The sequence below is a fragment of the Saccoglossus kowalevskii genome, chromosome 3, assembly GCF_978046115.1.
Source record: "Saccoglossus kowalevskii chromosome 3, keSacKowa6.1, whole genome shotgun sequence".
Lineage (NCBI taxonomy): Eukaryota > Metazoa > Hemichordata > Enteropneusta > Harrimaniidae > Saccoglossus > Saccoglossus kowalevskii.
Window position 1 is genome coordinate 46,255,977 of NC_140643.1, and position 288,358 is coordinate 46,544,334.

The window sequence follows — 288,358 nt, forward strand, 5'->3', positions numbered from 1 at the left end:
TCATATCAACCGACACGTAAATACAGTACAATCATATCAACCGACACGTAAATACAGTACAATCATATCAACCGACACGTAAATACAGTACAATCATATAAACTTACAATCGACTGTAGAAGCAAATAAACAATAATTACAATGTTAAAATGTATATATTACATGTATTTTATCACCCTCCCCCCTTATCAAGTGCCAGTAGTCTGTACGGCCACAGTCCCTCTATCACTATTTGTGTAGTTTTCTTGATTTATTCTGCAGATGTAGGTAGAATATAGGTAAGGCTTTGGCGAAATTTGAAAGAGCAACTAATAATCTTCAACCTGGTATTTTTTATAGATTTTATTAGGGGCCCAAGCTTGTACGGCGTGGCCCCTATTCTTATTGTCCTTTTTTTTTTTTTATTCTTTCTTTCTTAAAAATCTTCTTCTTCAGACCCGCTGAGTGAAATGCTCTCATATTTAGTATTAGACTTTTATATATGAAGCTCATTTACGTTTGAAAAAATTGTTATGATTGGTCACATGGTTTGCCCGCCATTTTGGGTTTCTTCTAAACAGGAAGTAGTTTTTTTACTCGTGCCTAACTTAAGGGATTATCATCAATATTGCTGTATGGCATCTCTATATCAAACTCTTTCAGAAACCTAAAAAAAGATTTCAAATCAATCACATGGTTTGGCTGCCATCTTGGATTTTAGGCAAAATTGACCAAAAGTTTGGGCATTTGTTTCTCAGAGGTGATTCAACCAATTAACTGGTGATTTTGAATATTACATGTCTGAACATTGCTACATATGAAAAAAAATAATATATTTTCGACAAGTCACGTGGTTTGGCCGCCATCTTGGATTTTGTGAAAATGAAACTTGTGCAACTACATGTGTTGTATTGGTCAGATTTGGCTGAAATTGTGTATGTCAATTTTACTCAAGAGTCGCATTCTTTTCCCTGAATGTCACATGGCTAAGTCATGTGGCTACGCGCCCATGGGGTGGGGGCTTCTAACCTCATTAATATGCATAACTGCTATATCTTGAGCACTGTTGTAGTTAGGAAGATGAAACCTGCTGAATTATGATGATGTTAAACAAGAGATTTGACTAAAATAACAGATGACCATATATGGTCATGTGACCTCATTAATATGGATAATTGTCATCTCTGAAACACATTCTTTCTTTCTTTCGTAACTTTTTTTGTCAATCAGTTTGAGAAAACTACTGAATAGAATGGTCTGACAATTCTCTATAATGATAGCCCCTTGCGTGAACTGGTGCAACATGCTTTCAGAATTTTGATTGGTCAATTAGTTTGGCAGCCATATTGGATTGAAATAAAACCGGAAGTGGCTGTTTGACCACTTTTTGAGGGTCTAGGCATCTAGATTTTTAGTATATAGTACAACTCATGTGTAATAGATATCAGCAATAAAAACTTTAGCGGTCACGTGACTTTTCCCGCCATTTAGTTTTTGCTAAAAACTGCAAAAAACACTTAAAAATCTTCTTCTTCAATATTGCTGCATGGCATCTCCATATCAAACTCTTTCAGAAACCTAAAAAAGATTTCAGATCAGTCACATGGTTTGGCCGCCATCTTGGATTTATGTAAAATTGACCAAAAGTTTGGGCATTTGTTTCTCAGAAGGGATTAAACCAATTAACTTCTGATTTAGAATATAACATGCCTGAACATTGCTGCATATGCGAACAATAATATATTTTCGATAAGTCACGTGGTTTGGCCGCCATCTTGGATTTTGTGAAAATAGAAATTATGCAACAACATGTTTTGTATTAGTTTGATATATGGAACCAACTGCATTTCGACTTCATGGTACTAATCATTCAAACTAACCAATTATGTATCATGTGTATCATTTGACCTCATTATTTATGGAATATATGCTTGGGCCCCTGTGATGCTGCTTGCAGCTTTAATTTTTCATTCTGTTCGTCTGTATTTGCCAGTTTAAAAAAATATGAGCTGGCTGGAGCCTTCATCCCTTGTCTACTAGTATTTCTTACACTAGATATCAGCCGATACCCACCCCCAGCAGCCCCGCTCATAGGGAGTGCGTACAGTTGATCATAGTTCCTGGGATCCCTGTGGTTTAGCCTGTCGTAATAATTTGTGTACTCGTTTAATCTAACTAGGCATGTAATTGACTAGTCCCATGTATACCTTATTTCGGGCATTTCGCTTCCAAGTAAGCAGATACATCCTTTGTTTTATACTGCAAATGCTTTGTTTTGACCGAAATCTGTATATTTTGTATGACTTCAACTACGCCTCTGGAATATTATGTAGTTATTCTCCTCGCATGGCATTATCCATTCGCGTTTTTGAAAACCTGTCACCGTGCGACTCCTTTTAATGGCCGCTGGTGGCGCAGTTACATTCACATGCGCAAGTAAGCGGAAGCACAAAACGTATATACAGTTCTGCTTTAATTATTAACAATTACGTGGTTTCAATGTTTGTATATGCGTCACAATTTCAGAAACACTGGCACGCATTTTCTTGCCCCCCCCCATCAGTAAATATGTCGCATTATACTTTATCACAAGAATTTCATTTTTTCAATAATTTGTCATAGTGAATATGTCATTTTGGATCGTGAATTACCCTTACCTCGTAAACAATATATTATATTGGCATTGTTGTTATTCAATGGGCGAGGCTGTTTACTCTGGCCAATGTTCAGGAGCAAGTTATGCGTTTATATGACCCCCAGATGGCGCTAATCGGCGCATACAATACAACACAATAACGTCCCTATTCCAATCAGGTGTGATCAGTTGGGCGGGGGTAATGTAAACATTGGAATTCCTTGATACGTGTGATTGGGAGAACTCATTGCGGAACTAACTACTGATCTGCGCACTACGTTCAAGTGATCTACCACAAGCTGACGTATTTCAGTGAGAAATATTAGTTTCACGAACTACTATCAGGAATGGCGTATAGTTCTTACAGTCCGTCTGGGGTGAGTAGCGTTTCACAACTATGTATAAACAAATGTTGTTTTCTATTATTTTAATTAAATTTATCGTTTTAACATTGCGTACATGTATTAAATCGCCGATTAGTTAGACATGTCATTGAAATGGTGAAATTACCACAACCTTTACGGTCTTGTTTGTGTGCATGTCTTATAAATGACCCCGGAAACAATGTGGTGTTATCCACAATTGTATTGTACTTCCCCATTCTTAAAAAAAATCTATATTTCTTCAAACTGAAGCATTTTTAATCTGTAAATTGAGCCTACTAAATCCCGCTGTGACACCAACGACTTAAGGTAGTATTTGGTGTCTTGTGAGTCCTGAAAAAGAATTTAGCTCGATTGCTCAAGATAATGGGGTGCAGTGAATATCTACATAGTTTATCTATACCATAAAAAGTAAATTTTTAGCTATCATAACTTAGTCATAAAACAGCAGTGTTAATCCTGAGCACGGTTAGTCCTGAAATCACTTCTCGGTTAAGTCAGTATAACACCTGTGTGGATCCGCACTATGGCTACACTTCATGAAATGGGGCATCGACCGTGAAATGCGGCGTACCGGGAACAAACTGGACGTTATTGATAACAACTGCTGAAATTGTGATATTTGTGCTATTAAATCAAATACCTAACTGATCACTATCAACTACGCTCAAATGTTGAATAATTTTGGTCACATTAAATCTCCACCTCTCCCCCTCACTCTCTCTCACCTCCAACTGAGGTTTCAATTACGTTTGTTCATTCTGTGGTTACGACCAATACAGAAATATCGCAAATGTTACGCGACAATTGATTGGTGGAATATTATACGCTGATTTTGTTTTCAGCCCGCCGTATTATTTAAATCCACTGTGCTGCACACCCAATGTGTTCTCGCACTTCCCAATATACGATTCGTACACTGAGTGCGTTACGTCAATCGTGTTATGAGAAGTCACGATTTGAAAATACAAATGTGGCGTACACTTGCCTGAATGTCACGTGATCATGCATCGTTTTCTACTGAAGTTATACCGTGACGTACCACACTTAGGAGAATGCGACTCTAACACGGAAGTATATGCACTGATAAATACGTCGACCGCCGCCATTCATCTGTAAAATGTCATTATAACTCTTGAGATTATGACGTCACAGTACATTTTCGCCATCGAGAAGTTATCCGTCCGGGGAGAGTTAGTCACCAGCCCAGTGTGAAATATTAGGTACATAGTCAATATTGGAATAAATGTGAACCATTGTAAAGTGTTAGCATTGGCAATCTTAAGTGAGTGCTACGGTCAGATTTCGGTCCCTGATCTCTATCTCAGAATTCAGCTACCTCGAAAAGTTCTGATTCGTTGTTACTGGAAATAGCAAAAGGCATCAATATGTCCCAGTGTGTGGGTCGAATGGTGTGGGTATGTGACGAATGGTTAGACCTTATTAGTTTGAGTGGATAAATTCATCATTGGTCTTATTGCTAGCATTCCCATCAACATTATAATCGCCTTGACTCGCAGCTCACCCCAAGAACACCCAATTCACTGAACATTGTACACAATCTCACCTGGCCTTAACATATTACAGCTGACCTTGTTGGGTCGTTTCTCCGAAACGATGACTAATTCGTCACCTTCGTTATCGGTATTTTGACCATGAGTCAGTGCAAAACTACCACACGTATTCGTGATAACCAATTTGAGCCAAGCTGTCAGTCGTTGTCATGGCTACACGCGATATGGCTATACGGAGTTACAGGTAATCTGGTCGTGTTGACCGCGGGTCATGGTCCGTAATTTCAAATATGTTAAGCATCTATAAAAATCAATACCACTTTAAAAATAACATTGAACATTTTTAACGGAGGAGTTTCTATTTTATAGATTTAGGTCCACAGTGACAAATTCGCCATTGATAATATATACCTTAGACTGGAGATGACGAATTGTTACTACCTCGATCGTGCCACAGTTGAGATCCGCATGACGTCACTGTGAAAACTATAACCTATTCTTTATACAACCGTGGAGTTCAAATAATTAATTTATGCCGTAAATGTGACAGGTACTTCTAAGTGGACTGCCTACTGAAAAATATTAAATTCAATCACCCGCTTCTAATCTAATATGACGTTGCCCATTTTTAATACTAGTAGATTGTGCGTAGGGCACACCCTACATGGCTTTATCACCAAAATCGGTAACTTAATACGAACAAAATGGGTTGTCAAATGTTCCAAACTGGTATGCATTATGTATTTACAATGGTTAGATTAGATTAGATTAGATTAGTAAATGATATTTTCAGTTCGAGTGACTACCGTCCATGTGTTTCCACTGGTATTTTCTTGACTGCGTATATTCACCACATCTATACATTTAGTTTTGTACATGTGACGTATCCACCAGCACAATATTACTCTTCAGTTAATACTGAGTATGCACCATATTGCAAAGTACCCTTAACATGGGCGCGTCACTAATAAATCTCATTTATGGAAGCAATATAACTAGATAACCGCGGAATGTTGGCGCGGTAAGAGCGTGTCATATTTATTAGTTATGTACAAATATAACTCCCGAATTCACGTCACAACGTTGTATTTAATATGATTAGTTCCAGATGACGCCCATTATAGAACTTAATTTGGCGCCGTGTTGCTACAGTGTCATGCAATTTCTAAATGGTTTACATGCTACTACGTATACATATGAATACACTGTGACAAAACACATTGCATAGAGACTAGGTGTACAGTTGATTATGTGTTCGAACACGTTGGTGCAATGACTGTATCACTTTAAAATATGCACCCACAAAAATGTCCGAAATATGCCACGAACTTAAGTCACTTCCTCAAAGTTCTTCTTTACACTCAATCAATCGTGGCTTTATCATATCTCTTGAGGCATAGATATATTGTTATGTAGCTTTTTGTTTTCTCTGCAAACATAGCAGTATTTAGGACGCATGAGTTTCATCTAACATATACTGTTATTTGTTATTCTAAAACTAGGATTTTATTTTACGAAAATCAAACCCTAATGTTAAAGCTGCAATATTGACAGAAATATTTAAACTTGCTAAAATACTCTGTTATCCACATTAGCTTTTAGATGCCACTATAAACCCAACACTGTGTTCGATTTTTTGTGTGGCACTCGATAGTTGCCAGCTAACGATTTGGCGAGACATTTGTGGCGTGGATTCAGACACGATGCTTGTTGACCGGTCAGTCTGCCGATAAACAGTTACATTTTTACTAAAATAAAGAGACAATAGGAAACGATAGATTAGTTTAAACAACAAGAACTTAACATCCCATGATTCCAAGGGTGCAATACCCGGATTACGGAGCCAATCACTTTTCGTTCTGCTCGTCCTGCTCCTTTATTGCGTCCAACAAATAAATTGATTCATGTTTTCTCCGAAAAGCCTGATATCCGGTGACTGACCCTGAATTATTCGGTTATTCCAACTATTAACTATTCGTTGGCGGATAGATGGGAGTGGGGTAAACAGTATTGGTACTATGTAGCAGCCATTCCTCCTCATCCCATCACAAATGAATGTATCATGACCAAATGTTATTATAAAAACGCAGCATTAAACCTAATCTAAAACACAAGTAATTAAGTTTGTTAGGCCAGAGTAAATCACTTGTCTTTGCTAGTGAACAATTCAACCATTAAACTATTACAGGGGGGCAAGGGTTATTTTCGTTCAACGTAATTGCAATATTTTTTTGTTCGTACAACGTAAATTGAAAAAAGAAATTCCGTAATTCTGTAATCACAGGCTAGACGTACAACGTAATCAATCAAATATTTGTTTTGTACACTGTAAAAATGTGTCGTTGTTTTCGGTACGTACAAGAATTTGCTAGGTGTTCTTTTTTTAATTTTCCGTAAAATGTAAAATAACCTTTATTTTCTCTGTAAACTGTAAACATTCAATTTTCACTGTAAACTGTAAAAACGTTTTTTTTCCTTGTAAATTGTAAAAAGCCCTTTTTATTTCCCGTAAAACTACCAGCTACCCAAGTTACGCGATAGAGCTTGGCGCTGTCACCGTGACGTTATCTTATGCTCAGAACAATTCGTTATTGTTACAGTAAGCCCCAGGCAGGGCAGGTCACCGTCTGAATCGCGCGGTTTCACCAGCTCGATGTAACCCCTGGCTGTTGAAGATGGACACGGTCGGTTTGCAGCATTGGCCTTTTTTTCTAGCAACATAAACATGCGTTATGAAAAATCAGGTAGAATGGCAGAACGCTTACATATGTTGTATTCGTTATATTGGATAACAAAAGAAATAATCGAGATATGAACATTTTTGGTATAGTATCACACTATTAAATGATATTGCGCAATAAAAGTACATGAAAATAACGTTGAATGTAAATTTTACTTGACAAAATTGAAAATAGAGCGTAAATTTGTGTTTATTGCTTGGCGTTTCTTCTGATTGAATGTACGCCACCATGCGACAGAGTCGCATTAATCATAATAGCTATACATGTCGGGTGATGGCGCTTGTCGTATCTCTGTGGCGAGAGTTTGGGAGTTTGCTCTTCATAGCAACTGCACATTGGAATATTCTTTTACGTCATTTAGCAATATGCTATACGAATTTAATTTGAAAATTTATTTATTTTTAACCCACTTAGGAAGAAACAAAGGATTTCACAACGACATTCACCCAACATGATGTGACATACACAAATCCTTCGTACGATAAAATCGATCACGAGACAGTTGAAATAGACATAAGTGATGGCGAGGATCTGGGTTCTAACATGAACGGCTATAGAGACTCCAAACTCGTATATGACGGCACAACTTGGGGTTCTGTAGCCGATTTGAAAAAATGGAAGATACAACAGGACGATGAAAAACACAGACTGACAACAAAATGGATGGCGTTGATATGGATAATTATTGCAGTAGTATTGGTTGTGGTCTTAGTCATCGTCTTATGTGTTCTATGTAAGTACATATGTATCAACATTTCTATTTTTAAACAATGTTAACCTTTCATGAATATGTGATATTCAGATAGAATGTCCAGTTGTGACAGTTACAATTGTTGACTGGAAACACAAAACATTTTGCAACCCCCACCAGTTGCTAATTATATTTGTGGCTGGCACCATTGTATAATTTACACAAACGACGACGACATTGATACGTTTGTCCACTTCTGTGTTTCAGTAATTCCAACAGACACGGACGATGTACTAGATTCACCAGGTTAGTACACATATTTACACAATTTGTTAAAAATATTTAAAGAAAATATTTTTCACATTGATCACAGTTACAAGTTCGCATAAAAACGATTTACATTAATTTGGATATTGTAATTGATACGAATAATAGGTTCTGTTTTATCATAGACTCTGTTATATAAATATTTCAATATTCTTCATGGCAACCGTTTGTTAAGTTGCTACTTTTATTTATCCGATTACTCAAGTCTAAGTAGGCACCTTGCTAAAATGTTATGGTCTTAGTTCTACATGGTGTCTAAAATGAGAGAATCCCGTTTCTCCGTTTTCACCAAAGTGTGGCGGGGTCGACATTTTCAAGAAAGAGAAGTGGAAATTGAAATAATCTTGTAGGTTCACGGTTCTACAATATAAACCGAGAAGTCCATAGAAGATTATTCAGAGTCAGTAGGGTTATGTAGCAGAGTGTCACATACACGAATTACATAATAATGCCAACAACGCATCAAAGCACAATAATAACAGACAATTTGATGAATATTTATGTAACAGGACAAGTATTTGTTGGATCAATGAATGTGACTCACCTGAATGGCACAGCTATTGAATGGAGCGATAAATATGAAGACGAAACTTCAGACGAATATAAGGAGTTAGAAAAAGCAGTTACTGTAACGGTAAGGCCATATTGCTTTTCATTATCCTATCCGTTGTATGTAGTCTGAAATAAAGACTAGACGAACATTCATTTGCTGGTTTTGTACTAACTAGATTTGGGGCTACTTTTATATATGTTGTTGTTTTTGTATATTATTTGTTTTCATTGCAGTTGGACACTATTTACAATAGTGGACCTGGTGATTACTACAATCATTCAGAAGTGACAGGTTTCAGGTATTCACGAATTACTGATAATTACCAATATAATATAATGTTATGTTTCAGTAGTGTCAATCTGTAACTGTCACTGAAACTGAAAATGTTATTTTTCAGTGAAGGTAGTGTAGTTAGTCACTTCCAGCTTTATTTCAAGAGACCTGCTGAGGACGATGGCGTCACTATCACTGATGAGAGAGTAACCAAACTATTAGTTACCGAACTTGATGACGAGAATGCCACTTATTTAATAGATGTGGACATAGAATCTATAGACATAATAGAAAGTAAGTTTAACATAGATATGATTATGGGGTTTGTGCAAAGACATTTTTAATTTACAACTGAAATGTTGAATATGTTAGATTTTCAACACATTTTTAACTGCATTAAAACTTACCCTATAGGTATTATATAACCCGTCCGCATATTGTGTGACAAATGTAATGGTCAATCTTCACTTGGATAAAATTTTAGCTGTATTTGTTACTGGGTCATATGAAACATCTTTGTCCTACAATTAATTAGGTTATAAAAACAACTTGCAGACTGTTTGTTTTTCCCGTATACCAGTGTAGTTGATCACTTGTTTGTACAGCCCACTATCACATGAGAAGAAATCCTTCATATTCATCATTAACCATTGGACAATTTTGGCGGTTGTAGATTATGGAATACAGATTTGAAAACATATCTGCACAAGTCAATTTTGAAACTTATATACTAAATAAAATAACAGAAGACCATTATATTTATAAAAAAAATATACACCAGGATTCATGAAGGCGTTATTCTTTTTTTTATAAAATATCTATCACAAGTCTATGGAACTCAGACAATTAACCTTTAATCTCTTCTTTAACACTGGCATAATGTCGTAATTTAACGCTCTATGCGATAATTATAATTGAACTTCATGTAACTATATTCTTTGAAATTTATTTCAGCAAATGAATCTCTGTAATTTTAAGCGTTTCAAAACAATTTGATGCGACCTATCTTTTGCGTTCAGCCAATGAAATCATCTCCTTTCATTTTTTGGAATAAATGTTTTATAAATATCTAGAAGTTGCCATATTTCGTGCCTTCATGAAACGTGGTGTGCACATTTTTATTGGTAAAAGCGCATTTAGCACAATGTCGGCATTACAAGTATTGTATATATTGCCCAATATGGGAAAAATTAATCTTTTCACAAAATGATATAGTCTGTAAGTGCAATTGCAACAATTTACAACACACTTGTTATTTTTGTGCATTTTCTGGAATATTTTAACAAATGAACGATTAGAATACAAACAAATAATATTAGGAATATATTTGTTTTACCCAATACAATATTGAAAACGTATTTGTAAAAAATGAAATTTAGTAAATTAAATGTTAATTTATAAGTTAAAAATTCGAAAGTTTTTTGTGGTGAAGCCGATTCGCCAATGGTATGATTACATCATAGATAAGATAACTAATTATATTTATAAGTTATTAGTTCTACATCATTTAGTTCACCCTTGATGTCACTGGTGCTTTCATATTATCTGATATACATTATTAATATTTTTGTATTTATATATTATTGATATTGAAAAAAGCTGAGACACGTTTTCTGAACACTGATTGTATCAATTTGTCTTTTTCCAATTCACCAGCAACACCGACATCTCCTCCAGTATTTACAAGTACAGTGGGAACAACTGTACAAAAGACAACCACTGCTATACATACTTCAGTACCCATATCTGCCCCACGATATACAACTACCATGCCAACTCCACAGCGGAGCACATCAACAGCATCAACGTCATCTACGTCATCTGTGAGAACAGAAACATCTACAATGGCCGCTACGACAACTTCACAGGAAACTGACGCCCCCACAACCATTACAAAAACAACTCTACCCAAGATCACCTCAGAAGAGTCCACGCTGACTAACACAACGACTATGACAGCAACTTCAACTACAACACCAACAGAAACAATTGAAATAACATCACAGAAAATAACAACTGACTTAGAAACAACTTCACTAATCGCCACCTCAGAAGAGTCTGACATAACGACTAAGGCAGAAACATCAGCTACAACACCAACAAATACAATTATAACAACTGATTCAGAAACAACGTCACCAGTGGCCACCTCTGAAGGGTCTACGTTATCTGACACAACGACTAAGATGGCAACATCAGCTACAACACCAACAGAAACAATTGAAAAAACTTCACGGACAATAACAACTGATTCAAAAACAACTTCACTAATCGCCACCTCTGAAGAGTCTGGCACAACGACTAAGGCAGAAACATCAGCTACAACACCAACAGAAACAATTGAAACAACTTCACAGGAAATAACAACTGATTCAAAAACAACTTCACTAATCGCCACCTCAGAAGAGTCTGGCACAACGATTGAGGCAGCAACATCTGCTACAACACCAACAGAAACAATTGAAAAAACGTCACAGAAAATAACAACTGATTCAAAAACAACTTCACTAATCGCCACCTCAGAAGAGTCTGGCACGACGACTAACGCAGAAACATCAGCTACAACACCAACAGAAACAATTGAAACAACGTCACAGGAAATAACAACTGATTTAAAAACAACTTCACTAATCGCCACCTCAGAAGAGTCTGGCACAACGACTAAGGCAGAAACATCAGCTACAACACCAACAGTAACAATTGAAACAATGTCACAGAAAATAACAACTGACTTAGAAACAACTTCACTAATCGCCACCTCAGAAGAGTCTGGCACAACGACTAAGGCAGCAACATCAGCTACAACACCAACAGAAACAATTGAAACAACTTCACAGAAAATAACAACTGATTCAAAAACAACTTCACTAATCGCCACCTCTGAAGAGTCTGGCACAACGACTAAAGCAGAAACATCAGCTACAACACCAACAGAAACAATTGAAACAACTTCACGGACAATAACAACTGATTCAAAAACAACTTCACTAATCGCCACCTCAGAAGAGTCTGGCACAACGACTAAGGCAGCAACATCAGCTACAAAACCAACAGAAACAATTGAAACAACGCCACAGAAAATAACAACTGACTCAGAAACAACTTCACTATTCGCCACCTCAGAAGAGTCTGACACAACGACTAAGGCAGAAACATCAGCAACAACACCAACAGATACAATTATAACAACTGATTCAGAAACAACGTCACCAGTGGCCACCTCTGAAGGGTCTACGTTATCTGACACAACGACTAAGGCAGAAACATCAGCTACAACACCAACAGAAACAACTTTACAAAATACAACATCAACGCCTCCAGGGAGCACATATAGGTACATACCAACAACGGAACAAGGAACTAATATTGATACTGATGCTACACCTGCATCAGCTACTGTAACAGATGTAATAACAGACGAAATCACAGTAATTACAGCTAGCGAGTCAAATTAAATTGCATATCAGAGGAGACATACATTTATGACATTAGATGCGCTGTAATTATATCTTGTCAATGGTAAACATGTAACCATGACGACTGTTGTGTATATTTGCTTTATAAATCCTTTACAACATTGTGTTATTATGTAATAATACCATGGAGATAACTATAAATTGAGAATTTTGTTATTTTTATATGAATTTGTATTCCTTGCTACGTGGTATTAAATTTATTTATAGAAATAAAGATGCAATTATAAGCAGTGTTCTTAATAAATGACAGGACATTTTACCTTAACTATTTATCCACGTAGATTTAAACGATAACTATACGTAGACATATATGAATATATTGTAGGTGCTTTCAACGCGTGGCAATGTACAGTTATCTTCCTGTATGTAAACACACGCAATCTATTCAATTCAGTTATTATATTTATAAGTACTTATATACGTTCAAGGACTAAAATATTTAAATATTCAAAACGTTCTCTGAATTCAGTATTGTCATATGGTTATGTCTGCGTGAAGCATGTAATCTGACCAATAAACATTGTGTGGTATATTTCTAGAAACATTACGGCATCCTATAATGTATGTAATGTTTGTATGGCTATGGGTGGAAAATGAGATAAGTAATGCTGTCACTAATGTGAATAAGGTTCAACATATTTCTTATTTGCGTACGTGATTGAAGATATGAAATAATGCTTGATATTTAGTTCTTTTGTTCGTTCGTTTGTATTTTTGCCTGCCTGTATAATATGTTATTCATGCATACTATCAGCAACGTAAACAACTGTCCCTCAGTGTATCGTTTATTCGCGCAACATAACTTCTAAAATCCGAAGAAATAATGTTATCTGATAAGAATAGCTTTTCTGACTTGTTGTCATTTGTAATTACATGATTAGTCATCCGTGAAATTATCACATTGTGTAATGTAATGGTTCATGGGGGAAGGTGTATAGTACTAGTATGTGCAAACACATTATTATAAGTAACGTGTCTGAGAAATCGGACTGTTTTGAAATATTCGATTTTTGGTCATGTTGATAATGGCATGTTCCGCTGATTCAGATATGTACTTGTTTTCGGTTGTTTGTTCGTATTTTCAATTATAAAACCGACCATGAATCAAAAGAACCTCCCGAATACCTGATCTGTTCTCCGATCACTAATACCGCGTGTAACATTTAAATTAGCATACATGCAACGTAACCCGGTTAGTGAACTTTACACTTAATTAATATGAGCTTACTTTAAAACAGCAAATTATGAAACATAATAGTCATTTAATACTAAAATGCACTTTGTTATGTCGAGTGCGATTATATTGTAAGTTGTTGTGCCGTCAGTCATCGATCCTAGTGAGTGTGCTTCACTTCTAAATATAGAAAGGTTTTGATTCGTCGTTTCAATATAGTCGTATGTACGACGTGATTTCACTGGATTTCGGCGTAATAACGTGTTTATCATAGTAGCATAGTTTACACTGAATAAATTGCTAACGAACTAGGGTCGTATCTAATTCTAAAGGCAAATCGAAGTTGGAGGCACATTTTCGAACATATAAACATGAAAGACAAAATTAGAACTCGCAATCCAGCTAATGTAAACAGACGCGAACCACCATACAATGACGAGATGGACATGTGCAATTCGAATCTGACGTCACATCCTGCATAATATAATTCTGTACACAAATGGACCAACATTCCATACTACTAATTACGTAACCAGGAATTCCGTCGTATTGTTTACGATTGATTACAACCTTTAGTTAATATATCTAACGCTGAAATTAGAAATTTTGAAAGTTGAATATACCTGCGGGTTGAACGGGTATATTACTGATTAAATTTTATCTGGGTGCCATGAATCAAATCAATAACGCCGAATACATGCATTTGGTGTTTATATTCAGTACATCGAACAAACTTGCAATAACAACATAGGTGTGTATAATATTAGCATAGGGAACACATTATCCTAGTTTTGTGTTGGACACATTTCCATTGCCACAGTATAATGCAACTAGGGAATACAAGTTAATCATGCCTAAGAAGGTGTTCAATCAGTCCTCGTGACAGGCAATTAACAACATTTTTGAACTGCCAGATAAGTATTTAATAATGGTGGTAGACAAATGGTAATGAGGTTAAAGGGCGAGGTTTACATAATTAACTCTAACAGCCTTTAACTTCTATCGACACGTCGTGTATTACATTGTACTATTGACCAATAACATTAATACCATTAAAATTACATGTAGACAATGAGAAATAACCACGTGGTCAAAAACTAACATAAATTTAAAACAAAAATAAACATGTGCAAAATATGGCAATATTTTGACGGTTAAAATGAAGGCGTTGAAGACGCAGTATTTAAACAAAACTAAGTCGAACTGTTTGAATTGAATCCTGTAATAAGATAATTTACATAATAATTGTCCACCCCTATTGGTATGTCATTATTACTTCTCGTATAACACACAAAATAATAAATATAAATTCCATGATTCTTGAGCAATTTTTTTATGCTTGTGACAATTACCTATTAACCCTTTGTTCCGTTCAGCACCATCACACTAATAATGAAATAATCATTGCCTACGAATCATTTATAAGCTAATACAATTAATCGCGAGCCTATTTATATTGGACTCTGAGTGCGATTGCGTCAATTGTCATACATGTTATACCTAATATATTATTACATATGTACTGCAGTTTATTTTGATTCGTCCATGAAATCAAAATCGGTATTTCCACAACCCATATGCAAATGAGGTCTGAGAGCAAACAAAGTAGTCCCTTCAGGAGTACAGTTTTTCGAAATAAACAATATTTAGAAGTATGATATTTTCCCCTTGGGGTACATGAATATACTTGCCGAGTGAAATGAAATTTGAACAACAGTAATGGTACTTTTAGGCAGTCACTTATTTTGGCCCAAACTAATTTGCATATCACCCATGCAATAATGTTTTCGGTATTTTCACGGTCGATATGCAAATGAACATGGTATTTTCATTGGCTACCGAACTATTTTTATTTTGTAAACACATTTTCGTCTGCTATTTTTATCCAGTTCAAATCGTTCAACAACATTTTTGGCATGTCAGGTGTACATCACATGGAATACTACGATTGGGAGAACTTAATGTATGTTGACCACCTGGAAATTGAGTTTTATAAACCTTGAACGGCTCTCAGAAGATCCACCAGCAGTAAAATCAGCGATTACTATGCAGCCGCAACCATCAGCATCGAGATACCAGGTTTCTGCTGGCGACGTTGCGGCGTTACTCAGTTCCAAATAAAAATTACCAACGCCAAAAGAGCAACATTTTAACCGGTAATCAAGACTCAGTCAATCCACGACCAGCAAGCAACATCACACACGAAGTTGTAGCGTGCGGCTCAGCGACAACCGCTGTCGACGAAAGTCATCCCGTCAGTGGTTGCACGGCATGTTTGCGGAACTTTTAACTTCAACATAAACTGTGTATCATAGTCGTCCAGTTCAAGTTCTGGTTCTGTCGTGTTCCCAACTAAACGTCAACGAGTTATTTATTCGGACAGTGACTCAGATTAGACGTCTGATTATTTTAATTTCAAACAAACAGTGACACGCGTTCTCCGGGCGCGTTCTACACTGACACGCGCTGCTAGGGCGTAACACTTATATTGGAACATATTAATGGGCAATGGGGTTCCCCGACCTAAATTCCATCCCGGTTTGCACGTTCTTTCTTTAATACGAAATAATCAAGTATGGAACATATGTAATAATAACAGAACCCCACACCCTCCCCGTGGCTTTCGTTGCGTATGGAAGTTATTTTCACTCGAGATGCGGTGTATTCTGCTGTACTTGCACTCGCTTCGCTCGTGAAAGTACGGCCGCAGGATACACCGCATCACTCGTGAAAATAACTTCCATACGCAACGAAAGCCACGGGGAGGGTGTGGGGTTCTGTCATATTATTTATTTACAGTGCTATTATTTCCTATAGGCTAGTATTTGTTTGAACTTCAGCACACGCAAAACAAGTTGTCCGTCGTTAACCGAGCAAATAGAAATATTTTCTTCATTTGCATATATATTACTTTTTGGCATCACGGCGATTGTTTCATTATTTTTTTTTAAACAAATATTTCTTTAAGGTGTGTGGCACTGAGGTTTCTACTATACAATGTATTTACGTTCCATAATAGTTCCGTTTAAAATTGGAAAATTCCACATATCTTGAAACAATCCTTCGATTATGTTTATATATTATAACACAAAATTGTGTACGTATAATTATATATATATATATTCACATTTAACAGGTTTATTGTAATTACAATATTTGCAGCAAGAAACCCTATCTCAAGACGTTCAGGCAAAGGAAATAAATATGTCCACCAGTCAAATAATGTCACCATTAAATTATTAAACACGTCGTATATCTTTATAGAGATTAGTTGAGCTTATTGAATCGGATGAATGACAGATGGCCGGATTGGAATAATCAGAGACAACTGTCGGAAATTAGATTATGAAATTAACATCGTTTTTATAGAGGCAATGATGGAAATTTACGACAATAAGCTAACTTACCCAGTGCCATCGATTCATTTGTTGTTACTATATATCCGTAATAACAAACCATTTAATCTTGATCGGCATATTAGTATATTATATTATATTATATGGTATTATATAATTTATTTCTAAATACTATATTACTAGTAATATCATAAAACGCGTTAACACTGAGCGCATACATTTCAAAGTGTGTCATGCCTTGCATTGTTTTCTTTTCAATAATCATTGTAGATTTACACAATCAATGACTTTTAACAAGTTTTATTGGCGGGAACTTGTCTTTTGAATTGATGATATGGTGAAAGGCGTTATTTTATGTGTAATAGTTAGCAAGAGGTCGACTTTGCCATATATCGCATTCTCATTCTTCTTCGCTATTGAAACACCGTTGTTGTTTAATCACATGGTCATTCACTGTGTGGAACGCAGGGGTTCGAATACCGTATAAGCTGAGTAGTACCTATTTGTAACCAATAGCAACAGTCAATTATATATCACTACTAGATGCATAATATGAATAACTCATAGAAAAAAAAAATAATTGTAGATAACGTCTTGTGAACTGAGAGATAATTGTATGACCTTTGGCACGAGTATTGTAATTTGCACATATTTTATATACACAAACTAAAAACGCTGAAACGATAACGCACATATTGATACGATTATACTTGCTGAATGAAAAGATTCGAAAATGGAAGGAATCTCCCGATAGACTCTCTTCGATATATATTAATAAAACTTAGTAATTTACTCTGTTAAGTTAAGCATCTCCATTGACGGCCATTTTGAAAGGTATTGTTATATATACGATGATAGCATTCGTTTAAAAATAAAAATAACAGAACTGTGGGACCCTGTCATTTTAACTTAAGGACCCAAAATGTGTTTGATTTTAGTAATAAATGTCATCGGCATTGATCGCAGATTTGTTTGTATGTACCTGCTGAGCACCAGGGTTTAAAGTTCGTCACTGAACAGTAACACACACATCATTAAAACATAGCAGCACGAATACATAGAGGGTCGTCTCGAGTGTGTAAACAAACCATTTCAAAATATAGTAACTTATAACATGTATATTTTCAGTGGCAGTGGCACATGAGGGGCAGAAGTCGAAAATGTTGGGCGTCGCCCCCTCTAAAATCCAGCTGAAACCTTTGTGTCAGCAAAATTTGTCCCTCAAAATGCAGCAAATAGCGTTTCAGAGGGTCTAGATTTCAAAATGTTTAAGGGGAGCAACCCCTGGTCCCTATCATAGTAAGGTCGTGCTTTCGGCGCGAGGGATAATGAACAGATCTCGCCCCTCCATGCAAACTTTTGTGCCGCCGCCTCTGATTTTCACATCTTACTGTGTGTCGTTTATACAATTGAACGCGATGCCATTGTATCCATTGGGCTTGTTTACTTGTCCTGCAATGTCCGTCTTTGCGTCCATAAATTTGAACGCATCTGTCTTGATCAACTTTGATAGGATCCAGGGTCCCATTCAGTTTTAATTACTTTCAGTGTTTTGAACTTTAATTACGGACTTGTATTACAATGTCAGACATTTATAATCCCAGAGGCAGTTATGGTACTCCTGTAAATGACCACTGAACCAACTCTATATAATGAGGTCATTTAAGTGTGCCAAGCGGCTATACCAATGATATGGAGTTCAATATTTAATTTGTTATATCTTATAATCGTTGGTTTTCGACACTTGTATTAAAAAGACGGAAGGCGTCAGCATTCTCATTTAGTGGATACTTGAGAAGGCATGCCTTGTATTCACGTTATTAAGACGAACAGATGGTTGAAAGCAACGGATATTGGCATTAAAGATTAGAAAACAAATTGTACATGTTCGAATACACAGCTCGTCTGACAGGACGTTAAGTAGACCGGTCGGCTTTACTGTTATCCGTCAAACCTATTTAGTTGTGGGATATTTTGATTGGTTTTAATCCACTCCCTTGCAATTTCGCCTAGGCGGACCCTTTGACATAAGATGTCATATCCAGCCATGGATGACAGAAAGTTTTTAATATATTACATGCCGTGTTCGACAGACTTGTTTTGCAGTGGTGTTGTTGTTTTTTTGCAATAAAATAAAATATCACGGGAGGTTGTAAATGGCGAATCCCTGGTTACGAAACAAACATTTTATTTTACTGTAACCCGTGTAGGGTTCCTGAAATACATTGCAATTAGTCACGTGAACACAATAAAGTTCGTCAAAGATGTGATACATTTCCAACATTAAAGATATGGGTTAATGTATATAACTTACGTCACTCCCTTCCATAACTCATGTAGGTATATTCTCCTTGAAAAAAACATTAGTTTACTGTTAATTATAATTGTCCAAGGAAATGTTATTGCTGCGACAAAACGACAAAAAATCTCCAATTGAGCATACTGTAGAGTTTTATAGTTTGATTCAAAAGTTAAATATAATGCGAGATAATATCTAACTACAGAGTATTTTACTCAAAACAACTCATTCAATGTGTATCTAAATATGTGTCGTTATCAAGTAAACTATTTGAATGAGAACGGTATCAGTAAAAAAAAGGTTATTACTCAGATAACACTCTCTGATAATTGAGACTGAGATCGACGGTCGTAAAACATCTTGTTAGCTGCCTGTCAGTAACGGTCAAAGGTGGTGGAGAAGCTGCCAATTAAATAGTCTGCCATTCCAGTGATATCATTGGCGCGATGTTCCGAGTCGTAGTTGTCATACATCATTCAGTTTGACATTTCTCGAATGCTCTTTACGAACTCCACTCTATTACTTCCGTCTCGATGCAGAACAACTAATCTATAATTCATATATGTTTCATCGATTAAATATAAATCATTTATAAATAATATGACTTTAAATCCTCATTCTTTAAAAACGCAATGTTCAGCCAATCATATGACACGTTGATGAATCTGACGATGTACGCATGCTCACAATTGAAGGCAAAACACTGGTTGGGTGCGAAACAGTATCCTAACAAGACAACAGCATGTATATCATATATATAACATTGTGATTAACTGTGCGCAGACTGTTTTGAAGAGTGTAAAAGATCACCCATTCAAGGTGTATTGTTCCTGCGATATGGTGCTTGGCGGAATGCAGTTCTTTGTCACCAACGCACGGCGGTTATTAGTAGTACGTACCGGCCACCCACATTTAATTGCAGATGTGACTTACCGGCTGTACAGACATTATTATCTGAAAGTGGGAGTTAACATGATATACTAGTTTATCTGAAAGTGTGCCGTTGACGATATATAACATTCCCAAGACATACGTCATCTCAATATTATTTGAAGGAGGAAGTTTTATCTCCCAAAGCCAGACACTTTATTCGAGGAAGAAGGCAGTATTGAGATGTTCACATTGTGGTGTTATAGCGCACACACTGCTACTTTTGTCACCAGTGAGTGGTGAATTGAAGTGAACACATTAAGGTACGTGTGCACAATTTTATAGTCAGTTTCACAATTTCTATTTTACCAAAAGAACTTGTCAATACGATTTCATAACGTGAATACGCAATTCTTGTTAATTTGATTATTTTTGCAAAAGATCGTAAAATAAAGGTATAATTGGATCATTATGTCATGATTAGTTTTAAATTGCCTGTTGATGAAATTATGGATATATATCCTTTTTTTTGCTCTCATAGTTTCTCAGTTACAAACTCACCAGAATTAAAACTATCATTTATTTAACTTAATCCAGAAGCATACACAGCTACATACGCGATTTTTTTTTATCAAGGCAGTTGTGAATCAATTCATTTTATAACGACTGTAGCTGATGCATCATGATACATACAGGCATACATACAATTCAATCTCGATAGGGTGTTGAAAAAGGTCTCATAGCTGCAGGGCACCGAACACCACTTGTGATACAAACTGCTGCATTCCGTTTGTCTACAAAGGTCAATCTATCATTGCAGTAACAAATCCTGATTTACTATGATGCCAATGACAATGGCTATTCCATTATATAGAATCGATCTATCCATAGTTTGAGGCCGGGCTTAAACAGCGGGGTGCATACTGATTCGAAAACGTAGTCGCATCTGGTATACCGTGGTTCCCCTTTTGCATGATGCAGATCTATATGTATACCTTAAGCCTAGCAGACCTAGCCGGTTATGCGTGAACATTTCTCACATGATGTGAAACAGATTCGGTAAAAAGCGGCACACTGGTAATCGCACATATCGCCACCTTGACTGCCGACTTATAATGAGCTGCAGAGCCATATGGAACAATACGTAACACTTGTGTAGACAGCTATGAACCCAGGGGCAATATAAACACACATTCACGTCAACAGATATATTATTGGCATATAGTGACAGATATACTAGGCTCATTATAATGTATCTTCTCTAAGATTAAGCGAAATTTGACGGTTCAAAAAAAATAACAAAATTAGACATTATTTTTCAAGAAATTGGTACTTCAGCAATACACATTGTATTGAATGGTAAAAAGCTGATTCGAGAGAGTATTGTGATTCTTGCACAATATTATGCGAGATTCATGTTGGTAATGTGAGACATTTTGCCCACAGTGTATTGCCGCTAGTACATTTAATGTATCACCCTGTGAGTTTCCCATTAAAATGTATCAATGTTTAGTTAAATTCAATGATTTACATGTGGAACTTTCGTAGATCAAAATCCCATGTGTTCCAACTCCACTAAAATTGTGTACCAAACTTTGCAAGGGATTTTAATTTTACCCTTAAGCACGTTTTGTTTAATGTAAATTAACATCCCTCTTCTCTTAATTTTAAACAAGCGCATTAAATTAACATCCGCAAAATACATGTAATAAGACTGGCTTTGTCTTAAACCAGTGAATATTTTCAGTAACTCTCGATTTTTTTTAGCCCAGTAATGAATACCTTGACATAATTGCAGATTATTATATAGCTATAGGATAAATTATGAACGAAATATTTACCTTTTAGTTACGCGTTTCGGTTTCACGAAATGTAGTATTTCCTGCTGGTTTAGACTGTTGCACCGTGACGCCAGTTGTTTCTATGTTTGTTAACCACCATTCGAAAGTCTGATGACAAATGTCGCTTACCAATCAGCACGTAGCTAGCGATCTACTGTGGCAGCGATGCCCGCATAAACAAAGACACGTGCATATTTAATGAAAACGGCAGCGAACAACGCCTTTATTTTATTTTCGGGTGCGAACGACAGATTTTTACCAACTTCTTAAATCAAAATAATAACAGGAAAGTTTGGCTCGATGGTAACTGTGCTAAAGTCTTAACTTTTAAAACCATGCATATGAATCATGATAATGAAGAGTTCTCATGAAACACATAGATGAGGTCTACATATAGACAAATCGTGTAAGTATATTTGCTGTACAGTGCATAGTTTGTAGGTACAATTTTAAAACATCACTTATTATTAACCGACGAAATTGACGTTTAGTTGAATTCACTAAACAATCTGGTCCCGAATGCATTTTTTTCAAACATTTGAAGTACAGTAAAGTTTACTGCACTACAAGATGGCTTGTTCAAATTGTCTGTACGTTAATATTGACTGCATCGTCAATTGCAATTTTGCAAATTGTGACATTCAATGTTTTGGATATGTACGAAAACATGTGCTACAAATACATTGGATATGTACGAAAACATGTGCTACAAATACATTGGATATGTACGAAAATATGTGATACAAATACAGATCGCAAAATATATGTCTTTTGTTCTTGTGCTATATTTATATATTTATATCGATTTATATCGATTTATAGCCCAATAATTTGTATCCACCATTATCATCAGAAGTTCGAAAATGTAAATATTGGCTAATGTAGAAATTACATTATAAGCAATTGGAATCCATAAATTGATTTGTAAAGGGAATTTACATATCCAAGAACGTGGTCAGCGACATCAAAACACTATTGACAAACGTATAACCATATGGGGTGCGGGAGATAATCAACAAGTTTTCAGTGGGAAAATATGTTTAACATTGTTTCTGCTAGTAATTGTTCCTTTATAATATATTAATGATTGCATATATATCAAGGCCACCTTCACAATTTAAGGAGGTCCACCCATGAATGTTTCATGTCTCTAAGTTACATTACAAATATTCCACCACATTGTAATATTGAATGGTGATTTTTACTTTAAATTGCGAATAACATTTCCTGTCAAATTAGCCACACCAGGTAATCAACTAGTTAATTGAATATAGCTGGAAATTGCGTTATACGATACGAAATCAAATGTTCCTTCAAGTCACTCCGTGGATTAAATTCATCAGGTTTATCTAATCAATTGACTAGATTTATCGACCGATCATTACATTACATAATGCAACTCGTTATAAAATAGTAATCTAGCGTAAACAAATATATATGTTTATGATATACTGCGATTTGTCTGATACATTTGACAAGTTTTACGTGATGTGCACGAAAAGGTCGTCAATAATTGACAAAGTTTATTACGCCATCTATAACCCGGTAGGTATAATCAAATATAATTACATGTCATCAATAAAGTCGACGTAATTAATGTTTTATTGATAACCTCTACATACTAGTACGACTCTTAGATACCGCTATAGAAACCGGTTACAGTTTAATCACTAAGCAAACTGTAATATAATATAATATAATATAATATAATATAATATAATATAATATAATATAATATAATATAATATAATATACGAAGACAACATAAGTATTTATCTCATATCTAAATGGAATATTCTTCAGCATTCTGCGATATAAGTTACATTGTTACCATAGAAACTTATGAGAAGTATCAAAAAAATCACCACATTCATGGATACTTGCCATCGGTTTTCTGCTTAAAGTATTAATCGGTGACAGTCTATTTTTATTTACGTTTGTGAACATAACAAACCCGTATTGTAAACCCCGAGGAAATCTCAAGGTCTAAACAAAATTTGACACAATAGAGGAACATGCTCATTAATCAGCGGGAAATGAACTCCATGATGTGAGGTACATATTGTGTTGTTTATGGTTAAATAAGCTTATTCATTTTCAATATTGACTAACAATCGCTACTATGAAGCATCGCCGAATCGCATTCAAATGAAGGTATTTGTATATACTAGCTCCCCGTATTTGAGCTTCGTGCGAAAGTTTAATTCAATATACATATCTCTGATACAAAATGTTTGATATTGGATAGATACGACCCACACAGATTGATAGGAAATGTGACCATAATCTACAATCGTTAAACAAGTGGCGAAGGTCTTCTTCCAATCGATATAGATAATAAGTTACCCTGGGTAACGTACACAGTGTACACAATGTTTCACTATTATGCAAATTTTGTATACACTACAATACATTGTTACGGAGGAGTCGTTTGTTTATAAATTTGAATAACAAACAACTGAACAAAAACTCAGCAGTTTCTCATAGTACGAATAACAAGCCATTTTCTGCCAAACCAGCTAGCCAGCCGCGCACAAATAAGTTTGCACAACCTTGGGAACATAATGTATACGCACAGACTGACTCGTCAATGATTTAAAGATTGCTTTTAATATCTGTGCCAATCAACTACTGAAAGGCGGGATTTATTTGAGAAATGTGATCTTAAAAATCATGTTTTTACATCTTAAGTGTGATTTTGACAGATATTAAGAGTAACATGTTTACATCTTAAGTGTGATTTTGACAGATATTAAGAGTAACATGTTTACATCATGAGTGTGATTTTGACAGATATTAAGAGTAACATGTTTACATCATGAGTGTGATTTTGACAGACATTAAGAGTAACATGTGTTTACATCTTAAGTGTGATTTTGACAGACATTAAGAGTAACATGTTTACATCTTAAGTGTGATTTGCACAGACATTAAGAGTAACATGTTTACATCTTAAGTGTGATTTTGACAGACATTAAGAGTAACATGTTTACATCATAAGTGTGATTTTGACAGACATTAAGAGTAACATGTTTACATCTTAAGTGTGATTTTGACAGACATTAAGAGTAACATGTTTACATCATAAGTGTGATTTTGACAGATATTAAGAGTAACATGTTTACATCATAAGTGTGATTTTGACAGATATTAAGAGTAACATGTTTACATCTTAAGTGTGATTTTGACAGACATCAAGAGTAACATGTTTACATCTTAAGTGTGATTTTGACAGATATTAAGAGTAACATGTTTACATCTTAAGTGTGATTTTGACAGACATTAAGAGAAACATGTTTACATCTTAAGTGTGATTTTGACAGATATTAAGAGTAACATGTTTACATCATAAGTGTGATTTTGACAGGCATTAAGAGTAACATGTTTACATCTTAAGTGTGATTTTGACAGATATTAAGAGTAACATGTTTACATCTTACGTGTAATTTTGACAGACATTAAGAGTAACATGTTTACATCTTAAGTGTGATTTTGACAGACATTAAGAGTAACATGTTTACATCTTAAGTGTGAATTTGACAGACATTAAGAGTAACATGTTTACATCATAAGTGTGATTTTGACAGATATTAAGAGTAACATGTTTACATCTTAAGTGTGATTTTGACAGAGATTAAGAGTAACATGTTTACATCATAAGTGTAATTTTGACAGACATTAAGAGTAACATGTTTACATCTTAAGTGTGATTTTGACAGATATTAAGAGTAACATGTTTACATCTTAAGTGTGAATTTGACAGATATTAAGAGTAACATGTTTACATCTTAAGTGTGAATTTGACAGATATTAAGAGTAACATGTTTACATCTTAAGTGTGATTTTGACAGATATTAAGAGTAACATGTTTACATCTTAAGTGTGATTTTGACAGATATTAAGAGTAACATGTTTACATCTTAAGTGTGATTTTGACAGACATTAAGAGTAACATGTTTACATCTTAAGTGTGATTTTGACAGATATTAAGAGTAACATGTTTACATCATAAGTGTGATTTTGACAGACATTAAGAGTAACATGTTTACATCTTAAGTGTGATTTTGACAGATATTAAGAGTAACATGTTTACATCATAAGTGTGATTTTGACAGACATTAAGAGTAACATGTTTACATCTTAAGTGTGATTTTGACAGATATTAAGAGTAACATGTTTACATCATAAGTGTGATTTTGACAGACATCAAGAGTAACATGTTTACATCTTAAGTGTGAATTTGACAGATATTAAGAGTAACATGTTTACATCTTAAGTGTGAATTTGACAGATATTAAGAGTAACATGTTTACATCTTAAGTGTGATTTTGACAGATATTAAGAGTAACATGTTTACATCTTAAGTGTGATTTTGACAGATATTAAGAGTAACATGTTTACATCTTAAGTGTGAATTTGACAGATATTAAGAGTAACATGTTTACATCATAAGTGTGATTTTGACAGACATTAAGAGTAACATGTTTACATCATAAGTGTGATTTTGACAGACATTAAGAGTAACATGTTTACATCTTAAGTGTGATTTTGACAGATATTAAGAGTAACATGTTTACATCATAAGTGTGATTTTGACAGACATTAAGAGTAACATGTTTACATCTTAAGTGTGATTTTGACAGACATTAAGAGTAACATGTTTACATCTTAAGTGTGATTTTGACAGATATTAAGAGTAACATGTTTCCATCTTAAGTGTGATTTTGACAGATATTAAGAGTAACATGTTTACATCATAAGTGTGATTTTGACAGACATTAAGAGTAACATGTTTACATCTTAAGTGTGATTTTGACAGATATTAAGAGTAACATGTTTACATCTTAAGTGTGATTTTGACAGATATTAAGAGTAACATGTTTACATCTTAAGTGTGATTTTGACAGATATTAAGAGTAACATGTTTCCATCATAAGTGTGATTTTGACAGATATTAAGAGTAACATGTTTACATCATAAGTGTGATTTTGACAGACATTAAGAGTAACATGTTTACATTATAAGTGTGATTTTGACAGACATTAAGAGTAACATGTTTACATCTTAAGTGTGATTTTGACAGATATTAAGAGTAACATGTTTACATCATAAGTGTGATTTTGACAGATATTAAGAGTAACATGTTTACATCATAAGTGTGATTTTGACAGATATTAAGAGTAACATGTTTCCCAATGTCTTTGCATACCAAATTTGTTTGACATACAGTGGGGATATCTCTACATTTTAATTTGCATAATTGATTTGTTTCCTTTAGAAAAGTTTTTGTTGAAGAAAGGTTTCTAATTAAACCATGTGTTTGATAACATCATGTTATTACGTATGCGTAAGATATTGCCTAAAATGTACCATACATTGTTCAACTGTAGTGTTTTGAAATCATTGTACAGTTAGAAAAAAACATACATGTAGCTTCCCGGATAATCACGAGGTATTAATTGTATTATTGTGGGCAAAAACACGAGAACCACAGTTACTCTTTATTTTATCTTATTTCTTCATGTGATGTCAGGGAATGATCTCAAGAGATAAGGGAAGTAAGATCGTCATCTCCGCCTTGAGCTGGAAGTGAATTGCACAAACTGAAAGAAAAACAAAATGATTTATTACATGATCTGACATAAAATTTAGATGTGGACAGCCCACTGTGTTCGTGTACGCTGATCATCGCACGTATATATGCATATACAGTGATTTATCTCTACTTAATTAGAGCAAGATACAATTTGTTTATTGTAGTATATACTAAGTGTGCTTTTTAGTAATTACAGACGTTTTATTTAAATTTGCACCTTACACCTAAAGTAGTGTATATGTATCAGGGTCAATCTGATGGGCCGTTGACGTCAACAAAACATACATGTCCCTAGCCGTTTTTTTTTAAATTTCAAGGGATGTACAATATGTACGTGCTAATTGCATTTCATTATTTGAATGGACAAATCCATCACCGTAAATTAACACAAACCATGAGCTTCAAAAACATACACATTTGTCTTCTGCTTAAAGAGCATCCCCGCTATTTCCCGAACCGAGTGCACAACTGTCAACAACCCTACGTGAATACAATGCCCAATGCATATTTTAAACAGATTGATTCCGTCATTGTGAGATATGTTAAGCTTTTACAAGTAGACTCATGTATGGTGCGCACAGCATGTGACAAAAAGCCGTGGTTTCAAGCGTGGGTGGTTCGTCTACTTATGCAATTAGTTTGTGTAACATAATATATTGAAATAGTTTGAAATGAAACAAACTTAAACCACTTTACAAACATGTAATAAGGCACAAAGCTGTAAGTACGCCAATCCATCTAAAGAATCTGTCACGTGATGTGCTGCCAAGTGTGGGAACCGTTACAGACTGGTTTCCAGCTACCGGAGAAGTGATATGAACTTTTATTAACGCCGAAAGATTATGAAAATTGGCTGAATTATAACTATAATGAAGCACTATGCTTTAATTATTGAGGGTTTACGTAAATTGATTGCTTCATTACCAAACGCTTCAGCGTGGTATTAAGAGTTTGTTTTCAGGGGTGGGTGATACCAAGGTGGGAAATGGATGCACATATGGGGTTAATTCCTTGAATTGCAATATAGAGGGTTCAGGCTGAAATACAATATCTAGTGTTTTCATGTTTCGTCTGATATTTCTGTGGTATTCTGCCGCTGTAAGTAATGCACGATTTGTTCCGAAATTCAGTATATTGTGTGAATTCCAGGGTTATTCGTTTTTTGCTGAAAACATCCCTATTTTTTAGTGGCAGAGTCGAATAGTCTCACCCCCACTGGGAAATCTGCATTGTTGCTTGAATGTGAGGGTTTCCAGACCGGCGAAAGAGTATGCAACAGCCAATTTTAACAGCCTGTCACATGATTTTACTCTGAATGTCAACATGAAAAGAGGCTAGTCCATTTTACGCAGGAGTAATTGGGAGTAGAATATGTGAGGGATAGTATCAACAGAGATGTGTATAGTGAAAAGTAATATCTATCCTTCATTTGCATCTCTGAGCATTTCTGTTTTAGTATATTGGTTTGAAAATGTTGAACTTGCATGATTTGCAATGTGTTTTTTTTTACTGGGACTCCCCTATTGATCGAATCCCGGGTTTGAACGAGAACGGCACACCACGTGATTCGTTTGAATACAATGCTGATGGCAAACATGCCGTGTTACTGCGGTACTCCACTGACGGGATGACTTACTAGTACTGCATGCTACAACTTCGCTTGTGATGTTGCTTGTTAGCCATGGATTACATGAATCTTGATTACCAGTCAAATGTTGCTCATTTGACGTTGGTAATCTTTATTTGGAACTGAGTAACTTCCTGGTACTTCGTACTATGATAAAAATCAGTCAACATACTGTGACGTTAAATGCGGGGGGCCTTTATGGGGCTACACCGTATTCAGGATCGGGGAGTTTGTCTTTAATACCGGTCTAATAGTCTTTGTCTTTGGTAGCGTGCTTATCTAATAAGTCTCCTCCCTCTCAGCTCGTCCGCTGTCACGGGGTGGGGATCGTTTGGTGAATGTATATCACCACAACTGAGACTGTGCAGAGAAAGAAATATACCAGTAACGATTATAACAAATCAACACAACACAATATATACGGTTTCCTGTACTTTAATAAACAAATAACAGGGATGCTGGTCACTGGAACCAGCAAGGAGGGGGATACACTGTAAAATATAATAAATTAGAGACTTGATCGATGCTGCAGAGAACACTCCACTCTCCATTGGACAGCAATGTGCAATGTTGCGTTCCTTCATATCTGGCACACTGGCGAAGCAGCTGCACTACAATTTAAACTCGTGCTCTGTGTCCAGGGAGTATCGGCAACTGCACTGCTATCTGCTGCTACTGGTAGCACTGGTACAACGGGAGTAGTTAAGGCAGTGAGCTTCAGTGGTTCCTGTTGATCAGCAGGGATTACTGCACAGCACGTCTGCATATATACCCCTGTATAGGGTACAGCTCACTGGAGTCAGGAATCAGCATCACGAGATGTTACAGGATCAAGTCAGGTCACCTTCCTGACTAAAGATTTTCCCTTATGTCTCAACTTAAATACCCTAGCTAATTTATGGCCATGCAAATAATAAAATGTATATAACGAAATGATTGGTTATCTCGAAATAGTCGACAAATCAGTGTACAGAGGATGCCAATTTTGGTAGTGGAATAAACCACTCTTAATCCAAGCTCTACGAATTTAAAGTAGGAGACTCGGGTCAATGATGTCATATCTATTTTCATTGCCAACAACACTGGGCTCAGCACATTCCAAGGTATTTCACAATCACCATGTCACTGTCTGAGACATACCATTATGCCACAGGGAGAGACAGGAAGTATGTATCTCAAATTCTGCTGACAACACAATCCAGTGACTGTATCAGCAGTCTTAAAAATAAACATGTGCAATGGGTTGTTGCAAAGTATCCAAACATGTGCGCTTTTATTTCACACAGCCAGGGCTCTGTACTTTTCACTTACAATTTATGTCACATTATTCCCCCCTGAGTTCAACACACCGGGGTTGATTTCATAGCATTTTTTCACAGACATAAATTATCTTGAAAAATTGAAATTGGTTATACATTTAGTGGTAATTATTATCTGAAGTCTATCCTCTCAATCGAAATAGTACACAAAATCAAAGACACAAGTCACAGCTCAAGTTGACTTTTGACTGCCATTTTGTTTGTCAATTTAACCTCTCTCCCCAAACTCCCAATGCTGGTCTGCAGCCCAGCAGTAGGAATGTGGTTTGAGATCTTTCTGGCCACAAATAAAATAAAAACTAGTTTTCATGAATACGTCAAACATAATTAAATATGGAGTAGTTTATTCTTCACGCACAAGTGTGGGTTTTCTACTTTTAAATTTCTAGTTACACTAAATCCAAATGGAAATATATATAAGCCACCCAAATAAAGGTAAATATATTTTTCACGGCAGTGCACATTTCCCATACAGGGTTATTCACTCACAGTTTATAGTTCAGTTCTATTTCATGTCTTCCTCATCTGATTCCACAAAAATGCACTTTGACTGGTTCATAATTTTCGCTTTCATCCGATCTCTTCTAATGTCTTTATCACAACCGTCGCATACTTTCCACCTTTCTTTATTCCGAGTTGCTTCCAGCTTCCTCAATTAACTCTCACGGCGGGCGCCAACCGTGACATCTCTTCCTATTTTGGTCTGATTCCGCATTCCTTCGCCCTCTTTACTGGACCTATTTCCGCATCAGCCGTCTGGGCTTCCTTTATCTGATCACTGCTCACCTTAGGTTGAATTCTGACAGTCAGTGCCTGGGTCTCCATTTCCGTTTCCACCATCCTGGTGTCCACTATTCCTGTTTCCATATTCACCTTTTCTGTGTCCCTCATGCAAGTGGGAGTATCCTGCAATGAACTGCTATACTCTCCGGCCCTGGAAATCACAGCGCTATGTTCCCCCTGCCAACCACATTTCCCGCATGGTCTCCTTATAACCCGTCAGTTTTCCCGTGGATTTTCCCTGGCCTATAACCTTATACTCGGAGTCCCCAAGGACTTCGATCCACCTGGCGAGTTTTCCTCCTGAACACTTAAAACTCAACAACCACCTTAGAGCTGCATGATCAGTCCTGATGGTGAATTTCATACCGTACAAGTACTGCCTGTAGTATCTCACGAAATTCACCAATACCAGTAATTCTTTCCTTGTGACGCAATAATTCCTTTCCGCTTTACTAAGCAACCTGCTGCCATACGCTATCACCTTTTCCTTTTCATCCTGGACCTGTGATAAGACAGCACTAATACCCGTTTCACTTGCGTCTGTATCCAGCACATATTCTCCTGTTTCCTGTGGATACGCTAGTACCGGGGCGGACATCAGACACTCCTTTAATACCTGGAAAGCAATCTCACATTCTGTATCCCAATTAAACACTTCATTTTTCTTCGGTAATCTATGCAAAGGTACTGCTATTTTGGCAAATCCTTGTACATACCGGCAGTAGTAGGACGCCATCCCCAAGAAACTTCTTACATTCTTCACACTTTTTGGCATTGGCCACTCCTTTATGGTTCTCTCGCTTTGTCTGGATCCGTCGCTACACCATCTTTTGACACTACATGTATATGACCCGAATACATTACACTGGTTCTGCACAGGTCACATTTCTTTGGCTTGAGTTTTAGTCCGGCTGCCCGCAATCTGCCTAACACTATTTCCAGACGCTCCAACTCCTCATCAATATCTCTGCCGTATACAATAATATCGTCTAAATATAACAGGAGTATTTCCCACTGCAATCCAGCCATTATTCGCTCCATAAGCCGCTCAAACGTAGAGGGCGAATTGCAAAGGCCGAAGGGCATCACTTTCCAACTATACAGACCACTACGGGTCACAAAAGCAGCTTTCTGTTGTGCCTCTTCATCTAACTGGACTTGCCAATAACCGCTAGCCAAATCTAAGGTAGAAAACCAGCAAGCGCCTGACAGACTGTCCAGAGAGTCATCTATTCTGGGAATTGGATACGCATCTTTAATTGTTACATCATTCAGCTTCCTGTAGTCAACACAAAACCTTGTCCCACCATCTTTTTTCTTTACTAACACAATTGGTGAAGCCCAGGGACTACAACTTGGTTCAATAATACCGGCTTTCAGCATCTTTTCCACCTGCTTCCCCGCTTCCTCTCTCTGCCAAATTGGTAGTCTTTTTGAGGGTTGCCTAACAGGAGCTGCCTCACCTGTATTAATGGAGTGTTTAACCAGATTGGTACACCCCATATCATCATCACCCCTGGAAAATACATCTGCATACTTCATCAGCAATGCCGCTACCTTTTCTGCTTCACCGTCATCCAGCTCTGCTGTACTCCGCCTCCATATATCATGCAAATATTCTGGCAGTTGCTTTTCTTTCAGTGGTACCTCATTTTCTTTATCCCTCTCTGCTGGAACCACACCTTCCCCCTCTGATAGCGGCTCCACCATCCCCACCGCAGTGCCTTGTTTTACATGTATAGGGTGTGGGGTTACATTCAACAACCGTACTGGTATTACCCCATTACAATCTGATACTAATGCTCTTGCCACCATTATTCCTCTTTCCGCAATCGGGTTTCTATCTGTTGGTATCACCATTCCCTGCGAGAGCCTGGGATCTTTCTGTTAGCATCACATCGTACTAACATTTCACTGCCAGGAGGAATATCAACTGCTTTTCTCAGCACCACTCTGGCACAAAGAGTACGGGCCTTCCAGTCATAACATGGGACTATTTCATCCAGAAATTTCAGCTGTAGATTCTTTATGTCCACTACACAGCCTAAGGTAATCAGCAATTCCATCCCCAATATTGCATCAGTCTCCATATCCACTACAATCACATCGGCTGTGGTTTTGTATTTACTTATGCGTACCTCCATATTAGCTCCACCATGCTGTTTCATCAAGGTACCGTCTGCTTGCCGGATCCGAGTCGTCATGGCTTCCAATGCAGGTCTCTGCATCTCAGGTATACGCTCATAATGTTTTCTTGACAACAGGGTTCCTGATGCCCCTGTATCTATTAAAAAATATCCCTGTAATCCACCTATTCTGCCTGCCACAAATATGCCGCTTGTTGCCCTTGTATAGTCATGTACGGTAGGCAGGGGTCTACTTTCAGTTGCTGGGGGGGTCGCTGTATCTGATTCCTCTAGTTTTGTCTCCCCTGCCTGCGTACCCTGTCCCCTCCGTCCCTGCACCATTTTTACTGCTTGTTGGGGTTGCCTGGGCCTGTCTGCATTTCCGACCCAGCCCTGGCCCCTGGGGTTGGTCGTGATTCGTTTCCCGCATACCCGTTTGGTGGAGTTGCACAGTTTCTCTTAATATGCCCCCGTCCTCCGCATCTGTAACACTCAATTCCCATCTGGCCCCACCTTCTTGGTCTTTTATCTTTCCCTCCACCGAATGACTGCTCTCCTATCTGGGTTGGTTAGAATTTTCCGACCCCCATTTCTTTTATCCCTTCATTTAGTTCTACCATCTCCGAGTCACCTTCAGCATTCAGCACCCTGCCAAATTTGGGGCACCGCTCAGCCAGTCTCCTTTTCTCTGACATCACGTGTGATTCAGTCGCCAATGCAGCCTGTATCGCCTGGTCAAATGTTTTTGGATTTGCTCTGAATATACCGTCTCTTATTTCCTTTTCAGGGATGGCATTCTTAAAATACTGCCTGCCTAGCCTTTCCTGGGAAGCAGGAACCATACCTGGGTAGGCCATCTCTGTTAATTCCCGTATAGCTTCACCCAATTCTTGCAAACTTTCATCTTTCTTGCGCTGTCTAATCCGCAATTCTGCCGCATATGTATCTGCTTGCCCACCGGGACCAAATCTCCTGTCCAGTCTGGTGACTAACTCCTGGTACGGTATTTCTCCACCATCTGCTTCTTGGGTCAGCATTTTTTGCGCCAAACCGGACAGACTCACTGCCAAATACCTGGACTTATGTGCCATATCCCAATTATTTACAATTGCCCATTGCTCAAAATAGTCTTTGTAATATCTCCATGGCGTTTCACCTTTAAATTTTTCTGGAATTATGCTAGGCTTTGTCACAGGATACATGCCCCTCTGATGGAAAGCCTCCTCTCCTTTCAGTACTTTTTCTCTGTACAACTTTGGTCTAACTACCAGCTCTGGATCCTCTTTTACCTCCTCAAATAAATCTGAGGTGGGGTTTGTCAGCCATCTGCCAGTTGATTGTGCCCAGGGGTACCCAAGCCATAAGTCATCTGCTCTGTCAGCTGGTCTCCCTCTCAATGCTGATCGGTACCGTGGTGTGGCTGTATCCAGCCTCCATGGTATATCTGTTTTCTCTGCTACTGCTGATTCACTCCGCTTTTCCGCTGTAACTCTACTGCCAGTCAACAGGTCAGCTTTACTCATTTCTTGGGTCCCATAGCCAGAGGTTGGTGTCACCTGTGGTGGCAGCTCCTCTGCTTTACCCTCTGACTGCACAACCCCCTCTTTTTCAGTCTCCACTAGATCTTTAAGCTCTGCAGTATCACCAGCTGCTGCCTGTGCAAACTGTATTTCTCTTAATGTATCAACAACAATTTGCTGATCATTTCTTTGCTCTGCATCAGCTACTGGTTCAATCTGGATACTCTCTACTGGAATCGGCTTTGCCATTTCTGGATCTGCTACTGGTTCAGTCTGGATACTTTCTACTGGAATCTTTCTCTGCCATTTCTTGATCTGTAACTGGAGTCGCCTTGTTCTGCTTTCTCTGGTTCACCTCCTCTGCACCAGTTGTATCCCACCGCTGCCACCAATGTGACGTTAAATGCGGGGGGGGCCTTTATGGGGCTACACCGTATTCAGGATCGGGGAGTTTGTCTTTAATACCGGTCTAATAGTCGTTGTCTTTGGTAGCGTGCTTATCTAATAAGTCTCCTCCCTCTCAGCTCGTCCGCTGTCACGGGGTGGAGATCGTTTGGTGAATGTATATCACCACAACTGAGACTGTGCAGAGAAAGAAATATACCAGTAACGATTATAACAAATCAACACAACACAATATATACGGTTTCCTGTACTTTAATAAACAAATAACAGGGATGCTGGTCACTGGAACCAGCAAGGAGGGGGATACACTGTAAAATATAATAAATTAGAGACTTGATCGATGCTGCAGAGAACACTCCACTCTCCATTGGACAGCAATGTGCAATGTTGCGTTCCTTCATATCTGGCACACTGGCGAAGCAGCTGCACTACAATTTAAACCCGTGCTCTGTGTCCAGGGAGTATCGGCAACTGCACTGCTATCTGCTGCTACTGATAGCACAGATAGAACGGGAGTAGTTAAGGCAGTGAGCTTCAGTGGTTCCTGTTGATCAGCAGGGATTACTGCACAGCACGTCTGCATATATACCCCTGTATAGGGTACAGCTCACTGGAGTCAGGAATCAGCATCACGAGATGTTACAGGATCAAGTCAGGTCACCTTCCTGACTAAAGATTTTCCCTTATGTCTCAACTTAAATACCCTAGCTAATTTATGGCCATGCAAATAATAAAATGTATATAACGAAATGATTGGTTATCTCGAAATAGTCGACAAATCAGTGTACAGAGGATGCCAATGTTGGTAGTGGAATAAACCACTCTTAATCCAAGCTCTACGAATTTAAGTAGGAGACTCGGGTCAATGATGTCATATCTATTTTCATTGCCAACAACACTGGGCTCAGCACATTCCAAGGTATTTCACAATCACCATGTCACTGTCTGAGACATACCATTATGCCACAGGGAGAGACAGGATGTATGTATCTCAAATTCTGCTGACAACACAATCCAGTGACTGTATCAGCGGTCTTAAAAATAAACATGTGCAATGGGTTGTTGCAAAGTATCAAAACATGTGCGCTTTTATTTCACACAGCCAGGGCTCTGTACTTTTCACTTACAATTTATGTCACAATACATCAAGTTCTCTCAATCGTAGTATTCCATGTGATGTACACCTAATATGCCAAAAATGTTGCTGAACGATTTGAACTGAATAAAAATAGCAGACGAAAATTTGTTTACAAAATAAAAATACTTCGGTTGCCAATGAAAACCGGTAAAAAACAAGCAATATGTTTTCGGCTGTTATCATGGAAGGGACATAAACGTGAAGCTAACGTCTGTTTATAACTAAAACCGGGCACCTTATACGAGGTTCGCAAAATAACATGGCAGTCATTAGAAGTCACTTTATTTTATTGTTAGGACGTATTCAGCCGTTAAATGTATTATTTCCAACCGTTTTGCGATAGTATTTTCTAGATTGTAGGCAGCATTTACATTTTATTCAAAGTTCAAAGCTGCGTTGGGATTACGTTGATACAGTGTAACAATGTCGGCGTCGGTGATCTCTTACCGGTGTGCAACGTAGCCAAAATAAAAGGCATGAATACAAGACTAGTGGGGGGTAATAAATTTGGGGTCGAAAGTATTCAAAAAACAGTTTTTGGCTGTTGCCATGGTAGCTGTGGACCAGGATTGTTTTGCCAATTAGTGACGGTACGACCTGCCTGTCAATTATAAACAAAATTAGCCAAGCCAGAAAAAATCTCAGTAAATTGTTGCCCACACTCAAGCGGATTAGAATGAGCTACGTCCATGCTTTTTAATCATAGAAATGTAGGGTGTGATACATTTGGCGTGAAGGTATTACAAAATTCAGTTGTTGGCTGTTTCCATGGAAACGGTGTTCAGAATTTGTTTTCAGATTTTATCAATGGTAACTTTGTGCCCACACTCAAGCTGAGCAAAATGAGCTATGTCTGAGGTGTTGTATCCAAAATTTGTAGGAGATACATTTCCTGATAACTAGGGTGAAGGTGTGACCTACCTGCTAAGTTTGAGCGAAATCGGCCAAGCCAAACAAATCACAGAAGAATTAATACGTGAAAACACTAGAAATCACACACACACACAGATACACAAAATTAAAGTGATTTTAAGGGCAATCCAAGTGGAGCGAATCGCCAATACCATGTTCATTTGCATATTGACCGTGAAAATACCAAAAACATCATTGCATGGGTGATATGCAAAATAGTTTTAGTCAAAATAAGTTACTGCTTAGAAGTACCATTACTGTTGTTCAAATTTCATTTCACTCGGCAAATATATTCATGTACCCAAACGTAAAGTATCGTACTTCTAAATATTGTTTATTTCTGCTATGTTTCGAAAAACGCTACTCTTGAACGGACTACTTTATTCGCTCTCAGACCTCATTTGCATATGGGGTGTGGAAGTACCGATTTTGATTTCAGGGACGAATCAAAATAAACTGCAGTATATATGTAATAATGTGGAATACTTCCTTTCACTGTGAACATTTTTCCGCTAAAATAAATTCCAGTGAAAATGCCATTTCCCTCATACTCTATTGAGACTTGACACAGCACAGTGAAAATTTGATTCACACCGTATGCTTGAAAACTTTTCATCGAAAATAAATTAAGTGAAATTCTGTGTGATTTCATGAGAGTTGAAAATGAAAAAAATGTATGACACCCAACCCTACCACTCCATACACAATGTAACCACACCTCAAAAACATCCTTTCACCAGTGTATTCTATTTGAATTCAGGAGAAATTTAAATAAACAAATTATATGACAACGAACTTAATTATAATGTCAACCTCTAGTTCAGCACTGATTAAATAAACTACCTCGTCTTTATGCCAACTTGAAGTTATTCAATGCCTACACCAGTGACTTCAAAATCTATGTTTCAGTTCCAGGAATTTCACTTGCTATTAATTGTATGGGAGTGCCAGTCTTTTATTTCTTATTGTAATGTCAATTTTATGTGATTACTCGGAAAATGAAGCTGTAACCACAGACCACAGTGCTGGAACTAAATCCTGGTATAAGCACCGGTTAGGCAGTCTTGAACTATGCATGCGAAGCCAGCTGAGATGTATATCCAATCCTATAGATTTTTCATTGTTTGGTAACTATTTGCTGCAAATGCAACAAAAATCAATATAAAAATATTACCCACACAGCATTCTACAGGTTACTTGTTCCAATTAGTGATGGTACGACCTGTCTGTCAAGTATGAACAAAATCAGCCAAGCCAAGAAAAATCACAGAAGAGTTAAAAAGCCATTCCTGCTGAACAGTTACTCTAACTTCGGGGTCAACTTTCTCATTAATGAAAAAAGATATCAAAAATTCAAATAGTAACTTTTTGCCCACACTCAAGCCGAGTACAATGAGCTATGTCTGAGGTGTTGTATCACAGGGAGTTGGACAAACTTATGTATTTTAATAAATTATTGAATAATAAAATGTTATATAACTTTTCTTTTACCCCCTCCCCTTCCTGGTATCTATTTCAAGTATTTTTGTCAGGTTCAAATCGTTCACCAGCATTTTTGGCATGTTAGATGTACATCACATAGAATACTAGGATTGGGAGAACTTAATGTTTGTTGACCACCTGGAAACTGAGTTTTATAAATCTTGAAGGGCTCTCGGAAGATCCACCCGCTGCCTGGACCCGCAGTAAAATCTCCAATTAATATGGAGCCGCAACCATCAACATCGATATACCATGAGGTTTCTGCTGGCGACGTTGCGGCGTTACTCAGTTCCAAATAAAGATTACCAACGCCAAATTAGCAAAATTTAACCGGTAACCAAGACTCAGTCTATCCACGACCAGCAAGCAACATCACAAACGAGGTTGTAGTGTGCAGCTCACGAGTCAGCGACGACCGATTTCAACGAAAGTCATTCCGTCAGTGGAGTACCGCAGTTGCACGGCATGTTTGCCAATGCACAGATCTGTGGAGGAACTTTTAACTTCAACATCAACCGTGTATCGTAGTCGCCCAGTTTAAGTTCTGGTTCTGTCGTGGTCCCAACTAAAGGGCGACAATCGTCGTGTCGCGTCCTGTTCGATATGGGACTCATAGCGACGTATACAACGCGTGTAAAATACATTGTTTATTTACATGAAATTCGAACACGCGCTGCGCTACGACCACCGCGCTTAAACATCCACGAGTTATTTATTCGGACAATGACTTAAATTAGACGTCTGATTATTTTATTTTCACACGTACAGCAACACGCGTTCTACACTGACAAGCGTTGCTAGGTCGCAGCACTGTCTTGGAGCATATTAATGGGCAATTGGGTTCCCCGATCTAAATTTCTATCCCGGTTTGTTGCACGTTCTTTTTTTAATATGAAATAATCAAATATGGGACATATGTATAATAATAGAACCCCACACCCTCCCCGTGGCTTCGCTCGTGAAAGTACGGCAGCAGGATACACCGCATCACTCGTGAAAATAACTTCCATACGCAATGAAAGCCACGGGAAGGGTATCTGTCATAATACTTCATTATCACTGAAAACATTTTTCCCCTGAAATAAATTCCAGTGAATATGCCATTTCCCTCATACTCTATTGAGACACAGCGCAGTGAAAATTGGATTCACATGTAATGCTTGAAAACATGTCAGCAAAAATAAATTCTACGTGACTTCATAATAGTTGGAAATGAACACATTACACCCGACCCTACCACTCCATATACAATGTAAACTACACCCCAAAACATCCTTTCACCCACAGTTACTACCGTGTTTCACCAGTGTATTCTATTTGACGTCAGGAGAAATTGAAATAAACAAATTAATTATAATTTCAGCCTCTAGTTGACCACTGATTAAATAAACTACCTCGTCTTTATGTCAACTTGCAGTTATTCGTTGCCTACATCAGTGACTTCAAAATATATGTTTCAATCCCAGGAATTTCAATCGCTGTTAATTGCATGGGAGTGCCAGTCTTTAATGAATTTCTATTGTCATGTCAATTTCTTGCGATTACTCGGAACATTAAGCTGTAACCACATACCGCCTAGGTGCTGTAATTAAATCCTGGTGTAAGCACCATATGAACTATAAACAATGCATGTGAAGCCAGCTGTGGGGTATATTCAATCCTATAGATTTCTCATTGTTTGGTAACTATTTGCTGCAAATGCAACAAAAATCAATATAAAAAATATTACCCACACAGTATTCTACAGGTTACTTGTATAGTGTATATTTGGATTGTGAGTTCTGATCAGTGTTCTCATTGAGTTGCAAGGTGACTTATAGTGAATATAACACACACCTTGTATTGTATAATCTCCTTCAGCTGCTTTATCGCCGGGTTTTACAACACAATATAATAATAATATTTATTGCATCTTTAGAAATACAGTATTTCTATCAGTACAGTAGCAATAAAAGTATAATAATAATAATGAAATAATAAAGAAAGAGAAAATATTATAATGTTAAGTATAAAAGTAAAATGTAATGTGTTAAATGTTTTACTAATACTAATAAGTTTAATAATAATAAAACTAAGACTAATAATAATTCAAAACTATCAACTATCTATTCTTTCTTGAAAGGCTTTGTAAATAAACTGTGAAACCTTTTTTATAATTTCACAATCATCTGCACTGAGCAATCGAATGAATGTATTGTGTGCATCATGTGATAGAAAATTAAATTCAGACATAAGTTGTTGGCGCAAGTTTCCATATTTTGGACAGATCATGAGAAAGTGAAATTCATCCTCAATCACATTCATGTTGCACTGTTTGCATTTTCTTTCATTTACTGGTGTTTTAGGGTGTGTGTACCTTCCCGTTTTCAATTTCAAGTTTGTGTGTGCTTGTTCTCAATTTTAGTAATGCATTTCTATGGTTAATGTTTTGTAGTGTCAAATACGGCTCAAAAGAGTATTTAAATTTGATTTTTGCAAATGTTCTAAGTTTACTATTATCATTTGAGATTTGTGACTTCCACTGGTTTACATATTTTTGTTTTATATTTGCTTCTATGTTATTTATAATCTTATGAATGTTTCTTTTTGGAATACCTGTTGTAAAATTTATTAATGATGTGTAATAATTATCTTTTAATATTTTATTTACTGATGATAACCATGTATGTTGCTGTGATTTTCGTTGTTCATAGTATGCTTGTTTTGTAAGGTTATCCACTGGCATATCTTTTAGTCTTAACCAGTATTTTATTAGCATTTTTTTAATTTCTATTAATAGTGGTAGTTTGCCTATTTCGCTCCTACATGCTGCGTTGCTTGTATATCTGTTTAAACAAAGTGTTCTCTTACACAATTTTAAGTGGGTTTTCTCAATTGGACATTTCTCCCATTTTCCAAAATCCAAAATGTCTGATCCCCAGACATCTGCACCATAGAGTAAAATGGGTTTAATGTTTGAATGAAATAATTTCAGAAAAAGTTTGATGTCAGTGTTCCCTTCCAATGTTTTGTTCGGTATAAACATAGCTTTGCATGCTTTCTCTGCTAATGTTTTCTTTGCTTCTATAAAATTTCCAGATGATGAGATTATTATCCCAAGATAAGTATAACTTGTCACACAGCAAATAATTGTATTTTTGTAATAGAAGTATTCAGATGTTTTTAATGATTTATTCCTAAAAATTAAGATTTTTGTTTTAGATAAATGCATGATTTATACTCAAACTTTAAAACTATACTTCCATGTCCTAGAACATGATACTCGTTGATAATGTTTCTGTTATTTTTTTGTTATGGCCCTTCGTTGGACACCCAAGTACGTGACCGTTTGGGGTCATCATATAATGATCGAGAATAAAATCAAATATCGCATAAGGCACCCTTTGCCCCTGTTTATCGAATCAATACGGTCAGCGAACCCTATGCATCAGCCTTCATGGCAATATCTGGCCATGATCTAGTGGAGTGTGATGAAAATTGACACACCACGATCTCCACACAATTAACATGCTATCTAATCTAACTATGTGTTTTATTTCTTTTAGAACACTCGTTAACCATGGGCCTAGAATTGCCCAGTCTATCAACACAGTATTACGATATGGCGCGGAACCTTTCAGATCATGTCAATACGAATTGGACAGACATGACCTTCTCGTTTCCACTTTTAGACGGCACTTTACAAACCATCATCTATGATGTCATACTGGTCATCGCTGTTTTGGGTTTACTCGCAAACTTCACTTTCGTATTCATATGGATTCGAATCCCGTACATGCGTACTGTAACGAATTACTACCTGTTGAACTTATGCGTAGCCGACGTTTTGTATTTGGTTGTACAGACAACGATGCAAGTGGTCATGCAATACGCCACAATAACATTTACGAAAAACAATGTCCGAGTGGCGTGTGGGGCTACCATATTTTTCACCGTACTACCCATGTATGCGTCTATTTTCACCATCGCTTTGGTGAGCATCGAACGTTACATCGCAATATGTCTGCCGATGAAAGCGAAACGACTAACTAGAACGATGAGAACATTGCGAATCATCGCCTTCACGTGGGTGGTGTCGGCCACCTTCACAGTACCAATCGTACTAGTATGCTTCGGCGAAAACAACCTATCTATTATGATTGCCGCTTCGGTATTACAGACAGCACCGTTTTTCATTTCTATATTCACTGTCAGTATCTTATATTACTTAATCATTCGACGTATGTATTCACGAGATGAAATAGTGGCATCGCACGCGATCTCAAAAAACTGTGACTGTAAATCCAAACGTGACAAGAGACAAGTGATTATTGTACTCATTGTGACAGCTTTGATGTTCTTCTCGTGCGTTTTCCCGTATCAACTGAAAACGATCCTAGAAGTGAACTACATGCTAAACGTCGACTTAATCGCCAGCACAGGATACCACGTATTAACATCGGTATCGACGATGTTACTATTCGTTAATTCGGCGATTAATCCGGTGATTTATAAAATATTCAGTTCGAAACATCGTAGGGCGTTCGCTGAAGCATTCTGGATTAAATGTGCTCTCAATCATAACCGTTCTAAGCGTATGTCTCAATCCTCGACCGCAACCACTGATATTCATCGAGATCATTTACAGAATGGGTTGCGGGTAAAAATGTTACCAGTAAACTATAAATAATTAAGCAGATTGTCACTGTTCACCGATGTGTAACCATCATGGATGTGGGTGAGCGTAATGCGTAGATTATTGTATCACGTACGTTGAGCGGCTTCAGTTTTTACATATTTCCTTTATTATGCGAATGTTTAGAAAATTCTTGTTCAAATGATTTGTTTTTGATATAAAATACATTCATTTATTTATTTTATCCACTCGTGTATATATATTATTTTGGAATAAACGACTCCCGTATCTATATCTACACTATATATATACATTATATACGAAATATATGCAGAGCGAATAATTACGATGATTGAGAAAAACGTAATGGTTTAATTGTTTCATAATAGTGTCTTTGATCTGTATGATGATACGAGTTCATTTCTTTTGTTCAGTGTGAGGTGGTGGGATCTGAAAATTGTGATAATTTTCTCCTTCAAGCATTAAATGCAACGTTTGTTAAAACAATTGTATGGGTTACCATGAGCAAGAATTGTCCGTGTTATTTTATGATCAATACTCAGTTGTGTGGCATTTCTAGACTCCTGATTACGAGATGAAGCCGTGTGGTTTCTGTACTATTGGTTTAAGCGTGACATCAATGACGATTTCTTATTTGAACTCGTATGATGATGCCGCAACAGATCAAATGCACTATTAAGTAACAATTAAACCCATCTGTTTTAATTAATATGTTAATTTTCGAAGTTTATATGTATGTTCGTTGGGGCAGTTAATCATTAAACATAAGCTTCTGATAGTATGAGTTTATTACGAGAATACCTCAAAGTATGCAACGGAAGTCGATGCGCGGCGTACTGTCTGAGTGCATACTTTGAGGTATACCCGTAATAACCTAATTATTAAGCCGAAAGCCGATCCAAAAAGTTTAGAACAGAATCAGCGAAGTTCTTGAGTCCGGTCAAACCCTGATAGCAGCCATGTTTGTTTTTATTATTAGAGGACGCTAACGCGCGTAATCATTCCATATTCGGAATTCGCATTTCCTTATATGATAGGATGAAAATACCCCGTAAAATACCGCAAAATTACGGCACTCTGTAACTTACAGCGTTACGGTGACATATGTATAATAAGTGTGGTTTTGTATAGGTGTATAGTTTCAATATACATGTAGTTGTGTCTTAATTCCTCTCTCTATGTATATATATGTTGTATCATGTGATCATTTCTGTGTTAATCATCCATACACTCATGGTAGGTGCAATCTAATGTGAATCATCGGTCGGCCTCTCAGTGTTTTGTTGTTGTCCAGTTATGTACACCCAAGCACAATAAGGAGATGTAATTGGCGGTTACAAAGTTTGTTAAATTATCAAAATTTTACCAGCGTTTGAAAATCTATATATATGTTAAATATAAATCAAACGCCGTTCAAAGTGTTCCAGAGGTCATTATAGGGTTTTGGAATACACCTATGTAGTTGTTATCACTAAAAAATGCACGTTACCACTGTACTGTTTTTCGGTAAATAGTGATTTTATTATGCAAATTCACTAAAAAATCAAACCGAGCCGTTTGTTGAATAACTGATACAGTTATAATTTTATGGTATTTTCGGTATTCTGTAATAAGAAAATAAAAATGTTGATAAATGGCATATAATTATCCAATTTGATTAAAATCCCGATGTAGGTATTTTCTTCATTTTATTTAATGTTTTTTTTTTACTTTTTTATATTTTTTATTGTTCATTTATAAATATTTTTGGTGTTACTTACCTTTATTATTTTTTATATATCGTATTTCTGTCGCGCAAGTAAAACCAAAACCGAAGACATGCACGACATGTAACATGATTGTGCGATTACTACTATTTTACAAACACAGCATATAATTGAGCAATTACCAAGACAACAGTTTAAATTGAGTATAAGTTATAACTACAAGATTGTTTTACAACTCAAGCAGACTAGCGTCATTATGAATGGTTTCTTAAAATAACATGACTTTATTTGGTTGCCTTCGTTGTGTGAAAAACGACAGAAAACTTGTGTCAAGCTTAAAACTAGTTAATTTTCCTATTTTGTCTCCAGTAACGTACATTTCAGTAACGCTCATTTTTTTTCATCCACATATTTTTTGCAGATTTGTGCTCGTGTGTTTCCTTTATGTACATTTGACCACGGACCCGTTCTGGTCACTTTAAATAACATTAGTTTCTGGAGCAGTTTTTCTAACACGCATTTATCATATGCGTTACAATTTCGGATAACCAAATTATGACTTGTGACATTAGTCATATTTCTAGAGCATAATTACGTATTAGCATTAAGTGTATGGTAACGTACATTTCACTTAAGATTGGGACAGCGACATTTCTCTTGATTAAAAAAATGCAATATCATACTAAATTTATTCTATAAATTGCAAGTATGTTTATTTGTAATTATATGAAAATTACATATTTAGCTTTTCTTTGTATTTTAAATGTTCTTTTAGAACAAATTACCCCGGCACTGGGACAGTAATTTACATGTCACTTAGAAGTTATTGCATAAATATGCGATTGATGCAACTTTCGGTTTTTTTATAGTCCATTTTGTAATCTTAATGTAGGGTGAAACATATGGGAGTTCCCTTCTCAAATTATATAGAAGTGCCTGGGACATCATTTGCACTTCCTTATTGTGTTTGGTGATAGTGTAGTGTAGTGTAACATATAAATGGCGTATATGTCGTACCAGTCTGTCTCGTTCTGTTATCTTGATGCCGTCTTAATTTATGCATGCTAAATAATTAAGATGTATCTTAAGTAATATCTGCAGTAATATCTGAATCATTTTTAAGATGAAATAAAGTCCTTATTACAGATGTTATACAATATATGTTGCCATGTCATGAATATGTATAAAATAATTGCCTAATATCAATACGTTTTCACTTGTTAATACCTTCAAACATATTGTCCCATCTGTGTGTTTGATGTTACAGCACGGTTACTAAAACACCTTTTTCAGTAACCGTGGTTACAGGTATGTTGTTTTTCTATCTATAATACTAAAACTAGTAAATAAAGAGCTGTGGTTTCAAATTCAGAGCATCTTTCTTATACGTCGTGTCCTCTTGGTGACCATTAGTATTTGGCGTATTTACGCAATGCCCGTTATTAGGACGTTTCCATCCTTTATGTGTACATTTCAAATATAATATTTTGGTATAGCAAGTTCATTAGCATGTTCAGTTTCTGAACATCTAATTTTTGAATGATAAGGATAGTCGTTCTCTAAAAAACAAACTTGGTTTAATAGTTTGGACGAAAAAGACAATAATTCCGCGTGTAGCGTATTTGAAAGACGAGATTGAGATCTCAATGATTTTGTCAACCATCAATAGTCTCGGGGTTTACCGAAAGTTGCCCGAGAACATTCTTGTCACCAACTGTATGCAGAAATTATGCAAAACTGTATTGTCCCACTAAGCTGGGCAACATAATCGATTACATCCGTGTAACACTTAAACATAAGAAAAAATAATGATTATCTAAGACAACGAAGTAAATAGTTATGCATTTATTGCGTGTTTTACACACTCTATAACGCGTACGAGTAAAGCATGTAACCCACCACTATTTTAAAATCAAGCAGCATGTTGGCTGAACCCATTCCTTATTTGTACTTCGTATTACAACAAAACTAAAATATAATGCAAAAATATGGATTTGTCAGTAGAGGATAAACAGCTATAACTGTAATCTTTAAGCCAGAGCGAAATTAGCGCTGTTAATTCAGCACTAGATATTTTTGTGGAACTAGCTTCTAAGCATCATCATTTTCGAATAAGTATAACCCAGACAATAGTGTTATTCACTACAATGAGCCAATGATAATCACGCCGTAACTTATTTATTTACTAACTGAAATAAATATTTATTAGATTGTCACACAGAGAATATATTCTACGAGATGCTGAATTGTTCGAATTACGCACATCATTAACATCGAGTTACGGAAACATCGAGTTACACAAATGACCACACCCACTTTTGCAAAACCACGCCCAAATTATAACTCGATGTCCAATTGACAATTAACAGAACTTTGAGTTACGCGCAACATATATATATATTTTTTTTGACGTTCAAATTTAGTAACTAGAATTGTTACTATCAGTTAACCGAACTTCCAATTACGGGAAATATACGAGACAAAAATTCTATAATGTTCGAGTTACTAAATGTGGACGTCTAACAAAAACAATAAAATAGGTTGCTCGTAACTTGAACTTCTGTTAACTGTTAATTGAACATCGAGTTACAATTTGGGGATGGTTTTTGTAACTCGATGTTCCTATTCTACACTCTTTCATATTTCAATATATAAATGACAATACAATATGCTCTAATGGAGAATGAAGGATATGTAACAGAAAAAAACCAAATATAAGTTATGCATATATTCCTATGTAAAACCAATGGGAAAGGTCACAATGCTTTAAATATAGCCACGTTAGCAGCACACAGAGATTATTTTGATATGGTTTGTATGTGTAAGTGTGTCTTAGGGTTGTACAGTTGTTGTAAATTATCTTCTTTTTTCTGTTTACATATTCCACGTAGTTTTAGGTTTCTTATATCCTAAGTTTCTGTATAAAAATGTGTGTGTTATTTAAAATAAATATATCAAATACTTTTACATTCAGTGCTAAAATCTCTTTAAAATGATAAAATAATGAAAAGTAGATCGTGCGGTAGGAGACGTAGATGTGCATCGTCAGTTCAAATCGTCTGTGCGTTCGCGTCGTTGCCTCGGGGTGACGCGGGCGCCTCGCGCCTGCCCAGTTTTCGTTCACCTGCTATATGACGTAACATTTTAAAATTCTCATCCCGACATGACACCCCGGCATGACACGCAGTCACGACGGGTTTACGTACACTTCACGCCAGTTTACGCAGGCCCGTAGTTTGGGGGGGGGGGGGTTCGGGGGGTTCGGTCGAACCCCCTAAATTTTGGAAGTGAATAGATTTATGATCGTAGATTTGAACATAATAAAACAAACAGTATTAATTAAAATAATTATCATCGTTTAAATAACTTGACTCAGTGAGGTAACTATCAGACTCGGTCGAAATTGCATAGTAATGAGCATTTTAGTGACAACGAGCTTTAAATGTCAATCGTGAAGTTACGCCGTCTCAGCTGCCAATCAAAACAGGTTGTTATAAATGGGCAAGCTTTTATTCGGTGATTCCGCGATGGTGTAATGAAGATCGCGTTCAAGCAGCTGATGTTAAATATTAAAGCAACATTTGAAACAATAATGTAATGGTAGTCACTCTCTGAAAGATGTGGTGGTCCTGAATAGGTCCGTTTGTCTTGTGCTAGTGTTCGCTCAGTTAGTAAAGTGTGGGGTTTGAACGGGATTGAGACGACAACACGACACTGTACTTTCATATTGGTTCATTAGTTTTGTATTCTTCAAGTTAATGATGGCATATATACTGTTTTGTTCTAAGTGTATCAGCCAAATGTAGTCAACTTATTGTATTAGTACGTGTAGCCTGTGTTATTGGACATAGTGTACAGCTAAGAATTGAAAACATCATTAAAAAAATGACGAAGATTTATCATCACGAGTTGAAGGTTGGTTGAAGAGCTTCTTGCAGCCAAAAATTTATCCCACAGTGTTGCTTCAGCACTGAAACTATGCGATAAATCATATTTTTCAAACATATTTTTTTTACACGTTTTTTTTGATGTCTTAGAAAATTTTCTATATTTTTAGTGGGTTCATAAAAAGGAGAAGTTTATTGAGACCGCTGCTAAACTGCTACTATATGCATATTATTTTACCGCCCTCTAAAAAACAGATTTACAGTAAACCAACAATTTACGTACTGCAAGAAACTTGGTAGTATGCCATTGGTTAGTGCATTTAATTTGTTTGATGCAATCACCGTGCCAGCTATTTCTTATGGTAGCGATATGGGGGTACCAAAATTCGGAAATCGAGAGGGTACAGACAACATTTTGCAGTTATCTACTTAGCATTAATAGTTGTACAAACAATGTAGCGATGTTGGACGAATGTAGAAGGCTGCCATTATGCTGTGGTTATTTCAAGCGTTGTATCTTATATTGGTTAAAATTAAATAATAAATAGCTGGAACCCCAAAACAGACTTACTTGGGAAACCCACATAACAATCTCCTGTTCAAATATGGTTTCGGCATTGCCTGCTTTGAAAAACAAGTTGGCAGATACTGCAAATTTCTTAGGGATATTTACTCAAAGAATAAAAAAAAATGTTGTCAGCAAGAATGGCATGCCTCAATTTCACAATCATCCAGGCTGTGTACTTTCGAAAAAATCGATGTAGGATTATAACCTGGGAGATTTATTGGCAAGCAATTATAGACTAAAATTTATACCGACGAGTTTTCGCTGTTTTGGCCATAAACATAATGTTGAATTAGACAGGCACACAAAAATACAGTTAGATCAGAAAATTTTTAGTTTTTGTAGTGATACGTTTGAATTTAGCATGATAGAAAATGAAATTCACTTTGTTTTTATATGTTCATTTTATATTGATCTAAGGGCTGATCTTTTGGCAATAATTTTATGCAATTATGCAAATACTGACAGTCTGGGCTTACTTCGTCGCTACACAAACTGCCACACCATATATCAGCTAGCTCTGTATCTTTTAAAAGTTTTCAAGCGACGAGATAAATATGAATCCAGCTTAACTTAGTACCATATGTTTACATGGATGTTGTATTGTTTTTAAAACGCGATATGCACTTTTCTACCCATTACATTTTGTACGATGTGGTGAGGCCCTCTACAGAAATAAAATTACATAATTGACTAATACTAAAATGAATAATTGTTGGCAGATTTCGACATGAAATTGTGTCACTTTTATGTGCGCTAACATCTGTGAAGAGCGAAAAAGTTCGTGAGTAGCATTCTACCTTAAATGCTTGGACAATAATGTTAAGATACGTACAGTCTTGTCTTTTTTGTGTACAACATTTTGCCGTAATGAATCAAGGGCGTGGGTGTGTTTGTCTGTGGGTGGGGAATGGCCTAGGACCCCTTCTCTAAAATGGTAAAATAGTTCAAAAATGTTATGTGGAACAACTTACCAACGTAACACAAAGTAAACCAATTGAATTTAAAAACGAGAATATAAAAATGTATGTAACAGAGCTCAAACACACTTTTTGAATATTATAAAATTCACACGTTTCACATCAAATATATCATTTATTGTTGTTTTCGAATCCCCTATACAAAAGTGCTGGCTACGGGCCTGTTACGACTAGTTCGAGCTGTCACCCCTATGCGTGTCACAGAATCGTGCAAGTGTCAGGGTGGCTTTACATTCCCTTCCATGTCATCCAAGGCTAGGCAAAACAGTGAACAATGAGTGACAGAGATGTGGCAAGAATACATTCCCTGTTCACTTTGAAAAAATCACGTGAAAAGATCAAAATGAGAGTAAATTTAATAACGTATAAAATCTGCAGTAATCCTGTTCATGTGAAGTTTAATGTATTGAAAGATGAAATTGATAAAATGGTTTGTTTCTATTTGATCCACTGTAAGTTATAATATAATAGTCTGTTTTCATAATACCAGAGGTGATTTGGAAATTATTGGTTGTAGCCTTTAATATTTTATTTTGTCTACTAGATACAATGTATATTGATCGAAAAGAAGAAATTGCTTGATTAATAATTAATCGGTTTTATACTGCACAGCATAACACGTGCAACTGTCTAACATTAAACGGAGAGCAACATGTTTCAAATTTTCAAATTAAGGACTATGCAGTTTGTAAGGCACATCAACAAGTGAAATCAATTTGGTTCACGCATACTTCTATTTATATCAACATAACTATAGAAATAAGAGGTATTCCTCATTTGTGTCTATTTGTATTTGTAAACAATTATAGAGGGGAGGCAAGGGGGGTAGCTGGTACGGTTTTACGGGAAATAAAAAGGGCTTCTCACAATTTACGAAGAAAAAAAAGACGTTTTTACAGTTTACAATGTTAACAAATGGAACATTGAATGGTCCGAAGAGCTCTCCGACTCAAATTCTCCACCATTGCTACGCCGTGTGAAGAGACGCATGCGCATATTACCCTCGTAATGCTCTTCATTCGGTTAGAGGGCCTTTTACGTCTTGACATTCAATTTTGTAGTGAATTGTGTCATCTAGTCGTTGTACAGTTTCTAAAATGTAATTTCCCTGGATTACTCTTTACGATTTTTTTATTTGGATGTGAATTTTTGTACGTACGAGAAAAATGACACATTTTTACAGTGTACGAAAAAAATATTTGATTGATTACGTTGTACGTCTGGCCTGTGATTACAGAATTACGGAATTTATTTTTTCTATTTACGTTGTACGAACAAAAAATATTGCTATTACGTTGAACGAAAATAACCCTTGCCCCCCCCCCCCCCATTATATTGTTCATGCCTGTAGTTACAGTGAGTGGACCGAATTACATGACTGTCTTAAAAAAAGTGAACCAACCCCAAACCTGCTCCGGAAAAAAGTGCCCCCCCCCCCATACACCCAACCCTTCCCGCTGGTAATCGATCATTGTGTGAACTTCGAATTGGGACCTAACATGTGTGGTTTCTTCCTAGCACAGACAAACTTGGACAGTACAGTGTATAAGTTACATGTTGTATAAATGTCCCATTACCTGGAGAATTTGACCCGAGAAAACGAATAAGACGTGAAAACAGTATATTTAGTATGTAAAGTACCGCAATGGAACATTCCGATTGATCGAGACGTACAAGATGTGTATCTCATATTGAGGGAATCTTGGGCATGCATACAAATTCAGGTTTCAGGTTGGATGAGTTGGGTTTAATTGATTGGCTAGCAAAAAACAAAAAAATAAGATCTATCTCACTATTTTATTTTATTTTATTTTATTTTATTTTTGACACAGTATGACACGCATTTGCTCCATGTTTCAAGATTATACTGAATTAAATTAAATATGCGAATATGTCAAATACAATGAAAAACTGTATTTCAGTTGGTGACCGACCGGATTGAGGTTTGATATCATGTATAACGCCCTCTATCACTAACCCTACCTTAGACCTCGCGAGATCCTGGCGAGATTTCTCTCCGCCCCCAAAGAGGAAATACAGAAAACGTGAAAATGGCGTTGTTTGAGAAAAAGAAGTCGACTAAGCTAATGTTAGACGACACGGTACCGCTAACAGCTGTCATAGAAGCTGCACAAAATGTAGAGACACATATAGTAAGTATTCACTGTCCACGTGAGTCGCATTTCAGGTATGCCCTCCGTTTATCTTATAAGTTAGCAGTTACTTTACCACGAAGTCACAGGTGTTTACCCCGGTTGTTTACGTATACGCCACTGACCTAACTACATCTTGTGGCTGACAGTACATGGCGTGTACGTTGTTTACATGAAGCTTGTGGTATTGTAGACCAACGGACATCATGAAGCCTCTATTCTTGACAAAAGTCGGTTACTGTCCAGTAATTTTATTAAATGTAATGAAATCAAATCTAAATACTGTACCGATACAAATTTAATATTTATCACCTATTTAATCAATAATAAACTGTAATTGTAGATTTGGGTTCATTTTAAAGGCTAATAGCAATAATAACAATAATAATTATAATAATATTAATAATACAGCCAGAACTTAAAAGTGAAATCCTTTGTGAACTAGAACTGTAACTAGAACCCCCTCCAGATTAACCATGGACTGTGTTGCCAGAGTGGGCGTATCAACTTTCAGTCGTCTAACTAGAACCCCCTCCAGATTAACCATGAACTGTGTTGCCAGAGTGGGCGTATCAACTTTCAGTCGTCTAACTAGAACCCCCTCCAGATTAACCATGAACTGTGTTGCCAGAGTGGGCGTATCAACTTTCAGTCGTCTAACTAGAACCCCCTCCAGATTAACCATGGACTGTGTTGCCAGAGTGGGCGTATCAACTTTCAGTCGTCTAAACATCCCCATGTATTTTGTTACAGCAAATAGAGGTTAATGTGCAGCATATTGATAAACACTGTTTTAGATTCAAACTAGTAAAAATGTCAATACATGACACAATTTGCCTATTGCTTGTGTACGCATGTGTATTCCGGTGTATTCTATCTAAACAAAGCATCCACCTTGTTCTACTTACTTTTTATGCCTACCCTAGCAAAGCTGAGAATCCAGTTCAAACAGACTTGTATATGAGACTGCTAACAACTCTACCATGATAAAATTCAGTCACTACATTATTATGATTTTCAAGAAACTATAAGATTCATAGTGCATTGTCATTTGATTTACAGATGGCTAGTCAGTCCTGTCATGGATTGTGGTTTCTGTGGCAAAATAAATGATCCACAGAAGGTCAGGGGAGACAAAAGAGATATTTATGTTGTCTGTAAATGTAACTGTTACCAGCTGTCACAGAATGATTATAAACATTTTATTTTTCAATCTGTTTTCAGCAAATTCATCAACATTTAATGTGCGTAAAAAAGTTCCATATTTTAATAACATAATTTAAGGTTTTAGTGTGCATAGCCAAACATTTTGGTAAAATAGGCTCATAAATTGAACACAAAGACTGTACATCTGTGACACTTACATACTTTGATAACCTGGTTACGTTAAAATACTGACGTGCTTTGTTTCCAGACATTGGCATGAACATCAACTATTTACTAAGTAGCAGAGGCAGACTTATTGCATACAGTAATATTCAGTAATATTTTATGGGATTTCAATAGAATCAGAACAATACATAAAGCCTTAAGTTAGTGATTGATGTGTTATGGTTGTCAATAAAATCAATATAATGTACATTGGAGGTTATCCATCTCATGGGTTGAAAGGAAAAAATAGATAATTACGATAAGGCTTGAAACAAAAGAAACAAGTTGGATTAAAACTTTTGTTTTCCTCCCCTACTGCCTTCCATGGTTGTAACAGGACTGTATGCATGACCATACTCTTGTCATGCACGTAATAGTGTTATGATAATTCAATGTGTTATCTATGTAGCCTAGTCAAATACAAGCACCTGCAGACATTAATTAATTAACCAAATTAATAAAGTTACATTCTTTATGGAATGAATCTCGGCAATGGACAAATTGTTGTTTAATGTTAATGCCCAAAGGAAGATTATATACTGGAGTGTTTGATTATAAGCATGGAGCAACAAATACTACAATAACAGTAATCAACTAAATGTTTAGTTAATCTGTTTTATTCCTGATTTAGGATTATGTGATACGAGTACAACGAGGTCCTGTTCCAGAAAACTGCTGGCAGGTAGGGTGAAATATTACATTTTATATTGAAGACTATAAATGTCACAGCCAACATTTCTCTTTTTTTTTTATGTCTTCATAATGTACAGCTAATTGGAATGAAATGAAAGAATGGGATAAGGAGTTCAAGCTACACAAATATTGTGCTAAATTGTGCAACTGACAATGCATTTCACAATCATATTTATAATGTTGTATGTGACAAAGCTGCATGACCTCAGCTGACCTTTTGTGGTGTATTGAAGTCATTTATTACAAGTGAATATGGTTTATCCTTTGCCTACATATATACATTGTACTACCTACATGTCTACAGTGGTTTAATCATTTTAGTATGTTTCTTTGAATATTTCTTGGTATTAAATTTGGTACAATAAATAATATAATGTTCAACAAGGAAGAAAGGTTATCACAAAGCCAACTTTCATAAAATAAACCATAATTTTTCACTCATAAGTTTATCAATGTGAATTAAAAAAAGTACAAATTGTTCTGCCAAAATTTTGATGTGAAAAAATAATTGGCAGTGACACTGATAATTTCTCCTGTTTGTTCATTAAAGCCTGTATTGTTTACTAGCCATATTAAGTTTTTATTTAAAGTGTCTGAGGTTATTCAGCTAGGTGTGTTAGGGGTTTGAGACAATTATGCAAAATATTTGATGGTTTGAATTTGAGCACATTGCATGGTTTTCCATCATTATGTCTTATTGTGATTTGCAATTGGCCTACAATATTTCAGAACAAAAGAAATATTTTTGAAAACTATTCAAAACATTAACAGAGGAATTCAAATACACAATCAAATGGGAAGCTGAAACTAGTGCCAATGTTCACAGATACTGAAGAACATTTAAATTTGAACATTTATTATATTTATCTCTCAATTTGCTCAAATTCAGATTAACGAATATTCCACAGAAAATTCCACAGAAATGTCCCCAGGGTACAACTTTTAAAGCTTTGTTAATTGATGCTGTTTATATCATGAATGACATTATAATTCTATGTTTTTAATATTCTATACAAATGACCTATATAAGAATATCAATATCAGGTTCTCTTTATTTAAACAACTTCTTCCCCTCCATTGTGAAGTATACAGTCATAATTTAGATTGCTTTTCCTACAGATTCATAGACGATACAGTGACTTTGTTACGCTACATGACAATTTAAAACAGTCAGGGATAATGCTACCTCTCCCACCTAAGAAAGTCTTTGGGAATATGGAACGAGAGTTTGTTGCCGAGAGACAAAAAGCACTACAGCAATATCTAAATATTCTTTTATCATATCAAATTTTATCAAACAGTCTACATGTGAAGCAGTTTTTGGATATTAATAATTATCCAAATAATTTCCAAGGTATGTTATTTTCATATTTGACCTCATTATATTTAGTGATAAAACTGCATATCCAAAAGTAATTACTATTTTTGATTTTTAAATAATTGTGACATGATCTGTTTGACTAATTAATTCATTAGTGTATATTGATTTTGAAATTATGTATGATGAAGTTCTACACAGCTGTGTTGTATCCCAAGGGTATGATCCATTTTTTTTACCTATATTACTCTGATTAGATTTTTTTTGTGCTGAATTACTTTTTAATGACAAGAGATAATGAACCATTTATCTCTATCGAGAAAGCCAATTTATTCCTAGACCACTAACTTCATTTCTATAGATAATTAATTGTCTAACATATCCCCCTGCTCTCACATTGCCAAATATGCCCTGCTTCCATTCTAATTATATTCCTTCTGTCATTAATTCTGCACTGATCAGTATGATATGAATCTCATTCATTCTGACTTCCTGTTGCCATGCAACCAGTGTGTTCTGGCATAATATTAGTTATAATTTATATGTCTACCCATTATAAGTCTGGTGTTCATTGATAGTCCTGTGCAAATACAACCTGGCTTACACTTGGTATCAGTCGTACTAGACTTAGTTAAATTTCATTTTCCAAAATGCTGAAAACAAGAAAGATATGATTTGTGCCCAAACTCTACAACTAAAAATGTGTTATTAGTAAGGTTGAAAACCGTTTTAAAAAATGCATTAATAGTGTTTTACTCTAATTTGGTAAATATTTAGTAAAAGGTTTGAGTCAAATGTGTCTCTACAGATCTTGTTATGTAGAATATGTGCAATGCATTATGAATGACATTCAATATCCTATTCAATATAATGGCAAAAAACAACTCAAAATTTAATGTCAATTTTTTTTAAAATGTGAAAAGATAAAAAAATTCATATCAATAATGAATTTACTGTGAGTCTCATTTCATTGAATATCTTTTTAGTCCCCTTTCGAACGCAGCCTGAAAACGGGGACTTATGGATTGACCTTTGTGCGTCCGTGCGACCATGTATCTTAGACATGCCTGGAGTAATTACATTCAAACTTTACACATACATCATAAATAATATTATACATATGGACATCAATTTGTTTCACGATCTGATTTAAGATGGCTGAATGGCGACCATTTTTGTACTGAAAAACACCAAAATCAAGCATTTCTCTGCTGTTTACAGATGGATTTTTCTAAAACTTAGTACATACATTGGACATTATGGGATCTTGATGTACGTCATTTTGTTTTTCAGATAAGATTCAAAATAGCTGACTGGCGGCCATTTTTTTAATGAATGTGATTCTAGAGTAATATCTCTCTGACATGCTTTGACTGATGTTTAAATTTTATATATTCATTATACATCATATCATACAAATCTATTGGTTTGACGATCTGATTCGAAATTGGCCGACTGGTGGCCATTTTGTTTTAATCAATGCTGTTCCAGTACAAGTACTCGTTTGACAATGAGATACAAGATGACTGAATGTCAATCATTTTAATGCTAAAAAATCATCATAATCAAGCATCAGCTTCTGGATCCATATTTCTGACATGTTTATTAGTCCCCATTCGGATGAAGTCCGAAAACGGGGACTTATAATTTGATCTCTGTCCGTCCATCCGTGTGTCCGTCCGTCTGGAGTCATATTTCAGAATCCTTTGGACCGATTCCGTTCATTTTTTGCATATGACTAGTACATTATCTGGCATATGCACGTGCAGTAAATTAGCGATTCGGTTCAAAATTGCCGACTGGCAGCCATCATGTTTTTAGAAAATGTGGTATCTTGGACATGCTCTGTCAGTTTTCATTCAAATTTAGCACATACTTTATACATGTTAGGATGCATGTCCATGAAAATTTGTTTCAAAATCGAATCAAGGATGGCCGATTGACAGCCATCTCACTTTTTGGCCTTACTGCTATATTTCCAAGATTTATGTACCATTTTCATTCGTGTTTGGCACATACATCATACATGTCACTTTGTTTCATAATCAGATCAAAGATGGCCGAATAACGACTGTATTTATTTTTGGCCATATTACTGTATCTCTGTCACCCATGTTTCATTTTCATTGATATTTAGCATGTCATAAATGAATACATGTACATGTCAATTCAATTTGCAATTTGATCAAATATGGCCGACTGGCGGCCATGTTTAAAATGTGATAACTTGGATATGCTTTCACTTGTGATCTATGTTTTTCTTTGATGTGTCTTAAACTAGAGGGGTCATCATGCAACACGTATTCGAATTTGGACTCAAGTTTCAAGGACGCGCTCGCGATGACGAGCACAAAGAGAACTTTCACAAATTTAACAATGACTTGTGTTATGATAACTGACAGGGACTGTGTCATGCTTGGCTTATTTTTATGGGTTCCTGATGCACGTCATTTTATTTTTCAGATCAAATTTAAAATGGCCGAATGGTGGTCATTTTGTTTTGACTGATTATGTTAAAATTTCATATATTTAGTATTGCAGAATTAATGGTACATGTAGTAGATTAAAAATATAAATAAAAACACTTACTCATCTGTAATGCATCTTTAAAATGCAAATTACTGGTAAAATTGAGTATCTTGTCATGTGTTTGTTTTTTCAGAAATAGCTTTGCAACATGTGTCAATGTTCTTCAGATCAGAACCATATTGGGAAGTGGTGGAACCACTCAAAGAAGTCGGATGGAGAATCAGAAAACACTATTTTTTAATAAAACCCAAAGAACAACCCAAAGTCCGTCAAGTACTGGCATGGGTAAGTCACAAAATAGTTTTTTAAATGGTTTGATAATTTGAAGGCATTTGGAATGAAAAAAAATTGTGAAATGCACTACAACTCACATTTGAAGATCTCAATGAAACCTTTACTGCTAAAAAATTTATTTGTATGTCAGGATTGTAAGTAATTACTCACTGTTGTCTAGCAATACAATGTGATTGTGTTGTTACTTGCTTGTAGTAGCATAAAAACTAAAAATAACTGAACAAATAATGATATTTACAGATTTAGATATATAATCATTAGTAAAAACAATTACCAGTATTATACATCTGACACTGAAAACAATAGCTACAATTGTTGTCTTTGTGCATACTTTTTTTTCACTTTTTGCACTTATAATGTTTTACCATGCTTTAGTGTGCTCTCTAAGAAGATAGGTTTATTTGTATGTATACACAAATTGTTGAAAATGAAACTATGATGAATCTTTGTGATACATCAGGATGTAATTCAAATAAAATAATGAGCTGAATCATTCAACAACATTTGGACATGGTGATAATAGTGGAAATTTGGATTCATGCATATCCCTAGGATCAAATATGTCACGTAATAATCTCATTAAACACTAATATGTCACGTAGTAATCCCAATAAACACTACTATGTCACATAATAATCCCAATAAACACTAATATGTCACGTAATAATCCAAATAAACACTAATATGTCACATAATAATCCCAATAAACACTAATATGTCGCGTAATAATCCCAATAAACACTAATATGTCACGTAATAATCCCAATAAACACTAATATGTCATGTAATAATCCCAATAAACACTTATATGTCCCGTAATAATCCCAATAAACACTAATATGTCACGTAATAATCCCAATAAACACTTATATGTCCCGTAATAATCCCAATAAACACTAATATGTCACGTAATAATCCCAATAAACACTATTATGTCATGTAATAATCCCAATAAACACTAATATGTCACGTAATAATCCCAATAAACACTTATATGTCCCGTAATAATCCCAATAAACACTTGTACAAGTATGTCACGTAATAATCCCAATAAACACTAATATGTCCCGTAATAATCCCAATAACGTAATAATCCCAATAAACACTAATATGTCATGTAATAATCCCAATAAACACTAATATGTCATGTAATAATCCCAATAAACACTAATATGTCACGTAATAATCCCAATAAACACTAATATGTCACGTAATAATCCAAATAAACACTTACATATGTATATGTCACGTAATAATCCCAATAAACACTAATATGTCACGTAATAATCCCAATAAACACTTATATGTCCCGTAATAATCCCAATAAACACTAATATGTCACGTAATAATCCCAATAAACACTAATATGTTACGTAATAATCCCAATAAACACTTATATGTCCCGTAATAATCCCAATAACGTAATAATCCCAATAAACACTAATATGTCATGTAATAATCCCAATAAACACTAATATGTCATGTAATAATCCCAATAAACACTAATATGTCACGTAATAATCCCAATAAACACTAATATGTCACGTAATAATCCAAATAAACACTTACATATGTATATGTCACGTAATAATCCCAATAAACACTAATATGTCACGTAATAATCCCAATAAACACTTATATGTCCCGTAATAATCCCAATAAACACTTGTACAAGTATGTCACGTAATAATCCCAATAAACACTAATATGTCACGTAATAATCCCAATAAACAGTAATATGTCACGTAATAATCCCAATAAACACTAATATGTCACGTAATAATCCCAATAAACACTAATATGTCACGTAATAATCCCAATAAACACTAATATGTCACGTAATAATCCCAATAAACACTTATATGTCCCGTAATAATCCCAATAACGTAATAATCCCAATAAACACTAATATGTCATGTAATAATCCCAATAAACACTAATATGTCATGTAATAATCCCAATAAACACTAATATGTCACGTAATAATCCCAATAAACACTACTATGTCCCGTAATAATCCCAATAAACACTAATATGTCACGTAATAATCCCAATAAACACTAATATGTCACGTAATAATCCCAATAAACACTTATATGTCCCGTAATAATCCCAATAACGTAATAATCCCAATAAACACTAATATGTCATGTAATAATCCCAATAAACACTAATATGTCATGTAATAATCCCAATAAACACTAATATGTCAGGTAATAATCCCAATAAACACTAATATGTCACGTAATAATCCCAATAAACACTAATATGTCACGTAATAATCCCAATAAACACTATTATGTCACGTAATAATCCCAATAAACACTAATATGTCACGTAATAATCCCAATAAACACTAATATGTCACGTAATAATCCCAATAAACACTTATATGTCCCGTAATAATCCCAATAAACACTTGTACAAGTATGTCCCGTAATAATCCCAATAAACACTAATATGTCACGTAATAATCCCAATAAACACTATTATGTCACGTAATAATCCCAATAACGTAATAATCCCAATAAACACTAATATGTCATGTAATAATCCCAATAAACACTAATATGTCATGTAATAATCCCAATAAACACTAATATGTCACGTAATAATCCCAATAAACACTATTATGTCCCGTAATAATCCCAATAAACACTAATATGTCACGTAATAATCCCAATAAACACTAATATGTCATGTAATAATCCCAATAAACACTAATATGTCATGTAATAATCCCAATAAACACTTATATGTCCCGTAATAATCCCAATAAACACTAATATGTCAGGTAATAATCCCAATAAACACTAATATGTCATGTAATAATCCCAATAAACACTAATATGTCACGTAATAATCCCAATAAACACTATTATGTCACGTAATAATCCCAATAAACACTATTATGTCACGTAATAATCCCAATAAACACTAATATGTCACGTAATAATTCCAATAAACACTAATATGTCACGTAATAATCCCAATAAACACTTATATGTCCCGTAATAATCCCAATAAACACTAATATGTCCCGTAATAATCCCAATAAACACTAATATGTCACGTAATAATCCCAATAAACACTAATATGTCACGTAATAATCCCAATAAACACTTATATGTCACGTAATAATCCCAATAAACACTAATATGTCGCGTAATAATCCCAATAAACACTAATATGTCGCGTAATAATCCCAATAAACACTAATATGTCACGTAATAATCCCAATAAACACTTATATGTCACGTAATAATCCCAATAAACACTAATATGTCACGTAATAATCCCAATAAACACTAATATGTCACGTAATAATCCCAATAAACACTAATATGTCGCGTAATAATCCCAATAAACACTAATGTCACGTAATAATCCCAATAAACACTAATATGTCACGTAATAATCCCAATAAACACTAATATGTCACGTAATAATCCCAATAAACACTAATATGTCACGTAATAATCCCAATAAACACTAATATGTCACGTAATAATCCCAATAAACACTAATATGTCACGTAATAATCCCAATAAACACTAATATGTTACGTTATAATCCCAATAAACACTAATAGATCAAAATATGTTTCAGGATGCATATTAGATGTCCAAGGTTTTCTTACGATATTAAGAAGATATTTGGAAAATGCCATACATTGATGTATCCCGATAGTATGCTGTACTCTGACATATGTAAATTAGCTGTGGCTCGGCATATCCAGATAGTATGCTATATGCTGTCATATGTAAATTAGGTTTGGCTCAGCGTATACCGATAGTATGCTATACGCTGGCATATGTAAATTAGCTTTGGCTCAGCGTATACGATAGTATGCTATATGCTGTCATATGTAAATTAGGTGTGGCTCAGCGTATACCGATAGTTTGCTATACGCTGCCATATGTAAATTAGCTTTGGCTTAGCGTATACCGGTAGTATGCTATACGCTGGCATATGTAAATTAGCTATGGCTTAGCGTATACCGATAGTTTGCTATACGCTGCCATATGTAAATTAGCTTTGGTTCAGCATATACCGATAGTATGCTATACGCTACCATATGTAAATTAGCTTTGGCTCAGCGTATACCGATAGTTCGCTATACGCTGCCATATGTAAATTAGCTTTGGCTCAGTGTATGCTGATAGTATGCTATACGTTGGCATATGTAAATTAGGTTTGGCTCAGCGTATACCGATAGTTCGCTATACGCTGCCATATGTAAATTAGCTTTGGCTCAGCGTATACCGGTAGTATGCTATACGCTGCCATATGTAAATTAGCTTTGGCTCAGCGTATTCTGTAAATTCAAGTTCCAGTTATAATTAAATGGGAATGAATTCTGTTTTTGTTCTTTTCTTCAGAGTGACCTTGGTCCTGACAAACATTTATCAGATAAAGACATCCAGTCAATATTCAAACTATTGCCCACTCTACAGCATCCTTTTATCTATCCAGTCACCTTTGCAACAGCTAGTGATAGCGGTGCGCTTTCTATCCGTTCATTCCATGCCACTGGAACTCTCCGGGACTTCCTATGCAAGGTAATACAAATTGCTCTGTACTGTTCTGTATTTTATATAGAGGCTCTTAGACTATATATTTCATTCAATTGTTAAAGGCATTAATGCCCAAGCCTTTTACTCTACACTATGTTCAAAGTTAACAGGCTTAGGTGGGTAAGTAATTAATTTTAGGGCCATGTAAAGTGCATTATGTATGGCCATTAAGATATCTCATTCGAATACACTAACAATTGCCATATAATGTACAATTATAAACATAAAACAACACAATTGCCCCCAGTTTTATTATTTGTCACATGAGGAGGCCCTTGCAAGTGGTTCCGGCTAGAAGAGTCAAATTTTTCTGACCCATAGAAGTATAACATTTAGACCTTCTTGTTAAATGGTAGTTGTATAGCAAGAAGGTGAAATACAACTGTAGGGTATGAATATGATGCCTCTTTCTTTCAGCTTTATATCTACTTGATTCAGTCACATCACAGACATTTGCCAAGTGTTGTCAAATGTACAGAGTAAATGGTGGCAGTTGTTTAAAATTGAGTGCTGCATATGTATCAGTAGAACAATTTCTGAATGTAATTAAGTATATATATTATATATAACACTGTATTGTATTTCCATACCTTTCTTAATGTAACTGAATTTTTTTCCCTAATTTCTTACAGGCAAAGCCCAAATATAATTATCTAAAGAAGTATGGTAAACCTAAGTCATACACAGAGTTTAATCTCATGAATATTAAAACTTACGGACGTCAAATACTTGAGGTATGTTTGTGGCTTATCTTATGTGAACAGGATTTATCCTTGTAAGTTTTTAGCTAATAATGATGTCCCGAGGTCTCTACGGAAACCACTGCAGTGCAGAATTACAACAGCCCAGTACAACAGAACTGTCATAATGATGTCCTATGGTCTCTTTGGAAACCACTGCAGTGCAGAATTACAACAGCCCAGTACAACAGAACTGTCATAATGATGTCCTATGGTCTCTAAAGAAACAACTGCAGTGCAGAATTACAACAGCCCAGTACAACAGAACTGTCATAATGATGTCCTATGGTCTCTTTGGAAACCACTGCAGTGCAGAATTACAACAGCCCAGTACAACAGAACTGTCATAATGATGTCCTATGGTCTCTTTGGAAACCACTGCAGCGCAGAATTACAACAGCCCAGTACAACAGAACTGTCATAATGATGTCCTATGGTCTCTTTGGAAACCACTGCAGTGCAGAATTACAACAGCCCAGTACAACAGAACTGTCATAATGATGTCCTATGGTCTCTTTGGAAACCACTGCAGTGCAGAATTACAACAGCCCAGTACAACAGAACTGTCATAATGATGTCCTATGGTCTCTAAAGAAACAACTGCAGTGCAGAATTACAACAGCCCAGTACAACAGAACTGTCATAATGATGTCCTATGGTCTCTTTGGAAACCACTGCAGTGCAGAATTACAACAGCCCAGTACAACAGAACTGTCATAATGATGTCCTATGGTCTCTAAAGAAACAACTGCAGTGCAGAATTACAACAGCCCAGTACAACAGAACTGTCATAATGATGTCCTATGGTCTCTTTGGAAACCACTGCAGTGCAGAATTACAACAGCCCAGTACAACAGAACTGTCATAATGATGTCCTATGGTCTCTTTGGAAACCACTGCATTGCAGAATTACAACAGCCCAGTACAACAGAACTGTCATAATGATGTCCTATGGTCTCTTTGGAAACCACTGCAGTGCAGAATTACAACAGCCCAGTACAACAGAACTGTCATAATGATGTCCTATGGTCTCTTTGGAAACCACTGCAGTGCAGAATTACAACAACAGCCCAGTACAACAGAACTGTCATAATGATGTCCTATGGTCTCTTTGGAAACCACTGCAGTGCAGAATTACAACAGCCCAGTACAACAGAACTGTCATAATGATGTCCTATGGTCTCTTTGGAAACCACTGCAGTGCAGAATTACAACAGCCCAGTACAACAGAACTGTCATAATGATGTCCTATGGTCTCTTTGGAAACCACTGCAGTGCAGAATTACAACAGCCCAGTACAACAGAACTGTCATAATGATGTCCTATGGTCTCTTTGGAAACCACTGCAGTGCAGAATTACAACAACAGCCCAGTACAACAGAACTGTCATAATGATGTCCTATGGTCTCTTTGGAAACCACTGTAGTGCAGAATTACAACAGCCCAGTACAACAGAACTGTCATAATGATGTCCTATGGTCTCTTTGGAAACCACTGCAGTGCAGAATTACAACAGCCCAGTACAACAGAACTGTCATAAAGATGTCCTATGGTCTCTTTGGAAACAACTGCAGTGCAGAATTACAACAGCCCAGTACAACAGAACTGTCATAATGATGTCCTATTGTCTCTACGGAAACCACTGCAGTGCAGAATTACAACAGCCCAGTACAACAGAATTGTCATAATGATGTCCTATGGTCTCTTTGGAAACCACTGCAGTGCAGAATTACAACAGCCCAGTACAACAGAACTGTCATAATGATGTCCTATGGTCTCTTTGGAAACCACTGCAGTGCAGAATTACAACAGCCCAGTACAACAGAACTGTCATAATGATGTCCTATGGTCTCTTTGGAAACCACTGCAGTGCAGAATTACAACAGCCCAGTACAACAGAACTGTCATAATGATGTCCTATGGTCTCTTTGGAAACCACTGCAGTGCAGAATTACAACAGCCCAGTACAACAGAACTGTCATAATGATGTCCTATGGTCTCTACGGAAACCACTGCAGTGCAGAATTACAACAGCCCAGTACAACAGAATTGTCATAATGATGTCCTATGGTCTCTTTGGAAACCACTGCAGTGCAGAATTACAACAGCCCAGTACAACAGAACTGTCATAATGATGTCCTATGGTCTCTTTGGAAACCACTGCAGTGCAGAATTACAACAGCCCAGTACAACAGAACTGTCATAATGATGTCCTATGGTCTCTTTGGAAACCACTGCAGTGCAGAATTACAACAGCCCAGTACAACAGAACTGTCATAATGATGTCCTATGGTCTCTTTGGAAACCACTGCAGTGCAGAATTACAACAGCCCAGTACAACAGAACTGTCATGATATTGTGCTACTTTCAACATTTTTATAGCCAACAATCCCTACCCACATTTCATTTTTGGAGCTGACAGAGGGAGATCAGATTTTGCCTTTTTGAAAACATCTAACCCTGCTGTGCTTCATTTTGTTTTGCCATGTTACCAAAGCGTGGCATAGAAACGATACATTCAATTGCTTGCACAATAAGATTCAAATTTTAGTTTAGTTTTTGTGAGGTTTTCTGCTTTCTTGTAAGTAGTCTTTCAAATCATTGCGTTTGAATGTCTGAATTGGTCCCTGTGAATTCACCAGGTGAGATTTATATGAACTAATGGTATATGTTCCAAGTAGGCGTTATCGCCTAATCTGTAGCTTGAATATAAGAAATGATAATATGTTTAATACTTAGTGTTCCAGCTGCTGTAAACAAACTGTTTCTTGCTAGGTATTTTAAATGAAAATGTCTTGTCAGCGCATGTACATTATTTCTAATAGTAAAAATGCTATGAAGTTTTAAATGAATGAAGAGCACAGTATTCATACATTTTGTTTGTTTTCTATTTGACAGGCCTTGAAGTTTTTACACAGTAAAGGAATACCTTATGGACATTTACATGCAAGTAACATTATGTTAGAAGGCAATACATGCAGATTACTTGACATAGAGAACAGCTTTATCGGTCTACCTTCATACTATAGATCATACATAGTGCAGTTTAGAAAAATAAATGTAAGTTTATTGGATACAATCAGAATGAAAATTTATAGTCTCACCCAATATTTCTTTTCAAAATGCCACTTTGCAACCAATGAGTGCATTCTTACACTCTTACACTTACACAAAAACATCCCATATGATACCATAGAACTCAGAAACATAAACATCCCATATGATATAGAATTCAGATACAAAAACATCCCATATAACTCAGATACAAAAACATCACATATGATAATAGAATTCACAGACCCAAAAACATCCCATATGATACCATAGAACTCAGATACAAAAACATCCCATATGATAATAGAATTCACAGATACAAAAACATCCCATATGATACCATAGAACCTAGATACAAAAACATCCCATATGATACCATAGAACCTGGATACAAAAACTCCCATATGATACCATAAAACTCAAATAAAAACATACCATAGAACCTACAGATGCAGAAACATCTTGTATTATACTATAGAACTCAGATACAAAAACATCCCATATGATACCATAGAATTCGCATATACGAAAACATCCCATATGATACCAGAGAACCTACAGATGCAGAAACATCCCATATGACATCATAGAACTGACAGATATACCTGGTTCACACGTAACATTTACGCCGTTGTAGCACCGCAGTAAATTTACCGATGGTGCTATTTTACCATGTGACCAGTTTACACCGGTGTAAAAATGACGGATTTTACACCAGTGCAAACTTTCTGACCAGAGTCCGTGCTCAGACCTAAATTCTAGACAAAAGTGTGTGTGAACACGCACAGTGGCATAAACAGTATTGTGTGTAGCACAAACGCCCTCTATCGGAAATTCATGGTTACTTCCATAGCAACGACATGGCGACGAGTGATACACGTACTGCTCTGGTCAGTGAAATGAGTAGTCTCGTAAATAATTAGATAATGATTTCTATTTGACAAGAGGAAAGAATTTTTAGATTGATACACGGAACCTCCAATGATAAACACCAACACTGTATTTTAAGGATTTAGAATATAATAGCCCATGAATCTACCACTATTAGGCATACACATGATGAATCATGACCTATATTTTAAAATGTTGAAATTATCAGTGCATACTTTTCCATCATAATAATATCCATGTTATTTTTCCAGACAACCGAGTCTGTGGATGCATATTGTTTTGGTCACCTAATCTATGAGATGGTGTTTGGTGAATCCTTGAATGCACCGACCAAAGATGATTTCCCTTCACACCTTCCTCCTCCCATCAGTAAGTAATCTCTGAATTAGAAATCTCACACCTTACTCCTGCAGTAAGTAGTCTCTAAGGTTAAATGACTGTAAAATACTTTATTTTCACTTTGAAGATTTTTTCCTATTTCCTTCCTATATTTAGTCCCTGTTCGGACGAAGTCCGAAAACGGGGACTTATAATTCGGTCTCCGTCCTTGCGTCTGTGCGTCCATGCGTCCGTCCGGAGTCATATCTCAGAATCCCTTGGACCGATTCCGTTCATTCTTTACATGTGCCTAGTACTTTATCTGGGACATATGCACTTGCAGTGGTTTAGCGATTCGATTCAAAATGGCCGACTGGCAGCCATCTTGCTTTTTGAAAATGTTGTATTTTGGACATGCTTTGTCAGTTTTCATTCAAATTTGGTACATAGATCATACATGTTAGGATACATGTCCCCGACCATCCGTGAGTTCCTGAGTCTGTCCGTCCATCTGTCCGTTCGTGCGTCAGTCTGTCAATAGTAATATTTCAGAATCCTGTGGACCGATTCCGTTCATTCTTTGCATGTGCCTAGTACATATGCACATGCAGTGGTTTAGCGATTCGATTTGAAATGGCCGACTGGCAGCCATCTTATTTTTTGAAAATGTTGTATTTCGACATGCTTTGTCAGTTGTCATTCAAACTTTGTACATAGATTATACATGTCAGGTTACATGTCCAGTACAATTTATTTCGCAATTGGATCAAAGATGGTCGACTGGCAGGCATCTTGTTTTTTTTTTATGCGGTATCTTGGAAGTGCTCTGTCAGTTTTCATTCAAATTTGGCACATACATGTACTTTATACATGTTAGGATGCATGTACATAACAATTTGTTTCAAAATCTGGTCAAGGATGGCCGATTGACAGCAATCTGACTTTTTGGCCTTACTAATATATTTCCACAATTTATGTACCATTTTCATTCGTATTTGGCACATACATATCACTGTGTTTCATAATCAGATCAAAGATCAGATCAGATCAAAAGTTTTTATTATTGGCCATATTACTACTACACGGAACACGTGTTTTGATGTAAATAAACAATCTGTTGTATATGCCACTTGTTTTTAGCTCTGCTGTCGACTTTGTCGAGCGGAGCTTATCATATGAGTGATTGTCCGTCGTCGTCCGTGTCAATGTTTTACTTTTTCGACTTCTTCTTGAAAACTACAAGCCTGAATGCTTTGACACTTGGTGTATATGTACCTTGGGTAGACCTCTCTCAGATTTGTTCATTTCATGATCATACAGTACTCATTTCGCCGAACCTCCCGCCCGCTTCCGAATTTCGATCGCTTTTTTTTCGCTCGCTTTGTTCAATTCGACCGCGCAATTTCCGCTTTTTTTTCGACCGCGCAAATCCGGAAGTATCCGCTCGCGCAATCACTCGCTCACTCGCTCGCCTGACAGCGCAACCGCCCGCATTTACAGTTCATTACCTACTGTTTCATGTACAAGTGTATCATTTTTGTTTTTTATGATGTTAAAATAAGAATAAATACAATTAAAGCTGCAAGCAGCATCACAGGGGCCCAAGTATACATGCCATAAATAATGTCAAATGATACACATGATACACAATTAGTTTGAATGATTAGTACCATGAGGTCGAAATGCAGTTGGTTCCATATATTTATTTGAGATATAAAGGTTATTAATATATGGTCATCTGTTATTTTAATCAAATCTCTTGTTCAACATAGTCATGATAACACAGGATTCATCTTCCTAACTGCAACAGTGTTTGAGATACAACGATTATGCATATTAATGAGCTCACATGACCATATATGGTCATCTGTTATTTTTTTCAAATCTCTTGTTTAACATCATCATAATAACACAGGTTTCATCTTCCTACCTGCAACAGTGCTTGAGATATAACAGTTATGCATATTAATGAGTTCACATGACCATATATGGTCATATGTTATTTTAATCAAATCTAAGGTTCACTGTTGTCATGATAACACAGGAATCATCTTCCTACCTGCAACAGTGCTTGAGATATAACAATTATGCATATTAATGAGTTCACATGACCATATATGGTAATCTGTTATTTTAATGAAATTGCTTGTTCACTGTTGTCATGATAACACAGGAATCATCTTCCTAACTGCAACAGTGCTTGAGATATAGCAGCTATGCATATTAATGAGGTTAGAAGCCCCCCACCCCATGGGCGTGTAGCCACATGACCTAGCCATATGCCATTCAGGGGAAAGAATGTATCTAAAGAGTAGAATACACATACAAAATTTTATTCCAATCGGACTAATACAAAACATGTAGTTGCATAGTTTCAATTTTCACAAAATGCAAGATGGCGGCCAAACCACGTGACTTATCGAAAATATATTATTTTTTTCATATGCAGTTGAGGCCAGGCATGGTAAATATAAAAACATCTAGTAGATTCGTTGACTCACCTCTGAGAAACAAATGCCCAAACTTTTAATCAATTTTGCTTAAAATCCAAGATGGCGGCCAAACCATGTGACTGATCTGAAATTTTTTTTAGGTTTCTGAAAGGGTTAGTTAGAGACATGCCATGACGCAATATTTGAGATAATCGCTCAAGTGCGGCATGAGTAAAAAACTACTTCCTGTTGAGAACAAACCCAAAATGGCGGCCAAACCACGTGACCAATCATAATGAATTTCTCAAATCTAAATCTGCTCCATATGTAGAAGCTAAGTACTGAATATGAGAACATTTTACTTGGCGGTTCTGAAGAAGAAGATTTTAAAGTGTTTTTTGCCGTTTTTAGGAAAAACAAAATGGCGGGAAAAGTCACATGACCGCTAAAGTTTTTATTTCTGATATTTATTACACATGAGTTGTACTATATACCATAAAAAAATCTAGACGCCTAGACCCTCAGAAAGTGGTCAAACAGCCACTTCCGGTTTTATTTCAATCCAATATGGCTGCCAAACTAATTGGCCAATCAAAATTCTGAAAGCATGTTGCACCAGGTCACATTAGGGACTATCAGTATAGAGCATTATCAGACCATTCCGTTCAGCGGTTTTCTCAAACGGCTTGACGAAAAAAGTTACGGAAGAAAGAAGAAAGAAAGAAGCAAAAACCGAACAATAAGAATAGGGGCCACGCCCTACAGGCTTGGGCCCCTAATCAGAAATTTATAGAACGACCGTTGAAAAAATACGGTGGATCACACGGCCATATAAAATTGGTAATAATACATACGCGTAGTAATAATGTCCACCATAAACAAGATCGAACCAAACATGTGAAATCAAATACGACACAGACACAACTAATATAAAATAAAACCATTCTATTTTTGGTGGAGAGCGAAAAATGTCTACTGTAGAGTACGGTATTCGTTGAGTAACCGTGTGTAGGGTGATGGTTGTCATGCACGCCTGGTTTGGGTTTAACACGGGTCAAGTTGTAGTTTTGTTAAAATCCGTGGCACCTATAACAATTGAAGAATATCTGCAGGAATAGTAAGACTGTGAAAAAAAACGACTGATCGATTGTTATAGAATGACCGTAGTGTACAATTTGTCAAACAAATACAATACTTGCAAATGTAATGTCGGCCAGCGCCCATCTTACTTGTCCAAAGTTGTCGAAGCCGACATCAATGGAGATCGCGTTTTTTAACTAGGCGACTGGCAAGCGGACTAACACGTTACATAAACTTGTTGAATTACAATTATGGTTTTTATTTTTGCGCCCAATGTCTCGTTATAAAATAAACGATTCAAATTTTGCAGGGTATTCCGTTTTTTGCGAACTCTGGGCGAAATACTTTCATCAGCTGTACGTAGTTCACTTACAGCCAAAACAAAGTTAGCTTGGACATTAAGTTGTGAGACGCGACAAAACAAACGCTGCCAGTGATAGATAGATAAAAGAACAAAATAAACGCAAACAAAGGCGCCGACCACACGCTTTGGAAATAAATAGAACGCGTTGCTAAGAGGAATCGCACCTGCATCTTGACGACGTCTCCGGTCATGAGCAGGGTTTGCCGCGTCTTAGAAAAATTGAAAGTTAAAAAGGAATCGGTGTCGGGGAACCATTCACAATGTTTGCATGAAAAGTCCCATGCGAAAGCATTTTTTTTTCCTGTTACAAACACTATGGTACCTGAATCCCGATTAATTCATAAATATGAATCGGTAAGGGTCAATTTCCTGCAATCCTTCAAGATTGAATTTGCCTCCGAAAATCTTTCTAACGATGACCTGGAAGATTGCCATGATTGAGTGCCACCATTTCTGTTATAAGATTTATTCAGTATAATAATACAAATGTTCACCCCAACAGAGGTGGACATACAGTTTTAGCGACCTGAAGAGCTTATTGTCAACCGAGGCGAAGCACTACGATAAAGACTTTCCGTTCCCAATAAATAATAATAAAAAAAAACTTCTCGTTCCCGACATTATGAAATTCTTTCGTTTTGGGGGAAAAAACCTGGAAAAAAACCCTGATTTTGACAAAATAATTTAGAAATTGATATTAAGAATAATTCATAACGAAATCCATATGTACCCATATTTTTTTTTCATAATTACTGATTACACACGAATATTACAGAAAAAAATAATTTGCTATATTATCTATATTTGTGCCTTTTATTTGTCTTGAATCGTGACTGAAAGGAGCTGGATGAAATTACAAACTATGTAGTGTGTTCGACAACTCATGTATGAACAACAATTTTAATAAATATGATTTAACTTGGTAAAATTACTGTATTTTTCTACATAAAAACAAAAGAATTTCATAATGTCTTTGTTATCATAGCGTTGTTGGTAATAGTTGAAAATGATACATCCACGTGAACCTGCTTATATGAGATCGAAGGAGTCTCTGTTTACAACAGCCGTATACATCTAACTGCGTCATCGCTAAGTTTCCTTGTGGACCACGAGCTCTGTTCCTTGTTTGCACGTTATCATGTTCACACAATCGCAGACATTATTTGTAAGGGTGCCCTTTGAAATGGCACATTTTCTTGATGTTTTAGCGAGTACTCCGCGGGTATATGGCTTGTTCTCACATCAGCATAATTTTCCTCGAGTTCACTCATCGCTTTCCCACATGCACTTCTCGTTCTTTGCTGCTAACTTTTTTGCACTCTAATATGGTGTTGTTTTTGTCTTTCTAAACATCAAGTTTATTTTTGACATTCAACGAGATCGCTTGAATTTTGAATTTGATGACGGTTCGAATTTATCCACTTTTACAGTGATCAACATTGCGTTCGAGTAGAGTTACTAGTAATTACAAGCCTGATTTACATTTTTCTTGCGGTGTTTTTTGTCAATGTATTAAATATAAGGGCTTTGGGAAATAACATAATTATATTGCGCGAGTGAAAGAGTTTGGTGAGACTGTCACAACACGTTTTATTTATTTCCAACGCGCGTGGTCGGCGCCTCTGATTGCGTTTATTTTGTATTTTTGTTTTCAAAATGTATCACTGGCTGCGTTTGTTTTGTTTTCCTCAACAAATTAACTGTTCCGAGATCTCTTTCATTTTTCGCCCGGCTGCTGCCAATCCAATAATTCGTCGCCGCATGTGTACAGACAAGCGATTAATCGTCACAGTCATTATACTAGTAGTTTAAGTCCAATTGATTTGTAGAAATTCAGCTATGCGATAATTATATGTGCAGTTTTGTTTTGCGCACCCAGACACGAGCAAAAGTTAACCAATAGATTTTCTGAACTACAGCATTCGTATTACTTGTGCAAATTGAGTAAGGGTCATAGTGTGAGTTGCGTTCGCAAATAACAAAGTGTCAAATTATTTTGAGCGCCGTTCGGAATAAATTTAGTCAAAATCACACACAGAAACACACACACAACACACAAATACTAGTACTCAATACATATCGCGATTGACCAGTTATATAGTTGAACTACACACACAAGGACGTAAATATGTAAATACAGGTCACAGTTCGACTTGCGTAGCAAACGTTACAATGTGTCAAGTGATTTGAAGGCATCTTTGTTCCAACACAGAGAAGCAATAGGCGTTGTGTTTTGAATCGTCATTAAAACCTAAATTTATTACAAATAAAAACTTAAGTTTATACATACAATGACAAGCGAACGATGTTTCTGAAGCCAGCCATAGCAGGAGCGAGCGAGGGAACAAAAGCGAGCGAGCGAGCGAGCGAACAAAAGCGAACGCGAGCGAACAAAAGCGAACGCGAGCGAGCGAGCGAACAAAAGCGAACGCGAGCGAACAAAAGCAAACACGAGCGAACAAAAGCGAACGTGAGCGAGCGGAAAAAAAGCGGTCGGTTTCCGGTCGGAAAGCAGCGAGCGGTCGGAAATTAAGCGATAAACGGTCGGAAAAAAAGCGATAAAAGCGGGAGGTTGAGCGGAATGAGTACTGTATCTTCAATTCTCTAATTTTGGTGAATATTTTTGTAATTTTTTGTAAAAAGTGATATTTTCGACTTCTTGTTAAAAACTGCAAGTCCAATTGCTTTGATATTACATATATAGGTACTACATGTGGATCTCTCTCAGATTTGTTCATTTTGTAATGATATCTTTAGTTCTCTAATTTTGGTGAATATTTTTGTCATTTTTGGTAAAAAGTGATATTTTCGACTTCTTGTTAAAAACCGCAAGTCCAAATGCTTTGATATTACATATATAGGTACTACATGTGGATCTCTCTCAGATTTGTTCATTTTGTAATGATACCTTTAGTTCTCTAATTTTGGTGAATATTTTTGTCATTTTTGGTAATAAGTGATATTTTCGACTTCTTGTTAAAAACCGCAAGTCCAATTGCTTTGATATTACATATATAGGCACTACATGTGGATCTCTCTCAGATTTGTTCATTTTGTAATGATATCGTCAATTCTCTAATTTTGGTGAATATTTTTGTCATTTTTTGTAAAAAGTGATATTTTCGACTTCTTGTTAAAAATCGCAAGTCCAATTGCTTTGATATTACATATATAGATACTACATGTGGACCTCTCTCAGATTTATTCATTTTGTAATGATATCTTTAATTCTCTAATTTTGGTGAATATTTTTGTCATTTTTGGTAAAAAGTGATATTTTCTTCTTGTTAAAAACCACAATCATTTATGGTGAAAAATGATATTTTTGAATTCTTGTTGAAAACAGCAAGTCCTATTGCATTGATACTATGCATATTGTTCATTTTCTAATGATATCTTCTGTTCTTTAATTGAAATGTGCATTGCAAACAGCGGAGCTATCTCAGCCGAGAGGCTGCTTGTTTGTAATTTGATTCAATATGACTTCCCAATGTCCAATTCTTGTGTAAAAGCACTAAATCATAATTTTTTACAAATCCATCTCCTATTAAAGGTTTCAATCTAATCTCAATGACTTCATCAGCATCAAATTGATATGTCAGATCACAAAATTTGGGACGGGGACTGTGTCATTAACAATGACTTGTTTACATTCAATTGGTCAAAAATTAGTAAAAATATATCACATTCAAAACACACAAAAAGACTTTTCAGTGAAAATTAATTCCAGTTAAAATGTAAATTCAAATTTGTATTTTTTGTTTTGTTTCAGAGGCATTATTGGAATGTCTATTGACGACTGAGTCTTGTAAAACAGGATTGCCTACCATTGATGACCTCTTATCTGATCCGTAAGTGGTCGTAATGTCTAGTATGTAATTGACTACAACCACTGACCAAGGGCGGTAGGCATAAGTGTAAGATAAGCCACGACGGATGATAATTTTTAAATGTTGACGATTTTTAGCTTCGCTGTCGTCTTTGTCAAGCGGAGCTTATCATATGAGTGATTGTCCGTCGACGTCGTCGTCCATGTCAATGTTTTACTTTTTCGACTTCTTCTTGAAAACTACAAGCCTGAATGCTTTGATACTTGGTGTATATGTACCTTGGGTAGACCTCTCTCAGATTTGTTCATTTCGTGATGATATCTTCAATTCTCTAATTTTGGTGGTTATTTTTGTCATTTTTGGTAAAAAGTGATATTTTCGACTTCTTGTTAAAAACTGTAAGTCCCATTGCTTTGATATTACATACATGTATATAGGTACTACATGTGGACCTCTCTCAGATTTGTTCATTTTGTGATGATATCTTCAATTCTCTAATTTTGGTGAATATTTTTGTAATTTTTGGTAAAAAGTGATATTTTCGACTTCTTGTTAAAAACTGTAAGTCCAATTGCTTTGATATTACATATATAGGTACTACATGTGGATCTCTCTCAGATTTGTTCATTTTGTGATGATAACTTCAATTCTCTAATTTTGGTGAATATTTTTGTAATTTTTGGTAAAAAGTGATATTTTCGACTTCTTGTTAAAAACTGTAGGTCCGATTGCTTTGATACTATACATATTGTTCATTTTCTAATGATGTCTTCAGTTCTTTAATTGCAATGTGCATTGCTAACAGCGGAGCTATCTCAGCCGATAGGCTGCTTGTTTTGAATATGACAATGAAATACATTTACTTTGAATAACTGTGTAAATGTACCTTATATATGTACACAATTCTGACTGTACCATTCGCTTATATTATTTAATTCCACATTCAATGTGTAACGCATTGTATCCTTCGAGCTGTAAGTTATGATTTAGCGCCATAACAGCGTCACCACCGGCCACAGAACGGCAGCTACGCATCTAGTGACAGCGATGCATCATAAGCCCGATCATGAGTGACCCCACAACAGCGATTATTAAAGTTTCTGTATTTCACAGCAAACATTCGATAGATTAGTGAGTTATGTTTTTTAATGATGTTACCTTTTATATAAGGCAAACATACATAATAATGCGAAGAAGAGCATGGTACACATAAGCAATGGTATGAGCATTGGATGAAAAATTGCAGGTCACATATTTTATATGGCGAACACCGATTGGTCAGCTTTGATTGTGTCATACCCCGTCTATTATTATGAAAAGCGTGGGTGAAAGCGTCCTACATTCGAACGTTTTCAAAAAGCACGCGGCCATGTCTTGTACGCGCTAGACGTACGTTTTCTAAAACTCAGAGTCTGGGCAAGTCGCAAAACCAATACATGTATGAGTACGAGTCAAAACATGTCACCACTGCCGGCAATGTTCGTAGTACTGTTTTATCATTTCTAGAATGTTACTAATAACTTATTTTATCCAAGAAGAAAAACATTCATGTATTATTTCTAGTATTGTATTAACCCAGGCACTTTTGCCTACTGCCCTTGCACTGACTTGTATATTTACAAATGATCACTGGGTTCAACAAGTAGACATTTAAAGTTGTATCTCCACTTTGTATTATATCCCATTTATTATGGTGATCTCCAAGGAAAATCATAATATCAGTTGGTTTCACAAGAAGTATAGAAGCACTGAAGCTCACCTGAATTGTAATCAAACATAATTTTTATTGTTGTAATCACTCAAAATTTGATTTTTTTGTTGGATATGATTTCTCATGAACTATTCTAAATCAACAATCTTTATGATGCATACAGTAATCAGTAACTGGTATTCTGCGAATCATGTAAAATGAGAATGCAATTTTAACCACAGATAGCAATTATGTTGCCCAATCAGTTTCCACAACTTTTTTCTGTGATAATATTGGCACTTTGTTTCATTTTGCCAATTTTAGTTTTTCAATTTGATATTTATACTTTGTGTTACAGGTTGTTCAGTGACATTCCTGTTGGTAACAGTGAATTCAAGCCACAATTGAAAATACCAAGCAAGTTGAAAGAATCTATTAAAACATGTAAAGACAAAATTGAAAAAAGACTGCAAGAAGAACAGAAAGTAGTGAGTAAAACATTAAATTAAACCAATTTGGCTGAGCCAAAAGCTAGGAAACTAGTCTATAATAGTTGACATTATTTTATTTGCCTGAGCCTTGGAATAAAATCACAAAACGATCCAGAAAGACGTAGAGATCAACATATTATAAAATATGATCGCATTATTTTGTGACTATATATCATGCATGGTCACAGAAAATGTTTAGAAAAATTAAAGCGAACCTAAATGCGGCCTTAATTTATAGTTGTGTATATTCTAAACTGTATTCGAAATAATATTGCAGTGGTTTAATTTTGTTTTAATTATAACTGTAGCTTGGATAGGCATTTGAAGTGCTTGCCATGGAGGTCTTTCATGGAGGGGAATAATTAACGAACGAACATATTTTACATCCGGGTACTTTTCAAAGCTATGACGTTTTAGTATCTGATCGCATTCGTATACGCCATTGTACATAGCCGTTCATGCTGCCAAGCATCGTGTACTATTAGTATAAACTCAACTTTTATATGCACAATGTGCTTTTTAAAACTTGGGTTAGAGCCTTATGCGTTTGAACCACAGTATTCTGAGAGTAAAAGCCCAAATGCGTTAAAGTACCGTACTTCCCCGATCGCAAGCCTCTCTCGAGTATGAAGCCCATCCCTATGTTTTTACTTGGTATTTATCGAGTTGAGGGCATTCACGATTATAAGCCCAGAGTGTTTTTACTGGGCGTCGACGATATTCTTTAAAATATGCCTGTAAAAGGTGTGTTTCATTTCATAATAATCGTGATTGGCATGTTAGTTTGGTTCATGCTTTTAGTTTTATGAGAAAACTCGCATTAATTTCAAGTTCAGAGTGCATGGTGAACGTACACAACGTGATTCGCATCGTTTCTATTCTGTCATTTACTCAGGATGAACATCGATGTTGCAATTCTGGAGTAATTCATATTTCTTTGAGTAGTAGCCTTCAAAAAGCCAAAAATGTGATCGTCAAGACGTGTACCTGGTTATCGGGCATGGTTTACTTTGAGACTATCATGAAAGGCCTAGGGTTTGAACGATGAGACATGTTGGCGACCGAGAAAGGTGTTTAAATTCTTCCTCCACACTCAGTTTACCCATGGTTACTATTAACCGTCGTTTATATTTCGGAAATTGCGAATCGCCAGTTTTTAGGGAAAAAAATCATCGTTTTTTCGTTGCAATCAGTGCTACAGATCGCATTTTAACATTGCGGTAATTCACTTCCGCATTGCGCTAAAAAATCATCGTCAATAATCGGAAAATTTCATCATTACGACACATCATTTTGATTGGTTAATGAAAGACATGACCTGTTATGTCAAAGGAAGTTGTTCCAGGTCAAATCGTGCTGAAAAACCTCATGGTGGAAAATTGTTTTGCGTCGAGAGTTTGCGTACGATCGAAAACATACCAAAACGAAGATAATGATAAATGCCTTCGTCCACTGTTTCCTCACAGACCCTACCCATTATTTCACCGTAAATTCAGATGGTATGTAAATCGTATTGTAATAAAATGTGTGTGTTTTTTATGAACATGTTTGTTTCTTCATTGTAAGTATCGTTCAAATCAATGACGCATTTTTTTTCAAAAATAAGTATTATTTTCCCGAGCCCGGCGTGGTGAACGAATATTTCTTTTGGATAATTTTACGTTGTTTGCAAGATGGTTACAGTGTTTAACCCCAAAACAAAATATTTTTTTCTGAGTTGTTCCTCAAGTACAAGCTCATTCCTTACTTTTCCCTTACATGTTTATGCCTCTGGGCTTATGATCAGGGAAGTATGGTATACTGTGGCGATTCAGATCAGTCCAGTGTGAGTGATGAGAGTACTAGTATATCGTCGACGATGCCCCTTGTTCGGATGAAAGTTTTATTTCAAATTACACGGAAGTCTGTGAACAATCTGCTTGGTGTTCCTGTGACACTTGTCCCATGATTTGCCAGTGCAGCCCCGTGAATACATGGACGAAAATGTTTCCACCACCACCCTACGAACTCAATATTGCATACTCCAGCATCCATACTTTGAATAATTTGCACGCCGCACAGTGCAGTACTGGAAACAGCATTTATTAGACAGTTAGACAAAAAACAAAACAAAATGCCTGTCTCGATCAATCGCACATCCATAATGTTTGTATGTTGATATGCTTGTAAATAACATTAACGTAAAAGTCAAAACAACCTAGACTAGAAGTCAATTCACCAGTCCAGCTAACTATGGCTCCCTAAGTTGCTTATATTTAATCAGATACTATTTCGTCATCATGCTTTGTTACCTTACCTGTTTATACCTCATGAGGGCGTTTTTTATGGCAAGATGGCGCAAACGGAAGTCCTTCGCAGGTTTATGGTTTCTCATATTTAAATCATCATAACTCTGAAGATAATCATTTTTTTAATTTTTTTTTTCAAATTTATAATCAATATACATAACTTGATAAATACAAACACCAAAATAGGCTCTATTTAGTTCCCCTTTAATGTTTTGCATAGACCAAATATAATCACGCAAAGTATAAATTCAAAGTGTTTTAATACATTGGTGAGAGGTCGCATTTACGTGAACAAGAACATGCACTAAGAAGGAAAAGCAAGCGAAAGTCGTAACAGGGTCCCGGGTGTATCATGGACTTGGTACAACATGCACTGCGACAATTGAGCGATCATCGACATCATTTTGGGGCACAATTGAACTTTAAGTACGTTGCGAAATTTGCTACGTGCCGATGCTGACATCAAGTGTGTGTTGACCGAAGTTTGACCCCAAGTCACGCACTGAACTGGCGCGTTACCTTAGCAACCCTTTTCTTTCTTGGTCCACGCGTCGATCTCGTAAAATTATTATTATATCCGGCGGTACTGTAATAACACAACTTGTATCCAACTCTGTATTGGCTTTGAATATTTCAACATCGTTTACTTAGTGTGCTGCTTTTCTAATAACACAAATATGTTTACAGTTTGCAATGTATTGATTTTATAATAATTACGCAAACTAAATTATTTTTATTATTGTTGGGACGCTAACCCGGGCTATTGTGTCTGTGAATATTTCAATATTACCGACTTGATAATGCGTTGCATTCGTAATTAGTACGCAAATATAAACATGGGCGCATTTAAATCATTGAAAAAGATAGTCAGGTCTAACGAAAGTCGAGAAAATATTTTAAATACTTGTGACTCATCAGTGAATTATTTTATTCGAAATAAAGTGAATATGTAATATTAACCATACAATATCATGCGTAATGTTAAATTTTTCTATAATAAACTCGCAACGCACTTTGATCGCATTATTCGCGTACATTTCGACTGAACTCTAATAACCACGTGTTTGAATTACGTGCGGCATTGGGCAATGACCTCAATGAGTTCACACACTGACATTTAAATTCGGGCCACCCAGTTTGACGCAAAACGATATAGTTACTTAACATTTGTTCAAAAAATCGGTAAACTCTCACAAATACCATGAACGCGAGAAGTTAACTGAAAGGCAACGTCGTTTTTGACAAAAAAAAAAAAAACGTCAATACAAGATTATGTGTGCAAGGTTAGATTTATAGAACGTACATGACCGCTTAACTCTGTTTTTTTAGCTCCGCTGTCGACTTTGTCGAGCGGAGCTTATCATATGAGTGATTGTCCGTCGTCGTCCGTCGTCGTCGTCCGTGTCAATGTTTTACTTTTTCGACTTCTTCTTGAAAACTACAAGCCTGAATGCTTTGATACTTGGTGTATATGTACCTTGGGTAGACCTCTCTCAGATTTGTTCATTTCATGATGATATCTTCAATTTTCTAATTTTGGTGAATATTTTTGTCATTTTTAGTAAAAAGTGATATTTTCGACTTCTTGTTGAAAACCGCAAGTGCAATTGCTTTGATATTACATATATAGGTACTACATGTGGACCTCTCTCAGATTTGTTCATTTTGTAATGATATCTTTAATTCTCTAATTTTGGTGAATATTTTTGTAATTTTTGGTAAAAAGTGATATTTTCGACTTCTTGTTGAAAACCGCAAGTCCAATTGCTTTGATATTACATATATAGGTACTACATGTCGACCTCTCTCAGATTTGTTCATTTTGTAATGATATCGTCAATTCTCTAATTTTGGTGAATAATTTTGTAATTTTTGGTAAAAAGTGATATTTTCGACTTCTTGTTGAAAACCGCAAGTCCAATTGCTTTGATATTACATATATAGCTACTACATGTGGACCTCTCTCAGATTTGTTCATTTTGTAATGATATCTTTAATTCTCTAATTTTGGTGAATATTTTTGTAATTTTTGGTAAAAAGTGATATTTTCGACTTCTTGTTGAAAACCGCAAGTCCAATTGCTTTGATATTACATATATAGGTACTACATGTGGACCTCTCTCAGATTTGTTCATTTTGTAATGATATCTTTAATTCTCTAATTTCGGTGAATATTTTTGTAATTTTTGGTAAAAAGTGATATTTTCGACTTCTTGTTGAAAACCGCAAGTCCAATTGCTTTGATATTACATATATAGGTACTACATGTGGACCTCTCTCAGATTTGTTCATTTCATAATGATATCTTTAATTCTCTAATTTTGATGAATATTTTTGTAATTTTTGGTAAAAAGTGATATTTTAGACTTCTTGTTGAAAACCGCAAGTCCAATTGCTTTGATATATTATACATATAGGTACTACATGTGGACCTCTCTCAGATTTGTTCATTTTCTAATGATATCTTCTGTTCTTTAATTGCCATGTGCATTGCTAACAGCGGAGCTATCTCAGCCGACAGGCTGCTTGTTTTTAAATAATCATATCGCACATGAAACACATTTTAGTTCGTCCATTTCTTGTTTACCGATCTTGAACTTTTTGTCTGGAATGCGATACAGGCAAAGAATAAACATTAATGATACCCACCATTGTCAAATCAACAGAAGGCTCGAATCAGGAAGGCTCAGCTATTTAAAAGTTCGTAAATAACATTTTTTTCATGTGGTAGACTTTAATCAAGTGTGACAAACGTAAGTAAAATGTATGGATGAGTCATAATACTCGTACCTTCGAAAGTTACGACTTTTACTCTCGGAATTGGTGATAAATACATGCATAAAATACAACATTGTTTCACGCAACAACAATTCGTATACAGCATTGGACTTATGGATTTTTATATTGATAAAATACATGGGCTGATAATATTACCATATGCTTAGCATTTCCATGCCAGTGATGCTTGTAACCTGCTCGATTTAAAAACAGCTATTTGAAACAAAGACTCATGGAATCACAAAGGAAACTGTTAAGTACGTAATTCACACCTTTCCTACGACCGCGGTTGCAACCGGTACCGGTGGCCCCTAATTATAAGCAGTCCGCGACTCTCCCCGGTGTACCGCGGAGAGTCGCAGTGGTTACCGCGGTGAACCACCCGTTTGATTTCCTATTCTTGAATTATCTGTGTTTCACACAGTGACTTGCCATCAAATTACCATCTCATTGTACTGTCACTGACATTATGATCAGAGACTTCATAAAATTACTATGCACACATGGCAGTATGATCAGAGACTTCATAAATTACTATGCACACATGGCAGTATGATTAGAGACTTCATAAAATTACTATGCACACATGGCAGTATGATCAGAGACTTCATAAAATTACTATGCACACATGGCAGTATGATCAGAGACTTCATAAAATTACCATGCGCACATGGTAGTATGATCAGAGACTTCATAAAATTACCATGCACACATGGCAGTATGATCAGAGACTTCATAAAATTACTATGCACACATGGCAGTATGATCAGAGACTTCATAAAATTACTATGCACACATGGTAGTATGATCAGAGACTTCATAAAATTACTATGCACACATGGCAGTATGATCAGAGACTTCATAAAATTACTATGCACACATGGCAGTATGATCAGAGACTTCATAAATTACTATGCACACATGGCAGTATGATCAGAGACTTCATAAAATTACTATGCACACATGGCAGTATGATCAGAGACTTCATAAAATTACCATGCACACATGGCAGTATGATCAGAGACTTCATAAAATTACTATGCACACATGGTAGTATGATCAGAGACTTCATAAAATTACTATGCACACATGGCAGTATGATCAGAGACTTCATAAAATTACTATGCACACATGGTAGTATGATCAGAGACTTCATAAAATTACTATGCACACATGGCAGTATGATCAGAGACTTCATAAAATTACCATGCACACATGGTAGTATGATCAGAGACTTCATAAAATTACTATGCACACATGGTAGTATGATCAGAGACTTCATAAAATTACCATGCACACATGGTAGTATGATCAGAGACTTCATAAAATTACCATGCACACATGGCAGTATGATCAGAGACTTCATAAAATTACCATGCACACATGGTAGTATGATCAGAGACTTCATAAAATTACCATGCACACATGGCAGTATGATCAGAGACTTCATAAAATTACCATGCACACATGGCAGTATGATCAGAGACTTCATAAATTACCATGCGCACATGGTAGTATGATCAGAGACTTCATAAAATTACCATGCACACATGGCAGTATGATCAGAGACTTCATAAAATTACTATGCACACATGGTAGTATGATCAGAGACTTCATAAAATTACCATGCACACATGGCAGTATGATCAGAGACTTCATAAAATTACTATGCACACATGGCAGTATGATCAGAGACTTCATAAAATTACCATGCACACATGGCAGTATGATCAGAGACTTCATAAAATTACCATGCACACATGGTAGTATGATCAGAGACTTCATAAAATTACTATGCACACATGGTAGTATGATCAGAGACTTCATAAAATTACTATGCACACATGGCAGTATGATCAGAGACTTCATAAAATTACCATGCACACATGGTAGTATGATCAGAGACTTCATAAAATTACCATGCACACATGGTAGTATGATCAGAGACTTCATAAAATTACCATGCACACATGGCAGTATGATCAGAGACTTCATAAAATTACCATGCACACATGGTAGTATGATCAGAGACTTCATAAAATTACTATGCACACATGGTAGTATGATCAGAGACTTCATAAAATTACTATGCACACATGGCAGTATGATCAGAGACTTCATAAAATTACCATGCACATATGGCAGTATGATTAGAGATCATGTATGTAAATGTGTCGAAATGGGCGTAGTGCGAGTGGCTAGTGCTAGTAGCACTAATCCGAAAAAGTACTAGATCTAGTGCTCGATGCCATGTTTCTCTTGCGTGAGTTGAGCTAATAGGTCAAATCGCTAATTAACCAATCAAAATGCTGGATGATGCCAACGCGTTCAAATCACCATAGCTCATTTAAATATGTTAATGATATTGAATGCAACACGGAAGAGATTTGCCGATGTTGTAGTACGCTTTTTTGGCTTGGATTTTGATGGGAAAATGGCATGATTTTTTTTAAATAAAAAAATATAGTTGTTTTCAAAGATGAACTTAGCATAAGAAGAATAATTTCACATTGTTTACAGTGATAACAGCTCTTTGTCCAAACGGAGCTTACGCTAGTCAAAATAAACACACTCTTGAATAAAAACTTAAATAGACTGATTTAGGCGTCAGGAACGATTGAAATGTCCGATAAATTACGACAAAATGTTTTAAAAAATAAATTTAAAAACTGCTGAAAAATCGCCTTGGACGATTTCTTGGTCCCATTTTTTTAACGCGACCATACACTGGTTTTGTTTAGCTGTGAAGGGTTAAAATACGTATTTCACAACCGAAAATTCAACAGACAAACTTGTTACTTCACATGTTTTAATTATTAGCAACTGTAACAAGAACAAGATTTCGAGAGTCTACAACAAAAAATCCTAAGGGCTCCTAAAAAATATTATTGCAGAGAAAGTGTCTAGACATGTATAATATGGTCACGTAAAAAATCAAAAAATCTGCGAGGTTACATCATATTCCGTTAGTTCCTCCATGATACAATGTAACAACAGGATTGAGTGAATATGGATATGCCCATTCACAGGTCGCAGTACACACAACATCCACCGAGCTTTACTGGGACCCGGGACTTAGACTGGGAGTATACCAATTTTTTATTTAGTTCACATATGGCATCATAATTTCATTTTCGAAGATCTATTTTCATTAAGTGTGGCACCGACCAGAAATAAAACGGAACATCAGCGATTTAAAAAAAATCAACGCTGAATTCCACCATTTACATAAAGTTTCCATTCGCCAAAGTTGAAAACACAAACTTCCTCACAATACCATTTCATACAGTATATCTATTCACAATTTGTAAAAATTTCGAAGTTCGACCTGCAGTTTCACTGTTTCAGCTAGTTTCCCGGCCGATCGCGTTGTTCCAACGGTCTATTACGATAAATGTGGACAATGACATTCTCAATTTTCCCACTGTAGCACATTTCTAATGAATGAAAGATACAACAATTTTACGTAAATATTAATTTATTTTCAGAGAATTACGGGATGTCTTGACGTCGTTGACAACACGATATCAATGCCACTCGCACTATGTACATTTTAGCACTAGATCTAGTGCCATTTTAGCACTAGATCTAGTAGTTTTTCGGATTAGTGCTACTAGCACTAACCACTCGCACTATGTCCATTTCGACACATTTACATACCTCTATATAGAGCCATAATGAAATGTGCATTATGAAGGAGAGTTTTGTAAATTTAATAGTGAGCAACACAGCGATATACATCATTTCTTCACACTGTTAAATTTAGTGGTTGAATCATCTCAGTGTTCGATATATGATGAATAATATGTACATGAATGCATTTGTAGATATCGTCATACAGAAGACTCAGCAAGGCACAAGCTTTTCACATGTCTGATGATGAAAAGAAAAAGAGGAAAAAATCTTCCAGGAAAAGATTGTCCATGCAGCTTGCATCAGGTGATAATGGTATACGAGAGAATGGTGCTACATCACCTAATGGCAGCGAGTCAGGTAATCAAATGAACATACTGTCTAGATATTTTGTGATGTACATTGTATTGCATGCTGTAGTGGAACACTGAATGTTAATTGTTAAGGAGGGTTGATTGTTAAAGGCCACATAATCATAATGTAGAAAAAACAATTCTGTATGATATCTAACTTTCCTTGATTCTTTAAAGTTGCATAAGCTTAATTTTTTGGCCTTTTCTTTTTATTGCAATATTCATGTATGTAAGTGGGTTTATAAACTAACTCAGTGATGCGATAGTGTGACTTGCTGAATGTCGATTACTGCAAAGGTCGCAGTGTCACTCGGCGAAACAGCATATTTTGATTGGAAGACCACTTGGGGACACAATATGCATGCATTGTTTCATGTTGATATCAATTCTTAACATTTTGGAAACCACTTTATTCTGAATTTTGAGTCAATTTGATACAAGATTTAATTTTGTGGTTTTGAGCTGTTCATTTCGCATATTGTCGAAAATAAAACAAAGGGTCACACCACATGAAACAGTCAGTCAATGTGTATGACATGTGCAGCCACCAACAGTAACAATAACTATTTGCAGCTCAGTACAGTCTGACATTTAATCACTGTATACTTTATTTTAAATACTATGTTAAATAAAGTGTTTCCACACAGTCTTGAAAGTTATACAAGTTTTGGCCATACCATTCAATCCATGCTTCATCTAAACAAAAATTCACTTAATGACAAAAAATACTATGCATATTTAGTAGCAAATGATCACGATAGAGCAATCGTTCATGCTGCATTTCGCAATTGTAGATTATTACTCAGTAGTTATTAAAATAACAAAAAATAAATTTGTAAATAAAGTAAAATTTAGTTTCATCATATGCGAATGATTCCAGTCGCATGTAAATGCTCAATGTGATACGATACATTTTTTTCTCACATGAGTTGACTTGATAGGTCAAATCGCTAATTAACCAATCAAAATGCCGGATGATGCCAACGTATTCAAATTACCATAGGAGAGATTTGTCGATGTTGTAGTACGATCTTTTGCCTTTGATTTTGATTGAAAAACGGCAAGATTTTTTTTTAAATCAAGAAATTAGTATAGAACGTGTGAAAAGTACTTTGCGTTTCAAGCTCTTTGAAGCTGTCGCTTATGCTAATGAGCATAGTCGTCGGGATGAAGCCTTACTTAGGTAGTCAACACCAATGTGCATGTTACACTATTTCACTTTTCTAGCCAGCGGTGTGATGTGTCTAATCACCGTAAATCATGTGACATTTGTTTGGTCCCACAATTTGTCTACTATGTGCTGTAATCATCGAACAGTGCGGCATGTCACCGGAACATAGTGTTTATACACTTGTTTACCATAGTTCGTGAGCAATTGGCGAAATAACCATTTAAAACATAAATTTTCTATAAGGCATGCAGTAAAAACTTACACTGTAAATAAAGAAGTAATATGGGCAATGAATCAACCATTGGGATTCATGCTTTTCGACCAACCAACCAATGGGAATTGTGCTCGTCGCAGAGTGACACTGTGACCCTTTCCCAGAGTGCGATCTTTGACATCGGCGAGTCGCACAATCGTGTTGAATAGTTAGTTTTTAGACACCCTTACATAATTCCAATATTGCTAAAATGACCTTTAGTGAACCAAATAAAAAATCATGTATCATCGACTCCATGTGTGTGTGTGTTCAATCAGTTCAATCACACGTCAGGTAATTTTGCTCATTTTCTATTACTTGGATTGAAACAAGAATTAAAAATGACAAAAATCTTTAAAGGGCGGTGGTCATTGTGCTGCACATTTGCGACATTTGTGTTAATAAATGTTGATTTTCCCACAATCCAATGCGTTCTTCTAATGGAAATCACAAGTATGAGGTTTGACCTGGGCTCGACTTGCACGAATTACCACCGGTGACTCTTTCGATACTCACCTAAAAATATATCTAATTAAGCTTGGTAATGTCTTAGCAACGTCAAAGTCGCCATCTTTAATTTGTTTATATGAGACTCGTATATGTCACGCATGCATGGTGCGATGACTACCGTCCTTTAACATGTGTAGTAAATTAAGTCATTAACCAAAGTCACTAGTGAAGGAATTCACAAGTTATATGTGTTAGAACTTAACACTCAGTGACAAGGGACTGAAAACACTGTATCTTGTTTATTTTGTTTACTCCAAATAACCTAATATTGTGAACAGTCTCTATTATTCTGAATATTACCTATTCAACTGATGTTTTCAATTTACAACCAGTGATATGTATAGTCATACAATCCACTCATATTTGTTTACGTAGGTTCTAGTAATACAAGAGCAGTGTCACCGGTATCGCCTACCAATTCAGGTATGTTTATGATGTACACATTTGTGCAGTTATCTGATTGTGTACGATGTGGTTAGGGTTGGAGGGAGTGAGGGAGAGTGGATGAGGTAAAAGGGAAGTGGGTGGGTGAATGAGGACTAGTAGTGGTGGAGGGGGGTAATGTCCACATGGCTGTCATATGACCACTTAATGTCCACATGGCTGTCATATGACCACTTAATGTCCACATGGCTGTCATATGACCACTTAATGTCCACATGGCTGTCATATGACCACTTAATGTCCACATGGCTGTCATATGACCACTTAATGTCCACATGGCTGTCATATGACCACTTAATGTCCACATGATCATCAAACAATCATATAATTGTCCACATCATTAATTCCATATATGTTACATACTAAAGTAGTAGACTGAAGACAGCTGTGTCAATAATATTAATATTATTATTTTATAATGTGTTGTGGTAACGAGAGGGGAAACCGAGAAAAAATGTAGAGACTTCAACATGTAACTGTGACAATTTATATGTTTTGAGAAAAGTGTACAATTATGTACTTTGTGTTGCCATTTGCTTTTATAACAAAAAATTGAATATAGGTACTACATGTGGTTCTAACTCCGATTTGTTCATTTCGTGATGATATCTTCAATTCTCTAATTTTGGTGAATATTTTTGTAATTTTTGGTAAAAAGTGATATTTTCGACTTCTTGTAAAAAACCAATAGTCCAATTGCTTTGATATTACATATATAGGTACTACATGTCGACCTCTCTCAGATTTGTTTGTTTTGTGATGATATCTTCAATTCTCTAATTTTGGTGAATATTTTTGTAATTTTTGGTAAAAAGTGATATTTTCGACTTCTTGTAAAAAACCAATAGTCCAATTGCTTTGATATTACATATATAGGTACTACATGTGGACCTCTCTCAGATTTGTTCATTTTGTGATGATGTCTTCAATTCTCTAATTTTGGTGAATATTTTTGTAATTTTTGGTAAAAAGTGATATTTTCGACTTCTTGTTAAAAACCACAAGTCCAATTGCTTTGATATTACATATATAGGTACTACATGTCGACCTCTCTCAGATTTGTTCATTTTGTGATGATGTCTTCAATTCTCTAATTTTGGTGAATATTTTTGTAATTTTTGGTAAAAAGTGATATTTTCGACTTCTTGTTAAAAACCACAAGTCCAATTGCTTTGATATTACATATATAGGTACTACATGTCGACCTCTCTCAGATTTGTTCATTTTGTAATGATATCTTCAATTTTCTAATTTTGGTGAATATTTTTGTCATGTTTGGTAAAAAGTGATATTTACGATTTCTTGTTAAAAACCGCAAGTCCAATTGCTTTGATATTACATATATAGGTACTACATGTAGACCTCTCTCAGATTTGTTCATTTTGTATTGATATCTTCAATTTTCTAATTTTGGTGAATATTTTTGTCATGTTTGGTAAAAAGTGATATTTTCGACTTCTTGTTAAAAACCGCAAGTCCAATTGTTTTGATATTACATATATAGGTACTACATGTGGACCTCTCTCAGATTTGTTCATTTCATGATGATACCTTCAATTCTCTAATTTTGATGAATAATTTTTGTAATTTTTGATAAAAAGTGATATTTTCCACTTCTTGTTGAAAACCTCAAGTCCAATTGCTTTGATATTACATATATAGGTACTACATGTCGACCTCTCTCAGATTTGTTCATTTTGTAATGATATCTTCAATTTTCTAATTTTGGTGAATATTTTTGTCATGTTTGGTAAAAAGTGATATTTTCGATTTCTTGTTAAAAACCGCAAGTCCAATTGCTTTGATATTACATATATAGGTACTACATGTAGACCTCTCTCAGATTTGTTCATTTTGTATTGATATCTTCAATTTTCTAATTTTGGTGAATATTTTTGTCATGTTTGGTAAAAAGTGATATTTACGACTTCTTGTTAAAAACCGCAAGTCCAATAGCTTTGATATTACATATATAGGTACTACATGTGGACCTCTCTCAGATTTGTTCATTTCATGATGATACCTTCAATTCTCTAATTTTGATGAATAATTTTTGTAATTTTTGATAAAAAGTGATATTTTCCACTTCTTGTTGAAAACCGCAAGTCTGATTGTTTTGATACTATACATATTGTTCATTTTCTAATGATGTCTTCAGTTCTTAATTGAAATGTGCATTGCTAACAGCGGAGCTATCTCAGCCGATAGGCTGCTTGTTTGAATATACATTACAAGTATCGGATCTCCAAGGACTGTTAATACATAGAAAAAGAGGTGCACTGTCACACAGAAATTGACAAAACTGAACAGTTTCAGTACTTAATTTATTTAAGATCCTTTGTTATGTGAAAAAACTTTAATAAAAATGCAAATCAATTCTATTGTTTTTCTTATGGAATTGTACAACTGGAGTTTGAAATGAATTTACAAACATAGTCTCATTTTTCCCCTGTCGTTACCTTTAATTCCATGTACATGTACCGGTAGTTTTATCTGTTCAAACATTTTTTTTGGTGCTTATTGGTATAAACCAATGTTTGCTTTATGTGACCCACAAGACTTTGAATTACTAGTAAGCACTGTTAATTCAGAGTGTCTGTATGTTTCCATCTACTAAGCCTTTAATGATGCTATAGATTCTTTGCTTACTTTGTATTAGTAGCAACCCTATAACTGCTTTTATGTCAATAATTTCCAGCAGAACACAAAGTTGCCTGATCTTAACATCATGTGATACCAGTGCACTATATAGGTAATCTCTCTCTCAGATTTAAGTATATAATTATGTAAATGTATATGTCATACTATTGGAGGAAACAAACACTTCCCAATAAAGCATTATAAATATCTAGACTGATATAGATATCCAATCCTGTAGTACGTTTGCGAATGTACCGGTATGCCATAATTATTGAAATAATGTAAAAGCAGCCCTGTACAACAATTGCTCTCCTGGAATCCTATTCAACTTGAAATGTAGTTACAATATGTAAACCAGATATACATAGCATTTGTATTGGATTCTGAGAAGCCTTGGATTGAATACTCCATATGTAGATAGCAGAAATTCTACTAGAACACTATTCAGGAAAGTCTTGCATTGATTTCTGGGATGTTTTTGTTTCATGTAGCATATATAGCATTGATTACAACAAGCACTGTGTGGTAGATGTTATACAAATCTTAAATTTAATTTTTTTCTCAAAATATCAAAAGAAAACTTATTTATAATTTGAAATGAATATTTATCATAGCATTGTTCAGATATAACATAAAAGTTCTGTGATAGGTTTGAATTCATTGAGTTTCAGCTGTTTTCATGTGTTCCCATATCTAATGATTAGGAGTGACAATGAAGTGGATTTATAGAATGGCAGTTAGACATGTCAAGTAATGTTTGTTCACTGCTGTTGCCCCATTATAACAAGATTTAAATTATTCAAAGTCAACATAATTTTGCAGTTAGAAACTCGCAACTTAATAATAGTCTGGTATTTGATGTAAATGTGTTTCCAGTAATACGCCCTCTGTTAACAGTTTGTGTTAAATGAAGGCTGAACACTAGATGGCGATATATAACCAATGAGTGGTTGAACACAGTAAATCATACAGTACTGTAAAATCTGTATTAATAGCTGCAGCTTCTATTAAAGTGATACAATGCAACAGAGGGGATGCGTCTTCTATTAGAGCATCTACACATATGAGAAATTATGAATGTTTGGCTCTCAATTGTTCAAAAAGAATGGGTGCGGCTTCTAATACAGATTTTACGGTAGGAGGTAAATGGGAGAAATGATCCACTACTCTGAGAGATCACTTTTGAAAGAGGGAATGATGAGAGAAAACATAAATTTTGATGTGTGGCAGTGTGCATGCTTAACATGCAAGAATTAAATAAATGCCTTTTATTTTGTTTCTAACCATATAGTACATGTATTACTAATTTATACATTTACTATTTAAAGGTAGATATGGTAGCCAGCTTATAGTGTCCTATTTTGTTTCTAACCATATAGTGCATGTATTACTAATTTATACATTTACTATTTATAGGTAGATATGGTAGCCAGCTTATAGTGTCCTATTTTGTTTCTAACCATATAGTGCATGTATTACTAATTTATACATTTACTATTTAAAGGTAGATATGGTAGCCAGCTTATAGTGTCCTATTTTGTTTCTAACCATATAGTGCATGTATTAGTAATTTATACATTTACTATTTAAAGGTAGATATGGTAGCCAGCTTATAGTGTCCTATTTTGTTTCTAACCATATAGTGCATGAATTACTAATTTATACATTTACTATTTAAAGGTAGATATGGTAGCCAGCTTATAGTGTCCTATTTTGTTTCTAACCATATAGTGCATGAATTACTAATTTATACATTTACTATTTAAAGGTAGATATGGTAGCCAGCTTATAGTGTCCTATTTTGTTTCTAACCATATAGTGCATGTATTACTAATTTATACATTTACTATTTAAAGGTAGATATGGTAGCCAGCTTATAGTGTCCTATTTTGTTTCTAACCATATAGTGCATGTATTACTAATTTATACATTTACTATTTAAAGGTAGATATGGTAGCCAGCTTATAGTGTCCTATTTTGTTTCTAACCATATAGTGCATGTATTACTAATTTATACATTTACTATTTATAGGTAGATATGGTAGCCAGCTTATAGTGTCCTATTTTGTTTCTAACCATATAGTGCATGTATTACTAATTTATACATTTACTATTTAAAAGTAGATATGGTAGCCAGCTTATAGTGTCCTATTTTGCTATCTCTTTTGTGTTGTCAATGACAACATAACCATATATGGGATCTGATAAACATAATGTGTCATATTGCATATTGAAAGCATGTAATAGGTGTATAAGTTTAGTGAATTAAAAATCAGGTTATGTATCATTTTTGTTGATGCATAATATTTCCAATTCTGACCAGTTCTACTCTTGATGTACCATACATAGTAACTCAATTCACACGAATTGCTCAGTCACTTTTGATCAGCTTACATGCTTTAGAAGGGTCAATTTTTGTTCAATTGGTTAAAAAAAATCATTCGGGGGGGGGGGGGGGTATGTAAGATAAAGCTTGTGCTAGCAGAGAAGGCCATGAGATATAATATGAGGTTAGGATGAAAATACTGCAATGTATTCCTGTAGGCAGTGCTGTGATTCAATCAACTGAAATGTAACGTGTCGTAAAAGTGGAATATGACATCCAGAAATGCCAGCAAGATTTTTGTGTTAGCACCAGCATTTGTGTTAAGTGATTTATTTCAGTAATACCGGGATGTTGCATTCAATGTAAACAAAGGAAAGTGAATGTGACATAGCCAGGGTGTGCATTTGCCTATCAAGGAAGATATTTGAATGCATACTTTAGAAAACATTCATACATTACTTCACCAATGAATGAATTCTATCATGTTGGATGTATAGTACATAGTGTTTTCTGAATTAAAGGTCTATCTATGTAATGCCTGTACCATCTTATATTATGAAATCACCCCTATACTATGCGCCTATGTAGCTTTATTTCAATCTGTAATGGGATTATTGCTACAACAGTATCTTTAATAATCAAATATTGTATCATATATAATATACATATGGTACAATTGTTTTTTTCTGTTTTATCTATTTCAGTTCCTTCTCCTTCTTGTGAGAATTCATCTTCTCCTGTATCAAATGGTAAAGCTGGTGTGAATGAGAGAAATGCTCTGTTGGGATCTATTGCTGGATTTAAAAAGGATGGGCTAAAAAAAACTGAGACTCATGATCGAAGTGAGCCCATGATTTGATTTGACAGATGCACACCAATACTTTGATTCAGAATTGACAAAGGGGACTCTATCTACTTAATGCTACACAAATATAATAATTATCAAATGTTGCCTTGAAGCTACTATATTTATTTACAAAGAAATAATTTTTGTCAAAGTTGAAACATGCTGCATTGAAATATTTTATTCTGATACTAATAATTTGTCCCGATTGTGTTGTACAGTTTCTATCCTGTAGAAGGGAAGGGGTGGGCAGATGAGGGATGGAGGGGGACCTTGCACAGTGGGACAGTTTTGTTTTAATTTACTATTAAAATTGAAGAATTTTTATTTTAAAGAAATTGAAAAATGTACAGTTATAGGAAAAAATGGTGGATTACTATTCTTGTGTAAATAAGAAATATTTTGTAATACTTAAAACAGATTTTTTCTAGCAGTGTGTATATACATGATTCATCTGTACAGATGTTTATGGGAGTATTGCGTTGTGCCTTGTAGTACCATAATGGAGAGTGTTTGTTTTACAAGAGAAAGCTTACATTTATAAGTACATTGTTTCTGAATTTAGCATGACCCAGTTGAAATTAAATGGGTATTGTGACATTAAAAAGAGTTTTCTTGATTACAAATTAGGAAATCGTTATCATTGACTCCCATGTGCGAAGCACATAATGGGAGTCTTTGCAGTTAGTGTGTCTGTGTGTCTGTCTGTCTGTCTGTCTGTGTGTGTGTGTGTGTGTATGTATGTGTGTCAGACTGTTCCACTGCTATCTCAAGAACCATACATCGGTTTTTGATGAAACTTGGTGCATAGTTGCTCTAGGCCAATGCGCAGATTTGATTAGGTTTTGGTAAAAATCCATGCTCGTTAACTACCTAATTTGCATGATAATTAGCTAATTTTTAGCTGTTCTATGACTGTTCCACTGATATCTAAACAACCACTCATTGGATTTTGATGAAACTTGGTACATAGATGCTCTGAACTAATGCTAGGTTTTGATTAGTTTTTGGTAATAATCCGTGGATACTAATTACCTAATTTGCATAATTATTAGTCAATTTTCGGTTTTTCCACTGATATCTCAAGTACTAATCATCACATTTCAATGAAACTTGGTACATAGATGTCATATGACACTGCACAGACCTGATAGTTTTTATGGTAATATCAATACATATAATTACCTAATTTGCATAATTAATTAATTTTCAGCTTTTGATACAAGTAGTGAGCATTACATTTCAATGAAACTTGGTACTTACATACTCAAGGACTATGTAGAGATTGATTGTTTCGGATAAAATATTTGTGCATATTAATCAGCTAATTTGAATAATTAGTTAATTTTCAGCTTTCCCACGGGTATCTCAAGTACTAATCATCGCATTTCAATGAAACTTGGTACATATATCCTTTAGGACTATGCAGAGACCTGATTAGTTTTAGGGTAAATAATTGTGCATATTAATTACCTAATTTGCATAATTAACCAATTTCCAACTTTCACACTGATATCTCAGGTACTAATCATCACATATCAATGAATGTTTGTACATGGATGCTGTAGGACAATAGACAGACCTGGATAATTGTGGGTTAAAATCTGTACATATTAATTACCTAATTTGCATAATTAACCGATTTTAAGCTTTCACATTGATATCTAAAGTACTAATTATTCCATTTCAATGAAACCTAGTACAAACATGCTCTAGGACAATGTACAAACCTAATTAGTTTGGGGTAAAAATCTGTTCATATTAATTCCCTAATTAGCATAATAATTCATAATTTTTTGGTTCTAATCACATTTCAATTAAACTTGGTACATAGATTTTTTGTTACATTGCGCAGACCTCATTAGTTTTACATTCAAATCTGTTCACATTAATTTTCTGATTTGCATAATTAGTTTTCAGTTAAGTAATTTCAAATTATATTTAATGCGTCTCCAATACTCTCAGCACATGGGAGTTCTTTCTAAGCTTTCTTTGATTACTATAAGTCTGATTGCTTTGATACTTGGTGTATACTGTGGAATACTTTATTTTCGCTGGAATTAATTTTTGCTGAAAAGGCTTTTTGGGCGTTTTGTATGGAATTTATTTTCACTGATTTTTGATGAGTTTAATGTTAAATATAGGAAAAAAAGTATATTCGCTGGATTTTATTTTCACGGAATCATCCCTTCAGCGAAAATAAATTCCAAGCGAAAATAAAGTATTCTACAGTATGTACCTCGAGTAGACCTCGCTTAGATTTGTTTATTTAGTCCCCGTTCGAACGCAGTCCAAAAACGGGGACTTGTGTTTTAACCTCTGTGCTTCTGTGCGTCCCAACCTGTGTCTTGAAATGGCTGGACCAATCACAATCAAACTTCACACATACATGATATTATACATATGATCTGATTGAAGATGGCCGAATGGCAGCTATTTTATCAAATTTCAAAATCAAGCATTTCTCGGTCGTTTACAGATGGATTTTGTTCAAACTTGGTATATACGTTGGACATTATAGGACCTTGATGCACATCATTTTGTTTTCAGATAAGATTCAAAATGGCAGACTAGCGGCCATTTTGTTTTAATAAATGTTCTAGTGCCATATCTCTGACTTTTTGTGACTGATTATGTTTAAATTTTAAATATTCATTATACATAATGTCATAGATATATTGGTTTGACGATCAACATCATTATGATAAAGGCTTTCTTTTATTAAGGGCCCATTTTTACCTGTTTTTTGTTGAATCGATTCCTATTTTTGGCGCAGTGAATTTTCTTGTTTTTTTTTCATTTCTTATCTTTTCTAGACTGCATAATGCCCAAGTCCTAAAAAAGACTGAGAATGTTCCAACGCAGTCGTAGGGACACAAGACATGTTCCTCTTACCATGCTAAAATGCCAATATGGGATCTACACATGTGTTTCCACTCGTGTTTGGGTTGCATCCGGGACTCAAGTTTTTGCCTTGAAAGTCTCTGTGATCTTTGGGATTCAAAAACGGGGGAGCATGGAAGGCTGAAGGCAAGCGATCGAAAGCTGGTAGACTTCACATTAAAAAAGGGAAATCCCCAGCCGCAGCTAGTGATGTGTCTGATTCAATGAGTGATGAATCTCTCTGTCCACTTAGTGGCCGAGACGAGACTTGCCTCCTATCGCAAACTTAGGGAGACCGAGAGTTGTCGCGGTCCGAGTCCCTGCTCAATGTGGTGGGATCGAAGATCGAGGCAAGACCTTCACAATTTTTCACCGGTGAGGTGACGGAGGCGTCGGTTGCTACCTTGGAAGTACTAGTGGAGTCAGTTTCTCCATGCGATATGACTGAGGCGGGCATCCACCGCTCCACCGCTTTTGTCGGGAAATCTGAATTACCGATGTCGATAAACAGCGTATTCCTACTGAGGCGCTGAGACTGAACCGGTTCAATCCACCGAGACTTCATTGATACTGATGCAGCCCGAGTTGATTGCGTGAACATAGGGACAGACGGTGCTCAGCTCTCCCATGGTCCTGAGATGGCTTGGAAGGACTGGATGTTTAATCTGGCCTCAAAAGTCAACTCTCTCCTGCAGTCGCGGGGTACGACGCAGGATGACCAGGTGGACAGGGGGGGACAACTCACATTAGTGGGAAAGGGAGAAGGGGTCCTCTCCCTTGAACGGATCGCCTTACGCATCCTCTTCCGAATCCCCCCCTCAGGCTCGAGCTGACCAGGCATCGCTTCCTGTGTCTCACCAAGCCGCACAGAGTGCCCCTACTTGTGACTCTGCGAAGGGAGGGGACTCCATTGTTGGTACTCTGGTGCAGGGTGGTACACAACCCCTTTGGGGGGGTGCAGATACCACTGCTTTGTCGTCTCTCGTCCCCACTTTGTTAGGACAGTCACAGGCTACCCAACCAACCAGAGCCCAGCTGACCCTTATTAATATGCAGTTTAGGTCACAGCTTGTGAACCAGACAGTGCTTGGTGCAAGACTTTTGTTCCGTGTGGGGCTGGTGGGAATCCCCCCTCCCAGGATGGGGGATTTGCCTTTGGCCCCGCTTTTCATCGGCGCTCTGCTCTCCCACTGCCGGTGTGGAGACCATGCCTGTTGGTCAACTTCCCTGGGCACCTCGTGTGGCCCAGGCTATGGACTGACTGAGGGATGAGACGATCCAGTAGGAAGTATCCAGCCTTCTGGAGAAAAGAGCGATACGCCTAGTGGAGAACCCCCATTAAGTTCCAGGGTTCTAATCCACATCTTCCTCGTTCCCTAGAGTTCGGGGGCAGCATCCAGTCCTAGACATCAGTTGGCTGAGCGTGTTTGTGGAAATGGAAACACTGACTTTGGTACTTCTGTCAGTGCACTCAGGCGATTGGCTGGCATTGCTGCATTTGAGTGACGCTCAATGCTTATTTTCACATCCCCATTCACCACTCATGCAGCCAGTATCTCATGTTCTCATTAGAGGGCAATGTTTATGAGTTTACCGCCCTCCCTTTTGGTCTGTGCACGGCATCGTAAGGCTTCACCAAAATGGTAAGACAGGTGACCCAGCTGCTACATCGGTCGTCAGTTTATCTGAACCCATACCTACGACTGGTTATTACACAACCGAGACAGGGAGGTGTTAGTGGAGCAAACTGTCCCAGAGATGAATAAAAAGTGATCGCCACCACTGGGGGATTTGCCACTCTGTGTTCTAAAATCAAACAAGTCTTGAGAGGGCGTCCATGGCACTGTTGTGCATCTTTGGAAGATGGTGAGCCATACCTCCACTTGGTTCCAGGCACCGAATTTCCTTTGCTAGCTTTGACAATGTGGGGAAACATGTCCCCCCCCCCCTTCTTGCTGTCTGACACTACTGAGGTGTTGTCTGTCCAAAGCAGGACTCTGTGGTGGTGCGCAACCTTCTGAAAATATTTCAGAGACAGTAGGACGGTCTACAACTTCAACCACATACGTGCTCGGCCACGTCATTTTGACTAGAAGCTCCATCAGATGGCCATCATCAGTCAGCGAGAGAGTCGTCGGATCTAGGGAGACTTCCCTCTCCAAGTTCCGAGCGTCCTTTTACTGCCAGGACTTGGTTCGACAAGTGAACCCAGAACGTCAGGTTCCGCATGTGGGCCTAGCGGCTCAACAAGCACCTGAATCGGACAAGGCCGAAGAGCTGCTGACGGAACTATACTACCAATGATGCACATCAGTTTGCGCATAGAGGCTGATCCAGTCGACCGGAGTTGGCTGTCAAGCTCCACAAAGGAGTCACACCACGTCTGAGAGGGGAGAACAAGCCTTTATTCTGTTTCGAACTGTGTACCCAGAAAATAATAGGTTTCGGGACAGTATGGTATAACTCGTGGAGGAGCGGTTACGTTAATCGTACATGAAAAGACGGCGGTATACTTGTAAACTTGCCCACTAAAAGGAATCTGAGATACCGGCTGCAAGCGTGTTGAATGGGGATGAGGAATGTGTAGGCGTACCGCCCTTTTCTCCAGAAGGATGGCTAATTACTGCCGGGTCATCTCTGCCTTGACCTCATCACTCAGTAGAAGACCAGAGGGGGGGGGGGGGATGAGCAGTCAGAGGAGGAGAAGACCGGAGAGGACTTTGAGCCAAGCTGGTGTGTGCTGCTGCATGAGCGCTTAGATCCTCGCTGGTTCTGGTCCTAAGCAGGGGACTTATTGCCTGAGCCGTCCTGTGGTTTTGGTTTGATCTGTTGGCTGAAAAGGGCAAACAGCCCTAGCCAACACGAATGATTGCTTCAATTGGATACATTGATCCTGAGCAACCACCAAAACGACCACCACATCAGCTAGCCGGCCAGGATGATGTTGCACATAGCAGCCAAAACTGGTCCATCTGCCCGAGGATCATAGTTTATTTCTTAAAAGGGTGAGCTTGACGCTCTAACACCAAGGAGACCCATTCTACAAAGTTGATGGGTTTAAGTTCTGCCCACAGCGCCCCAATGCACTTGCAGGCTCTGGTGCCGGTCAAATGATCATGCAGCATGGCCTTCCCGATCCGCGTAACCTATCTGAACAAAGGCATGAGGATCAGGTGGGGAACATGTGAAGAAGGCTGTGGCACGGAATTTTTTTAGAGCGACACATACCAGCTTTTTTTGCCATTGCTTGCCCTCAGCTTTATAATGGAAAGCTCTTACCGTGATGCCGGAACTGTCAATCATCAAAGCACTAGATTTCTAGGAAGCTCAGTGAACAACTGTAATCTGCCTTTTTTGTTACGAAAACGCTCAGCATAAAAATATTCCCAACATCAAGCACGGAAAAAAAAAAAAAGAGAAATGAAACTAACAGGCCTTGGTTGTGTGATCGCCCCGGGGGTGACCCCTTGAAGGGAAGCAGAGGTATGGCTTTTGACACTGTACATGAAACTTGAAATCTATTAATGAATTCTGTTGATAAAAACAACTTGTACGTGCTGTGAAATGCCCTAAATATCGGGTATAAAAAGTGAACGCTGATAATTGAACTCATTCATTCTAGTACGTCAATCCCATAGACATGCTACTATGAAAGACCTTGTTAACTGACAATTTAAAAGTTGAAACATTGTGAGGTGTGTGTATGAATGCTATAACGATTCATGTTTTCTACCCTAGGCTGTAATTACGCCTAACAAGTAATTTATTAGTTCCACAGATTTTCTGCTAGGTGATGTAATAAACACAGCATTTAAAAATACAACTGCAAGCAGTTATCAGGGTGGTTCAAAGTGGCTATGGTGAATAATGCAATCATGACGATATACGTGTATATCTTGTCTGACAACACAATTAGTGTTTATAGTTGCCTGTCCCTACCTCCATCAGTACTCCACATGATACAATTAAGCATGATGTTAAGGTCACTCTACCATATACCTGGTATAATCATACATTGCTTAACACATTATATATGCACATTAACCAGATGACTACATACAGTCATCTGATAAGTTAGTCGCATCTCTTGTTAAATGCCTCCATTATAGCACTAGTTGCATGTCATTACAGTATCTGCAACAGAGTTTGGGGTACTACACTTGTATGAGGTCACAGGAGCACATTTATACATGGAATTGAACCCCAAATTAATCAAATCTGTAGATTATCCAAATAAAAAGCAAGTATGAACCAAATTTCAATATTTCGTACTAAAGATATCTGTGGAAGACCTATGATTAGGTAATTAGATTTGCGCATTATCCCTGACCATCTTTGTATCAAGTTTCATTGAAATGGCTAATATTAGTTTAATATGCATTTATTTCAATTAAAAACTAATTCCATTGTGTTCTTCAGACAGGTGTCAATGGTTAGGACTTGCAAGCGCTTTTTTGCTCCAGGTCGAGCAGTGTGAATTTTAGGTTTTAAGTAGAATTTACAAAAGAAAATGATTAAAATTCTCTATTTTCCATCAAACACATTGGATACGACCAGGACAAAAACCAGCTTCCATATTTGTGAAAACTTGTTGCATTACCAAGTTATAAGTAAAATAAAAAGTTTTAAGTCTATTGTGTTCCAGCCTGTAAGAATTTTACAGCAGGTGTGATCAGCATAGACTTGTGTTGCAAGGTAAATTCAATTGTTTCCTTACCTGTCAGTTTAACAAGAATATTACTGCAGCTGTGATCAGAGTAGAGATTGTGTTGTATGAAATAGTTTATTGAGGTCTACTGCTTATAAATACCCAGCATATTATTAACATCAATGAATTATTTTAAAACATCATACTTTTTTTCCTTAAAACATCACAGCAGTTGAATATCATCACACTCTTGCTACTTAAAATTTTTACAGGAATCTACAAGTGTTGGACAATGAGAATCTTGCAAACTGCATGCATATCATTAAAAATAAAACAGGAATCATGTAATCATGTAAATAAAAAAGATGGCGAACAAACAGAACAGGATTTAACTTGAGATAATAGGAATTGCAGTCAAAGAACTTAACAGTTTAGAATATTTAATATTTCAGTCAATTGGTTTTAAGTATAAATTAGACATGGTATTCCAGGATTTAAAGTTACCCCCATGAACATATCAAAGAAGCAGAATTCAAATTTAGATTTTGTAAAATTGTTTGCAACTTGAAATCAAAAACTTGATGGTGTAGCATATACAAAACAATCCATTCAAGCAGTGTGAACTTAATTTTTTGTAATCCATTTAACACTATTTGAAAGCTATCTTTATGTGTATGCATTTGGTAGCACACAGGTAATTTTAACTCAGTATTACATGGATTAATAAATAATGGTAACCCTACAAGATGATAGCTGTATTTGTGATGCAATTGTATTGCTGTCCCAGTAGTCTCTAGATAGTTCTATGTATATACACAGCTGCTATAGCATACTTATACTATTGGATTCCCAAGACTCTCTTGACGGCACCCACAATATTGTGAGATTGGGGTAAAGATGTTTGTTCTAATGTAGCAGCATATGGCATAGGTACATCAGCACCTGTGAGGCGAACAGCTGGTGAATCGAGGTAATCAAATGCATCACCTGAAAGACATGAAAACACTTGTCAGTTGTTTTATTGCATGTGCCAGGAAAGAATTGAATTTACCTACAAGACACATCAAATTAATTTGCCTTTAGTCACTGTACTTTTTATTTCCAAGTGATTGTCAGTCCAGCCGTCCACCTGTCAGCAATTACATTTTCATGTTCTACTTGAAAACTACCAGCTCAATTGCTTTGATACTTGGTTTGTAGGTATCTTTGGTGGACCTCTGTCAGATTTGCCATTTTGTGATATCTTCAATTTTCTATTTTTAACAAATATTTTTGCCATTTTTTGTTAAAAAAATTCTATTTTTAACTTCTTTATGAAAACTGTTAACTCAATTGCTTCTATAGTTGGTACACATGTTCCTTGTGTTGATCCCTATTAAATTAGATATCTTCAATTCTGTAGTTTTAGCAAATATATTTGTAATTTTGAGTATTTTGACTGTCAGGTCACTTGTTTTGAACGTCTCAGAACAAAAACAACATGCATATATTTAAAACATGGATTTTGGTCTTCTATTTCCAAAGTTAAATAGTTTTAGATCTCTAAGATTGATAAGTAATTTTGTATTTATAAACCATACTTACTTTCACTAAGGCATGCAAGTATTTCAGCTCCAACTCCTGATTGTGGCCAGCCTCCTTCAACAGAGATTAAATGGTGAGTCTTCTTCACAGATTCTTTTATAGTATCAAAATCCAATGGTCGAATGGAGCGCAAGTTAATAACCTGAAAGGAAAATAAGCTGGATTGTTAAATACATGTACCAAAATTATGACAGACATAACAAACATGAAGATTACAGACAAACAGTGGGCAAATCATTCTTGCATGTATGATATTTTACTGCTGTTTCAATATTTGATTAACAAATCAGGACCAGCTTTGTTTTGGTAGGACCTGGAGCTTGAAAAATTCATTAGTCCTTCTGAGCTGGAGCTTATTTAGGAGATTATTTAGGAGCTTATTTAGGAGATTATTTCCAGCATTGAACACTGAGCACAAGTTGATAATCAAAAATGCAAACTGGACACCCTGGTAAACACCGTTAAAATCCTATATTAATCTGAAAGATCACCCTGAGCGATGATTTGGGTAATGGGTTATATAATTTGGGAGATCACTGAAACGACACCTGGTTTTCACATCCATGACACAGGCCAACTTTCTTATACAATAGGCATTTGGTACTGTAAAAACTATATAATTCGCAGCATTAAAAAAAGTGCTTTTTTGACTACTCTATCGTCATTGACACTTCGCTTGAAGCTCATTAATATTCATGGTTTTTTAATTTGACCTTTGTACAGAATTAAATTCTGTGTAACTAAAGTTGACACTTTAAATTTATATTTATTTATTATACAAAGCTAATTTAACATAAGGAAATTCTTTCCTAAATTAAAACCCAGTGGTTCTTGACATATTAGTGGAACATCCATTCTTCCAACAAATAATTATATGAAATTTTTTTTTGTGCTCTGCTCACGGGAGCCAAAAATGTGCAAAACTATTCAACATTTTGGCAGTAAAACATTATACATGTATAAAACTCATTATGACACTTCAATATCAGATTTTTACCTTGCCCGTACCATCAAAGATGGAAGGGAAAGGTATATTAAGGGGAAAATTTTGTCCGGTGTTGTTGTCGACGTTAATAATTGTTATTGTGTGCATAATAACTTTACTAATTCTATTCCAAACTTCACCAAACTTGGCCACCTTATTCATCAGTATAAAGTCTTCCCTGAGTTTGAACAACAGATGTCCTGTATGAAAATATCATGCAAAAATCTGATAAAATATTTTGACTGTTTCTACTTGACTGATCACTTGTGATACACATCAAAGGTCTCTGATCTCAGTGGAAATATGCATTGTTGTATGAGTTCAATGAAGCAAATGATTTATCTTGTAATAATATCCTTGGTAATGTATCTCAGAATCCCATATTGGGTTTCAAAACCAACAGATGGAGAGAATGCACAGTCTGATACACATTTGCAAACCTACCAATAAAATCTTTACAGAAAACAAGATGTCAGAAAATCAATATAAGCACTCCTATGAACTGGGTGCTAAACTTTGATCAAGATCTGAAGCTAATAGAAAATCTGTTTAGTTCAAAGTTACCAAATCAAAAACAATACATAACAAGCCATGCATGGCACAGTCCCCGTTAGTTATCAAATTTAAGATATATAGTTTTGTTTATAGTAATATAGCTGGAATATAACCATGCCAGGAATATGATTTTTTAACATTAAAATGATTGACATTTGTATCTGATCGTCAAAAAAGTACTTGTCCATATTGAGAGATATTGCTCTGGAACAGTATTCAAAATCAGCCATTTTGAATACATGTATATATATAACATGATGTATAACGAATATATAAAATTTGAATATAATCAGTCAAAGCATTTAAGAGATATGGCTCTAGAAGCCCAATCATTAAAACAAAATGCCAGTCAGCCATTTTGAATCCAATCTGAAAAATAAAATGACGTGCATCAGGAACCTGTAATGTCTAATGTATGTACCAAGTTTGAACGAAATCCATCCATAAATGCCAGAAATGCTCGATATTTGATGATTTTTTAGCACAAAAATGACCACCATTTGGCCATTTTGAATAGGATCATCAAACCAATATATCTGTTAATCTATGACATGATGTATAATAAATATTTAAAATTTGAACATAATCAGTGAAAGCAAGTCAGACATATGGCATGAGAACCACATTCATTAAAACAAAATGGCCGCCAGTCGGCCATTTTGAGTCTTATCTGAAAAACAAAATTATTTGCATCAAGGTCCCATAATGTCTAATGTATATACCAAATTTGAACAAAATCCATCTGTAAACAGCCGAGAAATGCTTGATTTTGATGATTTTTTATCACAAAAATGGCCGCCATTCGGCCATCTTGAATCAGATCGTAAAACAAAATGATGTGCATCAAGGTCCTATAATGTCTAATGCATATACCAAGTTTGAACAAAATTCATCTGTAAACAGCTGAGAAATGCTTGTTTTTTATGATTTTTAGCACAAAAATGGCTGCCATTCGGCCATCTTGAATCAGATCGTGAAACAAATTGACGTGCATATGTATACTATCATGTATGATGTATGTGTGAAGTTTGATTGTGATTGGTCCAGGCATTTCAAAGATACAGGTCCGGACGCAGGTCCGGACGCACGCACAGACGCACGCACAGACGCACGCACGCACGTAGGTCAAAACATAAGTCCCCGTTTTCGGACTGCGTCCGAATGGGGACTAAAAAATACATTAAAAGAAAAACATTTGATCCACATTTTAAAAAGAAAATTGTTCTAAAATATATGTATTCTGTATTTGACAAACAGTTCATTCGACAAATGAAAACTCACAGGAATATGTTTCAGCTATTAGAACAGAATGATAGAGTTTTTATAATACTGGTTTAAAAATGCACTTCAAAGATTGCAGTGTTTGAAGATGTAGATTCTCAGGAGGCAACAGTACTGTTGATTTCTCCCTTCACTGGACACCAACTAACTATTTAAGTTGATTTGCATACAAAGCAGAGCTTGCAACATGATAGCTATTCATAAAGGGTGTTTTTTTTACTTTTCATATAATACAGTAGTCACACAATGAGGCAGTTCATATTTGTCTCAGTGAATCATTAATTTTTGACAGACACCTGTACAAAATACTTGGACAAAAGCCAGCTAAGATTTTCTGTTATCTTGCATGTTTTATGAATCTATTCACGTCTAAATGTGATGAGGCATTTGTTTTTATACTAAAATATCTGAATTACTTTGAATAAGGCACCAATGTTTTTGTAAGATATTTACATCTTTAATGGACATTCGGTAGACTGATTCCCCACTGTTGGTTCAACCCCAAAACTTGTTTGTATTCAAAATTTATTATGACAATGCATATTTATATTGAAACAAACTATGATAAAGGGAATTATATTATATAACAAAGGGCAAGGTCACCAGAGTTCAACTGTGTTCTTAAGGTAGAGATGCAGTTTATTCGGCTTGCTTTTTAATTGAGTAATTAGACAATGAAGATGGTATTATATATCCAACATGTTATATATTTTCTGAAAGCTTATTATACAAACTTTGTAAAACTTGTCTTTATTTTAAATATCCAGAATGCGTTTTTGATTTTGGGTCAAAAATATGCTTTTTTGGACAAAAGTGGTTTAAAAAAAATTAGCTTAAAAACTTCAAGTCCGTTTGTGGGTAAAATTACATCACTGGATACCTTGGTATACTACTAATTCAAATGCATCCACTCATCTCTCTAACGGCTTTCAAAGTCGCACAGCATGACCTCAAAGTTCACTCTTTTCTATTTTTGCATAATTTATATATCCATGTTAATTGCGGACTTGTTATTTTTGTTCCACTCGCCGTAATAAACTGTCCGGACGCATTTTGTAGGGGGAACACCTTGTCAATAATGTGTGAAATTTTCGAGGCAAATGGCCAAAGCGTCTATCAGCTATTTTAATTTAAAACCCAAGAATTCACCAAAAATAGAAGACGAGAAAAAGGCTAATTTGCATATTTGCGCGTTAAACCGGGAATTACTGCTTTGTCATACTTTGTCATACTTTCTAGACTATTGAAATTGAAAGTTAACGTATAGACATAGACATTTTATGTAAAATCGTTGGACCAGAACAACTGCTCTTGAATATATAAATCAGAAACACGTCATTCATACCAGTGTTTTGATGGGGTCGGTAAAAACACGTGTCAATGCCCAGTAAATATGACATCTCATGAATTATTAAACAGGAGGCGGTCCTAGGAAGGTGACCTTTTATCACGATCAAAACATCATGGCTTCTCTTCGATGTATTTTCAATAAAAAATCTACGAGTATTTCAGAGCCTATGGTTTACCGTGAAGAGTACAAAGTGGGATATTAAATTATTTATCCTCGATAATTGTTATGTAGTATTGAGAACCAACTCCAGGAAGCGAACGCACAATAATGACAAATCGCGTAATCCTAGAATCGAAACGCGAGGCACAGAAGTTTTGTTCAACGTTTCCAATCCCATTTTTCCCACTGCAACATATTTGTTATAAGAAATATTTGAATTCTGTTCGTTTTTTAAGGAGGCATTTTTTTATTTTTTTACGATTTTGGTAACCTTATTCAGGGATTTTCTAAGACAGTCGCAGACAATCAGCGCACGGATGTACGTACTAAACATGCTATTGTACTACCGGCGACGGTCGCCTGCAACGTAAAAGTTCAAAAATTTCGACCGGTTTTAAATAATTTGTGTTGGATTAAATAATTAGTGTTGGAAATCTGACATGTTTTAAGAGTGCAAAATTAAGGTGCATTTTCGAGCGGTCGAATTTTTCCGAATAGAAATCAGCAAATGAAAAAAATCGGAGTGCTAAACAGTGTGTTAGTTTTAAAAAAATGGAATCTCCGTCAAATTTACGTAAACTTCCCCATTTTTCACGGAAAAAGCAAAGGTCGTGGCCGAGTTGCAGGCTAAAAAACTCAAAAATCAAAACAAAATCATCAATCAGTAAGTATTATGACAAGGAAAACAAAACATCAGACGCGGAGAAGCGGTCAGTGCGTCAAAAGAGTTGTTAATGTATCAAGTTACCTCTCTCTGTGATTTATTTTTCATTGAAATTATTTGCTTGTTTTCAATTAATTTTAGCGTACCTCTGCAATTTATTTTAGCATTGTCAGTTGTTTGCTTCATTGAATTAAACGGAGTTCGTCCGGTTGCAAACAAAGCTGTCTCACACTACCTAGCAAAACTTGCGAATGATCGAAGTACAGGTACCCATTAGACAAAAGATACACGAAAGTTTGTATCTCCCCGACCCAGTGCAATATATCCGGTTAGAATCAAAGCTCACGTGTCCCTTATTTGAGGGACCAGATTCTGCCGTAAATTCGGGATGGGATTTAGAAAAAAATAAAATGGGACTTTTAGGGTGTATTTTGGCGTCATTTTCGGACATTTCAATCATTCCTGAATGATGCGTGAATTGAATGAACTATGACCCGTACAATCTCGATTTGCATATTGTCAATCAAAGGTCCTGTTATTTGGTTACTCATGCAAATTAGGCAATTGGACATAAACATTGCCACGTGCGAGTGTTTTTTATTTTTAACCAGAAAATAAACAGCAATTTTAACGGTGTTCCAATAAGAATTCATTGGTCAAATTTTCACAGAATGTTCTTTAGATAAAAATCTATATAAAAAACGAAAAAAACTATTTTTGATTGAAATTCACAAATAAACTGCATCTCTACCTTAAATAAGTAATTTTCATAATAATTTCAATAATTGTTCTGAACCGTTGATGAGTTTAATAAATCTGATATTATACGGTCACTAATTTGATATCCTGTTTATCCCATGCATCCATTATGCAGCTTCAGCAGGTTAAAAACTAACACCGAGATCGTAGTTTGTGAGCATATGTTCAAGATCATGGAGCACACTGGCTTTAGTTTATCCCATTGTGATTAAAAAATTAAGACTTTTTTTGAAGTACCGGGGTAATCATTATATTCACGATTTAGAGGTTTGCATTAACAAAATTACTAATTTTGAAATGCAATCAAACCATGGCTGGTTTGGAATGGAGGATGAATCGCCACAAGACAAAACAAATTTATGCGCATAAAGAGTTGAAGTTGGGAGAATTTGATATGAGGTATATAAGCTGACATCTAAAACTACTAGAACTATTCAAATTAATAAAGCCACTTGTTTTCCAAAATAAGAGTTCAATCTGCTTGCACGGACCAATCAGATCGATGGGATGTTTTATTACATAGTGTGGAGATATTTTTATACTTATTTAACTATAATTTTATTTGGGTTCATGTCAGGAGACATGAGTGGTTACTGCCAGAGTTTTGTATAAGTCAGCCTTTTTTGCAGGGGGGATTGGCACAAAGAGGGCGGCATCCAATCTGAATGGAACGTTTCGAAGTCAGTCGTCCATAGCCCATCGTCAAAGCAACAACGTCCCTTTTATGAACATATGGTATAATTTCAGCAATTTCTTTACAGAATAATCCTCAACAAAACTAAGAAAAATTTCATAGAAAAATGCAGCCAGTTTGATGCCACAATATCTTGCTGGAGCCTGAGTTTTACGTGTGATTTTATTGCGCTTAAAATTGTTCGATTTCAAACTGCACATACAGGCACACTGTGGTTTCTCAAAATGCATTTTAATTAGGTAACTTGTCACTGACAAAAGTCACTGAAAACATTTTGAGCAATAGTACTAGTGAACAAGCCATGCATGGCACAGTCCCCATTAGTATCGAATTTAAGATATATAGTTTTGTTTTATAGTAATATAGCTGGAATATAAACATGTCAGGAATATGATTATGATGATTGTCTAACATTAAAATGATCGACATTTGTATCTGATCGTCAAACAAGTATCGTCAAAACATTGTCCACATTGAGAGATATTGCTCTGGAGCAGCATTAATTAAAACAAAATCAGCCATTTTAAATATATGTATATATCTATAACATGATGTATAATGAATATATAAAATTTGAACATAATCAGTCAAAGCATGTGAGAGATATAATAGCTCTAGAAGCCCATCCATTAAAACAAAATGGGCACCAGTCATCCATTTTGAATCTGAAAAATATAATGATGTGCATCAGGAACTCGTAATGTCTAATATATGTTATAAGTTTGAACGAAATCCATCCATAAATACTAGAAATGCTTGATATTTGATGATTTTTTAGCACAAAAAAGGCAACCATTCGACCATTTTTAATAGGATCGTCAAACTAAAATATCTGTATATCTATGACATGATGTATAATGAATATTTGAAATTTGAACATAACCAGTCAAAGCAAGTCAGAGATATGAGATAACGATAAAATCAGTCAATTTATAACTATCATGTATGCTATCAGAAAGCATTTTGACACAATATTACTGAAAAGATGAGTTTTTCATTGCTCATGAATACTAATTTATGCAAATGAGACAATTATTTCATGCAACCCCCCCCCCCCCCCAATGCTTTTTTAGATGGCCCTATTTTATTGTGAGAGTTAACTGAAATTAGGGAGTGCTAGGCCCCCAGATGACCGATTGTATTGAGGGAACTATAATTATTCGAACTACAGTTAGCCAATTAAATTAAGTTTTACCCTATGTTCAACATTGGATATTGGTACGGTAAGTATGACTGAAATCGTTTAATAAATCTAATGATGTAGGATGACCCATGGGATATGTATTTAATGGTAAATCATTCAGAGAGTGATTAAATACACATATAATTTGTGATAAAATTATACACTTACCTCACAGGAAATGCCATCTTCATTCAATTCTTTGGCTACATCTAAACATATTCCGACATGTTTACTATGTGAAACCAATGTAATGTTGCTACCTTCTCTTTCCACCTTGGCTTTACCAATAGGAATCAAGAAGTCCGGTGACAAAATCCCATCAGACACTTCGAAAGAATGACCGTACATAAGCTCATTTTCAAGAACAACCACTGTTGGGAAAGGTAATGTAAGCATGTCCATTATCAAAAAGGTTTCAACTAAAATTTTGCACAACTAAATGCACATTGACATAAAACAATCAACTTTGCAAGATTACAGACATATTTAAGCACATAAAATGTATGAATATTGGAATTATTCTTACATTCTACATGTACATTGAAAGGAATGATGTAGTGCTTGCTATATATATATATACATGTATATATATAGTTACACCAAATAGTGGCCAAAAGAGATTTAATGTTTTTGGAATTAATGAGTATGATTCAACTGGTTGTTCCATGCCAATTAATAGTCACACTTCAGGAGCTCTGTTTCTGCATCCACAATATCAAATATCTTTATATTATTTATGGTGCAAGCTGCTTGACTGGCTCCCTCAAGACATAGGGAAGCTACATTGACTGCTGCAGTTGCAAGTTGCTGTGATAGAGCAATGAAAATGTATGTAGTTTACCTGGATTTGGATCTCTAATAGCAGATTTTAATAACCCTCTAGCATCTTCAGCGGAATATGGACTGACCACTTTCAAACCAGGACAGTGACTATACCATGCAGCAAAACACTGTGAATGCTGTGCTGCAACACCAGCAGCCGCTCCATTTGGACCTCGAAATACTATGGGAACTTGAACCTGTAAACAGAGAGATATTCACTATGTAGTACAATCTCAAGAAGTGCATGGAATATGAAACTTTTAATACTTTATTTTGAATTGATATTACAAAGCTGGTCATGCTATCAAAGTAGTATTGTCAGCAATATGTTGGACATAAGTATTAGGTGTACTATAATAAAAACAGCTACATTTTCCGCAAGATATCTGCATCAGGAATTTTTCGCCAATAGCCGAACATCACTGAGCATTTCTGTGGATTAGGTTGTGATTGAAATTTCAGTATCTTAGGGTGTCATCAAGACATTTAATTGCACAAAGGTTCATTGTTTGACAATCAAAGATGGGATTATATTACAAAATCAATATTCGATGTGAAACATTTTCCCTGTGTTTCCTCTGGGTCTATGAAAAAAATTCTGAAAAGTCAGAATGTGGTACAAAAAAGTTTCTGAAAAGTGTAAACAAATTCTGAAAAGTCAGAATTGGGTTCCAACAAATTTCTTACTGAAATTGTCACACAACCAAACCATTCACAATGACAATATATTCCTGCAGATAATCAGATTTATTAATAAATCTTTGACATACAATAATCTGGTATTATTTACCAAACATGTTTGACCTTCTATTCATCTATACAGTCATCAGAATCAACAAAACAGTCAATTTCTCGGTCTAATTTTGTCAGCTGTTTAACACTGTCAATCAGTTTTAGCATGCAATCATTTATGTTTTTCACAATACTTGCTGGCTGAATAGACTAAGAAGTGTCTATTATTCTTCTTTGTTTCATAGAACACCATATTTGAAATGCCCTCCTAAAATTGAAGGACAGCATTTCTTTCAGAGGTGGTGTGCCCAAGGCAATAGACATCAAAGCACTCACTGAAGAAACTTTTAATCTAGCTCTCCCCTTGGTTTTGATTAAATTGTATCTAGAAAAGCCACGCTCACAGTCTGCAGTATTAACAGGTATTATAAGAGAAATTGTGACCAATTTAGCAATATTTGGATAATGAGTAGGTAAGCAAGCTTGTGGTCCCAGTAAAGATCCCCAAGTATCTTGAATATTACATTGCATATAATTATTTCTCAAGATTTCCTTCACCACTGGCCACTCATCTTTTAGCTTATCAGAATCAATAACATACCATCATTTGTGGTTTTGGGTGTCCCATAAAAACTACACAAAGTTTCAATTTCATCAAAACCATATTCTGGAGATGTTGCTTTAGGTAAATGAGATGGGATAAATATATGAAAAGCCTTGACAAAATTAGATTCAGGAAATCTTGTTTCTAAATTGTCAACAAGCTTGTCTAAAAATTCTGATTTGCAAGAAACAAACCACTTTCTTAAGTTGGAATTATCTTTGATGGTAATCATGGCTTCATCACTTGAAGATTTACTTGTAACAAACTAATATCATCTGTAAGATTGGCAGCTGCTACTTTCATGTATAATTCACTGGGAGTTTCTGGGACTGAACTAAGAAATGATTTCAGTCTGCGCCCTGGGTCATCCTTCACATTTTTAAGTACATTGACAACAGCTTTGATATGCCCATCAACAGATGATAAATCTAGGTAAGTTTTCTGAAAAACACAACTCAACTGCCCAAGATAATACAATACATCTGCCATAAGATGCAATATGGCCAAAAAATCAAAAGTAGCCATTTCATTGAGCATTCCTCCAGCTGTACTATCTCCACTTTCAGCATCACTTTGCAGGCAGTAGAACATGGCTTTAAGATTGATAAGTACTGATAACTATTTTACTAGCTAATACATATCACAGATAAATTGTCATAGTTGTATCCATAGAAACATCAGACATGTCATCTATCAATATGGCAAAATATCCTGCACTATCTGATTCAGATATAATTTGTTCATCAATGACTAATTTCATACTATTCTGAAAGTCATGAATGGAGTCCGAATGTTCATATGAAGTGTGTGCATCTACATTAAGTTCCTGTAGAGTATCACATCCTTGCATGATTAGTAACAAGTTCAAGTCCTTGAATGATGAGTTAGCATGATTTTTTTTGGCCATATAATAAACATTTTTCATCGCTGATTGTATGGTTTCTTCTTCTTTTCGGTATAAATTTGTTATGGTTGCCTGAAACCTTGGAGCAGAAGTCATCCTTGCATCTCTTACTGCTTGGTGTTGTTTGGTATCAGAATGTTTTCTGCAATCATCTTTTACCATGTATGGACACCCTGGATTAGTAAAAGCATTTACTTTTCCAGCTTCTTTGCACCAAACACAAACCATCACTTTTTTTGTAGCATCGTAAGTTAACCACTGGTATGTCATCTAAAAAGAACAAGGAATAACAAAAGTCAATGGATAGTCTAAAAAACACTATTTTACCAAAGTAAACATTAATTATACAGCAACAAACCCTACTAATAATTAGTTTTAACACATGCAAACACTAAATTTAATACAATAATTATATTATACCTGACACTTTCAGCGCAAAGTACAGCAAGACCACATCAATGAATCACATTTTCCTTAGTACTTGTCGCTGAAACATAAATAGTTGATTAACAGTTAAAAACTGCAAAACAACTAACATAAAAAAAAGAAAAATTTTAACAAATATATTGCACAAGTCAAAAAGCAAATTGATTTGTTAAATACGTAATTTGCTTATAAATTAACACCGTAAGCTAACGTAAACTCGCTTTCAAGATTTAAATTTTAAATCGGTATGGGGACAAACAATTTGGTACTTACCTCCCACTCTGGGTGATATTTGAATTTTCGTTGTCGCTTGCTATCTTTCTCTTTTGGAATATTGTTTTGAGTTGCGCTTATTTCACTAGAGGCCAATTCACCATCACTGCACAACTTGGCGCCATCTTGTAGCACAGACGCCGTGTCTTGTAGTACTTCGAAACGATCGTGTAAATTACCTTCGGAATCTAAATCTTTTGGTACTGCTTTTTTGTCCCCAGTTTTGCCTGGTGAAAGGAAATTACGGATGTCGTATCCAAACTTTCCATCCTGTTCAGCTTTTCGTTTCGCCATCGCGGAATTCAAATGAGACAAACACAAACACACTATACCCAACGCTGCCAACCATTGGGTATGTCACGTGAATTTGTTGTACACGACACGCCTGCTACGAAAGGACCTTAGTACATTTGACCCCATTTATTACGTGCTGCAAACATACTGACTGATTTGTTCATACTCGTATCTGCGGCTCGTATTCAGCGATCATTTTACAATAAAAAAAAAGATTTGCCCAGATTTTGAAAAGAACAAAATTACCTATAAACAAGTCTCAATCAGTGAAATCATAAAAAGTACGAAGGTATTGATAAATAATTTCATCGATTTTGACAGCCAAATATGTTCGTAAAATACACGATAAATATATTAAATATTTTCGTATTTTCTTCTATTTTTTCTGAAAGTACGAAAAAAACGAGCGACAGCGGAAACACAGTTTCCATAAATAGTCCGTGATGTACACTTGACTCTTGTATAACCATGAAGTCCATCCTGTTTGAATTTATAGGACTATTTTACTGATCTTACCACTACAAACATTACAAAGCAGAATTCTAACAGCTACATGTATGCATGACAAAATTTATTGTAGTGAAGACAATAAATAACTTGTCAGTATAATTCTTGAATGCTGTAACATTCAAATTCAATTTGGGGGAAACAAGAACATCATCAGAGATGGCATATCCCCTAGCATTGTTTTATAAATCAAGTTTGTTCCAGTGGCGCATCAAGAAGACACACCAGTTGGAGCGTGGATTATGACAGCCACTGCTGGCTGGTATAATGGGGCAAGTGGATGGTTGTTGAAACCATTATGTATTCTGTGTACAGACTGAAGTGCAAGATATTGAATACCATCTTTGATGTAGCAAAACAAGCAGAAAATGAGTGCACATACATGAAATGATGCAGAGAAATGAGATTTAACCACACTGATGTACCGTATAATACCTCATATAAGCGCCAACCTGGATTAGGCGCCAGTACAATAGAAAAAGTGATAATTTTCACACCAATTAGGCGCCAGTGAAAGTTGAATGTCTCTGTGAATGTCAACTGGCGGACGTAAGTTGGAATAGCATTGAGTTTCTGGAGTGCATGTGTGGCAGGGTGACGCATTAAAAGCAACTTGCCAAGGCAACAATGAATTGTCCTTCTCGCTTGATGCGTGATTTAATTAATTATTCTGCGCCTCTAATTGTTGACTATTACTCAGTAGTGATTATATTTACGTATAAAAAAAAAAATTGTTGAATTGTTATGAAGTGCAAATAAATTTAAACTTAGTTTCATCATAAGCAAATGATTCAGTTCGCTCGATGCTTGAGAATATCCGCCATGTTTTGATCTGGGACAGAGTTCTTTGACCTGATAGGTCAAATCGCTAATTAACCAATCAAAATGGTGGATGATGCCAATTCATTTAAATATGTTAATGTTATTGAACACAACACAGAAGAGATTTGCCGATATTGTAGTACAATCTTTTGGCTTGGAATTAGATGGGAAAAAGGCATGATTTTTTTTAAAAACAAAAAATTAGTTGTTTTCAAAAGATAAACTGAGCATTAGAAGAATAATTTAACATTGTTTATAGTGATAACAGCTCATTGTCGGAACATAGCTTACTCATTCACACTAGTCATGATAAAAATCATACTCTTGAATAGGCGTCAATGACTACGGTAAAATTTAAATCAGACTATTTTAGGCGTCCGGAATGATTTAAGGTAGCGAGACTATTATTTGTGTTGAAAATCACGATTTCCACATTTATTTATTAATTGATGAAATGCACTATAAACTTTCATGTGATAAAGTCAACACAGCATAGAATGTCATGTAAGTTGGTTAAAATGTAGATTTTCTGAAGGGAAGCAAGGCAGCCTCAGTAGTGTTTTCCAAAATCAATAACACAGGTTTAATCTGTGTGTCTATAAGTTTCAAAGATAAACTCAAGACAAAGCAATGTTAGGATGAGTTATCAGTAGCTATCTGACACACAATGAGTGTTTCCTAACATTTGAGTGGTTTGTCTCCGCCCCTGTTTGTTTCACAGATTAGTCATTTGCATATCAATGTGTCAGACACAAGGTCACACAGCCACTGAAAAAAAAATCATTGATTTTGGTGTTTTCATCTGCCGATTTTATCCAATTATAGCTATCCCATTCTTTTATTTTTTTGGTTTCCAATAGCCTTACACATTTGGATGTCCTTACACATGTTAAAGCAGACCTTGATGGGAAAACAAATTGATTGTGCCGATAAACAAGCTTGAAAATCTTTGCTGTTACTTCATGGACGTTTTCTAGGAGTTTTTCAAAATACAAGGTCTTTAACAAAAAATAACGTATACTTATTGTCGTCGGATTAACACCAAATTTTCACAGCTTTAAGATGACAGTGAGAAGAACTTGAATGTGTCCAGACAAACTATTTCATCGATTATTTACCAACGAGTTGTGGTTTGAGTTGGGAGCAATGCGACTAAAACAGTAATTGAAATTCAGCACACTATTTTTTAAAACGCGTTGCTTGAATAAAAATGACCAGACACATTCAATTTACCAGACTATTGAACAACTAGGAAAAGTGAAAAAAATAATTCTTATCGCCAGCATAAATGCGTAATTATTTTTTTTTACAGAAAAAGTAATTTTTCACCTTTGATTAAGTAACGGGTCATAGAATGCAGATACGGGCATGGCAAACACACCTTTGAGAAGCTTGAAGTCTGGCGATTCTAAAAATATATACTTTCCTGGGTCTATTTGTAGTCATTTGGTCACAATTAGAAGATGAAAACAAGTAAGCATATAATAGTCCCGCTACCTTAATTGTCTGAAAAATGGCGCCAAAATATTAAAAAAAAAACTTAAAAACTGCCAAAAAAACATGATTTCTTAGTCTCATTCTATTTTAAAAACCAAACTGCAGTTTATAAGCCAAAATGTGACCTCAAATTAGCGCCAGACAGTAATGAAAATGCATCAATGTGGTGCCTATATGAGGTATTATACAGCAATACAGAATACCACCAGTTCTCTCTTTTCATCAGAGATTCATAAAATAGTCCCATTTATAATCTGCACTTTCCTTCCTAAGTTTTGGACAAAAATAGCTTAAATTTTTTTGAGTAAAAACTGAAAGTTAACTCAAATTTTGTTTGTTGGCTCCAAAATTAGGGTATAATATATAAGAATAAAGTGCAGAAAGATTTGGGGCAAGAAAGTCTGGCCGTGAAAAGGTTAATGTAATAATAACAGTTTGCCACTTACTTGTCCAGCAGACATGTACAATGTTTTAGCTGCTGAATTAATGACTTGATCTATAGCTTGCATTGAAAAATTAAATGTCATAAATTCACACACAGGTCTCAAACCAGCCTGAAAAAAATATAAAAATCTGTAAAAATATATCTGAGAAATAGAAATCTTGTAGCGAAGTTGGCCATTTTGTACAAAATCATAAAAGAAAATGACAACATCAGTAACCCAAAATGAATGATGTCAATACTAAGTTTGAATGGAGCTTTTTGGACCCAAAATGGTCACCAGTCAATAAAGTATCAATGAATTGAAAAAAACTAATTAACATGTATACCATTAAACATGAATGCATACCATTAAAGGCTGTCTTTGTAACAACTTTGAACGAAATCGGTCAGGGCAAGTCAGAAAAATGTTGTCAGACAGAACTCAAAACACTATTCCGGTTCTGAACTACATGATGTATATACACGTAATAACAGGAATTCATAACTTACCATTGCTGCTCCAACAGCAATACCTGCAAATCCCATTTCTGTAATTGGCGTGTCTATAATTCGTTTGTCTCCCCATTTTCTCCACAGTCCTCTGCTAATTTTGTATGCGCCATCATACATAGCAACCTCTTCACCTAAGAGGAAAACCCTTTCATCCCTGTCTATTTCTTCATCAAGAGCCGAGTTAAGAGCATCACGCACAGTCTAGTGACAAAAATATATTATGTATCAAAAGCACATTGTATTTATAATATAAGCAAGGTTTTTTTTTGTCTGAGTTGAATTAGAAACAGACACTGACAAACATGCCACAGTTTTAGGTTACTGTAGTCAGGGAAGGGGGATGCATGACATGATTGGTTGAAATCATCTCATTCGCATAAATTAATACATGTATTTGTGAGCAATGAAAAACTCGTCTTTTCTGTAAAATTGTGCCAAAATGCATTCCGATAGCATACATGATACTTCTAAATTGACTGATTCTATCAATACGAGCTGAAAGAATAATCGGAAAACTAATGTAAAGGTGTTTTTTTGAGAGACTATTTTGATCACACTCCAGAAAACTGTTGAAAGTAACCATAGGTTTTTTCTTTACCCTGATCATAGCAAGTTATGAAATTCATGGAGAATGCAGAGGCACGTTTATACTTCACTCTTGGTACTACATGTATTGCTCAAAATGTTTTCAGTGACTTTTGTCAGTGACAAGTTACCTAATTAGTATGCATTTCAAGAAACCATAGTGTGTGTGCATGCGCAGTTTGAAATAGAACAATTTTGAACTTAATAAAATCATGCGTAGAACTCCAATTTTGTTTATGTTTGAGCTTGAAAGATAGTGGTGGTCAGGTCAGTGCGTGTTCAAATTTCAAACAAACGATGTGTATTTTACATGTATGTGTATAAATCTTTCTGGTCAGTTGATGAGCATTTAGGACGATGTACACTGGACAAAGGAATGACTTCAAGTTCATGGTGTTATATTGCTGAACATCGCCTTTAAGATATTTGATATATTGTTTGGGAGCATATTTGTGACCTGTTTCTGGGGAAAAAAATTCTGTTGCAACTAGTGACAGGTCTAAATGCACACTAACTCAATGGACTACCGGTAATGTTGTGTACATGAAGAAATCACGTTTACAGGGCATGTCACTTGTCTTAATCTCGAACTTTACATTGTCTATAATATGTAAATATGCCCATTCACACAGTGCGTTGATGCTTTATAGCGTTCCATTCTTTCTGTTTAACAGTTTATAATTTACTGAAAGTGGAACAGAGAGAAACTGGTTGTCACTTGAAGGTTGAATAACCTCACGGCGGTCTTGTAGTAGTACACTCACCATTTGCGCAGATACAGGTACAGAAAGGCTGAAGTTTCGGCCGAACACGGCTTTTGAAAAAACCTGCGAAATGTAAAACAATAGAAAACATGTACTGCATGACTGAAACGGCAATCAACTCAAAATACGTTCCACGAGAACAATTTCATACTCTTGATATTTACATTGCGAGAAAGCTGTACAGTTCTGATCGCCGCCATCATTGTTTCGAGTGACCTTACCGATGACCTCTATTTCCCAGAGTTCTCCTCAACCTGCACGCAAGGGTGTTTGGGTAAAATGCGCATGTATACTATAAATTTAAATTTGTGTTTAATAATCGAACAACTACGAGACAACTCAAAAATAAATGTATTGTATTCGTTTGTTTACTGTAAATAAAAAATTGTTTGTATTAAATTGCTCGTTTCCCGTTAATCGCCTATCCTTATAGTTATAATATTTTTAAAATGGTAGTGGGTAATCGTAGTATTTGGTATTATATTTTATCACTATAATCTGTTTTATTATACTGATTACCAAGTACTATGATTAACTACTACCATTTTCTATATATTATATTTATCGGTCCAAGCAGGTTTCATCGATTTTATTATTTATAGTTACTATTTGCGTGTTAGGATTGGTGATTTCGCAATCTCCGATTGCAGCCAATCATTCACCACCGAACGCCGAACACCACGTGACAAACGGCCATTTTGTTCGCCGGCTTCTACCCGTCACAGTACCGGTAAGTTGAGGCTCGTAAATTGACTGACCTGCATAATTTGTTTGCAAAATTATCCAAAGTTAATGCAATTCTTTTCCGTATAATACCTTTGTATAATTTGTTTGTTGTTATATTAGTTCACAGAATAATACAACATGTTATCTTCGCTTTTTGACACCGCAAGGAAGAGTCCATTTGCCAGCCCATTTCAGGCACATTGTGAAGGTCCACGTTCGTCCACACAATCCACGGATGTCGTGCCGGCGAGAACGATATCGGCCGCCACGGTCGCTGAAGGTTCGTATTTAAACGGAAAAATTGTACTCAATTATTTGTTAGACGTTTAGTTTTCGTGTAATAGCAGACAATGGGATTGTATCGTAGTTGAAATCAGACTCGCCGGGCCCTGTCAGTCTACTACTAGGAAACTACTACGTGCGCACGTAACGTTGGTGACATTATGGTTTGTAGGTCAAGGTATAAAGGGATGTGATAATGTAGTAATGCTAATCCTGTATGAGCTAAGTTAGATTCTAATTTTCGAGAAAGCTCATCCATCGCAATATTACAAGACTCTTTTCACGGTCACTTCCAACTTGAACTCTATTTGAACTTCAGCTGCTGGAGAGAGTGCAGTGAAAGGTATAATATTTAGCAGTCCCAATCGTCTATTCTTGAACCTTTTTTGTAAACGTAAACGTTCCAGCGGCTAACATTTTCGCCAAAGTTTCGCCACAAAATGTAAATTACATTCAGGGAGAGGTTTGTTTTGTGCTATGGAACTGTGGGATATTGTTTCATAACTTTAGTCTCATTTATAATTTAAATTTTGTGAGTAACTTTGTCATAGTAGGCTTGTACTTGTTTGCTCCCTCAGGTGAAAAAAAAGGCAGAATTCTTCAAATTCTTGATAAGCGAAAGATGCCTTCAAATAAATATCAAAATAAACTGGGGTTACAAAACTTGTTAATCTTGAAATGGTGATTTCATGATGGTAATTTGTCAAACAGCTTAGACATGCTTCATGTCAGGAAATTCCTCTGTTGAAAGTCGTATTAAAGTGACCAACATTGAATTCAATGATTAATAATTTGCATCTTTTACTCAGCACCTTTATCTTTATAAATATTTATAAATTTTAATGAGGCCTAAAAAAAAAGGTGTGTTTCAGGTAACGAGCTAGAAAAAAATAGGTAGGGTAGGTCAGATTTCTTTTTTTTTTATTAATCTTTTTTTTTTTGCATTCAAACAATTTCGACAAGTTGAAATACAATTTGCTGAAAAAATATAATTAGCATGATTATATCTGGGTCTTTATTCAATACCCAAATATTATTTGAATTTATATTTTGAGATGATAAATCTTTCTATTGGTCAAAATTGCTGACATGGGCAACTGATATTAGTTACATTTGTAGTTTCAAATTAATGACACCACCAAGATATCAAGTATCATACTCAATGGATCTTGTTGATCTCAGAATTCAAAAACAGCCATTGAGGACAATTGTTGATATCTAGTTCAACTGAGGCCAACTAAATAGAATGTGAAAAGACAAGTTTCAAAGATGTTCAAGTTTTATTCAAGTTTCCATGTCCAATGTTCATTTATTTATAGGGTCTCGTGCAGCATGGGAGATACCCTTCACTGGTGCATGCAGCTCATCTTTCCTTGATACAAAATGTATACCTGCTGCATTCTTCACGTCCGAACTGTAAACAAATATTAAATTGACCTACAACTTGCAAGTGTGTTATTAGGATATAAACAATACATAATTATGCTATTCTAATTTTTTACAGTTGTATAAAATCAATTAAAAAAAGACTATTTATAACATTTATTGCTATAAAACACACCGTTTTTACATTAAAATAAAGTTTGCAAATATATATAGGTACACATAAATACGTCAAATTCCCGGAATAACGAAGCCTACTTAATCTTATAATTGGACAAAATAATTTGTAGGCACTTTATATTAAAATTTAATGGATTGTCAAATTCAGTTACAAATTAAAAGTAACTCATTTATATTTCCTGAATACAGGTAAAAAATAAATACCGAACGTTATTTATAAGAGCGCCATAGTTTATACACGTACTTTGAGGTTTTGATCAATGGTAGAGACTTTTTCTTAGTCGAAGCAGACATCAGTACAACATGTACTTAGAATGGATTGTTCGTCTCTGGCGATGCGGGTTCTGTGTATTTATTAAGTCCTGAACACATCGTGCTGTCCGGCTCAGGGACACAAGTGAACTTTATGAATTTAGTCCCAAATGAATTGACAACGCTCGGCACGGGCGATTTGAACATCGAGTCCGTGTTTCAGATTTTTGTTCACGGCCCATGTTCGTTCTCTGCTAACGCAAACTCACAGAACGATTGTCCCGTACATGCGTACAAATCTTCTAAATCCTCAAAAGTTTCAGTTGTTAGAGAAATAAACGACCTCGATGTCCGAACATTGTGCTTTGAACATTTTTTGTCGCACAAACGACTGCCGCACTTGCACTGGAGGCGGCCATTTTGGAATCTAAAAATAGGTAAAATGGTGGCACGTGATGTGGTATGCGATCGCTGATTGGCTAAAAGACGCATCATCGACCACACATTTCCAAACACCATCGGAAGTCGGGACGAGACGAAACGTCATCAAATAGCAAGTTTTTTTTTTTTTTTTTTTAAATTTAAACTGTGTAATAAATTAAAATTTTGTATATGTTGAAAAAAAAATTAGGATCAGGACGTATTTTTAGGTAGGGTCGGGTTACCGGAAACACACCACTTTTTTTTTTAGGCCTGACCGAATTCAACCTGCCAAATCAACTCATTTGAAAAAGTTTCAATGTTATTCAATCAGCCAATAGAATAGAGGTTACTTGGCCATGTTACTGAATTATAGTACACATAGAAGAGCCTAGATGTTAAAGCTCCACAATTATTGTATTAAATTTCATCTGTTTCCCCCATTTGTGTGTACTTCACATGGGGCAGTTATCGAACACTGTGCTGTGACAACTTTGGCATTTTAAATACTAAATAACAAATGATGTGGAATAGCAGTGTTACTAATATTAGCATCTTCTTCTTTATCAGGTGATAGTTGTGAATTTGGTAGTGGCACATTTTTTGCATATTGTGGTTTAGGAGGCATTTTAAGTTGTGGTATCACCCACACTGCCATTGTACCATTGGATTTAGTGAAATGTAGAATTCAGGTAAGTAACATTTCTCTTCAAAGCTGTGCCAAAAAATCTTCAATTGAGTGCCATAAAATATCCTCTTTTTAGCTCCACTGTTGACTTTGTCGAGCGGAGCTTATCATACGAGTGATTGTCAGTCGTCGTCCGTGTCAATGTTTTACTTTTTCGACTTCTTCTTGAAAACTACAAGCCTGAATGCTTTGATACTTGGTGTATATGTACCTTGGGTAGACCTCTCTCAGATTTGTTCATTTTGTAATGATATCTTTAATTCTCTAATTTTGGTGAATATTTTTGTCATTTTTGGTAAGTGATATTTTCGACTTCTTGTCTAATTGCTTTGATATTACATATATACGTACAATCTGATTAAAATCTGATCTAGTGTACAGGCTTTAATTATTTTGGCTATAAACTTATTTTAATTTTATTTTATATTACTTTTGTTATTAATGCCTTTTTATTTTATTATTTTACTTTGATTTTGATTTCGTGTTTTTTTTTTTAATTCCGCCCTACATACATCTGATCCGACGCCTATGTAAGTCCTGTTCAAATCTTGCGTAAGTAACAGCCAATCACAGCCCCCCTTTAATAATGTACAAAATGTTGATACAATTTGATGAATATTTACAGCCTACGGCTTTAATACAGTGGACGATTTTGGCCCGATTGTCAACAAAACATCACTCATTTCCAGGGCAAGCGACTGGAAAAAAACACCGGTGTTAGGTCGAACCGGTAGAAAACAAAATCATCACTCCCAGAATAACTACGCAAAATAACGATCTAAACTGGAACCATTGGAGCCACAATATTAACATATAATGACTTTCGTTGCATTTGACAATGATAAACTTACCGAAAAGCAGTGTTATTCTCGGTCGCTAACGTCGGTATAATCCGCCACGACTCTGCCCGGTGACGTCATCATGTGCGCTATAGAAGGTCTGGTTCGATGACTAAAATCGTCGATAGTGCGTCTCGTTGAAATCTTGTTACATAGGCATCGGGTCAGATGTAGGTAGGGCGGAATTAAAAAAAATCACCAATTCAAAATCAAAGTAAAATAATAAAATAAAAAGGCATTAATAACAAATATAAGTTTATAGCCAAAATAATAATTGCCCGTACACTACATCAGATTTTAATCAGATTGATATACGTACTACATGTGGACTTCTTTCAGATTTGTCCCGTTGCTTTTTATATATATTGTTCATTTTCTAATGATGTATATCTTCAGTTCCTTAATTGTAATGTGCATGGCTAACTGCGGAGCTATCTCAGCCGAGAGGCTGCTTGTTAAATTTGCTGTAGAAATTGTTATGAACTCTTAATATTACAAGTGTTCATTTATTATTAGAATTATAGTGAAGCTTGTTGTATTTAAATGACCTCATCAATACCTTCATAGTCAATAACTTAGGCTCATCTCTGTTCTTCCTATTTTTATTCCAGGTTGATCCAGGGAAGTATGGCAACATCATTAATGGGTTCAGAGTGACGTTGAGGGAAGAAAATCTGCGAGCACTTGGCAAAGGGTGGGCACCTACTTGTATTGGCTACTCCATGCAAGGTCTTTGTAAATTTGGATTATATGAAGTATTTAAACTGAAATACAGTGAGCTGATAGGGGAAGTAAGTCAGTTTGATTGTAGTGTTTATTTTAATTTGGATGCATAAATGATACAATGCACTTGATTAGTTCTTCTAAGTGCTACTAAAAACAGAAGAGAAAGAAGTAAAATTACCATGTGCCTCTACAAATTCTGCGTATTTTGCTTAGAGCTGTATTGCCAGTATTAAAGTGGAAACCCTCGTCATACAATGGCCTGGTGAATCACTTCATAACTAAGTAGTCATCACACATTTGTCATTGATTAGATCATGTGAAATTTCAGTTTATGCATATTAATTACCTTTTCAATGATTGACTAGCCATAAGCAAGGTCTGCCCTCAACACTTTCGACTGATTCACTAGTTACTGGTAATCCTTAGATTTCCAGTCCTAACATTGTAGACTGCATATAGCTTTTGAACACCATAGCCATAACATTGATTTGGGCTTTCAACAAATTGTTGCCAAAAATGTAACTTTCGCATTAAAAAACTAATACTAGATTGTCTGGAAAATGCTTTGTTATTGTGTCAGTGTTCTTTAAATACACGTCAAGTTTTAGGATTGTTTGAATGTATTAGCCAGTTCACACACTGAGAAGCTGATCTGCATGAATATTTAAATCGTAAACAGAATTCTTGTATATTTATAGGAGTTGTCTTATTCATGGCGTACAACACTTTATTTGGCTGCTAGTGCTTCAGCTGAGTTCTTTGCTGATATTGCACTGGCCCCGATGGAGGCTGTGAAAGTACGAATGCAAACTCAGCCTGGCTTTGCAAACACACTTCGAGAAGCGTTCCCTAAAATAATGAATGGTGAAGGTGTCAGAGGGTAAGTTATTAAATAATGCTTTTGAATACATGAATTGAACATTGTTTTGGATAAACCAAACATCCTCTGAAACAGAAAACATTTCTCTTTTCTACCATATGTGGTGCATCTCGTTAGTACACAAAAAGTAGGGTGCAGTTTGCAATGATAAAATGTTTGTCTTTCTCTTGAGTGATTCAATCCGAAATATTTCTCTAATTATTCAAGTTTGAAAACTGTAATTTAGCAAGACAAATTATTATAGAATCCATGGTCCATACATATGGATTATTCTGTCAAGGACTATCTAGCTGTAATTCATACTATGATAGATTTGAAACTTAATAATAGTGAGACAATATTGGTCACATGTGTTTACTGTAAATAAATTTAACCACTTTTCAAACAAGTTTTTTAGAATACAAAAAATGACCTCATGAACTGGTAATCTCAAAAACATTAGATGGCATAATTTGTCAAAAAAGCAAAATTTCCATCAAAACACAATCGCTTTCAATGTTTTGTGACCAACCAAAACTGATCAAGAAAATGAATAAGTTGGCACCCTATATATGATTTGTATATTTATTGCACAAATATTCAAAATAATCTACATTCATCAAAGCGGTGAAAAAAGTTCAGTACCCTTTTTACCACCACTTTACATGCAGCAAAATCAATACCAACTAATCATATTTCAACTTCGATAACTAAAAATTTGCTTTCGGGAATGCGTTTTTAAAAAGATTGTCAGTATTTAGAAGCTGTCTGCATTACCATGCGGTATTCTGTCCTATGCATCACGTTCCATCGCTAAAACCATCACAATTCTGTAATTAGTCAAACCTTTAGAACCCAACAAACATGCTAAATAAATTAAGTGGTTGAATTTTTATAGTTTTTACAGTACATTTCATTCTGCAATCTAGTAAAGGGTTCAATGAATGGTTTATGCCAAAAGATGTGATGTTTTGCCTGGAAGCAGTATGGAATGCTGAGCAAAAATTACCCTATAGTAGTGTGATCATATTGCATTGTTTTTAAGAGTCTTGCTGCACCCATTCCATTCTTCAGTGTATTATTGTACATTCAGATTCAACCTCAATTTGCCTTGTGTAGATTTTACAAGGGACTGCCGCCCCTATGGATGAGACAGATTCCATACACAATGATGAAATTCTCGTGTTTTGAAAGAACTGTTGAAGCTTTGTACAAATATTGTGTGCCGAAGCCAAGGAGTGACTGTTCAAAAGGGGAGCAGTTGGTTGTGACATTTGCTGCTGGTTATATCGGTAAGTAAGCTATAAATAGCAAGCATTGTTTTCTGTCATTGTAATAGACTGAAAGTTTGTTTGCGGTGCAGCCTTCTTCATTGTGAGCTGTGCCTTACATGGTGAGAAAAGAAATTTGAGCAGATTAAAAAACAAACATTTAAGAACAAAAAATTAAGAAAATATTTAAGATGCTTGCAGTTATTAAATGCTGTATTTGCTCTATTAGAAGCACATGTGTTAACTTTATGACTCCAATACCTTCACAGGGTCCATAGCGTTTTGAAAATCCTTTGAAAGTCTTTAGATTTTTTTGAGATCTGGATCTTTTGAGTAGTCTTTAAATTAGAGGGGAAAAATGAAAAAAAAAAAATTTGAAGTCTTCAAATTTCTTCATAGTTATTGATTCATTTTAGAAAGGCCTGTTTTCTCCAGGGAACTACCACATCCTCAGAACTTTGATGAGCTTTAGTGGAAAAGTCTTTGAAATAATTTGGCTCTTGGTGCTATGGACCCTGCTTCAGCATACGAGAATTCTTTCTAAGCTTCCTTTGATTTTTCTTGTAATGTGAAAAACCTGTGGCCCCTTGATAGTTCAGTGTTCTCCCCAGGATCAGAGGCAAGCATGGTGGACTAATTTGCATACTAATTTGCATATTTTTCAGCATTCACTCACAAAAACAAACATACAAGACAGTAGTAAAATGTACGACAAGAGACTCTTTACATTACATAATACTTTACATAATATACCATAGTTTGACAAGATCGTCATTTAATACGAACTGTTAAACTTAGTCTAAACTAATCCTCCTTGACTTTGCTGTGCTCCAAACATTGGCTGCCTTACTGTAAAATCTTGGGTAGCTGGGCCTTCTGCACTTGAGTATAACAGATCACTAAGAATCTTCTGAGACAACTATTTCTAACTACAACTTCTCTGCTCTTGTGTGTAAAATCCGACTTAGAATGCGATGTAACACTGTCCTTTCTCGTAGACGTGCATGGGACTTTGTTCCATACAGAAGACCCATTCTGCGCAATCATGTTGTGTTTTGAGCATAAACTGCACAACATTTCTAGTGAGAAAAATGAAAAATAAAAAAAAAAACACAATGAGGATTGAGGTCCAAATAAATGTTAACATAACAATTGAATTGTGCCACGGCCAGGGACCCAATGCCGTATGAATAGCATACAGTCTGCAAAACATGTTGTTTACGTGTTGGTTTTGTCAGGTCAATGACAAGGAGACTCAGGAAGTTTGAGGAAAATAAACATGAGGTCAATATTCAATTAAAATGTAACGATAGAATTATGTATACAAATCGGGATTCCATCGATCATAGCTCGTGGCAATAGCTGCTGTTGTTCGCAAGACGTCGACAGGCCGCCATCTTGGAAATACCCACACAGGTCAACATGTGACCAGAAGATTACAAAAAAATTAGATTTTTTTTTTGTTTGGACAAATGATAACATTACACGTACCTATGAAGATATCCATAAATAATCTAAAAAAAGTTGACAGTAACGAGTGATGTTTTTTTTATGCCTTTACCAGCCTCGCGTTTTAGCCGGGCGGCATCACCTTTTTTCCTTTGCATGTTTTGTCATATAGCATCTTGGTGTTCAACTATTTGCAACTTGAGTGACAACTTGTTCCCCATTGACAGCGTCCGTACTTCACACGTGTTTAACAATGGGACTGTTCAATTCGTCCCAGCAAGTTCAAACCGCCGTGGCGTTGACACTTGTAGACGGTGATAATTAATGTAGTGCTACGTGTGAGTGGGTCAAATGGATGTAAACAATGCATCCTGTTGGATGCATGTCCATGACGATTTGTTTCAAAATCTGGTCAAGGATGGCCAATTGACAGCTATCTGACTTTTAGGCCTTGCTACTATATTTCCACCATATTTATTCGTATTTGGCACATACATCATACATATCAGTGTGTTTCATAATCAGATCAAAGTTGGCCGAATAACTGCTGTTTTTATTTTTGGCCATATTACTACTACCCGGAACACGTGTTTTACAATCTGTTGTATGCGCCACTTGGAAATCAAGTTTCAAGGACACGCTCGCGACAACCCCTCAGCTTTAATATGACGAGCACAAAGAGAACTTTCAAAAATTTAACAGGGACTGTGTCATTTTCAATGACTTAACTTCATTTTTATGTAACATGATGTATCAAATATTTAAATGACAATGATTACTCTGTAGCATTTTGTCTTCAGTTGTAATTATTGGTATGTTGCAGGTATGTTGAATATTGCATACAACTTAATTGAGTTTATTATTTCATTTTAATTTTATAGCTGGTGTATTCTGTGCCATTGTATCTCATCCTGCTGACACTGTTGTATCTAAACTGAATCAAGATACTGGCAGTACTCCAATTGAAGTTGCAAAGAAACTTGGAATGAAAGGTGAGTAGTTCTGTGGGCTTTTTTTGTTGTCTTCCAGTTGCCAAACACACTTCCTTAGATCCACTCTTGGGACGATTACTTAATCATCCAGCAACACTTTCGTTGTTTCATCAAGAGTGCTTGAGTCATTGGTGTGTGATATAAATATACCTGCATTGTTGGCCCAATTACTCATTGCCTACATGTGTTATCACTGACTTGATTGTCTTTGACATCACAGGTTACCTTTGTGCTACGAGTTTTTAGCTGGTGATGTGGACAAAGTGTGGTTGAAGTGGTTTATTTTTAGTGAAAGTTGTATTTCAAGAGCATTCATAAAGCTTTATTGGGGCTTGGCTAGATTATGCAAAATATGAATATGAACACAGATCATTCAGTGTTATTGGAGTATTGTATTTATATTGTGAAATATTTAATGGTCTGAATTTGTGCTTTTCAGTGTGTTCAAACCTTGTCATAATTTTGGCTTCATATTTGATTGTTGCTATTCTAATGCTTTGGAAGTGTTTCAATGCATGACACTTGAGGCGTGAAACAGCCCTGATTTAACTCTTCAGAAATACTGCTCATTGCAGTAATGCAAAATCCTGACAAATCATAGCTACATGCATGTCCCACTATTACCATAAATTCAGATTATCAAATATTTCACAATACATTCTGAAAAATGTACAATACTGTGGTATTCATAGTAAGTTTGAAAATTGCCCTTGCAATGTCACTCTTAATTGGGATGGAGGTGTTGTCATATATTCTATTGATAAATGAATATATTATAAATTCTATACTTCTTTACTTTGTCAACTCTTGCAAGCTGCACTGCACTTTGTGTGCAAGTTATTGTATTTAGACTTGTATTTACAACTTTGTAATATTTCAAATTACAGGACTATGGAATGGTCTTTTCCCACGTATTATCATGATTGGTACCCTGACAGCATTGCAATGGTTCATCTACGATGCTGTCAAGGTCTACTTCCGTATGCCACGACCTCCGCCACCAGAGATGCCTGAAAGTCTTCGTCTGAAGCTTGAAGCCAAGAAACAATAAACTGAATGACTTTGCATTATTGTGTGACCTGCTTTGGGTGTGATAAAAACAAATATTTAAAATGAAGTTTACTGTACAAGAGGTTGACAGAATGCACTAAATTATAAATACTGAAAAGCAAAAACTGTTCTTAGATAAAAAAATTCTTTGTACAAAAAAACAATAAAATATTCTTTTCCCCCTATATATACATTTTTTCCCCAGTACAAATTTTGAAGGACCTATACAATTGTGACTCTCAGAATTTTAAAAGAAACTAGTTTGAAACAAGCTGGGGAAAATTTAAATGGGATATTTTAAACCAAACTAGTGTTCCGTGGCACACAAGTGTTGAAATTCATGTGGAACTATTTAAGACCAATAAAAAAAATTAATATTTTATGTTACTCATTTTTGTGTGAACAATCGATTTTTTTGGGGGGGGGGGTGTTGGCTGGTGAGTACATATTAGCATAGTCTCTGCAAACTACTCTTAGAGTGTTTTCACACAAGTCAGCTGATATACATGTATACTGGTAAGTGATTTAATCTACCAAAATTTTACAATATTGGATAGCCATTTTTAATAGGCCTCGAGACAAGTTGAAAAAAAATGCCAAACTTGAACATTCACAAACTATACATTTTGGCAACACGATTTGGCCAAATTTGTAATCTTAAAGAAAAATCTTAAACTTCTGGAATTGTCTATTGCAAAACAATTTGACAATCATTTTGACAAGTTCCTAGCTAGAGTTCTAAGTGATTTTATTGCAGTCAAAATTGTATCATTTCGAACTGCACACGCATTTTAATTAGGTAAATTGTTGCCAGCAAGTTATTAAAAACATTTTGAGCAATAGTCGGGAGCATTTTCCCCGTGGATTTCTAAGCCGCAGGGCTCTATTTTCTGAAACTTCTAAATTCAAGCAAAAAAATTGGGGGGGGGGGGGGGGGGGTAAGTAGGGATACAGATCTTGATTATTCACCGGAAGTAAATGTGCTGTCGAATCATTGTGGCATGCAAGAGGTCTGTATCGGTGTATGGTCGAAGCCTATACACCAACGGCATCATTTTTAGTTCCTGTTCAGGCACAGCCTGAAAAGGGGACTTTATAATTCTACAGCAGGTATCAGTGAAACTTGGCAGGTTGATGAACAAGTGTCTTCCGATTATGCACGTAATTGTTTTTCAGATCTGAAAATTCCAAGTGGGTCTTTTTCACGATTTTTATCGAAAATTACCTCTCCCGGCAACATTGACAGAACGTCTGCGCATGCTCAGAATAAATTAATTACTGTAAAATACTTTATTTTTGCTTGCAACATTCTTTTGCTATTTTCGCTGAAGGAATGTTTCAGTTAAAATAAAATCCAGCGAATATTCCCTTTTTCCTATATTTTACAGTCAAACTTGTCAAAAATCAATGAAAATAAATTCAATACAAAAAACAGCCAGAAAGTCTTTTCAGCGAATGATAATTCCAGCTGAAATTAAATGTTTTACAGTAGATTAGATCTGTGAGTAATGCTACAGCACGTGATTTCTCCATTGCGTGCAATTTATTATACCCGGTAGTACTGTTTATACATGTATTCTGTTCGGCTCAGTGGTCTCATTCACTAGTTACTACAACTCGGGGAGGGGGGGTGGTCCCTGTGTCGATCATCTTATTCATTATATAATAGTAGGTTGCCTATGATTATATTCGTATTTTTATGTTGTGAGCATTAAACTGTTAGTTGTAATGAAGATTTTGCCGATCTCGTGCGATTCAACATGGTAGCTGTGGAATCATAGCCCTATGTTGCCGACCGCATTATTTACGTGACTGACTCTGGCCGGCCCATATGTTCGACGTACAACAACAAAATTTAAAAAAAGACGTCCAAATGAAATTGTTAGGGGGAAATTCGATTGTAGGTCGCACCAAAGAGCTACGGAACCGCAGCTATTCAACATGGCTGATGTGCAGTGACAACACGTGTATGGACGGTCTGTCGAGTAGTCTGCAACGGACCATGAAATCGCCCGGCGTTTTTTTTATAGTTTTTTTAAATATATTAGGTATTTCATTCACTCCTGGTGCCTAAAAGAGTCTAATTTATATTTTACCATAGTCATTGACACCTATTGTGAATAGCCCGAATGGGTAAGCTTCGTTTTGACAATGAGCTGTTATTTCTGCGAACAATGTTAAATTATTCTTTGAATGTTCAGTTTATATTTTGAAAACAACTAATTTTTTGATTAAAAAAAAATTATGCCGTTTTCCCCGTCAAAATCAAAGCATAAACATCTTGCCAGAACATCGGTAAATCTACTACCGCGTTGCGTTCACCACGAGGTCACTGAACCGTCATTAACATATTTAAATGAGCCACATGTAAATGAGAGCATGGCGGATATCGTATCGCTTTGAGCATTTACATTCGACCGAAATCATTCGTTTACGATGAAACTAAGTTGAATATTACTTCCAATTTATAAAAATTCAACGAATTAAATTTTTGTGCGTTATTATAATCATTACTGAATAATAATCAACAATTGCAATACTTCGAAAACAAGTAAGTTATTCACTTGCGAAACACAGAATGACCAGATTGTGCTACCGTGATCATTCGCTACCGGTACTAACCACTAAGCAATGTGTTTGTATTTATTCGAAACTTCTTTTAGAACATACTTTACTTTTCGTTATCAACAAGATTATAAAAAAAATAATGCATGTTACAGTATGTGAATTTTTTTTTTTTTTTTGGGGGGGGGGATTCAATTCCAACATTTCGCGATGCCTATGAACCAAAGGCCTTTCTCTCTTCTCTGAGTGTGACACCTAAACCAGAGGTTTTATGGTGTATAAACTGGCACTAAATGAAAAGGCTGTTGAACCTTATTCAAATTTATAAGTACATGTTATTATGCATTTCATTATGAAAACTGACTAAATTAAATGTGATCTTATTTTTAATTATGATTATGATTTATATCGGTAATGACGTTTTCATCCAATATTAATTGTGCAATTGTTAAAATGCCTACCTACACATTTATTGTTTTTGTTTCTGTTGCCCTGAAATAGACATTTGTAAAAAGAAAAAAATTAAAAAATCATGCTTCATTAAAATTCAAAAAAAAGATGTAGTCATGTAGCCCCTTCCTGTTACCTGTTTTCAACTTCTTCCAAAGTAAATCTGGCGAAGCCTTGTAATTGCCATACAATCATCTACTGTAGGAAAACTTGTATGTTATTGAAAATCTTTATTTTGTTGTCTGTGAATTAATATAATATTTGAAATGGCGTGATGGTGCAAAATATTCTCAAACAATCAGTCTTCTGATGACACTACACTGCGCATTTATGCACAGTCAGTATCCCAATGCGCGATCACAGCTTACTAAGTGATGATGGTGGTTGAAATGGAAAACTGAATACAAAAATCCAGTAATATCTCAAACGAATTTATGTCTGCTGTGAATGCATGTTTCGTTGCATGAAATAAATAACCCAATTTTATGATAGACAATCTTGTGCCATACAGGGTCAAGTGATTGAGCAATAACAAATGTGATTTTACGTATTAGGTCATTGAATGTATCCAAGAACATGCTACCAATGATCTGAAATTTCAGGAGTGCTCGCTGAAGGTTTATCAATCCTGCGTATTGTCTTGTTCTTTTTCAATCCTGCATTTCAGTTACTAGAATTTATACTAAATAAATAGTTTCTGTTTTTCTTCTAATAATTCGGTCACTCTCAAAAAAACAAGATATTTTTCCATGGTCGAAATGCAAGAAGAATACAAAACTACTGTGATTTCATAGCGATACCTGTAGGGCCATTGTCAATTAGTTTGCCTGATCAACACAGCATTATACATAGGACTGATATTGAATCACGGAGAGTAAAATCTTGTGATACTAATCTCTAGAACCACTCAGATTGGTACATATGTCTTATGAACCCACATGTGTATATCTTTGACTATACTCATTTTAAACTTTTTTTTTACAGTGGTGCTGTGAACTGAATTGAACATGTGAACATGAAGTGTCAGGGACTTTATTGAAATGTTGTACACAAATTTCATAAAATTCTGAATATATCGGTATCTAGAAGTCAAAATTAAATGGTTTAAAGTATTTTATTTCACTGCACTAAAAAGACTTCAAACAATTATTGTTACTTCTCCATTGAAGGTTATGAGCAGACCAACCTTTACTTGCTCTGAAAACATAGCTTTTACAATTTTTTTAAATTGACAGATGTTCTTCTATGTACAATGAATACATTTTAAATAATAAACCTTACTGTGTTAATAACAAATTGTATTTGACAACATAAGAATGATTCTGATGCCCAGTGGTGATGTTGAAACAAACCCAGGTCCTGGCAATATACTAAGACCTGATTAACAAAGAAGTCATGTACATCAAGGTTCACTCAGATTTATGAATGCAGTTTCTTGAGCAAGTATACATGTATGACAAATAGTTTTGTTGCACTTGTGTACTCTGAGATTCTGAACATGGGTCAGTGGAAGTTTTTAGTTGTCAGTACAAAACAAGATCATCTGAAATCACTTTATGATGAATTGTCACCACAAAGAGTACATATTTATTCACCTGTTTGCAGATGTTCCTTGTACAACTTTATAATCAAATAACTGGGACTGTGACATTTCATGTCTTGTTTTGTTTCAATTGTTAGTGGCGCTCGACAGTCTACAAATTTCATGCTGCAATAATGGTGAAGTTGGTTACAAAAGACGAGTCAGCTGTGCAAGAGATAGATGGACATTAGGAACAAATTTTGTTGGGCATTGCTTGACAAGGAAGTGACTTTGACCGTGTGAATTGGGAAGAAAGATGAAAGTGGTAACTGGTGACCCCGGCTACCTTACTTTCAGCTGAAAATTAAAATTCTCATTCTCATCCCAGAATAGTACTTGAGTGAAGTATCAACATGCTTCTGCATTCTTCATAAACTTCGTAACTTCTATGATCACGTTAACGAAAAAACCTGTAGTGGTTTGCTGCATAAAACACTTAAAACAAGTTTTTTTCAATTTTTTTTTCAGCCTGTAATGATAGAATCGGGCAATTTATAACCTTGTTGGCTATAAGCATTTTAGCATAGTTTTACTGAAGACGAATATTTCATTGCTCATGAATATTAATTTATGCAAATGAGACTATTATTTCAACCAATTGTCAATTCCAGCTGGTTGATAAATGTAAATCCAAATCTTGTTGGCTTTTAAAAAAACAGCAGAGAAATATGCATAATTGGTCGAAGGAGCATGACATGATTGGTTGAAATAATAGTCATTCAGTCGAAGTCCTGCACTTTTTGGGCTTCATAATAAAAGTTTACAATTTTGAACCAGATTGTAACCATCGTTATTTTTGTCTTAAACCCTTGTGATTGCAATAACTCAATTGTACTGCAACTGTTGTGTATAGTTTTCAAAATATATGTGAAAACTGGGTTAAAATAATTAAAAAAGATAAAAAGTGCAGAAATGTAGACATTTGAACTGCTGATCATGAGAACCAGGTGTACTGTACACTCCAAGATCTGTTACTTAGATAGCGTAGTAATCAGATTCCTTTTAGTGTTGTACACAATTACAATTTCCTCGCCATAATCATGGGCTGTATATTTTTCTTGCTGAGATGTATTATATTTTGGGATATTCTATATTCCATGTGATTAATGTTTTTATTCTAAAAGGGACTTTGGGATTAATATAGAACATGTATTACCAAGTATAAAATGTTATTATACAAGTATTAATACAGTACCCAACATTTATTCAATTTATATCCTTGTGTACCTGTGATAAACACATAACCATCATACTATTTGTCATTTTTAGTATAATACATTTTCCAGCAAACTTTGATGAGTATTTTTTCACCAACATTGTGAGAGAATTTCCTCTGAAATTTGCTGAGATATGATTGTTGCACTATTTTGGAATTCATCTTGTATTCTATAAAGTGCCTGTGAAATGCCCACCCACACGTTTCCTGTTTTAGATCTGTGTCCCACTGAAATGAACAGTTATTGATTTTGTATCCAAGTAAATTTGAGATAATTCTCATGCTGGCCACCTATCCTGAAATGGTCGACTGTTTCCGGATTTCCAACTCTCGTCGAAGTTAAAATGCGCCACCAAATGCCAATGAGAGGAAGCCATACTCTTGAGCCGTCTTTTTATAACACTGCGTCATTTAAAATATGATATGCATTTTTCGGTCGGCGTTTTTTTTTTTTGAGAGAGAAAGAGTTTTTAGTAGTTTTTTTTCACAACAAACATTTATGATGGTTAAACGTTGTGTTGTGGGCAGGTATAGTTATACAATAGCTATAGTGTAAGTATTAAACATAAAAATTAATATTAATGTACCAATGAATGATTTTAGGCGAGAAAACTGCAGCCATTTCACAGGCGTTTTAAGGGAATGTGAGATTAATACTGCATTTCATAGGTTAATAGGTTCACTTTGTTTTTTAATGGAGACTTCTTAAAAGAAAATTTACCCTTCACCCATTTCGAAAAACCAACCCAAAATTAATGTTTCCATAACAACTGGCCCACATTTCTACCGGAAATTCTTTCCCGTGTCAAGAGCAACCTCTCCCGAAAATGTCACGAGAACCCGTGATCTATAATTACCAAGTTGACAAACAAATGTAAATATGTCAACATTTGTGCATATTATACAGTTTCATACTCGGCCTAGCTGAACGACCTATATGCATTACACCAAAATATGAATGAATATAACAAGTCGTATCATGTATATTCTCAGGAGCGGTCTTCCGGGCATTTTCACCGCCTGGCATCTATCGCGGTGAAAACAAAGTCCGAAAACTTTCAGAAAGCGGTACTTTGGGATGGTTGTTGAGACCACAGTCAGCTTGCATTGGTGTCTCGGGGTGTATCCTTCCACGGTATACACCCAGCGACACCGATGCCAGCTGACTGTGCTTGTGACGTAGCTCCGTCATCAAGTAAACGACATCTGAGGAGGTAATAGGCGAGGACATTAGCGCCCTCCTTGTGTAAATATTGTATTTCCTTTTGTTTTTTCTTTAAGCATAGCATCCTTTTTTGTTTTACATTTTGAAATGTCTAATAGAATACGGATCACGCCATCTACGTAGAATTTGACCATGTATTAGAATATAAAGTATGTTGGGAATTCTATGGGTTACTACATCAGAACCGTTTTTCACCATTTAATAGATACTGAACTCGCTGAATTGTTCTTGAACTCTGTGTACTACTAGTAATACAGCTATATCCAAGTGGTAACCAATGGATATCCCCGGGAATATATCTTACAATTAATATGTCTGTATTTTCATTTATTTGTTTGTTAGGTTGTGCTTAATAGCTTTTACATTCTAGTCACATTGCTGTGATACTTATTGTAATTTATTGATGTATGTCTGGAGAGGGTGTTTTTGTTTTGAGGGGGCATTCAATCATATGACAGAACCCCACACCTTCCCCGTGGCTTTCGTTGCGTATGGAAGTTATTTTCACGAGTGATGCGGTGTATCCTGCGGCCGTACTTTCACGAGCGAAGCGAGTGAAAGTACAGCAGAATACACCGCATCTCGAGTGAAAATAACTTCCATACGCAACGAAAGCCACGGGGAGGGTGTGGGGTTCTGTTATTATTACATATGTTCCATACTTGATTATTTCGTATTAAAGAAAGAACGTGCAAACCGGGATGGAATTTAGGTCGGAGAACCCCATTGCCCATTAATATGTTCCAATATAAGTGTTACGCCCTAGCAGCGCGTGTCACTGTTTGTTTGAAATTAAAATAATCAGACGTCTAGTCCGAGTCACTGTCCGAATAAATAACTCGTTGACGTTTAGTTTGAACCACGGCAGAACCAGAACTTGAACTGTACGACTATGATACACAGTTTATGTTGAAGTTAAAAGTTCCGCCACAGAATTGTGCATTGGCAAACATGCCGTGCAACTGCGGTACTCCACAGACGGGATGACTTTCGTCGACAGCGGTTGTCGCTTAGCTGCACGCTACAACTTCGTGTGTGATGTTGCTTGCTGGTCGTGGATTGACTGAGTCTTGATTACCGGTTAAAATATTGCTCTTTTGGCGTTGGTAATTTTTATTTGGAACTGGGTAACGCCGTAACGTCGCCAGCAGAAACCTGGTATCTCGATGCTGATGGTTGCGGCTGCATAGCAATCGCTGATTTCACTGCTGGTGGATCTTCCGAGAGCCCTTCAAGGTTTATAAAACTCGGTTTCCAGGTGATCAACATACATTAAGTTCTCCCAATCGTAGTATTCCATGTGAGGTACACCTGACATGCCAAAAATGTTGTTGAACGATTTGAACTGGATAAAAAAAGCAGACGAAAATGTGTTTATAAAATAAAAATAGTTCGGTAGCCAATGAAAATAGTGAACACTGAAACGGACACGTCATGTAAACTGGAACTCAATCTCGTTTATTCTTCAACAACACGTAATACAGATGTTAACTTGTAAACAACTGGAAAGCCACTGCTCGAAACGAGCGCAAAAACATACAATGTTGCCAATTGCCAATATCGCGTCAAGTAACAATATGTAGGGCGGGAGGCGTTCTCATTGCCCGATTACGAATACGGTGTTTACTCCGACGTTCGGAACACATATTGGCCAAATTACAACTGGGTGTTTTTCATAGCATTACATGCAAAAAATGAAATACGAAGAAAACATGGTTATGAATAAAGATCAATAATTGAAATGAATCTCCCCACAAATACCATGTTCATTTGCATATCGACCGTGAAAATACCCGTGTTTTCTTATCAACTAGTGGGTTTACCCGTGTGTTTTATAAGTTGGCGTGCCTATAAATATCAACTCCATTAACTGGTGTACTTTTAAACTTGATCTGTGCTGTAAGTGTCAAGATTAGATTATACTTCTCTGAATATCACAATAGTTTGACGCAGTCGGACATAATTACATGCAGCTGACGATAGGATGCCACGGTTGTGTGGACTGTGTTGTATCTCAGCAGGTCAAATTGTGTAAAGGCGACGTAGAATTATGTGAGAACTGTAATGAGGTTCGTTTTCCTGGGTCAATTGCCAGAACAAAAGAATATGAGAAAAATCGAAAAATTTCTACACGTTCGAGAATTTCGCAGGTGACAGGCGGTATTATTTGTTTCCTGTGGAATAAAATTGACGTGTTGCCAATTGACGTGATTGTATATGATATGTATATGATGACAAAGAAGTTGAAAACGCAAAGTAAATAATATTCTACGTAAGGCGGCCAAGGACTGCATTCCCCTCAATGCAAAAAAGACAGGAAGGTGTGTGCCTGGTTGGAATGATAATGTGAAGGAGTATCATACTATAGCACGCGATGCTTTCCTGTTATGGCGTGAAAATAGAAGTCATTGTAATGGTCCGTTTTTTGAGTTGATGAAAAAAACACGCGCAAAATTTAAACATGCTTTAAGACTTTGTAGGAAAAATGAAATTCAAGCGAAAGCTGATGCTCCTTCGATCAATTATCCGAGTAAGAACCCGAGTAATTTTTGGAAGAAAGTAAATTCATATAATAAGGCACCTCCTCTATCTGTATAAGTAGTTGGGTGTGATGGAAAAGATGATATTACTGATGTGTGGCGTAGTCATTATGCAGACTTACTTTCATCTGTTAAAGATAACCAGAATGAATCTTACATGCATGTCAGATCTAGTATTTCTAATATTATATATGAACAAGACATGAATATTAAACCATTTGAAATTCGAAGTGCAATTAATAAATTGACCCTAGGTAAATCAGTTGGATTTGATGGCATTATCAGGGGGAAAATCTTCTCCACTGGGTTCTCCACACTGTCAGGGGGGAAACTCGTCTCGTCTCTCTATCTCGTCCCCTTGAGGTACGGGATCGGGAAAGTCACTTTAACTTTACAGTCAAATAAGCACACACAACGAAATACGTTTCAGCTCTCGTCTTAGTCGATCTTTTGGAGCACTCTATAAGACACAGCGCCCTGGGGAAAAGTCCCCAAGACTCTCACAAGGCTGAACCAAGACTCGCCCAAGACTGGACTCTCTCTCAGACTGGACTCGACTGCCCAAGGCTGCGTCTGTCGTGGAGTATTCGCCAAGACCAACTCAAACTCTCTTTATTCATTTTCAAAACTCTGACCAATTACAATGCAGTAAAAAGACTCTAGGGCGTAACCTTCAATCATAAAGCCAATCACACTAAGTACTGAATACGTCATATCTTTTGATTAATCGTTCACTACATTAATAACTACGGATGTCAGAATAGCGACGGTATCTTGTAATTAGTTCCAAATCACTGAGCCAAGTTCCGTCCAAAACTTCAAATAGACCTTAACGATGACGGACATAACACAGCAATTCGCTCGTAATCAACTAATTAAGTCGGTTAACAGATACGCGAAAACAAATTCATGACACATCCCTTCACCCAAACTGAGATATGCCTCTCGGCATTGCACGTTCACAAATCAAAGATACCGTCAGCCACCCATCGTCATACGGGTTAAATACAATACTAATAAAAGGAATAAATCAAAAAGAGTAAAACACACTAATTAAGTACAATGATTATAAAGTCTAAATACAATGGTTATAAAGCAAAAACAAGGGAAAGGCTACCAATCGACTCACTTTTCTCAAACAGGTTCGCTGAGGTAACCCGTCGCTTCACTTTCTCCGTTACTAAGGTTACAAACTCTATATCAAAAGGTAAAAAAAAACTAAGGCGTGGCGGTGTAACCAAGCGATCGGCCAATCGCTGCAGTCGACAGCATGATCACGTGATTACCAGGGATGCGTCTCTCGGTTAAAGCATTGCAAAGCGGTAACTAATAAACAATGAATAAAAAAGACTAATAATCAAACTCCTGTCACATACGCTTATAAACTTCAACTGAACTCAAAAGTCGTTAATCTAAACAAAAGTCATACGGCGTGGAAACAGAATGCAAAGACAATGTCGCTTTCATAACACATTACTCCTCTGGCAAAAAGACGGAGAAAAGGCTAAAACGATAAACACTACTAAGTTACATATAAACCTGTCAATCATGAACAAAAGCTTGCGATATCAAACAATACGTATATAAGCGCACCAAAGTCTCACCTCAAAAAAGACATTAAAAAACGTTACAAAGGTGCTATCAACTCAAAAAAGCGTCAGAAGTATTCCGGAAACAACACATAAACAAAAACAACTCTTAAAACGTCGGTATCTCTGTACTCGACAAATCTCAAAACTCTGAAAAACTCATTGGGGCATTACTCTCCCCCTCATAATCCTTACACATTAACTCATTAAAACTCCATAAAACTTCACAAAACTCATAACACTGTGTTGCAAATACTTGTCCACTGAAACGCGCTTAAATCGTTATAAAGGACCTCGAACGTCACTAAATATCAGTTCAAAACAAAAATCTGGGCGCTTACATAACATACGATTCAACATCACTAAAAGAAACGGTAAAACAATAGGAAAAGCAAGCAATACTTTACATTACTGAACAATAGGGTTAGGATTCTGGAAAAGAGTTCAACGTCTTGAGTTACACAGTGTCAGTTTCAGTGTCCAACGAGCGGTTCTCTGAGCAATACAAAGATAGCTAAAGTCAAAGTCTATAAGCGTCTCTTCTCTTGTCGCGTTATTCCGGGTCGTTTTTTATCATCTTCTTGTCTTTAATGTCGCTCAATTCTTAATTATACAGTCCTATCCGGTACTCATCCTTCATAAGGGGTTCAGAGGTCTTCATCTCTTCAGCGTCGCTCATCGGTGCCATACTGTTAACGGTGTTAGTCGTCGAGCGCGGTTTCGTCTCTGCCATCGAGCCAGTTAGTTCGGTTCACAAGAAAGACACATCTTCGCCAATTCACTTCTCTTCACAGGATGTCAATGTGTGTTAAACACCTGCCCGGGTTCATCCAAAACGTATCAGAGGGAAAAACTCTCTTTCTCTCGGGTTCTCCACACTGTCAGGGGGGAAACTCGTCTCGTCTCTCTATCTCGTCCCCTTGAGGTACGGGATCGGGAAAGTCACTTTAACTTTACAGTCAAATAAGCACACACAACGAAATACGTTTCAGCTCTCGTCTTAGTCGATCTTTTGGAGCACTCTATAAGACACAGCGCCCTGGGGAAAAGTCCCCAAGACTCTCACAAGGCTGAACCAAGACTCGCCCAAGACTGGACTCTCTCTCAGACTGGACTCGACTGCCCAAGGCTGCGTCTGTCGTGGAGTATTCGCCAAGACCAACTCAAACTCTCTTTATTCATTTTCAAAACTCTGACCAATTACAATGCAGTAAAAAGACTCTAGGGCGTAACCTTCAATCATAAAGCCAATCACACTAAGTACTGAACACGTCATATCTTTTGATTAATCGTTCACTACATTAATAACTACGGATGTCAGAATAGCGACGGTATCTTGTAATTAGTTCCAAATCACTGAGCCAAGTTCCGTCCAAAACTTCAAATAGACCTTAACGATGACGGACATAACACAGCAATTCGCTCGTAATCAACTAATTAAGTCGGTTAACAGATACGCGAAAACAAATTCATGACAGCATCACAGCTGAACACTTGAAATATGCAAATCAGCCTTTGTGTGTGTTATTTTCCTTGTTGTTTTCAATGTGCCATGTACATGGCCTTTTACCTAAACGTATGCTTGATACAAATGTTGTGCCCATTATAAAAGATAAAACGTCTGATGCTACAGATACAAATAATTACAGACCTATTGCGCTTGCTACATCTATCTCTGAAGTGTATGAACTAATTATTTTGTCTCCATGTGAAACTTTTCTTACAACTACTGATCATCAGTTTGGTTTCAAACAGAGTCACTCTACTGATATGTGTATTTTTGTATTGAAAGAGATTGTAAATTTTTATAAAACTCATAACAGTCCAGTTTTCCTCTGCCTTTTAGATGCTTCTAAAGCTATCGATAGGATTAATCAATAGACCCTGTTTCGTAAACTTCTTGGCAGGAATATGCCTGTGTTTCTAGTCCGAGTACCAGGAATTCTCTGAGAGATGGGGACTATCTATGTCTATGTCTTTCCATGCTTTAAATGGTGTCAGACAAGGGGGAATATTATCTCCTCGTCTTTTTGCAGTGTATATGGATAAACTGAGTAAAGATCAAATGACTGAGAAAATTGGTTGTTTTGTAAGTGGGCAGTGTATGAATCATTTATTCTATGCTAATGACATTGTATTACTTTGTCCATCAGTTAAAGGTCTTATAAGACTAGTTGGTATTTGCTGTATATATTCTGTATCAAACAGTATTATTTTTAATCCTAAAAAGTCTGTATTGTTTCTATGGAACCTCCTCGTTGTAGAATTAGACAAATTCCATGCGTATTTATGAATGGTGTTGCAATGCGATTTGTTGACAAGCACACCTATTTGGGTGTGGTCATTTAATAAACATGGAGATGATAGTGATGATATTAATAGACAAATGAAAAGTTTTCATGCTAGAGCAAACTGGCTTATTCGAAGATTTTCTTACTGCTCTTCAAAAATAAAAATTAAATTGTTTCAGAGTTACTGTACGACCATGTACTGCTCTCATTTGTGGTCTATACATACTAAAGGGCAGATTAATCGAGTTCGTGTTGCATATAATAATGCATTTAGAATTTTACTGAAGCTTGGCAAGAGGGATATTAGTATGACTCAAACCCTTGTACATAATCGTGTCACTACTTTTGAAGCTCTTCGTAGAAAAGAAATGGCAAACTTCTTTTTAAGAATTATAAAAAGTAAGAATGCAATAATTACAGCAGTATAGCCCAGATGTAATGACATGTGGTACGCTTTTGAGTACTTGGCTGAGCCATGGTTTTTAACATATTTATTATGTACATTTTCTATTATATATTATTAAGGTGTAGTCAAATCACCGAATTCCACACGGGATTCTCTGTTTTATAATTGAATGTGAGGCATTGAATGTGAAGCATTTCTCATTATCATTTGACTGCGATACACACCGGACTCTTTGAGTTGTTTTTTGTGTAACTATTATGTCAATCCCTTTCGAATATCGAACATTACGTACTTCCTAGCTTTATTTAGCGTGCTATACCACATGGAGCCAGGAAAAGATGAAAGAAAGTATTATGTGTGCATTAGAGTCATAAAACTACAGCAGAACAAATGGTCTTTATATTATACTGCTAGTATGTGTGGGGTGGAGTGCATTATTTACTGTTTGCCTATATAGAATATTGCGTTTTCTTCACATTTCGTGCAAAAAATTACTACTAAATATTATGATCGCATCATATATTTCACAGTAATCAAAAACGAAATATATGCCGGTACGTAAGTTAATTATTTCACCTCAATCTTACAAGTGACAGCCTTCAATAAAATAAAACTGCATTCCACAGTCAGCATATAAGCCTAGGCATACAGTAAATATAATACACATTCAACTCAGTGTAGAGCAGAGTATCGATCACGTTTCATTGCATCATTTTTCTTAGAATTTTTATATTTAAAGTTGGGTAAGTATTGATATCTATATTTTGCTGCCTATATATGCGTTTTTAAAATTTTGATTCGTTAGCATTACGTATTTGCAATTAATATGATATTTCTATGTATCAATTTCCACAGTGAACCATGAAGGGTGCCATCATCGTTGTATTTTTAGCTTTTGTGTCAGCAATGTGTATGTCGGACTGCGAAGCTGTTGCCTCCAGTACAGGTAGGAAAACGATCCACATTTATTTTTTTATGTTATGTGTACATACCTTGTCTTGGTTGACAGTGGTTGCCCATTCACACAAACAAGTATCACACATACCAGTCATTGTTTGCCTTGTTGGCATCGAGAATCTGATGACTCCGCACGCGTTTGAAAATGGAGTATGTCTTCCGCCGCATAACATGCACACATATTAAGAAATTAGGCTTTTATTAAATCAGAGCGACTGATTATTGTATCATGTTAACAAATTATGGAAGCTAATCTCACGCAATATCGTCACTATATTCACCTGAAATTTAGAGAAAGAGTTAACAATACTGATTTATCATTGTTACCCGTTGTTCCGATGGGAAAAAGATTGATTGGCCGCCATTTATAAATATGACACTTTATTATACTAGTATGTGTCACGTGTCTGTCAATGGAACACGTAAAAAGATATCAACACGATCATTGAATGTGATAAGACAGTACCAAAACCACGTGCAATTGTGAAATTTCACCAGAACATTTGTTCAGTCAAATGCTTATCAGTCACCGACAATTTAACCATGTTCCGAACGTCGGTCAATAGCAATAATAATCGCCTCAGTTAATATCCTGGCCAAAATGAAATAGTTGAATGAAGCAGCCTGGTCATGTGCACACCGCATCAAACAAATGACTTTCAAATTAAATAGTTAGCCTAAATAAATCCCACACATAACAAATATTCTTCACTGAATTACCGGATTTCAAACGGCAACCGTATCGTATTGTATTGTATTGCATTGTATTGTGATTTTTGATTTACGGGTATGTAAAACGAAATTACATTAACGGATGTAACTGATAACTTCTCCAATGAAATCCTTAGCACCCCGTTGGCAGGCCAGTCACACTGGTTCTCACCACAAGAGGTTACGACCCCCCCATGCCAAATGCTAAGTACAACTGAAACTAATATATACATATTTACATGATAAATTGTCCACCTGTGCGGATGTGTTTGTGCAGAAGTTTTACGTATGCCCTTACTGACGTCAATCAAACTTGTTATGTGGGAAGTTGACACCCAAGACTCACATGTGCTACACCTTGCCCAAGGGTGACCTGGAGGTAGTTGTGGCAAAGGGTAACCTCATTCTCCCACGTCCATACATATTTAAATAAACGTAAACGTTGCCTTTAATAGGTAATACCTCACACGTGAGGCTGAGTTGATGCAAGGCTTTTATGACCGTATGTCCCTACTGACGTCAACCACACTTATTATGTGGGATGTTGGCACCCAAGGCTGACAGGTACTACACCTTGCCCAAGGGTGACCTGGAGGTAGTTGTGGCAAAGGGTAGCCTCATTCTCCCACGTCCATAGACTCCACAACCGGATGTAGTTTAAAATCTTGCCCAGGACACATATATACATATTTAAATATTGTATTGTATTGACAACGTGTTGTTGCACATGTGGTAATAAGTCTAGTATCACCATGTCATTATATTAAACTGGTCGTTTATTGTTTTAGAATAGTTCTAAATAATAAACAACGGTAATGCGCATGTAATTAATAATACTTCAGAGCTCACAAAAGATTACGAAATATAATCATCATAAAAGCCATATACAACAGATACAGACATTACCAGAAATATGATAACAGCAACAATATGGAACATTTGACAAAGGTGGATTTTCAGGCATAATGAATGTTTTGAATAGATAAACAATCTTAAACCATTATGCAGCAGAAACATGAAGACCTAGAGTCAGGTATTTTTAATGCTTTAACACTCTTGTATAATATTTCAATAATGAATAACCTACAATCAGTGGGTAGATCCACGTTCAAATTTATTACGTGGAACATCTATGGTAGTTTAAAACATAAAATTAGTGATAGTAGTTTTATAGATAGCATTAACACTTTTGATTTTATCAGTTTAGTAGAAACATTCATTCCAAATTAGATATCCCAAACTACAACTACTTTCACTCATTCAGATCAACAAAACATAAAAATGCTCGCTCACAATCTGGCGGCGTAGTCTTATACTACAAAAATATTTACGTACCAGAAAATCGAAGGTCATGCGGACACAATGTCGACAAAAAATGAATGAAAAAACATATTGTTATCTATATTGTCTTATCAATATGCAGGGATCTGTGTCAAACATATTTAGTTTATATTTGTCCCAGTGACTTAAAACTGCACCATCTAACATAATAATATATACCACTTTGTCTTCTTGTGCCGTAGGTGACGACGTTTCTTGGAATGATTTACCGGATATTGATGTCCCTGTACGTCCTGACGCCTATGTAATTAAGCCAGAGCTCGACCACGATATGTCTCAGTGATATGAACATGGATGCCTCACTCAATCCCAAATGAGTTTCAAAGTAGAATAATCTATAATGCTACTATAAAGAGTAAAATGATAGTACCAGTACAATATTCAATATTTTATTGTGTCAGTGTAGCAAATATTATAAACTGTAATTTTTGATTATTGATGTCAGTAATATATAATTTTCGTGCCAATAATTGAAGTATGTGCGTGTGTCCAATATTATTTATAATATATATTACCTAAACTATAAATCTCGTACAAGGTTAATGGATTGGACTGTATGTGAATATTTGGGTATCAAAATAAACAGAAATTATACCAATTTATTATATATCATTTTATTTGCTAGAAACACCGTAAGCTTTCGTTTTGCCGTTATGAATACGTAAATCAGACTCAATTATCAACAATTGATACATTCTCACTCTGATCGAAAATTAGTTTTATTGTGCGGTATTTATAAGATTTTGATACATATTCGCCATTTCCGGGTGGTATTATTTGACGTACTGGTTTGAACATTCTGATTAAATCCAGAGTTTTTCAGAACTAGAGATAGATGCCTGTACATTTGTAGATGTTGTGGCGCATATGCCGGGGGGGGGGGGTCACCATGGGTATAAACATGTGCAAATCCTATTATGCATGGATATATCAACAGTAATGAAAATTGTATATAACTCCCTAGGGCCCTTGGGGTTTTATTTACGTGTTGGAATTGTGCTTATTTGATGAGCGATATTGTGTTGGACAAATGCTTACATGGTGTTCTAGAGGTGAGGGGTATGCAGGATGGTCAGAATGTGGATAAGATATCCTCCCTCAATAAAAGACAATGACACCATGGAATGTTTGTTGAGTGGCCTTATATAAGAATAACGTTTTTATTTATGAAAAGTCTGTTGACCTCCTTAGTATTTAAGATAATTATTTTTGTTTTAGTGAATAAGGGTGCAAACCTGAATCATGAATACATGTATAGTTGAGAATGAAGTATACTCGCCTCGCAATAGGGATATAATGCATGTCATCACTCACGAGTAAAGCAAGTATGGGAACAAGGAAACAACCTCTGGAGAGGAGTATAGGGACAGTATTGGAATGCCATTATAGGTATACTCCCTTGAAGAAGTTGTTCCGTCATTCCCATATGTCTTTACCAGTGAAGCGATTATGGGAGCAAGTGAAAAACGGAAGTGAAGGTGATGGAGATTGGACAAGGCGACAACACTATGGGAAGAGTGTGCAGCAATAATGCATGTTCATGTGTATAAGGATTGCTGAGAAATTTGTGTGAAGAAATAATGCTTTATTAAATATTACACATACACATCTACATAGGACGGAGGTTATGATAAACTGACTTGTACCGTATATATGCGCAGTTGAGCGCACAGCGCTAATAATAAGGGAGCAGATTTTTTCAGATATACAAGTGCGTTGCCTTAATAAGTGAACGAAAGTGAAGCAGCCCATGATTGAATGAATGAACATTGGTTTCTATCTTTATTCACTTATGAACCACAATGTCGCAAGGAAATGATGTATATTGAATGTGCAATTCATGATTCTGTGGTGACCAAAACCTCATCTCTTTTCTACCTAAATGAAAATAAGAGTAAAACATTAATGTAGTTGGAGAATTTCACTTGATTCAGATAATTCATTTTCAAGTTACAAGTTTTTTAGCATTGAAAAAGTCTCCATAGACTACTGTGTTGTAATTACTGTCGGGTCCTCGATAGTAATTAGAAAATGACACATTTTCTCAGTTCTTGGCCAAATGGAAGCATATTTGAAACAATGGTTTGCGGATTGAAATATAAAGCAGTCAAGGATTCTTACCAGGTGAAAATGTGAATTTTGATAGAGTTGACCTTGATGATGGAAAGAGAATCATGAATTGTCCCTTTAAGAGCCGAATAGCCAGTCATTGTGGTTGTACCAAGTCGTAATGGTCATTGAAGGGATTTTTATTTATTAGCGCATGCGCATAATTAGGGTACAAATTTAACAGAACGTGTACTATACAACAACAAGCGAAATACCCAGCTTATGGCGAGAAACTAAGATACGAAGAGGAATCTGATGTACATGAATTTAGAATTACCTAATAACCACTTGTAATGCGTTGGAGATCAATTCGGGAAATGGTCATGGGGTAAATTTTCAGAGGTTTCTGGTGCGAGATTATAGTAGATGGTAAAGTAACATAGTAAAAGGCTGATAACTGACCTAATATGGCATATACCGTATGTGAAGAGTGGCGGTAGCTTCATCTGAATGTTAGGGGGGGGGGGCAAGTGGAGGGCAAGCCAAATTTAATGGGGGGAAAGTGGTGAAGGCAATTGGGGTTAAGGATCCACCCCCTCAAAAAAAACATCATTTTTGGCCTATTTCTTTGCTGGCAGTAGTATCAGGGGGAATTCTCCTATATGGGGTTCTCCACACGTGTCAGGGGGGAATCTCGTCTCGTCTCTATATCTCGTCCCCTTGAGGTACGGGATCAGGGAAGTCACTTATACTTTACAGTCAAATAAGACAAGCACAACGAAATACGTTTCAACTTTCGTCTTAGTCGGACAGTCGAGCACTCTATAAGACACAGCGCCCTGGGGAAAAAATCCCCAAGTCTATCGCAAGGCTGACCCAAGACTCTTTTAGACTGCGTCAAGGCTCGCCCCAAGTCTCTCCAGGACTGGACTCTCTACTGCGTCTCTCGTGGTGTACTCGTCAAGACCAACTCAAATTCTCTTTATTCATTTTCAAAACTCTAACCAATTACAAAACAGTAAAAAGACTCTAGGGCGTAACTTTCAATCATAAAGCCAATCACACTAAGTACTGAATACGTCATATCTTTTGATTAATCGTTCACTACATTAATAACTACGAATGCTAACTGTCAGAATTCGTAGTCAGAATAGCGACGGTTATCTCGTAATTATTTCCAAATCACTGAGCCAAGTTCCGTCCAAAACTTCAAATAGGCCTAAACGATAACAGACATAACACAGCAATTCGCTCGTAATCAGCTAATTAAGTCTACCAACAGATAAGCAAAAACAAATTCATGACAGTAGACAAAATTGTTAATTTTCTTGATTTGTCTGTCCTTTTCTCTATTTTTCCTTTACCTGCTAGTGATACAAGGTGTTTGCTGTTAAGCACACCCAAATATAAACACACTTTGACATTGTGTCTAAATACATGTACACATAAATATGGTAAAACATGGGTATCACTAAACCAAGTATATGCACGAGTCCTCTGTGTGCAGTAGTAATTTATGGAAATTCAACTTGTACTGCATATATGGTACTTAAAGTATATGCATAGGAATGAATACTTCATTAAAAAGAATAAAGACCCTTTTAGATAGATATAAGATGGAAGAGTTGGCTGTGAATAGGAAGATATATATCGGTAGCACTAGTTTTGTATTCCTGAAATGATAGGTGATTGTTTGTTAAAATGTTTTTAAGATAAAGATTGTGAAACAATCCTGTTGTGTCTCATGGCAAATTAATAATTTCTTGATTGTTAAATTCATTCGTGTTGAAGTCTTAAAAGTGTTTAGTCATAGCTTGAAGGAATTGGCCAGCCATGAAATTATGACCGAAAAATTGTCATGGTAAGGCCATTGACAGAGGTGCAGAGGTAGGTTTATGGTGAAATAAATAGTCTTAGAATAGCCACAAAGGTGAAAGTGATTTTCCTTGCACTAATATTTGTTAATACACATCCATTTTTTACCAAATTATACCTATTAGGTGACCCAATAATGTTTTGTGTGCAATCAAACCTGCCAGGTTGGGTCGGTCAGTGAGTGTTTTTTATTGTGTTGTGGACATGACATTTTTTGCCTAAAAAACTCTTGTGCTCGCAACTTCTCATCTAATTTTTGGTGAATATGCCTGATTTTTTCTTTAAAAAAAAATTATATTGGAAACTCAGTCGCTCGGGACATTTCCAACATACCCTAAATGTTTGTTGAGTATTACTATTAAAATAGGCAGGGGTGGAAATAAAGAATTCACAACCAGGGTCATTTTTTAACAATAAATTTCATAGTTTTTGTCACTGGTCTATAATTTGCAGCACAATTTTGTGCCTGAACAAGGGGGAATTTTGCTTTCCCATGGGGGTAAATTGTGCCTGGTGGCTGGTGTTGAACTTATTTCATGGTTTGAAAATAGCATTTTCAGCCCCCAAGTCCAGTCATAGAAGTTCCCTAAGTTCTTGTGCCCACCAAGTGTAATCATAGAATTTCCCTTTAAGTACTTGTAACTTTTCATACAGATTTGTTTTGAAAGGAGATTGGTGTACCGTCCCGGATCAGCTACTAGCGAATTTGTATACAAATGACTTGTAATTTCTGCACATGAATTATTTTGTAAAGAAGAAAAATCATTGGCAAATTATGTTGTCAAAAAAAACTTTTAAATTAGCCGGTAGTTTATGATGCGGTGATGTCACCTGATGCCAGAAGTCTGCAATGCCACATTACTTGGCGGTCTACAAGGACTATAAATAGGCGTGGGCTACACATATTAAAGTACAAGTTGTTTTTGTCCACGAAATGACCCAACATTTTTCAATTCAGTTTCAAGACTTCGTTATCATATGTGCACATTGTTCGTCTTTCACGCGCTACAACGTTCTATGGTTTAGTGGGGACGCTGTTATTGAGATTGACGCTATTCTGCACCAGATGCATGCTTATTTACTGAACCGCATCCCTGCTCCTAACCCACCAAAAAAGTATAAACAATGCCAAGCAGAAAACAATGCAGAAATTATGAATTTCCTAGTTAAAATGCATGATAGCAAAAAGAGTCTACTTGAAAAATTAATTGACAAACTATAAATTTATTTTGAAAAACAAATGAATTCAACAATGTTTACTACTGAAATGTTAAATTTATTTTAAGCTCTTGTGTGTATTTTTGTGTATTTGCATTGTTTATAAAAACAAAACTAGTTTATAATACTCTATTAGAATGACCTTGTTAAAAATGTCATCGCCCATTATTTTCTATTTAAATTTACGATGAGAAGATTCATTTTAATTGGTACTGCATACATGTACTTTTTCATGTCACATTTCATGTTTTTTTGTTTGTATTGTATCCATTATCTTTCATTCCAATGGATGCTAAGTGAAATTAATAAATATATTACATGTAATTACAATACTTGAACTAATTTAAATCATTAATTGCAAATATTCATACAATACTAAACTACATTTCTTTAATTAAATATCAATATATAACTTAAAACAATATTTATTCTTTAATTAAATTATTCCAAATATATGCCATTTTATATTAGTTATTATAGTTATACATTTTGTAACTGCTAAAAAATATAGTGTACATTTATGAAAATTGAAAACTGTTTGATTTGTATTTGTTTTTTGCAACACAAATAGAAAGTAATTTCACTCTACCGGTAATCAAAAAGTCAATTAAATTATGTAAAACAAAAATGTACACAAGAGATGCACAGAAAACTGTTATCATGCTACCTATCAAACATTATGAAGAAGTTTAAAATATAGTTTTGGAATAAAAACAATTGTAGACAATTTGATAGGAAAGTTTATATATTTTTTTGAATAGAGCATGAAGCTAAATAAAAAAATAATTTGAATGGCATGCAATTAAATGAATGGTAACATTATGAGCTGTGTTATGCTAACTGGTTTAACTCTAGACTGGCGCCGTCGGGGCGATTAATTTGTTTTTGTAGTTTAAATAAAATAAAAACAAATCGTGAAATGAAGGTGTTATCGAGAAATCACCCGACTGGTTGATTCTGCAGAAATTCATTTCTATTAAATATTCATGAGCACATATTATAATGAGGTGGGCGCGGAAATACGTGCATAATGAGGTCAACATGGTAAATGTCACACTGCAGACCCAACATGGCGGCACGCTGAAATTCGAGTTTGTCGTAGTCGTCGTTTCTAATTCATCACAATGTGTAAAAAAGTAACTCGTACTAGTCGTAGAATTAAAAATAAAATCTTCTCGATCAGAGGTCAGTTGAAGAGACGTTGTGATCGGCTTAGATGGTTGTCAATTAGAACACTCATTAACATAATTACTCGTTGGAAAATCGAAGGGTTCCTGCAATGTCGATAGAGGGCCATGCAGAATAAATCAGTCAGGGTGATTTCGCGCTAACACCTCCATTTCGCGATTTTTTAAATTTTATTTAAACTACAAAAACAAATTAATCACCCAGACTGCGCCAGTCTTGTTTAACTCCTGCATTAACTCAATTCTGTGTTGTAATGCTCCCTGGTTGTTATGTAGGTAATTTAGATGATATCTTCGCGGTATTCTTCAATAAGTTCATTCATTGAGAATGCAGATGTTATGCATAACACAGGCACTCAATGTACCATTCACAATTAATTTCATGTCATTAGCATGAAAATCTCTCAATTTTCGAAACCTACCCTTAATTTTGCCAAAAGCTCACTCAATGGTTTGTCGGGCACTTGAGAGTTCATAATTAAATAATTTTTGTGCTCTACTCAAGGTACCACAATCACGGAAAGGTGTAAGTAATTTAACTGAAAGAGGGTAGGCACTATCACCAACAAGATGTGTATTAGGTGGCATGATAATATTAAGAGACTCAAGGAGTGGAGAATTTCTCAAGACTCTGGCGTCATGTGTACTTCTAGGCCATCCTGCGTAAACATCAATAAACAATATTTAATAATCTGGAATTACATACTGCCTGTAGAATGATAGAGTGAAATTTCTTTCTATTTGTATATGGATCTGAATTCAAATGGGGGGGGGGGGGGCTTTGATTCTAATGTGTGCTCCATCAACAGCATCCAGGATTGCACGGAGCCTTGAAATCTGATTTCTGGTGCCTGCTTCATGTGGCCATTTGATGTAGCGTGGCATTAAATTTTCAACAACTACCTTCTTGATTCTTTTCCAACATGTGTGGATAGTTGAGAGTGACACTCAAATTCTATCTGCTATGTATCGGAATATTTCATTATGTGGTTAACTATAAATATTTTTATCACAATTAGTAGAGGGGTTTGTAATTAAACAGGATATTGCAGGTGGAGGGATAAAATCATTATGTTGCAAAAGGATATGTAATTTCCAGGAAAATCTGTACTGTTCTAAACGGTTCGTGATTACAGTCAGAAACAGCTATTTTTACTGGCATTTATTTTAATTTAGTATTTTAATATATTGTGATTATGTTCACATATATTTCAAGCTGACACAACTGTAATGAAAACAACAAGTTTTATTATTTTACATATTGATATTAATTTAATCATGGAACTTCCATGAAAACACATTATTGAGCAAATTTCAATTAATTATATAGTACTTGTATCAGGGGGAAATTCTTCTCCTCTGGGGTTCTCCATACGTGCCAGGGGGGAATCTCGTCTCGTCTCTTCATCGCGTCCCCTCGAGGTACGGGATCGGGAACGTCTCTTAAACTTTAGAGTCAAATAAGACACACACAACGAAATACGTTTCAACTCTCGTCTTAGTCGGTCAGTCGAGCACTCTATATGACACAGCGCCCTGGGGAAAAGTCCCCAAGACCATCGCAAGGCTGACTCAAGACTCTGTCCCAAGACTAGACTGTCCCAAGACTGCCCCAAGACTGCGTCTCTCCTCGTGTACTCGCCGAGACCAACTCAAAACAACTTTATTCATTTTCAAAACCTTAACCAATTACAAAGCAGACTCTAAGGCGTGGCCTTCACACATTCAACCAATCACACTAAGTACTGGACACGTCACATCTTTTGATTAATCGTTCACTATATTAGTAATTGCGAATACTAACTGTCAGAAATAGTAGTCCGAATAGCGACGGTTATCTCGTAATTAGTTCCAAATCACTGAACCAAGTTCCGTCCAGAACCTCGCATAGGCCTAAACGATAATAGATATAACACAGCCATTCGCAAGTAATCAGCTAATTAAGTCGATTAACAGATACACGCAAACAATTTCATCATACTTGGACTAAACAACTGAAAACAAATTATTGTGACTATAGTTCCTATGATTTACAAACTAGGATGCTGAGAGACCCTATAGAACTACATGAGGAATAGTTAAAAAAAAACATGTACACATCAAAACTAGAAGAATTGACATGCCCTGTATCTGTTACATCAATGTGTTCCCTCGATTTATAATGCCCCATTCAAACACCGAAACACAATTTGGGACAGTTACTAAAATAAAATAAACTTACCTAAATACCACAGAAAAACCAATAACTGTTTCTCTATGATAAATGCCACTTTTCCACGCATCCCAGGCAAGTCAGGTTCAGGCAATTCGTTGCAATTATTAAGAAGCTATAACATAATAAAAATGGGTCTGATTTGTTTACTTCCGTTTGAGTCATAAACCTATTGTAAATTTACATAACAGCTGTAACCAATGAACGAATGTTTAAAATAATATCAATACTCGACCTTTCCAACCTAAAATGACTTTTAAAAATCATCTGGCTCATATCGCGGAACAACGGTTTCTGCGTATCCCTGGATGCGCGGAACAGCTGGATGGAAACAACAGAATGCATTGTCATTATTCATACTGAGAGCCAACATTACTTACTGAACGGTGGAAACTAACGGTGTAAATTAATCACCCGGAATTTGAGTATACTTGAGTTACAAATCAACATTTCCTCATGTGCAGACACTGCTGAAATTGGCACGAGATTTACACCTATCGGAACATTGACAATGTCACGACACGAGTTTCAAAACACATTCCTTTTCAGTAGACGAATCTTTCGCATGATCAAGTCCACGATTTTTCCAAATTTACATTTAAAATTTTGGATCAATTTGAAGTATTACATTCTCACTTACCTATCCATCATCTTTAAACTTTATTTTACCATTAACACGCAGATCGCCGCAATCCAACCGTCTGTGCTGAATAGCGCCACATGTGTTGACACAATGACTTTAATTGGATAACATTTCCGAGCATCCGAATGATTCCGAGGACGTTGCTTCCGAAGACCTGCCGAAGATAACGTTTTTTTTGTGACGTCACAGGGATAATAAGTGAAATCATAAAATTCACTTTATGGCTCAGATATATACTGTTTTGTATGTTTTCCATCGTTTCCAACCTTCTTGAAACCATTCTAAGGCGTTCCATCCGATACAATGTGAAACTGTTGGCTACAACATACATATGTGGGGCATTTTAGGTTCCGTGAATACCTTAGTCGTGTGCTGCGCCACCTACGGTGGTTCCGGGAACATTGCGTCCATGTCTTGTCAGTTGAAATAGCAACATTTTAATCTCATACGCTCAACATGAATGATCTTTGTTACCTTCACATTATTAGAAATGGTATCACTTATATTATTTGATGCGTGTTTGCGGTAAAGCAACAATCGTAGTAAATATCTTATACGAACCAACCTCAATGCACAAACGATGTACTATCAGGGGGAAATTCTTCTCCTCTGGGGTTCTCCACACGTGTCAGGGGGGAATCTCGTCTCGTCTCTCTATCGCGTCCCCTTGGGGTATGGGATCGGGGAAGTCACTTAAGCTTTACAGTCAAATAAGACACACACAACGAAATATGTTTCAACTCTCGTCTTAGTCGGTCAGTCGAGCACTCTATAAGACACAGCGCCTTGGGTAAAAATCCCCAAGACTATCGCAAGCTGACCCAAGACTCTTTTAGACTGCGTCAAGGCTCGCCCCAAGTCTATCCAGGACTGCGTCTGTTCTGGTGTACTCGCCAAGACCAACTAAAACAACTTTATTCATTTTCAAAACATTAACCAATTACAAAGCAGTAAAAAGACTCTAAGGCGTAACCTTCAATCATAAAGCCAATCACACTAAGCACTGAATACGTCATATCTTTTGATTAATTGTTCACTACATTAATAACTACGGATACCAACTGTCAGAAATCGTAGTCAGAATAGCGGCGGTTATCTCGTAATTAGTTCCAAATCACGGAGTCGAGTTCCGTCCAAAATTTCAAATATGCCTAAACGATGACAGACATAACACAGCAATTCGCTCGTAATCAGCTAATTAGGTCGGTTAACAGATACGCAAAAACAAATTCATGACAGTACTACCTAAATTCATTCCGAGAATCGTGATTATAGACGAGCACTACATCCAAGTTAGCAGACTAAATTTATTCTGTCCCGTTTCTAAACACCTGCATCTAACGGCATATAACCATAGGTATTCTAGAACACCCAATTCAGCCGTAGTACAAATCTCAGAAGAATCATCGTACCCGGGCTTTATTTTATATAGTATATAGAATAAAAGGTTGTATTTTTCGAAAGCAAGACTGCTCTTCGATTATTGGCTAACTCCATGTTCACACATAAATAATGTCACAAAACACCATATTGGCATATAGTAGCAATGTAATCCTCCCGACCGATGCTTCAATATTATATATATATATATATATTTGCCAGAAAGCGCCCACTATCAAAATTATTTTCTGCATTTTTAAATTAATTTTACTGGCGAGTGTTTTAAAGTTTCAGGGGAAAATGCCTTCGTCGCACAAAATAAGTGACGGAGCGAGCTACATGCGGATTGGAGAATAATTAATTGAATTGCTTTGGCAAAATGGAATCTATGCAATACTGAGCCAAACTTTGTGACCCATAAATGAATATATATGGGATAGCACGAAAAACAAAGTTAGGCACAGCACAAATATAGCTGGAAGAATAATATTTGTTCGACAGAGTTAGCTATTAACATATTAGTAACGTTATATAAATCATAGTACCTGAGGAATTGCACCACATACGAGTTATTTTGTTTCATAGACTTAAAAATCGTCACCGCTTTTGTCCCATGGAAAACAATACAGAAAAACAAATTAAAAGCAATTGCAAATGCTAATTGAAACATCGGTCAAGAAATATGACATCTAATCAGATGACCATAAATTCCCTGAAGTACACTGTATATTTGCATGCAACAAACTGGCAATTTTGAAATTATAAAATAATATATTATACATACACATATACCAGATGCCATTGAAAATGTTGCTTCTATATTTGATTATTATTTCACATAAATTAGCCTATGTTTATCACTCAACAGGTTTCAATAAAACTTGATAGTTACATAGGTGCTGTAGTTTTAGGTTTAAACATGTTTTTGATATGTCAAAACATTTATAAGATTTAAATTAAACTTGTTGCAGACATGTTCTGAGATGTATCACATACAGCAGACTAGACATCTATATTTATAAACTGTGTGTCGCGTTGCACAGCTGTATTAGTCACCAGGCTTCTTGTTTAAAATGGTAATTTGAGATTTTCAAGTAAATTCAGATACATCATATTTCTGATTCTTGTAACTCCATTACTTTCGGCAAAGGGAGTTTTAAATAACTCACCGACGATTAAATATAAATACTAAATAGCTGTTGACTTTTCTACCCTGCACTTATGTCTTACGGGAAAATGTTATGCAGCATTGACAGCTAAGATCCTTCCTATGATCTGGTAAGCTCACCATTTACATACCCCATACTCAAACAGTATGCACGTGTTCAACTAATTTAGATACTAGTAGTCCATTCACCATGCCATTGAAAGATTTATTGTTAAAATATCATTTTATTTCAATTTCACAAATACATTGTTTTACAAATGTTGCATATGTTGTTGACTGTAAATCATTTTTAAATGTATTCTATGAGCGAATACTCATCTGGGCTTAGGAGAGACCCGAAGATTCTCTCACCGTTGCTGTCTTTTTTTTCTGTTTACTGACACAGGAATAATTTCATAATTATAAAATATAAATATAATTGTCACAAGTTATTCCAGTTTTTCTCTTCATGCGTTAATGAAATATGGATAAGTATAAATAACGGAAGACATTGGTCGATGCATTCGAACATGAAACCTTTACTGTATGTAGTGAAATGATGCTGATGAACAAACATACGGCTTTGAACTCTGCCAACATGTGGATCTGTTTTATATATGAATAATAATAACAGCATAAGTCCCTGAGAGCATTGCGTGTTGTCAAATCAAGCATTGTAAAAACGATAGCATCCGTGAAATGAATTAATATTTGGGAGTCACACGTTCTACTAAAACAGATGAAAAAACTACGTTTGACGTCAGATGGATTATAAGTACTGCCATATTATCTAGATTATTAAAGCGGACACGTTCATGTGTATAACTCAAATCACCCAAACAATGAGATTTAATTTGTAAAATTCGACATTTTAGAGTTAAATAACATTATCTCTGGTGTTGGAGAATAACATTTACAATTATATATTTGTATATTTAAACTTATAAAGCATTGTCTGGTAAATCAGATAGCCGTACCCCGTATACGTAGCTTAGCTAACACCGTGCAACTCAAAATGAGCATGTTACAGATAAGAATAAAGTTAACAAGGCCCAAAATAGAATAATGAAAATGAGGGCAGAAGAAAATACACCTTTTACCTTTTCATCAAGTAACACGCTATAGCGGAGTAAAACTAATATGACGTCAAAATGACATATGGGTGCCTGCTCTGTGCTGTGTCATTCGTAATAAAGAATAAAACAAATCTGGAAAACATTATTTTCGTATTGACGACAACCACAGATCATTGCAACAATGACGCAGCGGCCATTGTCCCATGTACCCATTTATGCCACATGTTCCTCGCCACGGCCGCTAGAGGGCTATACTTGTAGAAACAGTGTTAAACAAGACTCATTAACTATTTCTTTGCCTTTTCTTTCAGTCACTTTATCAGGGTATAATCCATCCACACATTCCTGTTGACAACCATAATCTTGTACGAATCAGTAAACCCATCCCTCATAGAATTAAGAATGATTACAACTATTTTTATCTGACGTCATGAGTTTTGAGTATCAAGTGAATATCAAAGACCAATGTAGTTATCAATTTGATGAAGGTATCTATCTTTCAATGGAAGGAAGAATTTCCGATCTTCGGGTATTTTATCACACTGTGAACAAAAGAGAAGAGACAATATGGAAAAGGTGAAATTATCCATTTACATCGATATGCAGATTATGGGGGTACATTAATACACTATGGGGGTACGTTGATACACTATGGGGTACATTAATACACTGTGGGGGTATATTAATAGTACAATACACTATGGGATACATTAAAACACTATGGGAGTACATTGAAGGTATAATATACACTACGGGGTACATTAATGGTATAATATACACTATGAGGTACATTAATGGTATAATATACACTATGGGGTACATTAATGGTATAATATACACTATGGGGTACATTAATGGTATAATATACACTATAGGGTACATTAATGATATGATATACACTATGGGGTACATTAATGGTATAATATACACTATGGGGTACATTAATAATATAATATACACTATGGGGTGCATCGATACACTAGGGGGTACATTAATGGTATATACAATATGGGGGTACATTAATGGTATAATATACACTATGGGATACATTAATGGTATAATATACACTATGGGGTACATTAATAGTATAATATACACTATAGTGTACATTAATGGTATGATATACATTATGGGGTACATTAATGGTATAATATACACTATGTGGTACATTAATGGTATGATATACACTATGGGGTGCATCAGTACACTAGGGGGTACATTAATGGTATAATATACACTAGGGGGTACATTAATGGTATAATATACACTATAGTGTACATTAATGGTATAATATACACTATGGGGTACATTAATGGTATAATATACACTATAGTGTACATTAATGGTATAATATACACTATAGTGTACATTAATGATATAATATACACTATAGGGTACATTAATGGTATAATATACACTATGGGGTACATTAATGGTATAATAGACATTATGGGAGTGCAATAATTGTATAATACACACTATGGGGGTATATTAATGGAAGAACATACACTATAGTGTACATTAATGGTATAATATACACTATAGTGTACATTAATGGTATAATATACACTATAGTGCACATTAATGGTATGATATACACTATGGGGTGCATCAGTACACTAGGGGGTACATTAATGGTATAATATACACTAGGGGTACATTAATGGTATAATATACACTTGGGGTACATTAATGGTATAATATACACTATAGTGTACATTAATGGTATAATATACACTATAGTGTACATTAATGGTATAATATACACTATAGTGTACATTAATGGTATAATATACACCATGGGGTACATTAATGGTATAATATACACTATAGTGTACATTAATGGTATAATGTACACTATAGGGTACATTAATGGTATAATATACACTATGGGGTACATTAATGGTATAATATACACTATAGTGTACATTAATGGTATAATAAACACTATGGGGTACATTAATGGTATAATATACATTATGGGGGTGCATCAATACACTAGGGGGTACATTAATGGTATAATATACACTATGGGGTACATTAATGGTATAATATATACTATGGGGTACATTAATGGTATAATATACATTATGGGGGTGCAATAATTGTATAATATACACTATGTGGTACATTAATGGTATAATATACATTATGGGGGTGCAATAATTGTATAATATACACTATGGGGTGCATCAATACACTAGGGGGTACATTAATGGTATATACACTATGGGGTACGTTAATGGTATAATATACACTATGGGGTACATAAATGGCATAATATACACTATGGGGTACATTAATGGTATAATATACACAATGGGGTACAATAATGGTATGATATACACTATGGGGTACATTAATGGTATGATATACACTATGGGGTACATTAATGGTATAATATACACTATGGGATACATTAATAGTATAATACACACTATGGGGTGCATCAATACACTAGGGGGTACATTAATGGTATATACACTATGGGGTACATTAATGGTATAATATACACTATGGGGTACATTAATGGTATAATATATACTATGGGGTACATTAATGGTATAATATACACTATGGGGTACATTAATGGTATAATATACACTATAGTGTACATTAATGGTATAATATACACTATGGAGTACATTAATGGTATAATATACACTATGGGGTACATTTATGGTATAATATACACTATGGCGTACATTGATGGTATAATATACACTATGGGGTACATTAATGGTATAATATACACTATGGGGTGCATCAGTACACTAGGGGGTACATTAATGGTGTGATATACACTATGGGGAACATTAATGGTATAATATACACTATGGGATACATTAATAGTATAATATACACTATGGGGTGCATCAATACACTAGGGGGTACATTAATGGTATAATATACACTATGGGGTACATTAATGGTATAATATACACTATGAGGTACATTAATGGTATGATATACACTATGTGGTACATTAATGGTATAAATTACACTATGGGGTACATTAATGGTGTAATATACACTATGGGTACATTAATGGTATAATATACACTATGAGGTACATTAATGGTATAATAAACACTATGGGGTACATTAATGGTATAATATACACTATGGGGTACATTAATGGTATAATATACACTATAGTGTACATTAATGGTATGATATACACTATGGGGTGCATCAGTACACTAGGGGGTACATTAATGGTATAATATACACTAGGGGGTACATTAATGGTATAATATACAGTATAGTGTACATTAATGGTATAATATACAGTATAGTGTACATTAATGGTATAATATACAGTATAGTGTACATTAATGGTATAATATACACTATGGGGTACATTAATGGTATAATATACACTATAGTGTACATTAATGGTATAATATACACTATAGGGTACATTAATGGTATAATATACACTATGGGGTACATTAATGGTATAATAGACATTATGGGAGTGCAATAATTGTATAATACACACTATGGGGGCGCATCAATACACTATGGGTACATTAATGGTATAAAATACATTATGGGATACATTAATGGTATAATATACACTATGGGGTACATTAATGGTATAATATACATTATGGGGGTGCAATAATTGTATAATACACACTATGGGGGTACATTAATGGTATAATATACACTATGGGGTGCATCAATACACTAGGGGGTACATTAATGGTATAATATACACTAGGGGGTACATTAATGGTATAATATACACTATAGTGTACATTAATGGTATAATATACACTATAGTGTACATTAATGGTATAATATACACTATAGTGTGCATTAATGGTATAATATACACTATAGTGTACATTAATGGCATAATATACACTATGGGGTACATTAATGGTATAATATACACTATAGTGTACATTAATGGTATAATATACACTATAGTGTACATTAATGGTATAATGTACACTATAGGGTACATTAATGGTATAATATACACTATGGGGTACATTAATGGTATAATATACATTATGGGGGTGCATCAATACACTAGGGGGTACATTAATGGTATAATATACATTATGGGGTACATTAATGGTATAATATATACTATGGGGTACATTAATAGTATAATATACATTATGGGGGTGCATCAATACACTAGGGGGTACATTAATGGTATAATATACACTATGGGGTACATTAATGGTATAATATATACTATGGGGTACATTAATGGTATAATATACATTATGGGGTGCAATAATTGTATAATATACACTATGTGGTACATTAATGGTATAATATACATTATGGGGGTGCAATAATTGTATAATATACACTATGGGGTGCATCAATACACTAGGGGGTACATTAATGGTATAATATACACTATGGGGTACATAAATGGTATAATATACACTATGGGGTACATTAATGGTATAATATACACAATGGGGTACAATAATGGTATGATATAGACTATGGGGTACATTAATGGTATGATATACACTATGGGGTACATTAATGGTATAATATACACTATGGGATACATTAATAGTATAATACACACTATGGGGTGCATCAATACACTAGGGGGTACATTAATGGTATATACACTATGGGGTACATTAATGGTATAATATACACTATGGGGTACATTAATGGTATAATATATACTATGGGGTACATTAATGGTATAAAATACACTATGGGGTACATTAATGGTGTAATATACACTATGGGTACATTAATGGTATAATATGCACTATGGAGTACATTAATGGTATAATATACACTATGGGGTACATTAATGGTATAATATACACTATGGGGTACATTAATGGTATAAAATACACTATGGGGTACATTAATGGTGTAATATACACTATGGGTACATTAATGGTATAATATGCACTATGGAGTACATTAATGGTATAATATACACTATGGGGTACATTAATGGTATAATATACACTATGGGGTACATTAATAGTATAATATACACTATAGGGTACATTAATGGTATAATATACACTATGGGGTACATTAATGGTATAATATACACTATGGTGTACATTGATGATATGATATACACTATGGGGTACATAATGGTATAATGTACACTATGGGGTACATTAATGGTATAATATACACTATGGCGTACATTGATGGTATAATATACACTATGGGGTACATTAATGGTATATACACTATGGGGTACATTAATGGTATAATATACACTATGGGGTACATTATTAGTATAATATACACTATGGGGTTGCATCAATACACTAGGGGGTACATTAATGGTATATACACTATGGGGTACATTAATGGTATAATATACACTATAGGGTACATTAATGGTATAATATAGACTATGAAGTACATTAATGATACAATATACACTATGGGGTACATTAATGGTATAATATACACAATGGGGTACATTAATGGTATAATATGCACTATGGGGTACATTAGTGGTATAATATACACTATGGGGTACATTAATGGTATAATATACATTATGGGGGTGCAATAGTTGTATAATATACACTATGGGGTACATTGATGGTATAATATACACAATGGGGTACATTAATGGTATAATGTACACAATGGGGTACATTAATCGTATAATATACACTATGGCGTACATTAATGGTATAATATACATTATGGGGGGGGGGGTGCAATAATTGTTTAATACACACTATGGGGTACATTTATGGTATAATATACACTATGGGGTACATTAATGGTACAATATACACTATGGGGTACATTAATGGTATAATATACATTATGGGGTGCAATAATTGTATAATATACACTATGGGGGCGCATCAATACACTATGGGGTACATTGATGGTATAAAATACATTATGGGGTACATTAATGGTATAATATACACTATAGGGAACATTAATGGTATAATATACACTATGGAGTACATTAATGGTATAATATACACAATGGGGTACATTAATGGTATAATATACACTATGGGTACATTAACGGTATAATATACACAATGGGGTACCTTAATGGTATAATATACACTATGGGATACATTAATGGTATAATATACACTATGGGGTACATTAATGGTATAATATACATTATGGGGGTGCAATAATTGTAAAATACACACTATGGGGGTACATTAATGGTATAATATACACTATGGGGTGCATCAATACACTAGGGGGTACATTAATGGTATAATATACACTATGGGGTACATTAATGGTATAATATATACTATGGGGTACATTAATGGTATAATATACATTATGGGGTGTGCAATAATTGTATAATACACACTATGGGGTACATTAATGGTATAACATACACTATAGTGTACATTAATGGTATAATATACACTATGGGGTGCATCAATACACTAGGGGGTACATTAATGGTATAATATACACTATGGGGTACATTAATGGTATAATATACATTATGGGGGTGCAATAATTGTATAATACACACTATGGGGTACATTAATGGTATAATATACATTATGGGGTACATTAATGGTATAATATACACTATAGGGTACATTAATGGTATAATATAGACTATGAAGTACATTAATGATACAATATACACTATGGGGTACATTAATGGTATAATATACACAATGGGGTACATTAATGGTATAATATACACTGTAGGGTACATTAATGGTATAATATACACTATAGGGTACATTAATGGTATAATATACATTATGGGGGTGCAATAATTGTATAATATACACTATGGGGTACATTGATGGTATAATATACATTATGGGGTACATTAATGGTATAATATACACTACGGGGTACATAATGGTATAATGTACACAATGGGGTACATTAATCGTATAATATACACTATGGGGTACATTAATGGTATAATATACATTATGGGGTACATTAATGGTATAATATACATTATGGGGTACATTAATGGTATAATATACACTACGGGGTACATAATGGTATAATGTACACAATGGGGTACATTAATGGTATAATGTACACAATGGGGTACATTAATGGTATAATATACACTACGGGGTACATAATGGTATAATGTACACTATGGGGTACATTAATGGTATAATGTACATGATAAGGGTGCAAAATCAAGTAACAGAACTTTGGACATAATTTGTGATTATATAATAAAGAGATAAAATTGTGAAATCAAACAAAATGGCAGCCATTCGGTCATATTATATCTAATAAAAAGTAAGCGCATATGCTGTTTTTGCCCCAAAGATTGTTTTGATGCACTCTAGCCGACAAACTTTCATATTCATTTAAAGGGTGCAAATAAATAAGAACGAGAAAAGCGCCACCAAGTGGCCATTGTATCTTATTGAGAATAACGGAGAATGATTTATCTTAAAATGAGAATTAATATAAAGCGCTAACTGGCACGCCCTCTACCTACACATACAAGTACTATTTAGGCTATATTTATAAATAAATAGACAAATCTTTTCAAGATGAGGTTATTTAATTACTATTTTTACCGTTTGTTGATGATTTAGCTATGTGTAGCTCCTAAATCATTGACCTGCAAAGACTATTAACAACACAGCTAATGAGTATTTTATTTCATAGCATTCACAAAATCATCTATCGATGAAAGTGTTAAAGTTCACTATTAAGACAACTCTTTTAGCAACGTTTGGCAATATTGAATTTTGTTTTTCCCTCGATATATTAGTATTTTTTTTACTAATTGTAATGTATGACAGTTACCACCCTGGCAAAAAAACAAACAATGAAATTGTGCAAAATAAATTCTGTCGTTTTGCTTTATGTAAATTTTACAATGTTTAGGAGTTGAGACGGACAAATTATTGCACACAAATCGAACAGACAGAAACTGTACTTGAAGCAATTTAAATAAAAGTAAGGACGACTTTCCTATAACGAATTCTAAATTGATTTCGATGTACCGTATCGTATTTTGCAATCAAAAATTTAGATATTTTTCAATTCCATTGATTACATCACAAACAGATTGACCGGGGAATGACATTATTTCAGTTGCAGCGCAATATTCGAGCCAAAGTTTCAGAAAATTTACTGTTTTATCTCTCCGACAATAACGATACGCATTACAGTAGTCAAGAAAATATATTTTGTGGTAAAATAGAGTAATAAATTATGATAAATTGAATTGTTAAACTGAAAACCACAAATAATAAAATTCCGATTTGCATTCGAGTCACCCAACACGCACCATTGCCATACCGTATGTGTGGCTAGACACTCGCAGGTGGATTGCAATATCTGAATGAGGTAAGCCACGACTTCTCATTTGTTAGATTGTAAAACTACTTTGATTTTCATTAAGTTAGTTATCAATCTGTTCATTTCCGTCATTGAGTTTGGAATGCAATACGATGTATTAATAATATAGTTGGGCTGGATTCAAATCTGTGTGGGAAATGTAAATACGCAACGCGAAATATAGTCCTTAGCATCGATTTTTTTTATTGGAAATACAGCCTGGCATTTTAAAATAAAGAACCGATTTACATTTAAACACAATGGTGAAAGATGATCTTTGACAAATTTTGATCATGAGTTTATGATATTATTTAACCCCTTTTCAGTTGTGACAGAATGGTGATACTAATGTACTTACATATGACGTGTTAGTGCTATATGAAGATTGCACATTATATTTCAAAGCATCTTTTGAATAGGAATTCCATGTACGCTCTCGTTCGTGTTTGTGAATTGGTAATATATGTCCTTCTGTTGTAAATATATATTTATTTCCTTCTTTATTTAGATAATTATCTTCATCGAATAACTGGATCACAAAAGAAAAACAACAACAAATATGTGTGTATATTCCCCAAAAATCAAATAGACTGCAACATCAATATTTAAATACAGAGACAAATCACATGTTTTAGTTAATAATTCACAGCGAAGTTTCACAACCAGTATCATAGAAAGCATGGGAATTTAGATAAACTGCACTAATTTGACAAAGACGAGTATCAAATCCATTATTATACGTGTTCACTTGAATAAACAACACATATATGTGGGTGCAGCTTTTCATAGTCTTGTTTGTTTCTACCGGAACAGTGCGAGTTATCGACAAGACACGACTACGGACATAGATTGATATTTAGAATACGCCTACAGGCGGATTAATGTTGATCAGTGCGGTTTCACGAATGTGGGGTTTCACGAATGTGGGGTTATGGCGCACTATTAAAACTGTTATACATATATTAACCAATAAGTCTGAATGGATTTTCTATTAAAAACACAACACAGTGTTTCATTAACTCAAGATACTATTTTCATAATTGAAACAACTGTGTTTAAAATTTTCCCAATGTAGTCCTATGTATTAAATGTGTTACCATTCTTAAGTGATACAATGTTTGGCCCAAAATGCCAATTCTGCTCTCCCACATATCACTTTGTATATACAATCTATCCACACAGTATTATCAATTATCAAATATTCATGAATCTGTATTGATCAAAAATAATAAAATAGAGGATGTCCCATTCTAAAGACGGAAATTGAGTGATTAGATGGATTAGCTTTTATGTAGAAATCCACTCATAATTTCCGAGAATATCCGTAAAATGATTTGACCGTCGTCAACGTTATATAGCAACTCAATACGCTATCAGTCAACAGCCTGTGATATAACATCGATTACGTCAAATGTACATTTTAAGAAAATAATCCACCTATCACAACATTCAGAAATGTTGTTTGGATAAGACACTGTTTACATCTTTTGAGGTCAAATATATAATACTGCACTCAACTATGCACTCGTTCGTAATTGAATAAATAGCTAGGAGTGGTTTTATTTTCCCATCTAAAGACAAAGAGTTCAACGCTGTTTTAGCTTAACCAGTATGTCTTGAGTTTAAATCAACCATTCTTATGTGCATTAGACTGGCCAAACGTTTAAGAAATTAATTCCGATATATTTTTTGACCATTTTATAACATAGGTCCATATATGCATTTGATAGAATGTTGACATCCAGATACCGACGTGTTAAATGAATGAACCATTTAACACTTTTCCCCCTAAAGTATATCATTATCTGTATTTCATATAAATAGACAATTCGACGTATTCGTGATTGACTTCAACAATGTACTAAAATTTGTGCTTAATACGAAAAAGATGAATCAAGTAGTTATTTGAATTATACTTACCAGATATAAATATTTACATGTTTCACTGAGAAAGAAACTCTCCATTCTATCTTCCTTTGTTTTTTCTATAACATTATGTAACGTAGCATATCCACATCTATAATCAACACAATAATAAAAACGTAAGCTACCATCAAAATTATGACATTTATGTGAGCAATATACATGGGGTTTATTTAATTTAACCTGAAATAATAACAGCATATTCAACAAATTTATTAATGATTATATGACTATAGAATTATGTATACAAATTATATCTGAAGAAAGAGAATACATAACACACACTCAACGCGTACTTCTTACAGTCGTATCATGCACAGCCTAGAAGCTTGAACATCTGTTATTATAAAATATTCAATATATTTGAATTTGCATAACAGATGGATGGTATTAATCATCACCTCAGAACACTTCCGGTTATTATCTATGTTAAGACGAACGAACGAATACTATTGTCAAATGCGGATTCTTTCAGAATCTTTCACCACCACTGCTCACCATCTAGACAATCAAAACCCACTTCATTCTTATTGTATTTTCCACTAGAAGTGATACTTCATAAAAGCATGTGAGGTGAAAAGGGTAAAAGGTGCAATGAGTTATATCTCCCAGTTGTTCAACATGATATTCTTATGACTGAAAGCATACTAAATAACAGCTATCATATTTTGCATGTATTGGAAGAAAAAGGTGAAAAACAAGACTTGAATGTCACAGTCCCCGTTATTTAATTATAAAATACTCAAATTAAAATAATACATGGAACATTTGCAACTGGTGAATTTAATATGTACTCTATGTACAACTCATCATAAAAAGATTTCCCTTAATCTAGTATTGTACTGATAACTGAAAACTTCCACTGACCCATGTTCAAAATCGCAAAGTACACAGATGCAACCAAACTATGTCTCATACATGTACACATGCTCAAGAAACTGCATTCATAAATCTGAGTAAACCTTGATGTACCTTTAATAACAACTTAACTTCTTTGTTCTTTGTTAATTCAGGTTTTTTGTATACTACCAGGACCTGGGTTTGTTTTAGTATCACCACTATAAATCCCATTAAAACTGTAGCTCTGACCCCCGTCTACAGTTTCCACTGAAATTCGTAATGGTACGACCCATTTATCCACAAGCTGCTGACAACTAAAGCTAAATTTAGACCACATGTGTCAATGTGCCTAGCCAAGATTTATAAACAGTAACTGCAAAGTATTTTCACTGATCTTCAACTTTGTGACCAGGTATTTCAGTGATGGCTCTTTATAATGAAATGCAATTTTTACAGGTTAAAGATATAACATACAACATTTCCGATCACTTTTTTTAAAGATTTCAGCGTAAATTTTTCATAAAACCAAACAAACACCAGACTGTTGTCAATTTATGTCACTGATTCAGATCAAGGTCATGACGTTGGGAGACGTAATTTTGGATGAAAATCATGAAAAATACCCATTTAGGATATTCAGATCTGGAAAACTTGCCAAGTTTCATTGATATCTGCTGCAAAATGTCTGGGAAAATATTGGAGATATAAAGGAAACGGGATGGATGGGGAGCAGAAATTAGAAACTATAGTCCCCTTCTCATGCTGCGCCTGGAACTGGGACTAAAAAATGGCTGAAATCCATCGATCTACGTTAATACGTCGACCAAATTCAAACAACATTGAATGAATACTTCGAAGCATATACGTGCTAAAAGGCAATGATGTATAATTCGTCGTTCGAAATAGACTAGATAGATAGATGGTAATAATTATAGATAGCCAAACAGTTCCCAATGTATTGAATAAGATAACACGAAATATACAAATATTATGTAAACGTTTGAACAACGCATTTAACATCATGGAACACGTGTTGAAAAATTGAAATGAAACCAACAACAGTAGAAGCGCAACAAACTCGGCCAAATCAGTATGCAAATTGGTCACAAATAGAAAAAAAATGCCATGCAGTACGAGGCGCGGAATGTAAATTTATTATTTTGTGTATACTAGAAGAAAACGTACTAATATTTCAAAATTACGTACGTATTGGAGGCCGTGGCGTGTGTGTTTTAAAATGATGTGTGCATTTAAAAAAAACGGCGTGACTGTGCGTTTTAATGGTATGTGCTTTAGAAAATCATGTGTGTATATTAGTGGCGTGGGTGTTTTAAAAAACGTGTGTTTTAAAAATGACGTGTGAATTAAAAATGATGTGTGTCTTAAAATGACGCGTGTGTTTACAATTATGTGTATTTTAAAAAAACGTGTGTGTTTAAAAGGACATGTGTATTTTAAAAATAATGTGTGTTTAAAAACATAACGTGTGTTTAAAAACGACGTGTGTGTTTTTAAAAATGGCGTGTGTTTAAAAACGACGTGCGTGTTAAAAAATGACGTGTTTAAAAATGACGTGTGTGTTTAAAAATGACGTGTGTGTTTAAAAAACGACGTGTGTGTTTTTAAAAATGGCGTGTGTTTAAAAACCACGTGAGTGTTAAAAATGACGTGTGTGTTTTTAAAAATGGCGTGTGTGTTTAAAAATGACGTGTGTGTTTAAAAATGACATGTGTGTTTTTAAAAATGACGTGTGTGTTTTTAAAAATGGCGTGTGTGAGGTCGAATGAAAATTTCGTGTGTGTAAAAAGAAAAAAAACGCGTGCATTAACTTATTTACGCCTGTGGGGGCGCTGTTTCGAATGATTTTTTTCGTGTGTGTTTGTGCAAAAAAACGCGTGCGTTAACCTTTTTACGCCTGTGGGGGCGCTATTTGAGAGATTTATTTCATGTGTGTGTTAAAAAAATCGCGTGCATTAACCTATTCACGCCTGTGGAGGCGTCGTCTCAACTGGTAGCCATTTTCGTTTGTGGAGTTCTATAACGTTAACAAGATACGTAAAAAGGAACTTGTCCAGCACGAACGTTTTATTCATTTTGCCCTATAAATTTACCGACACTGTGTATACCTCAGAGACCTGGTGATTTATTCGTGTGGTTGGTTGCTGAAGACAATGCGTCGACGTCTGGTACAATGGGGCAGAACAAAGTACTCATACTGGTCTCACAGGCGCTCGGAACGTTTCTTGGATAATAAAAAATGACCTAAAGTAGGGTCGGCATACTTAATCAGTCAATCGATTGTTTCTACCGATATCATGCTTGAGTTGTGTGAAGTGGATCGAAATACAATTTTGAAAATCGTGTTATTTTCGGACAATTTCGGTGTCATGGTGTGAACGCTTTCCTACCTTGTGATATTATACTTGTTTTTTTGCACAAACACACACGAAAAAAAAATCATTCAAAACAGCGCCCCCACAGGCGTAAATAAGTTAATGCACGCGTTTTGTTATACACACACGAAATTTTCATTCGACCTCACACACGCCATTTTTAAAAACACACACGTCATTTTTTAACACACACGTCATTTTTAAAAACACACACGTCATTTTTAAACACACACGTCATTTTTAAACACACACGTCATTTTTAAACACACACGTCATTTTTAAAAACACACACGTCATTTTTTAACACGCACGTCGTTTTTAAACACACGCCATTTTTAAAAACACACACGTCGTTTTTAAACACACATGTCATTTTTAAACACACACGTCATTTTTAAACACACGCCATTTTTAAAAACACACACGTCATTTTTTAAAACGCACGTCGTTTTTAAACACACGCCATTTCTAAAAACACACACGTCGTTTTTAAACACACGCCATTTTTAAAAACACACTCGTCGTTTTTAAACACACGCATCGTTTTTACACACACGTTATGTTTTTAAACACACATTATTTTTAAAATACACATGTCCTTTTAAACACACACGTTTTTTTAAATACACATAATTGTAAACACACACGTCATTTTAAGACACACATCATTTTTACTTCACACGTCATTTTTAAAACACACGTTTTTAAAAACACCCACGCCATTTAATATACACACATGATTTTTTAAAGCACATACCATTAAAACGCACAGTCACGCCGTTTTTTTAAATGCACACATCATTTTAAAACACACACGCCACGGCCTCCAATACGTACGTAATTTTGAATTATTAGTACGTTTTCTTCTAGTATACACAAAATAATAAATTTACATTCCGCGCCTCGTATGCAGCACTAACCCTGCAATGGAATTTATGATTTTTTCACGTTTCACCTGACAAAACATGTGAATTATTGTGTAACTTAGGTAATTCACCAGAAATAGTGTCTGCAGACTACAGTCTGACTAAAAGACAAGCGAATGTTTTCCTTGTACTATGTACATTATATTAATAACACTAAATGAATGATGTTTTGAATATACTGACTACTAATATGCTTAGTGTAATTAGTGAAATCTCCCCAGACGTCAATCTGTAAGATTATATGGCAGATTAAATCCTTGGCCATTGTATTACAATGAAGCTCATACAATCCACTTACTCTACTTTCGTATGCTCTTCAATACTCTGCACAATATCACTTCCAACATGCAAGTAAAATGGATTTTTTGTTGCCTGCAAGATCAAAGTAATATATACATATTTGGTGATATATTACATTGATAAAAGCATTGAATGGAAATACTAGAAAATATTTATTTGCGTGAGACTTTATTTAAATATATTTTGACACTTTATAATTTTATATTTTCAATAATTTGACACCAACCTGGTATAAAACATACGTTGACTCCACTAATTCTGGACGAAGTGGGTAAAATAATACATCTGGGTTCTTTGTATTCCAGTTAAAGCGCTCTGGTAGAGCGCCATATTTCCTCCAAATTGCATAGAACATTGCATGGCTACATATGGCCTCCTCAGTATCACCAGCCAATACCTATTGTAAAGAAATTTATTGCAAATGTAATAACACCATTTTTTCAAGTTAAACCAAGCCAAGCATGGTTATTATGAATACGTTAAACGAGCGGTGGTCTTCAAAACTCATACGAATGTTATTTGCCATGGCGACGCAATCTTGTACCACAAATCGTTGATACACAATTTTAAGTACGTATATTTTTAGGACATCGATATTAATGTTTTATCAAAAACATTCACCGCTATTTATGAAGTAAATTTAAATTAAACATACAATATATATTAGACAATATAGAGGATGTTTAATAGCGTACAATATAGGATGTATAAAGGAACTACAATAGCGGACAATGCATGTGAATGGAAATAATTTATTATCTATACATTCACGTTCACGCTCAGTACATTCACGTAAATGAATAATATGAACACCTACAAAGGCTATTCGCTGATGTACTCATTGTTAGTATTCTTATACAATACAATTATTTCATTTTTTAAAATTGAAATCTAAATAAAATATTTTACAGTGTACAAATTGACATTTTTTGTATTGTATTGCATCACCAGGGGGTATAGTTGTTCCGTACATTGCAATGTGATAATAAGAATATGGTTTTGATTGTCGTTTATTTCATTTTTATCATATCCCATGTGTTCGGACAAGAACATACATTGTTGTTTGACAGTCAATACGGTGGAAAAATGGTTATGATTTATCATGTGAAATGGGTTATTGTACGTACATAATCATTAGAGTACTACAATTAGAGTATTGCAGCGTTTCTTCCATTGATTACGCAGACATGTGAAACATTTTAGGTTGCGTTGAAAGGGGACTGATTCTGACATTATTCCAGATTATAATTTAACAAAAAGTAAACGATACGAATTTTACAACATTGTAGAACATTCCTAGACAGGATGGTGGTAAGCCCTAATTTATGTCCTTTTGGTCGATGAACATTGGTGAAATCAGTTAGTATCAACAAAGTAAATATATAAAATATGTTAGGTAATCATTGTCATTATTAATTTTGCACGACAACCCGATGTTTCGGGCAAAGGCCAATCATCATATAAATAATGAGAAGACAGTATAGAGTAATTGTACAACATGCATAACTACAGAACAAGTTATTGTTGATGGAATTAACCATCATGCCAAAAATAAAGTAATATGAACCAAAAGCATAGTTAGTAATTGTGAGTGAACTTGTCTAGTATAAACATAAATTAGATGTAATAAATGACTCTTCTAAAATCGAAATATATGGTCAGTAATTATAATAAGGATATTCTATTCATATATTTTTGAATCCAAACTGAATTAATTTGTCCAGGCTCATGTATAGAGATATAGTAATAGTTTCGAATGGGAAGTAATAATAATTAGCGACCAGACGATGGAAATAGCTCCGCTGCCCTACAACTCCGACATGTGAATTATTCAAAAGCACCTATGTATCTAGTTGCATAAACATTTAAGTGGTACTTTGTGGAACACATGGTTAACTTAAGCACAATAGGTAAATAGTAAGCACAAAATGTAACCGTAAACTGAGCATGTGTATGGCTTATTCCAGAGCATATATGTACATATATATATGTAAGTGTCATCAAAATAAGATGAGTGTTTGAGATATCAGAGAAAAGAATAAATAATATGCAAATTAGGTCATTCAGATTCACTAATGTCAACCGAAAACTAATCCCAGTGCATCTATGTACAAAGTTTCATCAAAATCTATTGAATTGTACCTGAGAAACAAGAGGAAATGCTTACAATTGGCTAATATGCAAATATTAATATTTATTGAAATGTGATAATTGGTTCTTTATATATCAGTAGAACACGCGCACACACACAAACATGCAGAGGCGCATTAGAGAAACAATAAAAAAATGAGATATTGATGGAAAATCTGAAAACTAATTATGCAAATCAGAAAATTAAAATGAACAGATTTGAGTGTAAAACTAATAAGGTCTGCGCAAAGTAACAGACCAGCTATGTACCAAGTCCTATTGAAATGTGAGCAGAACCAAAAAATTATGAATTATTATGCTAATTAGGGAATTAATATGAACAGATTTTAACCTAAAACTGCTCATATTTGTATATTGTCCTAGAGCATCTATGTAATGTGATGATTAGTACTTCAGATATCAGTGAAAAAGCTGAAAATTAAATAATTATGCAAATTAGGTAATTAATCAGGTTTCTGTATAGTCCTAGAGGACATATATACAAAGTTTCATTGAAATGTGATGATAAGTACTTGAGATATATGTAAAAATTAACCAATTATGCAAATTATGTAATTAATAGATTGTCACTCAAAACTAATCAAAACCTGGCATTAGTTCAGAGCATCTATGTACCTAGATAGTGCATATTCGTGACTGAATCCTAAGTATATAACGTAACAAAGAGTGATTTATAATGATAAAAAGTGTAGATGACATTGTTGAGAGGGCACCGAACTGAAGCTTGAATGGTTTGTGTTTGTTACACATTTTAATGTGGACTTTTGGAGATTTGCCTTGAGGCCAGTACTACCAAATATAGTGGAAATTACTTGAAGGCGACGAACTACAGATTATTTTGTTTTTTCTGAAGGGGGTGGCCTGCTGATTATTTTTATAATTGCTTGAAGTCGACGGACTGCCATTTATTGAAAAAAATGTATTGGTCTTTTGAAGTAGTCTAGATTAACTAGGTAATCCGTGTTGTAGTTTTGTTAAAATGAACCTGTTTTTATTTGTTAATTGATATAACGTATCGTTACATTTGCTTTTAAATTACACTTTTGTGACATGACATACTGACGACGTATACAATTACGGTAAGTTCACTCAACCTCATTCAATTTTTTTGCAGTGAAAATGTAAAAGAAATCGGCATTTTGCTTGTGTACGATACAATTATATCTTGTATAAAACATAATCCACATTGTCCGATAGAATACCTTCAATGTACTTTGATTGTTGAACTGTACGGTTTAATTGACCTAGTAGCAAAAAGGCCGATGTCTTGACTAGATTATATATTTAGTTGTACGACCAGACATAATGAAAAAACTTTAATTATATCGTATTTGGTCAATGTGTTTACGAGAAACATAAGGTTAGTTACACCCTGGCCCTTCGTAAAAGAGTGCTCGATAATGGATATGGGTCTATTTATGTGATGCATATCAGTTTAATTTGACCATTTTAATATCGAGTCGGTTAGTACATTCAATGTGGTTGTGACATTTATCCGCTTTTCAATTTGAGATAGATACCACTCTACATTGTTCTACTAATAAACTTCTATTCTTGTTTTCTTAGTTATATAAACAGCTCCTTTGTACACGCACCGTATACATTCTGATTTAGAGAGTGCCCCTCAACCTGAATGTAGCGATTATGTGATTACGGTCTAAATAATGAATATTAACACACTGCTTGTATTGATTGTAGCAGTAAAGTTTTATTACTGGTTCTATACGAATCGCTTTCGACACCAAATTCACCACGACATGTAACAGTTGGGTTGTATGTAACAGTCACATTAATATTTGTATGTAACAGTCACATTAATATTTGTGATGAAGTGTTTTTTTTCACTGCTGATGAAATGAATGTCAATATACATGACAAATGAAAACGGTATACTATAATGATAGTTACGGTGGTGTCTTTTAAACATAATGATCATACAGGTATACCAAGATCGTTAAGTTCTCCAAGTTTACAAATATTGAAATCATTCGGATGTTCATTTAATATTTAGATTCAGCCTCAGACCTTGTCAAGGTACAGTCGCTTCACGACGACTACAACACGACAAGGCTCGCCTTTCTGTGTCCAAGAAGAGAATCATTTACTTCAGATTGAACGGGGACTAATAAATCAATCAGATGGCCGTGATCTGCGCTTCTGGGTATTTAATTAGGAGTATGTGAGTATTTAATACTGATTATATTATACCAGTATATTGATGGTGTTAATCCATTGATTTGATTGGTCCAAACACAACATTTGCATATGCAATCCATGATATATTGGCTGATAATGCACGGCTAAACCAAGTGGCCCTGGAACATGAATTGACTACAGATTTAATACGAAAATACATAAAACCGGTATTATTTGATTTTTAGGGAAATATAGTAGTTGAATTTTGGAAGAATATTGAAAAAAATACTGAATTAAAAACATCTGAAAAGTTATATAACCATAATATTGCTTTTTGTTAATGGTGGGATTCAAGTTGAGAGCGTCGGTCGTTGGGTGATTGTGGTTCGCCACACAAACCTAAAACCACCGTTTCTCAACACCGTGAGGTGACTAAACGAACGCCAGAACGCTGTGTTCTCCGTGTTGTGACTTTGAGATGGATAGGCTTGCGAACCTCCAACAAAGAAACATGATCTTTAAGTACTAGATAAGATTGAGGGATTGAATGACACAAAAATGCAAAAAAAATGAGTCACAGGCAAAAATGTATGCCACCAATAACAACCGGTGTCCCGTAGCGGCGTTCGAATTCTAGCTGACAAAATTGCAGTGAAATTGCACCCGGGTAATTGCCATCTGTTTCAAAGAACACGGGACAACGCAGGATTCAGTCGACGACGATATATGGTATTGTAATTCTCCACTATGGGTAAATGATGAAGGTAATTTCGAAAGCTGCAGATTTGTGCCGAGTGTACACCAACCACTGTATTAGAGCGACGGCGTGCAAAGTCTTTCTTTCGGCCGGAGTTGAGACAAGGCATATCATGTACGTGTCACAAAAACGATGCGAGAATCCAATCTTACACCATCAAACTTCCCTCAGAGCAACGACAAAACTTGTCAGTCATACTGTCACAAAACTTTGGTTATACCAAAGGTATCCAGGTCTAATTTTGGAACTGAGGTCACCGTGCCGATCTCCGTACACGATACACCGCGTCCCGCCGCGTCTCAAATTTCTGTCGAACAAAATACCGCTGAACGCAGCTACGCTGAACGTCAAATGTCCACAGTTACAAGTAGTATGATGAGTCACAAAACCGGTTTATTTCACAACTGTACTTTCAATGGGCAAATGACAATCCAACGTGGAAAATCCGTTGTTTTAATGATCCAAACTGTACACAGTCAGTAAAAGATCAGAAAGGTCATCTTTTGTTATGCAAATTTGTGTGTTTACACTGCTCTATTCACCGTGGGTACGTTTCTTTTTCATGCGGAATAAAAATTAGTTTGTATTCAATTTGAACTGTATTGCGCATGTAATTTATGTATTTATTCAGCGTACAACGACATACTATTCTTATAAATATTCATGTTCAAGGGCCTAATCATGATCTTTTACTAGTTTTATCGAATTGTCAATATACTGGTATATTGCTTAAAGGGGAACTAAATAGAGCCTATTTTGGTGTTTGTATTTATCAAGTTATGTATATTGATAATAAATTTGAAAAAAAAAATTAAAAAAAATGATTATCTTCAGAGTTATGATGATTTAAATATGAGAAACCATAAACCTGCGAAGGACTTGCGTTTGCGCCATCTTGCTATAAAAAAACGCCCTCATGAGGAATAAACAGGTAAGGTAACAAAGCATGATGACGAAATAGTATCTGATTAAATATAAGCAACTTAGGGAGCCATAGCTGGCTGGACTGGTGAATTGACTTCTAGTTTAGGTTGTTTCGACAATACAAACATTATGGATGTGCCATTGATCGAGACAGGCATTTTGTTTTGTTTTTTGTCTATCTAATAAATGCTGTTTCCAGTACTGCACTGTGCGGCGTGCAAATTATTCAAAGTCTGGATGCTGGAGTTTGCTATCTTGAGTTCGTAGGGTGGTGGTGGAAACATTTTCGTCCATGTATTCACGGGGCTGCACTGGCAAATCATGGGACAAGTGTCACAGGAACACCAAGCAGATTGTTCACAGACTTCCGTGTAATTTGAAATAAAACTTTCATTCGAACAAGGGGCATCGTCGACGATATACTCTCATCACTCACACTGGACTGATCTGAATCGTCACAGTATACCGTACTTCCCTGATCATAAGCCCGGAGGCATGAACACGTAAAGGAAAAGTAAGGGATGAGCTTGTACTCGAGGACCAACTCAGAAAAAATGATTTTGTTTTGGGGTTAAACACTGTAACCATCTTGCAAACAACGAAAAATTATCCAAAAAAAATATTCGTTCACCACGCCGGGCTCGGGAAAATAATACTTATTTTTGAAAAAAAATGCGTCATTGATTTGAACGATACTTACAATGAAAAAACAAACATGTTCATAAAAAACACACACATTTTATTACAATACGATTTACATACCGTCTGAATTTACGGTGAAATAATGGGTGGGTCTGTGAGGAAACGGTGGACGAAGGCGTTTATCATTATCTTCGTTTTGGTATGTTTTCGATCGTACGCAAACTCTCGACGCAAAACAATTTTCCACCATGAGGTTTTTCAGCACGATTTGACCTGGAACAACTTCCTTTGACATAACAGGTCATGTCTTTCATTAACCAATCAAAATGATGTGTCGTAATGATGAAATTTTCCGATTATTGACGATGATTTTTTTAGCGCAATGCGGAAGTGAATTACCGCAATGTTAAAATGCGATCTGTAGCACTGATTGCAACGAAAAAACGATGATTTTTTTCCCTAAAAACTGGCGATTCGCAATTTCCGAAATATAAACGACGGTTAATAGTAACCGTGGGTAAACTGAGTGTGGAGGAAGAATTTAAACACCTTTCTCGGTCGCCAACATGTCTCATCGTTCAAACCCTAGGCCTTTCATGATAGTCTCAAAGTAAACCATGCCCAATATCCAGGTACACGCCTTGACGATCACATTTTTGGCTTTTCGAAGGCTACTACTCAAAGAAATATGGATTACTCCAGAATTGCAACATCGATGTTCATCCTGAGTAAATGACAGAATAGAAACGATGCGAATCACGTTGTGTATGTTCGCCATGCACTCTGAACTTGAAATTAATGCGAGTTTTCTCATAAAACTAAAAGCATGAACCAAACTAACATGCCAATCACGATTATTATGAAATGAAACACACCTTTTACACGCATATTTTAAAGAATATCGTCGACGCCCAGTAAAAACACTCTGGGCTTATAATCGTGAATGCCCTCAACTCGATAAATACCAAGTAAAAACATAAGGATGGGCTTCATACTCTGGAGGGGCTTACGATCGGGGAAGTACGGTACTTTAACGCAATTGGGCTTTCACTCCCAGAATACTGTGGTTCAAACGCATAAGGCTCTAACCCAAGTTTTAACAAGCAGCCTATCGGCTGAGATAGCTCCGCTGTTAGCAAAGCACATTTCAATTAAAGAACTGAAGACATCATTAGAAAATGAACAATATGAATAGTATCAAAGCAATCGGACTTACAGTTTTTAACAAGAAGTCGAAAATATCACTTTTTACCAAAAATTACAAAAATATTCACCAAAATAAATTAATTAGAGAATTGAAGATATCATCACAAAACGAACAAATCTGAGAGAGGTCCACATGTAGTACCTATATATGTAATATCAAAGCAATCGGACTTACAGTTTTCAACAAGAAGTCGAAAATATCACTTTTTACCAAAAATGACAAAAATATTTTTGGCTTTTCGAAGGCTACTACTCAAAGAAATATGGATTACTCCAGAATTGCAACATCGATGTTCATCCTGAGTAAATGACAGAATAGAAACGATGCGAATCACGTTGTGTATGTTCGCCATGCACTCTGAACTTGAAATTAATGCGAGTTTTCTCATAAAACTAAAAGCATGAACCAAACTAACATGCCAATCACGATTATTATGAAATGAAACACACCTTTTACACGCATATTTTAAAGAATATCGTCGACGCCCAGTAAAAACACTCTGGGCTTATAATCGTGAATGCCCTCAACTCGATAAATACCAAGTAAAAACATAGGGATGGGCTTCATACTCTGGAGGGGCTTACGATCGGGGAAGTACGGTACTTTAACGCAATTGGGCTTTCACTCCCAGAATACTGTGGTTCAAACGCATAAGGCTCTAACCCAAGTTTTAACAAGCAGCCTATCGGCTGAGATAGCTCCGCTGTTAGCAAAGCACATTTCAATTAAAGAACTGAAGACATCATTAGAAAATGAACAATATGAATAGTATCAAAGCAATCGGACTTACAGTTTTTAACAAGAAGTCGAAAATATCACTTTTTACCAAAAATTACAAAAATATTCACCAAAATAAATTAATTAGAGAATTGAAGATATCATCACAAAACGAACAAATCTGAGAGAGGTCCACATGTAGTACCTATATATGTAATATCAAAGCAATCGGACTTACAGTTTTCAACAAGAAGTCGAAAATATCACTTTTTACCAAAAATGACAAAAATATTCACCAAAATTAGAGAATTGAAGATATCATCACAAAATGAACAAATCTGAGAGAGGTCCACATGTAGTACCTATATATGTAATATCAAAGCAATCGGACTTGCGGTTTTTAACAAGAAGTCAAAAATATCACTTTTTACCAAAAATGACAAAAATATTCACCAAAATTAGAGAATTGAAGATATCATCACGAAATAAACAAATCTGAGAGAGGTCCACATGTAGTACATATATATATGTAGTATCAAAGCAATTGGACTTGCGGTTTTTAACAAGAAGTCGAAAATATCAGTTTTTACCAAAAATGACAAAAATATTCACCAAAATTAGAGAATTAAAGATATCATTACAAAATGAACAAATCTGAGAGAGGTCCACATGTAGTACCTATATATGTAATATCAAAGCATTTGCACTTGCGGTTTTTAACAAGAAGTCGAAAATATCAGTTTTTACCAAAAATGACAAAAATATTCACCAAAATTAGAGAATTAAAGATATCATTACAAAATGAACAAATCTGAGAGAGGTCCACATGTAGTACCTATATATGTAATATCAAAGCAATTGCACTTGCGGTTTTTAACAAGAAGTCGAAAATATCAGTTTTTACCAAAAATGACAAAAATATTCACCAAAATTAGAGAATTGAAGATATCATCACGAAATGAACAAATCTGAGAGAGGTCCACATGTAGTACCTATATATGTAGTATCAAAGCAATTGGACTTGCGGTTTTTAACAAGAAGTCGAAAATATCAGTTTTTACCAAAAATGACAAAAATAATCACCAAAATTAAAGAATTAAAGATATCATTACAAAATTAACAAATCTGAGAGAGGTCCACATGTAGTACCTATAGATGTAATATCAAAGCAATTGCACTTGCGGTTTTTAACAAGAAGTCGAAAATATCAGTTTTTACCAAAAATGACAAAAATATTCACCAAAATTAGAGAATTAAAGATATCAACATGAAATGAACAAAACTAAGAGAGGTCTACCCAAGGTACATATACACCAAGTATCAAAGCATTTAGGCTTGTAGTTTTCAAGAAGAAGTCGAAAAAGTAAAACATTGACACGGACGACGGACGACGGACGACGACGACGGACGACGACGACGACGGACGACGACGGACAATCACTCATATGATAAGCTCCGCTCGACAAAGTCGACAGCGGAGCTAAAAAGCACATTGTGCATATAAAAGTTGAGTTTATACTAATAGTACACAATGCTTGGCAGCGTGAACGGCAATGTACAATGGCGTATACGAATGCGATCAGATACTAAAACGTCATAGCTTTGAAAAGTACCCGGATGTTAAATATGTTCGTTCGTTAATTATTCCCCTCCATGAATGGCCTCCATGGCAAGCACTTCAAATGCTTATCCAAGCTACAGTTATAATTAAAACAAAATTAAACCACTGCAATATTATTTCGAATACAGTTTAGAATATACACAACTATAAATTAAGGCCGCATTTAGGTTCGCTTTAATTATAAACCAAACAGATGGCCGTGATCTGCGCTTCTGAGTATTAAATTAGGAGTATGTGAGTATTTAATACTGATTATAAACCAATTAGATGGCCGTGATCTGCGCTTCTCGGAATTTAATTAGGAGTATGTGAGTATTTAATACTGATTATAAACCAATCAGATGGCCGGAATCTGCGCTTCTGAATATTTAATTAGGAGTATGTGAGTATTTAATACTGATTATAAACCAATCAGATGGCCGGGATACGCGCTTCTGAGTATTTAATTAGAAGTATTTAATACTGATTATAAACCAATCAGATGGCCGGGATCTGCGCTTCTGAGTATTTAATTAGGAGTATTTAATACTGATTATAAACCAATCAGATGGCCAATAACTGCGCCATGTAACCAATCATGACTCTTATAATTTGACAATGGTTTTCTGATGATCAAAGTAGAAAAAAGATAACAGGCGATAACTCCGTCCGAAAGGGGAGTAACATAATAAAATAAAATAAAAACATAAACACATTTCAATCAACATGCCAGTCACTAAAATAAAACAGATGTTATTATCAATGCATTTGACAGTTACTATACTTAGTAAATCCTGTTTATTTTTTAGTTTTATCACCTGTGACATTCAACAAAATATCACCAGTATACTGTTAGATTACTTAATATATTACCTGTACAGCAGCAAATGCAGCTTGTAGCGAATCAATCCACGTGTTAACTGTACGTCCATCATCCATTCTAACGTTGACGTAAATGGGAGGATCGCCATCCCCGCTGTTACATTCACTTCTCCTTCAATAACGAAAACAAACATTCGATATCAGAAAATACAGTCACTACTATAGTTGGTTCAAATTGTACAACTTTAACACTACATTGTATTTTATTTTATTTTAGATAAGATACTGTAACCAAATAAAAAAATGTTTTCTTAAAAAATGCTTTTACAACATACCAGCATGACCTATGACCCCATAAATGTTGCAAATTGGCTACTATATCGAATATCACCAAGCATATGTGATTTTTGATTTACGGGTATGTAAAACGAAATTACATTAACGGATGTAACTGATAACTTTTCCAATGAAATCCTTAGCACCCCGTTGGCAGGCCAGTCACACTGGTTCTCACCACAAGAGGTTACGATCCCCCCTGCCAAATGCTAAGTACAACTGAAACTAATATCTACATATTTACATGAAAAATTGTCCACCTGTGCGGATCTATTTGTGCAGGAGTTTTACGACCGTATGCCCTTACTGACGTCAACCGAACTTGTTATGTGGGAAGTTGGCACCCAAGGCTTACAGGTGCTACACCTTGCCCAAGGGTGACCTGGAGGTAGTTGCGGCAAAGGGTAACCTCATTCTCCCGAGTACAAAAACTCCGCAACCGGATGCAATTTTAACGTCGTACCCAGGACATAAAAAATATGTTTTAAAGCTGAAAACCGACACTACTAAGCCATGAGGCCAAACCTGTAATAAACCGGGAGCGCTGAAAAGCACCGCGTTCACCCGCGCGATCAGTGTGTTGAGAAAAATGACAAGCCAAGAGGGTGGCAAATCAGTGTTTGTGTGTGTAGACTGATATCCACCATGAGAACAAAATCCTCTGACACGACTAATGTCACGAAACCAGGGAGTACCACAACATATGTATACAATAATAATGTCGTAATGTAACTATATTATGAAGGCACATTTCTAACGTTGTACTATAAAATCCAATTCCATTTTTCAATAATTGAAAGACTTACCCTCGTCGTAAGTACGTCTTCACGCTGCTATACAGTTTGTTGAACATTCTTAAATCTTCTTTATCGTCAAACATGATATACGACTGTAAACAATGATCTAGATTACTGATAGTCTGTACAGCACGTGATTTACTGAGTCGTAAATGAAAGGTGCATATGACGTGGCAAGTGATATGTAATCAGCATTGAAAACACAGTACGGCAGATTAAGATTATTGAAATGGTTGATAATGTAACACTAATTTGAGAACAGTATTATATACGTTCCGTTTGAAACTCTAATCTATATAATCTATCAAATTTTGCAGAAATTTGTGTTCTAATTATTTTAAAAAAAAAATAAAGCATTTTAAGCTTTTGGAGGTAAAACATTTGATAACGTGTTAATAGACATAATATGTCTTTTTGATTGTAAAGTTTGGGGAGTGTTTTTGTTCAATAATAGGCTATAATTAACACTACGAAGCCAAGCAAACTAATGCAATGTGCGGCACAATCTATCAACCTATTAAAGCATAACTCAACGGGAAGTGCAACAGAGTCCGATAATAAAAGTCGATAGAACTAACGACATAGTTAGTTTTCTCTAGCATGTCGAATTATTTGCATTATTAAACGAATAGATTTTAAGAGTTATAAATAGAACCACCTGTACCGCATTAACGACACGAATGCACCGTGTGTCTGGTAAGCACGTTTCCCAATCACTCAATTGAAAGTTTATGGGCAATTGTTGTCGTTCTGTTTAATACTAGATTTGTGTAAACATTCGAACAGTCGGCCAGTATTATATTCAACATTAGTCAATGTGAGTCACTTATGAAATTACACATCAACTGACTGGTGCCACGCAGTAAAACTTGCCGCCTTGCTGTATGATGATTGACTTTATCAGTAATCAGAAGCATTTCTGGGTTTTTATGCATGCGGATAAATACATCACGATTATTGCCGTGACTACATCACCGCATCGCAAAGTAAACAATAATTATTAATACACTTATCATATACACAAACTCTAGATACACTCAATTATCAAGTTACTGAATGATTACAAACGATTTATGTGGGCAATACAAACGAACTGGAGCTTCAGTTAACCCAGAAACAATGACAGAAATATAGATGCAAGCAGCAATGGTCGGCTCCAAGCCGAAATTGACGGTATGTGCAAAATGCATTAGGTCATGCTAATCATATGAAAATTTAGGCGTATAACTCTTCAAAGTAGGATTTTGATTATAACACAATGTAAGTCTTTCTTTAAGCCAATAATTTTTTTTTGTGTTTAGTCTTGAGTTCCTTTGTTACGATCAAAGTTAAGTCCAGCCGTTACAAGGAAAACGTGAAAACGAGATTGATTATTTACGTTATTACATGTAATACACTACAATACAATAACTGAACTAAAAAAGGCATACGTTAGAGACATATCTATGCCAATACCAAATCCCCTTTAACACCTTGGCAACTCCATTGTCATTGGCTGCTTACTCTATTAATTTAGCTTTTTAGCTAACTGATAACAGACGTTCAACACGTGCACAGAATGGTTAAAACGCGCACGTTTCATACGGAGTAAAAACAACTTGTTAGCAGCAATTTTCATATGACAGTTAAAGGGGATCACCTAACCAGCGAATCATTTATTCAAATCTCCTTTTATTGTGGTCGATATCAAATTAATATTAAATGTGTATCTCCAATTCAATCGCCGACATCCAATATCATACAAATATGTGAAGGCTGAAGTTGAGTTGCATACAACAAACATAGCTTGCAACATGATAGTTTACCTTAGAGGTCACTTTTTCTTTTAACATAATACAATCATAGCGCAATGAATATAATGTGTGAATGTAATATCTGAATTACATTAATACAAAAGTAAAACTGATGTTAAATTATACTGATATGATTTAACCTGAACACATTTTAAACAGACGGAAGAATGATACTGAATTATGAATAAAACTATTGTTTATCAACAACAAAATAAGTGATGCACAGTTTGTCATAAACGGAACCCCTTTAAAAAGGGATTTCACATTGTTGTAGTCACTGTAGAATGAACAAGTCATTGTCAATGACATAGTCCCCATCATGTTTTCAGTGACTTTGTCAAACAATGAAAACCATAGTCAGATTAACTGATAACTACAAATGTGCATGAAACAGGTATAATGACTATGTTTGAATGAAATTGTTCAAGGCATGCCCCAGAAACTGTTAATGACATGTCCAAATGTTGGGACAATTAATGACTGTCAGTTGAAGGTCAACAAAATAAAACAAAGCGATATTCATATGTAAATTTGAAAAAAAAAATCGGCACAGGCATGCACAAGAAATGACGGACAGAAAAATGCACATGACAGTAAAAAGTCCGCATTTTTTTATCAACTTGCAAACCTGATTTGCAGCAGTCGCAAATCAGATGTGATCATATTACAGTTCATGTATTCAGGTCACATTACAGCAAGCAGTTCATGCATTCAGGTCACATCACAACAGTTCATGCATTCAGGTCACATTACAACAGTTCATGCATTCAGGTCACATCACAACAGTTTATGTATTCAGGTCACATTACAACAGTTCATGCATTCAGGTCACATCACAACAGTTCATGTATTCAGGTCACATCACAACAGTTCATGCATTCAGGTCACATTACAACAGTTCATGCATTCAGGTCACATCACAACAGTTCATGTATTCAGGTCACATCACAACAGTTCATGTATTCAGGTCACGTCACAATAGCTCATGCATTCAGGTCACATCACAACAGTTCATGCATTCAGGTCACATTACAACAGTTCATGTATTCAGGTCACATTACAACAGTTCATACATTCAGGTCACATTACAACAGTTCATGTATTCAGGTCACATTACAACAGTTCATGTGTTCAGGTCACATTACAACAGTTCAGGTCACATTACAACAGTTCATGTGTTCAGGTCACATTACAACAGTTCATGTGTTCAGGTCACATTACAACAGTTCATACATTCAGGTCACATTACAACAGTTCATGTATTCTGGTCACATCACAACAGTTCATGCATTCAGGTCACATTACAACAGTTCATGTATTCAGGTCACATTACAACAGTTCATACATTCAGGTCACATTACAACAGTTCATGTGTTCAGGTCACATTACAACAGTTCAGGTCACATTACAACAGTTCATGTGTTCAGGTCACACCACAACAGTTCATACATTCAGGTCACATTACAACAGTTCATGTATTCAGGTCACATTACAACAGTTCATGTCACTAGAGTTCATGCACTTAGGTCACATTGCAAAAGTAAAATGAGCAGAACAAAATGAGCACCAGACAGCAATTTTGAAAAAAGGTGCATCAGTAACCCATCATGATGTAAAGGCCAAGTTTGAATGAATAGTCCAGTCATTTTAGCGAAAAAGAAGGGCCAACCCATCACAAATTGCAACAGAAATAATTTCTGCACATTGTTTTCGGAAAGGTATCTAGATTGACATACTAAAAGTCTAGGAAAATCTAGGCTTTCGAAATATACCTAATTTGCATATATTCAAAATGGCCGTTTTGCACATTTTTACAACATGGAAATATAACTATTTGGACATATCTTTAATTCTAGATGGGGTATTTTAAAAATTCATGATGGTATGGTACTGTTTTGAGTCGGAGAAGGTATGAGAGTACCAAATGTGTTGATTGGCTAGATGAAAATTTGCATAAATCCAATATGGCCGCGATAATATAAATATTAATGTAACTTCTCTTCCGGCTTCTCTTCCATGTGGCATAAGTAATAAGTTTAAGGTGTTAGAATTTTACAATTTTAAACATAATCGTACTGTACAGAAAAGATGTAAATAAATAAATGGTTTCCTGGATAGACGGATGCTTCATCTGCATAAATCCAACATGTCACATCTAAATGAAAAACTAAAGGAATGAAACACCTTGGTTGGATCTACTAATCTGCTATACTATATACATAATAGACCATTTACACGTAAATTTTCAACCTTATAAACTATATTTTTGATTTAACAAACTGTATTAACTAGTTATAATTCTGTCTAAAAGTTTATTGTTTGATTAATGCAATTGCTAATTGTCATCGCTATCTGCATCAGATATCTGAACTATATTTGTGCATCCAGATCCTCGACATTGACCATAAACTGCAGAACATTCAAGGTTGTGCTTTCTGCAGGTACATCTGAGACTGCGACAGTCTGTGGAGAAGTTGCATCTCACTATCATCAAGAGAAATTCAGGTGCTGCCTCCTTGTCAGTCATTACAGGAATGACGATCGGTTGTGGATTGCGTCCCGGGATTTGCTTCCTGGTGTGAAACCCGATTCATATCTTTATCACGACTTGATTGTTCATAAAGATGACACACTCGGCCGAGAAGGACAGGGCCCCTAGTTCAGCCCAACACCTACCTGGCTAGTCTTGTCCCCCAGAGAATCCCAATGGTGAGTGACCTATAGCCAACAATCACTGAAAGGACAAGTCCATTTCGTTCAAACGATGGATGAAAAGTCAGCTGTCTGGCAAACAAAAGGATGGCATGGATCTCCTTTCTACTACACAAATCAGTGTACGCACATAATTTCAAGGCGTAGGCTGTGTTGGTGGGATCCCTGTTCGCCATGGCCAGGATGTTGGCAGCCCACTCAGAAAATATCTGAGTGAGTCAACTGAGAGCCTTGATGCGTGTAAGTGGTACACCACTGGGCTCAAAGGCAGTGCGCCGTCCGGTTGGGACAGCAGATCTGGAAGTCCGAAAGCACCCCTGGTGTTTCTACTAACATTTCAAACAGTAGTGGAAACCAGACCTTCCTTGCTCGTTGGGCACCACCCGCATCAGATGCACTCCTGTCGAAGTTTCTCCAGTACCCTGTGAATAGCGGGAAGGGAGGAAAGGTGTACACGTCCATGTGGGTCCATAGGGGTCGACAAAGTTTCCCTGGCCCAGGCCCTGGAGTCGGCAGGAGTGTTGGGAGCTTGGCATCCCGGGTGTGTGATGAATAGGTCTAACCTTGGACCGTCCCACCGCCGAAACTAGAGGTTACCCATTGAGGTTATCTGCCACTTTGTGTTCTGAAGACGGAGCTGCCACGAAAGGGCGTCCACTTGACTGTTTCTCGCCCCTGGAAGGTGGTGGCGGCTAGCTCCACATTGTATTCCAGGTGCCAAAGGAGAATTTGCTCCACTAGGACTGACAACGATGGGAATCTGCCCCCCTCCTTGTAGATATAGGAGACCACCGCTGTGTTGTCTGTGCGAAGCAAGACTCTGTGGTCTTGAAGTATGGGTAGAAAGTGAAGCTCCCCAACATGTGAGAGTCATAGCCGTGGCAAGTGGGTCCAAGGGGTTAGCAATTGCTGACCACCAGGGCAAGGCATCCCTTGCTTGGTCCGAGAGTGTTACTCGCCTCTCCAGTTCCTGTAAGAGAGCCCAGTGTTGCAACAAAAGTGCACTGTAACAGGTGGTTGCATAACGCGGCCTGGGGGAACTACCCTGTGAACTGCTGACATCATTCCAATGATCTGCATTAGTTCTCAGAGGGACACAGAGGGAACGCTGACTAGGCGTTTGGCTAGGTCATTTAGGAAACAGGCTTACAGTGTCCGTACCAAGCCCATTTCCGTGTCGAACTCCCTGGCCAGGAACACCAACTGTTGTGTTGGCTGAGGGTGGGACTTGCTCGATTTACTAATACGCACATCTGGTCTAGAAAATTTGGTGTTAGCCTAACTGTTTGACTAAACCCCCTTTGTTAGGTTGTGTAGCAACCAGCCATCTAGGTACATGTTGATGTGTACCGGCGCAGCAATAGCACCACCTGTTTCCACACTCTGGTAAATACATATGGAGCCATACAAAACCTGAAGGGGAGCACCCCGCGCTCGAGTACTTTGCCCAAATGGGTGAATCGAGGGAGTCTCTGACTCACTGGGTGTATCAGTATGTGCGGGTAAGTATCGTTCAAATCTAGCGAGGCTAACCAGTAGAAACAGAGCATGGAGAATAATAGTGTGCTCGGCATTTCCAGGAAGCTCATACAGAACGGGGCACAGCCAGTAGTCTCAGTTGTAGTCCATTGTAGACCAATACTTGCGAGTAATAGCCTGGACTTAACGCCGGATCCCCTATCTTGTGTATATCACCCTTTGTAAGCAAACTATCAACCTCCTGTCGGATTGCGGTTCCACATCGGGGTGATCTCTGTAGATGTCAATAGGTTCTGAACATATGCCCATCTACTTTGTCGCAAGCGAAAGCATCAAACCTGCTTCCTCTGTGAGCTGGACCCCCGAGAAAGAGTGGGGTCCACCACCTGGTCCCTTCTTTCTGTGGGCACGTCGCCACTCTTCCCTACCCCGGAAGAGTCGGGACGCTTGCCTCCTGGCTACTTCTGGCCAGTGGGTGCCGACTTTGGTCGCTATGTTTTCTCAGCTTGGGCTCCTTACCACTTCCTATTGGCAGAAGCCAAACTGCAGGTCTCACCTGTACCAACTGGTCAGTGGGATTCCGAAGCACCGAGACTGCTCCAACCTCAAAAAAAGAGGGTGGCGAGGTCCAGCCTGTGTAACTGAGGTGGTGGTGCGCCAAGTGAAAACAGCCAAAACCGCATTCCGCTGTACAGAGGCAGCCCCTGCCATTAGAGCCAGATGACACTGCAAGATATTCCACTTAGTCGTGTGGTGTCCCACCAATGGCTGTGTCTGCTGGTCTAGGAGGCTGGTGCGTTCCGCCATTGAGACTTCAGAGTGCTGTCAGCGCAAAACAATTTGTTCCAGTGGGCTGGCCACAACTCGAAGGTTGAGGGTCGCCACTCTGCTATCAGTGCGTGGATTGTTTCCAGGCGAAATATTCCATGAACGGGACCATCCCCTTTGCCCATCTCACCAAACCAAAAAAATGTGTGGTACCAGGGCCAGGGGATGAACCGAAGGATCCAAGATTTGACACCAGACTCAGCTGGCTCCGGTCTCAAACACAGCCCGATCGGGTAGCGCTTAATCCAACGGAAAAGTTTGAGCATAAAATTGAGCTACCCTACCCTACCCTAAGGCCTCTATCTCGCGGGGGACCAAGGTCCGCCCATCAACATCGTCTGTGCGTTCCCCCCTACGTCCAGCACTCGGCGGGATCTAAAGCAATACCGAATGCAGGACTCTGGATTTCGGAAGTGACAGTCCTACCGAGAGTGACTGTTTCAGGATCGAGGGTGGGGTGGGGTGGGGGTGGGGGGGTTGAACATCGGGTCACTAGGATCGATGTTCCCCCCTCACCCACGGCGTGGCTCACAGAGTCATTACGAGGAACAGACTCTGAGGGGCCGCCCGAGGTATTACATTAAAATGATACTATTTTGACGGCCATATTGGATTTATGCAAATGGGGATCGTTATTCAATCAAATGTTTCACAATCACATACATTCACACACACCAAACCATATCGCAGCAACTATATTTTCCATGTTGTAAAAATGCACCAAACGGCCATTTTGAATATATGCAAATTAGGTATATTTCCGAAGCCGAGATTTTCCTAGACTTTTAGTATGTCAATCTAGGCACCTCCCCGGAATATATTGTGAAGAAATTATTTCTGTTGCAATTTGTGATGGGTCAAACCATAAATTGACTGGACTAGAAATCGATCACGGTCATGTCCAAGAAACGGTTGATGACATGTTCAAATGTTGATATTTTCGATGTTTTGTGGGACAAAAATGACCACCAGTCGGTCAAAGGTCAACCAAATAAAACAATATTCGATGTGAACATGTCTCCTATTCTGACATGACTTTGTACCGGCTTTAAAGAAAATCTGTCCAGGCGTCTCTGAGAAATGATGACGGACGCACTGACGCACGGTCGGATGGACCCCAAAAAATAACTCCCCGTTTCGGACTACGTCCGACGGAGAGTAATATAATAAAAGAGAACGAGCAAGCTAGTTGTCAGTGAATCATAAATATATCAAACAAACAGATGGTGATAAGTTTAATACACATGAATTTAGAGTGTTCTATTTCAAGACGAATTAAAAAGTGTACAACCAACACACAGAAAATTGGGATAAATGTATCAGGATAGAAAACACTACTTATATTTTTATTTATTTTGTGTCTTTTGTATCGTAAGTAAGTACAAAATGGGGGATATCTCTAAGCATTTATCGCCATTTATGTCTTTGACGTGTGTTTTAAAATTAGTATTATAAAAGCTCTATACACAAATTCCTGACAGTTTTGATAAACTTATTTTTTTAGTGCAATTTTCTTTTCAAAATGTGGATGCAACATTTTGCCTGTTACCGGTCTATGTTTTTGCTTTGTTTCTGTTCAAGATAGTTCATGTATTTATTGGTATGTTCGCAATGTGTACTAGACTATGCACCAATGTCCATGAGTTGACATAAATGATATAAACCTAGTCTAGTATTCCCATGAGATTCAGAAGAATCATTACCAATTGTGTATAACCAGTAACCAGTCAAGTCGAAACAGTCAAATTTTGCATCGGATTTTGATGAATCCAATTTACTAGTATGCATGAAAGTTTTACACAGGACATCTGTCATCCGGACTATGGGAAGATTTTATACTGATGAATTAGGTGATCAAGTTTGATAAAGTTTGGAATAGAATTAGAAAAATTATTGTACACATATAAACAATTACAACGACGACAAAATTTTCCCCTTAATATACCTTTCATTTTCAACTGATACGGGCAAGGTAAAAAACGCACATAGTTGATAGAAGAAAGTTCAAATCTATCCCCCTCCTTACATAGATTCTAATCATCGATTCCATTTATTAACTGATCACTACTTATATGTCCGCATCCGAATTACGAATATTATTTTATTCGCCAGAGGTAGAACAATAATAATGAGATGAACAGAACTAAATCTGTGTCTCGTGGTTTTGAGGATTTTTGAGAATGCTTGATCAGTCAAAGAAGCGTGGCAACAGCATAATGTAAAGTAATATGTTAGACCAGTTATGACAATGAATAACGTATAAACTAACCATAGTTAAATGGTTACATTATGTGTCATACTATAGCTCTAAGTCAAATTATACTTGTTTACAAGAAACACTAAATGATTTGGAATAATGCTTATTTATCATAATCTGTTTACTATAGATGTTTACCACTCGGCTTAATAGATTCTGCTTAAAAACATTTTTCAAAAACATCTCAAACTGTCACACGCACGCACGCACGCACGCATCGTACACTGTAAATCTCGGAAGCACTTTCAGTAGTGTTTTAGTATTTTTAGAAAAGTGTTCTAGGGAGTTATTAAAACATTTTTGATGAAAATTAAGCACATTGTAAACACACAAAAATACACTTTTCTGAAATAAAACACTAGGTGTTTTACGGTGACATAAATGTGTAATTAAAGTGTTTATTGACAGAACATTTAAGGGCTAATGCATCCATCTTTATGCAAAATTGAGTGAAAAGTCTGGGGACTCGTAAGTAAACATTACAGTATATATGCCAACTAGACAATCACCGAAAAAAGTGACATTACCTCCAGAAAATAATGTTATGTCACGCACCAACCTATTTGGTCTTACCAACCTAAGTACAACTAGAAATCGAGACACGTGGTGAATTAAGTACCTCATGGCCTAACGGATTTTATTAATCCGCATTTGGTGAACGGCAGTTGTAGTTACAATGACATATGAACATTCTCACATGTTTTTTTCTCTCGAAAAATGCTCAATTTGAACCACATCAGAAAGCAAAATCAACAACGATGTTTCAACCCAAAACACCAAACTATAAATGTTTTCAAAATGTTAATGTATAATACACATTTGTGTTCATGAGAGTAAAACACTAAAACACTTTTCTTCTAAATTGATAAATTGTTTTATCATGAAGCACTTTCTAAAACAAACACACATGTAATGTTTCAAGGTAAAACACTCAACTATGCATGTTTTATAAGTGTTTATGTATACGACATGTACACAATTTCATCAGTGTAACTCCAACACTTTTCTCACAAATTGTTTTGTTTTGAAACACTTTCTAAAACAAACACACATGTAATGTTTCAAGGTAAAACACCCGACTATGCATGTTTTATAAGTGTTTACATATATGACATATACAAACGGTCATAAGAGTAACTAAAGGACTTTTCTTTGAAACTGTTTTATTTTGAGGCACTTCAGAAAACAAACAAAGATGCAATGATTCAACCTAAAACACCCGGCGGAGCCTCAGAGTTGAATTCCAATATGGTGATTACCACACACCTGTGCAAAGTGTCGCTTAATTTAAAGGAGCTCCTTTAGGCTTCTAATAATACATAACCATTCAATTGTTATTTAGAAATGTAATTAATACAAGAAATACAATATGAAAACAAATATTGAACAATAAATAAGTTTGCTACTTCTTTGCAAATATTTTGAGATACCTTTCGTAAAAGACGGTTGACATTAATGTATGTTGCGTGTTCAAGTAATGGTAACCTGTGTCGTGCGCATACTCATTCATGATTGAATAAATTATACTACCGGGAGTGCGTAGACATGTGGCATATTCGTTGAAGAAGCAATAACAACTTGAACCGAATGAAGTCTTTTTTGATTTTCCGAGGAAAGAAGGGAACCGGAAGTTATCTTAAACAAACCTGAAGGTATGATGATATTGTTACTCCGTTACGAAGCGTGTGGAAAGTGTAATTGATTGAGCCAGCGTCGGCAGTTGTGTACTACATTGATATTTGTAGCGACCTCCATTCATTTCTTTATGTGTGGGATAACTGATTAAACTCAAGTTCACGAATTTACAGGACCAGAGAATTCCATAGCACATTACGTCCATGCCGACATCCCTCAGATCAAGATCTGAGTTACCAAATAATATCATAGAAATGTTGCAAAATTTAACAGGAAATTTCACTTCAATTCGTTTGTGGTCATATTTTCGTCCTCTTATTACATGCGCGTTAGAATATAACAACAGTAATATTTTCATCGTATATCGCATTGTTTGAAACAATAATGATAATTATTTGAACATTACTCACTGCATTTTGATAAAATTATACTTTTCAGATTTTAAGAGAAGCGATCGAAGCGAAGAAAATGAAACTGCTAATGTTGGGAATTAATTGTGTCCTGTTAATATGGGTTACTACTAAAAGGGTTCAAAGATGTTATTGTTCGTTTCAGTTAATTACTCAGCTGGTTTGAAGTGTCAATTTTCGCAAATATTGGGTATTGTATCTACAGTTTCACAAAAGGTTTGAATTTCAGTACAAGTAAACACACTTACTCACGCGATTGATAATATCTTTTACAACAACTATACATGTCTGTTACACTCGAACTTACTTTATTAATGTTTATATTTATAAATACATTCTTACTTGATTATGTGGTTTGTTTATCGTTTGTTATGATTACTATACAATAGTGTAAAGTGCCTCATCATGAAACGCATCATTTGATATATTTTGTTTTCATCATGTTATCAGTGTAAATACATTTTAAAATGTGTCTCTGTTACGAGCACTTGTCAATATTGTGTTTTACTGTTCAATAAATATTTCTGGTGGAAACTCTTTTCAATGTGTGGCTAGTAAAATCACTTTATTACAACATGTCTTCGGTTGAGACATTTTTCTATGTGTCGTGATTATAGACACTTTACAAAATGTGTGTCTAGTAAAAACACTTTTAAAAGTGTTGTGATAATAAGCACTTTATATACATGTTTCTAGTGGAAACACTTTTAAAAATGTATTTCTAATGTGTTATGGGTAAAAACATCCCTGAAATGTTCCACCAAAAGTGTTTTCATAATATACACTTCTCGCAATTATGCAGATTATAAACACTTTAAGTGTTTTTAAAGTGGGGACAAGCTATAAAAACTTTAAATGTTTTATCACAAAACAGTAAAAATGTTTTATTTTAAAACATCAGTGTTGTAAAATAACTCATTTGCGATAATGAGAAAAACACTTAATGTGTTTAATTATAAATCACTTAAAAGTGATTTTAAAGTGGGGACAAAAATGTGCCATATTTTAAAACACATAGATTTACAGTGTAGTGTCTTTTTCATCCTGCCAATGTTTGAATGAAGAATTAATCGAATGATTCAATCTTATGCAGACAGGATTTTTGAAACTCCATGGTGCATTGCTGAATTTAACAACATAAAACAAATATGAAAAAACGCATTCACAAATCTTCTTATCTAGAACAGTTAGGTTTTGTGAAGAGATTGTAAATGTACTTTTTTTAAATGAAAATTTAAATCAATTTCAATTGTTCACAAAAACGAAAATGGCAGCCAAACCCCGTGACTTGGGAACATCGACTGGATAGATCACAAAAAAGAAAAAAAAGCAGAACAAAATTAACTAAGCTAGCATATTAACCCAGGTAAAACTATTCTGTAGCATTATAACCAAAGTAGAATGATTGCACTGCAGAATCAAATAAACTGACAAATTGTATTACAGAGGAGACAATGGTTTGAAAAGGAGGATAGCTATAATGTCATCTTTCGTACCACAATCTTTACGCTTATTCTTGAATGTTTTATGGTAGACCTAATAGCACTGGTGCTCAGTTTGGCATCCTTTACTCTATGTTTTTACCGTATTTCCTCAAACCCAGCAAATAGAAGTGTGCGTGAAATCATAGGACGAAACGGTGTGCATTGTCGTGCGATAAGTGTCATATTGGTGATTGACAGGTCATACTTGTTTTAAACTCTGCAAGGACAGTTGGAATCTATCAGGTGTGCTTGTGATTTACATAACAAAGGATGTTTACGATCCACTGAGTTGCCTATGTGACATAGCTGCTGGCAAGATCACATTCTGATCCCCTATTTTAGTGAATGTATTCATTGTATGTTTCTGTGCTTTGTTTCTTGTAATTATTTTTAGATTGATTAAAACACACATACCTTGAGTAGATATTCGTAGAAGGAATCAAGGCCAGCTCCAAGACCGCTCTGTCTTCCAATCCAATTACCAGTTTGAATATCTACCACATTACCTGTAATTACAATACGGGAGAGCAAAACTAGTCAACAGTTGATCATACTAAGTTCCGATGATTCTAAAAGAAACCATTTGGCTATGACTAAAGTAGTGTATGGCAGGTATAATAAAATCAGGCATCTCTTCATGTCCTGTACATGTCAAACATCTTGTTTTTTCTCCTCGATCCATCTCCCCTCTACAGTCCAGAATTGCAGGTGTTCAAGAATGATATGCTGGGTTGCAGTGATGACCTGACACATAAATAGCCACACACTGGAAGCAACAGACTGACCTGATCTCCGTAACACAGCAGTGGTAAAATGGTTTGAAGAAGCAAACTTGCTGAACACGAGATGCAAAAATGAGAGGTTATAAACGACGGATAGCAAATGAATGACACAGCAAAATGATTGAACATTATGCTTCAGGCATGAAAATCATTAAAACGGTATCGTCATTACCTAGTAGTCCAGTGTTGTTAGAGCGTAAATTCCATAGAGTGTGAACAGATCTTCGGACAAAGCTTTCGAACACAGGGTCGTCAATTAACTTACTCAAAGTTGCAAATTCTAAACGTAAAGATCCCGCTCCAGCCAGGCATGTCTCATTCAAAGAATTTTTCGGAAGACCGAACTTCAGGTTCACCTACGAGAAAACAACACCACACGCATGTTAATATCACGGTCTAAAGAGCGCTCAATATCACAACACATACTTTTTAGTTGAAGAAACTGTTTATTTTTTTTATTAGAACAATTACGAAAAGGTAGACTAGGCGTAATAAATATAACTGCAGCGAGGACAGGTAGGACATATGGACAGTGGACATATGCTGATATGTGACCAGACATACATACAGTGGACATATGCTGATATGTGACCAGACATACATACAGTGGACATATGCTGATATGTGACCAGACATACATACAGTGGACATATGCTGATATGTGACCAGACATACATACAGTGGACATATGCTGATATGTGACTAGACATACATACAGTGGACATATGCTGATATGTGACCAGACATACATACAGTGGACATATGTTGGAATGTGACCAGACATACATACAGTGGACATATGTTGGAATGTGACCAGACATACATACAGTGGACATATGTTGATATGTGACCAAACATATATACAGTGGACATATGCTGGTATGTGACCAGACATACATACAGTGGACATATGCTGATATGTGACCAGATATACATACAGTGGACATATGGTGATATGTGACCAGACATACATACAGTGGACATATGCTGATATGTGACCAAACATACATACAGTGGACATATGCTGGTATGTGACCAGACATACATACAGTGGACATATGCTGGTATGTGACCAGACATACATACAGTGGACATATGCTGGTATGTGACCAGACATACATACAGTGGACATATGCTGGTATGTGAAGAGACATACATACATACAGTGGACATATGCTGATATGTGACCAGACATACATACAGTGGACATATGCTGATATTTGACCAGACATACATACAGTGGACATATGCTGGTATGTGACCAGACATACAAACAGTGGACATATGCTGGTATGTGACCAGACATACAATCAGTGGACATATGCTGGGATGTGACTAGACATACATACAGTGGACATATGCTGGTATGTGATCAGACATACATACAGTGGACATATGCTGGTATGTGACCAGACATACATACAGTGGACATATGCTGGTATGTGAAGAGACATACATACAGTGGACATATGCTGATATGTGACCAGACATACATACGGTGGACATATGCTGACATGTGACCAGACATACATACAGTGGACATATGCTGGTATGTGACCAGACATACATACAGTGGACATATGCTGATATGTGACCAGACATACATACATTGGACATATGCTGATATGTGACCAGACGTACATACAGTGGACACATGCTGACATGTGACCAGACATACATACAGTGGACATATGCTGACATGTGACCAGACATACATACAGTGGACATATGCTGACATGTGACCAGACATACATACAGTGGACATATGCTGATATGTGACCAGACATACATACAGTGGACATATGCTGATATGTGACCAGACATACATACAGTGGACATATGCTGATATGTGACCAGACATACATACAGTGGACATATGCTGATATGTGACCAGACATACATACAGTGGACATATGCTGATATGTGACCAGACATACATACAGTGGACATATGTTGGAATGTGACCAGACATACATACAGTGGACATATGCTGATATGTGACCAAACATACATATAGTGGACATATGCTGGTATGTGACCAGACATACATACAGTGGACATATGCTGATATGTGACCAGATATACATACAGTGGACATATGGTGATATGTGACCAGACATACATACAGTGGACATATGCTGATATGTGACCAGACATACATACAGTGGACATATGCTGATATGTGACCAAACATACATACAGTGGACATATGCTGGTATGTGACCAGACATACATACAATGGACATATGCTGGTATGTGACCAGACATACATACAGTGGACATATGCTGGTATGTGACCAGACATACATACAGTGGACATATGCTGGTATGTGAAGAGACATACATACATACAGTGGACATATGCTGATATGTGACCAGACATACATACAGTGGACATATGCTGATATTTGACCAGACATACATACAGTGGACATATGCTGACATGTGACCAGACATACATACAGTGGACATATGCTGGTATGTGACCAGACATACAAACAGTAGACATATGCTGGTATGTGACCAGACATACAATCAGTGGACATATGCTGGTATGTGACTAGACATACATACAGTGGACATATGCTGGTATGTGATCAGACATACATACAGTGGACATATGCTGGTATGTGACCAGACATACATACAGTGGACATATGCTGGTATGTGAAGAGACATACATACAGTGGACATATGCTGATATGTGACCAGACATACATACGGTGGACATATGCTGATATTTGACCAGACATACATACAGTGGACATATGCTGACATGTGACCAGACATACATACAGTGGACATATGCTGGTATGTGACCAGACATACATACAGTGGACATATGCTGGTATGTGACCAGACATACATACAGTGGACATATGCTGGTATGTGACCAGACATACATACATTGGACATATGCTGATATGTGACATAGACGTACATACAGTGGACACATGCTGACATGTGACCAGACATACATACAGTGGACATATGCTGACATGTGACCAGACATACATACAGTGGACATATGCTGATATGTGACCAGACATACATACAGTGGACATATGCTGATATGTGACCAGACATACATACAGTGGACATATGCTGATATGCGACCAGACATACATACAGTGGACATATGCTGATATGTGACCAGACATACATACAGTGGACATATGCTGATATGTGACCAGACATACATACAGTGGACATATGTTGGAATGTGACCAGACATACATACAGTGGACATATGTTGGAATGTGACCAGACATACATACAGTGGACATATGCTGATATGTGACCAAACATACATATAGTGGACATATGCTGGTATGTGACCAGACATACATACAGTGGACATATGCTGATTTGTGACCAGATATACATACAGTGGACATATGGTGATATGTGACCAGACATACATACAGTGGACATATGCTGATATGTGACCAGACATACATACAGTGGACATATGCTGATATGTGACCAAACATACATACAGTGGACATATGCTGGTATGTGACCAGACATACATACAGTGGACATATGCTGGTATGTGACCAGACATACATACAGTGGACATATGCTGGTATGTGACCAGACATACATACAGTGGACATATGCTGGTATGTGAAGAGACATACATACATACAGTGGACATATGCTGATATGTGACCAGACATACATACAGTGGACATATGCTGGTATGTGACCAGACATACATACAGTGGACATATGCTGGTATGTGACCAGACATACATACAGTGGACATATGCTGGTATGTGACCAGACATACATACAGTGGACATATGCTGGTATGTGAAGAGACATACATACATACAGTGGACATATGCTGATATGTGACCAGACATACATACAGTGGACATATGCTGATATTTGACCAGACATACATACAGTGGACATATGCTGACATGTGACCAGACATACATACAGTGGACATATGCTGGTATGTGACCAGACATACAAACAGTGGACATATGCTGGTATGTGACCAGACATACAATCAGTGGACATATGCTGGTATGTGACTAGACATACATACAGTGGACATATGCTGGTATGTGATCAGACATACATACAGTGGACATATGCTGGTATGTGACCAGACATACATACAGTGGATATATGCTGGTATGTGAAGAGACATACATACAGTGGACATATGCTGATATGTGACCAGACATACATACGGTGGACATATGCTGATATTTGACCAGACATACATACAGTGGACATATGCTGACATGTGACCAGACATACATACAGTGTACATATGCTGGTATGTGACCAGACATACATACAGTGGACATATGCTGGTATGTGACCAGACATACATACAGTGGACATATGCTGATATGTGACCAGACATACATACATTGGACATATGCTGATATGTGACCAGACGTACATACAGTGGACACATGCTGACATGTGACCAGACATACATACAGTGGACATATGCTGACATGTGACCAGACATACATACAGTGGACATATGCTGACATGTGACCAGACATACATACAGTGGACATATGCTGATATGTGACCAGACATACATACAGTGGACATATGCTGATATGTGACCAGACATACATACAGTGGGCATATGCTGATATGTGACCAGACATACATACAGTGGACATATGTTGGAATGTGACCAGACATACATACAGTGGACATATGTTGGAATGTGACCAGACATACATACAGTGGACATATGCTAATATGTGACCAAACATACATATAGTGGACATATGCTGGTATGTGACCAGACATACATACAGTGGACATATGCTGATATGTGACCAGATATACATACAGTGGACATATGGTGATATGTGACCAGACATACATACAGTGGACATATGCTGATATGTGACCAGACATACATACAGTGGACATATGCTGATATGTGACCAAACATACATACAGTGGACATATGCTGGTATGTGACCAGACATACATACAGTGGACATATGCTGGTATGTGACCAGACATACATACAGTGGATATATGCTGGTATGTGACCAGACATACATACAGTGGACATATGCTGGTATGTGAAGAGACATACATACATACAGTGGACATATGCTGATATGTGACCAGACATACATACAGTGGACATATGCTGATATTTGACCAGACATACATACAGTGGACATATGCTGACATGTGACCAGACATACATACAGTGGACATATGCTGGTATGTGACCAGACATACAAACAGTGGACATATGCTGGTATGTGACCAGACATACAATCAGTGGACATATGCTGGTATGTGACTAGACATACATACAGTGGACATATGCTGGTATGTGATCAGACATACATACAGTGGACATATGCTGGTATGTGACCAGACATACATACAGTGGACATATGCTGGTATGTGAAGAGACATACATACAGTGGACATATGCTGATATGTGACCAGACATACATACAGTGGACATATGCTGGTATGTGACCAGACATACATACAGTGGACATATGCTGATATGTGACCAGACATACATACGGTGGACATATGCTGATATTTGACCAGACATACATACAGTGGACATATGCTGACATGTGACCAGACATACATACAGTGGACATATGCTGGTATGTGACCAGACATACATACAGTGGACATATGCTGGTATGTGACCAGACATACATACAGTGGACATATGCTGATATGTGACCAGACATACATACATTGGACATATGCTGATATGTGACCAGACGTACATACAGTGGACACATGCTGACATGTGACCAGACATACATACAGTGGACATATGCTGACATGTGACCAGACATACATACAGTGGACATATGCTGACATGTGACCAGACATACATACAGTGGACATATGCTGATATGTGACCAGACATACATACAGTGGACATATGCTGATATGTGACCAGACATACATACAGTGGACATATGCTGATATGTGACCAGACATACATACAGTAGACATATGTTGGAATGTGACCAGACATACATACAGTGGACATATGTTGGAATGTGACCAGACATACATACAGTGGACATATGCTGATATGTGACCAAACATACATATAGTGGACATATGCTGGTATGTGACCAGACATACATACAGTGGACATATGCTGATATGTGACCAGATATACATACAGTGGACATATGGTGATATGTGACCAGACATACATACAGTGGACATATGCTGATATGTGACCAGACATACATACAGTGGACATATGCTGGTATGTGAAGAGACATACATACATACAGTGGACATATGCTGATATGTGACCAAACATACATACAGTGGACATATGCTGGTATGTGACCAGACATACATACAGTGGACATATGCTGGTATGTGACCAGACATACATACAGTGGACATATGCTGGTATGTGAAGAGACATACATACATACAGTGGACATATGCTGATATGTGACCAGACATACATACAGTGGACATATGCTGATATTTGACCAGACATACATACAGTGGACATATGCTGACATGTGACTAGACATACATACAGTGGACATATGCTGGTATGTGATCAGACATACATACAGTGGACATATGCTGGTATGTGACCAGACATACATACAGTGGACATATGCTGGTATGTGAAGAGACATACATACAGTGGACATATGCTGATATGTGACCAGACATACATACAGTGGACATATGCTGGTATGTGACCAGACATACATACAGTAGACATATGCTGATATGTGACCAGACATACATACGGTGGACATATGCTGATATTTGACCAGACATACATACAGTGGACATATGCTGACATGTGACCAGACATACATACAGTGGACATATGCTGGTATGTGACCAGACATACATACAGTGGACATATGCTGGTATGTGACCAGACATACATACAGTGGACATATGCTGATATGTGACCAGACATACATACATTGGACATATGCTGATATGTGACCAGACGTACATACAGTGGACACATGCTGACATGTGACCAGACATACATACAGTGGACATATGCTGACATGTGACCAGACATACATACAGTGGACATATGCTGACATGTGACCAGACATACATACAGTGGACATATGCTGATATGTGACCAGACATACATACAGTGGACATATGCTGATATGTGACCAGACATACATACAGTGGACATATGCTGATATGTGACCAGACATACATACAGTGGACATATGTTGGAATGTGACCAGACATACATACAGTGGACATATGTTGGAATGTGACCAGACATACATACAGTGGACATATGCTGATATGTGACCAAACATACATATAGTGGACATATGCTGGTATGTGACCAGACATACATACAGTGGACATATGCTGATATGTGACCAGATATACATACAGTGGACATATGGTGATATGTGACCAGACATACATACAGTGGACATATGCTGATATGTGACCAGACATACATACAGTGGACATATGCTGGTATGTGAAGAGACATACATACATACAGTGGACATATGCTGATATGTGACCAGACATACATACAGTGGACATATGCTGATATTTGACCAGACATACATACAGTGGACATATGCTGACATGTGACCAGACATACATACAGTGGACATATGCTGGTATGTGACCAGACATACAAACAGTGGACATATGCTGGTATGTGACCAGACATACAATCAGTGGACATATGCTGGTATGTGACTAGACATACATACAGTGGACATATGCTGGTATGTGATCAGACATACATACAGTGGACATATGCTGGTATGTGACCAGACATACATACAGTGGACATATGCTGGTATGTGAAGAGACATACATACAGTGGACATATGCTGATATGTGACCAGACATACATACGGTGGACATATGCTGATATTTGACCAGACATACATACAGTGGACATATGCTGACATGTGACCAGACATACATACAGTGGACATATGCTGGTATGTGACCAGACATACATACAGTGGACATATGCTGGTATGTGACCAGACATACATACATTGGACATATGCTGATATGTGACCAGACGTACATACAGTGGACACATGCTGACATGTGACCAGACATACATACAGTGGACATATGCTGACATGTGACCAGACATACATACAGTGGACATATGCTGACATGTGACCAGACATACATACAGTGGACATATGCTGACATGTGACCAGACTTACATACATACATTTGAATCTTTTATTCTCGAGTAATAAAAAAAATCAGTTAACAATCGCTGTTTAAATACAAGAATTGGACATATAGCGGTAAGTATAAATCAAAGGCGAATACAAGTGATACAGAATAACAATATGTTTGAATATAAACGATGAAAATTAATTACAGATGATAACAAACTGATATATGTAATCATTTACAGGTAAATAATAGAGTCGGTAAACTGAATTTGGGGAGAAGTATTAATAGTTATACCATAAGTATACCAATTTGTAAATAAAGCAAATATAAGGAAAGCGTATATGACACGTAATTTTATCCGTAGAGAGATAAATGCGATACAATCGATCTTTATAGATAACATTGATAGCCCTATCAAGTTTTTCATCAATACGCATGTAAACTTGCCCACGGAAAGATTTAATGTGTTTAAGCATTGGGTTTTACATCCCAGTGTTATTACACGAATCGTACTGACAATACGTCAATGTCGAAATAGTTCAACACATAGTTTGAAACAAAAGGGGAACCCCTGATATTATAACTTTAAGTAGCGGGTTTGACCAACGACTTCACGGAAATATTTGATTCACCAATGGCGATGTGGCCAACAGCACAGATCCTTTCAATATCAGCGATATTTTTCAGGAAAAGAAGAACAGCCCCATCAGCGCGGGATACCGCTGAAATGTGTTGTGTGTCGACATATTTTGCACGTACATCTCAATACTAATACCACCTGCAGAGTCGCATTGAATACCATGCTTAGGTGTCAGTCCTACAGTCCACTGAAAAGATGTTCTAGACTCGCCATGGCGGCGGCCATCTTGGCTTGCTGCCGATCGAGTCTGGACGAACTCAAAAATAAAAATGAACGTGAAGTATTTCACACTTCAAAGTAAAAACAAATCCACCAAATAAAACACCGTCACCTTATAGTGTCAGTACAAAGTTCCGTCACTTTGCTTTCCAGAACTTGAAACAGGTCACAAGTAAATGTACAAATAGATTCATTAATTGGTAAACAGTCACTGGCATAATAATTGAAACATTTCGGCAGCCAGTGTTATTGTAATATATAATAATAATTCGTAATCGCAAAACAGAACAAAATTACCCAATTATTTCTGAAAAACGAAAATGATTGATAAGACCATAAATGAACACCAGTATGATTGCGAATAAAAATCAAGCACAACATACAATCACGTATTATATTAGTATCACGAATATTCGAGACTACACAGCGGGAAATGACCTAGAACTGCCACGTCTGGACACAGATGGGTCAGCGCACTTAATATCCTTCTAAAATGTAACTAGTGGGGCCTTTATTGTGACTTAAGGTAAAATTTAATGGTCAGTGGTTATCTAAAAAGCAAAGTTCATAAATATATAATGAAACCGCTTAAAAATTGTCATGGTCATATCCATGGTCATATAAAAATAATCGAGGAATTGGAAATTGTAGTCGTTAATAAAGTTCATTGCGCATAATATTAAACCGAGGGAAATAATTAAAACTAAACATTAGATTCAGTAGAAAGTACATATACAAGTCGTTTAAAAGGCATAGATAGGTCTTTTTAGTACAATAATCACATAGAATAATGAACACGATTTGAGCGTGCTTAGTGTACGTTGAAGTGTAAGAGCGTACATCGTAAGTATAAATTAAAAATAAATATGGTGCGATTAGTATAGTCACATTTGTTCTAACAACAAACCTTCAGCCGAAGCAAAATCAATCTATTAACTAAATGAGTGTCACAAATTGAGACGTAATAAGACGTGCAAGGTCACATGTTTGAAATGTGGATGACACGTACCACACGTTGCAACACAAGGAAGACTTCGATGACTTTACTGATAGATCTATTCAAAATAGTTGACGACACCTTATTAATTACTCATTAATGCATTCGGAACTTGGTTTATGGTGTTCCATGATTAATAATCAATTGAAAATGTGCGAGGTATTTCAAGCACGAGCATATTAATTGGTGCGTGCATATGACAGAAGACCACACCTTCCAGCCGACTTAATTAGAAGGCGTGTCTATGTAGTGGAAAACGACTTATGCAAACGTTGCCCTTGATATTGACCAAATGAATGAGCGACAAATATATAAGATAATACCACTCCTGCTAATGGGTAGATATTACTAATTCTCTACTTACCCGCGGATGAGGGATACCAGTCTGTGAATTATCAAAAGCGGGAAGTAACCTTGTACCAAGGTCATGTGCTAGATATAACAAACCATTTTGGTATTCATCCACCGTCATGTTACCAAATGGTTGCGATGAGTCTACAACAATTAAATGCGCTGATAAAAGAGCCCCAAGTACCCTGTAAAATAAAAAAAAAATAAGATTTACACCACGATAAGTGAATTGCTAATGTCATTTTCCAATTAGCCTATTAAACATTTATTTAACATATTCAGTGATATGATTTAACTTTATGCATATCAGTGGTTTCAAAGGATAACGCGTTTACCTATCCAATCCGTTATTACAATCATACAAATAAAGGATAACACAGATATGAAAAACAGCTACAACGAAGTGTAGCAGTTACCATAGAAACGTTTTTACACGACAAGAAAAGATACATCCTTAAATATCAGGAGCATATGAGCGGCGCAATTCAATTGGTATTCATCCGTATATGACTAAGGTGATCTTCCATCCCACAAAGCTTCCAAGTAGGTATGGATATATTTGATCAATCTTCACACCAACAAGTCGTCGACAACAAAAACTACTATAAATGTTTAAGAGAAGATAGGGAGGCCAGCAAAGAATAAATACTGAGTTATGCGTCTACTTGATTACTATCAGTAATTTCCACATTGAGGGCGTAAGGGGTCACATAAAGGCACATGTAACGATATTTTACTTAGCAGTCCTGATTCTAGAAACGCACACAGAGCACCGACATTATATGAAGCACGGCACATGAATCGACGTAAGTTTCCTTACATATATTTGCACACATAATTCAATATAGTCTCATTTTAATTTTAGGTATGTATTAAATATTTAATTTAGATGTCAGTGATTAACTACCAGGTAACGTTCTTCGTACTAGTTGATTCATATAAAAAATATTTATTTTAGTAATTAAATGCGATGTGTTACATTCTCTCGTGTTTATAATTAAGACATGTGTAACTGTAAGTTTGTAAGAGCGTCCATAATTCGTCCGCCTCAGATTTTTTGTTTGACGCAAATTGCAATAGCATTATTACCTAATATATATTATTACGATTGTTTAATTCGACTGTAAACAGTGCGCGGACCAAATTACATGTATTAACAATCAACACAGTGGTTGCGATAGTCCAGTGTCTTATAAGCACTCGTAACTGGTTTGGACAAGGTATTTTGAGGTATGATTTTTGGCAGCTAGAAAACTGTGTGCACATTTTGTTTCCTCCCCTGTCTTATATATAGTGCAAGCTGATCGGCCGGCAACAAGTATTAGTGATTTTCGTGGTTTCGGAGCGTGATGATTAAATTTAATAACATATGCTTGCTTTACATTACTAAACTGTTTTAATTCCATAATTTCTATTATTTTGAGCAAGGGCAAGGTCCTGTACCGGGACATAGTCGATCGGCCCCATAGACGTCAACGCATTGAGACGAATAGATCGTCAAGCCTCTGTGGTTTAGACATATGCGCACGAGACGTCAAATAATAGATTCAAATTATACATAATAAGATTAACCCATGATGCACTTATTCTGCTAAAACCATTTCACCTGGTTCCAATGTATCAAATCAACGCAACAACTTCACATGGTTCCAATGTATCAAATCAACACAACCACTTCATCCGTTGCCAATGTATCAAATCAACACAAGCGCTTCATCCGGTGCCAATGTATCAAATCAACGCAACCACTTCACCCGGTGCCAATGTATCAAATCAACACAACCACTTCATCTGGTGCCAATGTATCAAATCAACGCAACAACTTCACCTGGTTCCACTGTATCAAATCAACGCAACCATTTCATCTGGTGCCAATGTATCAAATCAACGCAACCACTTCATCCGGTGCCAATGTATCAAATCAACGCAACCACTTCATCCGGTGCCAATGTATCAAATCAACGCAACCATTTCATCTGGTGCCAATGTATCAAATCAACGCAACCACTTCATCCAGTGCCAATGTATCAAATCAACGCAACCACTTCATCCGGTGCCAATGTATCAAATCAACACAACCACTTCATCTGGTGCCAATGTATCAAATCAACACAACCACTTCATCCGGTGCCAATGTATCAAATCAACGCAACCAATTCATCTGGTGCCAATGTATCAAATCAACGCAACCATTTCATCTGGTGCCAATGTATCAAATCAACGCAACCATTTCATCTGGTGCCAATGTATCAAATCAACACAACCACTTCATCCGGTGCCAATGTATCAAATCAACACAACCATTGCATCTGGTGCCAATGTATCAAATCAACGCAACCATTTCATCTGGTGCCAATGTATCAAATCAACGCAACCACTTCATCTGGTGCCAATGTATCAAATCAACTCAACAACTTCCTCTGGTTCCACTGTACCAAATCAACGTAACCATTTCATCTGGTGCCAATGTCAATGCAACAACGTCATCTGGTTCCAATGTATCAAATCAATGCAATCATTTCATCTGGTGCCAATGTATCAAATCAACGCAACAACTTCACCTGGTGCCAATGTATTAAATCAATGCAACAACTTCATCTGGTGCCAATGTATAAAATTACTGCAACCACTTCATCCGGTTCCAATGTATCAAATCAACGCAACCACTTCATCTAGTGCCAATGTATCAAATCAATGCAATCATTTCATCTGGTGCCAATGTATCAAATCAACGCAACAACTTCACCTGGTGCCAATGTATTAAATCAATGCAACAACTTCATCTGGTGCCAATGTATAAAATTACTGCAACCACTTCATCCGGTTCCAATGTATCAAATCAACACAACATCTTCATCTGGTGCCAATGTATCCAATCAACACAACCACTTCATCTGGTTCCAATGTATTAAATCAACACAACCACTTCATCTGGTGCCAATGCATCAAATTAACACAACCACTTCATCTGGTCCCAATGTATCAAATTAACACAACCACTTCATCTGGTCCCAATGTATCAAATCAACGCAACCACTTCATCTAGTGCCAATGTATCAAATCAACGCAACCACTTCATCTGGTCCCAATGTATCAAATCAACGCAACCACTTCATCTTGCGCCAAAGTATCAAATCAACGCAACCACTTCATGTGGCGCCAATGTATCACATCAACAGAGCCACTTCATCTGGTCCCAATGTATCAAATCAACGCAACCACGTCATCTGGCGCCAATGTATCAAATAAACGCAACCACTTCATCTGGTGCCAATGTATCAAATCAACGAAACCACGTCATCTGGTGCCAATGTATCAAATCAACGCAACGACTTCATCTGTTGCCAATGTATCACATCAACAGAGCCACTTCATCTGTTGCCAATGTATCAAATCAACGTAACCACGTCATCTGGCGCCAATGTATCAAATAAACGCAACCACTTCATCTGGTGCCAATGTATCAAATCAACGAAACCACGTCATCTGGTGCCAATGTATCAAATCAACGCAACCACGTCATCTGGTGCCAATGTATCAAATCAACGCACCCACGTCATCTGGCGCCAATGTATCAAATTAACGCAACAACGTCATCTGGTGCCAATGTATCAAATTAACAGAAACACTTCATCTGGTTCCAATGTATCAAATCAACACAACCACTTCATCTGGTGCCAAAGTATCAAATCAACGCAACCATTTCATCTGGTGCCAATGTATCAAATCAACGCAACCATTTCATCTGGTGCCAATGTATCAAATCAACGCAACCACGTCATCTGGCGCCAATGTATCAAATAAACGCAACCACTTCATCTGGTGCCAATGTATCAAATCAACGAAACCACGTCATCTGGTGCCAATGTATCAAATCAACGCAACCACGTCATCTGGTGCCAATGTATCAAATCAACGCACCCACGTCATCTGGCGCCAATGTATCAAATTAACGCAACAACGTCATCTGGTGCCAATGTATCAAATTAACAGAAACACTTCATCTGGTTCCAATGTATCAAATCAACACAACCACTTCATCTGGTGCCAAAGTATCAAATCAACGCAACCACTTCATCTAGTGCCAATGTATCAAATCAACGCAGCCACTTCATCTGGTTCCAATGTATCAAATCAACAGAACTACTTTATCTGGTGCCAATGTATCAAATCAACAGGAGCACTTCATCTGGTGCCAATATATCAAATCAACACAACCACTTCATCTTGTGCCAAAGTATCAAATCAACGCAACCACTTCATCTCGTGCCAATATATCAAATCAACACAACCACTTCATCTTGTGCCAAAGTATCAAATCAACGCAACCAATTCATCTCGTGCCAATATATCAAATCAACACAACCATTCATCTCGTGCCAATGTATCAAATCAACACAACGACTTTATCTGTTGCCAATGTATCACATCAACAGAGCCACTTCATCTGGTCCCAATGTATCAAATCAACGCAACCACTTCATCTGGCGCCAAAGTATCAAATGAACCAACCACTTCATCTGGCGCCAATGTATCAAATCAACGAAACCACTTCATCTGGCTCAATTCTATCTAATTAACGCAACCCTTTCATCTGGTTCCAATGTATTAAATCAACGCAACCACTTCACCTGGTTCCAAACTGTCAAATCAACACAACCACTTCATTTGGTTCCAATGTATCAAATCAAAACAACCACTTCATCTGGTTCCAATGTATTAAATCAACGCAACCACTTCATCTGCTGCCAATGTATGAAATTACTGCAACCACTTCATCCGGTTCCAGTGTTTCAAATCAACGTAACCACTTCATCTAGTGCCTTAACGCAACCACGTCATCTGGTGCCAATGTATCAAATCAATGCAACCACGTCATATGGTGCCAATGTATCAAATCAATGCAACCACGTCATCTGGTGCCAATGTATCAAATCAACGCAACCACGTCATCTGGTGCCAATGTATCAAATCAACACAACCACGTCATCTGGTGCCAATGTATCAAATCAACACAACCACGTCATCTGGTGCCAATGTATCAAATCAATGCAACCACGTCATCTGGTGTCAATGTATCAAATCAAATCTCAACAATAACATTTGATGTTAGTATCTATCTATATATTGCACAATACACATTTCAGAAACGTTAATTGAATCAGCAATATTTTCATTTCTCCCAGCTTTACAGCATCTATGGCGACACTAGGCGATATAAATGAATCTAGATTAACGCAAAAATGTAGTAAAGAATGGGTAAAGCCGCCAATGACTGTCAGTGTATATGGTAATACAGTAACTGTAACAAAAACTGGCAATGAATACGGCAACTGATGTAGTCGAAAGAGAAGTGGTAATTAAAACAAACGTATTTGTGGAAAACATGATGATGATGAACTTGTGTCAGACGGAGAGTCCATAATGAATGTATTCAGATCAATTATTGTAATCGTTTTGTTCACATGTGTGACATTTATTTAACAAGCTACATGGATTTTGATACTCAGTAGTTTTGATTTTGTTGTTGTTTGTTTTTAACTTTATATCTTTTATATTGTTAAGCGCCTATGAACATTTAATTGTGGATATATGGTGCTATATAAATGCATACTTATTATTATAAACAAGTTTATCTCGTGTAATGACTGCATCGCAAAGGTAAAGAAACACTGATGAATGAAAGCCGAGATCCGCCCGAGTTTAATCTAGTTCGTTCAGAGCCGAATGAAACAGCACTCCCAGTTACTTAGTATGGAAACAAAATGGGTGAAATGTATTTAGGTGTTGTGCTTTTGTTGTTGTTTCCTTACATGACACGATGCATGTCAGAGAGACTGAGAATGTCAATGTAGAATAAACTGCTCATTTCGGCCAACCTATCGCCTTTATCGTTTTTTAATCGACCGGGATACAGCTAGTATTAATTATTATTAACGACACTTCAAATCTATGACACTTTGTATCGTACGCGAACGCAACTTGAAATGCCACCTCTTGTTAGCAGAAAAACGAGGAAAATATTGATGTGGTTTTATTCCAAAAATAAAGATACCAAAGCCACTTGGTCTGGTAAAATTTTATATAGAATTTTCAAAATTCGATCTATACGTACTTTTAGTATTCTCACAAACAAATAAAAGCGGGCACATGCCGTAAAAATTATGAACAACGCTTGACATGTATAAATAATGTATTGGGCTGCAGAAAAACACAATGTGTCAAATTTAGTCGTAGCCGTAAATTGTTGGTGGCCGGTCGATGACCAGTTTAAAAATCATGATTCGCAGAAGACTTTCGGTACTGAAAATCATCGACCCTAGTCAGGTTTATCTAATTTTCCCAACTTGCCGTGTACATTAATGTATATCATCCTTATATTTCTCCTTGAACTGAGGTCAAACCCTACCCCTTTGTCAAAATATATCGATGTTTCTCGATTGAATATTTTAAAACCTGCCACAGCCCAAACAACTCTGTGAATTTACGGCGGAGATAGGATGGTAGATATATGAAAACCTTTTAAAACGCTTTGTTACAACGTCATTGCTTATTATTGATAATTTTATATAGCGCATTACATAAAACATATAATCTCAACGCGCTTTACATTAAAATAGTTATAAAAATACATTATTTAGAAAAATAAGATTACATTAAAAACACATTATTGTACTAATGTAATATGATAAGCTATATGGTAAAGATGAGTTTTTAGTTGAGACTTGAAAGCAGACAAACTGGGTGCTAGGCGAAGAGTTCTGGAAAGTGCGTTCCAGAGCTTGGGTGCAGCAACCGCAAATTCCCTCTTTCTGTAATGCTCGTGTTTATAACGGGGTCCAAATAACCTTATAGTGAACGAAGTAATAGATAAGATGGCGCTTCATTGTTTTAAAATCTTACATACAAACATTAAAACCTTAAAAACAATACGCTTGGAAACAGGTGATTGGCTGAAAATCACCTGATCGAAGCAAGACCTGGGCCACAGAACCAAATTTGTCCGTATTATCAACAGGATTTTGCGAGAGAACCACACCACAACTATTTTAGCAGCACATAAGTTGCCGACAAATGTCGAAAACTGGTGAATTTTACGGGTTCGAGTTCGAATAAAATAAGACCAGCGATTGAAAAGAATGGTTATTAATATAATCCCCGATGCTCATCGAATTTTTATTTTTAATTTCTCATTTCAATGATAGAAATCGATTTCAAGGCGACTGTTTTACCAAGACAACTTTAGTTCTTTTTTAGTTTCGTGGTGAAAAATTAGAAAAAAAACATATAATTAATTGTACTTGTTTAATTAATTATTCGAGTTTCGACCCCTCAAATTACTGAACATGATGCCCGTAAATTACGGTCAATGTCTATCTCGGCTCATTGTGCTGAATGTCTGACGTCGGTAACGAGGCCTTCCTAAACTCAGTATGGAGAAACCAACGACGGTTGACATTCCAAACATTCGAAATTATTATCGAAATACGAGATTTGTTTAGATATTTACAAACATACACAAAATAAACAAGAACTCTGTATGTCACATCACAATATTGATTGTTGATAAAATATTCAATGTCAGTCAAGTCTAGGTCAAAGGTCAGAATGCGTGCATACAGTTATAGATAGTTAAACGTATTTGAACTCCTGACGCTCATTCAACGTCCATGAAAACAAGAAAAAACAACTATAAACCAATGTGAACTCTTTTTTCCGGGTGTGAACGATCGAAAATTCAACAGACTCAAAAAAGACGAGCAGCAAATGATTACTGCCCAATATCGCCGTCGAACGAATCTTATTATTGTAAACATGGGTGCTACCATTCGTTTATCTATAGTTGTCACAGTATGGCGTACGAGCAGTAGTCATTGATAGAATTTCGGCTCCGATCGTTGTGATCGATGCGTTTACACGGCCGGAGTCATGTCGAGGCTAATCTTATCACAGCTCAATCCCATGGGTTTTTAGAGCCGAACTTGGCTAAAGCAGAACGCGTATACATGGCCATTTTTGCTGATAAAATGCTGACGTGTACACGCACTACATCACTACATCACAGTGACACAGCCATCTAACGACGACGTACATCACACTAACTCAGACAACAAATGTACCATAACACATTATCCATCTAATGTCTACAACATTACACTGGTATCAATCTAATGACTACAACATTACACTGGTATCAATCTAATGTCTACAACATTACACTGGTATCAATCTAACGACGACGTACATCACACTAACTCAGACAACAAATGTACCATATCTCATTATCCATCTAATGACGACATACAACATTACACTGGTATCAATCTAATGACTACAACATTGCACTAACTCAGACAACAAATGTGCCATATCACATTATCCATCTAATGACTACAACATTACACTGGTATCCATCTAATGACTACAACATTACACTGGTATCCATCTAACGACGACGTACATCACACTAACTCAGACAACAAATGTACCATATCACATTATCCATCTAATTTCTACAACATTACACTGGTGTCCATCTAACGACGACGTACATCACACTAACTCAGACAACAAATGTAACATATCACATTATCCATCTAATGTCTACAACATTACACTGGTATCCATCTAATGACTACAACATTGCTCTGGTATCCATCTAATGACTACAACATTACACTGGTATCCATCTAACGACGACATACAACATTACACTGGTATCCATCTAATGACGACATACATCATTACACTGGTATCCATCTAACGACGACATACAACATTACACTGGTATCCATCTAATGACGACATTACACTGGTATCCATCTAATTACGACATACAACATTACCCTGGTATCCATCTAATGACGACATACAACATTACACTGGTATCCATCTAATTACGACATACAACATTACACTGGTATCCATCTAATGACGACATACATCATTACACTGGTATCCATCTAATTACGACATACAACATTACACTGGTATCCATCTAATGACGACATTACACTGATATCCATCTAATTACGACATACAACATTACACTGGTATCCATCTAATGACGACATACAACATTACACTGGTATCCATCTAACTACGACATTACACTGGTATCCATCTAATTACGACATACAACATTACACTGGTATCCATCTAATGACGCATTACACTGGTATCCATCTAATGACGACATACAACATTACACTGGTATCCATCTAACTATGACATTACACTGGTATCCATCTAATTACGACATACAACATTACACTGGTATCCATCTAATGACGACATACAACCTTACACTGGCATCCATCTAATGACGACGTACTAAACCACACACACTATTGACACACTATTGCGGAACGCTCCATGTGTTTTATTTCTATTGTACAGTGTAGTATATTATTTTTACAATTATTTAGCATGATTATTACTGTTTAGTACATTGTATATTTGTATATTTTTATTGTGATTGTCTACATGCCATGCGTATTAGCCAAGTTGAAATGGCGACTTTTCCAAATACTATACACCACTTCTTGAACCTTTAGGTCCATATATTTAACTCAATATTTGATCACCCATTAATTTGTATTGTTTTGTATTTTACCGATATTATTGAACCCAATCTAAACTCATAGATAGAACTATTTTATTTCTTTGGATGCATCTAGTAAGATGTAAGTTACAATGAGCAATGTTATAGTGTGACATGCGAATAGCTAAGGACCATATGGTAACAGAACCTAAGTTTGTAGAGTATAGTTTTGTACAGACTTAGAGGAAAAGCCACTCACAGCACGAATTGAGACAATAAAAGTAACGCATTGGTTAGTATTTGTAAGTGCATTTCTCTATAAATCAAGAGCTCGTGGTTACATAATACAAATACACAATTAATGAGTAACCGTTGTGAGTTATATCGATTTTAATCACATTGTTAGCTAACGTATAGTTGCATTGTTGAAATACAGCGATGTATCTGATGATTTAAAGTACCTAGTAGATGTAAATTATCATGTACACGCAACAGGAATGTACTGGCACTTCAGACAAGTGTTTGAAGTAGGAATGCCGTGTTGCTGATCACGTGTTGTCGATCTAACATATATTGCAATTAGGTCATTATAACAAGAAAAGGCAAGGAGTAGTGAATACCGTCATAATGATATATATAATCGTGAAGCAAATATTGACAGTAAAATACTTTACCTCATCAATGACCGAATTTATAAGTCTAGAAAATAAATACCAATAAATATTTAATAGAAACAGTCTGTTTTTACCTTATTTATAAACTCATAAAATATGCATAGACAGTCAGCCATTCACTGACAAAAGTAAATTGTAGCGGGTAATGGGCCGCTAGCATATTCCTTTGAGATAAGTCTCAGATGCGAGACTTCTAGTCTATTGTGAATTTGGCGATTGTAATGTGAACATAAACACATGTTGGGACACCATGTTCCTTCGGGATGCATACAGGATAGTTTTAAAGAATCAAGGTACGATTGCAATTATCTTTGTTTATTCATTTTTTTTCCGCATTGCTTTATTTGGTGCCATAGACGAGAGACATGTTTAGTGCCTTCCAGAAAACTGTAGAATTATAAATTCAGTCACCGTATCTCCTGGGCAAATAAAATCATTAAATTTTTGATAGGCGATTATATCATGACGAAATATATGTCACTCTCTAACCGTATTTGTCCAGTGGACATGTATAAAGTATGAATGATCTATCAGCCTGAATCATGTCATGCACGACGTTCATGTCGTGCAGAATCTAGTTGTAGATATGCATGTCATCTAAACCTCCTACGTACGTATGTTTTCCCAGGCGGGTGTTTGCGTACAAGGTTAAATTAAACAAAACACTTTCATATGAACTGCACAGCATCGAAAGAGCAGGGGACACAATTAGGTTCTCGTTAGTTTATTGATTTGTCACGTAATCGATCTCGACGAAGTGAATGTAAAATAAAAATTACCAAGAGGTGGCCAAGAGGTAAGGTGGCCATGTTTTTTCCCTCTTCAAAACACGTCTTCTTTTACATACATCGCTAAAAGTGTATTTACTTTTCTCATGTCGGGATTGGTAAATAATTGTATTAAATTAAATGAAATCAAACAAATCAATTCGCTTCAATGCAGTTGTCGTCAGTAAACATGAATGGATAACTCGATAGTAACAATTAACAACCTATAAATAATTATAAGGCCAGCCTTCTTTCCAAATTCTTTCCTAGTATCAACACAAAGTCAATTTTCAAATGTTATTACACAGCTAACTACAATCTGCTTGGCATACATACTAAAGTCTTACAGACCTGCAAAATGTACTAGTATTGACCTCAATTCAAATCATGACTATTATGTTAAGGAAGGCAAGATTTTGTCGCTAAGACAATACAACCTATGTCGTTATCCCATGCTCCGCCCATTTCCTTACTATTGTGATGACAGGAAAAAGGTCTATCAAAGAGCTACATATCTGTGATTAGCTAGCATAAAACCGTGAATTTACTGCAGAAATTACTCAACTGTATTAATTTTAACAGCCTGTGAAAAACACCTGTATATCAGTAACTCAGGCCTGTTTTGGAAAGCAACATAATGCACACTTGTTACTACGTTGAGTAAAATAAAAAGCAATTACTTTAGAAATATAATGGAAACAAGGATTTAATGCAGCATATAGTCACATATAATACTTATATGTGTATTCGAATGTTTTTTACAGAGGCAAAGCGCGAATTTGAGAGTACGGCAGAGGGTGCATGTGCATGTAAAGTGCATGTGAAATGGCTGCTATTTTCTCGCCTAAAATCATTTATTGGTACATTATTATTATTTTTTATGTTTCTAAGCATAAATATTTTTTAAGTCAAAAAATGTGTTTCAAACTCAGTCTACGGCAACTTTATTTTTGTGTATTTTAAAACGAGGCTCATCATTATTGCATACAGAAATTCCCCCTTGTGACGTACTAAGAAGGGGAGCTTGCTGGGCAGCTTGCCGATACATGTAAATAAGGTACATTTCATGTTCAGTTTTCTTATCTTTGACTAATTGCCACCCATGTACATGTTCGTCCAGGAAGAATGGACCATAATGAACACATATTATCAAGTTTGTCGCATATGGTTGAGTTAGACGCGAAATATGTCCTTTCTGACGTAGCTGATCAGCGTGATCGTCACTGTCACACGTTTGTGCACTGTCGCTGGACCCCGACACTGAACAACATTCGAGTTGGTAAGAACTACATCGGGGTTGGTCTGGACTACACAGTTACAAGTAGTCAGTCGAAGTGTCGACTTCTATTTCCACGGAACTCTCTTGTTTGTCAAAATAAATTTTTACGCTTTAGAATTGTCTCGTTATTTTGCAATTATACGAGGCATGTCACTACACTGTTTTATTTCATCGATCGTCTGATTAAAAAAAACCATTCAAAATTAAAATGAAAATGAAAAGAGATAATATTTTGACATTCTAAACATTTAATTATAGTGATCAATGAAATAGAGAAAAAAAATACGACAAATACCAAATAAACGACAGCCGCATGGAAATGAACTGATATTTTGTGAAATAGATGTGCGCGTCGCGTCACGACGAGGACGTGTGTGTGATGAATTTGTTTTTGCGTATCTGTTGATCGACTTAATTAGCTGATTACGAGTGAATTGCTGTGTTATGTCTGTCATCGTTTAGGCAGGCAAGGTCCTGGACGGAACTCGACTCAGTGATTTGGAACTAATTACGAGATAACCGTCGCTATTCGGACTACTATTTCTGACAATTAGTATTCGTAGTTATTAATGTAGTGAACGATTAATCAAAAGATATGACGTGTTCAGTGCTTAGTGTGATTGGCTTTATGATTGAAGGTTACGCCCTAGAGTCTTTTTACTGCTTTGTAATTGGTTACGATTTTGAAAGTGAATAGAGTTGTTTTAGTTGGTCTTGGCGAGTACACGAGGACAGACGCAGACCAGTCCTGGACAGTCTTGGACAGAGTCTTGGGTCAGCCTTGCGATAGTCTTGGGGACTTTTCCCCAGGGCGCTGTATCTTATAGAGTTCTCAAAAGACCGAGAGTTGAAACGTATTTTGTTGTGTGCGTCTATTTGACTGTAAGGCTTAAGAGACTTTCCCGATCCCGTACCTCAAGGGGACGTGACATAGAGCCGAGACGAGATTCCCCCCTGACACGTGTGGAGAACCCTAGAGGAGAAGAATTTCCCTCTGATATGTGCCTGAATGTCGTAGCAAATGGACAGCCAAAAAAGCCCGGAGTCATATTCTATAAATTGTTACGCAGATCAAGCTGCAAGTAAAGGTAACAGAGGTGTGAATTCGACACCAATCAGCGAACAATTCAGAAACTTTTAGCCTGCGAAAATAGCAGTGTGTAAGTGCTGCGTAATTTCCTGTTTGTCCGACGCTTAGTTTTCGCGTCATTATCAAAATCATTGCTACCTCATACATAACACAAACAAGTGTTGGTATTGCACCAGTTTTAAATTGTCGCTTTAGACTCTTTAAAACCTATTTGTTCTTTCATGAACGAGGACAGTTTTTTCGAAAAAAGAATCTGAGGTAAAGTGGACACTACATATGACGGTGTAAAGAGGAGGTCCATCCCAATCTTATCTCGTTGCTTTCGAAAAATGTATATCGTTTAAAACTATGTTGAATGACGAAGTGTTTTAAAAGTACGGCTCAAAGAGTATGGCTTCCTCTCATATTTTGGCATTTGGTGGCACACTTTGACTTCGGCGAGATTCTGAAATCCGGAAACAGTCCGACAGTTTCAGAATAGGTGGGCGTGGCTACAACACGAGAAATATTTCAAATTTACTTGGATACAAGTAATCATTTTCAACAACAAAATCAATAATTGTCCATTTCAGTTGGACACAGATCTAAAATGGGAAACGTATGGGTGGGCATTTCACAGTCACCTTAATGATACCGTAGTCTAAAACAAACATTCTGTGTAAAAAAAAAAAAAAAAACACGCAAGAAACATATACGGCGCAAACCATTTAGAGGTAGATAGTTTCGAATAGTTAAAATGAATAAATAAATAAATAAATAAACAAATAACTAAATAACTAAATAAATAAATAAACAAATAACTAAATAACTAAATAAATAAATAAATAAATAAATAAATAAATAAATAAATAAATAAATAAATAAATAAATAAATAAATAAATAAATAAATAAATAAATAAATAAATAAATAAATAAATAAATAAATAAATAAATAAATTTCGTTTAGTTCTGTGTGTCAAAATGTCTCCATGATATCTATGGAGTTCGAGCATTATACATTATCATTTCAACAGTACATTATTAACCACCTGTTGCAATGTGCCAATATAAATCGCACCCAAAGGTGAAACATTTCACCTTTTCACTCAACTTTTCACACATTTAACTTAATTCGCTATTTCCACTCGTAATCACTATAACAGTGTCGTCGTATTACGACAGTGTTGTATACAACACATCTTACCATTGTTGACAATCACATAGCAGCCTAGCAGCTGATCCCGGTGATTCGACGGGTATCACAATTCATCTTTCATATATATACTAATGCTTGTTTCTTCTCGATAGAGCACAAAGTGACGGACTTCCACTCGAATAGACTAGATGTAAACGTGGTTATAGATTTTGAAGCTCGAGTAGTTGTAAATATATGATGGCCACCGTTCTAGAGGAGGAGCCGACAAACTCGACTATGTGGTCGTTATATAATGCTACTGAAGATTTAGGTTCACTGCAGGCAGAATACAAACTTTTGAATGATGCCCGTCTGCATTCCCGTGAACCTTTAGCTTGTGTTTGGCTGACTATTTTAGTGGCAGGTCTTTTCGGCAACGTGGCATTTCTCTACGTGCGAGCCAGGGTCTCCTACATGAAGACCGTGACAAATTGCTACCTCATGAATCTCGGGTTGGCTGACATCATGTTTCTTGCCATCAATGTGCCTTTGGAAACCTGCGATTTGTTCTACGATGTTGCGTCACGATTCCAGACTCTCTATTGCGTTTTGAGCTCCGGAGTTACTCACCTATCCAACTATACGTCCATGCTGACACTGGCGTTGATAACCATGGAAAGGTACTTCGCAATATGTAAACCGTTTCAAGCAGAAAGGCTGAGTAGTAAATCGCGTGCACGACGCGTCATAGCCATCGCATGGGCAGTGGCCCTCGCGTTTGCGGTCATATTTACAATCTCCTGTTTTTCAAAAGGGGGACTAGGAATGAACGCCATAACGTTGATTCTCCAAACTTTGCCGTTTATTGTCTCAATGTCGACTATCACAGTTTTAAACGTTCTTATTGTTGGACAATTGTCAAACCGAAATCACGCAGCCATGTCAGCGCTAGAATCGTCGGCTAGAGCGGAAAGGTTACAAGTTATTAGGCTATTAATCGTAACTGAACTTCTGTTTTTTATATGCGTTTTCCCATATTATTTGGTCGACTTCATCTTTGGTGCCCAAGTGTTGTCTAATACGTGTGTAGAGGACACACAGAAGGAGTTCTGCATGTCTTTAACGCAGCTTTACGCTCTCATGGTATCGATGAAGACATCCATGTACGTTAACGCCGCTATCAATCCCCTCATTTATAACGTTATGAGTTCACGTTACAGGCAAGCCTTCCTGTTTGCTTTCAAGTGTAGAAAGCAACCAATATCCGAATCAGTTATGTATGCTTCAACACAGCTTTAAATTACGCATAGCCAAAGCATTCAACAGCACACAAAATGAGTGAGGTTTTTTTTCGAATATGTTTGCTTCGCATCAATGGCGATATATCAGTAATCTACGTGCTGCTGTTATTACAGTTATCGCAATTTTCAGGGGCCCTTCTTCTGGGTAGCATTTGCGGATTTAAGTAGTACGAAAAAATCACTAATGAATAAAAGGAAAATACTGATTTATTTTTTAACTGAGGACATTTTGTACACATATACTTAACGAAAGCTGTGACATATGACAATAGAACACATTGCAATGTATTGTCTGCTAAAGAGATTACGCTACGCAAAATGTTGTTGTGTTTTGTCTTTCGTAAAAAGCTTTGGTTTATCGGTTGCTACTTTTCCTTAAATAAACAAACTATGACTCTCTGAGATCCAGTAAAATTGCTGTGAATTCAGGTGAGAATGTTTTGGATCAGTGATATTCAAACTCGACCAAACGCAAGCAAAAGTCGTATATAAGAAGTCGATTTAATGCTGCTACGTTGTGCCATTTATTGATATTATATTTATAAATGCCTTTCAAAATGACAAAATACGCTAGAAAATATGAACCATATTTTAATATACACAGGACTGTACTATTATTATTGACATTTATAAAATAGAGAAAATCATTTTGATTTAAATACCCTGTGGCTTACAAAGGTTATAGATTACAATGTCTAATATTAACTATGGTTTATGTGTTACGAAGTAGAAAAGAAAGTATTTGCGTTTGTTTTCTCCTGTTTGATCACTTTTTAAATTGAAAATACGCTCCAGGGACATTGATCGTAGCATGCATGTTAAATGCTAAAGAATGAATGCACTCTAACACTAAGCGTACTATACCGTCAACATAAATAACACTGCCTCAAAAGGGCAGCGAGTGTCCTGTAATGGAATCTACTATATTGTAATTCACTTTATTTACAAAAGACTCAGCATTGCTCGGCTGCACTGTATTCTGCGTTGTTAAAAATAATGTAATTTACAGTACGTAGCATGCGTCTGTTCTTTGTTAGGACGACGGCCAAAGCTACATGATTATTTCTGTTCGTAGACACATTATTCAAAGATTGTTTATGGTTTTAACAATACAGTCAATGTGGTATGGCTGGTCAATGCACATCCCAGCCATTATACGATGTTTCTATCCCGAGGCCCGAGCAGCCAATAAGGTGCCATTTAGTGTAGTAAATACAGAAACTAAAACACCAATCTTTGCTGATGTTGCATTGTGGTTCAAATTCTGGGACAATAGAAATCGTAAGCAAGCCATTACAGATTTGCAACCACTTCAGTAAATATGGCTGTACAACAATGCGCTGGAATATATATTATGCAAATTAGTCATTCCCAAACTTGTACAGTTGGTCGGGTAATTTGCATCTGGAATATCTTTTAGAGGTTCGAAATACAAAAACCTATATAAAATCACCTGGACCCTCTTTGTTAGATAAATCACATCCTACAAGTGGGAGAATTTCGAATAAATTGAAAAGAAATATGGGATTTGGTAATTCAATTGTCAACCCCTTTGATGAATTGAACAGTCGAAAAGAAGATACTTGTAAAAATATTGTGTACCTTAATGTTTTTATAATTCAAAAATGTTGTTGTGGAGCTGCGTAATGTTAATGTTGTGCAGATAAGGAAACACATAATATAAGGTCTCCGAGTTCACAGAAACCTGCAACTACTCATTAACTATGTCATTAAACAAACATGGCTGCCAAAAGAGTTTGACCGGACTCCACACGAAAAAAAAATCGCTGATTATATTCTAAGCATTTTGAATTTTGACATTCCCATTACGTATCCTTGGAAGGAAAAGATGTATAATAATAATGATATTACGAGAATACTTCAAAGTATGCACTCAGACAGTACACCATCGCATCGACCTCCGCTACGCATCGGTCGATATTTCCGATGTACTCTCTTCGTGCATACTTTGAGGTATTCTCGTAATAACCTCATATAATCATATGCTTATATATATATATATATATATATATATATATATATATATATATATATATATATATATATATATATATATATATATATATATATATATATATATATGTTTATTAAGGGCACTATATTCATATTTGGGTAATAAACCCATTTTTGTAAAAAATAAGTCAATATTATATATTATTTGCAAATGAGTACAGGAACGTACGCACAGACGACAGTAGTTATTCTAGTATTGTTAACAATTTTTCCATTTTAGCCAGTTTTCTTTCTATGAACTAACCTATTTTTAAAGATTATAAATTGTTATCTATATTGTCTATTCATATTCTGGGCTCTTTCTGAAGTTCTTCAATATTTCGGATTTAACATAATTTCCAATTTACATTGATGGTCAATCTTGTTAGATTTTAGATTGTTTTATTCATACATTGGTCTGTTCATGTATGTAACAAATTGTGTTTAATGTCATGCACATACGTGAATATAATTGATTATTTGGGTAATTCATATTGTTCCTGCTGTTTTAATGATAAATGACCAACTTGCTTAGACGTGATTTTTTGCTAGTTGTACAAACCAAGTGACTGAGAACCATATAACATAGATTCCACTGCATGACAATTCATATTTGTACCACATTGTAGCTTGGAACATAAAAATGAATGTTCGAGGCACGTGCATATTTGAAAACAATCATGTTTGCCGATTTCAAAAAGAAATCGAAATCGAAACATTTATTCAAATTACAGAATTGGAGGTATCACCACAATTCAGAGGAAGAATCACCGAAGGAATATACGCCATAGAATTAACTATTTGAAAATGTCTCCAAACAGCATTATCTAACATTGCTTCCCCCTTAAAGTATGAATAACTCAGCTTCTAATAATAAAATCACAACTTTGGACAGGGCATAGATATTTGTATTATATAATTTATTTTTTATAGTAAGTCGGTAATAGTAAATACAGTAGTACGTATTTGATTTGTAGATTTATGATTTTAACCAATTTTTGTTATTGTTATTGAATTAAGAAATAGTTTAAGTGATTTCATGTGATATGACCTATATGTATAGGGTAATTTATTTACAATACTATTAACTACAGCCAATTTGAGAGACCGAGATACTAACCTTAAACTTGTACAGGATATAATGTGATAGGAAAGAAACCTCACCGATATTTATCGTAGAACATATAAGTCGTGAAATAAAAATTATTAATTTTGACATTTATAGACATGATACAAAAATATGAATGACCAAAACAAGAATTAAAAGTAAACTATCTAAGCCTAGTCAGTGTAGCAAATACATATTTGTAAGGAGAGTTATGTTTTACATACGTAAATTGAAAATAGATCATACATCGTTTGCAGGTCGGACCAGTATTTGGGTCGCATGTCAATAAATAGGGTGAACAAGGACGATATTATTATGAACCAGATTTGACAAATTGCTCTTCAATAATAATATTAGGGTACATAGTTAGGTTACTAACATTTAACACTGACCACAATATTGCAGGACAATCACATGTACTTGCCAAATTTTGGCGGGAAGAAAGTTTTATACAACAAAATTTAATAACATATCTGGGGAGTTACGGGATAACACTGGATGTTTCATTATTAACAATGGCTGTATTATCAGTTCAGTGTATTTAATCACATTTCAAGTACAGCCCACAATAAACAAATTCAGAATTTTAAAAACAATTTGCACAATATTTCAGAAAATACATGTACCTACACTAAACTGCACCAATATTATACATTGATTAATGAAGGGAAAGCTCGCAAAAGATTTGAGAAATATAAAATACTTTATCCTTGACAAAAGCGAATGTTAACGACACCGAAGATGACGTTGGAGATGCGACCAATTCTGTTTCATTAATTACAGGTTAGACATTATTAAAACTTGTTACTGCCGAAACAAATCAGTTTTATTGCAAATTTATAAGATTTACTAAATTATCAATTGCATTCTTTGTAAAATGTCATAATAATCAATAATAAAAGTTCACTTGGTAAAAAAGAATATCAAATTGGACAGGTAAAATTGACTACATAATAATAGTAAAAAGCCACGTGAGAAATTAATGTTTTGTTAAGGTTGGTTAACAAAACAATGTTTATCGATGTTTAAAATATGTATTAGTTGGAAAAATAAAGCCAGGAAAAAAGAACGTATTTCGAGGGAATTGGTACCTAACCACCCTTTACTAGTAGTAGCCTTGGGCTCTATAAAGTCTAACACAGCACGGAAATATCAGCAGGAAATAAGTCCTTCTAATGACGTATTTAATCATAATGATGTTTAGTATCAATGTGAAATGCACGTCTCGTTTGACCCTACATGTATGCAATAAGTGGCGATTGAATACGAAGTAGAGTACACCCACTACTAAAATCGTAGAAGCCAAAAAACGAATGGATTGTTATATTTGCAAAGTTGTTTTTTTGATGTATTGCCGACCATCACCAAATGAAGGAGTTCACGCCAATTTTCTTTAAATGTTGTTTTTCGGGCAAACGTCAAAACCATTTTAGGTAACAGTTACTATACTTTGACTAAAATAAAATAGTTTTAAAATGATTTTAAAACTCAACTAGTGCTTCACGACATCTTGATATAATTTCCTTGCCAGAAATTATTCCTCCGTAATTGTAGTTACTGCCTAATAACTAACTGTCGGTAGAATGACGGTCTGTAGACACTTTCTTCTCTATTCGTATAAGTAAAAATTGGCAAATAACACATTTTATTCTCAATCTGCCTCAAATATACTTTTCAAACATATTACCTCCAGGTTTACTTCTTATGCACCTGGGTACTAAATATCGACAGTACTGCGTGGTTTACAATTGTTCGAGTTGCTTTCTTAATAATCTGTTAATGCTCATTTTATATTTTCAGCAGGTATTATGACCAGTTTATGACATAATTTATCCATATTTTCGAAAAATAATATTGCGACAGCAATGAAACCAATGTCAGATATAAAGCATACTTTTTCTGATAGTCTGCATCCAGTCAAATACATCTATCATACAATTACAATGTTTACCAAATTGATGTAAATTGGTGTGATTCATATACCATGAGACGAACAAAAGCAGTTGCAAAGTACGCCGCCTATCGGCAATGATACAGATTCGACAGAGGGCGTTGTTCAGCATGACTGCATTGGAAGATTTGTTTTCAACGTAAATGATAAGAGGTGATAGGAGTACTCAACGACCAGGCCAGATTATACTGTGATTGTGCTGTGATGTCTACATTAGTAATACTTGCACTCTGACAAATGATACACATTAACATTGGAGTTTTAGATGCAAAACTACCCGAGGCAACCACCGTCGGAATTGAAATAATAAAACGAACTAAAATACAGAAAAATATATATATATAATCCGATTTCCATAGACACTCTAGTGTGACATTATTAATTAATCTGCTGTCTAATTTTCACTGTGGAAAACATTTTGCCTATATTCGGTCATTATCACCGATAGTCTAAATTTCTTACGAGCAATCACCTTTAAATTAATAATTTCATTTATTTGTGAACAATGTTGTATTGTGAATAACATAGCTGATTTGCATTTTATACTGAAGTATCTGAGATTATATTGACACATTTCTTTTCAACTCATATTCCAAGTCGTTAATACATCACAAGATGCGATTACAATCACATAATGAAGTTTTAATCAAAGTCGATGTTGTTGTGTGCAAGTATCGAACACACACTCATGCTGAATCACAGTAGCCTACAATGTTCGATGGGTGAGGGCGTCCCTAAAAAGCATATAATCCATCAATTTCAAATATTGGTGTTGTGACTGAGAAATGATGAAACCAAATAAAGTTGTTCCCCCGATATAAACAACAAACTAAGCGTGCATTTCATTGCAGTCAAAAGTTTTAGGGACACCAGGGCGCTTCCAAAGATGCTCAAAACTACCGTCGTCGAGGACAAACAATTTGGAAAAAAAAGCTATATAAGAGACTATAACAAAGTTGTAAAAAGCGTGATAAAAATTAATATTTCTGAAAACGTTCATAAGATGTTTTAACAATAATACATAATTTGTAAACGCATTTGTTAAGTTTGTCTCATTGAAGATGAAGGTGTCAATTTAAAACCAACAGTTTAACGGCTAAGATAACTTCGCTGTTAACAATGAACATTTCAATCAGAGAATGAAGATATCTGCGATCGGTCTATATGTTAATTTTTAAAGCAATCAGATGGCAGATTTTGAGGCAAGCGATATTTCAAGTCGAAACATCACTTTTTACCCCAAATGACAGTAATATTCATCACATTTTGAAAAATGTAGATATCACAACAAAATGAACAAATCTGTGCGTGGTCCACCAGAGGTACCTAAATTTATAATATTAAAGCAATCGAAAATATCACTTTTTACTAAAAATTACAAAAATATTCATCAAAATTAGAGAATTGAAGATTTTATCGCGAAATGAATAAATCTGAGAGTGAGGTACCTATATGTATAATATTAAACCAATCGAAAATATCACTTTTTACTAAAAATTACAAAAATATTCATCAAAATTAGAGAATTGAAGATTTTATCGCGAAGTGATCAAATATAAAAGAAGTACTTATACACTAAGTATCAAAGCAATCAGACTTTCGATTTTCAAGAAGAAGTCGAGAAAGTAAAAAGTTGACGCGAACGCCGACGGATGCCGACGACGGAAATGGGGAAAATAATTGAAAATGAGTAATGATATTCTGACTGAACTCCTGAATTTGGTATATTCTGAACACGTTCGATTTTTTGGATGTGGCATTCCTGGCGACCTTAGTAACCTCACCTGGCAACAGTATTCAATATTATTACGCACGTGGGTGTAATAAAGCGATAACAGCGACTTAACGTCATTACATTGCCGCCATTAAAGTGCGGTAGATGATGGCAATGATTTTATAACTACATACGTTATATTATACGTTGCATAATGTTATTGCAATGGGGTTCCTGATATACGAGTGAAAAAAAGAAACAGAAAAATAGAGAATTATTACACCATTGTTGTGTGTTTGTCAAACAGACTTTTTAAATGCACATACATGTAATATCCAGAACACACAGAAACACCCAAACCTAAATAATGCTGATGCATCCAACCGCAACTGGTATATTGAGGGAAATTCATTATTTTCTTACGGAATAAACAGGGATAAAACGTGTTAAAAATTGACCTGTGATCCAGACGTTATTTGAAAGCTGTTAAGCATGCCACTATAAAAAGTATTACATGATATAGGCAAATTGTACAGAACATGCGTCGTACCAATATTTGTATAGGGGATTATCTGACAGCCAATTTCGCTATTGGGCTGTTTTTCACTATTCTGACGATTAAACACTTCGCTTTTAACATATTCTTCCACGCGAATAACGTTTTAAAGATGTAGATTAGATCGCGTCTAGATTTGTTTTATCTGTCTTTGTTTCCTAGCTATGATCAAATAACTGCAGACATGCTACGAGCAACGTACTCTTGGTACCATAGCTTTGCTAGCACATGCCTATTTACGATAATTCTCAAGGCATTATAATTAATATAATTATTTGGTGTTAGACATGTGTCTTACCGAAGCCTGTTTTATATTTCTCCTCTCCAAACTGGGTAAAATATTTATTTATTTATATGTCGTTGAAAAGATGTATAATGTTTGCAAATACTTAAATTTGTATATGAGTGTATTTTTTATGTTATGCAACAATAACTCTTCCTCAAACAATATCCATCTTCATTTGTTAAATAAAGTAGAGATTTGAACGTCAGTTTCAATAGTTTATTTATGAGATTGTTAATTTGTGGCATTAAGGTAGAGATGCAGTTTACCTGACAGGTATTTTAATTAGTTAATTAGGAAACCACGATGACCTCCCTTATCCACAAAACTATATATTTTCGGAAAGCTTATTGTATGAATTTTAAAGTTTTGTTAGTATTTTATTTTTATGGACACTGTAGTTTGAAATATGCACACAAATGTGCTTTTTTGGTCAAAAGTGATTTAAAAAAAATAGCTCCTAAACCATGCTTCTGTTGCCTGTCAAAATTGGTTTATGGGTACATCTGTTTACTATGAAGAAAGCGCCGTCTTGAAAACTGTCTACCAGTTGTTTATGCATAAATTAACACCCATGCTAGTTGTCTGTACGATTGTTGTAACACTATTCAACTAGAAACAATGCCCCGACGGCGTTTTGAAGATAAACACATTGTCAATCATTTGTGAAAATTTCAAAACAAAAGGTCAAACCGTCTAGGAGCATAACAATTCACTCAGTAAGAAGTTTGCTAATGCTCATAATTAAAATGACTGTTACAGTTTCAAATTTAAATGTATTATCGTTTTGTAAAAAGTTAAATACAGTGCATAATATGGAGATCCTGTCATTTCTTTTTTTCACCATGTTTTTTTTTTATTATTTATGTACGGCTTTGCTAAATCTTGCTAAGCATTCAAAAGTAATAATTTTGCACCTGTTATCTATATTTTAAAATCTTTTTTTGAGTATGTTCCATTATTCACAATTCTAGAAAATTTCAACATTCTATAGCCAAGACTTTTTGGATAATAAGAAGCAAAAAAAAAATGTCACTCCCAAGTGCCCACGAACCCGCATCTCTACCTTAAGTTATCGTACTATATCTTCAATATGTGGTATCTAATCTATTTGTTTAATCTAAATGGTCTCGATGAATGACTAATTAAACATTTTTTAGACACAGTAACTTAACAAACTTGACAATCGCCGTGTTAGTAAATTACTTTGTTCAGGCACACAACATCATATCGCAGAACGATAGCCTACGCGAGTCGTGCTGACCAAGGCATGTCACGTGTCTTGAATGAATATGCATCAATTGCGTAACAATGTGTTCTGTCAATCACTCTCGTTGATAACTATCCTTACACTTCGCGTATCAAAGTGATATCAAATTTGACTTTTGAAGTTATGAACATATTGCGAGGTTCTTCGAGCTGATGTGTGACCTCCCTATTTAAACCTTTCAGCACAGTTTGCACAAAGCTGGTTGTATTATTCCATAAATGTCTTATTAATAAACAATTTGATGACAGATGTTTATTAATAGGGCATTTAAGGATTAATGTAACCAACCTTATGCAAGCTGTATTGAACATAATTGTGTGAAAAGAAATTAAACTATAGTCAGAGACTCAAACTGGGGACTCGTTTATATGGTTTATGGTATATGTGCCATTGAGATAACTAGACTACCACCGGAGGTAATTTAATGCATAATGAGATGGTCATGACATTACCGTATTCAGAAAATATGTTTTGTGATGTTCCGACTATATTACATTCAAATACTTCATCAGTTAGCAATATATCAGTACCACCCAAAGTACATTACGGCCTTATCAAACTATATATATGTACAATTGTGAACCGAGATACCTGGGGAAGTACCTCGTGGCTTAATGGGATTTATACTCCGCATTCGGTGAACGACGGTGGTGGTTAAAATCACATCAGAGCATTCTATCATATGAAGATTTTTCCCGCAAACTGTTCAATTTGAAGCACTTCAGAAAGCACCAACTTTGTTTCAACCCAAAACACAAGACTACAAATGTTTCACAAAGTGCTAATGTATAAGACACATTTGTGTTCATGGGAGTAATAAAAACACTTTTCTGTCAAATTCAAAGTACTTCAGAAAATAAACACACGTATAACACACCTGACTATGTACATTTTATAAACGTTCATGCACAAGATATGTACATTTTCCTTGAAAACTGTTTTAGCTTGGAGGACACACACACACTTGCAATGTTTCAATCTTAAGACACTCGACCATACATGTTTAATTATGTGTTTCATTAATGTATGCAGTCCACGGTAGCATATATAAAAGCCATAATTCTTATTATTGATTGTATACAGCATAATTATTTATTAGAGAAAATGCCCGAAAGACGTCACTATTGAAAGCAGACATACTGTGCACGTAGTTATAATTTCACTGATTTTTAGTATTTCCAATAATAAACACCTTTATATATTTCTGTATGCATACCATGTACATGTCATAAGTCATGCAACAGATAGAATTTAAACATTCGCGGTGTTGTTCAAAGCCCGACTTAGTAAATTTGATGATTGGGCGTTAGACAGGAGTTATTTTTTGTGATTTAATCATTAGATTCATTTTCCTCTCAGCTTTTATTCCAATGGCAGAGCCTCAGTGTTGAATGCATATTATATAGTGATTACGATACACCAGTGCGAATTTGCAGATGATGTAAACAAGCCCCACTAAGTCTGTATTAATACATATTTATTTAACTATTATACAATTAGGAGTGATTTTAAAAGTGGCGAAAATAAACAATAAAACCAATGAATGAATAGACAAAAGAAAGGTGAATGAAATGGAATGGACGTAGTGAAGAGATGCATATGTGTGGATTGGGTTAGAATGGAATTGGAATACAGAGAATCTATTTCTAGTGAGAATGTTTCTTTGATGTCCTCGGAAAGACTACATTCGAAACAGGACAGAAAATTGGCTGCATTCATTTCTATCAAAGAAGAAAAGGGTTTAAATATATTATTGTTTGTTTACTCATATGTTTTGAAGTTACCATGTTCTACAGTAATGTTTCACAAAAGTTTTGAATTTCAGTAAAAACAGCTGCACATAATTCGAGGTCTTATTAATTTCAAAAACACTCTTTCGTGCGATTGTTATTCCTTACAAACTATAATTGTGTGTTCCACTTTTTTGGAAACGTTATGCACAAACTTACCTTATCAAGTTTGGTAAAAATTATAAGCAGAATATGTGAATTGCTTATTGTATTATTGTATGTGATGATTACTGTGCAAAGTGCATTATTTAATATAAATAACACTTCCCGAAATGTCTTTCAGGACAGATAATGAGTATTGATGGTAGTTTTATAACCATGTTATCAGCGGAACCACAAGCACTTTTAAATATTTAGATTGTATTTTGCGTGAAAGCATTTAAGTGTTGTGATAATAAACTGTGTCAATTAATGTCAAGAGTGTCACTTTACAAAATGTGTGTCTAGGAAAAGTACTTTTCAATCATTTTGGTCTTGGAAAAGATGAAAGGTGGATATTTCTCTCCTATGTCGACACTAATTTGAGCGCCATTATGAGTCTTCAAAGAGTGTGATATTTTAAACAGTGAGCAGTTATGGGTAAATATACGCCTGAAAACATTAAATTTGGAGAGGGCTAACGCATAGTCAGACGAAGTTATAATATGAACGGTGGCACTCCCAACCGCAATACAAGAGCAAAACTCTTTACAGAAAGTGTATATTGGCATCAGTCATAATGAGTGTCGTGATTGTTTTAACGATTCTATTTATTTTTGCCAAATTGTTACTAATACACGTAGTTCTTGTTTTAGAACATCGTCTGGTAAACTTCAAATTGGAGCTTCTCCTTAGTAACTGATGGGTAAGGGTATTACGTCATAAACTAAACCAACTTCAAATTGGAGCTTCGCCTTAGTAACTGATGGGTAAGGGCATTACGTCATAAACTAAACCAACTTCAAATTGGAGCTTCTCCTTAGTAACTGATGGGTAAGGGCATTACGTCATAAACTAAACCAACTTCAAATTGGAGCTTCTCCTTAGTAACTGATGGGTAAGGGCATTACGTCATAAACTAAACCAACTTCAAATTGGAGCTTCTCCTTAGTAACTGATGGGTAAGGGCATTACGTCACAAACTAAACCAACTTCAAATTGGAGCTTCTCCTTAGTAACTGATGGGTAAGGGCATTACGTCATAAACTAAACCAACTTCAAATTGGAGCTTCTCCTTAGTAACTGATGGGTAAGGGCATTACGTCATAAACTAAACCAACTTCAAATTGGAGCTTCTCCTTAGTAACTGATGGGTAAGGGCATTACGTCATAAACTAAACCAACTTCAAATTGGAGCTTCTCCTTAGTAACTGATGGGTAAGGGCATTACGTCATAAACTAAACCAACTTCAAATTGGAGCTTCTCCTTAGTAACTGATGGGTAAGGGCATTACGTCATAAACTAAACCAACTTCAAATTGGAGCTTCTCCTTAGTAACTGATGGGTAAGGGCATTACGTCATAAACTAAACCAACTTCAAATTGGAGCTTCTCCTTAGTAACTGATGGGTAAGGGCATTACGTCATAAACTAAACCAACTTCAAATTGGAGCTTCTCCTTAGTAACTGATGGGTAAGGGCATTACGTCATAAACTAAACCAACTTCAAATTGGAGCTTCTCCTTAGTAACTGATGGGTAAGGGCATTACGTCATAAACTAAACCAACTTCAAATTGGAGCTTCTCCTTAGTAACTGATGGGTAAGGACATTACGTCATAAACTAAACCAACTTCAAATTGGAGCTTCTCCTTAGTAACTGATGGGTAAGGGCATTACGTCATAAACTAAACCAACTTCAAATTGGAGCTTCTCCTTAGTAACTGATGGGTAAGGGCATTACGTCATAAACTAAACCAACTTCAAATTGGAGCTTCTCCTTAGTAACTGATGGGTAAGGGCATTACGTCATAAACTAAACCAACTTCAAATTGGAGCTTCTCCTTAGTAACTGATGGGTAAGGGCATTACGTCATAAACTAAACCAACTTCAAATTGGAGCTTCTCCTTAGTAACTGATGGGTAAGGGCATTACGTCATAAACTAAACCAACTTCAAATTGGAGCTTCTCCTTAGTAACTGATGGGTAAGGGTATTACGTCATAAACTAAACCAACTTCAAATTGGAGCTTCTCCTTAGTAACTGATGGGTAAGGGCATTACGTCATAAACTAAACCAACTTCAAATTGGAGCTTCTCCTTAGTAACTGATGGGTAAGGGCATTACGTCATAAACTAAACCAACTTCAAATTGGAGCTTCTCCTTAGTAACTGATGGGTAAGGGTATTACGTCATAAACCTTAAAGTAGACCCTAAAGTAATTCCATAATACATATCATAGCTTGATGACCTTGTTTATCCCGGATGGTGAAACAAATGTGTGCAAAGTCCAAACATTGCCAATCTAACCATTCTATTTGGCAATTGCTTTAAATGGAGTAACTGGCCGATTTTTAAACTGTTAACTAACCCCTTATTATAAATCGGACTCGGAGCAAGTTAAAATATAATGAATTTCTTTTATTTAATCCTTCCTTTACCCATTCTCTCTTTCATTCGCTTCTTCGTCTGTTTGTTCCTTACATTATTCCCTCACGAACACCTTCCATCCCTCACCTACATCCCTTACACATCAGCTAAAAAAATTAAAACCCCGCACTTAAACCCTTACGCGAAACAAAATATAATAGGCTTAGTGCACACTATTTAATAACAATGGGGAGTTGAAAGCCTTCGCTGTTTTGTTATGTTTAGACTAATCAAAGGAATACACAACGTAACACCACCGCTGCACTCCGTCACCTCAATAATGAGGTACCCTTGCTGCTGTATGGAATCTACAAGATACTACTAGTTGATGATTTGAACCAGATATACAAATCTTTTTATATTGTTTAACAGATAATAACGTTTCCCGTTTTCCAATGATGAAGAAATATTTTGAAATGGTTTTAATTAAGCGTTCACAAACATTCAATTGGGCATGTTCTCAATTAATTGGCCGTGTCACGCAAACACGATGAGCATGGTCGCCGGTAATGAGCTTAAGACTAAAGGGCATCTGATAAAACATAATTGGGACAAGGTCATTACTTCACTAATTCATTTTGTATCGCATTTCACCACGTACACGAACACTAAATGACTTAGATCAGTAGCGAACATCTTCGCGTCAACTTAACAACATTATTTGTAAGCCCTAGGTATATTTGTAAGCCCTAGGTATATTTGTAAGCCCTAGGTATATTTGTAAGCCCTAGGTATATTTGTAAGCCCTAGGTATATTTGTAAGCCCTAGGTATATTTGTAATCCCTAGGTATATTTGTAAGCCCTAGGTATATTTGTAAGCCCTAGGTATATTTGTAAGCCCTAGGTATATTTGTAAGCCCTAGGTATATTTGTAAGCCCTAGGTATATTGAAAGGCTTCGATCAAAGTATGTACGGAATGTATTAGTCATGTTTTGTTATTTGTCAGTTTTTTAATAAACATTCGATTTAACGACCATGAATATTGATTTAATTGTGATATTTATCTGATTATTGAAAACAATGTGTGGACTTCAGTTTTCTAAGTACCGAAACGAAACAATGGAACACTCTCACAGTGTCACCTAATATTGTACTCGTATTTAACAATATTGAGACTTTATAATATTATATTTGATTTTGCAATTCGATCATCATAACTAAGACTACATTATACAGTCCCCGATACATCAGTAGTCGTCTGTCGAACGGCTCCTTACCTGTGTGAAGGAATTTCTATAAATTTTATGGTACCACTTGTTGCTTAGACACGATTAAATTGAACAGTTTGTTGAATAGTAGTGTGTTTATAGTATCTCATTTATTGTCGCAGTAGTAAAGTAGTTTATGGAAAACAACTATGTTTTCTTTTTCTCTGCATGTGTAGATACATGTCACTTCGAATGAGTTGACTATTCTAAAAGCGTCATCACGCAAATGATAATTTTGTACAACGCTGCACCCTGCTAAGACGTCCTAATCACGGTCACGTGATGGTTATGGCATTTAAAACACCAACGCAAAGTTAAGCCATACCTAGTAATAACTGGTTGGCATAATCAAAAAATAATTACTTTATGTGGATGTTTGAACAGTAACCATCAACAACCTAGGTAACTCGGTATTCGGTTAACTGTTAAAGTTCGAGTTACTGAGTGTGAATGTTGGACAAAAAATATATTGCAAGTAACCCGAAGTTAGATTAGCGGTAAATTAAAGATGGAGTTATTAGATGCGGACGTTAGACAATAAAAGAAATTTATGTTGCCTGTAACTCGAAGTTCGATTAACTGTTAATTGAACTTTGAGTTATAATTTGGGCGTGGTTTTACAAAATTGGGTGATGTTTCTAAAATATGTATTTCGCTGTAATCTTTTAGTCGGACCAAAAGTGAGAGTGGTCAGGCCAAAAACGTATATCTCGAGAGAGGGTATAATCTTTAACTCGAAGTACAGCAGCCCCCACATTCGTCAATCTTTAATAGAATGTTTAAACGTTATTTTAAATAGGTTTGTCGTACATATCAATGCTAACTATCATTTGCAGCTTTATGTGTGGCACAAAACAATGATGATCAGTTAGTCTGAGCACCATCAGCATTATATTGAGGAATCCGCGTGTAGTTTATATATATGTCAGTACGGATGACGTCAATATGTACGTCATTTGCTGGCGTCATTTTTCTATTCCATTTGTGTCCGGGTTTTATGTATCAAATAAATAACAAATTAATGTAAATTACTTTGTGACGTTTCATTCCGCCTCACTACACTGAAGAGGTTTTACTAACAGTCTGACAGTTGATTAGAGATTCTCGCAGTACTGACCCATCTGTTCGATGCTTGTAAATGGGCAATCTAAGTGATCTATTTATGCATTACTTGATTGGAATCAAGGATGCAATAGCCGGAATGAGCTTTTTATTTCAGTATGGCCATCAGTATCACATCCAATTTGAATTCTATTCCATCGAAATTAAATGTCAATACTCTTTCATCAAACATTCGATATTGGATCCCCGTGATAGACGCCGACCGAAAGACGCGCAATGATACACGATAAAGGGTATGTGTATCTTGCCTTAGTACCGCCTATAACATGACTATAACATGTAAAAAAGTTGTAAATAATGATTTCATAAGATCGTAAACTGTAGATGTGTAGCGTGAAATCTGTCTGCAAACAAACACTAGTGATGACTTTCAGACAATCAATTAGAATGTCAATACTTTATATGTAAATGTACCTTCCTGATATAAAGCACAAGACGCTTGTTATTAATTGACTACTGTCTGCACTGTTCGGTCGAGACACTAAGCATCATTGACGCCAACGTTATTGTCGTGTTAACGCAAACAGTGCGCAAAACAAGCCACCAGAAAACCAAAACTCAATACACAACGCGAGAAACATCTTAGGAATCATTTCTGTGATAATGAAATTGACAAGTCGTCGATATAGTGCCAGTTTACTGAGCAGTACGTGCCGGGATTGTATGATCAGAAGTACCCGATTATTTGCCTGCTGTGTTTTTCCATTTTACCCAATACGATCATCGACCGGTATTTGTTTCAAACCCACGTCTGAATGAAAAAAAAAGCTAAAAAAAACGTCTTCTGCATTTGAGCATATCTGACCGGCATGTAACAAACTTGTCTCCTAATTTGTATCGTGAACTTCAATGGTAGACAAATTGTTAGACATACATATTGCAATTAACATATTTATATGACAAATATTAGACCAATCAGATCACATCACACAATTAGGTGCATATGTAATCCACAATAGTCGAGCATCTGCCCCGGCGCATAGACCGAATCCATATTTATTTTCTGACTTGGCATTATATGATCACCAATTAGCAGAGTACGTTATGACAATAACCTACTTGTTAAGTTGTGTGCTAACAAAACCAATATTCACCGAAGGTTAAAGAGTTGTATACAAATAGCGTGGGTGTCGTCTAGCTCACGCTAAGTGATCGTCAGTGATATATCATTTATGAATCTATGTTTGTTGTACACTCTTTGTGTGGGAGAACTTAGATAAAACTACAGCTGTAGATATGACATATATTAAATATTTCCAACAGTAAATCGGTCAAAAAAACACCTGCCACGAGTTTGTTTTATTAACGTGCGATAGCACACATTTCATAGTCAACTGGCAATTGTCAAATGATACGCCAAATCCCTTGAATGCTAAACGTGTTATCAACATACGCGAGACACCCTATGATACAAAAAGGAATAAATGTCAAATCTGTCTGCAATGGAAATAGCAACTAGATGAGAAGTGTATTCGCGATTGTTATGCGTAGCGATGATAATTCGGAAGTTGGCTGTTTCTTTTTTGCTCACTGCAGGTGAAAAACATAATCAAGATATTCATATTCCGCACATACGGTGTTCAAGTAGACTGTGACACAGTCAGTGGGAAAAAATATTATGGGATATTAATACAGATACAGAATAGGGAGTATTTGAAGGACTATGCTAAATGAACACAGACAGTCGTAGACACAAGCTGCCATCAGAAGACAAAACAAGGTGCGTGTGTAGTAATTTAGTACATTGCTTATTTCATAAATTGTGAAACAGATATCGCTTTGCACCTTGTGTGCCAGAATCACGTGACGTCAAATAAGATGATCTATCGATTTATGTCTCATCTTGATAATTCGGGGTAGACAGATTTTTAGATTTGAAGTCATTGATTAAATTGTCATTGTGGGGTCACAGTGATTTGAAGTCATTGATTAAATAGTCATTGTAGGGTCACAGTGATTACATTTAATTATTTTACGACCTGCTCGGGGATGAATTCAAGTAGAATTACCTGTCGGTAGGATTGTATGGAAAAAGCCCACAGTGCCCCGCAACGAAACTATCACTCAAACATTTTACCTTTACATTGATGAATATTTTGAACCACTTATCTCAAGGAAATAATAGAGTTTTGGTAGAGAAGCTCCGTCTAAAAAACATGCATATAACAGCTCCGACCATCGCGCAATTACTGTTCCGGTAGCGTATAATTTTAATTATTGATATTAACTGCAGTCTAGCTATTTTTGTTTAATGAGATCAAACATTATAATCATTTACACGACTAATGGGGTAACAGTTTATGATTAGCAGTAAGAACTAATTACACCATGACACCGTAATTTAATCTTCGACACAAACAGTCACACTTATTCGTTTCAGAAAACATTGCGCTTTGCATTCTAATGACATACATTCAGGAAATTGAAGCAACTATCTCGATGAACACAGTGTATGTCAGTAGACTATAAATCAAAGCAAATCTTTCAGCTTTATATCCTCTTTATATTTGCAGATTGCAGTACATATTCTTACTACATGAGACCGTTTATATATGGGTTTGCTTTTCTTAGTTCATATCCAATTATCAGATCGATTTACCGGAAATGCGCATGTGTATACACTTTCACTATGTGAATCGTTAATACGCGAATTCTCGTTATAATTTATTTTAATCTTTATTTTTATTACGGTTAGGTTAATTAAACATAACGTGAGATGGTAAATGGGTATATATGAATATACTATGCGAATAAGTAGGGAGATGTTTTGAGACATTTCCGTTCGACTGCAATATTAATATGAAATTAAATGCAGCGAGAAGTCATGTGGCAATTGACCCCCTATATTTAGTAGCTACGTCAGAAACACGTCCAATGAATTTTGAAGAGTAAACACTGTACCATCTCGTTTTGTCTATGGGATTAAGGGGGCCTAGAGTGTTTGACATGACGCCATAGTGAATGCCAGAGGAATTACAATAACTAGTCGATGCGCTTAAACACGCAATGTTAAAAAAAAGACGCGACTCACTCTGTATAGTTTAGCATACCTCAAAAGCCGATCATCACGAATTTCCATTCAGTTCAATTGGTTTATGTATAAATTTAACAGTCGCTGCATATTTTTTCACTTTTCCGATATTAGATCAGAATGGGGACAACAATTAAATACACGGTTGAGGCGTCGAGTTAATTACATGGTCCACAACACTATATCCCAGTATATTTGCACATACATGTTAAGTTATGCGTGAAACTACTATATGCAACAAATACGAATTAAGCATATTTATTCAGTATCAATATCCTAGTCACCAAGTCGGGAGGATTTGTTCGAATCCATGAATTTATCTTCTACTCAGAGGATATAATTCACCATGCCTAAAGGTCGCGCTCTAGTGATGAAGCGATCCTGTGACATCAAAATGACGTCATCTAAAAAATAGCAAAAACTCTTAAAAAGATAATCGTCATTGACGGATGACTACAGAGCAAAACGATATCGTTGCTACTCGATTGCGGCCTTTGTGTTTACGTCATGGTTGTGATTCGGCACTAGGGGCGTGATTTAGACGACGTGTGTATTGCGATATTACTATTCTTGGCAGTTGTGCGTAAATATATTATTATCAGCTCTGTTGCACATACATTTGTTTAATTAATAATGCAAATATATATCAGACCGACATTTTTCGTAGTAGTTTCTACTATATGATTATAATGGACTCGGTTACTATACATTGCTAAGTTAGTTAGTGGTTAAATGTGCACACAATACACAGGAGGAGGAGGTGTATTTAAAGCTGTTTTGACGCGCGCACTTTACACGAAGAATCAACTTACACTACACAATATAAGCCGACGTATCATGTGTAACGTATCAGTGTTCATCCAGGCTTAAGGATAACAAAAACGAATAACATATGACGTGATTTTATGACGTATCTGTGACGTTACCAGGACGTAGCCATTCTCATGCCAAGCAACGATCTTTTGCACGCACGTTTTCAGAGCCAATTATTTGATAAAAATGTGTTACTTATGTTCCACTTATTAACGTGTAAATCAGGTATCGAAAATAACCTTAACTGAGTGTCACACCAACGTGACATGAGATGAACGCTTGCCATTCAGATTCTTGTAGGAACTACATCGCAGTGAAAATCCAATTAAGACGACATGGAAGAACCATTAGGCTAACATTAAAAAAGTAAAGTAAATTCATGCGCCACCCCCGGCGTACAGCAGAACTCTTCAACAGCGATTTGTTCATCACTCTTCGTTCATGTATTCCATTTAAATATATATATAATAGGGAGTAACCATAACAATAGTTTAATAAATCCACGCTAAAAATAACAAGTCATGTTTTTAGTGACTTTGTCAAACAATGAAAAGTATAATCAGATTATGTTTAAATATTGGATAGTATTTAGCCTTTTTACTGCAAATGTGCATGAAACAGGTATAAAGACTGAGTTTGAATGAAATTGATCAATGCATACCCCAGAAACTGTTCATGGCATGTCCAAATGATTTTTGGGACAATTAATGGCTGTCAGTTGAAGGTCAACAAAATAAAACAAAGCAATAGCTTGCCTTTGTACTAGATTTAACCAAAATCTGTACAAGCATCTCCGTAAAATAAGCAGAACACTCGTAAAAAACAAAATGCCACCAGTCCGCCATTTTGAGTCAAGTCAGGAAAAACAATGACGCGCACCAGTAACCCACTATAACCGATGTCAATGCCAAGTTTGAATGAAATCGGTCAAGGCATGTTCAAGAAACGGTTGATGACATGTTTGAATTTTGTGATTTTATTCGTTTTTGACAAAAATGGCCGTCATTCAGCTAAATTTCGATAAAAACAAAAAATAACTGAATATAACATTTAACCCGTTATATTTTGCCTTTGTAAAAAATGTATCCCAAATCTGTAAATAAACAAATCTGTTAAAATAAACAGAACACTCGTAAAAAAACAAAATGGCTAGCAGTCCGCCATTTTGAATCGAATCAGGTCAACTAAATCAAAAATAAATCGATGTGCACATCTCTCCCATTATGACTTGTCTTTGTACAAGTTTTGAAGAAACTCTGTCCAGGTGTCTCTGAGATATAATGACGGACGGACGGACGGACGGAACCCAAAAGTCCCCGTTCGGACTACGTCCGACGGGACTAATTAACGGCAAATACCATGACGGCAATATAAATATATATAGATATATTATATTATTTTATATTAGTTAGAAATTTCAGTTAGATTTAGCAATGCATGAGCTGATGTTCATGTACCTTTATCTAAATTTTACTAACATTTTAATATTGATTGTATAATTAGTGTCATTGCGAAACTGCAAAATGTATGTTTACATTGGAAAGCGGTCGTCTATGAATATTCAACGCAACTCACTGTGCACTGCGCAGAGTGAAATGCACAACTACTCATTCGACTGGAAACTGGGGACCATGCAGCAAGGCTGCTCGACAGAGTGGACATCAAAACAAACATACAATGAAATGTTGTTAATTGGTCACTTGACTGTCAGCGGCTGCACATATGGTATGATTTTGGAGGAAAGGGCATTACTTTGGATGATGAACCATTTCTACTTGTGCTGTAAAATCTGGACGATGCTTTAGCGACTACTATCACATACCTATTCTATTTGAGTATTTCCGACATACAAGGTAAAGTAAAAAAACAAACACGCATATTCTATATAAAGAACGACATTCAAAGACAAAAACAATGTTGGATTGGAAAAAAAACAACTGGTACCATAAATAAACGCACATCCATTATATATTCAGTGTTTTCAGCACTATACTATTCCCATAATTGGTAAATAGTTTATGTTTCTGTAAATATATATATAGGTATTTTATTTCCTATTAGCATTTGGCGGGGAGTACCGTAACACATTGCAGTGAGAAACAGTGTGCCAACAGGGTGCTAAGGTGTTTATAGTTTTAGTCAAAGTAATTTTGTTTTAATTTACCCGTGAATCCAAAATCACTATACCTACAATGCCTACAATATTACCCTGGTAGGTATGTCGGTGGGTGTGTATTTAGGTTGCCACGTTCGTGGAGACTTAGACAATTTGATGACAACATATTGGAGAAGGTCGACTGACTGACACTCAAACGCAGTACAACAAGACATCATTTCATTTCATATATTGATATTTAATTCCCGAAACTTAAAATGAACGAGATTTCGCGTTCGTTCAAATCAACACTTATTGAAATATTTTTTACATCATCTATATTTGTGTAGTTATATTATATACTTATTTTACATCGATACTTAAACTCAAGGGTCATCATCCTTGTATATAATCTTGAAAAGTGTTGCCATAGCAACGTAGGCGACTGCATCTATGATATTCGGGGCCTCATAGTTATGGGAAAATGAGGTCCGCTGTTAAATGTTTTCATTCTCATTTGGAAAAAAAGATCACTTAACCTTCGACTTGTTTCTGCGGCTGTGCGAGTCGTTGTATTCTTATGATGTCGTATTGTCATGGTGCAATTGGTCGTAATAAGCAAGTGATGTTGCCATGGAAACGCGTTGTAATGACCATAGTTCGAAATCAAACACCATGCGGCCCGGTATTCCGAATGAGGCTGTGTACTAAGCTAGAAATATGCCTGGATGGAGAAGGCCATCTTGTATAATATCCTACTGTCGCCCTCCGTCACGTGTGTGTACAAACTATAGATCACAATATCGTGAGTGTTGCAGATACGAACCGCTCACGACTATTCTGTCCATGAAATATGTTCAACACACCGCTATAACAATGGTTCACTCGTAGATTTGTCCATTAAGTTCAAGTGGTTTCATAAAGAAAATTGTAAAAAAAATTATAATACTCATGAACGAAAATTGGTAAACATGGTTTGACAACATGTAATGTATTGTATTGATCAATATTGGGCATCCATGGAACAATATTCTGTTGGGAATTACAAAACTACATAATTAAAACAAAATTCATTGCTATTGTGAGATTCTTTTATCGAACACAGTGATGAAGCATTAGAACACATATTTCAAAATCATGCCAACAAAATTTACTCTGTCAGTCATGGTATATACTTTTTGGTACTATGTCATCACGAATTTAGAGTTATATAATTTTAACATAGAATCAGTCACAATTTAAGCTTCAAAACAAAATTACCACAATACTGTATGTGTAACCAATAGTTCTTGGAAGATAGTATGGTAAAAACAACTTTGTTTATAAAACCAATATTGTCATTCACCATCACGCTTCTGTCATTCATGCAGTACTGAGTCACATTCGTGGTATCAAATTATTAAACTGGTTAAAATTTAGAATTATAGAGTGTAAATTGTTTTAGTCGACCAAAAATGAATTCTCAAGCTGTCTAGCTGTATATGCATAGCATGGCCGTGTGTGTTTATTTGGTAAAACAAGAGTTATTTTGGTCCAGTATTACATCACTATAATAATATTAACTTTATTACGCTGTATTGTGAAATTACATCTCAATTTTAGCTAATTGTAATAAAAGTATAAAAAAAAAGTAACTAAATCACATAAAAAAGACACAACTACTACTAGGTACATTATTAATAATGCTTAAAAGAAGAAAGTTGTCATTGTGCTTGGAAGTTAGCATGTAAAGTATAAGATGATTTTAGATAGGTAATAACATGTTTAATGAGTTTTATTTCTGATGTATTCATGATATACTTAAATTTTTCAATATTATCACAAATCTTACTTCCCCCCCCCAATGTGTTAAAATTACTGATTTGTAACACTATTGTAGCTACTGATTAAATGCGTGGGAAATATAGAGCTAAATTCGATTAAACCATTTGAAAACCAAACCGTCACTTATTGCAAAATTCTCGAGTTGCCACGTAACCACCTAAACACATGATATTTTTATGTCGTGTCTACGCACATACATGTCCTAATCTGCTCAGATTAATTAGAAACATGTGCATGTTGTTCAAATAAGGAAATGCGACAACCAGGCAGTATTATTTATTAATATATACCAAATGCTTTAATCGTAAACAACCTAACCGATGTTACACGGATGGTGAAAGCAAATAGCCAATCGGCCGGTATTATGAACCGAATATGGCTGTGTGATATTTATTTTGCGCGATTAATGTTTCCATGGAAGAAGATTTACAGCACAATGCACATGCATATCAATACGGCGGCGTCATCAAACGCCATTAGTTGCACTCCTACTTTTGACACACGCACATACGATCATCATGTACAGCAACGTTATTCATATTAGATTGAATATACTCGGCCGAGCTAACACTGATAGTACACTTTAGATGACACAGTTACCAATACGGAATCATATTAAAGTAAAGTATTTTTGGGTAGGGATTGCTGTCACCCATTTTTAGACAAACAACATCAAAATGTTCAAATTGCTCACAATTTATCAAATCCCTGTAAAATATGTAATATATATAAATACTGTCATAATAATCATATATTTTAAGAAAAAATATTTGGTTCATAAATGTTATTATTGGCTATATTATATAGCTATAGTGTCACATTCTTGTAAATAACTTGTTTCGTGTATCCTTACAGCAAAGTGTAGAATGCTTCCGTGCAAATGAAACAAAACAATACATACTCACTCTTGCAAGTAGATTAAGCACACTATTTTCGGGAATTCTGACAATTTTAGGACCAATCGTCGGTATTAAAATGGTGTCAGGACAGATTCGAAGTGGGTGACCCCGACAAAATAATCAATTTCACCATTCATGGGTGCCTGCTTCTAACAGAAAATACCATAACACGTTTAGAAAGCAACATTTACAATGCTTTGTTCCAAATCTATCGAAGCTTTTAACACGTTACTTTCTAGATTTCATTGCGTTCCTTGTTTGTTCGCAACACAAAACAACGTCTTGGCAGAAAAAATATTAAATAGAAAATAGTCTAAAAAAAAAATTCGACAGTCCTGCTCTTGCTGTGAATGTGGGTGTACATGAGATGGTGAGCGTGCCCATTGTTCATTTGCCGTTCAAGATAAACCTTTGATTAAACCATGTAACTTAGTTCCATGACAGAACAAATATTTCTCTCGCTGACTAAAGTCATTATAGAAATTTATTCACTGACTGGGAGTCAATTCGAAAAAGAGCTTGGCATGTTTTTATTGTTCGTACAGAATGTCCAATTATACCTCCGAAGTGATCTGTATGCGACGTTCTCTCTTCGTCGTGACAATTTCATCTATGCACAGAAACTACATGTCCCAGATTCCAAAACATGGATGTATTCCATCACCGCATTCCACATGATATCCAACACTTTCAACTATTTGAACTGCATTACTGTATTGTGCATTTAAAACCGAAACAAGTGAAAAGTAGTAGTCATTTGAATTTTATATGAGTAACACTATTTATTTACTTGTCATTATAACAAACAAAACGTTACCGATATCTCGCTGAGTGGGTGTACGACCTCGTCTTGTCACGGCCTGACGGTGGACTCCCATCATTCATTGCTCTGACGTTTTGACATAGACATACTAGATAGGCTGGTTGATACTATTTCATAGTATACCTTCGAGGGTTACACTCCTACCCAAATGTAATATATAATTATTGTAAGACTAAAAGTCAACTAAACCCACACATATTTAGCCCAATTGGACCAAAGTGAACATTTTTTGTAGAAAAATTGTGCAAAATTATTCCTCAACGTCATATTGTACTCACTACGCAATGCCACCTAATACAATTGTTTTTGTCACGATCAAATAAAAGCTGTAATACGTATCAGTGAAATATGCTATTGTAGAGAGTGTATATATAAAACGCCAACCAGTTGTTCCTCTGATGTAATAGCAAGTGGCGACGCGAACTAGTCAAGTAATTCACCTAAACCAAAATTGCACGTAATGGACAGAGCAAGTATTTTGCAATTGTCAGCGCAAGTCACTCATAATATAATTGGATGCGACAAGAGATTAAAAAAACGGCGTGTCCTCCTTTCACTGATCAAGGATTGAATGGTCGACATAATTTACTAGTGTCTACGTTAGGAATCGTACGTTTTCTCGTTGTTAATTAAATTATAATCTACTCACACATAATGCACATTTGGGTACAAAATATTCAAGTTTTCACATGATTTAAGACGTGCACGAGTTTTTCAATCACGTCTGTACATAAAGGAAATTGCCACCCAACCACTGTCAATGATATGCAATTATATTAAATAAGTAAGTTAGTCAATGAAAAAAATACACGTTATTTTCATTTTCTGAGCATGTAATTATGGCATAAATTACGACGCACTGTTCAGTATAACGTAATAAAAGTGCAAGGAAAGGAATGTGGGCAATAATTGTCGAGACGTAATCGAGCATATTATTTAAGTGAACATTCCAGTTCAAGCACTATCATACAATAACAGGCTGTATGGTGTACTTTATTCCAATAATAATAATAATATGGACTTTCTAAAAAAATGTTAAGTAGTAGTTTGAAAACTAAGAACAAAACAATACCAGCGCGTCGAGAACGCTTGTGTTTCAGTTACTTACGAGTAAGCGACATGCGAACACAAGCACATGAAAATAACCTAACCTGAGCAAATAGTGGATGTTTTGTTTAAACTATCCATACATATGTGTGAAAACATTGAATGTGTGACACGCACCCAAACTCTTGTTCGTACATTGACCTCAAGCATTGCCCTTTTAGCGTGTGATAACAGGGCTGCACATGGTATCGATTGACCAATGAGACTTCAGCATGGTATCGATTGACCAATGAGACTTCGGCGTTTCTATAAAAGCATATAATATAGTAAATAAGTATATTACTGAAGGTAATAAATTGTAATAGTCCGCGGATTGAAATTCCGTTAATTCGGGGTGTATGTACTCAAGAATAATATATATTTAATTAAAACTCAATACATTTTACAAACCCGTCGTTCAGATGAAATACAATAAAAAAGGCATTTCCTGTCATCTATCAAAATAAAATACAATCAATAATTAATATTGAAATATAAAAATGCAAACACGTATAACGTTATAATTATTTAAATAAGTTGACAACTTTGTTGAACTTCCGACAAAATGACACACGTATTTAAACAGCTTGTACTAGATAGACAACGTTTGATGCCAACAATGACGGACTGCCTATGACAGGACTTTCTCAACTACATGGATCTGACAATACAGCGCCCAACAATTATCACGTACGAGACTGATTTATTTTTTAATAACTTAAAAACATAATACAGCGGAGATGAAATATCATCGCCTCAAGTCACAAACATGTAATATAAAAATGGTGTCACAGTGCAAGGAATCAACACGCCCAGACATATTGGATATATATATACCAATATTAACACTGCCATCAAAACTAAACACAGCTGACATATGTTAATGTGTTCTACATGAATATATACCATGTGTGATAAATGTGGTCGGGAATCTTCAAGTGTTTACTCTTATGTTACCAAACAAGTGGTTCAATCTTGAAAACAAGGAGACGAATTACACAGGAAAGACATTCATAAATACATAATTCTCACACAGCTTTATCCGTCAGCAATCACAGCAGCTGTCGCTGTCGCAAACACAGACATATATATTTATATATATTATTCAACGTAATTCGTGGTCATTAGTAATTTTTAAAATTTATAATAGCAAACTAAAATTGCACACATATGTTTCCCATGATGATAGAACGAGCTTACATAGATGCTTAGTTATAATTTAATGTTGCACGTCGAAGATATCGGCACTTAAGTGAGTTGCGGTACCAACAAACAAGTCGTGTCTTCAGCGGAAATTATACTCTATGATCATCTACTTCCTTCGCAACTTATAAATGAAAACACCAGAAACAACGAAAACACAACAGTATTGGAATTTCAACAAAATGATTTTTTAAGAGGTATGTTAACTTTTCATGTCGTGTGAACTGTTTACTTTTCTATTTGGGGAGGGGGTATTACATTACATTCTGAGTTATCAATGGCACTTTCGTGAAGAAATGAATGAATGTCTATGTCAGAACTCATCCAGGGTGCTTACACCGTAAAGCTTAAGTTAAATCCCAATCACAGGATTTACAGTTGCAATTGGCAAAACACATGACTACAATCTAAAGGTGATCAACAGCTTGTGTTTTTCAGAGAACTAAAAAAAAAAACTCCAAATCTCATTGTATTCGCTACGAATACAATACACGAGTTTCTAGAAGCATTTTATTGTATTGATATGCCATCAGTACGTGTTAAAGATGTTAATCCGGGGTTATTTCCTCTATGACGAACAGTTTTAGAAGCCCATAAAATGTACAAGTGTATAATTTTACGTCGCCTGTGAACACAATTAAAAGTGTATAAAGTCCGTACATACAGTCTCCCACCAACTACACTTACGATAGTGATATTCGACAGTCTCAATATCACACAAGTACATTGTGAGGGAATATTACTCTAGTACAGCAATATACCTATTAACTTGTTTATAATTGGTATATGAATGATATAGTATCAACTCTTGCTTAGAGATTATAAATTTTAAACTCCTGATTTCTAAACCCATTAGCATACTAACTGAGAATAACCGGCACTGATGACACCTCTCTGTGAACGTGTAGCTAATACGCGTGCGCATACTTGGTGTTCACATGACAGGGGTCAAATCTCGCAGCACAGTGTTCTAATTAAAATGATAGGTAGACGATGACCCGTATATAACTAACCCATAAATGATACATGTACAACAGTAGTGACACTACACAGTTGTAGACAAACAAGTTTGATTGCTTATCAACGTAATGAGACCACTTAATTTGCCGAGTACCCCCTATGCATCACATATTTAGTTAAATTATAACCTAATAAGCAGATAATTGGTTAAATGCAAACAAAAACTAACTGTAAAACTATTAACACTGTGGTCACATAGACAAGTTCTGAAATGTTATTAGATCAGGGTATCTATGAAGACAACTGAAATAAACGGAGGAGTACGTATTTATTTGTAATAAATGACAAGCAACCCTGACGGCAGAAACAATGCCATTGATAGAGTACCGCTCTGTGTATATTTTTGTTTTTAATGATTCATGATTCGAAAGGCTGATACGTACGCTAATGCTATTAAACTGCCATTGACAATAACGCATGGATAAGTGTATTTGTAAAATGCTTTATATTTTACGGCAAGTAACTTAAGCCTAAAACTATACATACACTTTCTTAAACCTTAATTTTCAATATTTATTAAATGCATTGCAACGTAGGACTCAATGCGATGACGTAACACGCACGCACGTTCTTAAGGACCTGTTCAACAAACGATTATATAAAGCATACATATGTTTTTTTTTTTAAAACATATCATATCGAAATACAAAATTACATATCTCCATTAAACTCATTCAGGGGCTCACTTTAATGATGTAAGCATAATATTTAATCACGGGTCTATGTTTGTATCACATGGAAATCAAAATCTATATCTAAAATTCTCAATGCAAATATTAAGCAATCATTTTTTGAATGTGTTCAATCGCATTGTGCATAATTACTTCGTGTCAATCGTCATAACGTTTTCCATGTTATTGAATACTATTGTAGGAAACCGGACAACGTCACTCTGTATGTTTATGTTTATGTACATACTTAATTTATACTCTATTTATGTTTGATCTTAATTATTGCAATCCTATTAATTGATATAATTAATCCCTGACACCTGGTCAGCGCAATGTATTGTTTGGCGGCACCTTTCATGTACGCTATATATTTCGTGACTAGTTCCAGTTCTTTCAACCATCAATCGAACGTTTCTCCGTGATATCGTCTTTCCCGACCTATGTATTTCCCCCACCACAACTATTTCACCCGTAATATGCAAATAACAGTGAATAAACACTGTGTAATGATTCATTTGCAATTAACATTGCATTAAACTGAATTATGTTGGTTGGCAAGTGAGCACGGCTGATATAATATTTACATGTGGTATATTGGGAAAAATCGAGCTTTTCTACACTGAATATAAAATAACTTTTTAACTACTAGTTTCAAACTATTCCGAAACTTCAAGCGTCTAAATATGCAAATTCAACATATCCTAATATCGTTTATTTCACAGCAAACTGAATCGTATTCTTTTGCGGCCAGATTGAGCTAACGACACTGGAAATATAGGCAAAATAAACCCATTATATATATGACAAAAGCAATACTTTGAGAAACGATCTATAAATAGATCTTGATTACAATTAAATATTCAAAATGTGCCCTAGGAATAGAGCTGTTTTTGCGCAGATATGTTATAGTAGAGTTTTGCAATACTCGCCACGTTTATAGACAACCCGTTTACTCATTCAAATTAATGTTTAAAAAAGAAATACACCAGATGGTCGTAATATTGAACCTTCAACGAAGGTTAAGCTACCAAATAACATGTGATGGATTCATGCACTATGACTGGATCATCCGACGTGATATACGCGAGCTATATTTTACTGTGAACACGCGCACAAACACACATATGGTACATGCTTGTCATTGGCGAATGCTGCTGGCATTTCAACGATGTATATGACCTCGTTGGTTTGAAACCGCATGCCGGTCGATACTTAGCTCCGAGCGACTTACGTTACTAGTAAAAGAAACACAACGGAGCGTGCGGGCAACGTGACGGCATGATGTCCCAGTTGTATGACGTTCACACGATAGCCTAAATCGGAACGTTCTATCTCGACCAATTTAAAAGAAAATGGAAAAAAACATAATATTTTCAAACTGGCAACGACGAGTGTTTATATGACAAAAAATATAAATAAATGTGACAAGGTAAAACACAGAAAAAATGCGAGCGTATGGCACGAGTAATGGATCCCATGATGACAATATAATAACGCATTTAATCTATACGTATATCATGAGACACTTTTTTATATATTTGTGTAAGTATAAAAATCCGGCAGAATAAGTTCAATTATACAGACGTTCATCAATGATCCAATGTATGTACATATTTGGCTTTAAGTACGTTCATATGACTATGTCAATGAAAGTAACAAGAAGTCACAAATGGCCCAAAAAGGATTTATTAAAATCTGTTTAGTTGCTATATACTATGTATTAGAGACGCGCCCATATACACCAGCTTGGAATATGAATGGTTTCAATGGGCGTGGTTATGCTTGCTAGTGGCAAAGAACATTTTATATGCATGATATGCCAATAGCCAAGATGATACTCTGCAAAAACCGTGTCTGAACCTTGTTGTACTTACTAATGGAATGCCCAACGAACCCTCGTCACAGATGTATCGAATTGAGTAACAATTCATATAATTGTTTCTTGGAATCCCGTTTATGCATATTAATGAGGTCAACTAACACAATTTTTGTCGACACACATTTATAAATATATATAATAAACATGAAGTTATGGACAATCCTTCCAAAGATCAAAATAACAGCAAACTAACTTAATAAATTAATTATGCAAGTAAGAAAATCAAATTAATTGAAATATTTAAATATATAAATAGTGGTTTGGTTGTCGAAAGGGTCCTGTCATTACATAACACTGTTATAGTTAAGTATGTATACCAACAAGACAAAGTAGAGCACACCCACACAATTGATCGTATTCAAGCGATAACACAGCAATGTGGTTAAACGCGCTCAAAATATCAAATACCAAAATCATTGGATTAGTAGTTTGCAAGTCACAAAATAGCATTTTTGTTAAATATTTGCTTAAATTATTAATGATGTCGTCACGTCACATTTGAAGGAGGTTCACTTAAGGTAGAGATGTTTACCTGACAGGTATTTTAATTAGTTAATTAGGAAACCAAGATGACCTTCCTTGTCCACAAAACTATTTATTTTCGGAAAGCTTATTGTATGAATTTTTAAATTTTGTTATGGACACTAGTTTGAAATATGGGCAAAAATGTGCTTTTTTGGTCAAAAGTGATTAAAAAAAAATAGCTTCTAAACCATGCTTCTGTTTCCTGTCAAAATTGGTTTATGGGTACATCTGTTCACTATGAAGAAAGTGCCGTCTTGAAAACTGTCTACCAGTTGTCTCTTTTGCAAGGCGGCAGCTCAAATTTCACTACTTTAAGTTTATGCATAAATTAACACCCAGGCTAGTTGTCTGTACGATTGTTGAACACTGTTCAACCAAAAACAATGCACGAAGGCGTTTTGAAGATAAACACATTGTCAATCATTTGTGAAAATTTCAAAACAAAAATCGTCTAGGGGCTATTTTTTCTGGGATGTGCACTCAAAAGAAGCTGAGATAATTGCTAATTTGCATAACAATTCACTCAGTAAGAAGTTTGCTAATGCTCATAATTGAAATGGCTGTAACAGTTCCAAATTTAAATGTATTATTGTTTTGTTAAAAGTTAAATATAGTGCATAATATGGAGATCCTGTCATTTCTTTTTTTTACCATGTTTGTTTTTTATTATTAATGTACAGCCTTGCTAAATCTTGCTAAGCATTCAAAAAAAGAGAATGTATGCACCCGTTATCTATATTTTAAAATCACTTTTGAGTATGTTCAAATATTCACAATTGTACAACATTTTAAAAGTCTATAGCCAAGACTGTTCGGATAATAAAAAGCAAAAAAAAAAAAAAAATTACTCCCAATTACCCACGAACCTTAAGGCTGACAATTTTCAAGAAGAACACAAAATATTTATTATAACTTATTTTGCATATTTCCAGAGTACATGATCGCTATATATAGGCCAGATGGGTTACTTAGTTCTCAAAGTATGATGTTATTTCAATTTACTCCTTAACTCTGTGAAGAATTTGTTTTGATTGAATGTTGTCACTAATATAGGGTGTACTTATATATTATTTAAAATGTTTAAAATATTGCAGTACAGAAAATATTCAAATACAGAGTACATTGAGCAGTATATAGAGGTAGTACCAAGCAGATTGGCTCCAAGCAACGTGCCCATTAGCCAGGTGGCATAACCTGGGGTAGTAAATACCAGGGGACCCACTTTCTGCTGGACCCATTTGGTGCTTGTCAGTGTGCTACAACTGTATTCACCCTAACTAGCAGCCATGTGAAAACCATGTTCTTTCTGAGTCAGCAAAAATGTTTGCCCCCCACCGTGGAGCTAGGACACACAAATGCCATGGCTCTAACAAGTCTAGTTAGTTCTAGTGGTCGGAAAACAGAACAGCAAGCAATGGTCAAGCTGTGGTTGGGAGTTGTTGTACTGCCTGCTCTGGCATTCCGAACTAGCTGGAAAACATATACCCAATATAGGTAGGATAGTATGGTTATACTGCAAAGATTTGGGAAATTCATGATATTAAAATTAAAATCATCTCTTTTATCATATACAGTGGTATAAAGCTGGCACAGATCTAAGTATGGAGCAGAGAAAGCAGATTCATTAGTTTCCTTAATTTCAATTTCAACTGGATACATGGAATATAATTACAAAATTAGGAATTGTTGATGGAAAGTACATCATCAATTTTCTTTTAAATGCTAATTTCTGTAAAAATTCAGATTCATCTGAATAAAAAAATCAATCATCCAGCAATGGAACACAGTCACTATTTCCCATTAGAATGCTAATACATTTCCTCGTTCAAAAATATATTATTCGATGCTGCTAATTAAGAAATTCTAGTATACTGATAACGTCATCTGCAGCTTAGAAAGCGTTTGCATCAGTCGTGTTCTTAATGTTTTTGTGGCAACTAGATTTTTATCAAAATATGCCTGATGGATAAAGTTTTTTATATGTAGCTGTAATGTATAGTGGTATACAGGGTCGACAAGTGTTAATTGAACAGTAAACTTGATTTAATTTATCAAAACAAATCTTGGATATATGGACATAGAGTTAGTTATATTCAGGAATGAATTTTGATTACCAAGAATTTAATGTTTAATGCTAAATGTTTGTAAGTGGAATTATTATGATTACCAGTAAGCCCAAGTTATTTAATAGGATACTACGATTTACAAACAAGCACTATATTATTGCAAGCTTTGTTTGCAGGAACATAGACTCATAGAGGTCAGACCACAATACAGGAGATAAATACAGACTTCGTCTTCGGCAGATGCATGGTTCAAGTCTGTAATTCTGACATTATCATTATCATATCCCTGAAAACCACTCTGATAATGTATGTAAGCTTTCTCTTATCTGGTCATTGTCTGGCATCTTCAACAGAGTTCATAATGATTTTAAAATTGTGACTGCAGTTGAGATAATGAAGTTCTCGGATCTTGGTTCCACATGATATAATCTTTAAAAAATTCAAGTGTGTGTCTATTGTAACAGCATCGATTTGAACATGAAGCAAAACAAATTATGATAAACTTAGTGAGCGGAGGGGGGGGGGCACTAACTGCTTGCGTCAGCAATCTTTAGCTGTAGAAATCAATTGTCATTTTTGTTGTGTTATGCTGTAAAAGATAGTACTATCATTACTGTAACAGTTGTCCCGATTGTTTCATTTTGTTTGAATAGTTTATTTCAAATTCAAAGTTGTGTTTTAATTTCAAACTACGTAATAACAAGTATAACTTGCAATGTTGTATCATATTAAATTTAGATGCAGTCGCCCACAGTTATAGTCTCAAAATCTTATGGATGAATTCTCATGATAGTTTCAAGTGAGGTCGCCTCTGATCAATCGACTAGATTTCGGTTCATATCCAGATATGGATATAACGATTTGGGAAATAGTTTCTCATTCATAAAAAAAAAAAAAAAATAATGAACAGATTTTCACGAAATGTCCAGGAAAGTTGTCCTTGATACGCGGGTGGGGCAATCCATTACATCTTACACAATTACCGATTGATTGTATTTTGCAAGAGATATTTGGATATGGTTGCCGGGCAATATTTAAAAATAGTTATATAGGGGTTCTCAGGTATTTTCGGAAAGGGTACCTTTCAGCAAGAGGGTGGTTGAGATCTTGATCTTATTGCCATGGAAACAAAAATGTTTCAATCATCGGTTGCCAAATACCAACAATTGTTTTTTTTGTTATAAATCTCCAGTTTTCCTTTAAACATAAAGCAAGCGGTTATATTTTAAAAAAGTTCTGGATCCAGTTGCTTCTAAGAACTGTTGTTTTAAGGATTCCTGACTATTGCTAGATAGAGGTCATTTTCTGAATCCTTGAATGAAAAAAACAGACTATCGAAGAGTAAATTTGTTTTATTTTTTCGAATAAATATAAATAAAGCTTTTTAGGTGAGTAGGATATAACGTTTGGTTCTTCAGTTAACCAAACATAAAAAGTTGTTGAAGTGTTATCTTTTTGAAAAAGCCTTGATTATATTGAAAACATATTAGTTTCAGCAATGTCACATGGAAGCAAAATATACTTTACACAAATAAATCACCAGCATAGACCAATTTCACGTGCACTTGTGCACTCTATATCCGGTATGGTATGCGCGATCATGTAAAATGCCGCAGCTTGTGAAACGAGTAGTATACAATGTGAACATTCCACAGAAATGACATAGTTACATTTATTCAACTGAAAAACCCAAACACTTAGGGACAATGTCTAATATCATTCCCCAGCACAGAGTATGCCTAAGCGTGTAGTTAAAGTCACTATAAAACTAACCGTATGATTTGTAAAGGAAATGTACAGTATTGTTTCTGAAGATTCCGCCATCGCTTTCATATGCTTGTATAAGTATGCAAATCCGGGAAAATGTCAAATTTTAGGCAAGATGTGGAGTGCGATCCGGATGCGAATGCATAGTCTCTGTTAGAAAAATGATTTCTGAATGTCGCACATGCGATTGCGGCCATAACAGAAGATTGGGTACAAGCGCGACTGATGATATTCTTTCAGAAACTAATTTTGTACACCGAAGCCTCCATTACTACTATATTTCATATTTTAAGTTAAAGAAATCTACGCGAAGTTATCGCTCCGACATTTTAACGAGAATTGAGGGAGAGCCACCTCTCGTGTCAGCACAATGACGGGAAAATCATTTTGAAATGAAACCATATAATAACATGAGTACTTTGCTATCGATGGCCCAAGGATAGGCACACAGCGTTAAACGAGCGCTAAGCAATGCAGTTGTAATGACTACAATGAAGTTGTTGTCACGATTTTTGTACAGAACTAGCACAACGGAGCAATTATAAAATGTACTGATAATAAAGGATGTAATGAGGCACAGAATGACAGATTTTAGTTTAAATATTAATTATATTGATGTAAATATCATATTAACACACATACAAATGCCAGTCAAGGTAATCGGTGTACATGTATTGATGGTACAAATGAACCATGCCTAGCATCAGATGCAGTGGTAACAGCTGTTGATTACCTATGTATCACACAGACATGTACGCATTATCAATATCCTAAAAAACATTGACATAAGATATATATATGATGTTCATTTCTACGTTCTTGACATCAAAATTTTCGAATATATTCCACGATTGCGAACATGCTTTATCAAGCATCAGCATACAGTTAAAACGGGGCATGTGACAGTCGTTTCCTGATGACGACACTGCCACCGACGTCACTCACACGCCATGTTGTATTCAGTTCAGGAATCACCCGGAGAGAGACAAATAACCGGAACGGTAAACACTGAAACACAATTAGAAATATATGACTTGACGCACTCAAAAAACCAATACACATAGAAATCCAATACGTATACATGTAAATGGGACTGACAATTGGAGTTAGTGTCATTTCATTTCTCACTTCGATTTTCTTCAACCAAGATTATAAACGCCACAGAGCAATTCCATTCTGTCGCCGGTAAATTCAAAACACGGCCCCATGGCACTTTTTTTTAAATGAAAGTGGAAAAGTCAATCTCAGTACAGAATTACTTACCTGAATTATTCGTGTAATTGATATATCAAATTAATCACAAAGGCAGCCTTTAATAGGCAATTGCTAATGGATCAAATCTGAAATTCATTGCCATAAAAAGTAAACCTGCCTTGTATTACCTATACAAGATTAATTAGTTTGTTTTTAGAACGCTAATACTTCTGTGAATACATCAACGTGACGTAGTGTTTTCTCAATGAGCATCTGTGATTTGTTTTCACGGGCAGCGTGGTGACGTTATTCAAGGAATGGATGTTATGCCACTAACGTAGTGAGAACAATAACATAGGAACCTGTAATGCTCATTGTTCTGGGAAATTGTACACACGCGATAGCTTTTTCATCAATTTATCCCAAAGTTCTTTTATAATTTACGAAACATGTAAGAGCTGAGTGCACATAAAACAAACATCTGTGTATAGATATGTCAGAATAAAACAATTTAACAATGAGCACTCCAGTTAAACGTCATCATAAATGATTGGAAGGGGTTACACTACAGACAAAATCTGCATATGGCGCAACGTTCGACAGACTTACTGAGTGGTGTCGATCATACATGAAAGACCCATGCATACAACCTAAAAAGTCTCAGTTATTCGTCATTGTTCTAAACACGGAAAACCACGCGACCCTAATACGATACAATACGCGCGGTGCTGCCTGGGAAATCCTATCTTGAATACACCATTATCGAAAGAGCTTATCCGGTCATGGTGTCACTCAAACGTAATAGTCATGCAGTCGATCGGCTCTGAGAAAATATGCACAGTGGGCAATATATTCAATGATACAGTGACGCCGTTCTGAACGTTCTTAACCAAGATCATACGATCTGCAGTAACTACTCCCGTCTCACGAGGTAAGACGACACATTTGTTAAAATTATATAACTGTATGATGTTGTATCAAGGGCGAATACAATGTGGATATACATTTTCCGTACATGTATTAACAATGTGTGAAATTGACAAATATATTGTAGATTTTAACACAATGTTTTCACATAGTGATCTCCATTTTTGTTCATTCAAGATTAATTAGTTTCACTTGGGCTTTAGATGACAACAGTTTTTATGACTGACAACATCGTAATACTTCGCCGAGTGAAAACACCAAATGCTACGTTTACAAACAAACAGATGGGACAGTCAATAGATGAAATCAGTTACTGTCTTAATAGAAGATAACCAACATACACATAATTATAATAACATTTAACACTATTGGAACACTGGGTTGTCAAAAAGTGGATATCCACTTAAGGTGTCCTATCACGGATCGCACATTTCGTACAAAACATCAGGCTATATGATTCGTTTTGATATATATCCCACCCGAATTATATAATTGTTTTTCTTTTTCAATATCGGCGAAACAATTGTTATCATTAAATAGTGAAAACGCAAATCAGCCAATTAATATGCATCGAGAAATCAACTAGTGTCTAAACCCGGTGTACATTACTATCACGATTTGGTATTTGCCTTTGCAACACTAATCACGTGATCATATGTTGTCAGTTGACAATTTTATTTTATGCAAATTAATGATAATAATATAGTATATGACGACGTAATTGATGTATTGTAATTGGTAAGAACGTGCATATGAGTTGAGAGAGTGAAACGAATATTATAATGAATGGCTAAACTGAGTATTGATACGAAAAAAGTAGCATAATATTGATGGAGTGGGCCAACATGTATTCTCCTGCTGTGAGGCAATTACACAAGTCAAACTAAGAACGTGAAATAATCAATAATACAATATGTAATAATTATTTTCCCATTAGAATCTCGCGTAGTTTGTCCAAATGCTGACCCCCTAATTCTACTCAGGAAGTCAGTCTGACGCAATTATCTCTTGTGGATTTAAGTGACAAATTAGGAAAAGGGTTTATTAAATACCATTATGGTTCAGTATAAAGGACGTGTGAAGAGAAATTATCAGTATGGAGTACATGTAACGTTGTAATCAAAGGCATATGGTACCTGTCATGAATGGATGTTATATATATTATACAATCGACTATATTTTAACTTTGTGTTACAGCGTTTGTACACATTACCGTACAAAATTATTCATCTGGTCTTAACGGAATAATTTAGTGACTTTAAATTGACGAATACAATGTGATATGTTTGGTGGTAGACAATGAATAAACAAGGAAGTAAAATTACATATTCCTGTTAGTCATTTCAAACCGTACAGGAAGCCCAAGCAATGTTTTGCTGATCAATTGAGTTAAAATTCAAATACTGAACCATAACTTAATATATGTACAGTGACATATCTCACCTAATACTCGTAAATTATATATTGTGTTAGTAATATAGGAAAGTATGTGCGCTAAGTACTTGGACTTGGACGAGTTGCTACGAGCGTGGTCATTGTTATAAATATATATACATAAATATAAATTTGTTTAAAGCAAGCACCAAAGTTTGTGTTTAACAACATATACACGAAAATACAACATAAACTGTCTAAAAATTTGAGTACCTACTTCAAAATAAGATAAACGTAAATTCTCTAGACTGAGGCACTTCACTTTAAGGTCAGAATACTACAAGGTAGTATTACGTAATAATTACCCCAGTACCGATACCCCATCTAAGAGGGCCCACCATGTATATTCCATTTTTAGCAGGCATAGTGTGCTTTGATTTGATTTTCTCTTCCATCTTGTACAAGGACACAAAAACAAAGGTGAACAAACTACGGTATAGTTGAAATCGTCTGATGTATCACAGGACAACCCAAAAACCATTCATCTACGAAACGATGAGCATCTGTCAGTCTACTATCCCAAAATTTACGTACTTTTATTTTGATATATTGTGACTGTCAAATTATTTAAATTCGGTAACTGATTAGTTGAAAATTAAAGTACAGAGGTTTTACAAATACAAATATGCAAGAAATGTTGTCTCTTTAAAATTAATTGATTTAAGAGGACTGTATCAACAACAATATTTAAAGCAATAATTTCCCTTTTTAACAGTGTCAAACAATAAATAAAGGTTTCAAATTTTGAATAAGATTGATAACAACTTCTATAGTGCCCATAGGTTGGTTGTTAATAAAGACACCGAACAATACAGAAATTTTACCGGATATGAGTACGGGCAAGAAAGTAATGAATTCCCCGAAGCGTCATATTGATTTCAAAGTTACCATGTCATATATGATTGGGTCATCACTTAACATTGCTATAATGCTGCAATTAGGGATCCACATTGCACGTGTACTCTGCAATGACGGTACTCACCAGTAATTCAACGCACATGCAATTTGCATGTGCGTTGACGCATGCATGTGCATTCTAGGAATGGTGTGATCTAAGCGATCAACGATTTGTTCGTCTCCACTAGAAAGCACTCAATAACATAAACTTATATTGTCATTATTACTTGCAGTCAGCTGTATCATTTGTTGAGGTATATGGATATATATTTTACACAAGCCATTTATTTGATGAATCACCAGAGGTGGCACATTTTAGCGGCAGAAAAGCAAGCGAAACGCGGGAAAAATACGATGATGGCACAAGCATGTCTGCCTCAGCAAATGATATTAACCCGACTAACAATATAAACATACGTCTTGGCTTACATCATGGCCACAAACAAAATGAAATTGGGAATAACATATCTGTTACCATTGACACAGTCCAGAACACAACCACTGACACAGTCCAGTATAGAACCATTGACACAGTCCAGTACACAACCACTGACATAGTCCAGTACACAACCACTGACACAGTCCAGTACACAACCACTGACATAGTCCAGTACACAACCATTGACACAGTCCAGTACACAACCATTGACATAGTCCAGTATACAACCATTGACACAGTCTAGTATACAACCATTGACACAGTCCAGTATACAACCATCGACACAGTCCAGTATACAACCATTGACACAGTCCAGTACACAACCATTGACACAGTCCAGTACACAGCCATTGACACAGTCCAGTATACAACCATTGACACAGTCCAGTACACAGCCATTGACACAGTCCAGTATACAACCACTGACACAGTCTTGTACACAACCATCAACACAGTCCAGTACACAACCATTGACACAGTCCAGTACACAACCACTGACACAGTCCAGTACACAACCATTGACACAGTCCAGTACACAGCCATTGACACAGTCCAGGATACAACCACTGACACAGTCTAGTACACAACCATTGACAAAGTCTAGTACACAACCATCGACACAGTCCAGTACACAACCACTGACACAGTCCAGTACACAACCACTGACACAGTCCAGTACACAACCATTGACACAGTCCAGTACACAACCATTGACACAGTCCATTGACACAGTCCAGTACACAACCATTGACACAGTCCAGTATACAACCATTGACACAGTCCAGTATACAACCATTGACACAGTCCAGTACACAACCATCGACACAGTCCAGTACACAACCATTGACACAGTCCAGTACACAGCCATTGACACAGTCCAGTATACAACCACTGACACAGTCTCGTACACAACCATTGACACAGTCCAGTACACAGCCATTGACACAGTCCAGTATACAATCATTGACACAGTCTAGTACACAACCATCGACACAGTCCAGTACACAACCATTGACACAGTCCAGTACACAACCACTGACACAGTCCAGTACACAACCATTGACACAGTCCAGTACACAACCATTGAAACAGTCCAGTATACAACCACTGACACAGTCTAGTATAGAACCATTGACACAGTCTAGTACACAACTATTGACAAAGTCTAGTACACAACCATCGACACAGTCCAGTACACAACCATTGACACAGTCCAGTACACAACCACTGACGCAGTCCAGTACACAACCATTGACACAGTCCAGTACACAGCCATTGACACAGTCCAGTATACAACCACTGACACAGTCCAGTATAGAACCATTGACACAGTCCAGTACACAACCACTGACACAGTCCAGTATAGAACCATTGACACAGTCCAGTACACAACCACTGACATAGTCCAGTACACAACCATTGACACAGTCCAGTACACAACCATTGACATAGTCCAGTATACAACCATTGACACAGTCTAGTATACAACCATTGACACAGTCCAGTATACAACCATCGAAACAGTCCAGTATACAACCATTGACACATTCCAGTACACAACCAATGACACAGTCCAGTACACAGCCATTGACACAGTCCAGTATACAACCACTGACACAGTCTAGTACACAACCATCAACACAGTCCAGTACACAACCATTGACACAGTCCAGTACACAACCACTGACACAGTCCAGTACACAACCATTGACACAGTCCAGTACACAGCCATTGACACAGTCCAGTACACAACCATTGACACAGTCCAGTACACAGCCATTGACACAGTCCAGTATACAACCACTGACACAGTCTAGTATAGAACCATTGACACAGTCTAGTACACAATGATTGACGAAGTCTAGTACACAACCATCGACACAGTCCAGTACACAACCAATGACACAGTCCAGTACACAACCACTGACACAGTCCAGTACACAACCATTGACACAGTCCAGTACACAGCCATTGACTCAGTCCAGTATACAACCACTGACACAGTCTAGTACACAACCATTGACAAAGTCTAGTACACAACCATCGACACAGTCCAGTACACAACCACTGACACAGTCCAGTACACAACCACTGACACAGTCCAGTACACAACCATTGACACAGTCCAGTACACAATCATTGACACAGTCCAGTATACAACCATTGACACCGTCCAGTATACAACCATTGACACAGTCCAGTACACAACCATCGACACAGTCCAGTACACAACCATTGACACAGTCCAGTATACAACCACTGACACAGTCTAGTACACAACCATTGACACAGTCCAGTACACAGCCATTGACACAGTCCAGTATACAATCATTGACACAGTCTAGTACACAACCATCGACACAGTCCAGTACACAACCATTGACACAGTCCAGTACACAACCAATGACACAGTCAAGTACACAACCATTGACACAGTCCAGTACACAACCATTGACACAGTCCAGTATACAACCACTGACACAGTCTAGTATAGAACCATTGACACAGTCCAGTACACAACCATTGACACAGTCCAGTAGACAACCATTGACACAGTCCAGTATACAACCATTGACACAGTCCAGTACACAACCATCGACACAGTCCAGTACACAACCATTGACACAGTCCAGTACACAGCCATTGACACAGTCCAGTATACAACCACTGATACAGTCTAGTACACAACCATTGACACAGTCCAGTACACAGCCATTGACACAGTCCAGTATACAACCACTGATACAGTCTAGTACACAACCATTGACACAGTCCAGTACACAGCCATTGACACAGTCCAGTACACAACCATTGACACAGTCCAGTACACAACCACTGACACAGTCCAGTACACAACCATTGACACAGTCCAGTACACAACCATTGACATAGTCCAGTATACAACCATTGACACAGTCTAGTATACAACCATTGACACAGTCCAGTATACAACCATCGACACAGTCCAGTATACAACCATTGACACAGTCCAGTACACAACCATTGACACAGTCCAGTACACAGCCATTGACACAGTCCAGTATACAACCATTGACACAGTCCAGTACACAGCCATTGACACAGTCCAGTATACAACCACTGACACAGTCTTGTACACAACCATCAACACAGTCCAGTACACAACCATTGACACAGTCCAGTACACAACCACTGACACAGTCCAGTACACAACCATTGACACAGTCCAGTACACAGCCATTGACACAGTCCAGGATACAACCACTGACACAGTCTAGTACACAACCATTGACAAAGTCTAGTACACAACCATCGACACAGTCCAGTACACAACCACTGACACAGTCCAGTACACAACCACTGACACAGTCCAGTACACAACCATTGACACAGTCCAGTACACAACCATTGACACAGTCCATTGACACAGTCCAGTACACAACCATTGACACAGTCCAGTATACAACCATTGACACAGTCCAGTATACAACCATTGACACAGTCCAGTACACAACCATAGACACAGTCCAGTACACAACCATTGACACAGTCCAGTACACAGCCATTGACACAGTCCAGTATACAACCACTGACACAGTCTCGTACACAACCATTGACACAGTCCAGTAAACAGCCATTGACACAGTCCAGTATACAATCATTGACACAGTCTAGTACACAACCATCGACACAGTCCAGTACACAACCATTGACACAGTCCAGTACACAACCACTGACACAGTCCAGTACACAACCATTGACACAGTCCAGTACACAACCATTGAAACAGTCCAGTATACAACCACTGACACAGTCTAGTATAGAACCATTGACACAGTCTAGTACACAACTATTGACAAAGTCTAGTACACAACCATCGACACAGTCCAGTACACAACCATTGACACAGTCCAGTACACAACCACTGACGCAGTCCAGTACACAACCATTGACACAGTCCAGTACACAGCCATTGACACAGTCCAGTATACAACCACTGACACAGTCCAGTATAGAACCATTGACACAGTCCAGTACACAACCACTGACACAGTCCAGTATAGAACCATTGACACAGTCCAGTACACAACCACTGACATAGTCCAGTACACAACCATTGACACAGTCCAGTACACAACCATTGACATAGTCCAGTATACAACCATTGACACAGTCTAGTATACAACCATTGACACAGTCCAGTATACAACCATCGAAACAGTCCAGTATACAACCATTGACACATTCCAGTACACAACCAATGACACAGTCCAGTACACAGCCATTGACACAGTCCAGTATACAACCACTGACACAGTCTAGTACACAACCATCAACACAGTCCAGTACACAACCATTGACACAGTCCAGTACACAACCACTGACACAGTCCAGTACACAACCATTGACACAGTCCAGTACACAGCCATTGACACAGTCCAGTACACAACCATTGACACAGTCCAGTACACAGCCATTGACACAGTCCAGTATACAACCACTGACACAGTCTAGTATAGAACCATTGACACAGTCTAGTACACAATGATTGACGAAGTCTAGTACACAACCATCGACACAGTCCAGTACACAACCAATGACACAGTCCAGTACACAACCACTGACACAGTCCAGTACACAACCATTGACACAGTCCAGTACACAGCCATTGACTCAGTCCAGTATACAACCACTGACACATTCTAGTACACAACCATTGACAAAGTCTAGTACACAACCATCGACACAGTCCAGTACACAACCACTGACACAGTCCAGTACACAACCACTGACACAGTCCAGTACACAACCATTGACACACTCCAGTACACAATCATTGACACAGTCCAGTATACAACCATTGACACCGTCCAGTATACAACCATTGACACAGTCCAGTACACAACCATCGACACAGTCCAGTACACAACCATTGACACAGTCCAGTACACAGCCATTGACACAGTCCAGTATACAATCATTGACACAGTCTAGTACACAACCATCGACACAGTCCAGTACACAACCATTGACACAGTCCAGTACACAACCAATGACACAGTCAAGTACACAACCATTGACACAGTCCAGTACACAACCATTGACACAGTCCAGTATACAACCACTGACACAGTCTAGTATAGAACCATTGACACAGTCTAGTACACAACCATTGACAAAGTCTAGTACACAACCATCGACACAGTCCAGTACACAACCATTGACACAGTCCAGTACACAACCACTGACACAGTCCAGTACACAACCATTGACACAGTCCAGTACACAGCCATTGACACAGTCCAGTATACAACCACTGACACAGTCTAGTACACAACCATTGACAAAGTCTAGTACACAACCATCGACACAGTCCAGTACACAACCATTGACACAGTCCAGTACACAACCACTGACACAGTCCAGTACACAACCATTGACACAGTCCAGTACACAACCATTGACACAGTCCAGTATACAACCATTGACACAGTCCAGTATACAACCATTGACACAGTCCAGTACACACCCACTGACACAGTCCAGTATACAACCATTGCACAGTCCAGTACACAACCATTGACACAGTCCAGTACACAACCATTGACACAGTCCAGTACATAACCACTGACACAGTCCAGTACACAACCATTGACATAGTCCAGTACACAACCATTGACACAGTCCAGTACACAACCATCGACACAGTCCAGTACACAACCATTGACACAGTCCAGTATACAACCATTGACACAGTCCAGTACACACCCACTGACACAGTCCAGTATACAACCATTGCACAGTCCAGTACACAACCATTGACACAGTCCAGTACACAACCATTGACACAGTCCAGTACATAACCACTGACACAGTCCGGTACACAACCATTGACACAGTCCAGTACACAACCATTGACACAGTCCAGTATACAACCATTGACACAGTCCAGTACACAACCATCGACACAGTCCAGTACACAACCATTGACACAGTCCAGTACACAACCATTGACAAAGTCCAGTACACAACCATTGACACAGTCCGGTACACAACCATTGACACAGTCCAGTACACAACCACTGACACAGTCCAGTACACAACCACTGACACAGTCCAGTATACAACCATTGACACAGTCCAGTATACAACCACTGACATAGTCCAGTACACAACCACTGACACAGTCTAGTACACAACCACTGACACAGTCCAGTACACAACCACTGACACAGTCCAGTACACTACCACTGACACAGTCCAGTATACAACCATTGACACAGTCCAGTATACAACCACTGACATAGTCCAGTACACAACCATTGACACAGTCCAGTACACAGCCATTGACACAGTCCAGTATACAACCACTGACACAGTCTAGTACACAACCATTGACAAAGTCTAGTACACAACCATCGACACAGTCCAGTACACAACCATTGACACAGTCCAGTACACAACCACTGACACAGTCCAGTACACAACCATTGACACAGTCCAGTACATAACCATTGACACAGTCCAGTATACAACCATTGACACAGTCCAGTACACAACCATCGACACAGTCCAGTACACAACCACTGACACAGTCTAGTACACAACCATTGACACAGTCCAGTACACAGCCATTGACACAGTCCAGTATACAATCATTGACACAGTCTAGTACACAACCATTGACACAGTCCAGTACACAACCATTGACACAGTCTAGTACACAACCATTGACAAAGTCTAGTACACAACCATCGACACAGTCCAGTATACAACCATTGACACAGTCTAGTATACAACCATTGACACAGTCCAGTACACAACCATTGACACAGTCTAGTACACAACCATTGACAAAGTCTAGTACACAACCATCGACACAGTCCAGTACACAACCACTGACACAGTCCAGTACACAACCATTGACACAGTCCAGTATACAACCATTGACATAGTCCAGTACACAATCATTGACACAGTCCAGTACACAACCATTGACACAGTCCAGTATACAACCACTGACACAGTCTAGTATACAATCAGTGACACAGTCTAGAACACAACCATTGACAAAGTCTAGTACACAACCATCGACACAGTCCAGTATACAACCATTGACACAGTCTAGTACACAACCATTGACACAGTCCAGTACACAACCACTGACACAGTCCAGTACACAACCATTGACACAGTCCAGTATACAACCATTGACATAGTCCAGTACACAATCATTGACACAGTCCAGTACACAACCATTGACACAGTCCAGTATACAACCACTGACACAGTCTAGTATACAATCAGTGACACAGTCTAGAACACAACCACTGACACAGTCCAGTACACAACCACTGACACAGTCCAGTACACAACCAATGACACAGTCAAGTACACAACCATTGACACAGTCCAGTACACAACCATTGACACAGTCCAGTATACAACCACTGACACAGTCTAGTATAGAACCATTGACACAGTCTAGTACACAACCATTGACAAAGTCTAGTACACAACCATCGACACAGTCCAGTACACAACCATTGACACAGTCCAGTACACAACCACTGACACAGTCCAGTACACAACCATCGACACAGTCCAGTACACAACCACTGACACAGTCTAGTACACAACCATTGACACAGTCCAGTACACAGCCATTGACACAGTCCAGTATACAATCATTGACACAGTCTAGTACACAACCATTGACACAGTCCAGTACACAACCATTGACACAGTCTAGTACACAACCATTGACAAAGTCTAGTACACAACCATCGACACAGTCCAGTATACAACCATTGACACAGTCTAGTATACAACCATTGACACAGTCCAGTACACAACCATTGACACAGTCTAGTACACAACCATTGACAAAGTCTAGTACACAACCATCGACACAGTCCAGTACACAACCACTGACACAGTCCAGTACACAACCATTGACACAGTCCAGTATACAACCATTGACATAGTCCAGTACACAATCATTGACACAGTCCAGTACACAACCATTGACACAGTCCAGTATACAACCACTGACACAGTCTAGTATACAATCAGTGACACAGTCTAGAACACAACCATTGACAAAGTCTAGTACACAACCATCGACACAGTCCAGTATACAACCATTGACACAGTCTAGTACACAACCATTGACACAGTCCAGTACACAACCACTGACACAGTCCAGTACACAACCATTGACACAGTCCAGTATACAACCATTGACATAGTCCAGTACACAATCATTGACACAGTCCAGTACACAACCATTGACACAGTCCAGTATACAACCACTGACACAGTCTAGTATACAATCAGTGACACAGTCTAGAACACAACCACTGACACAGTCCAGTACACAACCACTGACACAGTCCAGTACACAACCAATGACACAGTCAAGTACACAACCATTGACACAGTCCAGTACACAACCATTGACACAGTCCAGTATACAACCACTGACACAGTCTAGTATAGAACCATTGACACAGTCTAGTACACAACCATTGACAAAGTCTAGTACACAACCATCGACACAGTCCAGTACACAACCATTGACACAGTCCAGTACACAACCACTGACACAGTCCAGTACACAACCATTGACACAGTCCAGTACACAGCCATTGACACAGTCCAGTATACAACCACTGACACAGTCTAGTACACAACCATTGACAAAGTCTAGTACACAACCATCGACACAGTCCAGTACACAACCATTGACACAGTCCAGTACACAACCATTGACACAGTCCAGTACACACCCACTGACACAGTCCAGTATACAACCATTGCACAGTCCAGTACACAACCATTGACACAGTCCAGTACACAACCATTGACACAGTCCAGTACATAACCACTGACACAGTCCGGTACACAACCATTGACACAGTCCAGTACACAACCATTGACACAGTCCAGTATACAACCATTGACACAGTCCAGTACACAACCATCGACACAGTCCAGTACACAACCATTGACACAGTCCAGTACACAACCATTGACATAGTCCAGTACACAACCATTGACACAGTCCGGTACACAACCATTGACACAGTCCAGTACACAACCACTGACACAGTCCAGTACACAACCACTGACACAGTCCAGTATACAACCATTGATACAGTCCAGTATACAACCACTGACATAGTCCAGTACACAACCATTGACACAGTCCAGTACAGAACCATTGACACAGTCCAGTATACAACCACTGACATAGTCCAGTACACAACCATTGACACAGTCCAGTACACAACCATTGACAAAGTCCAGTATACAACCAGTGACACAGTCCAGTATACAACCATTGACACAGTCCAGTATACAACCACTGACACAGTCTAGTACACAACCACTGACACAGTCCAGTACACAACCACTGACAGAGTCCAGTACACTACCACTGACACAGTCCAGTATACAACCATTGACACAGTCCAGTATACAACCACTGACATAGTCCAGTACACAACCATTGACACAGTCCAGTACAGAACCATTGACACAGTCCAGTATACAACCACTGACATAGTCCAGTACACAACCATTGACACAGTCCAGTACACAGCCATTGACACAGTCCAGTATACAACCACTGACACAGTCTAGTACACAACCATTGACAAAGTCTAGTACACAACCATCGACACAGTCCAGTACACAACCATTGACACAGTCCAGTACACAACCACTGACACAGTCCAGTACACAACCACTGACACAGTCCAGTACACAACCACTGACACAGTCCAGTATACAACCATTGACACAGTCCAGTACACAACCATTGACACAGTCCAGTACACAGCCATTGACACAGTCCAGGATACAACCACTGACACAGTCTAGTACACAACCATTGACAAAGTCTAGTACACAACCATCGACACAGTCCAGTACACAACCACTGACACAGTCCAGTACACAACCATTGACACAGTCCAGTATACAACCATTGACACAGTCCAGTACACAACCATTGACACAGTCCATTGACACAGTCCAGTACACAACCATTGACACAGTCCAGTATACAACCATTGACACAGTCCAGTATACAACCATTGACACAGTCCAGTACACAACCATCGACACAGTCCAGTACACAACCATTGACACAGTCCAGTACACAGCCATTGACACAGTCCAGTATACAACCACTGACACAGTCTAGTACACAACCATTGACACAGTCCAGTACACAGCCATTGACACAGTCCAGTATACAATCATTGACACAGTATAGTACACAACCATCGACACAGTCCAGTACACAACCATTGACACAGTCCAGTACACAACCACTGACACAGTCCAGTACACAACCATTGACACAGTCCAGTACACAACCATTGAAACAGTCCAGTATACATCCACTGACACAGTCTAGTATAGAACCATTGACACAGTCTAGTACACAACTATTGACAAAGTCTAGTACACAACCATCGACACAGTCCAGTACACAACCATTGACACAGTCCAGTACACAACCACTGACGCAGTCCAGTACACAACCATTGACACAGTCCAGTACACAGCCATTGACACAGTCCAGTATACAACCACTGACATAGTCCAGTACACAACCATTGACACAGTCCAGTACACAACCATTGACATAGTCCAGTATAGAACCATTGACACAGTCCAGTACACAACCACTGACATAGTCCAGTACACAACCATTGACACAGTCCAGTACACAACCATTGACATAGTCCAGTATACAACCATTGACACAGTCTAGTATACAACCATTCACACAGTCCAGTATACAACCATCGACACAGTCCAGTACACAACCATTGACACAGTCCAGTACACAACCACTGACACAGTCCAGTACACAACCATTGACACAGTCCAGTACACAGCCATTGACACAGTCCAGTATACAACCACTGACACAGTCTAGTACACAACCATTGACAAAGTCTAGTACACAACCATCGACACAGTCCAGTACACAACCATTGACACAGTCCAGTACACAACCATTGACACAGTCCAGTACACACCCACTGACACAGTCCAGTATACAACCATTGCACAGTCCAGTACACAACCATTGACACAGTCCAGTACACAACCATTGACACAGTCCAGTATACAACCACTGACACAGTCTAGTACACAACCATTGACAAAGTCTAGTACACAACCATCGACACAGTCCAGTACACAACCATTGACACAGTCCAGTACACAACCATTGACACAGTCCAGTACACACCCACTGACACAGTCCAGTATACAACCATTGCACAGTCCAGTACACAACCATCGACACAGTCCAGTACACAACCATTGACACAGTCCAGTACACAACCACTGACACAGTCCAGTACACAACCATTGACACAGTCCAGTACACAGCCATTGACACAGTCCAGTATACAACCACTGACACAGTCTAGTACACAACCATTGACAAAGTCTAGTACACAACCATCGACACAGTCCAGTACACAACCATTGACACAGTCCAGTACACAACCATTGACACAGTCCAGTACACACCCACTGACACAGTCCAGTATACAACCATTGCACAGTCCAGTACACAACCATTGACACAGTCCAGTACACAACCATTGACACAGTCCAGTACATAACCACTGACACAGTCCGGTACACAACCATTGACACAGTCCAGTACACAACCATTGACACAGTCCAGTATACAACCATTGACACAGTCCAGTACACAACCATCGACACAGTCCAGTACACAACCATTGACACAGTCCAGTACACAACCATTGACATAGTCCAGTACACAACCATTGACACAGTCCGGTACACAACCATTGACACAGTCCAGTACACAACCACTGACACAGTCCAGTACACAACCACTGACACAGTCCAGTATACAACCATTGACACAGTCCAGTATACAACCACTGACATAGTCCAGTACACAACCATTGACACAGTCCAGTACAGAACCATTGACACAGTCCAGTATACAACCACTGACATAGTCCAGTACACAACCATTGACACAGTCCAGTACACAACCATTGACAAAGTCTAGTATACAACCAGTGACACAGTCCAGTATACAACCATTGACACAGTCCAGTATACAACCACTGACACAGTCTAGTACACAACCACTGACACAGTCCAGTACACAACCACTGACAGAGTCCAGTACACTACCACTGACACAGTCCAGTATACAACCATTGACACAGTCCAGTATACAACCACTGACATAGTCCAGTACACAACCATTGACACAGTCCAGTACAGAACCATTGACACAGTCCAGTATACAACCACTGACATAGTCCAGTACACAACCATTGACACAGTCCAGTACACAGCCATTGACACAGTCCAGTATACAACCACTGACACAGTCTAGTACACAACCATTGACAAAGTCTAGTACACAACCATCGACACAGTCCAGTACACAACCATTGACACAGTCCAGTACACAACCACTGACACAGTCCAGTACACAACCACTGACACAGTCCAGTACACAACCACTGACACAGTCCAGTATACAACCATTGACACAGTCCAGTACACAACCATTGACACAGTCCAGTACACAGCCATTGACACAGTCCAGGATACAACCACTGACACAGTCTAGTACACAACCATTGACAAAGTCTAGTACACAACCATCGACACAGTCCAGTACACAACCACTGACACAGTCCAGTACACAACCATTGACACAGTCCAGTATACAACCATTGACACAGTCCAGTACACAACCATTGACACAGTCCATTGACACAGTCCAGTACACAACCATTGACACAGTCCAGTATACAACCATTGACACAGTCCAGTATACAACCATTGACACAGGCCAGTACACAACCATCGACACAGTCCAGTACACAACCATTGACACAGTCCAGTACACAGCCATTGACACAGTCCAGTATACAACCACTGACACAGTCTAGTACACAACCATTGACACAGTCCAGTACACAGCCATTGACACAGTCCAGTATACAATCATTGACACAGTCTAGTACACAACCATCGACACAGTCCAGTACACAACCATTGACACAGTCCAGTACACAACCACTGACACAGTCCAGTACACAACCATTGACACAGTCCAGTACACAACCATTGAAACAGTCCAGTATACATCCACTGACACAGTCTAGTATAGAACCATTGACACAGTCTAGTACACAACTATTGACAAAGTCTAGTACACAACCATCGACACAGTCCAGTACACAACCATTGACACAGTCCAGTACACAACCACTGACGCAGTCCAGTACACAACCATTGACACAGTCCAGTACACAGCCATTGACACAGTCCAGTATACAACCACTGACACAGTCCAGTATAGAACCATTGACACAGTCCAGTACACAACCACTGACACAGTCCAGTATAGAACCATTGACACAGTCCAGTACACAACCACTGACATAGTCCAGTACACAACCATTGACACAGTCCAGTACACAACCATTGACATAGTCCAGTATACAACCATTGACACAGTCTAGTATACAACCATTCACACAGTCCAGTATACAACCATCGAAACAGTCCAGTATACAACCATTGACACATTCCAGTACACAACCAATGACACAGTCCAGTACACAGCCATTGACACAGTCCAGTATACAACCACTGACACAGTCTAGTACACAACCATCAACACAGTCCAGTACACAACCATTGACACAGTCCAGTACACAACCACTGACACAGTCCAGTACACAACCATTGACACAGTCCAGTACACAGCCATTGACACAGTCCAGTACACAACCATTGACACAGTCCAGTACACAGCCATTGACACAGTCCAGTATACAACCACTGACACAGTCTAGTATAGAACCATTGACACAGTCTAGTACACAATGATTGACGAAGTCTAGTACACAACCATCGACACAGTCCAGTACACAACCAATGACACAGTCCAGTACACAACTACTGACACAGTCCAGTACACAACCATTTACACAGTCCAGTACACAGCCATTGACTCAGTCCAGTATACAACCACTGACACAGTCTAGTACACAACCATTGACAAAGTCTAGTACACAACCATCGACACAGTCCAGTACACAACCACTGACACAGTCCAGTACACAACCACTGACACAGTCCAGTACACAACCATTGACACAGTCCAGTACACAACCATTGACACAGTCCAGTATACAACCATTGACATCGTCCAGTATACACCCATTGACACAGTCCAGTACACAACCATCGACACAGTCCAGTACACAACCATTGACACAGTCCAGTATACAACCACTGACACAGTCTAGTACACAACCATTGACACAGTCCAGTACACAGCCATTGACACAGTCCAGTACACAATCATTGACACAGTCTAGTACACAACCATCGACACAGTCCAGTACACAACCATTGACACAGTCCAGTACACAACCAATGACACAGTCAAGTACACAACCATTGACACAGTCCAGTACACAACCATTGACACAGTCCAGTATACAACCACTGACACAGTCTAGTATAGAACCATTGACACAGTCTAGTACACAACCATTGACAAAGTCTAGTACACAACCATCGACACAGTCCAGTACACAACCATTGACACAGTCCAGTACACAACCACTGACACAGTCCAGTACACAACCATTGACACAGTCCAGTATACAACCACTGACACAGTCTAGTACACAACCATTGACAAAGTCTAGTACACAACCATCGACACAGTCCAGTACACAACCATTGACACAGTCCAGTACACAACCACTGACACAGTCCAGTACACAACCATTGACACAGTCCAGTACACAACCATTGACACAGTCCAGTATACAACCATTGACACAGTCCAGTATACAACCATTGACACAGTCCAGTACACACCCACTGACACAGTCCAGTATACAACCATTGCACAGTCCAGTACACAACCATTGACACAGTCCAGTACACAACCATTGACACAGTCTAGTACACAACCATCGACACAGTCCAGTACACAACCATTGACACAGTCCAGTACACAACCACTGACACAGTCCAGTACACAACCATTGACACAGTCCAGTACACAACCATTGACCCAGTCCAGTATACAACCATTGACACAGTCCAGTATACAACCATTGACACAGTCCAGTACACACCCACTGACACAGTCCAGTATACAACCATTGCACAGTCCAGTACACAACCATTGACACAGTCCAGTACACAACCATTGACACAGTCCAGTACACAACCATTGACACAGTCCAGTATACAACCATTGACACAGTCCAGTATACAACCATTGACACAGTCCAGTACACACCCACTGACACAGTCCAGTATACAACCATTGCACAGTCCAGTACACAACCATTGACACAGTCCAGTACACAACCATTGACACAGTCTAGTACACAACCATCGACACAGTCCAGTACACAACCATTGACACAGTCCAGTACACAACCACTGACGCAGTCCAGTACACAACCATTGACACAGTCCAGTACACAACCATTGACCCAGTCCAGTATACAACCATTGACACAGTCCAGTATACAACCATTGACACAGTCCAGTACACACCCACTGACACAGTCCAGTATACAAGCATTGCACAGTCCAGTACACAACCATTGACACAGTCCAGTACACAACCATTGACACAGTCCAGTACATAACCACTGACACAGTCCAGTACACAACCATTGACATAGTCCAGTACACAACCATTGACACAGTCCAGTACACAACCATCGACACAGTCCAGTACACAACCATTGACACAGTCCAGTATACAACCATTGACACAGTCCAGTACACACCCACTGACACAGTCCAGTATACAACCATTGCACAGTCCAGTACACAACCATTGACACAGTCCAGTACACAACCATTGACACAGTCCAGCACATAACCACTGACACAGTCCAGTACACAACCATTGACATAGTCCAGTATACAACCATTGACACAGTCTAGTATACAACCATTCACACAGTCCAGTATACAACCATCGAAACAGTCCAGTATACAACCATTGACACATTCCAGTACACAACCAATGACACAGTCCAGTACACAGCCATTGACACAGTCCAGTATACAACCACTGACACAGTCTAGTACACAACCATCAACACAGTCCAGTACACAACCATTGACACAGTCCAGTACACAACCACTGACACAGTCCAGTACACAACCATTGACACAGTCCAGTACACAGCCATTGACACAGTCCAGTACACAACCATTGACACAGTCCAGTACACAGCCATTGACACAGTCCAGTATACAACCACTGACACAGTCTAGTATAGAACCATTGACACAGTCTAGTACACAATGATTGACGAAGTCTAGTACACAACCATCGACACAGTCCAGTACACAACCAATGACACAGTCCAGTACACAACTACTGACACAGTCCAGTACACAACCATTTACACAGTCCAGTACACAGCCATTGACTCAGTCCAGTATACAACCACTGACACAGTCTAGTACACAACCATTGACAAAGTCTAGTACACAACCATCGACACAGTCCAGTACACAACCACTGACACAGTCCAGTACACAACCACTGACACAGTCCAGTACACAACCATTGACACAGTCCAGTACACAACCATTGACACAGTCCAGTATACAACCATTGACATCGTCCAGTATACACCCATTGACACAGTCCAGTACACAACCATCGACACAGTCCAGTACACAACCATTGACACAGTCCAGTATACAACCACTGACACAGTCTAGTACACAACCATTGACACAGTCCAGTACACAGCCATTGACACAGTCCAGTACACAATCATTGACACAGTCTAGTACACAACCATCGACACAGTCCAGTACACAACCATTGACACAGTCCAGTACACAACCAATGACACAGTCAAGTACACAACCATTGACACAGTCCAGTACACAACCATTGACACAGTCCAGTATACAGCCACTGACACAGTCTAGTATAGAACCATTGACACAGTCTAGTACACAACCATTGACAAAGTCTAGTACACAACCATCGACACAGTCCAGTACACAACCATTGACACAGTCCAGTACACAACCACTGACACAGTCCAGTACACAACCATTGACACAGTCCAGTATACAACCACTGACACAGTCTAGTACACAACCATTGACAAAGTCTAGTACACAACCATCGACACAGTCCAGTACACAACCATTGACACAGTCCAGTACACAACCACTGACACAGTCCAGTACACAACCATTGACACAGTCCAGTACACAACCATTGACACAGTCCAGTATACAACCATTGACACAGTCCAGTATACAACCATTGACACAGTCCAGTACACACCCACTGACACAGTCCAGTATACAACCATTGCACAGTCCAGTACACAACCATTGACACAGTCCAGTACACAACCATTGACACAGTCTAGTACACAACCATCGACACAGTCCAGTACACAACCATTGACACAGTCCAGTACACAACCACTGACACAGTCCAGTACACAACCATTGACACAGTCCAGTACACAACCATTGACCCAGTCCAGTATACAACCATTGACACAGTCCAGTATACAACCATTGACACAGTCCAGTACACACCCACTGACACAGTCCAGTATACAACCATTGCACAGTCCAGTACACAACCATTGACACAGTCCAGTACACAACCATTGACACAGTCCAGTACACAACCATTGACACAGTCCAGTATACAACCATTGACACAGTCCAGTATACAACCATTGACACAGTCCAGTACACACCCACTGACACAGTCCAGTATACAACCATTGCACAGTCCAGTACACAACCATTGACACAGTCCAGTACACAACCATTGACACAGTCTAGTACACAACCATCGACACAGTCCAGTACACAACCATTGACACAGTCCAGTACACAACCACTGACGCAGTCCAGTACACAACCATTGACACAGTCCAGTACACAACCATTGACCCAGTCCAGTATACAACCATTGACACAGTCCAGTATACAACCATTGACACAGTCCAGTACACACCCACTGACACAGTCCAGTATACAAGCATTGCACAGTCCAGTACACAACCATTGACACAGTCCAGTACACAACCATTGACACAGTCCAGTACATAACCACTGACACAGTCCAGTACACAACCATTGACATAGTCCAGTACACAACCATTGACACAGTCCAGTACACAACCATCGACACAGTCCAGTACACAACCATTGACACAGTCCAGTATACAACCATTGACACAGTCCAGTACACACCCACTGACACAGTCCAGTATACAACCATTGCACAGTCCAGTACACAACCATTGACACAGTCCAGTACACAACCATTGACACAGTCCAGCACATAACCACTGACACAGTCCGGTACACAACCATTGACACAGTCCAGTACACAACCATTGACACAGTCCAGTATACAACCATTGACACAGTCCAGTACACAACCATCGACACAGTCCAGTACACAACCATTGACACAGTCCAGTACACAACCATTGACATAGTCCAGTACACAACCATTGACACAGTCCGGTACACAACCATTGACACAGTCCAGTACACAACCACTGACACAGTCCAGTACACAACCACTGACACAGTCCAGTATACAACCATTGACACAGTCCAGTATACAACCACTGACATAGTCCAGTACACAACCATTGACACAGTCCAGTACAGAACCATTGACACAGTCCAGTATACAACCACTGACATAGTCCAGTACACAACCATTGACACAGTCCAGTACACAACCATTGACAAAGTCTAGTATACAACCAGTGACACAGTCCAGTATACAACCATTGACACAGTCCAGTATACAACCACTGACACAGTCTAGTACACAACCACTGACACAGTCCAGTACACAACCATTGACACAGTCCAGTACACACCCACTGACACAGTCCAGTATACAACCATTGCACAGTCCAGTACACAACCATTGACACAGTCCAGTACACAACCATTGACACAGTCTAGTACACAACCATCGACACAGTCCAGTACACAACCATTGACACAGTCCAGTACACAACCACTGACACAGTCCAGTACACAACCATTGACACAGTCCAGTACACAACCATTGACCCAGTCCAGTATACAACCATTGACACAGTCCAGTATACAACCATTGACACAGTCCAGTACACACCCACTGACACAGTCCAGTATACAACCATTGCACAGTCCAGTACACAACCATTGACACAGTCCAGTACACAACCATTGACACAGTCCAGTACATAA

The 288,358-nt window shown here is 36.4% G+C and overlaps 8 protein-coding genes, 2 long non-coding RNA genes and 1 other non-coding gene across 15 annotated transcripts in view; 7 read left to right on the forward strand and 4 right to left on the reverse strand.

Annotated features, from left to right (window-relative positions):
- The first annotated feature begins 2,772 nt into the window (after positions 1 to 2,772).
- LOC102808876 (uncharacterized) lies at positions 2,773 to 13,114 on the forward strand. Its single transcript, XM_006819415.3, has 7 exons — positions 2,773 to 2,991; positions 7,667 to 7,985; positions 8,211 to 8,249; positions 8,780 to 8,904; positions 9,057 to 9,121; positions 9,221 to 9,390; positions 10,753 to 13,114. The coding sequence occupies exons 1-7, from the start codon at positions 2,962 to 2,964 to the stop codon at positions 12,549 to 12,551; spliced, it is 2,547 nt and encodes an 848-aa protein (XP_006819478.1). The 5' UTR covers positions 2,773 to 2,961; the 3' UTR covers positions 12,552 to 13,114.
- Positions 13,115 to 52,809: 39,695 nt separating this feature from the next.
- LOC100370732 (PX domain-containing protein kinase-like protein) lies at positions 52,810 to 96,486 on the forward strand. Of its 3 annotated transcripts, none has more exons than XM_085497269.1 (14): positions 52,810 to 52,947; positions 54,950 to 55,000; positions 56,131 to 56,365; positions 58,992 to 59,143; positions 63,536 to 63,715; positions 64,363 to 64,464; positions 67,369 to 67,530; positions 68,667 to 68,784; positions 76,382 to 76,460; positions 78,488 to 78,617; positions 87,514 to 87,679; positions 89,982 to 90,029; positions 92,749 to 92,802; positions 95,721 to 95,827. In XM_085497269.1, exons 1-13 carry the CDS (start codon positions 52,846 to 52,848, stop codon positions 92,766 to 92,768), a joined length of 1,545 nt encoding a protein of 514 aa, XP_085353395.1. In that variant the 5' UTR covers positions 52,810 to 52,845; the 3' UTR covers positions 92,769 to 92,802; positions 95,721 to 95,827. The 3 variants fall into 3 exon arrangements, with proteins under 3 accessions (XP_085353395.1, XP_085353396.1, XP_085353394.1); XM_085497270.1 differs by having other exon boundaries at positions 92,752 to 92,802; XM_085497268.1 differs by lacking the exon at positions 92,749 to 92,802 and having other exon boundaries at positions 95,721 to 96,486.
- A 7,025-nt stretch (positions 96,487 to 103,511) lies between these two features.
- Positions 103,512 to 121,984, reverse strand: Pdhb (pyruvate dehydrogenase (lipoamide) beta). Its single transcript, NM_001184820.1, has 8 exons — positions 121,938 to 121,984; positions 121,774 to 121,836; positions 120,422 to 120,625; positions 119,934 to 120,041; positions 113,448 to 113,625; positions 112,775 to 112,977; positions 104,976 to 105,117; positions 103,512 to 104,378 (listed from the first exon to the last, which is right to left on the reverse strand). Exons 1-8 carry the CDS (start codon positions 121,974 to 121,976, stop codon positions 104,230 to 104,232), a joined length of 1,086 nt encoding a protein of 361 aa, NP_001171749.1. The 5' UTR covers positions 121,977 to 121,984; the 3' UTR covers positions 103,512 to 104,229.
- LOC146748023 (uncharacterized) lies at positions 115,704 to 116,157 on the reverse strand. Its single transcript, XR_014928918.1, has 2 exons — positions 116,089 to 116,157; positions 115,704 to 115,938 (listed from the first exon to the last, which is right to left on the reverse strand). It is a non-coding gene; the product is annotated as an uncharacterized LOC146748023 (long non-coding RNA).
- Positions 121,985 to 122,422: 438 nt separating the features above from the next.
- LOC100370578 (solute carrier family 25 member 3-like) lies at positions 122,423 to 133,277 on the forward strand. The gene is made up of 8 exons (XM_002739677.3): positions 122,423 to 122,503; positions 122,620 to 122,779; positions 125,587 to 125,708; positions 127,155 to 127,334; positions 127,968 to 128,149; positions 129,248 to 129,420; positions 131,730 to 131,840; positions 132,728 to 133,277. The coding sequence occupies exons 2-8, from the start codon at positions 122,638 to 122,640 to the stop codon at positions 132,889 to 132,891; spliced, it is 1,074 nt and encodes a 357-aa protein (XP_002739723.1). The 5' UTR covers positions 122,423 to 122,503; positions 122,620 to 122,637; the 3' UTR covers positions 132,892 to 133,277.
- Positions 131,884 to 132,103, forward strand: LOC144361237 (small nucleolar RNA SNORA53). The gene has a single exon (XR_013422367.1). It is a non-coding gene; the product is annotated as a small nucleolar RNA SNORA53 (small nucleolar RNA).
- Positions 133,278 to 147,397: 14,120 nt separating the features above from the next.
- On the forward strand, positions 147,398 to 150,238 carry LOC144361234 (uncharacterized). The gene is made up of 3 exons (XR_013422366.2): positions 147,398 to 147,497; positions 147,610 to 147,700; positions 149,946 to 150,238. It is a non-coding gene; the product is annotated as an uncharacterized LOC144361234 (long non-coding RNA).
- An 11,461-nt stretch (positions 150,239 to 161,699) lies between these two features.
- Positions 161,700 to 213,248, reverse strand: LOC144350054 (ER degradation-enhancing alpha-mannosidase-like protein 1). The gene is made up of 10 exons (XM_085497274.1): positions 213,107 to 213,248; positions 202,881 to 203,064; positions 202,341 to 202,432; positions 189,338 to 189,420; positions 188,247 to 188,367; positions 177,466 to 177,636; positions 177,238 to 177,311; positions 172,778 to 172,874; positions 171,216 to 171,386; positions 161,700 to 163,092 (listed from the first exon to the last, which is right to left on the reverse strand). Exons 1-10 carry the CDS (start codon positions 213,212 to 213,214, stop codon positions 163,006 to 163,008), a joined length of 1,188 nt encoding a protein of 395 aa, XP_085353400.1. The 5' UTR covers positions 213,215 to 213,248; the 3' UTR covers positions 161,700 to 163,005.
- A 14,572-nt stretch (positions 213,249 to 227,820) lies between these two features.
- On the forward strand, positions 227,821 to 228,861 carry LOC100366371 (neuromedin-U receptor 2-like). The gene has a single exon (XM_002738290.1). The coding sequence runs from the start codon at positions 227,821 to 227,823 to the stop codon at positions 228,859 to 228,861; it is 1,041 nt and encodes a 346-aa protein (XP_002738336.1).
- Positions 228,862 to 249,908: 21,047 nt separating this feature from the next.
- Positions 249,909 to 288,358, forward strand: part of LOC102808288 (growth hormone secretagogue receptor type 1-like) — a 62,547-nt gene continuing 24,097 nt past the window's right edge. For 2 of the 3 annotated variants that reach the window (XM_085497271.1, XM_085497272.1), the window contains exon 1: positions 249,909 to 250,145. The gene's annotated coding sequence lies outside the window, so the exon portion shown is untranslated. Of the gene's footprint in view, positions 250,146 to 266,171; positions 266,276 to 288,358 lie in introns of those variants that run through there. The other variant, XM_085497273.1, reaches the window with a different exon arrangement.
- Positions 264,740 to 288,358, reverse strand: part of LOC102804719 (ER degradation-enhancing alpha-mannosidase-like protein 1) — a 388,700-nt gene continuing 365,081 nt past the window's right edge. Inside the window, exon 4 of the mRNA XM_085497277.1 lies at positions 264,740 to 265,158. Within this exon, the coding sequence (XP_085353403.1) occupies positions 265,122 to 265,158 (37 nt within the window). The 3' untranslated portion in view covers positions 264,740 to 265,121. The remainder of the gene's footprint in view (positions 265,159 to 288,358) is intronic.

Coding starts and splice junctions, on each gene's coding strand:
- LOC102808876 (XM_006819415.3), top strand. CDS start 2,962: ATGGCGTATAGTTCTTACAGTCCGTCTGGG. Junction 8,250..8,779: donor CGATGTACTAGATTCACCAG/GTTAGTACACAT, acceptor TTTATGTAACAG/GACAAGTATTTGTTGGATCA. Junction 9,122..9,220: donor TCAGAAGTGACAGGTTTCAG/GTATTCACGAAT, acceptor GTTATTTTTCAG/TGAAGGTAGTGTAGTTAGTC.
- LOC100370732 (XM_085497268.1), top strand. CDS start 52,846: ATGGCGTTGTTTGAGAAAAAGAAGTCGACTAAGCTAATGTTAGACGAC. Junction 55,001..56,130: donor TTCCAGAAAACTGCTGGCAG/GTAGGGTGAAAT, acceptor CTTTTCCTACAG/ATTCATAGACGATACAGTGA. Junction 87,680..89,981: donor ACCTAATGGCAGCGAGTCAG/GTAATCAAATGA, acceptor TTGTTTACGTAG/GTTCTAGTAATACAAGAGCA.
- Pdhb (NM_001184820.1), bottom strand. CDS start 121,976: ATGATGGCGGCGATCAGAACTGTACAGCTTTCTCGCAAT. Junction 112,978..113,447: donor TATTAGAGATCCAAATCCAG/GTAAACTACATA, acceptor CTTTCCCAACAG/TGGTTGTTCTTGAAAATGAG. Junction 104,379..104,975: donor ACTTGCATGCCTTAGTGAAA/GTAAGTATGGTT, acceptor CATGTCTTTCAG/GTGATGCATTTGATTACCTC.
- LOC100370578 (XM_002739677.3), top strand. CDS start 122,638: ATGTTATCTTCGCTTTTTGACACCGCAAGGAAGAGTCCATTTGCCAGC. Junction 127,335..127,967: donor ACAGTGAGCTGATAGGGGAA/GTAAGTCAGTTT, acceptor GTATATTTATAG/GAGTTGTCTTATTCATGGCG. Junction 131,841..132,727: donor AAAGAAACTTGGAATGAAAG/GTGAGTAGTTCT, acceptor TTCAAATTACAG/GACTATGGAATGGTCTTTTC.
- LOC144350054 (XM_085497274.1), bottom strand. CDS start 213,214: ATGACGGTGGATGAATACCAAAATGGTTTGTTATATCTAGCACATGAC. Junction 203,065..213,106: donor CTGGTATCCCTCATCCGCGG/GTAAGTAGAGAA, acceptor GTTTTCTCGTAG/GTGAACCTGAAGTTCGGTCT. Junction 171,387..172,777: donor CATGTAAATATTTATATCTG/GTAAGTATAATT, acceptor TTTGTGATCCAG/TTATTCGATGAAGATAATTA.
- LOC100366371 (XM_002738290.1), top strand. CDS start 227,821: ATGGCCACCGTTCTAGAGGAGGAGCCGACAAACTCGACTATGTGGTCG.